Source organism: Sturnira hondurensis, unplaced genomic scaffold (assembly GCF_014824575.4).
Source record: "Sturnira hondurensis isolate 20B ecotype Veracruz unplaced genomic scaffold, ASM1482457v3 Scaffold0013537, whole genome shotgun sequence".
NCBI classification, from domain to species: Eukaryota; Metazoa; Chordata; class Mammalia; order Chiroptera; family Phyllostomidae; genus Sturnira; species Sturnira hondurensis.
Genome location: NW_028086168.1, coordinates 472,316 through 760,673, shown reverse-complemented (window position 1 = coordinate 760,673; position 288,358 = coordinate 472,316). Strand labels below are relative to the sequence as shown.

The 288,358-nt window shown below is 37.0% G+C and overlaps 1 protein-coding gene, 1 non-coding gene and 3 pseudogenes across 9 annotated transcripts; all 5 read right to left on the bottom strand.

The window, feature by feature from the left end:
* Positions 1-28,191: 28,191 nt before the first annotated feature.
* LOC118997960 (U2 spliceosomal RNA) lies at positions 28,192-28,382 on the bottom strand. The gene has a single exon (XR_005068777.1). It is a non-coding gene; the product is annotated as a U2 spliceosomal RNA (small nuclear RNA).
* A 56,001-nt stretch (positions 28,383-84,383) lies between these two features.
* Positions 84,384-85,130, bottom strand: LOC118997944 (SREBP regulating gene protein-like; annotated as a pseudogene).
* A 10,035-nt stretch (positions 85,131-95,165) lies between these two features.
* LOC118997961 (uncharacterized) lies at positions 95,166-95,338 on the bottom strand (annotated as a pseudogene).
* Positions 95,339-127,702: 32,364 nt separating this feature from the next.
* LOC118997943 (NADH dehydrogenase [ubiquinone] 1 alpha subcomplex subunit 5-like) lies at positions 127,703-149,588 on the bottom strand (annotated as a pseudogene).
* Positions 149,589-154,769: 5,181 nt separating this feature from the next.
* On the bottom strand, positions 154,770-279,704 carry USP25 (ubiquitin specific peptidase 25). Of its 8 annotated transcripts, XM_037061791.1 has the most exons (27): positions 279,621-279,704; positions 261,343-261,420; positions 258,123-258,267; positions 254,261-254,344; positions 244,615-244,738; positions 233,668-233,830; positions 226,493-226,579; positions 217,573-217,710; positions 214,161-214,237; positions 212,696-212,769; positions 205,753-205,901; positions 200,649-200,776; positions 200,177-200,272; positions 198,744-198,905; positions 197,924-198,150; positions 195,089-195,159; positions 194,176-194,404; positions 192,591-192,791; positions 188,092-188,231; positions 183,079-183,192; positions 181,019-181,114; positions 170,661-170,839; positions 169,062-169,140; positions 163,571-163,650; positions 159,977-160,100; positions 156,694-156,889; positions 154,770-156,386 (listed from the first exon to the last, which is right to left on the bottom strand). In XM_037061791.1, the coding sequence occupies exons 1-27, from the start codon at positions 279,663-279,665 to the stop codon at positions 156,214-156,216; spliced, it is 3,459 nt and encodes a 1,152-aa protein (XP_036917686.1). In that variant the 5' UTR covers positions 279,666-279,704; the 3' UTR covers positions 154,770-156,213. The 8 variants fall into 8 exon arrangements, with proteins under 8 accessions (XP_036917686.1, XP_036917689.1, XP_036917688.1 ...); XM_037061794.1 differs by lacking the exon at positions 183,079-183,192 and having other exon boundaries at positions 155,963-156,386; XM_037061793.1 differs by lacking the exon at positions 226,493-226,579 and having other exon boundaries at positions 155,963-156,386.
* Positions 279,705-288,358: the final 8,654 nt, after the last annotated feature.

Genomic DNA, 288,358 nt, shown 5'->3' with positions numbered 1-288,358 from the left:
ATTCTTAGTTTCTCAGCTCCACTACACACACACACACAACTTTCTCCACAGATTTTAGCCATACCTGCCTCCTGTTTTCAGCTAAACCTCAATGGAAAAAAATCTAGCATATAGGCCATTGATTTCAATCTATTTTACATAATATCACAATTCCCCATTTTAATAGCAATATTATAAAGCTACTATATATTAACATCAATTTTCCTATGGCTTTACATATTTTGAAGCTTGAAATGAGAAGACTTTTAGTCTCTAGTTTTGGCAGACTTGGTTGTTTGGACCAACCTTATTATTGAAAAAATAAAAAGCACAAATAAATTATTGTGGGGGTGACTTTGCCTGCAAGTCCCCCCATCTGCCATGGATGAAAGTAAACACTACCAAGACATGATCTGCTTGGGGAGAAGAGGTGGCCAATTTCTCAGAGGAGAAAGACTAGGAGCCCCTTCCTCAATGGCTTTTAGTGGGTTGTAATACATAGGAATACAGGTGGTAAGGATCAAACAGTAGATAACATTTCAAAGAAATCTGAGGGCTTAGTCTGAGTCAGTGTCTGTCAGGAAAGGGGGTTGCAGAAACTTTGGGAGACATACTCATTTCCTGCTCGGACCCTTAACATATAAATGAAAGCACTCTTAGCAAAGCAGGCTTCACAGGACTTTTAGGAATTCTTTCTTATGCCCAGTCACCCCGGATCCCCCTCTAGCTGGCAAGGGGCTGCACCGCCTTCCCCATCATAGGTTTTTAGGCTTAAGTGGATTAGAGCCAGGAAGTGCTTCTCCCAGAGGACATGGGGACTCGGGCTATGTCAGAATAGCTGGGGGGTGAGGGTCCATCCCTCCCTCTTTGTTGCAGCCCTCCAAGTCCTTCCATGATGGCCTCCCAAGTGACTGTGTCTGGCTTAGGTCACCCCCCCCCCCCAGGGGTCTTACCCGTTATGGACTATCCAACCATGTGTTGAGGGCAGGGGGTGAAGCAGAAGCAATGTTTGCTACCAGAGACAAACTTTGTCTCCTTGGTGGCTCCCAGTCCAGAGGTTGCTCACTCAGTCTTAGCAATGGGGGGCAGTTACAACTCCTGAAACTGGGCAGAGTGGTTCCCAACAAATTATTAAAATAATCCTTTTAAAGAGCTATAAAGATCTGACAATACAGCAAAGTAATACTGGCCAAAAACTGAAAGGAAAGCAGGAACCTAGAGTAATAAGAAAATTCATGAGCTGCTTTTTGTCCTGAGGGATTTTGTGACCTAGATACATTTAAATTTTCAGTTTGAAGGCCTCTTTCATGAAAGGGATAGAAATGAAATGCTGACTGAAGTTGAGTATAGCAGATTCTTTACAAAACAATTTGGACCTCAGCCTCACTCCTAGAGTAAATCAGAAGTGTTGTAGAACAGCCCTCACATAACCTTGCAGCCTGAGATCATGACATAAGAGAAAGAATTTCAACCTTGGAACATAAATAAGAGGCCCAGGCAGTAGTACAGAAGCAAAGACAAATCTCTCCAGGAAGAAACCTTTCAGTCTCAAAATACTCCTTAAATAAGTTTGCAGTGTAAAAGATAATTAGGCTCCTTGGGAATAGGATGCCAAGAGTGAAAACAAGCAGAATCGATAGGAGCAGGCCTAAAGGGCTTCACATGTCAAAAGTACCAGTCACGGACCTTACAGTTCGATGTGGTGATGTAGGAAGATTCTAAATTTACCTTTTCCCTTGTACACACCAAATCAACAGCTACATACAGAACAATTTTCTGTGAAAGAAATCCCAAAACTAGCTAAGTCACTCCTACACATTGGCCATATAAGAAAAAAAAAACCCCACACCAATATGGGTAGGAGAATCTGAGACAATCTTGCCATAAATTCTATCCTGAACATGGTAATCCGTCATGAGGAGGAAGTGCACAACTTTTCCTGAGGAGCAAATAATTTGAACCCCACATCTGGCACCCCACTTTTAGGACCTGCACCTGAGAGGTAAGTCCCTAAAATATCTAGTTTTGAAAACCTGTGGATTTGTATCCACAAGATACCCATGGCAATAGCAAACCTAGAAACAGTTTTTGAAAAACTCCTGCAAAGTCCCCTGGTTACTCTCTCCAGTGCACTAGTCCCCAACATTTCTGGCACCGGGGATGTGGGTGGCAGGTGGGGGAACTCAGGCAGGGGTGGGAGTCAGGAGGTGCAGCTCAGGCAGACTTACCTGGAGGCCTGGTTCCTAACAGGCCATACAGTCCTTGGCCAGTGGCTGGGGACTCCTGCTCTAGAGTACAGAACAGGGGCAGCTGAAACTCATCCAGTTTTTCTGTGAAAAAGGCCTATTTGCTTATTGTAAAGCTTCAGCCAGAGGGACAGTCATATAATTTAACACACATCAAGGGGCTTACTGAAACCCTCTCTCAAGACTGCTAAGGCCGACAGGTGCCATCTTTGTACTCCCACCTTGTTCCAGGTAGCCAGTATCTTTTAGAAAGGAGCTTGTTTACATACCTGGCACCCTGTTTTTTTCTGGCTGCTGCCCAGGGACACCCCTTGATCTCACATCTCTGTTGGCTATTGAGTTTATGTTCAAAAGTCCCACAGGACTATAACAAATGAAGAAAGAGTCCTCCAGGATATTGTACAGAAAGAGCAGACTAAAATGCACCCCTAGTTTTCTGTGGAAGGGGCCTCTTTGCTTATATTAAGGTTTTGTCTCAGGGTAGGTGTCTAATTAAACACACATTCAGGGGCTAACTGCAATACCCTCCACAGGTTAGGGGTGCTAGCAGCCTTCTTTGAGCTCTCCTTCTGCCCACACTAGGTCACTGGTATTTCTGAGAAAGGAACTTGGGCACATTGGGTAGACCAGTTTTTGTGTGTGCCACCCAGAGGATACATCACTTGATAGTCTGGCTCTGGTGTTCACTGGTTCGCTGGCATGGTAGCAAGCAAAGAAACAATTCTTAATTGGCTACCACCCCAGGGTATGGGGGTGACTTTTCCCGCAAGTCCCCCTGTCTGCCACAGTAAACACTACCAAGACATCATCTGCTTGGGGAGGAAAGGTGGCCAGTTTCTCTGAGGAAAAGGAGGCCTGGAGTGGTGGCCAGTTTCTCAGAGGAAAAAGGCCTCAAGCCCCTTCCTCTAGAGGCTTTTATTGGGTTGTAATACACAGGAATACAGGGCAGCAAGGATCAAACAGCAGATAACATTTCAAAGAAATCTGAGGGCTCAGTCTGAGTCAGAGTCTGTCAGGAAGGGAGTTTTGCAGAAACTTTAGGGAGACATACTCATTTCCTGCTTGGACCCTTAACATATATGAATGAAAGTACTTTTAGCAAAGCAGCTTTCACTGGATTTTTAAGAATTCTTTGTGATGCCAGATTTTCCCCCAGATACTCTCTAGCAAGGCAAGGAGCTGTACCCCTCCCCATCAGGTTTTTACACTTCACTGAATTAGAGCCAGGAAGTGCTCTCCCAGAGGACATGGGGACTCAGGCTATATCACATAGCCAGGGGCCAAGGGTCCATTGCTCGCTTTTTGTTGCAGCCCCCTGAGTCCTTCCATGATGGCCTCCAAAGTGATGGAGTCTGGCTTAGGTTGCCCCTCGCTGTGAGGAGACTTACCCATCATTGACTTCCAACCATGCTCTGGGGACAGGGAGGAAACAGACAGCATTTGCTACTAGAGACAAGCATTGTCTCCTATGGCTTGTATTCCAGAGGTTGCTTGCTCATCCTTAGCCATGGGAGGTAGTTACAATTCCTGAAACCAGGCAGAGTGGTCCCCAACACCAGGGCTCATTGCAGAGGGTACAGACAGAAATGCTCATTTTCTGTCTTCTTCGAAAAAGGATTATTTGGGCACTTTAAAAGCCATTGTCTGACAGTTGGCTTCCAATCAGTCTAAGCTAGTTGCTCATTAAGATCCTCCCCTATAGGGCACTGACAGGTCTTGGCACACTTTCAGATACTGGGAGCCACCAAGAATAAAGTAAGCTGCCTGGATAATGATTGTGATTTAAGAGACAACAAAAAACTAGGGCTGGGTTGTACAATCATGTTTACCTTCTACAAGAGGCTATTCCTTCAAGATTGAGAGAAGTGACTTTTTTATATGATGCATAGAAACCAACACAGAGGGAAAAAAAGGGAGAAACAAAGGAATATGCCCTTAATAAAAGATGAAGATAAAAACCTCAGAAAAATACCTTAATAAAACTGAGCTAAGTGATTTATTTGATAAATAGCTCAAAACAATAGTCAGAGATGCTCAGGATAACAATGCATGAACAAAGTGAGAATTTCAAGAAAGGGATATAAATAATAAGGAAGCATGAACCAAAACTCACAGACCTCATGAAGAAAACAAATGAATTGCAAAATACAATAGAGGGGTTCAACAACAGACTGGATAAAGCAGAAGAAAGATTTAGAAAACTTGAAAGTAGGGAGAGCTACTCACTTAAAGAGAGAAGCAAAGAAACAAAACAAAAACAATAAATAAAGTGGAGCTAGCTTAAGGGACTTATGGAACAATCTGAAGCAGACTAGTATTTGCACTATAGAGATCCTAGAAAAAGAAGGATGAAAAAAATAAGTAGCAGAAAATCTTATGAAGAAGTGATGGTTGAAAAATTCCCTCACTAGGGAAAGGAGAGAGACATCCAGATCTAGAATACCCAGAGAGTTCCAAGTAAGATGGTCCAGACGAGACCCGAACCAAAACATCTTATAGTTAAAATGCTAAAACATAAATAAAAGGAGACAACATTAAAAGCAGCAAGAAAAAAAAACTTTAGCACAAACTTTGCAGGCAATGAGGAAGTATGGCACAATGTATTCAAAGTGCTAAAAGACAAACACTGACAATCAAAGCAAAACTACACAGCAAAGTTATTCAGAATTCAAAGAGAAATAAAGTATTTTCCAGACAAGTAAAAGTTAAAGGAATTCACCACAACTATGTTGGCCTTGAACAAGAAATGTTCAATGTAATTTGGGGTGGTGAACACACAATGCAATATTCAGATGATGTATTGTAGAATTGTACACCTGAAACCCATATAGTTTTATTAACCAATGTCACCCCAATAAGTTCAATAAAAAAGAACTGTTAAGGGAACTTAAGTAGTAATAGGAAAACATGTGAAAGTATAAATATCACCAGTAAGGTAAATATTCAGAAAGTTTTGACTAATCTAATGTAAAGGTTAATCATGGGCAGAGAAAATATGAAGATTAATAAACAAGTGTAGTAAAAGTAGTTATAACTACAATAATTTGTTAATGGGTACACAAGATAAAAAGATGTAAATAGAGACATCAAAAATCAAACGTGTGGGGGGAGTCTAAACACAGAACTTCAAGAATTCATTTGAGGTTAAGTTGTTACCAACTTAAAATAGATGCTTATAAATTATTTTATGTAAGGCTCATGGTAATCACAAAGCAAATACCTGTAGTAGGTCCACAGTAGAAAAGAGAAGTGAATATAAATAGGCCACTGCAGAAAATTAGCCAAATCATAAAGAGAGCAAGAGCAGAAAGAAAGGAACAAAAGAATTACAAACAGCCAGAAAGCTATTACAAAATGGCAGTAAGTCCATACTTACCCAAGGTTAATATGAAGGTAAATGGATTATTTTCTCTAATCAAAAGACAGAAGTGTCTGAATGGATTAAAAAAAATGAAAACAAAAAAAGACTTACCTGTATGCTACCTACAAGATATTCACTTAAGATGTAAGAAGATAAACAGACTGAAAGTAAAGGGTTAAAAAAAGATATTCTATGCAAACAGAAATCCATAGAAAGCTGGGGTAGCTATGCTTATACCAGATAAAACAGACTTTAAGATGAAGACTGTCATATAAGGAAAAGAAAGTTACTATATAATGATAACGGGGGTCAATTCAATGGGAGATATACATTTGTATATATCTGTGCATCCAAAATGGGAGCACCTAAGTGAATATTAACAGGCCTAAGTGGAGAAACAGACAGCAATACAATGTTAGTATGGAACTTTAATACCCCACTTTCATCAATGGTTAAGATCATTCAGATAGAAACAATAAAGAAACACTGTCCTTAAATAACATGTTTAGACCTAATAGACTCAGCAGTCACTTACAGAGTGTTCCATCCAAAAGCAGGAGAATACACATTGTTTTCAAAGATACAGAACGTCCTCCAGGATAGACCATATGCTAGGCCACAAAACTAGTTTCAATAAATTTAAGGAGAATGAAATCATACTAAGAATCTTTTCTGACTACAATACTATGAACCTAGAAATCAATTATAGGAAGAAAACTGAAAAATTCACAAATATGTGGATATTAAACAACATGCTACTAAACAACCAGTGTGTCAGAGAAGGCATCAAAAGAGAAACCAAAAAAAAAAATCTTGAGACAAGTGAAAATGGAAATACAACATACCAAACTTATGAGATGAGGCAAAAGCTGGTTTGAGAGGAAAGTGACAGATGCATACATTAAGAAATAGGAAATATACCTGAAATAACAACCTAACTTTATATTTCAAGGAACTGCAAAAGCAGGAACTGAGCCTAAATTTAGTAGAAAGGAAAGAAATAACAAAGATCAGAGTGAAAAGAAATGAAACGCAAATGAAAAAAATAAAAAAGATAAATTAGGAGCTGTTTTTTCTTTAAAAACAAACAAAATAGGCAAGCTTTTAGGTAGATGCACCAGAGAGAGAGACAGAGAGAGAGAAAGGACTGAAATATATAAAATCAGAAGAAAAAAAGAGATGATACAAATGATACCATAGAAATACAAAGGATCGTAAAACATGACTATGGACAATTATATACCTAAAAATTGTACAATCCAGAAGAAATTAATAGATTCCTAGAAATATACAACCTCTTATATCATTAATAAATAGAAAATATGAACAGACTGATTACCAGTAAGGAGACTGAGTCAGTAATCAAACCTTCCAACTAACAGAAGTCTAGGAACAGATGGCTTCAGTGGTGAATTCCACCAGACATTTAACTAAGAAGAATTAATATTAATCCTTCTCAAACTCTTCCAAAAAACAGAAAAGGAAGGAACGCGTCCAAACTCATTTTATGAGGCCAGCACTATCTTAATACCAAAACCAGACAAGGACATTACAAGAAATAAAAATTACAGGCCAATATCCCTGCTGAACATAGATGCCAAAATCCTCAACAAAATATCAGCAAATCAAACTCCACATTAATTAAAAGGATCATACACCATGATCAACATATTTAATTATCACAAGACGACCAGTTCCCCAGATGTTCTACTGAAGTGTGAATGATGAGGAGCCACCAACCCAGTCACCTAAAGGCCTCGCACCCAGTGGGCCTGCTAGCTGCTAACGCAGTCTTTCAATAAAGCCTTCCCCTCAAAAGCGATGTATTGACATTGTAAGCTGAGAAAGAGATTACTATCATGATTTTGTTGTAGCACATATTGAGGATGTTGTTTCATATTGAAACATCTGAATGTTTAAAAAACTGTTAAGAGTATTAAAGAGTATAAAGTGCTAAGACTTTCTTTTACCCTGAACCTAGCATACCAGATTTCCTTCCTACATTTTCCTTTTTGCTGCATTCTCCCAGTGATGGCCCACTTGTACGCTTCCATACAGCTCCTGGCTCGACACAGTGGTAGCTAAACCATTGCACCGCACCTTTTTCAGATGTTCAGGGTTTTCTCTTATTGATTTATTTTGTTGTTGTCAGCAAATTCTGCCTAAATATTTATGCCTTAGAACAGTGACATTATTAAATGTTTATAAAACATTGCAGAGGCCATAATCACTAACACAATTTGCTAAAGTGTATTCAATTGGCCCAGTTTGTAAAGCATGTCTTGGGAAGAAGAAAAGTACATACTGAAATTATCAAAGTCATCCTATTGCAGTTTAGGGGAATAAAAGAGACTTTGCTTCTCAAATATGCAAAGCAGCCAATAAAACATAAAGAATTTTCTTGCCCTACAGAAAACTGCATCAGTAAAAATATCCTGTTAAAGTAAACTTATACTGTTTACACATTCAAGAGATTCCACATGCGCTGCTTTGAGACATGTAGTAAACACAAATTGTTTTTCCAGGTTCAACATAGATTTTGAGTTTTTCTTCCTTCCCCTCCTATATATGTTTCCTTATTTCCTTTCTTTTTGGTATCACATAAAATGGTCTTTTGAATGGTAGTATTTTTGTTCTGAAATAAGCAATCTTTGTAGTGCATCTTTGAAATCCTTGCATTATATTTTAAGACAGAACGATTTCAGTTATAGGGGCACATCACATGTCATATTAGAAACAGCTTTTCCCCTGACATGTTCTCAAGTAGTTCAGAGAGGTACAACTGAGGCTGTGTTACAGAACAAGGCTCATATATACATATATAGAGAGAGTTTTATTTCCAATTTAGCTGCTGTTCTGAATTCAGAGGGCCACAAGGAAAGTTTTAAGGTTTGTTTTTTTTTTAAAAAAAAACAGTCATTGCATTACTTCCAGTCAAAATGGCAGCATAGATAAATACAACTCACCTCCTCACACAACTACATCAAAATTACAACTAGACTACCATACAACCATCATTCAGAACCACCAGAAATTGAGCTATATGGAAGGATACAGAGTTAAGAAACCACATCGAGATTGGCAGGGGGGATGTAGATGTGGAACAGGCTGGTCCCACACTCATGTGGAGCGATAAAAATTGGGAAGGGTATCTCAGCTGCAGAGGTCGCCCTTGAGGAGAAAAGGTGCCCAGTTCCTCGCCAGGCCCAGAGTCCAGGTATCCAGGGCCAGGAAAATAAGTTCTCATAAATTTTGACTGTAAAAACCAGTGGGGATTGAAGCTGTGGAAGAGAGAACTCTCTGGAGTCCCAGGCAGTTCCTCTTAAATGGCCTGCACATGAACTTACTTGGACTCACTTCCTCTGAGCTTCAGCACAAGGGCAGCAGATTGAAAAGCACCAGAGATATACAGGAAGGAACTGAATGGCCCAGCATCAGGGCAAGAGCTGGGGGGGCAGCTTTCTCCCAGACAGAAGGGCTCCATACCTGAGTGAAATTATATGGTATTTTGCCTTTCTCTGACTGGCTTATTTCACTTAGCATAATGTTATCCAGGTCCATTCATACTGTCTCAAAGGGTAAAATTTTCTTCTCTTATACAGCTGAGTAGTATTTCATTTTGTAGAGTTCCCATAGTTGTTTTATTCACTCATCTACGGATGGACACTAGGTTGCTTCCATACCTTGGAAGCAATTGTAAATGCTGTAGTGAACATAGGGTTGCTTATGTTCTTTTTGAATTAGTGTTTTGTGTTCTTTTGCATATATTCCCAGAAGTTGCATCACTGGGTTAAAAGGCAGAATCATTTTTAATTTTTTGAGGTGCCTCCGCACTGATTTCCACAGTGTGTATTGTGGTAATTGCACTGCATTACCACTAACAGTGCAAACGGGTCCCCTTCTTTCCACATCCACATCAGCATTTGTTGTTTGTGATTTATTGGCAAGTTATTCTGACAAGTGTAAGATGGTACTTCATTTTTTAAAAATTATTTTATTTTTTTAAAGATTTATTTATTTATTTATCTTTAGAGGGGAAGGGAAAGAGAGAAGGAGAGAAACGTTCATGTCCATGGGTCTTTAAACATATTCCTTGACTAGACCTTCCCCCCTCTTTCCCCCATTTCTCCTCTTCCCTCACCCCTCTGATCATTGCCAGTTTGTTCCTTATCTCCATGTCTCTGGTTCTTAATATTAGAAACAATTATAATAATCTACAAATATATTAGCCATAGCTACTCTTATTATAAACATCATGATCTAGAAAATAATATTTTTATTTTAACTAACTACTAATACAACTCTAAACTACTCATTCCCAGCCTCCATCCCCACCTCATATTTTTTGGTTGTACTTTCTTTGGCTGAAATTTTATATTTTTAATGGAAAGAACAGGAAAATAGTCTTCCTTTAGAATGATGGCTCAAAATTTATTTTCAATTATTGATGGTTTAGAAAGGTTTTTTCGGCTTCCCATCTCACTACTTGCAGTGCCACATATATAACTTCAACTCTGTTTCTTTGCTCAGATGGCACCACTCTTGGGGGCAGACCCTCAGAGGACTGTAGCCCCTTGATCTCAATCTGAGTGTTCCTTGGGAGTGGCTGTGTCCTGTCCCAGCCTCAGCACTAGCTTGGAGGTGGGAGTGGTGAAGTACCGTGAAATCCGGCGTTGACCCTCCAGAGGGGAGCCAGGCAGAATCTCATTTTGTATCCTTCTTTGAGTCCGAGGGAGACAATACAAGGTCCCTGGGATACAGTTACTGCTGGGCCTGGGGGACCTGGAGGGATGGGTCTGGCAGCCTGTCATCCTCCTCTGTGGATCATCACAAAGGAAGAGAGCATGACCCCAGTCTGAGGTTGCTGATTTCTCCATGTGTAGGGTTTATTTAGCAAATAAAAATATAGGACATGTGAGCTTTGGGACACACTTCAACTAAAAAATTATTATTTCTCTGAAATTGTAACTGAATGGGGCATCATGTATTTTATTTGGCGAGCCTGTCACTGTTGTCCCACATGGCAGCTTTGGAAGGGGTCCAGGCAAGCAAGTTACTGGGCAACTGAAGTTCATTAGCCTCACTTTAAATCTGCCCTTTGATTTGAGTGTAAAGCTTAATATTTGTTCCTGTTAAATGAAATTGTGAATCTGAAGTACCTGATTTAAAAATAGAAATTCAAAAAAATGTTTTTTCTTTACTTTCCTCTTTTAAACTTGTTTTGTTCAGTTTGACTCATTATTCCAACATATTACCTTTTAAAAAGTCTTTATTCTGTAATACATCACATTAACCATCCTTCTACCTTTCTGGATCCTTAAATTTGATAAGCATGTGAAAAGCCAGTCTCTTTAACACTGCTAGGGGTTGCAGAAACTGTCAGGTTTTACTACTCTTAAAACAATGAGCCTAATAAAGACTAGATTCTCAAACTATAGAAATTAAATTTATTCTTTGATAATGGGATCCTTTCACAATGTATACATATATTAAATTATCATATTATGTATTTTAAATATATTATGATTTTATTTGTCAATTTTACCTCAATACATCTTTAAAAAATAAATAATAAAAACCAGCATGTTAAAGGAAATATTCCATTTATGTGGAATATAGTAAAAGAAAAAATGTTCAGTACTAGTTGTGGTTCAATTTTCAGCACCTTAGGCATTTAGAGGCAAATGTGCTTGACCACCTACAGAGGAAAATATTCTTATGCTGTATTTAAGGAAGAAACTCATGTATATGTGTTTGTAAAATGTTACTGCTTACCAAAAAAGATTATTTATTGCTATAATCTTAGAAAAATACAAAAGTATTTTTTCTAAAGCAAAAAATTAAAAATAAATTTATCCTTTATTATAACATTTGTTCTTTCCAATGACAGTGTTTGGTTGGGTCTATTTGTGGGCATTTAATAGGAGGAACCCCTCAGGGAAGATTTTGGGGGGTAAGCCTTCTCAAAGGAGTCTTTCTACCTCTCCAGGGTTTATTACATGAGTATTTGCTTTGGCTCATGCACTTTCATCTTGGCCCACAGTATGGCTAAAGAAAGTTGGATTTACTCAATATAACATGATCACTATGAATTTAGGTAATAAGTCATTACTCTCTCTCTCAAAGGTAGATAAATAGATGCTTAAGGATTTGTAGCTTTCATCTGAAGTCTTATAAGAACAACAAGCTATTGATTTTTGTCAAAATCACAGAAAGCTATTGAGGATAAGGCCAAGAAGGAAGAACTACTGCCCATCACTAAGTAAATCTACACCATGTAGATGGCGGTATAATCACTCAGTTACTTACAGCCCATTGTTCTAGTGTCCAGCCTACACCCCCACATCATGTGCATGATGCTATCATGAAACTATTTACTAAAAACTTGTTGAAATCTGTTCTTTTCTTCATTTGCCAATTTAGTAATACTGTTAAAAGCCAAGAAATGATGTTAGTTTGCAGTTACTTGTTCTTGGTGAAACCATTCTAATTCTCATCTTTACTGCTTTCTTTTCTAAGTGTTCATGTCGTCTCCAAAAAAAAAAAAAAAAGATCTCTTTTAGGACTTGTGTCAAGCTCTCTGATCTGTAATTCAGTAAATCTACCTTTTTCCCTTTCTGAAAACTGGAGCAACATTTTCCATTCTCCAGTCTCCTGGCACCTTTCCTGTTTTCCATGGTTTCCTGTTGATTACCCACAGTGGTTCAGTAATTATAGCCATACGTCCTCTCTGTTCCCCGAGATGTAGTTCGGCCAGGCTAAGAGATTCGAAATCATGAGAGCAGCTAGGATTTCTCTCATGATCTCTCTTGCTTCCTGGGTTTCAAATCTCTGACTGGTCCAGTGACTTGGCGGAGAATGAAGCTCAAGGGATCCTTAATAATTGCCAAAGTTCACACAGAGTTCCAGGTCCTTGGAAGGACCTATGCCTAACTGTCAGATGCAGAGACCAAGTCTCATTTGGAGGCACTATTGATAAACACACTACTTTAAATTCTTAGAGTTTTCTTACAATTGTGATGCTTCACTTCTGGGACCACCAGAAGCACAAAATCATGAAAGTTCATTATTGCTTACTTATTATCAGTCTTCCGGCATATGTATTTCATAATTATTAACTAAAAGAAAAGCCTGTTGCTGGTGTACCTGTTCAGGATAGCAACAAAGGAGGATCTTGGAATCATCTTCTCCTGCAGACACACCAAATCTACAGATACATATAGAACAATTTCTGCTGGAAGGAGACAAATGTAGATGAATAAAAATCCCTATCAAGAGGTAGGAGAAGCAGAGATAAAAATCTCACTGTAAACCCCATACCCAGCCTGGTGATTCACAATCACGAGGGAGTCTACATTGAGCTTCTCCCAGAGGAACAAAGGGTTTGAACCCCATATCTGGCACTCCAGCTTTTAAGATCTGCCCCTGATGGTCAGGCGGACAAAACATTCAGCTTTGAAAGCCGATAGAACTTTTGTCCACAAGACCCACAAGGCTATAGCAAACAGAAACCGTTCTTAAAAAGCTTACAGGAACTGACCTGGCTACCTACTAGGGCAGAGAGCAAAGAGCTAAAACTTGCCCAGTGTTTCTGTGAAAGAGGTCTATCTATGCTTATCGTAAAGCTTTGGCCTGAGTGGCAGGTATCTAATTTCAGACACATCTAGGGGCCTACTGTGAGCTCTGCTAAGATGTAGGCCCACAGACATCATCTTGACACTTTTCCTCTGCCTCACTCCAGATCACTGATATCTCCCAGGAAGGAGCTTATTTACTTACTGGTGCTCCAGTTTTTGTGGCTGCTGCCCAGGGGACACCCCTTTTTCCCCGGGTTCTGATGGCCAACAGGGCTTATGTTTGCAGGTCCGACAAACTGTAACAAACAGAGAGTTCTTAACCAGATACATCCAGGAGCACAGCAGAGAGGCAACTGGCTGCGATGCCCAGCCTTTCTCTGAAAGAGGCCTATTAGCTTATATTCATAATTTTGGCATATGGAACAGGTTTCTAACTAAACTACATCTAAGGCCCAACTTCAATACTCTCCAGAAATCTTGCAGAATGGGTGATAGGCTTGATGTCCCTCTGCCCCATCCTGGATCACTGGTGTCTGAGGAAAAAGCTTGTATGCACAACTGGCACTCTGGCTCTTATGGTTGCTGCCCAGAAGACACATTCATCAAGAGCCTGGCTCTAGTGGCCAGTGGGGCTTGCGTTCATGGGTATAACAGAACTACAGCAAACAAAGAAACAGTTAACTGATTATCACCCCAGGGTTCAATGCAGGGGGTGCAGACAGAAATGCCCATCTCCCAGTCTTCCTGAAAGAGTTGTATTACAGTCATACACTTTAAAAGGTACTGCATAAGGGTCTGGCTTCCAATCAGCCTGAATCTACATGCTGACTGAGATCCTCCTCTTTGGAAAGCTGACAGGTCTTGACTCACCTTCAACTACTGGGAGTTGCTAAGAATATAGTAGACTACTAGAAAATTCAGAGGAATGAGATACAACCAAAAGCTAGGACAAAATTGAACAATAAGGTTCATCTCCTACATGAGGCCACTCCTTTAAGACTGGGCTATATGGCTGGTTTATGCACAAAAACCAACACAAAGAGTCAAGGAAAAAAGTAGGAATACACTCCGAACAAAAGAACAAGAACGAATGTCAGAAAGAGAACCTAGTGAGTCAGATGTAAGTGATTTGCCTGTTAAAGAGTTTAAAATAACCATCATGAAGATGCTAACTGAGCTCAGGAGAAGACTTGAACAAGGAAAACTTTCAAGAAAGAGACAGAAAATAAGAAAGTGTCAAATAGAAGTCACAGAGATGAGGAATACAATAAATAAAAAAATACAGTAGAAGGGTTCCACAACAAACTAAAGAAAATTTTAAAAAATCAGTGAACTCAAAGACAGAAAGTAAAACTCATCCATGGGGCAGGAAAAAGAAAAGGAACAAAAAAGATTGAAGAGAGCTTGGAGGACTCATTGGACAGCATCAAGTACATCGACACTTGCCTTATAAGGATCCCAGAAGGAGAAGAAACAATAGAAAGGAAAATTTATTTAAAGAAATAATGTCTGAAAATTTCCCTAAACTGGAACAGAAAACAGAAATCAGATCCTGGAATCCCAGAGAGTTCCAAATAAGATGAACCTAAACCCACACCAAGACATATTACAATTAAATGTCAAAATGTAAAAACAAGGAGAGAATCTAGAAACAGCAGGAGAAAAACAACTTGTTGAGTAGAAGGGAGCACCCTATCAGTAGATCTTTCAGCAGAAACTTTGCATGCCAGAAGGGAGTGGCACAATATATTCACAGTGCTGAAAGAAAAAGTGCTGATCAAGAATACTGTATTCAGCAGAGTTGTCCAGAATTGAGAGATAAAGTGTTTTCCAGACTGGCAAAAGCTAAAAATAGCCATCACCACTAGACTAGCCTTACAAGAAATGTTAAAGGGACTTGTTGAAGCCAAATCACAAGAGACCTAATTACTAACAGAAAAACTAATGAAACTAATGGAAGCATAAATCTCACTAGGAAAGGTAAATGTATACCAAAATTCAGAATAATCTAATTTTGTGAAGGTGGTGGGCTAATTACTTGAAAAGTTAGTATGAAGGTTAAAAGACAAAATAAGATGTAAATTGTAATATCAAACACAGAAAATATTGGGGAGGGAGTAAAAACATAGAACTTCAGAATGCATTCAAAGTTAAGTTTTAATCAACTTAAAATAGATTATTATGATCATATTTTCTTGTGCTCCTCATGCTGACCACAAAGCAAAAACCTATAGTAGATACACAAAAGAAAAGAATCAAAGCATACCATAACAGAAATCATCAAATCACAAATAGAATGAAAAAAGAAAAAAAAGGAATTTCAAAACAGCCAGAAAACAATAAACAAAATTGCAATAAGAACATGTTTATCAATCATTTTCTCAAATATAAATGGACCAAATTTTTCATCAATACACAATGACTGCCTCAGCCAGTGTGGCTCAGATGGTTGAAGCATTGTCCTATATGTTAAAGGTCACAGGTTTAATCGCCAGTCAGGGCACATGCCTGGCTTGTGGGTTCTTTCCTGATCAGAGTGCATATGGGAGAAAACCAACTGATGTCTGTCTCTCACATCAGTGTTTCTCTCTTCTCTCTCCCTCCTTCTATCTCTCCCTCCCTCCCTCTCTAAAGATCAATAAATGCATTCTTGGGTGAAGATTAAAAAAAGAGAGAATGTTTGGATGGATTATAAAAACAAGACTTATCCACATACTGCCTACAAGAGACCCTCTTCAGATGTGAAGACACATACAGTGCAAAAGGGAGGGGATGGAAAAAATATCACATGCCTATGGAAACCAAAAGATAGTTGAGATAGCTAACTATACTCATATCAGGAAAACAGACTTTAAGACAAAGACTGTAAAAAGGGACAGGTAATTATATAATGATAATGGGTAACCCAACAAGAAGATATAACATTTGTAAATATTTGTACACCCAACATAACAGCACCTAAATATATAAAGCAAATATTAATAACCAAAAGAAAGAAATAAACAACAATACAATAAACAATAGGAACTTTAACATCCCACTTTCAGCAATGGGTAAGGCATCCAGACAAAAAAATCAGTGAGAAAACAACTGACATCATAGAAATACAAATTTCATTTAGAGTATATAATAATTATGCACCACAAATTAGACAGTCTAGAAGAAATGAATAAATTCCTAGAAACATACAGCCCACCAAGATTGAACCATGAAAAAAACAGAAAAAATATGAACAGACTGATTAGTAGTAAGGAGATTGAATCAGTAATAAAAAACCAGATATCTTCACTGGTAAATTCTACCAAACATTTAAAAAAAGAACACCAATTTTTCTCAACTCTTTCCAAAACACAGAAGATAAGGGAACACTTCCAAATACATTTTATGATGCTAACATTACCCAGGTACTAAAACAAGATAAGGAAACTACACAAAAAGAAAATTATAGACTAATAATCCTGATGAACATAGATTAAAAAATCTCCAACAAAATATTAGCAAACTGAATTCAATATTACATTAAAACAATCATACACCATAATGACATAAGATAATTCTAGGACTGCAAAGAATTCTTTAATATCTGCAAAATCATTGCGATACACCACTTTAACAAAATGAAGGAAAAATGTATGATCATCTTGGTATATGCAGACAGAGCATTTGAAAAAATTTAACATTCATTATGACAAAAACTCTCAACAAAGTGGGTATAGAGGGAAATGCTTAATAAAGGCCATAAGCTGGAAAGCTTTTCCTCTAAGATCAGAAAAAAGACAAGGATGCCCACTCTTGCCACTTCTATTCACAATAGTATTAGAAGTCCTGAGAGCAATGGGGGAAAGGGGGGCTGGGCAGGGGATGGGAATTGGGACAACTGTATTTGAATAGCAATAAAAAAAAAGTCCTGGTCAGAGCAATTAGGCAAGAAAAGAAATCAAAGGCATCTAGAAGGAAAGGAAGAAGTAAAACTGTGATGATATATTTATGATGATATATTGTATATAGAAAACCTGAAGATTCCACCAAAAACACTGTTAGAACCAAAAAATTTAGTAGTTACAGTATACAAAATCAAAATACAAAAAAATCTGTTGCATTTCTATACACTAATAGCAAACTTTCAGAATGAGAAATTAAGAAAACAATTCCATTTACAATGGCATCAAAAAGAATAAAACACCTAGGAATAAATGACTAAGGATATAATACATTAAAGAAAGAAATGGAAGAAGACACAGATAAATGAAAAGACACCATATGCTAAAGAATTATTGTCCAAAATATCCTTACTAGCCAGAGAAATTTATAAATTCAATACAATTTATATTAAATATAAATGGTATTTTTCACACAAATAAGTCAAATATTCATAATATCTGTATGGAACCACAGAAGACACTGGAATAGCTAAAGTAATCTTGAGAAAGAAAAACAAAGCTATAGGCATCAACTTTCAGATTTCAAACTATATTACAAAGCTATAGTAATTAAAATAGACACATAGATGAATGGAATGGAATGGAGAGCCCCCAAATAAACCCGCACATATATGGTCAGTTAATTTATAAAAAGGCAGACAAGAATATATTATGCTGAAAGTGATTTCTTCAATAAATAATTTGGGACAATTGGATAGCTATATGCAAAAAATAAAACTTGACAACTATCTCATATCATACAAAAAAAGGTATTCAAAATCGACTCAAGTCTTGAATATAAGAACCAAAGCCTAAAACTCCTAGAAGAAAACATAGGCAGTAGGTTTTGGTGATGACTTTTTGAATCTGATACCAAAAGCAAGAAAAGCAAAAATAAACATGTGGGCTATGTAAAATTAAAACAATCTCTGCACATCAAAGGAACCATCAATAAAGTGACAAGAAATCCTATTGAAAGAATAAGAAATTTTCAAATAATATTGCAGATAAGAAATATTTGCAAACCATATATATGATAAGGGGTTAATATCCAAAGTATTTAAGAACTCATACAACTCAATAGCCAAAAAAAATCTGTTTAAACAATAAGCAGAGGATCTGAGTAGAAATTTTTCTAAAGAAGACACACAGAATGATAACAGGTACATAAAAAGATGCTCAGCATTACTTAATATCAAGAGAATGCAAATCAAAACTACACTGAGATACGACCTCACACCTGTTTAAATGGCTATCATCAAATAGCAAGTGCTAGTGAGGATGAGGAGAAAAATGAACCCTTACACATTGTTGGTGGGAATGTAAAGTGGTATAGTCACCATGGAAAACAGTATAAATTTTCCTTAAAAAATTAAAAATAGAGTACCATAACCGCCGAACTCCATTTCTGGTGATTTATCTGAAGGAAATAAAAACACTAACTTGAAAAAATAAATATGTACAATATCATGTTCATTACAATAGTATTTAAAATAGCTAAGACAATGGAAACAACCTAAGTGTTCATTAGTGGATAAACAAAATGAGGTACATATATACAATGAAATTATACTCAGCCATAGATAAAAGGAAATCATGCCATTTGTTACAACATGGATGGACTTTGAGGGCATTATGCTAAGTGAAATAAGTCAGACAGAAAAGACAAATACCATGTAAGCTCACTCGTGTTTGGAATCTGAAAACAACAACAAAAATTAAACTCACAGAGACAGAAAACAGATTGGTGGTAGTCAGGGGTGGGGGTGGGGGTGAGGAGAGGTTGGGGGAAGGTTGGGTAAAATGGGTTAAGGTGGTAAAAAGGTGCAAACGTCCAGTTAGAAAATAAATAAATCCTAGAGATGCAATGTATAGCATGCTGACTACAGTTAATGATATTGTACTGTATATCTGAAAATTGCTATGAGAGATGTTAAAAGTTATCACAAGAAAATTAAGTTGCAGCTATATGTAGTGATTGATGTTAACTAGACATTGGGTGATCACTTTCCAATATACTTGTATAAGTAAATTGTTATGTTGTACACCTGAACCCTATAATGTTACATGTCAGTTATATCTTAATTAAAATTAAAAAAAGAAAGGCCTGGTGCCATTTTCTTAATGCAAAAGACCTGGATTGTTTTTATTTGCTTGGTTATTTGTTTTTGTTTTTAATTCTCCTTCACTTAAATTATGGTGTTAAAATGGTTTATAATGATCAGATATCTTACTCCACAATCAGCTAATATTAAGAGAAACATAAAATTACAACTAATTAAAATGAGAAATCTAAATCTTTGCATGATATATTGGAATATAAATGTGAGAAAAGGTATCTGGTTTTCATGTTTAAACAAGCACAATCAGCAAGTCTCTGAGGCTGTTTTTCCATTAACATAGCTGACGTCAGAACCTGAAATAAGTTTCCATAAAGATATTTGATAAAAAGTGTTTAGGATATAAGCATTGTGTTAAGACACAACTCTATCTTCCAGTAGGAGCACAGTGTCTTTCCTGCAGAGTGGCCACATGAGATTGCTGGAGTTGAATTTACATGCTAGATAAAGAATGGGAATTAAATCTTGGACCCTGAAGACCATTATAATTGTTTCATGGGCAGCAAGTATTCAGGGACAAAGAAAAGCATTTAGAATTAAACACCTATTTTGGGGACCCTAACACCAGCAGACGAAAATACATTGCAATTGCAACAGTATTTTAACTTTCATTGGTGTTTGAAGGGCACAATAAAGATCAAGGTTTGTTTTTTTTCTGCCAGTGTTCTTAAGAAATGGGAGAGAAACCAAAACTTTAGGCTTACAGGAGATCAAAATATTAGCTTCATAACTATTGGATGTGGGTAAGAGTGGATCTGCTGATACACTCTTACCAGAGCCCCAGAATTAGGGACTTAATTCTTACCTTTGCTGCCTGAGTTCAGGTGAGACTACAGAAGTGTCAAAGTCACCAGCAACCCCCAAATTCCCAGCCTCCCCACACGGATGCCTGTTCCTATAACCTCAAAGCAGACTCAGAAGGTGAATCTCCGTGCTCACTCTCAAAAGGAAGGGAAAGAGAGGAGCTAGCTAGCTAAACCTGCCTGGTGTTTTATCTCAAATTCATCAGCTGGGTAAATTCACTCTACCTGGGGGTTTCTGTGTAAGGGCCAAGCAAGAGACTCATCTTGGAGAACTCCCTCCTTATGAAAGCCAGAGAACTAGAGAATTTCCACATGAGTCTTTTGACACATTTTGGATTAACTGTTCAGATATTGAAACTTCCGGGCAAGATGGAGGCATAGGTAGATACACTGTGCCTCCTCTCACAACCAAAATTAAGGACAACAAAAATTTAGAAACAAAGAAAACAACAAGAACTGACAAATAATTGAAATGTATGGAAGTCTGACAACCATTAATCCAGACCAGTAAGAGGGGCGGAGCTGGCGGCTGGCGGAGAGGGGTCCTGGCAGGAAAAAGTGGTGGCTGGTGGACCCGGGTGTGCAGGCAGAGGCCTGCAGACCCCAGGCATGGGGAGGCAATGAGCAGACCCAGTGAGGTGTGCAAGGCCGCTGGCTGACAGTGGACACACATTCATATACTGATAAACCAGGTGAAAACAGGCAAGGAGACAGACCGAACAACACAGACCTCCAGCGCTGGGAAATAAAGCCTAAAAGCACTGACTGAAAACACTTGTGGGGGTTGAGGTGCTGGGAGAGACTCCTAGCCTCACAGGAGAGTCCATTGGAGAGACCCACAGAGTCCTAGAACATACACAAGCCCACCCACCCAGGAACCAGCACCAGAAGGGCCCAATTTGCTTGTGGGAAGTGACAGAAGGGACTGAAATCCGAGAGAGAGCAGAACAAGCACCATTGTTCTCTCTCTGCCCCTACCCCCACATACAGCATCAGAACCCAGTGGTTGGGGTTACCCTTCCCTGATGAACACCTAAGGCTCTACCCCTCATACATAACACAGGTGCAACCAGAGGAAAAAAATGGCTCAGACAGAAGATTAAAGGCTCAGATCAAAGCCCCAGAGCCAATACATCTAACTGACCAAGAGATAGCCAACCTATCAGATGCACAGTTCAAAGCACTGGTAATCAGGATGCTCACAGAACTGGTAGATTTTGGTCACAAATTAGACGAAAAAATGAAGGCTACACTAAGTGAAATGAAGAAAAATGCACAGGGAACCAATAGTAATGGGAAGAAAACTGGGATTCAAATCAATGGAGTGGATCAGAAGGGACCAAACAGAAAAGAATGAAGAAACAAGAATTCAAAAAATGAGGAGAGGCTTAGGAACCTCCAGGACACCTTTAAACCATGTAAGAAAAAAAGATAAAAAATATAAACAGTAAAAAGACAGCAAATGCACAGTTATTAACAACCACACCTAAAACAAAAGCAAACAACTAGAACAGGAACAGAACCACAGAAATTCTTTCACATAGAGAGTTAGCAACAGGGGAGTGGGAGGAGGAGAGAGGGGGAAGAGTTCAGAGAATAAGTAGCATAGATGGTAGGTAGAAAATAGACAGGAGGAGGGCAAGAATAGTATGGGAAATGTAGAAGCTAAAGAACTTATGACACATGGACATGAACTAAAGGGGGGAATGTGGGTGGGAGGGGGTGCACAGGGTGGAGGGAAATGAAGGGGGAAATGGGACAACTGTAATGGCATAATCCATAAAATATATTTTAAAAAAGATGTTGGGAAGTGGTAATAGTGTCTCATAATCTCTTGAACCTCATTACATCAATAGGAATGTGTAATCCAACACTGCCCTCCACCCTATCCCCCTGTACCAGACAGGCTGTTTCAGATAATGAGAAGTAATCCTCGATGGTTCTCAGGCTGCAATCCTTTCACTTAGGTTATTTCAACAGTCCCACTCTCTTTCTCTCTCTCTCTCTGTCTCTCCTCCTCTCTCATATCATCTATCCGTCCATCTATGGGAGAAGGGGTGCAGAGAAGGAATTTGGAGTGAGGAGCCTCAAACAGAACCTGTCTTAGCCCCAGCAACACGGACATAAATGGTAAACCTCTTTTTCCTTTCATTGGTTGTCAATGATGTCATTTTGTTGTGGGAAGTGAGGAAGAGTTTCTAAAAATAAATGCACAAGTCATAAGTATGGCACTCCATTTTTATAAAGAAATCTCACCTGTAACAATAAAGTAGCATAATTAATTTTAATAAACATATAAAATAAAAATAAAAATGTTTATATCTTACAAGTTTCAGCTAAATGAATATTCTCAAATTGAACATGTGTGTACCCAACATCAGACCAAAACAAATTAAACATTACCAATTCTTGATTTCTTGTTTTGTTTTGCTCACCCTCACCCAAGAGTAAATTTGTCTGAACTTCTAAGGAAATATACTAATTTTGCCTGTTTTGTACTTTTATGAGTGGAATTACACACACAACATGTATTCTTGTGTGTGGCTTCTTTTGCTCAACAATGTTTTTTTTTTTTAGATATAGCCATACTATCATGTGCATTTGGAAATCATTCTGTTCATTGCATTATACTATGTGACTATACCACAGTTTAGTGACTCATTTTACTTTTGAATAGCACCTGATACACTACAGTTTGGGCCTATTATGAGTGGTACTGATGTGGACATTTTGTTCAGTATCTTTCAGTGCACATATGTATCTACTTATGCTGGGTCTATGTCTAGAGTGGTGTTCCTGGGTCACAGTTAATAGTTGTTTGGCTTTTGAAGTTGTCCAAAGTGTTTATTAATACATACCCCCACCACAATATATGACTTCCTTTCCAGTTGTTTTACATCCTGACCAACTGTGTCAGAGACCCCAAGGATGTCCTCATCACAGTCCCTGGAACCTTCAAATATGTTATCTTTCACAGCTAAAGGGACTTTGCACGTTCATACTGGAGACCCACTATTCACTCATTTCCTCTCTGGGGATCCTCTCTGGTGAATGCTGAATAAGCCTCCATATTTTATTTTGTGTGAAGATGATCAGGAAAAATCATTTGAATCACCGTGGAGGGAAGACGTCAGAGGGACTTCTGTTCCAGATGATGGAAATCATGCTGAAGTGTCAATGGTGTGCTCAGAACAAATGATGTGGTTTAAGACTGAAAAACAAAACAAAGCCTCAAAATAGCAGAGGTTTATTTTTAAAACCATTGTATCTGACATAATTAGCAGTGAGAAAAATTCATGAACTATCAGTGTCCCTTACACTAGCCACATTTCTGACTTTCCACAATTATCTAAGATATGTTTCATGAACTTCATGTGAAAAAGTCAAACATTCCTGTTGAAGTAGAACAATTTTAAGACATTATATTTTTACCTTGAGTGGGAGGCTATACAGTGCAGTGTGTCATGACACAGAACTCAGATGTGTCAAATGTAATCCTATGTAAAACTTTACTTCAGTGAGAGTCGTTAGCTCACCAAAGTTCTTTGTTTAGTTAACCAGGTCATAAATTCAGGGTTTTTTTAAAACAACAATATAGAAGAATTTCAACATGTTATGTGAGTTTATAATTTTCTCATAATTGTGCTTTCATTTAAGTTGACACTCTTCTTTAAGGAGGTTGATATTTCTGATTTTATATTTTCCCTTTTTACCAATTGGCTCTTCTCTCTGGGCCTATGTTCTGTCTTTTATTTTCATAGTCTTTCCTCTCAGACTTCACCTCGCTAATTCCTACTCATATCATCTTCTGAAATTCATGGCTCTTTCTTCTCTCTCTTTCTCTCTCAAGAACACACAGAAAGTAGGTGGATAAATGATGGTAGAGAGACAGCTGTCCTGTGCCCATGGTGAACCAGCCAGCTGTGGAGGGGAGCGGACTTGGAGCCAGTGGAGTTAAGCTCTGCCAGTCGTGACTGTCCCTTAAGCAGCACAGCTTTCCTGAGAAGGGGCTGTGTCTGCAGAAGGCACTGTTTTAACACACTCTTTACCTTTATCTCAGTCTCTTTTCATGTGTTGTTCCTTAATTTACTGGTGCTTTCCCCACGACTCCCTCTTTAGTCTTTAAAATTTCCCTGGGTAACCTCACAGCTTCAACAGCACTTGCTCTATCTCCAACCCAAGTGTCTTAAATGAACCCAGACTCCAGAGTGCACATGGGTGCTAAACTCAACATATTCCAAAAGAAACCCTTATTTTACATCTCCATGATGCAAATTGTCCCTCTTCCTGTGTATCTTCTGTCAGGGCTATGGGATGTGTACAAATATCTGTGTTATTTGTATATAATATTGCGAATGGTAAAAATTTACTTATTAGATTCTCCCCACCATGACCAAACTTACCTAACTTTAACATAAACCCAATTAGTTCATAAGACCGGTTCTCAAATAAGAAATATATAAAGAGCTATGTAGAGAAAAGCAAGTCTTTCTGTCCTTCGTGATCTGCATACTCCAGCTCTTTCTCATGTTAAACACTCTTCCCGATACCAGCTGCATCCTAACAGAGATATCCATCATATATGTGCATGCATGGCTTTTTAAAAATTTATATCCTCCAGTGCATACTGTTCTCTTTTTAATTTTTGAAAAAAGAAGTTTCCCATTCCCTACTATCCTTTTTAACTTAATCGTCTTGCGAGAACAACTTACATTTTCCTAAATGTGTTCCTCAGCATGGAAATACTATTCATGGCTGAATGATGTTCTAGCTTGTGACTATGTTCCTGCACAATTTTATATACTTCCCAAAGTTAGTAATTATTCTGCCTTTTACCTCTTTCCTTAGTTTTTCATTTAATCATAGGGGAAAACGGGATGGACTCACATGAATAAGTATAAAGGATACATGGACAATAACTAAGGGGGGGTGGAAATGGGAGGGAGGTGGGGAGCACTGGGGGGGCAGGGCTGGGAATATAAGACAGAACTGTACTTGAACAAGAATTAAATAAAATGAAATACTTAACAAAAAATAAAATGTATTTTTAAAATAAAATATATAATTTGTAAAAAATAAATAAAATAAAATAAATAAATAAATAAATAAGATTTTATTGATTATTTATTTTCAGAGAGTGGGGGAAGAAAGGAGAAAGAGAGGGACAGAAACATCAATGTGAGAGAGAAACATCAATTGGTTGCCCCTCACACGTACCCTGAATGGGACCAAACCAGTAGCCCAGGCATGTGGCCTGACCAGGAATTGAACTGGAGACATTTCACTGTGCATGATGACACCAGATCAACTGAGCCACACTGGTCGGGGCACATATTGTCATTTTAATCCCAAACTGTTGTCTATTGTGGAGATTTCTCAGTGCAGGCATCATGTATTCTATCGATCCCATCCTGTGAAACAAAGAACATAGCTGCCATCCTGAGCTTTCTCTTTACCTTCTTCTGGGATTTCCTTTGCCCCTGCGCTGTGCTGGGCCCCCTGCTTTTGGTTTCTGGAGCACACATCTTTCTTGGTTTCTTTTTGAAACATGTCCTTCAGTGACTTTTTTGAGAAAGAGTGCATGGAAAATCTCAAATGCTTGAGATGGTGTTTGTCTGAAAATGCCATTGTTCTACTTGCACATTATTAATACCTTGCTTGCAAATAGAATTTCAGGTTGAAACTTATTTCCCTTTACCTTTGATTGCATCATTCCATTGTCATCCAGCTTCCAGTCTTGCTGTTTGAGCCATTATTCAGATGTCTTATTTTTGTAGTATGGCAGATTATATTTTCAAAAGTGGCCGCCAAATATCTTTCATCTAACATGCTCTTTGATGGTGTGACCTTTTCACCCTCTCATTGCAATGCATGTGCCTTTCCCTTGAACTAGGATGGCTAGAGAGTTGCTTATAATCAATAAAATGTGGTAGAAGTGATGTTGTGGGAACTATGAAGTGAGTTTAGAAAAAGCAATGCTGCTTCCACCTTGTTTATGGGGACAATTGTTTGTGGAACCCTGGTTGCAGTGTAAGAGTCTGGCCACCCCAGCCCTTTCTGGGTAGCTCAGTTGGCCAGGGCATCATCCTGATATGCCAAGGTTGGGGGTTCTATCCCTGGTCAGGGCACACACGAGAATCAACGAACAAATCCATAAATAAGTGGAACAACAAATCAATCTCTCTCTCTCAAAATCAATCAATAAATTTTTAAAGAGCCCAACTACCTTAGAGACCATTATCTAAGGAAACCCAGTGCAAATGTAAAAGCCACAGGGAATGCTTCTGTCAACAGCCCCAGCTGAGATTCCTGCTGACAGTCAGCATCAAATGCTAAATATGTGAGTGGACAAGACTTCAGATGATTCCAATCCCTCTTCTGAGTTATCTCTAGCTGTTGAGTCTTCCCAGCTGAAGTTGCAGATGTTATGACAAAAACAAGACATTTCTACTGTGCCCTGGCCAATTTTCTGACCTACAAAATCAAAGAGCATAATAAAATTGTTTTTTTTAAGCCAGTAAATTTTGGGAGATTTGTTGCATGACACTAATAATTGGAAGAGTATGTGACTTTTACATTTGTTTTTCTGGGAGCTTTTAGGGTTTGTATTTGTTTTCAGCATCCTGAAAGTTTATGACGGTCATTTTACCCACTATACTGTGTATATTGTTAATCTGAAAAAATTCATATCTTTCAGTTCTTGGAAATTTTCTCCAATTGCATCAGCTGTGATACTTTTCCCTCTATTCTCTTTCCCAGGAGCTTTTACTATTTAGATATGAGATCTCCTGGGCTAATCCTAACTTTCTCATTTCTTACTTTTTTCTTTTATTTTCCAGCTTTTAATCTTTCTATTCTAATTTCTGAAATATTTCCTAGACTTTGTTTTCTCAATACTCACCATAGTTCTAATTCCCAAGAAATTTCTTTTCCGGGCCTCCTATTCTTTTTAAAAATGTAGGTAGCCATTTTTTTGTTTGCTTGATTCCTTTTTCTTCTACTTGAATGATCTGTTGCCTTCATCTGTTTGGTCTTATTCTGTGATGTTGGCTTTCATCCGTGGTTGTTTCTCATGGTGCAGAATGTGGCACTAAAATGGGGAGGAGTGGTTGACTGTGGGCTTACTGTTCAATATCCTGGATGGGACATTTCATTGGGGAGATTCAGGCTCATTATTTTTATCTGTAGGGGTGGGGGTAGAAGAAGAGGCTGATCAGATTCTAAGAGAGTGACTCTCCAACTTTCTGTTTTAGTGAAAAAGTCTACCTGTCAGCATTTTAGGAGTCAAGTAGAGAGGAAGGTAGGGTGGTGTTTCTACCAGCCCCTTTCACCCTTCATCTCTGCAGGCTGTCTCTTCTGAGCATTAACCTCTAGCCTCTAGGGGGAGAGAACAATTGTTTAACTACATCTAATGGACCTGCGGTCCAACTTAATCATCCAGTTTTGCCCTATCTTTCCCCAGTAGAGGTACCTGATGTCCTCAATCCCTATGCTTTTAAGGGTTTTTAATATGAATTTTATTTCCTTGCTTTCCCTACCTGCCTTAAAATTTAGCTTTTAGAATTAAGTTTTGCTTCTGCTAAATCAGTCTTCACTTACTCATCTTTCTTACGAGGAGAGGACCCCAAAACACCAGAATTATCTGCTGTCAGCTTTCCCAGCTACATGAGTGTACTAGGAGCCCATCTGTATCAGTGCACCAGCTGGCATTGTTGTGAGAGGCTGCATTTGGCCTCAGTAAATTTTTTTAAGACTCTCAATGTGTTTGTCCATTTCATGATGGGTGATTTATGAGCACACCTGCCTACACTGTTCTGACTGCCCAGCAGTTTTTGACCATAAATTGACCATGGAGTATGACTCCATGCCCCACCCTCCCTATTCACCTGATCTAACCTTGAGTGACTTTTTCTGTTTCCCCAAAGGGAAATGTTTTGCTGATATGGAAGAGGTGAAAAAAAATTAGCAGAAACGCTAAAGGGCATCAAAATTGAAGTGTTCAAAACCAGTTTTGAGCAGTGAAAAAACATCTCGATAGGTGTATTATATCACATGGAGAGTAGTATGAAGTTGACTGAAGTTTAAACATGTGAGAACAAATGCACAATTTTTATAAATAAATTCTGTTTTTTTGTGTCTTCCTTCATACAGCCTCTGAATGAATGAATGAATGAATGATTTATTTATCTGGTGCACTGTTCCTGGAAGTACTGCAATACCACGCTGATGTGCAGAGTGGATAGAGTAAGCTCCTATTCCATCTCCCAGCTCCAAAAATCCATTTAATATAATGTATTCAGATAGAGGACATACTAGGTATTAAACCGATAAGAACAAATACTATACTTGATCTTAGCCAAAAGGCCAAGAAGTGATGAGTTATTTTTTTAATAAGAGAGGAAAGGAGAGGAGAAGAAAGGGACAGAAACATTGATGTAAGAGAGAAACATTGATCAGTTGCCTCTCACACATGCCCTGGGGGGGGGGGGGGTGTCAGAACCTGAAACCTAGGCATTTGCCCTGACCTGGAATTGAACTGGTGACCTTTTACTTTGTGAGATGATACCCAACCAACTTAGCCACACCATTCAACACCAGCTTTTGAAATTCTGAGACTGTGATTTTCTTTCCTTTTCCATTTGTCCTTGGATAATGTGCTTTTTTAAAAACAGCTCTTTGATATGATTTTAATGGAATCCAGGGAAGCAAAGTAAATGTATGTTCTCAATCTACTACCTTTACTGTCAGATTAAAACATGTATATCAGCAGGATTTCTGCAGTAAAATTTGGAGTTTGTTAGCCAGTCTAGGTATGTCTTATTTAAATCATTTTCTTGTGAGATTGTTGTGGGTTTTTATGCTGTACTTCAATTCAGTTCTAAGCAAAATATTCAAATTAGTAACAACTTCTGAGGAAAAAAATTTCAATAAATATACATGTTGACTGTAAGAGAGATTTTGATTTAAGAAAAACTAAAGTATAAAATACTACAAATCTTTGAATTGGAAGCTATAGTGAACAAATAAAAAACCAGGATTTTTAGCAATAAAAGAGAGAAAATGATGGGTTATGTACTCCATTAACAGGTTGTCTTTTATTTTGACACTGCTAACAGTAAGAGAAAAATGAGCAATTGTGGAGTTACATAGAACTCTAAAGTTTTACCTCAGGTCAAACAAAATTTTGTTCCATTTGATTTCTTTAGTAATAACTCAGAGTGTGAGTTTGACATGTTTATCCTGAATTCCATCTGGTCAAACATTTGCATTTTATTGCTATTAATTATCGAGATGTTGAAATGATGACATGTCATGAAAACTTCCAGAGTGTCTTTTATGATCTTTAACTGAGAATTTATTTTTGAGTTACTGGACATGTGGCAATAAAAAGATAAAATTCCAAGAGCTTTGTTGTACAAGGGAAAGGGCATGTGAGGGCACATCCTCTGTGCAGAGTGAGGGAAACCATCCAACTTGGCAACGTTAATTCTTACAGGATTTAATTTCACAATGACTATTTAAAATGTTCTTTTCTTGGGAGCGGGTGGGGAAGAAGTGGTCCATATGGCTGCCAACTAAATCTTTTTCTAGATTTCTAAAAGACCTGATTTTGTTTAAGTAGGACTGTTTTGTTTTGTTTTTACATTTCTACTGTGACTGTGCTCTGAGCCATAAATTCAGCCAATCGGACATCTACGGCTTAGCATGGCTAGCACCAAATATGACTGTGACCAGGGACCCTAGAGTTGACACTCTCCTTTCTTCCTTTTTGGGGAACTCTGTTTCCTGGTCCATTCCTGTTCTTGGTTTCTAACTTCCTGCCTGGTTTGCTGCCCGTGATTCGACACTCACTCCTCAAATCCCTTTGTGTTAACCTTTGGCTGTGCTGCTTGGAATGGACGAACAGATCTGACTGATTCAGTCTGGTCACCGAAACTCTGACTCAGGATTCCCCATGCTGCCTTTGTGTTGCCAGTTTTGACCTGACCCTGCCATCCGACTCAAAACACCCTGGCACCAGAGATAAAGAACAGTTTGTTTTGCAGGGTAATTTGTTGTATACGGGGTGAAATCAATGTATAAGCATTGATTAAGCATAAATGTTAGTTACATTTTATGTATAATTATGAGCCTGTGATGAGATCAATGGTACTTAAGATACTGTGTTCTCTTTGTGAATGAATTATTTTAATTTGAGAAAACACTAATTAGATGTTTACCTTAAAGTCTTTAAGATATGAAAATATCTTAGAAAGGGCCACCTATACACACATAACACACACACACAATTTAAAGAAAGCTGAAAAATATTAGTACAGGGTTTTCCTGCTCTTTTGCCACTTTGCTGGTTTAACTAAAATTTGCCTCTTTAGGTAAAATATAAGGCATATTTGTTGCTGAGATGTCCTTTTTTATGAAAAAAGGTGTTTTTATAATTTAAGAAATTTTATTCTTGCTATTTACATATTTATTGACCTGCCTTCTGGTAATGTAAAGAGTTTTAAGTTATATCTAGATATAACTTAAATTATATGTTTGATATATATATCTATATATCAAACATATAATTATGAGGATAAAAACTGGGGATTTTATTCTTGGCTATGATTCAAACAAGTTGTGATATTTTGGACAAATTGATCATTTCAGCTGGCATAATGGCTAAGAGAGTATGGTTATGTTCTTTCTAAGGACTTCCTTAACGTTATTGTTAATCCAGATCTATGAATCAGACTAATGATTTCTTAATCTTTATCTCTAACTCCTGCCCCAGGTGTAACTTTCAAGAATTGTATAAATCTTCATAGCAACAAACTTGAAAAATGTGTCTTGGGCTTCTGGCAGGGGAAGGGGAAAAGGAATAATTTATAAACACACAAGAGCGATTCTGTTCATTTTAGCAAGCTCTGCCCTCAGGAAAAACTAGTTGCCCGGAGCTTAATCTTTGGGGGTTTTATCAGAGCCTAACTGACCTGGGGGAAGGGAAATACTCAAGTGGAGCCCATTCCAGCCATCCTGTCCCACCTCAGGGGTCAGGAGAAACTGAGAAACAAATGTGAAGTTCATAGTCCAGAGTCACAGGCTCATTAAAAGACTGAGACATAACCATAGGATAATAGACTGTGTCTCCTCCCACATTCATAAAGGCTCACTTATAGCATTTTATTTTGCCCAGCACATTATGTCTGGCTATCAAGAAAAGACATACCGAAAGGCAAAAGGCACAACTTAGAGACATGGAGCAAGCATCGGAGCCAGACTCAAACTGGTAGAAATGCTGCAATTATCAGATCAGGAATTTTTTAAAAAACTATGATTAATATGCTAAAGGTTTTAATGGATAAAAAAGACAGTATGAAAGAACAGAGGAGGGCAATGTAAACAGAGATGAAAATTCTGAGAAAGACAAGAAAGAAATGCTAAAGAAATGAAGATGGGCTTCCATGGGCTTATTAGTAGACTAAACATGGCTGAAGAAAGAATCTCTGAGTTTGAGGCTATCTCAACGGAAACCTTCCAAACTGAAAAGCAATGAGAATGGAGAATGAAAAAATAAAACAGAGCATCCAAGAACAATGGGATAACTTTAAAAAGTGGGAAAGTAAGTATAGTGGGAATACCAGCAGGAGAAAAAAGAGAGAAAGGAACAGAAGAAAGATATAAAACAATGACTGAGAATTTCCCTAAATTAATGTCAGTCACCAAACCGTCAATTCAGGAAGTTCAGAGAATATCAAGTAGGCTACATGCCCTCTAAAACCTACACCTGGGTGTATCATTTTCAAAGTACAAAAAAAAAAAAAGATAAAGAAAAAAAAATCCCAAAAGAAACCAGAGGGGAAAACACCTCATCTATGGAGGAACAAAATTAGAATTACTTTAGACTTCAGAAGTAGATATTCAAAGTGTGGAGAGAAGAAATCTACCAACCTAGAAATTGTGAACCACGACCTATCCTCTGGAAAATCATCCTTCAAAGGTGAAAAAGAAATAAAGATTTTTCTTCAGACAAACAAAAAATGGAAACTTGTTGCCAGTAGACCAACCTTAGAAGAAATGTTAAAGAAGTTCTTTAGGCAGAAGGTAACTGACATGAGATTTTGTAACTGCATTAGTCAGCTATTGAGTACCAGCTATTTGTAGAAGAGTAAGTGGTCTTGGGCAATCCCTTATCCAAGGGCTAGTCTCCTCAGGAGACTCAACTTGATAGGGGACTCAAGTGTTGGAAAATTTTAGTAAATAGTTAATAAACCTAGTAGGTAATATATATGTTAAAGTTATTATTTGGGGAACTGCAGGTATGGTGGGTGGCCTACCACTCCCACCCACCACTCCTGGAAGAGGACCTCCTGGCATATAACTGGAGGTATCCAAGTGGTATGGAGAGACTGTGGAGATGGAACAGGCATGAGTCGCCTCACATTCATGTGTGTTGGATAAAAACCAGGAGGGATACATTTGTAGTGAGCAATCCCAGCCCCAAGCCAGACCACAGAGCCCAGGGTTCCAGCTCCAGGAAGATAAATCGCCACAATCTCTCAAGGTAAAAACCAGTGGGGGTTGGGGCGGTGGAGGAAACTGCTGGATATTCAGGAAGCTCTGCTAAAAGGGTCCACATGATCTTAAAACATGTGCAAACACACCCACTCTGGGATTCAACACCCAGGCAACAGCTGGAAGGGCACCAGTCTGTATGGAAAGTGGGTGCAGTGACTGAAAATGGGGCAAGTGCTGGGAAAACCTCCCGAAGCCAGGCAGCGTGGCCCAGTTCCCTCTCTGAGCCCTCCCCACACACAGCACCACAGAGCAGTGAAGTGGGCTACCCAACCCCGGCGATTACTTAAGGCCTTGCCTGCACAATTTTCAGGTGCCTTTTTGACAACAGGCCATGCTACTAAGACAGGGAGTCAGTGCAGCTCTATTTAATACACAGAAACAAACACAGGGAGGCCACCAAATTAGGAAGACAAAGATATATGGCCCAAATGAAGTAACAGAACAAAATCCCAGGAAAATAACTAAATAAAACAGAGATAGCCAACCTGTCAGACACAGAGTTCAAAATACTGGTGATCAGGATGCCCCAAGAACTCATTGAGAACGGCAACAACATAAAGGAGGAAATGAAGGTTGCACTAAGTGAAATAAGAAAAATCTATAGGTAACCAACAGTGAAAGGATGGAAGTTGAGATTCAAATCAATGATTCGGAACATAAGAAAGAAACAAACATTCAACCAGAACAGAAAGATGAAACAAGAATTTAAAAAAAAATGAGGATGGTATAAGAAGACTCTGGGACATCTCCAAACTGCCAACATCCAAATCATAGAGATGAAAGACAGAGAAGAAGAAGAGCAAGAAATGGAAAACACTTGAAAAACAATGAAAGAAAATTTTCCTAATTTGGCAAAGGAAATAGAAATGCAAGTCCAGGAAGCACAGAGAGTCCCAAACAAGTCAGACCCAAAGAGAACCAAGATACATCATAATTAAAATCCCAAAGTTTCAAGATGAGAGAATTTTAAAAGCAAACTTTTAAATTTAAAGTTTAAAGTTTTAAATTTAAAATTTAAAGTTTAAAGTTTTAAAAACAAAAAAGTTCCCATAAGACTATCAGCTGATTTCTCAAAAGAAACTTTGCAGGCAAGAAGGGACTGGCAAGAAGCATTGAAAGTGATGAAAAGCAAGGACATACAACCTAGATTACTCTATCCAGCAAAGCTATCATTTAGAATCAAGGGGCAGGTAAAGTGCTTCCCAGAAAAGGTATAGCTAAAGGAGTTCATCATCACCAAGCTATTATTACATGAAATAATGGGACTTGTTTAAGAAAAAAAAAGAAAAGAAAAACAATGAGCATTAAAAAAGCAACAAATTCACAACTATCAACAACTGAATCTAAACAAACAAAAAACAAACTAAGCAAATAACCACAACAGGAGCAGAATCATAGACATGGAGATCTTTTTGAGCATTATCAGCTGTGGGGCGGGGGAGGGGGGAGGAGAAGAATAGGAGAAAAGGTGCAGGGATTAAAAAGCAAATTGCATACAAAATAGGTGGCGGGACATTAAGAATAGTGTAGGAAATGCAGAAGCCAAAAATGTATATATATGACCTGTGGACATGAACTAAGGAGGTTATTGCTGAAGGGAAGGTGGGTACTGGGCAGAGGAGAGCAAAGGGGAATAATTAAGACAACTGTAACAACATAATAAAATATAATTAAAAATAAAACATAAATAAAAAAGCTATGGTACATTTATACAATGGAATACTACTTTGCCATAAAAATAAGGAAATATTATTTGCCACAGCATAAATAGACCTGGAGAGTATTATGCTAAGTAAAATACCCCAATCAGAGAAAGGTAAATACCATACGATTTTACTCATATGTGGAATCTAATAAAATAAACATAAAAATAAAACAGACATAAATAGAGAATAAACTGATAGCTGTCAGAGGGAAGGAGAGTTGGGAGGCTGAGTAAAAATGGCGAAAGGATTAAGCAAAAGTAATAAACACCTCATTAACACAGACAACAGTATGTGATTACTAGAGGGAAAGGAAGTTGGGGAAGTAGAAGAGGGTATAGGGGGTTTAAATGTTGATGGGAGGAGACTTGATGGGATAGTGAACACAAAGTACAGTATATAGATTATGTATTATAGAATTATACACCTAAAACCTATATAGTTTTGTTAACTAAAACTATATTGGGGTACTTTTCCCCAATAAGTTCAAGTAAACATTAAAAAATAATACAGTCATAGGACATAAAGTATAGTATAGGAGATACTGTCAATAATATTATAATAACTGTGTAGGGTGTCACATGAATTTTAGACTTATCAAGGGGATCACTTCATAAATTATATAAATTTCTAACTGCTAAGTTTTACACTTGAAACTAATATAAACATATTAGTTTATATGGACATATAAACTAATGGACATATTAAATGTCCATTGTAATTGAAAAATAAAAAATAAAACTGTCAACCAAAAGAGTGTAAACATTTTTCCCAAGATTAATATTATTTCTTAATATTGTCTGGATTTTAGATATCTATTTACCAGTTAGAGTGTAGCTATTCTTTCTTTTTCTCTTCCTCTTTCTCTTTTCTCTCTTTTTTCTCTTTCTTTCTTTCAATACGTATATCTCCATGAGCTATATTTCATACTTTGCTTTTACTTAATTTTAACGGATTTAAAGCAGATACCAAAGACAGATACCCTGAGAGAGACAGACAGACAGACAGTGAGAAATACTTTTAAAATCTTGCTTCAGAATGACTTCACTAGGAATTACCCAGGCTTAACAAGAACAAATACATTGAAGGGCCACAAATTTAGGTCTTGTCCAGCCAAGACTCTGCAAAGCACATACTTTTTCTGTANGGAAACTGCTGGATATTCAGGAAGCTCTGCTAAAAGGGTCCACATGATCTTAAAACATGTGCAAACACACCCACTCTGGGATTCAACACCCAGGCAACAGCTGGAAGGGCACCAGTCTGTATGGAAAGTGGGTGAAGTGGCTGAAAATGGGGCAAGTGCTGGGAAAACCTCCTGAAGCCAGGCAGCGTGGCCCAGTTCCCTCTCTGAGCCCTCCCCACACACAGCGCCACAGAGCACTGAAGTGGGCTACCCAACCCCGGCGATTACTTAAGGCCTTGCCTGCACAATATTCAGGTGCCTTTTTGACAACAGGCCATGCTACTAAGACAGGGAGTCAGTGCAGCTCTACTTAATACACAGAAACAAACACAGGGAGGCCACCAAATTAGGGAGACAAAGATATATGGCCCAAATGAAGTAACAGAACAAAACCCCAGGAAAATAACTAAACAAAACAGAGATAGCCAGCCTGTCAGACACAGAGTTCAAAATACTGGTGATCAGGATGCTCCAAGAACTCATTGAGTATAGCAACAACATAAAGGAGGAAATGAAGGTTACACTAAGTGAAATAAGAAAAATCTATAGGGAACCAACAGTGAAAGGATGGAAGTTGAGATTCAAATCAATGATTTGGAGCATAAGAAAGAAACAAACATTCAACCAGAACAGAAAGATGAAACAAGAATTAAAGAAAAAAAATGAGGATGGTATAAGAAGACTCTGGGACATCTCCAAACTGCCAACATCCAAATCATAGAGATGAAAGACAGAGAAGAAGAAGAACAAGAAATGGAAAACACTTGAAAACACAATGAAAGAAAATTTTCCTAATTTGGCAAAGGAAATAGAAATGCAGTCCAGGAAGCACAGAGAGTCCCAAACAAGTCGGACCCAAAGAGAACCAAGATACATCATAATTAAAATCCCAAAGTTTCAAATTAAAGAGAGAATTTTAAAAGCAGAATTTTAAATTTAAAGTTTAAAGTTTTAAATTTAAAATTTAAAGTTTAACATTTTAAAAACAAAAAAGTTCCCATAGGACTATCAGCTGATTTCTCAAAAGAAACTTTGCAGGCAAGAAGGGACTGGCAAGAAGCATTCAAAGTGATAAAAAGCAAGGACAAACAACCTAGATTACTCTATCCAGCAAAGCTATCATTTAGAATCAAGGGGCAGATAAAGTGCTTCCCAGAAAAGATATAGCTAAAGGAGTTCATCATCACCAAGCTATTAGTACATGAAATAATGGGACTTGTTTAAGAAAAAAAAAAGAAAAGAAAAACAATGAGCATTAAAAAAGCAACAAATTCACAACTATCAACAACTGAATCTAAAAAAACAAAAACAAACTAAGCAAATAACCTCAACAGGAGCAGAACCATAGACATGGAGATCTTTTGGAGCATTATCATCTGTGGGGGTGGGGAGGGCGAGAGAAGAAGAATAGGAGAAAAGGTGCAGGGATTAAAAAGCGTAATTGCATACAAAATAGGTAGGGGGATATTAAGAATAGTGTAGGAAATGCAGAAGCCAAAAATGTATACATATGACCTGTGTACATGAACTAAGGAGGTTATTGCTGAAGGGGAGGTGGGTACTAGGCAGAGGGGAGCAAAGGGGAATAATTGGGACAACTGTAACAACATAATAAAATATAATTAAAAATAAAACATAAATTAAAAAGCTATGGTACATTTATACAATGGAATACTACTTTGCCATAAAAATAAGGAAATATTATTTGCCATAGCATAAATAGACCTGGAGAGTATTATGCTAAGTAAAATACCACAATCAGAGAAAGGTAGGTACCATATGATTTTACTCATATGTGGAATCTAATAAACAAAATAAACTAATAAAAATAAAACAGACATAAACAGAGAATAAACTGATAGCTGTCAGAGGGAAGGAGAGTTGGGAGGCTGAGTAAAAATGGCGAAAGGATTAAGCAAAAGTAATAAACACCTCATAAACACAGACAACAGTATGTGATTACTAGAGGGAAAGGAAGTTGGGGAAGTAGAAGAGGGTATAGGGGGTTTAAATGTTGATGGAAGGAGACTTGACGGGATAGTGAACACAAAGTACAGTATATAGATTATGTATTATAGAATTATACACCTAAAACCTATATAGTTTTGTTAACTAAAACTATATTGGGATACTTTACCCCAATAAGTTCAATTAAACATTAAAAAATAATACAGTCATAGGACGTAAAGTATAGTATAGGAGATACTGTCAATAATATTATAATAACTATGTAGGGTGTCACATGAATTCTAGACTTATCAGGGGATCACTTCATAAATTATATAAATTTCTAACTGCTAAGTTTTACACTTGAAACTAATATAAACATATTAAACGTCCATTGTAATTGAAAAATAAAAAATAAAACTGTCAACCAAAAGACTGTAAACATTTTTCCCAAGATTAATATTATTTCTTAATATTGTCTGGATTTTAGATATGTATTTACCAGTTAGAGTGTAGCTATTCTTTCTTTTTCTCTTCCTCTTTCTCTTTTCTCTCTTTTTTCCCTTTCTTTCTTTCAATACGTATATCTCCATGAGCTATATTTCATACTTTGCTCTTACTTAATTTTAACGGATTTAAAGCAGATACCAAAGACAGATACCCTGAGAGAGACAGACAGACAGTAAGAAATACTTTTAAAATCTTGCTTCAGAATGACTTCACTAGGAATTACCCAGGCTTGACAAGAACAAATACATTGAAGGGCCACAAATTTAGGTCTTGTCCAGCCAAGACTCTGCAAAGCACATACTTTTTCTGTACTACTGGGTTTAATCATTGTTGTCACATGAACTTGAAAATGTGCCATATGAATAAATATTCTCCTCCCACTTGATGCAGAAGTTGGCCTCGGCAGGTCCTGTGATCCTCGAGGTTGCCAGTGAAAATGTCTGGCATACTGTGGCAGAATTCAGGACATTTATTATCTCTGGTGGAGTGTCCTCATGACCCACGATACAGAATGAATCTGTTAGGAGGAGGTTTGGAGAATTCCAGTGGACAGATTCTATTTGTCATGTATAGTATTTATATACAGCCACATGTTTCCTGACTCCCAGATTGTAGGAATGTAATCCTGAAGTCATTGTTGGCTGAGATTTATTTAAAAGATGTAAGATATGAAAGTCCTTAAAGCTTTAGTTATAGTAACCCAACAACAAAAAATAGTTTCCATTCCACTGAGGAGAATAAATAATTTAAACAAGATGGAAGATAGAAGAAGCCCTGTAACCAGACTAGAAAAATAATTTAAAAAAGAAAAAATGACAGAATAAAACTACTGCTCAAAGTATTTTGCCAACATATGTGAGAACATAGGCACGTATCTGAAGGCCAAACGTTTCCCAGTAAGTGGTGACTTACAATTTCACAGCAGTATTCCTCTGTGCTGTGGCGTTTCATGCAGTGAAAATTCACCAATGAAAGATTTAATCACTGAGATATTTTAGAATAAAAATACTGTAAGAATCTGGAGTACATGACTATTGTAAACACCATAATAAAGACTATAAAAGAATTAGTGAGAGAATCACTGACATACAAATGTTTAAAAACCTGGAAGTTCTAGAATACAGTTATTTTGGTTGTGTAAATAATTGTGTACATTTAGGAAAACTCCTTAGTTCATTGCAGGTATGTATTAAAATACTTCATAGGATCAGGGTAAATGTTAGCGTGAAGTAGAGGCACATTCTGATATGTAACATGGTGTTGAGAGGATTTGGAAGGGCAGATTGAAAAAGTGGGCACATGTGTGGTAGGGCGTGGTCCCAGCCTATTCTGGACTAGGATTCAGACTGCTTTTGAATAGTTTGGATGAACAGTTGTGGGCAAGAGGGCATCTGGCTGGAGAAAAAGATTTGCATGTGTACTTCAGAGATGGAACAGTTCCAGTGTGGGGCAGACAGCCTGGTACCTGTCAGATCAGTGTATATAAGGAGATGGTGTGGTGCTCAGGCGACTAGGTCCAAACCAGAGTCAGTGAGAGGTTTTGGAGGAAGTGCTGTGTGAATGAGGCACTCTTACGATATCTGAGGGTGCCACGAGGACTTGGAGTCCTGAAGTCCTTGGAGTCCTTGGCTTCTTTTCTGGGATAGAATGTGCACAGCCAGGATTGGTACAGTTGAATCCTCTGCTCCAGCCTGTCCAGTTCTTCTCAGGCAGAATAAACAATAATAATAGGCTAGAGAGGGACATATCTGAATACATGGGCAGTGTCCCTTGGTAACTCAAGGAAATCTTCCTGAGTTGTGGATGGGTTGTCCTCTCTGGGTGGTTGCCCAATTGGGAGTGGCATGTCATTGAAGACACATGGAATATGTGTCCTATGCAAACTTGTCTAGAGCCAATGAAATCTAAATAATTATGTAAATTTGATGTAATTTATAAACACAAGCTGGCAGGTTCTGAGAATATTCAAGTTACAGATCTATAGCAAGTTTTGTGTTGCCGTGTGCCCCTGTCTCCTCCCACAATCTCTTAAGCAAGGGAATATGCTGTGCTGTGTATTTCTTCTTATCAACACCATCTTTGGGAATTTTAGCCTCTGTGGTCTGTTGTTTGTTTAAGCTGCAAGATGTGTACCAAAACTAATCAGAGAAAAAAATTGACCACACAGGGTGCTTTTCTTTAGTCATGTTGGCTTCTTGGCCCAACAATTTAAAATTAGATAGCCTATGAATTTTAGTTTATTTGTTGGAAGGTATTGCTTTGGATTAACAAAACTATCTGTTGTATTTTTTTCCAAAGGAGAAAATGATGAAATCCTTGTTTTCTTTACAAATTGAGCCAACATATTTTAGGCTGAGATACCATGTGAATATACATCCTTTTATAAAGTCTGGTTAACATTTTGGGGAGAACCTGTTTGTTGTTTGTTTTCTGTCAAACAGTACAATTTGCTGAAAACAGCCTGTCAGTGGCAGACTGGAATCAGAAGAATAAGCAGTTTCCCAAAGAGAGTCTTGGAACTGTGTATCATCATTAAAGATCTTTGACAAATTTTGTCTTGTAAAAATGATGATGTTTTGCTAAAGAAAGAAAAATCTCATTGTCTGAGGCAATAGATTAAATAGTTCTTTTTTAAAAAATATTTTATTTATTTATCTTTAGAGGGGAAGGGGAGGAGAGAGGAAGAGAAACATCAATTTATGGTTGCTTCTCGTGCATCCCCTACTGGGAACTGGACCCTGCCGGGAACTGGCCTGCAACCCAGGCATGTGCCCTGACTGGGAATCGAATCACGATCATCTGGTTTGCAGGCCCGCACTCAATCCACTGAGATACACCAGCCAGGAGATTAAATAGTTCTTATTGTAAATGAGAACTTAGTCTAACTTCCTAGGCAAAAGCATACTGTTTCTCCTCTTCACTTGTTTTACAAAGAGTCTATGAATCCGTAGAAAACCAAGTATTCTCCCCTCCACAAGGCTCACATGTACAAAGCATTGGTCCTAGTTGGAAAAGGTTAGTAACCTCTTCATAAATGCAAATTTCTAGTAATAGGGGGACACCTTTATTAATTATTTATATCTATGTAGTAGAACACTGTGTGGCCATTAAAAAGAATGAGGAAGATGCATAAGAAGTGTACTCCATGATATCCTGTTTAAACAAGGAGGAAATGAACACCTGTATTGTATCTTGCTACCATTTCTGATTGGAAAGTGGGAGGTTTAATAGTGTATGCATATCTCTGGGAGTCTCCAGGCCAAGGAATCCACGGTGTGGAAAGCAGAGAAGGAGAGATAATTTTTTAAATTATATAATCCTTTGTACTGTTTAAATATTTAAGCATGAGACATTAGTTCTTATTTAAATTAAACAAATGATCATTGAAAAATGTAACCCGCATGTGTAGCTTTGACCTTTCTCTGCTCCAAACGCATGACTTTAAGCCCTGTCCTCTCCTAATGTGCTATTCAAGAGAACTTGATCATCTGTTCAAACTGCCCATTTCATGTTGAGGTACAGGACTCAAAGTGGAAGATACTTGACTCAAGATAGTTTGTAATACTGAAGTCTGGACTAGAGCCCCAGGCTTCTTAGTTCTAGGAAAGTGCTGCTCTCACGCCACGGCCCCCGAGGAGAGAGGATAAACAGCCTTGGCTGTAAGACTGAGCTTCCCCTCTATCCTTCCTGGCGCTGCTTGCTGAGGCCCATGAGTCTCATGTCCCATGGCATCCTGCCTAGCCTTTAGGCACCAACTAACTAGAAATTAAACCAAAAAGTGTCCTAATTCAGGCCTTCTTAATTTGAGGTCTGTGGCTAAGCTTCAGAAAATCCTGTAAGAACTGTGGGAAGAGAGCTCAGTTTTCTCTGAAGTTCATTGTCAAGTGAGATAAAGAAAACTTTTATACCTGAAAGAGACTTTGACAGCCATCAGGTCTAACCCTAGTGAAGTACACAAATGTCCCCAACCACAGCCTGCTTTTCTGCTATAATACTTCAAAGCACTGGGGAGTCATCACCAACAACATTAAATTCACTAGGTCATTTAGTTCTGTTACTGTAGAGCATTGGAGTGAATTTGACTCTTGCTACAACTCATGTTGTTCATGTGGTGTCCTTACTTTGGGACCCCAGCTAATAGAATACACACTGTTGGGGTGCTGGCAGGGAAAAGAGGGCTCACTGGATACCGCCCTGAGTAATATTCGGCCAGTTGTGGTGTGTACTGTTCCTGCTGTCAGCTCATTGGCCAGAATAGGTAGATGGCTTCAGCAACCACTGGCAGCGGCGAGAAAGTGCTATAATGCCATGGAACTGGAAGGCAGAGAGTGGGAATACTCAGTGAGCTATATTCATTACTACCGTCTTTCTCCCTGAATAGATAGCCAAAAGTCCTGTCAGAGTTTTAACAATTTCATGAAGGCTAAGAAAAATTGAACCACTTAGATAACAGAGGCAACTGAATGCAGTACCTCTTTTGTATTGTATCTTGTACTGTACAGAAAAGAATACAATAGTAGTTGATAGTTTCAGGGTGCTTGTCACCACTCTCCATTTCTACAGGTGCCATGCTCCACACTCACCCCTTGCTGAAGGGGTGAGTCGTGTTTGTATAAGGTCATTGCCTTTCCCCACAGTGAGCTGGACTAGGGATTGGCACCTGTCCAACTGGGTGTTCATCAGTTGGCTAGCCTGTAACCAACCTTATTTTCTGAGGCAGTCTGTAGTCAAATCAATGTAGGGCCTATGAATTAAATGGTTCTACAGAGCTGGGCCTAGAGTAGTCCTTTTCAGCCAGGTTGAGAGAGAAAGAGAGAGAGAGCGAGAGAGAGAGAGAGAGAGATTGATTTCTTCAGTGGTTCCTACATCCCAGCTCCTATTCCCCAGAGGCCCACTGTACTTCATTTTTTTGAGATAGTTTATAGTGTTTCAATAAATCTTTATTTTATTTGAACTACTTTATTATCCATACAAATACATTGAGAATCCTAGTCACTCTGCCTCTAGCTAGATTATCATCTCTGATCTATGTAGAAGTGTTGCTACTCGAGCTGGGTGTATGGTTGGGAACTAATAGAAAACAAACTGATCATAAGCCTTATTTTCTGTGTTCTTGACATTCACTAACCTGGGAGAGACACCCCTGAACCCCCACCCAGGCTTTTTATTCCTAGAGAGAGAAAACCCTCCATCTGGGAGTCCATCTTTCTTACGTAAACTAACCAATTGAGAGTCTCTCCTGCCTCCCCTATAACAGCCCCTTACACTCCAGGCCATCATTCCCCTACCCTAACCAACCCAGGGCCAGGCGCCAGATGACTCAGAACAGCCCCTTCAGCCACAGCCTGCTGAAATTATTCAAACCAGACAATTTTAAACCTGCTTCACCAACCTTACCCTGCCTTGTCCATTCCACAAAAAACACAACAAAGCTCTTGCCTTGTTTTTTCCCTCCTCCTTCTGCCCCCCTGATTGACAGTGGTGCTTCCCCATGTGGCCCCTATGTGCTGTGCCAGGTTCCCATTTCTAGGGGTCTGGAGGGTGAGAATTCTCCCCTCATCACCCTCATTTCTATGTCTGTGTACCTTACCATACATGATGAAAACAATCTCAGGTGGGTTTTATTTTATTTCATTGTATTTTATTATATTTTATTTTATTTTTAAAAGATTTTATTTATTTTTAGAGAGAAGGGAGGGGAGGCAGAAACAGAGGGTGAGAAACATCAATGTGGGAGAGAAACATGCCTCTTGCATGAAAGAGACTAACTGCCTCTTGCATATGCCCCAGCTGGGAACTGGCCTATAACCTAGGTTTGCATCCTGGTGAGGAATACCCCATGACCTTTCATCCTATGGGACATTGCTCTGAGCAACCCAGACATCTGGCCAGTGCAGGTAGTATGGACATTTTAATGATGTTAATTATTCTTAGCCATGAAGATGGTATATGCTTCTACTTATTTGTATTTTCTTCATTCTTTCTTCAATGTCTTATAATTCCCCAAGTACAGGTCTTTTACCTCTTTGGTCAAATTTATTCCTAAGTATTTCACTTTTTTAATGCAATTTTAAATGAGATTGTTATCTTAGTTTCCCTTTCTGATAGTTTATTACTGATGTATAAAAATGCAACTGATTTCTGCCCCTGGCTGATGTGGCTCAGTGTATTGAGTGCCAGCCTGTGAACCAAAGGGTTGCCAGTTTGATTCCAAGTCAGACTGGAATGCCTGCACATGCCTGGCTTGCAGGCCAGGTGCCCAGTAGGGGGCGTGTGAGAGGCCCACATATTGATATTTTTCTCCCTCTTTTTCTCACTTCCTTCACCTCTCTCTAAAAGGAAGGAAGGAAGGAAGGAAGGAAGGAAGGAAAGAAAGAAGGAAGGAAGGAAAGAAAGAAAGAAAGAAAGAAAGAAAGAAAGAAAGAAAGGAAGGAAGGAAGGAAGGAAGGAAGGAAGGAAGGAAGAAAGAAAGAAAGAAAGAAAGAAAGAAAGAAAGAAAGAAAGAAAGAAAGAAAGAAAGAAAGAAGGAAAGAAGGAAGGAAGGAAGGAAGGAAGGAAGGAAGGAAGGAAGAAAGAAAGAAGGAAAGAAAGAAAGAAAGAAAGAAAGAAAGAAAGAAAGAAAGAAAGAAAGAAAATCTTTAAAAAAATGCCACTGACTTCTGGATATTTATTTTGTACCTTGCTACTTCACTGAATTCATTTATCAGTTTTTGGAATTTTTTGATGGAATCTCCAGGGTTTTCCCTATATAGTATCATGTCATCTGCAAATAAGGACAGTTTTACTTCCTCCTTTCCAATTTGGATGCCTTTTATTGTTTCTTCTTTTCTTCTTTTCTTACTGTGGCTAGGATGTCCAGTACTATGTTTAATAAGAGTGGTGAAAGCAGATGTCTTTGTCTTTTTCCTGATCTTGAGGGAAATACTATTACGTACTTTTTGCCTGTTGACATGATGTTGGCTGCGAGTTTGTCATATATGGCTTATTATACTGAGTTCTGTTTTTTCTAGTACCACTTTGCTGAGAGTTTTTATCATCAATGGGTGCTGGATTTATCAAATGCCTTTTCTGCATCTATTGATATAATCATTTGATTTTTATCCACCTTTTTAATGTGGTGTGTCACATTAATTGATTTGAAAATATTGTACACATCTTGCATCACTGGAATAAATCTCACTTCACCATAGTGTGTACTCTTTTGAATGTATTGCTGGATCTAGTTTGCTAACATTTTGTTGAGAATTTTAGCATGTATATTCATCAGAGATATTGGCCTACAAATTTCTTTTTTTCTAGTGTCTTTGTCTGGTTTTTGAACTGCAATAATGCTGGCTTCCCAAGATAAATTTGGTAGTTTTTGCCTTTTGAATTTTGGAATAGTTTGAGAAGGATAGGTGTTAGTTCTTAGAATGTTTGGTAAAAATTCCCAGTCAAGCCATTCGGTCCAGTAATTTTGTTTGTTAGGAATTTTTTTGATTACTGCTTTAATTTCACTTGTAAAAAAGGAAGTTAAATATAAATTTTATTTTTCTTATTTTAATTATTCACAATGATAATTAATCAACTAAAGGAAAATTAGTAGCCATGGATTACATGTATATAATGTATAAAGATTTATGGAAACTATTTTGATACACGATTTCTGAGAAAACCTATAAAGTTTTATTGTGACTCAAGATCATTATTTACTATATCACTTACTGAACCCGCCACCAATCATCCAACAAAAAAAACCTCTAGAGGTTTTTTTGAAAAATGTTTTATTTATTTATTTTTAGAGAGAGGAGAAGGGAAGGAGAAAGAGGAGAGAAACATCAATGTGTGATTGCCTCTTGCATACCCTCTGCTGGGCACCTGGCCCACAACCCAGGCAGGTGCCCTGACTGGCAATTGAACCAGTGACCCTTTGGTTCACAGGCCAGTGCTCAATCCACTGAACCACAACAGCCAGGGCTAGAGGTTTTTAACAATAAAAAAAAATTCTGGAATATGGAAGCATAGGCATATATGACTCACCTCTTTACTCAACTACATTAAAATTACAACTAAAATATTACAACAATATTACATATTACAACAATCACATATTACAACAATATTACATATTACATATTACAACAGTCACACAGAACAATCAGAAATCAAATTGAATGAAAGTCTAACAACTACTAAATTAAAGAAAACCCATCCATCCAGACTGGTAGGAGGGGCACAGATGTAGAACAGGCTGGTCCCACATCCATGAGCAGTGGATACAAATTTGGGAGGGATATCTCAGGAGGGAGGAGTCCCAGCCATACACCAGGGTCCCCCAGCCCAGGGTTCCAGTGCCAGGAAGATAAGTCCCCACAAATTCTGGCTGTAAAAACCAGCAGGGATTGAATCAGTGGAAGAAACCTCTGGAGCCCCAAGCATTTCCTTTTGAGAACCCACACATGAACTCACCTACTCAGACTCATTCTACCTGGGCTGTGGTGCTGGGGTGGCAGCTTAGAGGGTACCAGTGGTGTTCCGGGGACACTGAGATGCCTGGCATCAAGGCAAGCTGAGGCCATTGTCCCTTTTCTGGGCCCTCCCCCAACAGAGTCACAGAGCCAGCACACTGGTAACTGAGACTCCATCAACCTAGCTGATGTTTTTCGCCCATCTTGGAGATCCCCAGAGGCTCTGCCCCACTCAACTTACAAGCCCAATCAAACTGCTTTTCCTTATGAATGGCTGGTCTGGGCGCATGCTTCACAGCTTCCTAAATCCTCTCAAATAAGCAACAGCTGGCCTCAGTGAACTCCAGGCTCAGCACTAGTAGCAGCCAGATTAGTTTCACAGCTTGGCTTTGGCTGGGAATCTCCAAGCCCAGCACAAGCAATAGCCATCTCAGGTTGCTTCATAACTCAGGCAGAGTGGCCCCAGGCAAAACACAGGTGGGGGCTGAATTTGGCCTGCAACACCTGGGAAACCTCAGGGACAGCACACCCAGTGGACAGCTACAGACCACATTGGAGCACTACCACCCTGCCCCTATAGAGCTGATCATCCACAGAGGGTGCAGGGAGGTGATAAGTGGTCACAGCCAATCCTTGCAGCTAATTGGTCTGGGTAAATCCATTCTCTTGATCTGCCAACAGTAACCAAAACTCAACTACAAAGAGGAGGGGGGTACTCAGCCCACACCAAGGCATACCTCGAGCACTCAGCTTAGGTGATATAGGAGGCTGTTCCACTGGATCCTATAGGACACTTAGTGTATTAGGCCACATTACCATGACACAAAGTAGCTCTGCCTAATACATAGAAACATACACAGAAAGGCTTCCAAAATGAGGGGAGAGAAACATGGCCCAAATGAAAGAATAGATCAAAACTCTAGGAAAAGAGCTAAACAAAATTGAGATAACCAATCTATCAGATGCAGAGTTTAAAACTCTGGCTATAAGGATGCTCCAGGAACTTAGTGAGGACCTCAGCAGCATAAGATCCAGTCAGAAAGGAAGGATACACTAATTAAAGTAAAGAAAGAACAATTTATAAGGAAACAATTGTAGAAATTATTGTAAGAAATTACTACAAACAACTCTATGCCAAGAAATTTGAAAATCTGAATAAAATAGACAAATTTCTACAAACATATAATCCTCCAAAACTGAGTCGGAGGAAGCAGAAAGCCTGAGTAGAACAATAACAGCTAGTGAAATTGAAGCAGAAACAAAAAAAACCTCCTGGTACACTAAACCACATGACTTGGTAAAGGAGAACTTTACCAAACATTTAGGGGAGAGCTAGCCCTGATCCTTCTCAGACTATTTTGAAAAAAATAAGAAGAGGGAAGATTCCCAAACTTTTAAAATGAGACCAGCATTATCCTAATTTCAAAACCAGGTAAAGACACAACAAAGAAATAAAACTACAGGCCAATATCTCTGATGAACATAGGTGCTAAAATCCTCAACAAAATATTAGCAAACTGGATGCAGCAATACATTATAAAGATCACACACCATGATCAAGTGGGATTCAGCACAGAGATGCAAGTATGGCACAATATATGCAAATCAATAAATGTAATATATCACGCCCTGGCTGGTGTAGCTCAGTGGATTGAGCGCGGGCCTGTGAACCGCACGATCGTGGTTTGATTCCCAGTCAGAGCACGTGCCTGGGTTGCAGGCCAGTTCCCCAGAGAGGGGACCATACATGGATATTTCTCTCCTTCTCTCCTTCCCTTCCCCTCTAAGGATAAATAAATAAAATCTTTAAAAATATATAATAAATGTAATATATCACATAAAATGAAGGACAAAAACCACATGGTAATATCAATAGATTCGGAAAATACATTTGATAAGACATGGCAATTATGATAAAAATACTCAGTGAAGTGGAAGTAGAGGGAACATGCCTCAACATAATAAAAGCCATAAAGAACAAACCTACGGCCAACGTCATACTCAGTGGGAAAAAACTTTCTCCCTAATGTCAGGAACGACACAAGGGTGTCCTCTTTTACCACTTCTATTCAAGATAGTATTGGAATTTCTAGCCACAGAAATCAGATAAGAAAAATAAATAAAAGTCATCTAAATTGGATATGATGAAGTCAAACTGTCATTTTGTAGGTGACATGGTAGTGTACATAGAAAACCCTATAGATTCCACCAAAAAACTACTCAACCTAGTAAGTGAATTTGGCCAAACAGTGGGATACAAAGTCAGTAGTCACAAATCTAAGGCATTTTTTGTACACTAACAACGAGATATCAGAAACAGAAATTAGGAAAAATATCCCATTTACTATAGCAACAAGAAAAATGAAGTACCTAGGAATAAACTTAACCAAGGAGGTAAAAGACATGTATTCAGAAAACTACAGAACACTGAAGAAAGAAATTAAGAAAGACACAAATAAATGCAAGCATATACTGTGTTCATGGACTAGAAGAATTAACATCATTAAATTGTCCATAATACCCAAAGCAATCTATAGATTCAATGTAATCTCTATCAAAATGCCAATGGCACATTTCACAGCTATTGAACTAATATGCCAAAAATTTATATGGAACCATAAATGACCCCAAATAGCCTCAGCAATTCTGAGAAAGAAGTACATATTAGGAGGGATCACAATAACTAATGTCAAACTATATTACATGACCACTATAATCAAAACAGTATAGTACTGGCATAACAACAGACACATAGATCAGTGGAACAGAATATAAAGCCCAGTAATAAACCCATGTCTCTATGGACAATTAGTATTTGATAAAGGAGGCAGGACAATAAAATGGAGTAAAAATAGCCTCTTCAGTAAATGGTATTGGGAGATCTGGACAGGTACATACAAAAAAAATTAAACAAGACCACCAACTTACACCACACACCAAAATAAACTCAAGATGTACAAAAGACTTAAATATAAGTCATGACTCCATAAAAGTCCCAGAGAAGAACATAAGCAGGAAAATTTCAGATATTCCATGCAGCAATATTTCCACTGATATGTCCCCTTGGACAAGGGATATAAGGCAAAGAATAAACAAATGGGACTATATCAAATTAAAAAGTTTCTACATGGCTCAAGAAAGCATCAACAAAATAAAAAGGGAACCAACCATATGGGAAAGCATATTTGCCAGTGACACCTAGACAAAGATTTGATCTCCAAAATATGTAAAGAGCTCTCATGACTCCACACCAGGAAGACAAATAATGCAATTAAAAAATTGGCTAAGGGCCTGAACACTCCTCTTGGAGGACATACAGTGGGCCCATAGACATAAGAAAGGATGCTCAGCATCACTAGTCATCAGAAAGATGCAACTTAAAACCACAATGAGATATTACCTCACACTAGTCAGAATGGCCATCATTAATACATCAACAAACAAGGTTATGGAGAGAAGGGAACCCTAGTACATTGTTGGTGGGAATGCAGACTGGTATAGCCACTGTGGAAAACAGCATTGAATTTCCTAGAAAGCCTAAAAATGGAACTGCCTTTTGATCCAGTGATTCCACTGCTGGGATTATAACTTATGAATCCTGAAGCTCCAATTCAAAAAAATCTACGCACCCCAATGTTCATAGCAGTGTTATTTACAATAGCCAAGTGCTGGAAACAGCCTAAGTGCCCGTCAGTGAATGGATGGATCATAAATCTGTGGTACATTTACACAATAGTGTACTGTGAAGCAGAAAGGAAGAAGAAACTCCTACCCTTAGCGACAGCATGGATGGAACTGGACAGCATTATGTTAAGTGAAATAAGCCAGGCAGTGAAAGACAAAGCTATCTCGCCTATAAGTGGAACCTAATCAACAAAAGAAATGAATATAGAACCAGAGACAGAAATAAAGAACAAACTGACAATGACCAGAAGGGTGGGGGAATGAAGAGGAAGGGGCAAGTCAAGAAATGTGTATAAAGGACTCATGGGCATGGACAACCAGGTGTAGATAAACTGTGGGAGCATGGGGTGGGGGTGGGAGAGGCAGGGGAGAGCAATGGGGAGGGGGGAAAGTGGGACAACTATAATTGAACAACATTTTTTTTCAAAAAGTTTCAATTAGAAAAAAATACTTTGCAGGCTTGAAAGCAGTGCCAAAAAATATTCAGTCATGAAAAGCAGGGACCTACGGCCAAGATTGCTCTACCCAGTGAAGCTATCATTTAGAACTGAAGTGCAGTAAAGAGCCTCCCAGACAAGAAAAATTAAGGAGTTCGTCTCATCAAACCATTATTATATGAAATGTTAAAGATATTTATTTAAGAAAAAGGAAGTCAAAACCATGAACAATAAAATGGCAAAAATATGTATGTATCAACAGTTGAATTTGAAATACAGTGAAAAGAAGAACAGAGACAGAACCATGGATACAGAGAGTGTTTTAATGGTTGCCAGATGGGAGTGGGGCATGGGAGAATGGTTGAAGAGGTGAGGGGGTCAAGACATACAAACAGGTAGTTACAGAATAGCCATGGGGCTGTAAAGTACAGTAAAGAAAATGGAATAGCCAAAGAATTTATGTGCATGACCCATGGGAATGAACAATAGTGAGGGGTTTACCTGAGGGAGTGGAGGGTGCTGGGTGGAAGGGGGCAAAGGGGGAAATCAGAACTGTAATAGCATAATCAGTAAAATATAATTTAAAAATTCTCTCTAAATATTTTTTCTAAAATTTTTTCTCTAAAATTTTTGTGTAAATTTCTTTAAAATTTTTGTCTAAAAGGGAACTTATATTGTGAATATGTATGTTGATTTTCATTGTAGTTTAGTTTCTAGAGATGACTTACCGATTTTCTCACTCTGGCATCTTTTATGTTTTAGAAAGAAAAAAGCTAAATTGCCCAATTTGTTCCATGCAGCACTCTCTATTTATTTATACAAGATACTTTTTCCAATATCACCCTTTAAATTTATGGTGTTATTTGTCTATTTTCTTCTTATAGTATCTAAATTCCAGTTCTGTTTTTTGTAAAATTAGATTTTTTGTGTGTGAGAGAGGGAGAGAGAGAGATTGAGAGAGAAGAAAACAGAGGGGAGAGGGAAATTTATTATTATACCAGGAAAATTATTGTGTATTTTTTCTTGTTTGGAGTAGAAACAGACTTGTAAAAAGCAAATAAAACATACAAACTAAAATTCATATATTTGCAAGAATATTCATGCATCTTTCTGTGAATTTAAATGGACTATAAAGGCTTTTAGGTTAAACCAAACGTTTAACTCACCTTTCACACTTTTCTGTGTTGGAATGTGGGCAAAAGAAGTCTGCCACAAAAATTTTGTAATGCTTAGTAAATATGAATCTGATACAACCAGAAGTGATGCAGTGTGGTAGATCAGAAACCCCATTCAGCTTAGAACCCCAACCACTTCAACGGAAGTCAGCTCTTCTCATGCTTTCTATTATCTCGCTTTCTATTCCTCTCACAAGCCTCTATGTACTTCTTTAAAACAATTTGTTGTGGGGGCACAACTGTAATTGAACAACAATAAAAAATTTTTAAACTTTTTAAAATTGAATTTAGAGAGAGAAAGAGAAACATTGATTTGCTATTTGACTTATTTATGTATTCATTACTTGATTCTTCTATGTTCCCTGACTGGGGATCAAATCTACAACCTTGGCATGTTGGGACAACACTCTTACTAACTGAGCTACCTGCCGGGCTTATACACTCCTCATAACCTACAATGATCTTCATCACAATAGAAATGCAGAGAGGAAAAAGATTTTTTTTAACTTTGTGGTATTTCTTTTTGTGCTTGTTGTCATTGCTAAACATTGCCTTGAGGATGGTTATTTCACTGTTTTTCTGGTATCTAGCATAAAAGAAGTTCACTGAATGAGTACTGGAGTTTTCAGAAAGAGAATGACTTAGATCCCTTTATTCACATCCCAAAGACTTTTGTTGCCTTCACCAGGTAGTGGAGCTAAGATGATGTTTTTTCTTCTCACAACTAGGAAAAAAAAATCCTCTCCAGCACATCTCAAAGACCAGATTCCTAATCTGAGAAATAATAATGAAGACTTAAAAGGTTGTCTAAAGTAATATATGACCAAATTTATAGCTTTTCTCAATTCTTTTCAGTTATTAGGAAATGGTGACTATATTTGCACAATATAGCCATTATTTATTTTGATAAAAAATGTTCCAAAAGTGTATTTCTAAATTTTAAATGGAACAAACAATAATTTAATAGATTGGCTCATAAAACTAATTTGTTTTTCATTAAAACATGTTTTCATTGGCTTCTAGAAAGATCCCAGTATATACCTAATAGGTATTACACATTTTTGTTCCTAAACAAATATTTTATTAAAAATACCAGAGAAGAGCACAAATAATTATGTGCTATTTATCTCTTCTTGAAACTGTCATGCTTGCAGATAGCATTTGTAGGTACCCTTGCTATGTTGCTCAGTTGGCACTGATGATTTCCCCCTAGATGGATGGAAGATATTGGGTCCTTGATAACATTGTTGAAGTGTTTAATCAACCGAGCATGAAGGCTGTCCTACTTCTTAGGCAAATAAAAGATGAAATAAAAGGCATCTTTGTTCTTTAAAGCTAACTTGAGGGGCTTATGTTACTAGCCCAAATATCCAATTAAACAACATTATAAGGAAAAGGAAAAAGCAAAGAAACAAAAAGAAGCAAATCCAGTGAAACTGTTGGTGAAGGGAATGAGATAATGCTTGAATAAATCAGGCCCTGTTCTTATCTGAGTATGGGTTCAGTGTGCACTGAGTAAATTTAAATGTAGAGATGTTTAACTGAATTAAATGATATCAATGCTTTGGGAAGGAAAAAGCTGTCAACATACATTCAAGGCCCACTCTGCATCCTGTTTTATAGCATTTGTTTTAGTAACAAAAATAGTTGATGGCATTAGCTTAACACTGTGTTGGATTTTAAAAAGCTCATGAGTTATAGGCATTTATTTATTAATTCAACACCCAGGGACCCCTCTGTGTCCTGGACACTGAGGCTGTGAAAAAGATTGTTGAAATACAACGCCTGCACTCAAGGCCCTCCAGACCCACAATCACACTCACATTCTGAGATTCAGGTCAGTTTTGGCCTCAGCTATAAGTAGGGAATTCACCTAAGAAAGCCATAATGTTTTTTGTGGTTTCATTGGATTAACATCTTGTTTTATGAACTGATATGTAAGCTTGAGTTCTTGTTGAAAATGTGTAAATTTTGGTTTGGAGAGAGGTAAGGTGATCCTTTAATTTGCTTAATAAGAAAGTGCTTGAATGGATAACTTGTTTTCTTAGTGTCAAATCAGCTTTTTTTGGGGGGGTTATTACTCGAATATGATTACAAATTTGTTTTTAAGCTGACATTTGATGAATTATTTTTCTAATTACCATATTCCTAGACTCCTATGGTAACATAATGGCAAAACAATTTCAACCTCTATAGACATAAGGTCAGAAGTCCCAGAAAACACCAAGTGAATTCTAGTGTGTTGTGAAACAGAGAAATAGTTCACGTCAACTAATTTTTAAGATTCTAAAAATTGAGGATTTGGGGCTTCATAAAGTTTCAGCTATTTTCAGTGTTTGATAGATGCATGTATCAGAGACCGGTAAACGGAGGGCACTTACCTGAGCACAGGAAGTTGTGCTCTAGTGTCTCTAACACGTGATGCTGTTTCCTCCCTGGTCCTGAGTCTCCAGCAAAAAGTCACTGGGGAATATTGAGAAGAGTGAACAACCATGTTCTCTCCTGTGTCTTGCAGAGCCCCTCTGGCTGGTTCTCCCTCATGTCTCAATTCCAGAGGTTTCTTGGCATACCTGACATTTGCTCTCCGCCCCCACCCCCATAGCTCTAATCCTCTGTCCTCTTGGGTGTTACATGCCACTCAGAAACTCTTATGAAAATCATGAAATGCATATACATAAATGTTTCCATAAAATTTTAAGGGCACTCAGTTATTAATCTTTATTAGATGATTATAACCCAATTTCTCATGTGATGTGCACCTTTATGTCAATTAGGACTTGCTGTGAATTAAGCAAATCATCCATGCATTTAGTAAATACTTACTGGAGACCTACATGCATTGCTGTCAGTGTTAGGAACATCATGGAGAGAAAATGAAACACCCTGCCATCATGGAGCTTATACCCTAGTAAGAGAGAGGCAGACCAACTATAAGCAGATGAAATAAGGGGATATATAATATATCATGCACATGCAATGAAGAAATGAGTAAGAAGGAAAATAGAGAGTGACAGGGCATGCTGTGAATAAAACATGTCAAAATAAAACAAATCCAAAACTGTGAGTTTCCTTAATGATTTATAAATTATTTATAAATGTTATTACAATTGCTTCATACCAGTAATATTGAAAACATAAGGTGCGGGAATCATAACAAAATTTTTCATTAAGGCTCTTTTCTAGATTAGTTAACAGTTGGCATACAATATTATATTACTTTCAGCTATACGACATAGTGATCTTTTGCTAGATTTTATTCAACAAAATTTTATGGAAAATGCAGTATGCTTACTAAAAATCTTGTTAGCTTATTGTACTTTTGGCTTCTGTAGAGTTAGAGATCATTTAAAGGCTGGAAGGGCCCCAGTTTCCACAAAATGGAACAAAATGGAAATTGCAGGAAAAGCATATTATCTTCCCACAGTCCTTCTGAGAAAGACAATGAAGTTAGTTTTTATTTAATGCAGATGTGCCATCATTAATTTTCTGTCTGAAGATGTATTTGACATGTATAAATACACAGAAGTATAATGTATAATATATTTAACCAAGCTGACCACAGAGCCCTTGTGTTGCCTTTGGAAGTGGCAGAACACTGAGGAAATGAACAGTAATTCCTTCCATAGAATAAATCTCCACTGCTCTTTTGGCCGCAGAAGAAGGAGCTGCAACTACATTTGTCCGCAACCTCAGGCAGCAAAGTATGCTCCCCTGTTGTTGCACAATTTCTGAAATATTACAAAACGTTTCACTTTTTCATGTTATGCCAGATAGAAAAATGGTTCTTTTGATGGGAAAAACCATGGCCTAACCCATTGCCAAAAGTGATGCAAATGAACTCTAATGGACTCTGCAGGGAGATCTGAACTTCCAGTTACTAAAGTATGTGGCTCAGACCTGCCTCCAGTCATTGTTTTATCGATTAATCTAAAGGAAAGGTTTTCTTTTTTAAGTCATGGCAAGGAGTGTATACCTTTAGAACTTAAAATGCATGTTTTGAAACATGTCCTCAATAATGGCTAATTTTTTCCCTTTGAAAATGTTTTCTTTAAAAAACACCCCAAATTATCAGATGCTGATTGGGGAAAGAGAATGGATAATCAGATTGGTAATTTATTTTTCCCTTTTATGAAAAGCAGAAGAGGTTGTAAAATAAAGTGGTTGACTTTCCAGAGTAGCTGGGGCTGTGTTTACCAGAGATGAACCCCTGAAATATTTCAAGCAATGTGAACATTATTGGAATAGTCCCTGAAGTCATCTTTGAAGACGTTATTCAGGGGAGAGTAAGCATTTTAATATACATCACAGTTGTACCTCAAGTAAAGAAAGATGGCATGAAAGATAAATTTATCATATCATCACCAAGGTGGGGTGGGGGATTAAGATGGATGCAATATTCCTGATCAGAGAGTTAAAAAAAGCAACATGGAAGACATGTCTTAGATTTTGTTCTTGAAAAATGGGTAAGATTTAAATGTATAAAAAAGGAAGTGTGTTCCACGTACCATGAGAATATGCAAGGTATGTGTGTGAGGTAGGGAGAAGATCAATTTGATTGAAGACATGTTTTCATGTAGAAAATGTGGGCAGTGGGTGTCATCAGGTATATTGGGGTTACATTTGAATTTGAGTGCCAGGCTCCCAGGGAGGGTCAATGGGGAGTCACTGAAAGCTTTTGAGCAGAATCACGATGTGGAGAAAGTAGGACATTAGGAAGATTCATCTGGTAGCAGAATGGGCTGGGGAGAGGAGGAAACTGGAGAGAAGGAGGCCGGATGGAGGCTCCGTGGCAGAAGAGAGGTGATGTGATGAGAGTTCATCCTGTGATGATAACCACCCTGGCTGCCAAGTGGGGAACATGATCAAGATATACATTTCTCACCCCCATATGTCAGAGCATCCAACTAATGCCCAAAAATATTGGAATGATGTACAATATACAATAGTTCAGTAAATTTTCTTATAATTTATTTATTCTGCTGTTACACCATCATAACTGAGATTTTAAAATCTGAATGCCTGAGTATGACCCAAATATTCTTAGCAAAAAACCTTAAAACTTTTATCTTGCATTTTAGTATTGAAAATATTTTTTATCAGATACTAAAGGTACTTCCTTAACTCTACTGATTATTAACACCAATTGCAAGGTATCACGCTCTAAGTTGTGAAGGGGAAAAGGTAATCATAAGCAGAGACTGCCTGTCTCAAAGTGATCTACACCTGGATAAGGAGAAAGCGAGGACTACTCTGCTAAATTCCAGCTAGAGACAAAATGCTGAGTGGTTGGGAGAAATATTTAGCTATTCAGGGAAGTCTTGCTGGGGAAATAGCACTTGGGCTTTGCCCAGAAGAGTGAATAACATAGGCTACAAAGGTCTAGAGAGAGGAAGGATTTTGCTATGCAGTCTTCTTTTGTAACTATTTGATAAAAAATGGAAAATTCTGGAAATAATTTTGTAGAAAAAAATTGTACATAGATGTCCTTCTGTTTCATTATATTGGCAATATTGCTTAAGGTAAACATTAGTGAATTTTAATATAGTTTGTATGGTTAAGAGACTAAGGAATTAAGGTCTTTGAAAATATAAAAGAAAAATGAAATAACATGTCTTTTGAAGTGGTAAAAAATCATAGTGGTTAAAAGCATGAATCCTGGACAAATTACCTTGGTTCAAATTCTAGCACCATCCCTTAGCAGTTGTGTGACTTTGGGTAAATGATAGAACTTCTTTTGTGTGTCTTAATTTCCTTACCTATAAAAAGGGCCCAGAGTAGTGTTTATTCCATAAATTGTTTTGAGGTTAAATTACGCGCACACACACAGAATAGGCTGGGATTTGATTTTACCCTACTTGAAAGCTAGTAAGTTACATAATAATTATTTCATGGCTGTTGGCAGAACACATGAGACTCCTGGGTCTGAGACAAAAGACTTCTCTATTGGTGATTCAGCAGGCAGCATATAGGCATCAGGTGTACATCAGTTTCCTGGAGGGTAGTGCAGAGGGTCCAGATAGTTGCTATGCACGCAGTGGGTTTGTGTTGCAGCCAAGGAACCTTAAGTTTGGGAAATACACCTCTTTTATAGCAGGCAGTATGTGGGCCTACTTTTGGTCCCAACGGGAGGCATTACCTTATTCCTCAGGGTTTCTTTCTGCAGTATACAACCCGGAGAAACAGCTTGAGTAAAAGGCTGATAAAGCCTTTCATTACTGACATACTTAGTAAGACCCGTATAACATGAGAGACCCATGAACTGTTTCTCACAACAAAGTAAACCACTTAAAAACAGTGCTGTGCACATATCAAAGACTTTCAGTGAAGACACACTATTATCTTTACTGTGGAATAATGTGTGCATTTGGAAATACAGTGCTTTAAAAACATAACTATTCTGAAATAATCATTGCAATATTTAGTATATATTTCAGTAAAAAGAATTACAGAGAAATGTGTTTATATTAACAGATATTGCTCAAAGATATACTTGGAGAAATTAAAAATTTTGCTTTTGGTCAGTAGCACTTCACTACTTTGGGTCCATTGGTCAATTTGAAAGAAGTTTAAATACCCCATCAACATTTCATTGATTGACCCAGAGTAAACCACTTAGAATTTACAAAGGACCCAAATTAATGGTTGGATGGCTTTCTGTGTGGGGACTAGAGGCTGCTTCCACCATTTATGCACAGCGGGTTAAGTATGGGTTTTTTGTTTTGATCATTATGTTCTTAAAACTTTAGTTTTTTGGCCTATATCACAACTGCTTTCACATATGTAGAAATGAAACATCATAAGAAAAAAGAAAATAATTTTGACAAGAGTAGGACAAAGACACATTCCCAACAAATATATATTTTTTTAAAAGACAGGAACAGCTTTAGAAGAAACACATAGCATTGGTAAAGAAATGATTTCAAAATGTTCAGTGTTTCAGCCATTAAATCCCAGAAAGGAATTAGATTAGGGGAATTATTAACAGAAAAGACAACTTAAATTAAGAGCTGCAACTTAAAAAGACTATTAAAGTGTTTTTTTGGGGTGGGGGGAGACAATTTTTCAAGGAGATTTTAAAAGAGAAGAAAATCTATATGACAAACTTTTATTAAAAATGATATCAGCAACAGAAATGACTTCTGGTTAGATTTTGTTTCAGAAAAAAGACTGAGGAATAGGTTGAAGGAGTTAATAACGGCAGGCAGGTCAGGAGAGACTATTTCACTTCAGGCCTGTCTTCAACTGTGTCCGCTACACTTTGCCTCTGGTCTGCTTTCTTGCTTCAGTTCTTTCCTGTGGTTAAATTTCTTTGTGGTCTGTACCACAGTACATTTTGAGCTGACTCACCATTAATAACACTATTTGGAAGCCCTGTACTGGAACTCAAAATCCCAAGAAATGTGCCCAGATTGAGTTTGAGTTTTGCTGGCTGAGCTACAGGAAACAGTCTATGAAAGTCATGTCACAGAAATTGTTTTCTTTAATGGGAACTGTGAATTGGGTTTCTAAGATTTCATTATATAACTGAGTAAAAAACCTCCCTTTTACTGTTTTTATTTTCATTAAGGAGGTATGATAAGCCCAAGCTAGAGAACTGAATATACAAGCCAAACTTACAGTTAAATCTATGGTTCAGTGGGTTTTAGTCAGTATGTGTTCTTTCTTCCAGGTTTCTATTTAGAGCCAGTCTGTGTTATTTAGCTGAGCCATCAATTTAAAGTGCCATGAATCAATGGCAAAACAATGCTTTCATGGAAGTGGGCATGTTATCAAATACCCATTTACTAGGTGCCTGGTGGTCCCAATGTGAGATGCTTCTTATAAATTTTGTTTATCTATTATTGGATACATTGGACATGATGGAGTTATGTATTTTTAAAATTTTTATTTGCACTTTAGATAGATTAAAGAATAGACAATGTAAATGGCATACTAAAATATGGAGTCTGTGTGTGTGTGTCTCTGTGCACATGCCCTTAGGCACTTTGGCCTTACGAAAGTTGCCTGTGCATTTCTCATGTATCTACATTCTCTCCCACATGAGCACCTTTAAAGTGTTCTTTCTATTCACAACCCCTGTGGTACTTTGTGATACACTCCTCCCTCAGACCATAGCTGTCTGGACCAGAATTGAACAGTAGGCCCAATTTATGCTGATGAGATTTTCTTTCCCTTTCAAAAATTGAAATTCAGTCACTGAGACGCTCACAGTGAGGAAATGCTAAGCACATAAGCTAAGTGGATATGCTTGCATTTGGACTGGTGAGACACATGGACAGTCAAGGCCATGACATGTAAGCCAGGGTGTGGAGGTTTGAGAGCATGAGTCATGTTGGAAACCTTGCAGAAAGGTGGGTGGTGTGATAAGATCTCATTGGCTTAATGGTGAAAATAGAAATTCCAAACTCTGTCCACAGTTCTTGTGGGATTCCAGGCAAGTTATGTAACATCTCTGAGTTTCTAGGTCTTTGTCTTTTTAGTAAAATAAATGAGTTAAATCTGGAATCCCTATTTTTTAAAAAAATATTCTTAACTCTGTTCTCTAAGGATATGAATGCCTGATATAAATGATTTCAGCAATAGTGGTCTTCTTTAGGAACCAGTAGCAATGGACCACTGACCTCGCTCATCTTGCATTCATTCATTCGATGAGTATTTGGTAAATGTATGCACATCTTTAGGCGCTGTGTAGGTGTTCTGACACAGTGAGGACAATGGGCATAAGTTCTGTCTTTATGGACCTTATAAATGAGGCACATTGATTGAATAATTACTCAAACATGTAATATGAACTTCAGTAAGTGCTGAGAAGAACATGTAGAGAGAGCTAGGACAGCTCCTAACAAGAGGCTTGGTTGCTCTGGGTGAGGTCAGAGGAAACTTCCCACAGGAAGTAATATGTGAACTCAGAGAGCTGAAGGATAAGTAAGTGAATATTGGGGAAAAGAACATCAAAAGTAAAAGCCATGGAATTCCTTATAGCAGTCAATATCAGAAACTATACTCACTTGAAACATTTACTGTGGGCTATTTTATTGTAAGCTGGCTCTCAGAAGCCTACGATGGAAGGGAAATGCTTTGACATGCCACAGTCTAAAAATTACACATAATAGAGACTAGATCTATATGGAGGCACAAACTATAATATTTGGTAAAAGGTTCTTCCTGGAGCCCATGAAGAAAGCAATAGCAATAACAAAAATTTTTACTTGTGTCAATGAATACCAACTTTTTTGTTGACAGTGGATGAATTATTTGAATAGATTTATTCTTTTTGTAAAGTATTTTATTTATTTATTTATTTTTAGAGAGAGGGGAAGGGAAGGAGAAAGAGAGGGAGAGAAGCATCAATGTGAGGTTGCCTCTCATCTTGGGAACCTGGCCTGCAACCCTGGTATGTGCCCTAATTGGGAATAGAACCAATTGACCCTTTGGTTTGCAGGCCAGTGATTAACCCACTGAGCTACACCACCCAGGGTTGAAAAATTTTATTTGTGATCTCTTCTCCACACCTCATCCTCCATGCCCGTGCTGAGTTTGGAGTAGATTATATAGTAGTACTGGAATATGTAAGCTTAAGTTCTTCCTGTAGGCATAATGTATGTATATATATAAAATTTCTCATCATGGAGAGCTGGCCTTTGAGACCATGTTTGTGAACAAGTTTCAGCCTTTAACTACAATGGTGCTTGCAAAAGTCTAGGCATCTCTCAGTTAATGGGAGAACTTTTGATTGAACAACTGAAGATGCTGGCACTGAAGGGTATGCCTAATTATTTGAATCCAAAAGACAAGTTTAAGAAATTATTGACACCACAGCTGTTAAATGAGTGGATGGTGCACTCTTTTACATTCAAAATTGATAAAGCTTATTTTAACAAAATTACTGAGTTCCTATGATGCTTTAGCATATTCCAAAGACCAGGGACAGATAAATTAGATATAAGGAAGTAAGCAACATTTAATATTAATAAATATTATAAAATGTCATTCATTCCAGAATGCAAGTGTGAGCAAAGTAGAGAAGTGGTGAAGTGATTATTCTGTTCCAGATGGTGTTGGAGGAGGAGTTGCCAGGCTTCTCTGAAGCTTGAATGCAGAGCAGAGTTCCCTGGGTGGCTGGGAACTCTCATCGGGCAGAAAAGGAAGGAAAAGACACAGCCCTCGGGCCAAATCTGGCTCACCTCCTTTTTCTGTTGGCCCAAGAGATAAGAAAGGCTTTTGCAGATAACAATTTTCAATCAATTTGATGATAGAAAATACTAACTTTGAACCCTAATTAAGCAAAATGTTATCTTTTCAAGAAGAATTCTATTGTTCTCACTAGAAGATCCATATTATATTTTTCTAAATTCTTATTATATTTTAAATTTTATTACAAAAATTTTTCAGAAGCTTGTTTTCTCTTTTGTTATATAAGCACATGGATATTAATCCTTGATTTTTCATCTTGGCCCACAAAGCCAAAAATATTTACTATGTGGCTCCTTATAGAAGGAGCTGGTGAACTCCTATGTCTAAGGGAGAGATTTCCACAAATGGGCCAGGTAGTTAGGATCACCCAGGTATGATGGCTATAAGAGGATATTCATTTCTGAATATATATAGGTCAATTTGGAGAGCACAGGAGTATAATACACATGTTTTGCCATGTAGACAAAGGGTTGTCCAGATTAACCATTTTCAATCAAGTATTATATCATGAAGTTGCAATTTAAGATCAATAATATTTTTCATTTTAAAAAAGAGCTTTATTCTATTTTCACCAAGTTTAAAGCAGGTCCACAGAACCCCACACATATTAACATTTATTATGTACCTTTGTGTAGCTGAGAACATACTTTCTTACTTTTTTGTTTTCTCAAAAAAATTTGTATTATTATTATTTCTTTTTCATTAAACTTTGTTTTAATAGGCCTCAAAATTCTGTAGCATACTTTTGGTCAAATTGTTTCCATTTTAAAAAGTAATGTCTTAAAAACTGGTGCATACACACACACACACACACACACAAACAAGTGGTCCACAAACACAGTCTTCTTTCCTTCTGAAGTTTTCATGATGCATTGTAATCATTAACCAGTCCTGTACAATTAACCTGAAAAGGCCAGTTAAGACAGACAATTCTGAGGCCAGTTTTCCACCACTGGGTAAGACTGTAGTGGCAGGTAGTGGGGATGGTATTCTGGGCAGATTCGGTGACTTTGCCAGCTCCAGCTGCCTTCTTGTCCACTGCTCTGATGACACCCGCACCACCTGTCTGTCTCATGTCACAAACAGCGCAGTGGCCTAGAGAAGGATAGTCAGAGAAGCTCTCAGCACACGAGAGCTTGCCAGGAACCATATCAATGGTGGCAGCATCATCAGGTCTCAGAAACTCTGGGCCATCTTCTAGCTTTTCCCCAGAATGATGATCAGTTAGTCTACTCCAGTTCAGCAAATTGGCAAGCAATGTGAGCTGTGTGACAGTCCAGCACAGGTGCATGTCCAGCCCTGATTTGGCCAGGTGGTTCAGGATAGTCACTTGAGCTGTGAAGCTAGCTGCTTCCATTGGTGGGTCATTTTTGCTGTCACCGGCCACATTGCCACAGAACATCTTTGGAAGATGTGTTTTTGACATTGAAGCCCACATTGTCCACAGGAAGAGCTTTACTCACAGCTCCATGGTACATTTCAACAGAATTTTCTCTAGTTGTAACCTGACTAGAGCAAAAGGAACCATGGTGCTGGGTTTGAGAACACCAGTCTCCACTCAACCCACAGCGACAGCACCAATACCACCAATTCCGTAGATACCCTGGAGGGGCAGAAGCAGGGGCTTCTAAGTTGGATGGGTTGGTGGTAGGATGCCATCCAGAGCTTCAAGCAATGTGGTTCCACTGGCATTGCCATCTTTGTGGGTGACTTTCCATCCCTTGAACCAAGACATGTTAGCACTTGGTTCCAGCATGTTGTCACTCTTTCAACCAGAAACTGGCACAGATGTCACTGTGTCAGGGTAGTAGCCAATTTTCTTAATGTAGGTGCTGAGTTCCTTAACAATTTCCTTGTATTGCCTCTGGCTGCAGGGCAGCCCAGTGGAACCCACTCTGTTAACTGCAACAATCCGTTGTTTCACACCAGTATGTAAGCCAGAAGGGCATGCTCACTCTTGAAGGCACCTGCTGGAGATACCTGTTGGTGATACCAACACCAGAAGCAATAATCAAGACAGCAAGTTAGCCTGTGACCTGGGACATCAATTTTGGTCACGTACTTGCTGATCTTGAGTTTCCACAGAGAAACGTTAGGGGTGATACCACACTCATGGTCAGCCTTCAGTTTATCCAAGATCCTACCCTACTTGAGAAAGCCATTTCTCCTCTCAGCAGCTTCCTTCTCAAGTTTTTCAGTTCTTTTGTCAGTCCCACTACCTCTGTAGATCAGATGGCCAGGAGTGGCAGACTTGTCAGAATCTACAGGTCCAGTGAAGACGGTGTTGATAGGAGTGTTTTCCTTTCCCATTTTGGTTTTGATTTTATGGTGGTTTTCGCAAAACCTGTGTTCTGGTAGCAAATCCAATGCAAAAACACAATTTTGTTGTTGTTTTAAAATACTACTTGGAAAAAATGCAAGTAATAGTCCATGGTTTTAAAAAATCCCAGTAGTACAAAAAGATACACCATGAAAAGTGAATTTTCATTTCACTTCAGCCTCCTAGTCCCTCAGTTTGCCAGTCTTCCCCAGTGACAATTTATTTTGCCAGCTTCCTACACTTTATACCTATGCAGATCTAATGTGTATGTGTTTACAGCTCCAGTTTCTTTTACACACACTCTCCGTGCTGTACCATATCTTCCTTTTACAAGTTAATGTAATTTTGACTTGGTTTCATATCAGTTTCTATTTCTCTCCCTTATTAATAGCTGCATATTACTCCAGTTGTTGGGTGCTACACTAAATTACTGTATACATACATCTTTATGCATGTATTATTGGATTTCTACACTAAAAATTTTAGTGTAGGACATATTTGTATTTTAAGTTGACAAATATTGTCAAGTTGACTTTCAAAGTTGAATTAATTTATAGCGTCATCAACTATACTCATATATTGTATTATATATTTCCTTATCTCTTTGTCATAATAGTGTAATAGTTAACTATTAAATCTTTGCCAGATGGATGAGAAAAAGCATTCCCTTGTATTTTATAGTACATTTCTCATATCACCATGAAATTGAGCGTCTTTTTTTATGTTTAAAGTTTATTTCCTCCTCTTTGAATTGTCTGTCCATATTCTTGCCTCTTTCTATTGGGATTATGTTTTGTTTTAAAAATAAAATTTTTAAAAGTACTATATCAAAGAAAGACATCTAAGCCAAATTTCATAGATGGAAACAAAAAACTCATTGTTAAAAAGTTTCAGTTACTTTACCAGAAAACAAGAATTTTTCATACTTAGCTTCCTTTTACCAAATTTTGTGATAGTCACACAAGTCAATGAGACTTATACTCAATATTTTTTGAACTAGCCTCCCTATTGATTGATAAGTTATTGACCTAAAGTCTAAATGGACAACTTCAGAGATGTAGGTCAAGGATAGAAGAAAAAGTAAAGTGAATTCTTGTTTATGTAATAAAGCTAGTCCCAAGAAGGCTGGAATAGTGATGAAAAGAGAAGGAAAAACTAGCTAATTTTAATTCAGACAGAACAGCCAAAGATTACACAAAAGTACATTTGAAAGAAGAAAGAAATTAAAAATTAAAAGACACACACACACTTTGAGTAAATTTTTAAGTCATTTCTGAACACATGTTGCTTTGGCTCAAATAATGTGGGTTTTTTTTTTCTTAATTTTATTTTAGAGAGAGAGGAAGAGACTGAGAAGTAGAGGAAAAAAACAATGTGAGAGAGAATAAATCGGTTGCCTTCCCTGCTCTGATTTGGTTGCCTTCTGTACCCCGACCAGGGACTGACCCTGCCCCTAGGCGAGTGCCTTGACCAGGAATCAAACTGGAAAACTTTCATTGGTTATATTTTGCTTGCTTGCTTGTTTGTTTTGTTGTTTAGCTTCCTGTTAGAGGTGAGATCATATGGTATTTGTCCAGCAAAATATAACCAAAGACACTGAAATAGAGAACAGGCTGACAGTGACCAGAGGGGAGAGGGGAGGGAATTTCAGGGGAAATAAGGGAGGGATTTAGAGGAACCTATATAAAGGATACATGGACAACAACTGAGAAGGGTGGAAATGGGAGGGAGGGGGGAGGATGGGGGGTGGGATGGGATGGGAGTAATAGAAAACTGTACTTGAAAAATAATTAAATAAAAAAATTGGGGAAAAAAAAAACTTTCAGTGTGTGGGTTGATGCCTGACCGAGGCACACAGGTCAGGACTTAAAGAGCATGTTTTAAGTGAGACAGACTTGACAGTCACACTGCTTTACTTGGGACCCGTGTTCTTTGTTTATGTGTAAAATTTCATGAGGTTTAACACATAGGCCGAAGTCCAAAGTGAAGTCCTGAAGGTGGGAGTCTGAGCTCAGCACCTGTGTGCTTCTTTCTGTCAATAAATTGTTGAAAAACTACAGAGATTTATGCATGAACGTCAGTAGACACAAAACCAGTAACAGAAACCCAGAAACTTGAGGGCATTGAACTAAATGAACTTTAGATTTTGTGCCTATATGAGAACCTTTAAGGGGAGCTCAACTGAAGCTGACGTATGTCCCCTCAGGGCAATTAGCCACACAATCTTCAGAAAAGTTCTTCCAAGGCCACTAAATGTCTCCTCAGTTATCTTTCTTGAGGAATCCTGGATGTCAGCACATCATCGCTCAAGGAGCATTTCTATAAATCAAATTAAAGCCTTGGCGAGAATTTCCTACTTTTATCAGTTCAATTTTAACTAGCAGTCCTTAAAAACAGAAACAAAACTGGCAGCAGTTTAGACGCATATTTGGTGTGACTTTGGTGTGACTCTGCTAAAAAAGGCTTTGTTATGGATTCTTTGAAATGCTTTTAGTTAAGTAAAGGATTGATTATTGTCATGTTTTTCCCTTAATAGAACATTTGACATCATTAACTACATATGGAGAATTTATTGGATTGGACACCTCCTTTATGCTTTTAAAAATAAAAAGTATAGACCTTTTCGTACTCATTTAAATAGTCTATACTTAATGCTCGGGTAGAGTTTGGCATTAACCCATTATTTGATTTCCTGTGCTTAATCATTGTATGCTGAGTCTAAGAAACTAAATTTTCCCTTGGCAAATTGCTATCCCCAATACTACATGTGTGGCCTTTAGAACACTCCCTGGACCAGTACAGAGTAGTGATATTCCAATACTTAAATTTCCAAATAAAAGATTGATTTTAGTGGACTTATCACATTCACACTATTGGCTTGTCATATCTACACCATAGTTTTATTTTATGGTCTCTTTTTTTTTCTTTTTCTGTTTTGTACCACCTACTTCATCTTTTGTCATCCTCTGATGACCTTCTAAGTCAAAGTCATCCCCTGCAGCTATGCTGAATGTCTCCTCGCAGCTCACTCTTCACCCCCTATTGTTTCCCTATCTTTGCTCTGTAAGTGGCCAGGAACCTTTCTGAACATTCTTGGGATTACCTCCTGAGATAACTAAAGGGAGTGGCATCGTTGTTATCCTTTTAAGAAGAGATTATGTTAAAACTGTTTATATTGTTTGGAGTGTTTGCTTTTAATATTTTCTAGAGTAATTTAAAGTATTCTTAGATGTTCAAGCTGTGGACAAAAAACTGGGGATCTGTGGAAAGCAACCTTGCAGGGTGATCTGATCACAAATTCCTAACCGGGCAGGTCAGGGTAGGTATTCATGCCTCAGGCACCCAACCTGTTTAGCAAAAGGCTTGTACATTGGGCCTGAGTAAACTGTCCATTGTTTCTGTGCATCTAGCTTCACATGCCTTTGAAAAGCCCTAACCACCCTCAAGAGAGCATACAATCTTAACTATCCTGTAATTCAACCCCCATCTTGTTGTCTCCCACTCTATGCCATCTTCCTTAATTTCACATGCATAAAAGAAGCTGTAAAACTGTTACTCACTGAAGCATTTGAGATCTCGCTCCCTAGCCTGTTGTTAGTTTGGCTCATAAAAAATGCTTCTACAAATTTTCTACAGGTTTGGATGTTATGTCAACAAAGTAAAGTGGTTAAAAGAGAAAATCTTGTATCAAAGCAAAAATCACCCATCTTGGTGCGCTCTCCCTTCCGGGGGCACTACCTGTACCTTTCCTGTCCCCCTTCACTCCCCCAGGCACGTTACCTTTTCCCTTTCCTCTCCTAAGCTCCCAGGGCCCTTCTTTTGCTTCTGTAACTTGCTTCCGGAGCCCATGCAGTCCACCGAGTCTCTTCTACTACACCTGTAACTTTCTAAATAAACTTTCTCTTACAATTTGAAAAAAAATCACTGGTCTTTTTTCCTATATTCAATTTTCCTCCTTGCAATTTATTTTGTTACTATTTAAGACAAAAATCTGATCCTGTCACTCCTCTGCTTTAAACTTTTTTTTTTGGCTGATGGAAAAAGCCCAAATCTTTTACCAGGGCAGATCTGGTGTTTCTCTACCTCTTCCTTATTGTCTTCCCCAGCCCTATGGTGAAGTGAAGGAGTCATGGTAAAAGCACGCACTCTGGAGAATGCACTTGGTCATGGAAACTGGTTCCATGGGATCATAAAATTAATGATTACATCTTCAAGTCTCGGGGTAAAGTCATACTTCTGGGGAAGTTTACCTTGACCCTGCTTCTGTCTGCTTTCTGGCCTGTGAGTCCTCTGAGCACAGAGATGTGTTTATCTTGCTTTCCACTGTATCTCTGGTACCCAGCACAGTGCCTGGCACATGATAGGCTTTCAATAATGCTTGTTATATAAGTAGTTAATTCGTAGGTAATTGTAGCTTTTTTCCATTTCTGATAATATAAATATTCAAAAATGTACAAAAACACTAGGCAAAATACTTTGAGGTATAGTAAGTAGACTGTCTAAAAGATCCTCCAGAACTTATAAAATGTCATCCAGAATTTATAAAACTCAACATTAAAAATACCAACAATCCAATTAAAAAATGGGCAAAGGATCTGAATAGACACTTCTCCAAAGAAGACACACAGATGGCCAATAAATACATGAAAAGAGGCTCGACAGAGAAATGCAAATTAAAACTCAAGAAGATATCACCTCACACTGGTCAAAACAGCTGTAAATCAACAAACAACACATGAAGGTGAAGATGTGGAGAAAGGGGAACTCTCGTTCACGTTGGTGGGAATGCAGGCTGATGCAGCCTCTGTGGAAAGCAGTATGGAGCTACCTCAAAAAATTAAACATAGAACTGCTTTATGGACCCAGTGATTCCACTTCTGGAAATTTATGAAACCCAAAACACTAATTCAAAAGACTATATGCACCCTTATCTTCATTGCACCATAATTTATTTACAGTTGCCAAGATTTGGAAGCAGCCCAGGGGTCCATCCGTGGGTGAGTGGATAAAAGCAACTATAGTATACAGTGGAATGCTACTGAGCTGTAAAAAATAAAAAAGTTTACCCTTTGTGACAGCATGGGAGCTAGAGGACATTATGCTAAATAAAATAAGTCAGCCAGAAAAAGATAAATATCGTATGATTTTACTCATATGTGGAATCTAATGAACATACTGAACTAATGAGCAAAATATAAACAAACTCGGAGAGAGCAGGCTGACTGACTGCTCTGGAGTATGGGGTGGGGCTGGAGGGACCAAGCAAAGGCAAAAAAGGACTCATGGACATGGATGACAGGGTGGTGATTGCTGCGGGGAGAGGATGAGTAGAGGTGGAAGACAATATAAGGGGGATAAATGGTAATGAAAAAAATACAATGAAAATTCTTTTAAAAGAAGCCAAGATCATGCCACTTATTGGAATTATTTAATCTTAATCACAGACTCTGCCTTGCTGGTGAGCATATAACAGGATGTGCTGGTGTTTGCTGGTAAAAAAGCATTATGCACTTTAAATTCAATCATGCATTTATGCTTTTAAAGTTACATTTATGGGGGGACATTGGTTACTAGGATCACATAGGTTTCCAGTGTACATTTCTATGATCCATGATCTGTATATTGCATGTGTGCCCACCATCCAATGATCTGTCTGCTATTTGTATCCTTTGACAAAATGGACATGAGCAAGTTAGTTTTCAGTTTACCTTGGCAAATACTCTAGTTTCATTTAATCTATTTATATATAAAAATTAGCTAGGAAGTAAAACAGTTAGGAAATAAACATCATAAGTCTTAGACTTGCTATGTCCTCCCTTTCACCTTTAGCGAGGTTCCTTTCACCCTTACCTGTGTGGTTCAGTTGCCTGGGCATCATCTGCAAAGTGGGAGGTTGCTGGTTCCATTCCCAGTCAGACATACACCTGGGTTAGGGGTTTAGTACCCAGTCGGGGGATGTGCAAGAGGCAAACGATCAACGTTTCTCTCTCACTCAGTGTTCTCACCCTCTCTTTCTCCCTCCCTTCTTTTCTCTCTAAAAATAAATAAAATCATTTAAAAAAGAGTCCTTCCTTTAACAGTTTTTGAAAGATTACATATGTAATATATAATACATAAGTTTTGAAAGATTATATATAAATATTTCATATATAGCTATGTATGTGTATATACACACACACACACTGTCCTCAAAACCTTGTTTGCTACTAAAGGTTTATTTCATCGGCTTTGTTTTTAGTTTTCTTTTGGCTTTAGACTTATAAGTACAGTCAGTTCTCATTATTTGTGTGCAGTAGTTATATTCTATAAAGTTGACAATGATTGAATTAGAAAATATGGAACCATAGCTTCTGGGAGAAAAGTAGGGTTAGGTTCCTGCAACTCTGGTCACAATATTTTTGTCAACCAATCAATACGTAGCCTCGTTTTATGTGTGTGTCATGTATGTGTGTGTGTGTAGTATGTATATATCTGATTAACACTGAAATCACGGTTAACAGACTGTAACTCATAGTTGACAGCAGTTTAGCTAACACATATATTTTCTTTATAAGACACATCACAACCTTCTTGCACTTAGGAACACTAGCTGGCTGCCATTGTAACAGCAAAACTGTAATGGGGTGTTGAGCTGAAGTTCCCCCCAAATGGAGAAAAAAACCTCATAGATGTCATTTGAGGAATGAGGGAAGCAGAGCAGGGCCCTTGAGAGCTACGTTGCATATCTGAAGAACTTGGCCAGTGTTTTAATAATATTAAAACCTTTGCCTATACAAAGACAGGAAGATGAGAGTGACTGTAACCCTCGATGTGGTATAGTCAGAGGGGCATCCTAGGTAGTTTCTGAGTCATGGGGCCATGCTTGCCTGGACTAGCAATGGCATCTTAGAAAGGAAGAAGAAACCAGACTATTAGCAGGTGTAACCCAGTGTGGGAGGAATTGGAAATGGGGTTATGGAGGAAGATCTGTGCCAGGATGTAAACCCAGGTGCAGCAGCCATGCTGGAGATTTTTATTACAGGGTTTGGGAGCACAGAGGGGGCTCTCTTGACCACAAAACTTAGAAAGCAGGAAAGCAGGATGTAACAGCTTTGGAGAGCTCTCTCGCTTAGCCACGTGGTTTGAAAGGAAGCAGAAGGATTCCCTGGCCCACCATGAGGAAGTGCCACATGGTTTTGGATTGAGAAGGGGAGCCTAGCCGAGCTATAGACTTCTATTTTCTTTTCTTGAGATACAGTGTCCTTGACTGGCCTGGTTTGGCAAGGGGAGGCAGGACTGTGTGTGTGTGTGTGTGTGTGTGTGTGTGTGTGTGTTTGTGGGTGTTTTAAAGGGACTTTGGGATTTAACAGTGACATTCCACCATTATTCTGAGTATGTGTAACTTTTGAATAAATAATTTCTTTTTATCAAAAAGAACTCTCTGTCTTGTATTGAGAGCCACAACCCTCACCTGCAGTGGGCAAAAAGAACCATAGAGTACAAGACCCCCGGGGGCAGGGGGGTTTTCTGTAACAGTATCACCAACAAAGAGTTGTAACAAAAAGGCAGTGTTGTTTTTCTTTACCTCAGTTGGGAATGAATGTGTGTGTCAGACAACTCAAGTTTTTCATTGCTCTGCACATATTTTTGACGATTGAGATAATGCTGCAAGTATTGATTTGGAAGTTAAAAATAAACTTTAGCAAGTAGACAAATTTGTAAATATAAAATCTGCAACCATCAATTGTATTGATAATATCTGTAGATGTTTCTTAAGAATTTTTAGAAAGGATTTTTGTAAACATTGCAAAAATGTAATGCTTGTAAATGCATTACAAGCATTTACCTTGTAGTCAGCTGTATGTGACATCTGTAAGAAACACCCAAATATGTAGAGAATTTTTGAGTTGATTTCAGTCAAACTGATGACTTATGCTAGGGAGCAAGGTGTCAAATGTTCCAGGGAATAACAGTTTTGCAGCTTCTTTTATGCATTTGAAATTAAGGAGGGACAGTAGAAAGATTAGAGAATGCAAGGTGAGGATTGGATTACAGGATGGGTAACAGGATTTTGCGCTCTCTGGAGCATTAATACTCCTGTGGCTCCTGTGGAGGGGCATTTCAAAGGTGTGTTAGTCCAAATGCACAAGAACGATGGACCGGACAGACTTAAAACCTTTCATTAGAGAAGTTATATGCCTGGAGCAGGACTACTGACCATGACCTGCCCAGTTAGAAATTTATGATCAGATGACCCAGTGAAGTTCTTTTGCACAGACCCCTTTCCTTTTGGTCCACACTTCTATAACAAAAAGTCTTAATGCTCTTTATATATGATATATATAAGAATGTGAGGTTTGTGCCCTGGCTGGTGTAGCTCAGTGGATTGAGCGCAGGCCTGTGAACCAGACGATCGCAGTTCGATTCCCAGTCAGGGCACATGCCTGGGTTGCAGGCCAGTTCCCGGCAGGGGCCAGTTCCCAGCAGGGGATACGTGAGAAGCAACCATACATTGATGTTTCTCTTCCTCTCTCCTTTCCTTCCCCTCTAAAGATAGATAAATAAAATAAAATATTTTTTTAAAAAAAGAATGTGAGGTTTGTATAAGTTTTACTTTATCATGAAACTGAGTTACTCATTCTGCATTTCTGGATTCTCTGCTTAAATTTTGAAGATGGGTGTAGTCTATGGCTGTAAAAATTATGGCATAATTATATAAAATGTTTTGATTAAAAAATATAAACTGTTCTGCCCTGGCTGGCATAGCTCAGTGGATTGAGCACGGGCCTGCGAACCACACGATAGCGGTTCGATTCCCAGTCAGGGCATATGCCTAGGTTGCAGGTCAGTTCCCAGCAGGGGACTCATGAGAGGCAACCATACATTGATACTTCTCTCCTTCCCTTCCCCTCTAAAGATGAATAAATAAAATCTTTTTAAAAAATTAAAATATATATATAAGCTGCTCCAAATTTGATTTTTTAAAATCTTATTTTCCATTTTAAAGATGGAAAACCTAAGGGTTAGGTAGAGGTGACTTGCTCATGGCTGTTCTTCAAGTAGAGACAACAGGACACAGCTAGGTTTTCTGTGGTGTATTTCATGCTTGGTGTTTCACCTTGCCTCTGTGTGCAGAGATGAGTAGCTTATACCAGGTAAGGTTAGTGGCCTTGACTTCAGTAGGTCTATTCTAGAGGTTCATAAAGTTTAGAAGGTATCATAATGGTCAGACTCAACTAGGGGGCTACTCAAACACAGATTTCTGGGTCCTATGCCAGAGGTTCTGATTCTGTAGGTTAGGCTGCAGCCTGCAAGTTTGTATTTTTAAGTTCCCAGGTGATGCTGCCCCTGTTGGTCAGGGACCTCTTTCACTATACTACATGACCCAGTTTCACTGGTTAGTTTCTTAGCGAGGTTGGTGAAAGAAGACAGGTTGAGCTTGCTACTCTACTGTATTTTTATTAAGTTCTGCCATCTGTCTCAACATTTTTTTCCTGGATTGTATCCTTGATACAGGTCAGCTTAGAGCTATTTATTTAATTCTTTAAACTCTTCTGAGGGTAATTAAAAAATTGATTTTTTTCTGGAATAGAGCTTTCAATATGGGACTAGCCAGGAGTTCTAATTAATGAAAGCTAGTATTCTCAAGATAGAGTGTGAGTCAATAGGTTGGTTTTAAATAGCTAGGTTGATTTTAAAGGAGGAAGAAAATGTTAACTGATTATTATGTTGTCATAGATCACATTTGGGAAAAATAAGTAATATATGCTTTCTAACATACCTTGTTATAAGCAAAAACTTTTATGTTCAAAGAAATCATGTAAATAAGAGTATTCCTCTAAAATATTATGAAGTCTTCAGATTTTTTGTGAATAAAGTAACACCTGGAAAATATACTTTAAGGTTTTCAATGAAAGCTCACCAAATGTTTACCTTAATTTTCCAACACTTAAAGTACTTAAGTACTTAAAGGTACTTAAAGTACCTTAATTTTCCAACACTTAAAGTCTTCAAGCATTTATTATTCATACTTCTTAAACGTGAAGGTCAGTTACTTTTGCCTGAGACCACATTAGCAAAACATACATTTGTGAGCCTGTACAAGTTCATTGACCTATGAAGTAAGAAATTCTTGATTTTATTTCTGTAAGGAGAAAAGAGAAAACATGAGAGCCAGAACAAAAATAGTATTTTTTAATGTTTCTTTTTCCTCGTGGATTTCTCAATTCTCGGTAATGGATATCTTTCATAAGTCCTTAAAAAGGGATTTTTGTTAGCCAAAGAAACTTTCCATCAGCTTTCTTTCTTGCCAAAATTAAGACCTCCTGACATGATATGTGCTAACCCAATAATAACAAACTCTACCTCTCAAATTTCAGCTGTATATAGAAAAGCAGCTTAACTCATGTTTATTTTGCCACTTGTATTTAAACTTGAATTATGCTTTCCTTCCTTTTTCAAAAATTATTAAGATTTATTACTTAAATAACTATACTATGTACTAGGCTGGAGAAGGAATATTACCTGTTGACAAAAAATTATGCAGGAATTTCCTTCTGGGCTGCGCCACTGACTAACCCTCAGTTTTAAGATATTCTGCTTGTGAATAGGAAAATTGGTCAGCATAGAAATGTTATAGAAGCTCAGATGGTCTGAATAAATGTTGATACAGTAGGGAAGTGTACACCATTGGTCGTAGGAGTGTTTCTGTTCCCATCTTCCCCTCCTTTGGACTTTTCCTTCCCGTACCCCCAAATGAGTGTCTTGTAGTTCTATGGTTCCAGGCTCCGCTTGCCATTATTGTTATTATTATTTTTGTTTGGGGCATTTTGTTCCTGTAACTTGTATGTAGTTCCCATAAGCCTTTCCCTCTTTCACAAACTTGCTGAAATCTCAGCATGCCACAGTCCTGGAAATCACTTGTCAAACGTCTGCTTTCTCATTCAAGTCTCTTGGGTGTGGCCCCCACACAATGTGAATGAGACATTTTCGCAGTGCAGTACTAGGCTGTTCTAAGCATAGAGGATGTCTGATTGTGTGACACACACATACCACAGAGACACCGATTTCAGCATCACAGGACATGGCTTTTCAGGTGGCAATTAACCTTTGAGCGTGTTTTCCCCCAAAATAAGTCAGAGGGAAAGAGCAACAAAAGAGTATAAAAAATAGAAAATAAGGATCCTTCACCTCAGAAATGAGCTACCCCTGAATAAGAGCTTTCTGCATCCTACACTCTGCTGAGAACACAATTGAAGGAGGGCAGTTTTATTATACAGATATGGACAAAAGAACAAGTTAGAGGGATGGGCATGTAGACTATGAGACTGATAAGAAAGACTGAACATTTTCTGCAATGAGTGTTAAAGATCTGAGGAAGAGAAACAGGAATTCCGGGATAGGTGCTTATGGATCAGGACCAGTGAGAAGAGCTGACCATGAGAGAAGAGCTGGAAGCCACACCAACCGACCAACAAAAGGGGAGGAGAATGTGATTGGACCAGGGAAGATTCCTGTCCCTGCTGTGCCAGTTTCCCATTGCTGCTGTAACGAATAATCACAGATCCAATGGTTTGATACCATACAAACGTATTATCTTATGATTCTGGAAGTCAGAACCTGAAATAAGTATTATGTGGCTAAAATCGAGGTGTTGGAAGAAATACAAGGCTGCATTCCTTCTGGAGATTCTATGAGAGAATCTTACTTAACTTTTCCAGCTTTTAGAGCCTTTTCTGACCCCTATTTTTCAGTTTACCTCCTAGTCTTGGCCTACTGACTGCAGTGTTTGGTAAAGGAGGCCATGCCAGGGCATGTGGAGGAATTATTGGGGCATAACAAGAGTAACTGGAGGCAGTTGTAGAGATCATCCAAAGAGTTTGTAAGTATCTGCCAATCGTACTCTGGGTTCTCTCAAAACACTTGTGAGTTACTCACAGGAGATGGAAATTATGGTGGAGAATGCAGGCAAGAGTAAATGTAATATGAGTTGTTAGTATTGTCATAGTTGAATCTTGAGAAGCTTGGGTTACATAGTCTATTCCTAAATTTGAGTTCAGACTTTCTTAGCTTACCTTTTATTTTTCAATCTCCATAAATCCTAAATTTAATAATCCACTTAGGTATCCCTAAAGATCATTACTTGTACCAGATACGTCCCAACAGGACTTGCTAAAACATTTTGGCATTGAAGATGAGCAGGCTCGGTAGACATCACCCCTTACAGAAAGGGTTTGGCAGGGACCCTGTTTGGGTGACTCACATATCACATGAGTGGCTCAAAGGTATCATGACATAGGTGCCATAATTGTTCCAGCTTGCCTGACTAAAAAAAATCCATACTTTTAAAACAGCTTTATTTTAAAACAGATTTATTAAGGTATATTGATATACAAAGAACTATATACATTTGAGTTTGTATATATGCAAAATGAGTTTAGACATATGCAAAAACCTATGAGACCATCAGAACAATAAAGGTAAGAGGCGTATCCAACAACCCCCCAAGGTCTCCTTGTGTTCCCCCACATTTTTGTGGAAAGATGTTCAACATTATTAAAAACCAGGGAAGTGCAAATCAAAAATACAGTGACATATCATCTCACACTGGTTAGGATGACTATTATCAAAAGCCACCCAAAGGTAGAAAGTGTTGGCGAGAACGTGGAGAAATTATTATTCAGTCTAAAAAGTAGAAGAAAATCTTGCTATTTGTCACAATGTGGATGATCCTGGAAGATATTAGCTAAATAAATGTCACAGAAGAGCAAATAGTGCATGATTCCCCTTATATGAAGTACCTAAATTAGTAAAACTCATAGAAACAGAGAATATTTCATTGCATTTATGTATTCCACATGCCCCTGGACACCAGGTTAAATTTTATATGCATGATTTTTAATAAGATGGGGCAATAAGTTTGTCATTTATCATTTATCATCTATAATACTGTTAGATAATCCATTGTTAGAAATAGATTCCTTTATTTTCGTATTCTCTCCAAACAAAATTTTATAACAAAATTCTCCTAAGAAAAGTGGCTCATTGTGTTTTTGTTAATGCTAGGTCATATTTTGTGAATTAGTTTGTTGTAACTACTTTGCAATGAAGTTACAATGGAAATGTGAATTTTATAGAGGGATGGAGGCACTAATTTAGGGAATTAAAGGAGAAATTTTGTTGGAATATAGAAGGGCATAATACTCTTCAAAAAGTGGCTAATATTTGAGTTGGAGAAAGAGGATTATCTAAATGGAAACAAAAGTATCAAAAATGCCAAGGTGAATAGATTCCAAAGATTATCTTTCTTTAGTTGATAATTTTTCTTTGAGCATCCCTGAGGGAAGATGCTTACTGTAGTATTTTTTAGTATATTATTAATATGCCCCTTAAAACATGCTTTACAGGCCAGTGATACAGTGTTCCAAATTTCGGCATATGAAAAAGCTGTGATGGTATGGAAGGGGCATGCATTTGGTTTTGTGTTCATTGGCTTAATAATTAAGGTAATAGCTACAGAAACCCTTACAAAATCGTTTAGGTAACTCTCTTCAGTTTGGCTTCCATTTGCATTTTTTAGTATTATAATTCTTCTTTAATGCCAAGGAAAATCTTTAGACTTCAGACTTGGCTTTCAGAAAACTAAACATTTTTGTTGATGTCATTAAGATAATAGGTGACTCAGGAAGCCACTATTAAATCTATTTACAAGTACAGGGAGTTAAGATTATGGAGCACATATAAACAAAATTCATTTGGTGTTTGTGTGGGTGTGTGTTTATAACAGCAGTTCTCACCTTAGGAACTGACTCTTTTTAAAAATTCATTTTGAAGTCCATTGTTGGGGACCTAGGGCACATTTTTCCTTGCAACCAAATGTTCTAAGTGGGTAAATTTCCACATTAGCTCTCAAAATTCTCTTTAACCCATGGCATTCTTGAATGTCTATAAATACTAGTATCACTCTTAAAAATATTATTATGTTCAATGCTGCTTTCTAGAAGACTCAGTTTGACTGCTAGTTGGGATTCTGGTTCGAGGGCTGGCGCTTAATCCACTGAGCCACGCCAGCAAAGGTTTGCCAGTTGGGATTCTGGAACATTCTCTCCCCACTGACCCCACCTTCTGTAAGTCATGCAATGAGAGAAACTCTAGAAAGGAAACAAATTAATTACTGAATTACTGGAAGTAATTGCTGAGGGTGTTAAACTCACCCACAGCAAAGCATAGAGAAAGCAGTTAAATAAAAGAAGTAATAGAGTATTTGTGATAGACGGAAAATGAATTGAGAGGCTTCTAGAAGAGATAGAGGACAAGAAAAAATATTAGAAAATCAGAGAAGAAATATTTGAAGAAAAGCCTAAAAAAATTTTTTTAAAGATTTTACTTATTTATCCTTAGAGGGAAAGGAGAGAGGGAGAGAAATATCAATGTATGGTTGCCTCTCATGCATCCCCTGCTGGGAACTGGCCTGCAACCCAGGTATGTGCCCTGACTGGGAATTAAAAAATTTTTATATGAAAGAACAAAATGCTAAGAGTTGCTAAAACAACTTGGAAGCATAAGGTAAAACTATAAAACAGTAGTAAGTTATAAGTGATAGAAATTATAAAGTAACAGTAATCAATATAATACAGTACTGCAGCAGGGTAGATAAAAAGGCCAAAGGAATAGAACAAAAACTAAGAAACAGATCCAGCTAAATATGGAAATTTGGTATAATTGGCATTATATAAAGTAGGGAAATGATGCAATAAATTATATCAAGTAGTTATTTATATTGGAAAACATAGTTATCTTCTTTCCTGAAATCATGCACAAACAATAAATCTAAGGTATTATACATATGGCTAGTAAAGTCTGTGGATGAAAAAAAGGGTTCTATGCAAAGTAAACTCACAGGGTGACCTAGTCATAAGTTCCTAACTGGCAGATCACACCCCAGGCACATACCCTCTGTATTAACAGGCTTGTCTTTGCCTTCAGCAAGCCCTGTTCTTTGTTTCTGCCCATCTAGGTTAACACACCTTTGAAACAACCCCTTTCAGACTCCTAAAGTGTGCGAGACAGCACATAAATGTAACTATCCTTTAATCCAAGCTGATTCCTCCCACCTACATGTAATCTTACTTATCTTCCCTCCTTAGCATCAAATGCAAAGAAATTGTAAAATGTTACTCTCCAAAGTTTTTATCTCAGTCTTTTTTCCAGATGTATTCTCTGGCTCAAATGAACTTTTATAAAAATTCTGCACAGGTGTGATGTTCTTATATCAACAGTTTATAAATCGATATGAGCTCACATTTGTTTGCAATATGAATGTGTATTAAATTTCAATTGCTCCTGTAACAAATTCCCACAAATTTAGCAGATTAAAACAACATAAATTTATTATCTCACAGTTTTAGAGGTCAGAAGTCTGAAATGAGTCTCTGGTTAAAATCAAGGTGTCAGCAGGACCGGGTTCCTTTCTGGGCACTCTAAGAAAGGGGGTGTTTTCTTACTTTTCCTAGTTTCTAGAGGCAGTCTGCATTCCCTGGCCGCATTCCTCCGTCTTCAGACCAGAAACATTGAGCTGAGTCCTTTCCACGCTGCCATCTCTCTGGTTGTTTCTCTCACTAGTTTGCTTCCCTCTTGCACTTAAAAAGATTCTTGTGATGACCATGGGCCCCCCTTGGATAATCCAGGATAATCTCTTTTTCTCAAGGTCCCTTGATTAGCAAGCTTAATTCCATTTTGCATGAAAACTAATGTGTTCACACATTCTGGGGATTAGGACATGACTTTCTTTAAGGGACTAGTATCCTACCTACCACAGGAGCCATCTGGTGAAGTTAACTTTGCTTATGTCTAATGACTTTGCAATTTTATTTCTAGGTATAGTTCCTTCAGAAAATACACCATGTGTTTAGGAGAATTTATACAAGATTCAGCACTGTTTAATAGTTAAAAAATTAGTAAATAGTAAATAATCAAAATGTCTATCAGCAGGAACAAGGATAAATTGTGTTCTACTGATACAATAGAATGTTATAAAATAGTTTATAATGATGAACTAGGAGCTACAGGTGTCAATATGGGCATTTCTCAATAACAAAATGTAGAAAGCCGGTTAGTCTATGGTACCATTTTTATAAGGTTTAGAACCCAGAAGACAACCGTTATTTTATTTCTGGACACACTGTCTGAGGAACAAATAATCCTCACCTAAACTATAATGCTTTTAGACTCATCTTTAGCTTTTTACTTTGTGTTTACTCCCACTCCTGAACATATAGCCTTCTTCTATAGCGGAGGTTAGGAAATTATGGCACTGTGGCAACCCACTTGTTCAGACCCAACCATTGAGCTGGTCTCTCAGAGCTGGGATGTTCTGGTGATACAATGAGCATACAATGGTGTTTAGAGGGTCCTGTCCTCAAGGGACTTAGACTAATAGAGAAACAGATGTAACATAAGTGTAACGAAATGTAAGTTTATACTCTTAAGGAAGTTATTTAAAACACACTGATGTGGGAAATGATAACTTTTCCTCAGAGGTTGAAAGGACAAATATATGACGATTAATATATAAACTGCCTGGCTCAGAACAGGGTTTCCATGCTGTGAGTTTCCTATTTTATCTATATTCATATGTTTCTGACTGTCATCATCCTTTGATACTGCATGAATCAGAGTAAAGAAATAAAGGAAAGTAAAAGGGCAGAAAAAGAATATTTAGAAGAGGAGAAATTTGAAAGTGTATTGAATAATGAAAAACAAGTAATGACAATTTTTTTTACAACTTAATATTTCAAAAATAATAGTTTGTTGATTCTGTACCATGTTTTTTATTTTGTTGAAAATATGAAGTATAGTTCTGGCCAAGATAGTAGCATAGGTAGAAACACTTTGCTTCCTTGAACAACAAAAAGGAGAATAATAACCAATTTAAAAACAATAAACAATAAGAACTGCCAGAAAAATCAAACTGCATGGAACTCCGACAACCAAGGAGTTAAAAGAAACATTCATCTAGACCAGCAGAAGAGATGGAGACAGGCAGCCAGGGGCAGAGAAGACTGGTGGTAAGGCAGAGGCAGCTGGCCGACTGGGGCAGGCAAGGCAGAGGCTGGTGGAGTGGGAAGCTAAAGACTCAGAACCTCTAGCTGTAAAATACTATGGGGGCTGCGAAGGTGGGAGAAACTCCCAGTCTCATAGGAGAGTTTGTTGGAAACGTCCACAGGATCCTCGAAGGTACACAAACCCACCCACCTGGGGATCAGCACCTGACAGGGCACAATCCACTTTGGGAAACATTCCACTTGATAGAAAATGGGGCTGGAGCAGAGCATTTGAGTGGCATTGTTCCCTCTCTGACCCCTCCCCCACAGACAGAAAAGGGGGTTGCCCCACCCTGGGAAATACCTAAGGCTCCACCCCTTACAACATAGTAGGTGCTTTGAGACAAACAAATGTGGCCCAAATGAAAGAACAGATCAAAACTCCAGAAAAAGAACTAAGCAATGAAGAGATATACAACCTGTCAGATGCACAGTTCAAAACACTGGTAATCAGGATGCTCACAGAAATGATTGAATTTGGTCACAAAATGAAGAAAGAAATGAAGGCTATACAAAGTGAAATAAAGGAAAATATCCAGGGAACCAACAGTGAAGGGAAGGAAACAGGGACTTAAATCAATGGTTTGGAACAAAAGGAAGAAATAAACATCCAGAACAGAACAGAATGAAAAAACAAGAATTCAAAAAATGAGTAGCAGCCTAGCAATCTCTGGGACAACTTTAAATGTTCAACATCCAAATCACAGGGATGCCAGGAGCAGAGAAAGAGCAAGAAAGGGCCTAGAAAGAAGTATCTGAAGCCATAAAAGGCAAGGACCTATATCCAAGATTACGGTATCCAGCAAAGCTTTCATTTAGAATGGAAGGGCAGATAAAGGGCTTCTTAGATAAGGTCAGATTAAAGGAGTTCATCATCACCAAGCACTTATTATATGAAATGTTAAAGGGACTTATCTAAGAACTAGAAGAAGATAAAAAACTATGAACAGTAAATGACAAACTCACAACTATCAACAACTGAACCTGAAAAACAAAACAAAACAAAAAACTAGGCAAACAGCTAGAATAGGAACAGAATCACAGAAATGGAGCTCACATGAAAGGTTATCATTGGGGAGGTAGAGGGGGAGAGTGGGGGGAAAGGTAGAGGGAATAAGAAGTATAATCGCTAGGCATAAAGTAGATGGGGAGGTTAAAAATACTATAGGAGATAGAGAAGCCACGGCCCTGGCTGGTGTGGCTCAGTGAATTGAGCACGGACCTGTGAAGCAAAGGGCCACTGGTTCGATACCCAGTCAAGGCACATGCCTGGGTTGCAGGCCAGGTCCACAGTGGGGGACACATGAGAGGCAACCACACATTGATGTTTCTCTCGCACTCTTCTTTCCTTCCCCTCTCTCTAAAAATAAATAAAATATTTTAAAAAAAGAAATAGAGAAGCCAAAGAACTTATATGTATAATCTATGAACATGAACTAAGCAGGGGTGGGATGATGCTGGAGGGTGGGGCATGCAGGGAGGAAGGGGGATAAAAAGGAGAAAATTTGGGACAACTGTAATAGCATAATCAATAAAGTATACTAAAAATGTAAAGCAGTGATTTTCTTTTTTCATTCTGACAGGCACATTTCTTTTACATATTAAGTTTGATTTTGCACCAGTGAGAACCCAAAAATTTCATTGCAAAGTGAATACATTTCTTGGGCTCTAACATTTAAGAGCAATTGCCAAACACACAATTTATCCTCTAGGAAAACCTATTTATGAGAACAAACTACATTGAGAAGGTAAGATGTAATGGGAGGAAGTTAAGAAACATACTGAAAGGTAAGTATGCCCCAAAGAAAAAAACTCCATTGGAAAAATATATTGAAAACAGATTGTAAAAGTAGTGCTTTGCTCCAAGGTCAACCAACTGAACAACAAAAAAAAGATGAAAAAGACCTTGCCCAGTCCTGGGGTTAGTAAGGGATTCCAGGAAAGAGTTGTGCATTAATGGAACTCCTGAGAGCAAAGAGCGGTACTATGCAAGGGGCATGCCTAGATCTGAAGACCAAATACTCTCGGCCTTGACTCAGAGAGATTTACAGTTATGCTAGAAGCCCAGGGCATGCCTGGAGCATGTGGACCAGTAACCTGCATGTCCAGCATTCATTCACTCATCCCACTGAGGGTCGATGTGAGGTCTCTTACAACTCTTTGCTTCAAACTTGGATTTTCTTCTTCTCAAATCACAGGGAAACTGAACATCTATATCTGTTACAGCTCCTGAAGCTGAAAGCAATAAAGGGTGATCACTTTATAGCCTTTGAGGAATCACCTTAACACAGGGTTTCCATGACGAGGAAGGAGAGGAGTCTGCCACTGGACCCCCACTGAGTAGACCAGTCATCTCACAGGAAACAAGAACAAAATCCTCCAGAAAAGTAAGTCAGAATCTCTAGTAAAATTCCTATTTGCACATAGGTATGTAAGTATCCCAAACAGCCCTAGGAAAGAAATCTGAGGGCTCTCCGTGCCAGCTGCTAGAAGTTTGATACTAGATTGGAATGGAACAGTATCTTTGAGATTTTAGACAGTTTTAGATGTCAGCATAAGGGGTTCAGGGCCCACTCCTGAGAATGCAGTTAAAACAAAATCAAAATAATTACCTGGAGAGAACATGCATGTTCTAAGAGACCAAGCATTTTATCTGGGTGAAGGGATGATATAATTCATGCATCTCAAGAACACAATGAAACCACAACAACACAGTGTTGAGTATATTCAACTATCAGGACAAGGCATTTTCCCTTATAAAACATTATAATTTTCCCACTACTCCAAAGAAACCCAATAAATGACTTTACAGTGAAGGGCCCTGATGAGCACCATGAGGGTGCTCACAAGTCCCCAAGCAGCTGCAGCGGTGGAGGCACCCAAAGCACCAACCGCGCCACAAGGTTGCCTGCAGTCCGCTTTTTCAAGTGTGACCCACTGGTGTTTCCAAGCTGCTTTACAGATTAGTCCCATCTGGTAAAGCCCAGCAGGGAATGAGCCAAAGAGTAGAAGCCAAAAAGTGGTCAAAGCCAAGAAGTGGTCAAAGCCAAGAAGTGGTCCAAGCCAAGGTTTCCACATGAGAACTCCCTCTTCTTCCGAGGGACCAGTGACAGCTGAAGCCTGGCTTGGAGTGCTTCAGTCACGTGCACTTGGCAAATCTTCTGTGTCCATCATGCCAGAAGAACTCGGGAGGGCTCTCTCTGAAGAGAGATCCCACTTTGCTGTGGGATCCCCATAGGTGTTCTTGGGCTGTACAGTCTGGGATGAGGTCCTGCACTTAGCCAAACATAATTCAAAGCAATCTTCGACTGCCACGAAGAGGGTCAGGAATGCCACAGCTGCCAGGTGGAGGAACCGCTCCAGAAGTTGCTTGTTCGGCTGCGGGCAGCAGCAGACGCAGTGCTCCTAAGCGCTGCAGCAGCCGTTGGACAAACAGCCATCACAGCACTACTGCTCGGTGCCCTGGACATTGACCTTATAGCAGCCAATTACCAACAAGTCCTTCCTTTCACAAAATGTATCCTAGTTCGTCCAGCGATGAGGGGTTTTCCTCGAATGAAAGCACTGGTTGCTGCTGGGTTGACTGCTATTGCCCAAATTAAACTGCACTTTCCACGGAAAGGGCTGATCATGGTCTTGAACCTGGGGGCGGGGGGTGGGGGGGGTGGATTCTATCTCTCACTGCCCTCTCCTCTTGCTTGAAGGTGCTGGTGACGAGCTGGAAGTAGATGAGCGAGAGCTGGAAGACTATGGTGACACCCACCTCTTCCCCAGGAGCCTGCTCCACACAATGGCTGCGAGGTTCACTGTGCAGGCACGGGCGCGGAGTGCTGGGCACCACGGCTGGGATGCTGGACCCGGAAACCCAGTGCCAGGCAGCATGGCCGCTACACAGCCAGCAGCCAAAACCCTCACTCCAGGCACCTGCCCCCTGAAACATTCATTTTCATCAGAAACATAATCATTTGATTTCTCAAAAAATTTGCTAAAACTTTCATGCTAGTATTTGCCAGAACACATAGGCCTATAACTTAGCACTATATTTATATAGGATGCTAAATAGTTTTTTGAAATGAACCCTCTTTTCTGTTAGAGAACACATTGTTTTTTTTAATGAATTCCTTTTTAAATTTACTCTTTATTGTATTTTTTCCATTACCATTGAGTCTTCCTATACTCCCCTCCCCCCAGCAATTACCACACTGTTGTCCGTATCTAAGAGACCTTTTTCCTTTTTGCTCAATCCTTTCACCTCCTAACATCCCCCCACCCCACGAGCTGTCATCTTGCTCTCCATCTGAGAATTCTGGCGAATACATTCTTCCATTCTGTGGGTTGTTTTTATTTTGTTGATGATTTCCATTTCTGTGCAAAAACTTTTTAGTTTGAGGTAGTCCCAGTTGTGTATTTTTCCTTTTGTTTCCCTTGCCTGGGGAGATATATCTGAGCAATGTCCGAGATTGTTGCTTCCTTGTATGTAACTACCTGCCTTTCTCTTGTGGCTTTTAGGATTCTCACTTGGTCTTTTTTTTTTTAAATATAATTTTTATTTAATTCTTGTTCAAGTACAGGTTTCTGTCTTATATTCCCAACCCTGCCCGCCCCCCACCCCATGCTCCCCGCCTCCCTCCCCTTTCCACCCCCCACCCTTAGTTATTGTCCATGTGTCTTTTATACTTGTTCATGTGAGTCCATTCCCTTTTCCCCTATGATTCTCTCCCCTCTCCCCTCTGGGCCCTGACAGCCTGTTCCATATTTGAGTGTCATTGGTCGTATTTTGCTTGCTTGTTTGGTTTGTTTAGATTCCTGTTAATGGTGAGATCATATGATATTTGTCTTTCACCGCCTGGCTTATTTCGCTCAGCATAATGCTTTCCAGTTCCATCCATGATGTTGCAAAGGGTAGTAGTTCCTTCTTCCTTTCTGCAGCATAGAATTCCATTGTGTAAATGTACCATAGTTTTTTGATCCAGTCATTTACCGATGGGCATCTAGGTTGCTTCCAACTCTTGGCTATCGTAAATTGTGCTGCTATGAACATCGGGGTGCATAGGTTCTTTTGGATTGGTGTTCCAGGGTTCTTAGGATATACTCCCAAGAGTGGAATTGCTGGGTCAAAAGGCACGTTCATTTTTAGTTTTCTTAGAAAATTCCATACTGTTTTCCATAGTGGTTGTACCAGTCTGCAATCCCACCAACAGTGAACTAGAGTCCCCTTTTCCCCACAACCTCTCCAGCACTTGTTGTTTGTTTCTTTGTTTATGATAGCCAATCTGACTGGTCTAACATCACTTGGTCTTTAAGCCTTGTCATTTTAATCATGATGTGTCTTGGTGTAGGCCTCTTTGAGTTCAACTTGCTTGGGACTCTAAGAGCTTCCTGGACTTGCGTCTCTTTTTCCTTTACCAGATTAGGGAAGTTTTCTGTCATTATTTCTTCAAATAGGTTCTCAATGCCTTGCTCTCTCTCTTCTGTTTCTGGTATTCACATGATGCAGGTGTTGTTATGCTTGTCCCAGATGTTTCTTAAGCTCTCGTCAATTCTTTAAAATTCTTTTTCTATTTTGCTGCTCTGCCTGGGTGTTTTCTACCTTTTCTTCCAAATCACAGATTTGATCCTCTGCTTCAGCTAACCTACTCTTTATTCCTTGCAGTGTCTTATTTATTTCAGATATTGTATTCTTTATTTCTGACTGGTCCTTTTTTTTTTATAGGTTCCGTGTTTTTTTCCTGCTCTTGAATATCCTCATAACCATTACTCTAAACTATCTGATAAACTGCTTGCCTCCATTTCATCTGGTTCTTGTTCGGGAGAAGTCTCTTGTTCTTTCATTGTCTTCCAATTTCAGTTGCTTCCTTGTATTTTCTGCCTGAAACTCATCAGTGCTATAGCCTTAAGCTGTAATCAGCAGCTGGGCTTAAACACCATCGAGTGGGACAGAGTAATTCTTGTGGATGGGGCTGTTGCTTCCTCTCAGGCTGGTGCCACTTGGAGAGGAGTGCTGTGCCTGGGAAAGATGGCTTCAGCAGTATGTGGAATGACACAGCACAGGGATCCTGGCAGCTGTTCCTCTAGTTCTCTCCCCAGAGCCACCACTCCCAGACGCCCCTGACGTGTCTCCTCTATTCCACTCTGCACCCCCTCTGCCAGAGCCCAGGATGAGAAGCTGCAAATGAAATTTTGTGCATTGGCCCTTTAAGAGGCTCTCTGTGTCTCCAGTCATATTTCCATGGCAGACAGAAACCCTGCTGCTTTTCACAGCTGGGTGTCACCTGGGTTCCTTTCCAGCTCTGGTGCTGTAAACTGGGGAGCTCCTTTTGTTGTTTAGACCCCACACTTCTCAGGGGGAACCCCCTGGTTGCTGAAATACCCCTCCAGAACATCAGTTTCTGACTGTGGGGGCCCAGCCCACCCTCTTGCATGTTCTGTGCACTTCCTACCAGTCTCAAGTCACATGGTGTTTTCTTCTGTCTGCCTTTGCTATAAGCTTCTCTCCAGCTGGTGTTCAGGGTGATTTTTGCACCATCTACTTGTGATTCCAGACTGGTCCTGGGAGGAGTTAGTGTCATTTCTACTCACTCCTCTGCCATCTTGGACCTCCTCTTTCATGAATTCTTAAGGTTAAAGAAAGGAGGTTAGATAAGTTGTCATCGTAATCATTGCTCATTTTTATTTACTGGGTTTTTGAGGCCTTTTGAATTATCTGCAGAACACGTTTAACTCTGTTACACAGTCAATCATGATTCCCCAAATGACAATTAAAGTTATTTTGGCTCATAGTATTTTTGTCGAAGAAAACCACTTTTATTTGCTTCCAGGATAAAAATATCTTATATTAATGTTTTTCTCTTGTTCTCTTTGAACTTCAGTGGCTCCAAGTGTTTGTTCTCTTGGAAAGACAAATCTGTCCTCCAAGGAGGAAACGGGCGCTTGCTTTGACCTAATGATTGTCACTGAATTGCAAAACCATTACTACCTGGTTTTCCCTGCCAGATATTTTTTCACATTTTCCATTGTTATATAAAATCTTATAATGATGAGATTTTTTAGGATTAATTTCTGACGACAAAGCTTCTTAAAAGGGTATTCCGCTCTTTCTCTAGTGAAATCTCACCAAACCAGTAGTTTGCTTCTAGGCTAGAATTTCCTGTGTACTGCTATTGTGTATAGCATCAAAAAGATATTTCATTAACAAACAGGAAGAGGACTTTAATCTTTTTCAATAAAATTTTCCTTTCAATTTAATTTAATAGTACTCCTGTGTTTTCAATAAGGCTTCACTTTTCCTTCAGCCGGCAATGCCCTACTTAATGAGGGGCAGATACAGATCCAACCAGTAGCACAGCAGGAAGATGTTGCTACTTTTGGGAGAGTAGGGGGATAGGAAAGCCCCACTGGAGCTCTACGTGGTTCAAAGGAAGAGGAGTACACCGCTGACAGTTCAGAAGGCACGCCGTGCCAACTGCCCACTCATCTATGAAATAAAATCCCACCGCCTCCAAGCCAACTTATAACATCCAGTAGAAATTATCCTCTTGAGAATTTTGTTTTGTATTAAAATAATAAAACATATTTAGAATTCTATAATCTACAATAATGAAATATGTTTAGATTTCAAAGTAGTGGCTTAAATGTTGGTCCATTTGCAACTCTTTAGCCTTTAATGCAGAAACTTCAACACATAACTTCAAATAAGTGAAGATTACAGCCCTGATTGGTATGGCTCAGTAGATTGGGCTCTGGCCTGCTATCTGAAAGGTCACGGGTTTGATTCCCAGGCAGGACACATGCCTGGGTTGCAGGCCAGGTCTGCATTTGGGTGCATGCAAGAGGCAACCGATTGATGTTTCTCTTGTACATTGTTTGTCTCCCACATTGATGTTTCTGTCCCTCTCTTTCTCTCTCATTTCTGTTCTCTCTAAAATAAATAAATACATAAATAAATAAATAAAAACTGCCTTTCAAAAAGCATTGAACTACACATAAAGATGACATTATGCATTTTTGAAAATGTTGTATAAATTGAAACAGTGAGATCAACTTAATGATAGTCTGAATTAATTAAGAAGTCTAGTAGAGTAATATTTACAAAGTCATTAATTTACAAAACTGTTTTGTTGTCTTTAATAAAAGGTCATAACTAGTTTTGTGGTGTGTGTGTATGTGTTTAGAAAATAATATAGCATAATGGTTAAGGTAGAAATTCTAGGGTCAGCCCTGATTTTATTTCTACGTTTTAGTTCAATGACCTTGTGATGTCTCTTAAGGTCTGTAGGTCATAATATTCTCATTTTTAAATGACGATAATAACATTGTATATATAAAGAGCTTGGCACAATTCTTGCCAAATTACAATTATTCTTGACACAATAAATGTTACATTATGTGACAGTCACATGTATTTGAAAATGGGTAGCAAACCATAAACTACTAAATAATTTTCATGAGAAATGTATAGATTTCCTGCACAGGGCTGAGATGGGGTAATTGTCAACCAAATATTGTTTGATTTGCCAGTGGCTCAATAGGGAGAAGAAAGGCTTAGTTCTGGTAATGAAATTAAAGCTATAGAATATTAAAGCTGAATTCAATACAACTTTTTTGTTTGTTTTTTTTTACCTAAAAGCACAAGAGTGAGCAATCAAGAATCACTGCTATGAAAATGTATTAAGTGGTAAATGAATCCTGGAGGGTGTGATCTTATTGAAGTAATTGTAGCACAAGTGAAATCTTGGCTGTTCTTAGACCATGTAGGTGGGACAGGTGGGTGTGAATGCAGACTCCTTAGCATGTTGCTCAAGGCTTTCACATCTGGTCCCTGATGCCTTTTAAGTTTTTCTTTCCATTATAGTCTTCCACATTGTGTAACCTTCACCAGCTCTTACCAAACCATGCATTTTTAAACATCATTGTCTATGTTCAGCTTAAAATATTGTCTATCTTTTCTCACAATTCAGGGCTACTACTGTAGGGGACCGGTTTGTTTAAGTCCGGCAAATGTGACTCAGCTCTGTATGGATAACCTACAGAAGCGAAGTGGTGGGCAGGAGCCAAACCCTCAAACCGAGTTTTCCTGTGGGAATGAGGCCTAGAAAATGCATACAGACTGTTAATGGCTTTCCTTTTATTGTTTTTAGCTCTTGCTAAAACTCCATTACCCTGGTCTAAAACAACAAATGTGTATTGTCTATCTTCAAGGTAATATCCAAAACCTGTATGAGTTTTCCCAAGGACAGAGCTAATCAGCTCATTGCCATTCCCCTCTGCATGTTATTTTCATTTTCTTTCTTTTTTTAAATTTAATTCTTGTTCAAGTACAGTTTTCTGTCTCATATATATTTTCATTTTCTTGATTGTACCTAAAATGTAGACAATAATATTCTATGTAATAGATAATAAATCTTTCTCTGATGTAAGACCCCAGGAACACAATAAAAGCCTATCTAGGCAAGGGTTGAGGCATTCCCCTCTTGAGGGAGTGGCCAAGACATCCATAGGCACTCTCCCCTTGAGAGAGTAGTCCTGCTGTTCCCTTTTTCTCTACAGGATTTTTGTCGCCTGTGCATCCATTCTTGCCATCAGCCACAACAGGCAGACTCTGCTGGCTGGAGTCCACCACAGGCTACTTGACATACTACTTAATCATCACCAGAAAATACTGAAGGCTTCTTAGTCTTACTTTTAGAAATCATACCTTCTCTCTGTGTCCCCCTATCACATTTCTTTCATCTTCATTTGTATGCATGTCATTTTACCTTCATCACAGTTATTTGTGTTTCATGTTCTTTTATTTGAAGACTGGCTCCTTGTGAACAAGTTCCTTGAGTCATCCTTTGTCTCCTCTGGTCTCTATGGCCGCTCAGTGCCTGACCTAACTCATTGCACACAGTGAAGACTTAGAAATGATTGCTGGATTGAATTGAAATCATACTTCCTTAGACAAAGTCCATTACCTGTGGGAGTAATCATTCTGAGGTGTTGGGACACATCAGATTTCTAAATGATCCCAACCATTGGAGTAGACTAAATCCTTATGATCTTTGGTGGTCCGCAGAGGGAGGGTACCTTGGAAAGTCTGTACTCTGTCACTGAAAATGGTCAGGCTGGCATTGAATATTAGAAGACATATAACCTAATAATTTTGGTTGTGTCATTGGGAAAGGAACCTCTTACTAAAAACAGTGACAGCTGTTCTCTTAATGATGCATTACTCTAGAAACCACAGCCTCCTGAAATCTTTAAAAATATTTACATTTGTTGAGGATAGAAAATTTTAACACCATAACTTTTGGTAAGTTTGTTTAGATATATATTTGAAGATACCTGAATTAAGCCTCTACTATACGCCAGATAGTGTTCTAGTCTCTCATATAATATTGATCAAAACACATAACTGAAAACTACTTTGTTTAAATGATTCTATGTCAAATTATGTCTAATGATTTATACCAATAAAATTAATTTACTTAAATGGAAGCTTTCCTTTGTCTTTAATGTCTTTATCACTTTCTCCGTATTTAGTCTATTTCCTTTAAATTTTATATTATATTTAATCTATCTATATAGATATACATTTCATTTAAAATTTTTATATCACTACATGCTACTTTCTAAAAATAATACATTTTTCTTTATTGTTCTATGCTGTGTTTTAATTATTCTACTTTTTTCACTTAAATAAATAATGTACCCTGAAGAAGTGAAGAAATTTGCACTAAGGGGTAAGTAAGAGGTCAAAGGTATGCTAGGCATATGAAATAGGCACAGTAAAAAACTAGCAATGTGGAGTTAATAAAAAATTTTCTTTATAATATCTTCATTGATCAAATAAACTACAAAGTAAAGCAAATATGTAACACTGAAAGAAAATGATGAAAATGGCAAATAAAAAGAATAATGATTAAAATAGCACATAAAGGTGGAGGTGAGTCTTTTTTTTTAAAGATTTTATTTATTTACTTATCTTTAGAGGGGAAGGAGAGAGGGAGAGAAACATCATTGTATGGTTGCCTTTTGTGCGTTCCCTGTTGGGAGTTGGCCTGCAAGGAACTGGCCTACAACCCAGGCATGTGCCCTGACTGGGAATCGAACCGCGATCCTCTGGTTCGCAGGCCTGTGCTCAAGAGTCTTTTAAAGATAAAGAACTACTGGCAGTCATTTTTAAAATGGCAATATATTCATTAAATATTTAACAGCCAACTGTGGATTCCTAGAATTATGTCAATTTATACCCATTCATTTATACATTTATTCATTTACCAAATACTATTTCCTTGTTGCTATTTTTTATATTTTTGTTTTATTCATTCAACATATATGACAGGTTTCAGAGTTGATGAAGTCTAGCTCACTTGAGTGAGAAGAAGTCAGCTGTGGGGTTTGGGAAAGCATTTCTTGGTGCTTTCCCTGTGAGGTTTGCTCTGCCTTCTTGCAGAGTTATCTGTGATGCTGGTGTGATTCAGTCACATATGAAACTCTGTAGCTGAATTGTTTCAACAAGTCACAATAGCACGAAGATGAAAGCCTGTAAACAGAAGATGGCTGAACCGGAGGATATACATAGGTTGAGTTCTTGATGGCTTTGTTTTGCTGTGGAGCCAATTCTGGGCTGCTCGTAGCTCCAGACCTCTCCATATGGAAGATTATTAAATTGCTGAAGCAACTGTTTGCCCCATCCTAAATACTGTGCAGGAAGAAACATTTCATACTGAAACATCAGTATATGACTCTAAGATTTTCAGTGAATATTTGTATAGTGAATGTTAATAACTCAGAGGGGCTATGGGTCAGTAGGGCTACACTAAATTGTGTTAGTATGCTAGGGCTGCTGTGGCAGAATAGCACAGAGTTGGTGGCTTTAACAACAGCAATTTATTTTCTAACAATGCTAGAGGCTTGGGGTCTAAGACCGAAATGTTGACAGGTTTTGTTTCTCCTGAGCCCCTCTTTTTGACTTTCAGGTGGTCATCATCTGGCTCTATCCTCACATGGACTTTCATCTGTGTATCAGCCTCCTGTGTCTGTGTGTCCTAATCTCCTTTTATAAAAACACAAATAAGATTGGGGTTAGGGCCCATGCTAATGGCTTCACCTTGAATTAATGACCTCTTTAAAGGCCCATCTCCATGTACAGTCACCAGTAATGGGGTTGGGGTTGGGATTGGGCCCCCAACCCCATGCATGTGAGTTTTGGGGGGACATCATTCAGTCCACAACATGAATATTACAACTTAGTGATTACTGCTGCGTTTTTGTTTCCTGATAGGAACTTTTGAATCTGCTTAATTTCAAAAAGAAGCTTGTATTTTTTTTTTATGCTTTTGATTTGTATTTTGTGGCGGATCCTGGCCAACGGGATGTGTGTATGTTGTGGCTACTAGAGAAAAAATACACACAGACTACAGGAGTCCTGCGGAGAAAAAGGAATGGGATGGCCATTCTCTGAGGGAGAGAGAGGGCGAGAGGGCCAGAGCACTCAATCCCTGCCTAGACAGGCTTTTATTGTTTTCCTGAGTACATTACAAAGAGGGTAGTCCTCATTTACTATGCACAGGTTTGCATTAGGTTGGTTACCTTTTACAGACAACAAAGGAGAAGATGTTGCTAATCACATAAAAGAAGAAGGATATTTGCAAATGTAAAGGGAAAAGTGGTTGGATTGTGAACACTCCATACTTGGGAGGTTTAGCTCAGATTTTAGAAAGTTGCAGTAAACCCTTGTGCCTTAATTCAGGGTGAGAGACTTTTAGGAAAAGCAAGCCTCATAGTGGCCTAGGTACAATGCAGGTCTGATTCTCCATAGAAAAACCTTTCCGTGGTGTGGTCCTGTGTGTGGACACGCACCCCACTGGTTTTCCATGTGAGGGCTGAGCTACATTTCCATGGCATATGAAACAGTTTCCCACAGTAGATTAATTTGGGTAATTAATAATCTTATGATATAAATTTTATATTAGAAACAGGTTTTTCTTTTAATCAGTTGTTTTCTTTGTCTCTTAGAAGCATATCAAGGTTTTCTTTTAAGAAGTTTTTCATTTTTCTCACTAATCATTACGTAGTTGCATTATTCTTGAGTATTTTATGCATATTCTTTTACATTATACTTTTTAAGTAGCTATTGTTTTTTACTGAGGGCTGGTTGTGTTTGTACCAGACTTCTTATAGTTTGGAATGGTTTTGACTTTAAGTCACTCGGATTTTTGATTTCTACAATGCTATCTTCTGCAAGTAGTGCTACATTTGCCTCTTTTCCTTCAAGTTGTATAATGTACATTTTTTTCCTTTTCTTTTTTCTTCCTTCTTTGTCTAAGTGTGTTAGCTAGACATTCACTAGAAGTCAGTTATCATCTAATGTTTTTCTACTAAGCTTGATGCTGGATTTTGTATTTATAAATAATTTGAAGACATTCATCTGTTGTTATCTTTCTTATTAATGGTTTTTATCCAGAATAGATAATAAATTTTTATCAACTGTTGTTTCAGCAACTATGGCAGTTATGTGTCGATATGAGTCCAGATCTCCTGCAGTCTTTCTATGCTCAAACAAATGGAATACATCTGTTTGTAACTGTGTGTGAGTGGGTAAAGCTATTTCAGCTCTTATGAATGGGCAGGCAGTGTGGTCCTGCCCCCTGGCCTCACATTGTCCCTGATGTTTGTGGCAGATTCGACTTCCATAGCTACACTGACCCCTGAAGTTCCATGTCTAGTCCATATACATGATTACAGCTACAACTGGATTTCATTACTTTAGTCTCTATCACTCTGTGTTCCCTCAGCTTCTGCAACATGAATATTTTCACTTCCTATCTTTGAATGTGGTTTCGTACCTTTTAATTTTAAAAAAACAATTTATTATTAAAAATAAAAATAAAAATAAAAACCAATTTATTCATTATTTCTATTTTGGTGTGGAAGAAGAGATATCTGATTGAGGAACTCCTTCATCTTGACCCATTCTGTTCTCTTTCTGTACATTGTCAAGTCATGGAGTTCTTGTGTGGTTTTTCATGTTATGTGGCTGAAGAATTATGTTAAACTGATAAGAACAGATACTATACTTGATCTTAGCCAAAAGGCCGAGAAGCGATACAGCTGAAGAATTCTGAAAGAAAAATTTTCTATTTAGTCATCCATGTGAAATAGTGCAAAGTTTCTAAGTTTTGAGGCCACAAAACTTGAGATTAAATCCCAGTTTTGCAACTTACTTGCTTAGTAAGTAATACATGTTGAGACAAATTATTTAACTCTCTTGATACTGAACTTATAAAAAATTATAAAAATTTAATATCTGATAAAATTTATGTAATACAATTTATCAAAAAAATTAATATAAAATTTTGATACTGAATATATAAAAATTCAATATCAAAAGAGTTAACTAATTGGGAAATGATGAGTTACCATTGGTTTAAGAACTAAATAAGATAATTATTGTAAAATGCTTCCCAAATAGTAGAGGCTCAATATGTTTTTTCATCACCTTTTGCTTTCCAAGCAGAATTAATTGAGTACAATGATATGTAATTACATTTTAATATACACCTACTCCACATTCTTAGACAAGTGAAAAACACTTCAAATTGGGGTAATGATTGAGAATAACATTCTTAATCACAGGTCAGGAATTTACTCCTGACATATGTTATTTATTTGGATAATATCTTTTATCATGTATTTTTTTAAAGCCTAATTTCATTTTTTATGGGGGAGGAATTGAAGAGTTACTCTAAGAAATCTGACTGGAGAGACTGGTAACAGAATGATCATATCTAATAGACACAGGCATTTCAGAAGTTGTTTCTTTTATAATGCAGACATGTTAGACTAAACGATCTCCAAAGCTCCTTTAATTTTAACACTTTCTGATGTTTCCATTATAATCTAATTCATCCTCTTCCTTTCACACAGAAGGAAACTACGTCTCAGCAAAAATGTACATGAGCCAAAACCACATGCACTAGTTTGTTAGTGACAGAACCAGACTGGACAGCAAGGCCTGTGATTCCCCAGCACATGCTGAGGTTTCTCAGAGCTGGTCATTCCACTGAATTCGGGAAACCCCCAAAATTTGTCTGCCAAAGCGTGGCCTGAAATTTCCACCACAGCATGGCAATGTGAACATATTTATTAGAATTGTCAGTTTTTTTATCTCTTGACATAAGTATACTATAAGTTATAATTCTGAACTTATTTATATTCAGGGATGGATAGATGAATAGATGGGTAGATAGGCAGATTAGATACCATATAATTTGATTATGGACAAGTTAAAATGGTGCTCTAAATCTTAAATTAATAGCCAAGGTCATTTACCATTTATTTGGATGGTGCTTAAGACATGCTAAATTCTTCCTATATTTGTAGATCAGATCATTTGTTTTCACAAAATCCAACCACAGGAAGGTCAAAACTGCCTTTTCCATTTTCTTTTCAAGACAAAGTCAATGAAAGCATATCTATCTGAATGTTTTTAAACACTCTGTATTCAGTATGGCTTAATATTTTCCTAAATTGTGTTCCATATAAAGTATTGAAAAATATATAACTTTATTATCAATAAGTTTAAAACTTAATAATAATATCTAATATTTATATCTCTCAAATCGATTTTCTTTGACTTTCACANTAAGACATGCTAAATTCTTCCTATATTTGTAGATCAGATCATTTGTTTTCACAAAATCCAACCACAGGAAGGTCAAAACTGCCTTTTCCATTTTCTTTTCAAGACAAAGTCAATGAAAGCATATCTAAATGTTTTTAGATATGAATGTTTGAATGTTCGAATGTTTGTTTGTTTTTAAACACTGAATGTTTAAAAACACTCTGAATGTTTTTAAACACTCTGTATTCAGTATGGTTTAATATTTTCCTAAATTGTGTTCCATATAAAGTATTGAAAAAATATAACTTTATTATCAATAAGTTTAAAACTTAATAATAATATCTAATATTTATATCTCTCAAATCGATTTTCTTTGACTTTCACAGTGTCTCCTTTACCTACAGAGAAAGGGCTTAACAACCTGAGAGACGCGGGCACATAACTGTAGAAGGACTTTCTCTGCAGCCTGCAGTTATTTTTCCGACATCTCCGCAGAAATGCAACTCTTCCTGGTTCTCAGCTACGTGCTTCTCCTCTTAATCTTCAGCCCAGAAAGCACCATGTACTTGTGCATTTGATGCTCAAGTCATCCCCTCCAGCAACTTCTTGAGAGATAATAATAATTAAAAAGAAAGAATAAGTTTCAAAAGCCTTGTTTTCACTCCTGAAACATTCTGTTTAGTTTACTGCTCCTTAACCGTGTGGCCTGAAGACATATACACATTTTTTAAAAGAATATGTGATTGCACTGAGGACAAATTCCAGCCCACAAGAATGATAGTAAAAGCTCTTATTGCCTGACATCTCTAAGTTTATGGCTTTACTTGTAATAAGATTCCTGGCCTCAATTATTTATTCATCACTCATTCACTTAGTAACTACTTATTGAGTACCTATGTCTGCTAAAACTACTGTTCTAGGCACTGGGAATATAACAGAAGAAATTGTACCCTATGGAGCTGGCAATTAAAGGGGCCAGAGAAGATAGAAATAAAGCAAAATATGTATTTTCAACTGGTATAAGTGCTTTGGAGAAAAGCAAACAGGAAGGCTGAGAGACGGTAGTTGGAAGAAGGGCTTTTTAAATAGGGTGGCGGGGGAAGTCCTCACAGGGGATCTGAAGGAGCCAGCCTTTTAGATTTCCAGGGGAAGAGGGTTCTGCCCATTGAACAAAGCAGCAACAATACATCTATTTCTTTAAAACCTGAGAGTGATTGACAAATACTCCTTTCAGGAAATTNGGGAATATAACAGAAGAAATTGTACCCTATGGAGCTGGCAATTAAAGGGGCCAGAGAAGATAGAAATAAAGCAAAATATGTATTTTCAACCGGTATAAGTGCTTTGGAGAAAAGCAAACAGGAAGGCTGAGAGACGGTAGTTGGAAGAAGGGCTTTTTAAATAGGGTGGTGGGGGAAGTCCTCACAGGGGATCTGAAGGAGCCAGCCTTTTAGATTTCCAGGGGAAGAGGGTTCTGCCCATTGAACAAAGCAGCAGCAATACATATATTTCTTTAAAACCTGAGAGTGATTGACAAATACTCCTTTCAGGAAATTACTAAACCATTGGAAGTTAGTTTCCTTCTCTCCAAGAGAATTGTCCAAGTGAATGAGAGCTTACATGTTCCTGGCACCAAGGCAGACAAAAATAGCCATTGATGAGATTTGCACCTGTGTTATTTCCAGAAAGAAGATTGGGCACATCCTGACATTTGTGAAATAGTAGTGTTAAATGTTTCTCCAGATTTCTAGACTTCATCACATCTTCATTTAATAAAGATTAGAAATTCACCTTGATGGCCTGCTCTGCTGAGACAGTGAATCACAGCCCAAATGTCAGCCCATCAAAAGAGATTACCCAGAGCTTTTGATGCCTAAGGATTATAAAACGTTGGAGAGAAAATTTTATGTGTGTGTATATATATATATATATATATATATATATATCTCCTCAAATGCATTTGACTAGTGAAGGATTGAGCTGTCTGTGCTGTGCCCTTACTTATTTCTCTAAGAAAGAATAAAAATATCTCATACTTTTAAAAAACATATTTGAGCTCTGGCTAATGTGGTTCAGTGATTGAGTGCCAATCTGAGAATCAAAGGGTCTCTGGTTCAATTCCAGTCTAGGGCACATGCCTGGGTCCCCTAGGCTGGGGCACTCAAGTGACAACCACACATTGATGTTTGCTCACTTCTCTTTCTCTCTCCCTTTCCCTCTCTAAAAAATAAATAAAATATATTTTTAAACTTTGTGATCAAGGAGGCTACATGTTAGCTTGAGTCTATTTCCTCCCCTTGCAAAGTGGTGTTCAAATGATCAATTATGGTCAACTCTGAGGCTTTGCGTACTCCTGCTCTGAGTTCCCAGGAAAAACAGTAGACACCAATGAACATTAATAGAAGAAAAACATATAAAAATTAATTCTAAAGAGAAATCAACCCTAATTAGTATTTCAGTTCAAGCTACAGAAGACAGAACTGATCAGATGAAGGTTGAGAGGCTCCCAAGGTAAATATATAAGCTTTAAAACCAGAAGTTACTTTAATCTTGTTTATCAAATACTAGGATTAGAAAATATCACCATCTAAAAGTTTCTGCTAGTGCCTAGTCATACTGCCTCTTGCCTTCTTATGTAGAAGGTCAATAACCTCAAAGACTTTGATAACAGTGGGCATCAAAGGAAATGTAAATCATGACTTTTTTTTAACTTCACTGGGAAATGAAAAGGCAGCCACTTGTTTGCTTCCTATGGAAGTCTGAACATCCAACTAATTCAGATGCATCCTATATTTACTAATTTTCAACAGGAGTGAAGAGCAGAGTCACAGGTCTGGTTTTGGTTCCTTTGGGATGGCTTTTTAAAAAGATTTTATTTATTTATTTCTAGAGAGAGGGGAAGGGAAGGAGAAAGAGAGGAAGAGAAACATCAGTGTGTGGTTGTCTCCCAAGTGCTCCCTACCAGGGACATGGCCCGTAACTCAGGTATGTGCCCTGGACTAGGAATGGAACTGGAGACTTTTTGGCACACAGGCCCATGCTCGACCCACTGAGCTACACCTGCCAGAGCTGGTGTGGCTTTTTGATAGGCGGTGCTAATCACTTAAAATATGTCTGAGCTCTTACAGTGTTAGACATGGTAGGAAAAATAGAGTAAACCAACCAGGGGTTTTAAGGACTTTACAGTGAAATGGGGGGTGGAGAAGGGAGCATGTTGGCAGTCTTCATTCCAGATAGGAGAGACAGACAGAGGGCTAAGTGTTTTAACGGAGAGCAGGACTACAAAGGTCACATTGGTTTGGAAATGGTGTTTGGGATGTACTTAAAATGATGTACTTGGGTTTGTCTCTTGGCTCTGGTGTCACTAACTGTAATTTACGGCAAGTCTTAATCTCTCTGAGCCTTGGTATTTCCTCATTTGTAAAGTAAGCATGCTCTCTTTCCTAGCTTGCAGTGAGCTTCTGGGCATTCAAGAGAGTGTCTGCGAAGCAACTGGCATTTTGTCCCAGATAAAGCGGGTGATATTGCCATATTAAAAAAAATGAGGAAGGACACCACACTAGCTTGAGGTTAGAGTGCCCAGTGAAAATCTGAGTTAAGACTCAGCTCTGCCACCAGGTAGCTGGGTGCCAGGGTGAACTCAGCTGGGGTCAAACTTAGTTTGCTGGCAGAATGCCCCATGGGTAGCGCTAATCACTGCTCAGGTTCCTGTGGTGTCATAAGACATAAATAGGAAAGCCTTTGAAGAGGTAAATATTAGGCACACGAATCAAGAACACTACCATATACAGAGAGCAGCTTAAAATTTGTGTAAAATTGGCAGGCGTGTAAAGGAAATCTCTTGGAAAAATATGGGCTTAAAAAAACCCTTAGGTGACCTATGGGAAGTTTTCCTTGCTGCTCCCCCTAAGGCTTCCCATACCTCCTCTTCTCCCTTCCAGCCCTTAGACCCAGCACCGATTCCTTCACCGGGGCCTCCTTGTTTCTAAGGGTAGTGCTCTAGTGTCATTTATTATCCACAAACCAGTGGGAAATGTATTAGCAACAACTTTACACTAGGATAATAAGCCGATCTACCTGTGCATATCATTATAGTTTATATAACACAGTGAAGGGAGGAGGAAAGTGATTGTGTAATAAAATATATTAACAAAATCATTTGTGATGAGTGATTTTATTTTCAGGAACTGCTTGCTTTTCAGTACTTAGGTGTTTACACTAGAGGTCTATGTGAGTTTTTTTTAAAAAATATTTTATTTATTTATCTTTAGAGGGGAAGGGAAGGAGAGAGGGAGAGAAATATCAATGTATGGTTGCCTCTGCTGAGGACATACAATGTATCGTGTGTCTCCTGCGGGGAACTGGCCTGCAACCCAGGCATGTGCCCTGACTGGGAATCGAACTGCGATCCTCTGGTTCGCCGGCTCGTGCTCAACCCACTGAGCTACACCAGCCAGGGCAGTTTTTTTTTTAATTAGGAGAAAAGAACTAGTAATTTAGAGAACAAAAAACAAAGGTCATCAGATTAACACGTAGCAGAGCTGGGATTTGAACTAGGTCTCTCTGTTGGCAGAACCCATGTATATGCGGCCTTTCCTTCTTTTAAAAATTATTTTATTATATTTTTTATTTAACCTTTATTGTATTTTTCCCACTACTGTTTAGTCCCCTTATATTTTCCTACCACCAGCAATCACCACACCATTGTCCATGCCTATGAGTCTTTTTTCCTTTTTGCTCAGGCCCTCCACCTCCTAACCTCTGCCCACCCCCCACTAGCTGTTATCTGTTCTCCGTTTTCCTTCTGTTCCCATTTTCCTTCTTAGTTCAGTTTGTTCATTATATTCCACATATAAGTGAAATCATATGATATTTTTTTCTAACTGGCTTATTTCACTTTGCATGATCTGCTTCAGGTCCATCCATACTATTGCAAAGGGTAAAACTTTCCTCTTTTCTACAGCTGAGTAGTAGTATTCCGTTGTGTAAATGTCCCATAGTTGTTTTATCCACTCATCTACTGATGGGCTGTTTCCATATCTTGTCGATTGTAAATAATGCTGCAGTGAACATAGGGGTGTTTATGTTCTTTCGAATTAGTGTTTTATGTTCCTTTGGATATATTTTGGAAGTGTCGTTCCATATGTTCCAGAAGTGGGATTGCTGGGACAAAAGGCAGATCGATTTTAAATTTTTTGATGTATCTCCATACTGCTTTCCACAGTGCCTGCAAAATCTGCATTCCCACCAAAGTGCATGAGGCAACATGCACCCACATCCTCACCAGCACTTGTTTGTTGATTTATTTATGATAATCATTCTGACAAGTGTGAGATGATATCTCTTTGTGGTTTAAAGTTTTATTTCCCTGATAATTAGTGACACCAAACATCTTTTTATATGCTTACTGTCCATCAGTTTGTCCTCTGTCCATCAGTTTGTCCTCTGTGCTTATCTAGGTCCTGGCCCATTTTTTAATTGAGTTGTGTGTGTGTTGAGTTTTGTAAGTTCTTTATAAGTTCTGGATATTAACCCTTTAACACGTGTATCAGTAAATATGTTCTCCCATTCTGTGGGTTGTCTTTTTATTTTGTTGATGTTTCCCTTTGCTGTGAAAAAAAAACTTGTTTGGTTTGATGTAGTCCCATTTGTTTATTTTTTCTTTTGTTTCCCTTGCCTGGGGAGATATATCTGATAAAATATAGCTAGAAACAATGTCTGAGATTTTGCTGCCTATATTTTCTTCTATGATTTTTATGGTTTCAGGTCTAACAATTATCAAGTCTTTGATCCATTTTGGATTTATTACTGTGTGTGGCATAAGAAGGTGGTCTAGTTTCATTTTTCTGCATGTATCTGTTCAATTTTCCCAACACCATTTATTGAATAAGCTTTTTTTAGCCCCTTGTATGTGTTTGTTTCCTCTGTTGAATACTAATTGACTATAAAGGTGTGGATTTATTTCTGAGCTTCCTGTTCAGTTCCATCGATCTATGTGTCTGTTTTTATGGCAGTACCATGCTGTTTGATTACTACAGCCTTATAATATGGCTTCCTATTAGGTAGCATGATTCCTCCAACTTTGTTCTTCTTTCTCAGGATCACTGTTCTTATGTGGGGACATTTGTGGCTCCATATACACTTTTGAAATATTTGTTCTAGTTCTGTGAAATATGTCATTGGAATCTTGATAGAAATTGCATTGAATCTATAGATTGCTATGGGTAGTATGGACATTTCATTAATGATAATTCTTCCCATCCACGAACATAGTATGTGTTTCCACTTATTTTCATCTTCTCCAGTTTCTTAATTCAGTATCCTAGAATTTTCTGAGTACGGGTCTTTTAAATCTTTGGTTGGGTTTGTCCCTAGGTATTTTATTCTTTTTATAGCAATTGTGAATGGGATTGTTTTCTTCATTTCCCTTTTTGTTACTTCATTATTGGCATATAAAAATGCAACTGATTTTTTTATATTAATTTCGTATTTCATTACTTTGCTGGTTTCATTGATCAATTATTGATTAGTAGTTTCTTGGTGGACTCTTTGGGGTTTTCTACGTACAATATCTTGTCATCTGCACATAATGGTAGTTTTACTTCTTCCTTTCCAATTTGGGTGTGTTTTATTTCTTTTTCCCATCTGATTGCTAATTAGCTCAGTTTGAATAAGAGACTTCCACTATTATGTCGAATAAGAGAAGTGAAAGCAGTCATCACTGTCTTCTTCATGATCTGAAGGGAAATGCGTGATAAGTATTGCCCTTTGAGTATGATGCTGGCAGTGTGTTTGTCATATTTGACTTTCATTATTTGGAGGTATGTTTCCTCTTTCCCCTATGCTGACAGTTTTTACCATAAATGGGTGCTGGATTTTATCAAATGTTCTTCTGTATCTATTGATATGATCATGTGGTTTTTATCCTTCATTTTGTTTATGTGGTGAATAACATTCATTGTTTTGCAAATGTTGTACCAATCTTGCATTCCCAAAATAAATCCCACTTGATTATGGTGTGTGATCTTTTTGTTGCATTGCTGTTTTCGGTATGCTAATATTTTCTAGTGTCTGTGTTCATCCGTGGTATTGGCCAATAATTATCTTTCTTTGTAGTGTCTTTGTCTGGTTTGGTAATTAAGATAAGGCTGGCCTCATGAAATGAGTTTGGGAGCTTTCCCTCCTCTTGAATTTCATAAAATAGTGTGAGAAAATGAGCTGTTAGTTCTTCTCAGAATATTTTGTAAAATTCACCTGTGAAACCATCTGGTCCAGGACTTTTGTTTGTTAGCAGTTTTTTGATTACTGCTTCAGTTTCACTGGGTGTAATCTGTCTATTCAGTTTTTCTGATTCTTCCTGATTTAGTTTTGGAAGATTGTATGTTTGTAGGAATTTATTAATTTCATCCAGGTTGTTTAGTTCATTGGCTAAATGAACAGTGTTTATAATATTTTCTTACAATCCTTTGTATTTCTTTGGTGTCAGTTGTTATTTCTCCTCTTTCATTTCTGATCTTATCTATTTAGGTCTTTTTCTTTTTTTCTTGATGAGTCTGGATAAAGGCTCATTAGTCTTGCTTATCTTTTCAAAGAACCAACTCTTGGATTTAATGATTTTTTGTTAGTATTTTTAGGAGTCTATTTTGCTTATTTTTGTTTTGATCTTTAATATTTCCTTCTCATTTGGGGCTTTTTTTTGTCGCTCTTCTTCAAGTTCCTTTAAGTGTGAAGTTTAATTGTTTATTTGAGCTCTCTCTCTCTCTCTCTTTTTAGATAGGCCTGTAACGCTATCACTTTCCCTCTTAGGATTGCTTTCCCTGTGTCCCACGGATTTTTGGATTGTTGTGTCTTGACTTTCATTTGTTTGAAGGTATCTTTTAACTTCTTCTTTGATCTCATTATTGATCTATTCATTGTTTAATAACATCTTGTTTAGCTTCTACATCTTTGCTTGTTTTCAGTGTTCTTCTTGTGATTGATTTATAGTTTTATAATACTGTGATCAGAGAAGATGTTTGATATGATTTCAGTCTTCTTAAATTCAGTGAGACTTGATTCATGACCAACCATGGAGTCTATCCTAGAAAACTTACCATGTGCACTTGAAAAGTATGTATATTCTGCTCCTTTGGGGTGAAATGTTCTGTAGATATCAATTAAATCCATTTGATCTAGTGCTTAATTTAAGACCACTGTTTCCTTGTTGATTTTCTGTCTGGAAGATCTATCCATTGAAGTCAACGGAGTGTTAAAATCCCCAACTATGATTGTATTTCTGTCGATCTCTGCCTTTACATCCGTCCATCATGAGAGGTATCATCCAACTCTTTGGTTGATCTGAGATGTTGGATTGCATCTTGCTTCATGATCCCTGGACATAAAATTAAGTTTCCACAGAAGACTAACTTGCTGCTTTCTCATAACATGCCTTTATTGTAAGTTCTCTGCATACCTGGGCAGCTCCTCTAGTTTTGATTTAGCATACTCTAGACTTTTCCTCTCCATGTGTTCATGGGGTGTGTGATTTGGGAGTTCATGAAGTGTGATGATGCACCTGGGGATCTAAATGCAGAGGCCAGTGTGTGCAAGAGGAGGAGGATGAGCAACACCAGGACATTCTCTCCTGTGCCAGCACCATGTACATGAAGCTCATCTGTGCTCTTACAACTTTAGTTGTTTTAAAAATGTATTTTAAGAAATATTTATAACATTTAAAATGAACTATGCGACAAACTGCATGCACGCACACACACACACACAATTTTCTGGGAACACAGGAAAAGAGTAATAAATGATTATGTTACAAAGAAAAAGAAAATATTTGCTTCACACAATTAGGTGCTCCTATATTTGGTGCATACATGTTTACTAGGGTTAAATCCTCTTGTTGGATTGTTCCCTTTACCATTATATGGTGTCCTTCTTTGTCTCTTACTATAGCCTTAGTTTTCAAGTCTATTTTGTTGGATGTAAGGACTGATACCCCAATTTTTTTCCTCTTCATTTGCATGAAATATCTTTTCCCATCCCTTTACTTTTAGTCTGTATCTTTCTACCTGAAATGTGTCTCTTGGAGGCAGCACATATATGGGTCTTGTTTTCTTACCCATTGAGCTACCCTATGTCTTTTCGTTGGAGCATTTAAGCCATTTACATTTCTTTAAATAGGTTCTCAAGGCCTTGCTTACTCTGTTCTCAATTCTGGTATTCCCCTAATGCAGATGTTGTTATGCCTCGTGTTGTCCAAAATATTTCTTAAGCTCTCTTCATTTTTTTAAAAATTCTTTTTTCTTTTTGCTGCTCTGCCTGGCTGATTTTTTTCTACCTTGTTTTCCAAGTCACTGATTTGATCCTCTGCTTCATCTACCCTACTGTTTAGTCCTTCCAGTGTATTAGTTATTTCAGCTATTACATTCTTTATCTTGACTGGTTCATTTTTTTATGGTTTCTATGTCTTTTTTCATGCTGCTAAGTATCCTTAAATTTATTACTCTAAACTCTCCCTCTGATAAATCCCTTACTTCCATTCATCTAGTTCTTCTGGAGAACTCTCTTGTTTTTTCATTTGGGGTCTGTTCCTTTTTCTTCACATTTTGGCTATTTCTTTGTATTTTGTGCCTTTGTTGGTAAACTAATCAGTATATAGCCTCAAGCTATAGTCAGCAGCCCAGCTGAGGCACCACAAGGTTGAGCAGAGTAATTCCTGTGGATGGGGCTATTGCTTCCCCTAAGGCTGGTGCCACTTGAGAAGAGTGCTCTGCCTGAGCAAGATGATTTCTGTGTGTGGGGAGTGACTCAGCACAGGGATCCTGGTGACTGTTCCTTTGTTCTCTCCCCAGATCCACCAACCTTAGACTCTCCTCAAGCACCTGTAGTCCATTGCCCTCCCTTTGCCAAAGCCCAGGGTAAGTGGCTGCAAATGAATTTTTGTGCATTGTCACTTTAAGAGGCCCTCTGCCTCTCAAGCTAGGAGGGACAGTCTTTTCAAAGACTCTCTAATAGTCACTCCCTGGCAGACAGAAACCCTTGTGGTTTTCACAGTTGGATATTATCTGGGTTCCTTTCTGGCTCTGGTACTCTAGGTTGGTGAGCCCAGCTTGGGGTTTAGACCCCACACTTCTCAGGGGGAACCCCCTGGCTGCTGAAATATCCCTCTGGAACTTCAACTGCTGCCCATGGACATCAGGCCAGCCCTCTCAAGTTGCCTCTGCACTCCCTACCAGTCTTGTGCTGAAGTGGTTTCTTCTGTCTGTTTGTGGTTATAAGGCTTCTCTCCAGCTAGTGTTTAGTTGGTTATTCAGGATGATTTCTCTACAATTTAGTTGTAACTCCAGATCGGTCCTGGGAGGAAGTTAGCATGATTTCCACTTACTCTTCTCCATTTTGGATCTCCATATGGCCTTTCTAAGACACCCAGTTGCCTTAGCACTTGTCTTTGACATTGGGACAGTCTATTCAAAGCTGCTGTTGCTGTGTAAGTATATCAGGTTTACTTGTCCAATGTATAGCCTTTAACCTACCCCTCATTGGCATTTAAATCAAACACTGTCTTTCAGAGATTAGATATCTGTTATAAACAGATGTCAGGACATAGAAAAATTAATTAATCTTAATTTAGTATTTTAAGTAAGCTCTCTCCCCGATGTCTAATATTTTATTAAAACTTTTATGTAGCAAAAATTTTAGGTCATAAATATATTTTATAATTATCCAAAGCAGTGATGTTCGAAATCAGTGGTGATTTCAACAAACCACCATCACCCTTCTTCAGAGGACTTCCCTTTTTCCTTTGGACCAAAATAGCACCTTCCTCCTTGGGGGTTCCTGTGGCACTTTGTTCCTCCCAAAGGCCGTGTGGCCTTGTCTTCCTCTCTCACTAGGCTGCTGTCTCCTAGACTGTGAATTCCCCGCTCTGCCATAAGTTCCTGCAGCTTTCCTTCACATTCCACGCACTTATTTGCCGAATTAAATTCTATGTACAGCATTTTTAAACTATTTCAGAGAACTGTAATTTTAACCACAGCCCACTTTTTTCTTGTCAAATACTGCATAGATAGTAGAGAACGTTAAAGCACTAACCCTAATGATGGAGAGGCAGAAGGAAGGAATTTTGTGCTGTGCCGGAGGGTTAGAAGAGAGATGAGGAACAACGGAAAGGATTAAGAGGGGCAGCAGAATAAAATTTCAAGGTCCTAATTGACGAATGTATTTTAGATAATAGGACTAGGGAAGTGTGAATAATCCAGTGACTTACACTGGAGTCTTAAATATAACTAGTGATGATGTGGTACAAATGAACCTCTGCATCATACATCCTGTCTCAGCTTGTGGGATTTAGTGATTGGCAGAATTTATTTCTGTGGGAAAACTTGTACCTGTGTACAGTTTGTGACATGAAAAGCTCAATTATCATACTGGTAGTGCATCACTATCTTTTTCCTCCATTTTAATTATTTTTGCAAATAGTATTGGAATTCACTCAGAGTGCCCAGCATGACTTCATGTCTCTGATCCCAACATGGACTCATGGGCTGCAATTAATAAAAATATTTTTAAAGAGCATTAAGATCTTAGAGAATACCAAAAACACTTTGATATTTGGAGGGTATTGCTAGCTAAGGGGGTTGAAGAACATATGGTGAAAAGCTGTGCTTTTTGCATAATCTTTGAGTGGGACTGGACAGTGGGGAATGTTAGGTAATGAAATAGGCCTGAAGATTTTTAGTTCCCTAACTCCAGGCAGCCTAGATAGCCCTTGATACTCCAGTTCGGTCCTGCTCTTCATCTTCTACTCGCTCCCTTACCACCGTCGCCAATGTCTTTAATCTCAGAAACAGAACTGACAAATGTCATCACCAAGAGGTATCCCTGTTAGGTCATAATATATACTAACAGAGATTTTGTTTTGTTTTGTTTTTATATGTAGCATTTTTATTTTTTAACAAAATAATTTTTAAACCAATGTAGAGATTTCATTTGGAAGATTTTAAAACAAGTTATAATATTCTTTCCCAAGCATTCACATACTTGGAACATTCTGTATATTTTTTAAAATATATATACAATTCTTGTATTTTTTCTGATTACCATTTAGTCCCCTTATAACCCTCTCTTCTCAGCAATCACCACACTGTTGTCTATGTCCATGAATCTTTTTTCCTTTTTGCTCAATCCCTCCAACCCTTAACCTCCCCCTCACCAGCTGTTATCCTGTTTTCCATCTATGAGTAAAACATTTTTTAATCTTCACTTGAGGATATATTTATTGAATTTAGAGGGAGAGAGGACAGAGAGAGGGGAAGAGAGAAAGAGAGACAGAAACATCCATGTGAGGGAGAAACATGGATCAATTGCCTCCTGTACACGTCCTGACTGAGGACTGAACCTGCAGCCTTGGTATTTGCCCTGTCGGGAGCAAACCCACACAACCTTTTACTGTACATGGCGTGGGGGGCGGCGGGGGGGATGCTCCAACCAACTGAGCCACCCAGCCAAGGCTAGAGATGTTTAAATAAGTAAACAAATCCACAAGTGTTAGACCAACAAATAAGGCTCTAACTACGAAAGAAGGAAGTGGTGGAGGGACAATTTCTTTGGACAGTGTCAGAATTTCCTTTCAAAGCCAGTGTTCATCCACCCTGAAAGATGATGATTTGAGCTTCTCTGAAGAAAGTATTTTAGTGAATAATTCAGTAAATTCAGAGAGCATTAACTCCACAGGGAAAAAAATCAACTGTTTTAAGTTTTTAGTGTTCCTTCGATTTAGTTTTTTTCTTTGATAGTCTTACAGAATGTTTTATTTAAAAGGGCATCTTTAGTTTTAACATACCTGAAACCACAGTCTGTTCAGGGAAAGATGTCTGCTGTGGTGGCACTTGGGGAGAGAACGGACTCAAGGGGAGGAATGAGCAGACTGGGAAGGGGCAACAGGTAGCTACCCCGGGGGTCCTCAGCACAGGAAAGGGAGGTCGGCCTGAGGAAAAGTCCTAAGAGGATCAGACAGTTCTCTTCACCCAGAGTGTCTACTCCAGCTGACCCCCTCAGTTGTCTGATTTCCGCAGACAGCTGCCCCTCTGTGGTCTAACCTAAAATGCTCTCAACAAAGAAATCCTACTCCTGCTCACATTACTTTGAAGGAATAAGCTGGAATGTTTTGCAAATAGCTCAACTGAACAGGTTGAAAGGGCAGATGGTAAGGTAAAAATGCCACACGTGGCTAGCTGTAGTTCTTGGAAGACCAAAAACTAAATGACATCAAGTGTGTATTTTTAACCTTGTTTATAATATAACAACATTGCACCATCTCCGCATTGTCAACGTTACTTCTAAAGGGTTATGACAGAAGATCTGACCTGCATTAAATCTCCTTCGACTTTGAACACAGCACGTGCTTGCCATAAGGAAATCGATAAAATTTAGGGGGAGATTCAAATGACATTTTTTATTCTGGAGCAGCATTTAAATGATTTAAAGTGCTTCATTTAAAACTTCGCAAAATCACTCCAATCTGTGGCTCTTGGTTTTCTTGTTCGTTCATGGATTTAACAATATTGAACACTTCCTATGGTACAAATATAGTAATAAATTGTTGGAAATATAAGAGTGTATCTGAAGAACTTTATAGTTTGGGAGAGATGATAGTGTCATGAATTAGCAATCAAAAACACAATGTGATCACTACTATAGCAAACGGAGTAAGCAAAGTGTGACCCCAAAGAAGATCAAGCCTTGGATGGGGAAGGCCGGAGGAGCCAGGACAGGCTTTCCCGAGGTGCCTGCTTAAGGAGGACACAGAAACTAGACAACAAGAGAATCAAAGACTTTCTAGATTGTAACATGTGCACAGACTTCATGTGTGACATTGTAGCATGGGCACACAACTGTGTTTAGCACATTTGCGGTTGTCAGCTAACTTTATGTTATCAGCTGGAGTAACATTGGATAGCTGTGGTGGCTTTTATATTTGACTCTCTATATCATCAAGTTTGGCAACATTAGTGGATTTTTTGCTATTTTTTCCCCTAATGATTATATTGGTGGTCTCAGGTTTTAGCATTTAAAAGAATTAACCAAAGTGTGAGGTCAAAAGTGTGTGATCTTGGCCTTGCCTGGGTGGCTCAGTTGGTGGGTGTGTCGTCCCATATACCAAAACGTTGTAGGTTTGATCCCTGATCAGGGCACATACGTTTCACCCTCTTGCTCTCTACCCGCCCCTCTCTAAAATCAATAAACATGTCCTCAAGGGAGGATTTAAAAAAATTGTGTAACCTGAGTCATATCCCAAAGGGGCTGATTCAGTAGATCCTGGGTGGGGCCTAGAAACCAGCATTTTGGAAAAGATTTTATTTATTTATTTTTAGAGAGAGGGGAGGGGAGGGAGAAAACCATCAATGTGAGATACATGCCCCAGCCGGGGACCAAACCTGCCACCCAGACGTGAGACTGACCTGAAATCAAACCAGTGATCTTACGTTTTGCAGGACAATGCCCCACTGAGCCACTCCAGCATTAGGACCAGCTTTTTAAAAAGCCTCCGAATGATTTTGATTAAGGTGGCCTGAAGATGATACTTTGCTTAGGGGGTTGAGAAACACAAGCTTAGGGGATTTAGAAAGTAATGAAATTTCTGTTTCTGATTTAATTTTTTGTTTGCAGAATGAGAACATGGGGAAGAGAAAGGGCGGCTAAACAGTGTAGGATAAAGAAAAAAGGCCATGCAGGGACAAATTGATCCCTGCTGTCCATCTGGGATCTAAGGATCAGGAGGTAAACTGCTGGTCATTTGAGGCTGGGAAGGAATGTTCCAGGGGAAGGTGTGCAGTGTAATGAAATAGCAGCCATACTATTTAATATCGTGGAAATCTCAACAGAGAAGCAGACAGCAGCAATACTAAAATAAAACATGTTTTGACAAATATATTAAAGAAGAGTGGAAGATGACAAAGAGGAGAGTGGCTAGGTTGTGCTATTTTGCTTGAATATGGACTAAAATATTGCCCCAGAAGGCTTTCTATTGTGTTTAGGCAACATCTTTGCTTATTCAGTTCTGGGAACCATCCCTTCACGTTTATTCACTCACCATGAGAAAAAGGTAACAGCACTATTGTTACAATGCCATGGCACTTTGGGACTTGTTTGCATGGAAACAATGGAGATCATCTTGCTTTTTCAGTTTCCAAAGATCCTGCATTGCATTGCTGCTCACATCCTTAGTCTTGATGCTGCATCCTTTACTGTGACTTCATAAATATTGGGTGAGTGACTCTCAAGTATTATTACTCTGTTCTGTTTATGTATTTATGATGACTGCACATATATATCTTGCCCAGAGTGAGCAGAAAATGTGAGAAGAATAATTCATTTTCTGCTAATGTTAAATGACATTAATGTTGAATGACGTTTTATGGGGTAAACTGAACCAACACATTATCCAACCACATTTTCTCCTTAACTTGTCAAGTTGCCATGACTGTGCTCTGAGAATATGATCTGTTTCTGTGTGGGCCCCGCCTGTGCCTTCCCCACAATGTCTCCACTGGTAGAGGGGAGAGAGTACCCAGGGAAGGGCAAAAAGAATGATCTCATTTGCACAGGTGTCACCATTCCTTATCATTGGTTAAAACTGACCAGGAGAGATCACTATCACCACACCCGTCAGAGTCAGTGAGAACAATGAGGAGAAGGCCCACTGGCATCGGGAGCTACAGTCTCTAGAGCCCCTGGAGAATGCTGGATGCAAATTGTGAACCCTGAGGAAAGGGGTGGTGGAACAGCTCTGAATACCAGTGGTGAGGGCACACGGGGTACAAGGCCCTGCCCCCACCATTCTCAGATGGTTGAAACACAGGCAAGAGACCATGGAAGGGCTCACACATGTAGCTCAAAGCCAAGTGTTGGCAGTGAACCCCCAGTAGCCATTAGCTTGGGACTTGTCCTGTGAGTGGAGTAAGTCACCCAAGTGAGCCATTCTGGGGTCCCAGTCTCCCACGATCCCATGAAAGCAATACTGTATTAGTCAGCAGGCGTGAGCTACTTGCTTAGCCATTGTCCCAAAACCCACATTTGGGCCATTTTTCTAGAAACTATGCATGTGAGTTCTGAAGTTCCTTGGGATCTAGTTGACTCCAATGCAGGGTAGAGAGTTGGGGAGCATTTGGAAGAGACAGAATGGGATTTAGACCTTTCATATTCTCAGTCTGGGCTCAGGCATCTTGTCCAGGTAGCACTGTAGGATCCTACTGGTCCCAGGCACTTCAGGGAAACTTAGAAAATGCTGAGGAAAGAATGCCAAAGCCGGTGCCTCGAGCAGGTGCCCTCCTTATCTCCTTCTCTAGCTCTGCCTGCTTTCATATGCCTAACTTCACTGCTGAGAAGCTCTGTGATCTTGGACAAGTTACTTAACTGAGCCTCCATTTTCTCAGAGGAAAAATAAGGATAATGCCTTACAAAAATGTTGTGAAAATAAAGTGCCCCACATATAGTAAATGCTTGATAAGTTTGACTATTATTAGCTATTCTTCCTTTAGCCAGGGACATGGCAGGGGTCTGAGTTTCTTGTGTGCATAAACAACTTGCTGCATTCAAGAAACTCTTGCATATGAAAGTAATATTTTTATGATTATAAGAGTGATTATTTTAGAAAAATTGAAAAGAAGAAAAAGGCATTAATTTATTTAACAAATATTTTTTGAGTACCTGCTGTGAGCTGTACTACTGGTTTGGACAGTGGTTATTCAGCAGTGAACAAATAAAGTCCCTTTACTTTTGGATGAGAGACATACTTATATGTGTCTATTATGTAATGTGTACATGTAACATGTAACACACATGTAATGTGTATAAAATACACACAGGTATTACATATAGTATGTCACAGCATGTCAGACAGTGATAAGTACAAAGCAGAAAAATAAAGCTAGAAAGGGGATATCGGGTGCCAGGAGATTTGGGGTTAAAATTTTTGAAAATGGTGGTCAGAAAAGGCCTCACTGAGAAGATGACATTTGAGCAAGGTCCTGAGAATACCTGAGGGAGAAGAATTTTAAGCAGAAGAAGAGAAAGTCCAGGAGTCCGAAGCAGGATAATGCCTGAGAAAGTCCTAAGTAGGCCTGTGTGGGAAACAGTGTAGAAACCAGTGTGGCTAGCATGGGGTGAGTGATCAGCAGAATAATAGGAGGTAAGGACAGAAAGACATGGGCGTGGAGAAATACAGATCATGCAGGGCCTTGCAGATCATTGTAAAGGCCTTGGCTTTTATTTTGATCAATGTGGGAAGTTAGTTTTGAAATTGTCTTCCATGCATTTCTTGCCCTCCTACACATCTTGCTAAGTTTGCCAAGAATGCAAGGCTCTGCCCCCTCTTTACCCAGACTAGTTCTCAGAGTGCTATTTATAATGAGCAGCTTTGATGGATGAAGTGATATCTTTCTCCTAGATAAATAAAAGGTTTGCTTAGTGCTTGCTATAAAGCAGTGGGTTTTTTGAACACAGTGTTCCTCTCTGTAATGCAACCCATTATACAGAGGGGGTGAAAACTCATCCCATCATGGAACTTGAAGATATGAGAAACTGATGCAAATATGCTGATGTTTATGTTGCTTGCCAGATTATGAGTAATGAAATCTTTGTTTTGAACCCAGGAGTCCTGTGTCTTCTGCCTACATCTATGAAACAGTAACAAGATAATTTATTGAGTTATAATCAGGTAAAATCAGAACTCCAACTCTACATTTCTTGAAAACCACTGTAAAGTTTTGATCAGTAGAACAACATGATCTGACTCACTTTAAAAGGGTCACTCTGGCTACTCTGTGGACTATAGATTAAGGTAGGAGACAAAGATGGAAATAGGGGGACCCCCAAGGAGCCAACCACAATAATCCAGGTGAGAGAAGGCGGTAGGTTGGATTGGGGTAATTTGGTCGTGTTAATGAGAATTATTGCCTTTCTGGATATATTTGGCTAAACAAGATTTCTGTCAGATTGTGATGAGTTTGTGAGCAAAAAGAAATGAAAATGAAGACAAAATTTGGCTCAAGCATTTGCCACTTGTAAGATGGATTTTTGTTTTCTTTTGTTTTGTGTTTAACTGAGATGGAAAAGAAAGGGGAAGGATTTTGTTGAGATGGGCTAGAAGTTAAATGGCTGTTTTTTCACATGATACATTTGAATTCATTATCAGTCATTTAAATAAGTGTTGAGTGGGGAGTTAGGTATATGAGTCTACAGTTCAGAAAAGAGGTTAAAACATAAGATATAAAAGTGTAAAAATAAAAAATACTCCATAATCCCACTTGCCAGAAACAGACACTGTTAACATGCTGCTTTACTTCCTCTCAGCCTCTTTATGCAGATATGTTATTTGAACAAAAAAATAAAATAAAAATACTGGACTTTAGCTAGATGCAGTGACACTTTATTTCTTAATTTGGTGTGAAAGACACTGTTGAAACTATGAAAATGATGGAAGATCACTTTTTGCAGTGGTAGAGATGCAAAATCTGAAGTCATGTGGGTTGCACTGCAAATGTCCTGCCACATGGATTTGGGTGTATGAAATTGCTGTGCTGAAGAAGTTGGGTGACTTTTTACCTGGGCCAGACTCTGTGATCCAAAACACACTGCTTGTTGGACATATCGTTCTCACTGAAACAGAAAATGGGCAGATGTAGAAACCGTGCAAGATAAGAGGAAGTGTCATTTTCTGCTTTAGCCTGCACACTGACATCTCATGACACAAACATTCCTCTGTTGTGGGTTTTTAAGTGAATTCCTTTTGGTAGAGTTTAGATCCTAAGGGTATAAATATAATCTAGAAATTCTGCAACAATAGTTATCCTCACCCTCGGTATGATTGGAGAAAGTATGAGAATCACCTTTGCTAGCTACGTATCAATATATGTTATCACGTGGTTGCTTCAGAGCAGGTGGTGTGAGGCTGCGGTTCTCAAAGTGAGCCTGGATTAGGGTCCCCTGGAGAGCTCAATGAAACAATAATCCTTAGACCCATCTTCCAATGTTTCTGATTCAGTAGGTCTAATGTGCTGATCAGGAATTTGAATTTCTAACAAACTCCCAGGTGTGACTGCTGCTGCTGCTGCTCTGCTGGTTTGGGGACCACCTTCGAAGGCCACCGATTAGTGGGACCCTGGAGCCCAGCTGCTCAGGTTCAAATCAAGGTTTCATCTCAAAGAAACTATTTAATTTCATCATGCCTGGTTTCTAGATTGATATAATGAGGATAATGAGAATATCCACTTCATAAATTTACTGTGAGGATTAGATAAATCGATGGCTAGAAGACACTAGGAACAGAGGTTGGCACAAAGAATATGTTTGCTATTCTTATTAAGACAACCTTCTTGAAAATAGTTATAGTGACTCTCAGTTTCTGGAAAAAGTTTCCTTTTAATGTCTTCAGTTTTGGTTAATATTTACACTGAAGGCATAAATGGAAGATACGAGCAAGGCAAGTGGTAGAAAACTTGAGAAGAATCCCTTACGTGGACATTCAGCCATGGCCAGGCTGAAAGTTGAATGAGTCAAGTGGAAATAATATCAATTTGCTTCTCATCCCACCCCCAACTTGTGTTGACAAGTGTAGAACAAAACCATCATACACTCACATGTGTGCACACACAAGCACACACAAATGATGATATTTCTGCCTTTTGCTTCCTAGCTGTTCATATGGTGAGCACTTGGTCATCCCCCCCCTCCCCCCGTAATGTTCCTTTTATCTTGGGGCTGAAGGGAATGGCTTTACTTCAAGATCAGGTTTGTTGACATTTGAGCAGTTAAGTGATTCTTTGGCTGTCCTGTCCCCGAGACACTTGCTCAATCACACCAAAGCCAGAAAATCTTGCACATTGAGCTGCAATAATTATTTCAGTATTTATGGTATTTAATGCAGTTTTCTGAGTACTGCATATTGTACTATATAGGCCACAATAGCCCTAGATTTAGGTTCCAAGTATCTGTCCTTTTCCTCTCCAACACAAAGCTAAGTGTTCTCTTAGAAGAGTTGTGAACCATGATTAAAATATATGACTGTCCTGGTGGTTCTCCAAATTCCGTGGAGTTCTTCATGGCTCACTGTGCCTTTTGACATAATTCTGGGCAAAATTCAGTGACCCTATTACCCCTGAGGAATTCCTTCAGTTATCTACCTCAATGACAGTGTTCTTCACTCAATTTTAGCAACTCATTTCCCTGCCAATATTTGGGACCTTTAATTAATTGTAGGGTTTGGTTTTTTTTAGCTGGGAAACCTTGAACTTTGACATCCCATCCTTCGATCACTTTTGACCCACTTTACTTGCTCTTCCATCTCCTTGTGGCCTTGACTGTCACCTACACTCCCACTTCCTCAGCTCCCTCATGGCCTTCCCTCTCCAGCCTGGACCCTGTGGACCCTTTTTTTTTAACCTCCTTCCCAGTAATTTATCAAGCCCTTCCTCACCACCACTGTTGATCCTCAACCCAGGGCCCAAGGAACAACCCTTTCTTCTTGGATTGCCAAGTGTTGACATGGGCTTAATTGGTGTTATCACAAATTTGTGGCTTTTAATTTTGGATGAACTGTTGATAGTGCATGAATGCCAGCACAGGCTGTCAGTCATGTGAGCTGCCCATGTCATGGCTACAGGGGAGAAACTACAGGGGAGAGGCCAGAGAGAAGGGGCAGCGGGGCTTTATTTAATAGTGACTAATACTTCTCCAGGGAGAGTTCTCGAGAGGCAGCTAATCTAACAATAAAATTAATCACACTAGGCACAATATTTTTGGACATATTAATAAAACTCACTGCTTTCATGGCCAAAATTTCCTCTGCCATCACATAGGAATGTGCCAGCTGGGTTTTGGAATCCGATCTGAGAACTGCAGGCTTCTTTGGTTCCTTATATCTTTGTTACTCATTTAAGCCATAGGATCATATCTAAAAACTGCTTTAAAATCCCCTAACCATTTACTACTATCATGAGTCTTCTCAAGGCCCAAGCAACCTACCAGTGGGTAAATTAAAAGGCTCAGTGGGGTGACAGATTTCTGCAACCTTGATGTTTTTGGTCATTTACTTGAGTCCCTTTTCTTCATAACCCATATTCTCCCAATTAATTCCTCTTCCCTACTGCACTTTACCAACTAAAATAGGGACACTACCTTTAGGGTCCCCTTCACTGAGGGGTGGTAGAGCAGTGGTGCTTGCTTCGTGAGCTAACCAACCATCCTCATTTGCTCGGGACTGGGGGGTTTCTCGGGTTCAGGACTCTGAGTGCTGAACCTGGGACAGACCCTTTTTATGTCTTGTTCTTCCCTATTACCTGAAACAGTCTTGTGTCTGAAAAATATCCTCACAGCCTTGGAATGCAGCACTCTCTGGGGGCATGCCCAGGTCAGTCTGCTGCCTGGTGGAATAGTTCATTCTAAAACTAAATCTTTTAATGAATTTATTTATAAAATTATAAAACATCTTTTTCAGTTATAGGTGTAGTTGCAAATACCCCCTCACCATCTATTTTACTCCCTTTATGCTGAGGGTCCAGCTCCCAGTTTAGGAGGTTGGTGTCCTCACAACAAAAGTCATGTAAGTTGCATGGACTCCATATGTTCTCTTACTCCTGCTCCACTCTACCCTCCTCCTTCTTTTCTGCAGTCTTCCTCAGCTGAGAAACCCACTGGGAAAGTACCAAAATGGAGTGTGAGTATGGTTTGTTTGTCATTTTTGCTTCATGTTCTGTAGTGAAAACTTGTGACTCTTTTTGTCCCGATGGCCCGACCATGCTTTATCAGTCATTTTTCTATCACAGAATTTTGGGATATGCTTTATCAGGCTATGGCACTCATTTGGGGAGTGAACTATATCCTGTTCCAAGTCTGATGTAACACACTTTTATTTTTTCATTATCCTTCACTATTTGGTAGGTGTATGTTCCAAGCCATACACCGAAAACATGGCCATTCCCTTGGTTTATGGAAGATGATATTTCCTCCCTTATTTCTCATTGTTTTAGTGGGCCTTAAAGAGAGGAGTGGAGAGGAAAAGAAACCATCTTTTTGCTGACTTTACTAGAATCATTACATTGGGGAAAAATTGTCAATTCCATGTGTTTCTATTTCTTCATAAATAGTTATTCTTTTCTTTTTCTTCTTTTGCACACAGGTGGTGTATTAAGGATTGACATAGATGCTGGGTTTTGGGGGACTCTGTGCCCAAAAGTGATAGTTTAAGGGAGAGTCAGGACAACATAAAATGTATCAATATTCACTTTGTAGGAACCCCAGAAGGAGGAGAAAAGGAACAAGGGGTCAAAAATCTGTTTGAAAAAAAATACTAACACGAAACTTCCCTAACACTGTGAGGGAAAAAGTCACACAAGTTCAGGAAGCACAGAGGGTCCCAATCGAGGCTGACTCCAAGACACATCATAATTAAAATGGCAAATTTTAAAGACAGAATGTTAAAGGCAGCAAGGGAGAAAAATCTAGTGACATACAAGGGAGATCCAATAAAACTGTCAGCTAATTACTTATTGGCTCATTACTATGAGCCAGAAGGGATGGGCATGAAGTATTCTAGGTACTGAAAAGCAAGGACCTACAACCAAGACTATTCTATGCAGCAAGGCTCTCATTTAAAATGGAAGGTGAAACAAAGAGCTTCCCAGACAAAAGAAGGCTAAAAGAATGCCTCTCTACCAAGCCAATACAGCAAGAGATGTTAAAGGGACTGCTATAAAATGGTGAAGAGACAGAGAAAGACAGACAGAGAGATACAGGAATAGAAAAAATGGCAATGAATGAGTACTTATCAATAATAACCTTAAATGTAAATGAATTAAATATTCCAATAAAAAGATATAGGGTAGTTAAATGGATAAGAAAACACAACTCGCATATATGCTGTCTGAAAAAGACCACCTCAGAACAAAAGATCTTCAAGGGTTGAAAGTGAAGGGATGGAAAAAAATATTCCAAGCAAATGGTCACAAAAAAAAGCGGGGGTTTCAATATTTATATAAGACAAAATAAACATCAAAATACAAGCCATAAAAAGGGACAAAGATAGCCACTACATAATACTAAAGGAAATAGTCCAACAGTAGGATATAATCCTTGTAAACACATACGCACCCAACATAGGAAGACCTATACATATAAAGAAAATATTGGAGGTCTTCAAGAAAGATACTGACAACAGCACAGTCATCCTAGGGAATTTTACCACCCCACTGTCAACAATAGGTAGGTCTTCCAAACAAAGGATCAACAAGGATTATTGTTGACTGAATGACGTTCCAAATCACATGGACTTAGTTGATATATACAGAACATTTCACCACAAAGAAGCAAAATATACATTCTTTTCAAATGCACATGGAACATTTCAAAAGATAGACCCCATAATAGGACACAAAACAAGCCTCAACAAACAAGAAATTGAAATCATATCAAACGTGCTGAGATCACAAGGGTTTGAGACTAGAAATAAACCTCAAGAAAGAAACTCAAAAACATTCAAATACATGGAAACTGAATAACATATTATTAAATAATAAATAGGTTCACAATGAGATCAAGGAATAAATCAAAAAGTACCTGGACACAGCCCTGGCTGGTGTAGCTCAGTGGATTGGGCACAGGCCTGGGAAACAAAGGATCGTGGTTCGATTCCCAGTCAGGGCACATGCCTGGGTTGCAGGCCAGTTCCCAGGGGACACACAAGAGGCAACCATACATTGATGTTTCTTTCCTTCTCTCCTTGCCTTCCCCTCTAAAGATAAATAAATAAAATATTTTTTAAAAAGTACCTGGAAAGAAATAAAAATGAACACAAAACAAGCCAAAACCCATGGGACACAGCAAAGGCAGTACTAAAAGTACTGAAGTTCAGAGCAATACAAGCCTACCTAAAGAAAATAGAAAAATTTCAAATAAACAACCTTACCCTACACCTACAAGAACTAGAGGAACAACAAACAAAGCCCAGATTGAGTCGAAGAGAGGAAAGAATCAAGATCAGAGCAGAATTAAAGGACGTAGAGACTAAAAGAACAATTCAAAGGATTCATAAACCCAAGATCTGGTTATTTCTTTGAAAAAATAAATTAAATTGATCTACCGTTAAAAAGATTCATCAAGAAAAAAAGAGAGAGGATCCAAATAAGTAAAGTCAGAAACAAAACAGAAGTTACAACCCATACCACAGAAATACACAAGACTGTAAGAAATTACTATGAACAACTATGTGCCAAGAAATTGGATAACCTGGGGAAAATGGACACATTTTTAGAAACATACAATCTTCCAAAACCGAATCAAGAAGAAGCAGAAAGCCAGAATAGGCCAATTACAACTAGTGAAATTGAAATAGTAATAAAAAAACTCACAGCCCAGCACACAAAAACTCTGGACTGGATGGCTTCACAGGAGAATTTTACCAAACATTTAGGGAAGAGCTAGTCCTGATACTTCTTGAACTATTCCAAAAATCTGAGAAGAGACTTCTGGCCCAGATGGAGGCATAGGTAGGTGCACTTTGCCTCCTCATACAGCCAAAAGAAGGACAATAATAAATTTAAAGATAAAAAATAACGAGAACTGCCAGAAAATCAAACTATATGGAAGTCTAACAACCAAGGAGTTAGAGAAACATTCATCCATTCTGGTAGGAGGGGAGGAGATGGCAGCCAGGGCAGAGAGGACTTGGGGCAAGGCAGTGGTGAAGGACCAGGGTAAGCAAGGCAGTGGCTGGCAGAGCAGGTAGTCTCTCATGTGTATGGATACACTGGGAGGAAAAACTGGGGAGTGAGACATACCTTGCAACCCAGGGTTCCAGAGCTGGGAAATAAAGCTTCAAAACCTCTGACTGAAAAAACCTGTGGGGGTTGAGGTGGCAGGAGAAACTCCCAGTCTCACAAGAGAGTTCATTGGAGGGATCCACAGGGTCCTAGAATGTACACAAAACTACCCACCTGGAAACCAGCACCAGAAGGGCCAAATTTGCATGTGGGTAGTAGAGGAAGTGCCTGATAGCCAGCTGAGTGCTGAGCAAGTGACATTGTTCTCTCTTGGACACCTCCCCCACATACAGTGCCACAACACAGGGAAATGGGTTGCCCCACCCTGGCAAATAACTAAAGCTCTGCCTTTTACTATGTAACAGGCACACTGAGACAAAAAATATGGCTCAAATGAAAGAACAGATCAGAGCTCCAGAAAAAATACAACTAAGCGATGAAGAGATAGCCAACATATCCGATGCAGAGTTCAAAACACTGATAATCAGAATTCTGACAGAAATGGTTGAGTATGGTTGCAAACTAGAGGAAAAAGTGAAGGCTATGAAAAATGAAATAAAGAAAATAAAGGAACATATAAAGGGAGAAGGGAACCAACAGTGACAAGAAGGAAACTGGGACTCAAATCAATTGTTTGGAGCAGAAGGAAAAAAATAAACATTCAATCAGAAGAGAATGAAGAAACAAGAATTCAAAAAAAAATGAGGAGAGGCTTAGGAACCTCCTGGACAACTTTTAACATTCCAACATCCAAATCATAGGAGTTAGAGAAATTGGGTGCCAGCAGGAAAAGAGAGGAGCAAGAAATCGAAAACTTACTTAAAAACACAATAAAGGAGAACTTCCCCAATCTGGCAGAGGAAACAGACTTCCAGGAAGTCCAGGAAGCTCCGAGAGTCCCAAGGAAGTTGGACCCAAGGAGGAACACACCAAGGCACATCAAAATTACATTAACTAAGATTAAAGATAAGGAGAGAATCTTAAAAACAGCAGAGAAAAGGAGACAGTTACCTACAAAGGAGTTCCCATGACTGTCAGCTGATTTCTTAAAAGAAACCTTGCAGGCAAGAAGGGACTGGAAAGAAGTATTTGAAGTCATGAAAGGCAAAGACCTACATCCAAGATGACTCTATCCAGCAAAGCTTTCATTTAGAATGGAAGGGCAGATAAAGTGCTTCCCAGATAAGGTCAAGTTAAAAGAGTTTATCATCACCAAGCCCTTATTATATGAAATGTTAAAGGGACTCATCTAAGAAAAAGAAGACCAAAAATATGAACAGTAAAAAGACAACAAACTCACAACTATCAACAATTGAATCTAAAAACAAAAACAAAAACAAACTAAGCAAACAACTAGAGCAGGAACAGATTCACAGAAACAGATATCACATGCAGGGGGAAATGGGGGAAAAGTTACAGGGAATAAAAAGTATAAATTGTAGGTACAAAATAGATTGGGGTGGGTTTAGAATAGTATAGTAAATAGAGAGGCCAAAGAACTTATATGTATGACCCATGGACATGAACTGAGGTGGAGGGATGATGTTGGGAGGGAGGACAGGGTGAAGGGGAATAAAAAGGAGGAAAAAAATGGGACAACTGCAATAGCATAATCAATAAAATATATTTAAAAAATCTCTTTGAGACCCTGCTTTCAATTCTTCTGAGTATATATTCTGGGGTGGAATTGCTGTATGATATGATGACTCTATTTTTAATTTTCTGAGGGAGCCTATACTGTTTTCTGCAGCAATTGTACCACTTATAGGCATTTTACAGTTGCATTAACAATATACCCATTTCCATTTTCTATGCCTCCTCATCTACATCGCCGCTTTCTCTTTTGGTTTTAAATAGCAGCCACCCTAATGTACACAAGAGGATATCTTGTTACCATTTTGATTTGCATTTTTCCTAATGATCAGTGATCTTGAACCTCTTTTCCTGTGCTTATTGATCATTTGTATGTTTTCTATCAAGAAATGTCAATTCAAGTCCTTTGGCCATTTTTGAATCATGTCTTTAAACATTTCTCTTGAGTTTTAGAAATGCTCTCTATATTCTGGATATTAATCTCTTACCAGATAAATTATTTGCAAATATTTTCTCCCATTTTTTATGAGATTTTATTTATCTTTAGAGGGGAAGGAAGAGAGAGAGGGAAAGAGATATCAATGTATGGTTGCCTTTTGCATGTCCCCTGCTGGGAACTGGCCTGCAACCCAGGCATGTGCCCTGACTGGGAATCGAACCGCGATCCTTTGGTTCCCAGGCCCTCACTCAATCCACTGAACTACACCAGCCAGGGCTCTCCCATTCTTTAGGTTGCCTTTTTACTCTGTTAATATTGCTATTTGATGCACAAAACTTTTAAATTTAAAAAAGTCTAATTTGTCTATTTTTTCTTTTGTTGCTTATGTTTTTGGTGTCATATCCAAGAAATTGTAAAGCCATGGGATTTTATTTTTATAAAGCTCTTATCCCAAAGTCATCTCATAACTGAATAGATAATAAAAATATATAGCATTGCTTTTCAAATTCAGGATATATTTTATTTTTTCAGATGTAAAATATGACTTTGATATTTCTTCTGAAAACTTTAAAAATATCTTTTAATACAACCTTTCCAGAGGAGACATTATACTGTGTCTGGATCTTCTGAGGAATCTTACATGATCAGAAAGTAAGTATTTTACTCAAATTCCCAATTAATATTTTTATGCAATAGCATTTTAAATTATTTGCAGTAGCTTGGGTAAAGTTTCCCCTTACAGAAGCAAATTACCCTCAAATATTTAGTGTTAGTGGTTTTTAACATGTGTTGAGTATTATGTTTTATTTCTTTTCCATGTTTTTTTTAACCTTTCCACAAGTAGTCTAGTAAAAATGGTATTGTTTCAACAACTTTAAAAAGAGAAGGTAAATAAAAAGTTGAAGCCAAATTAGGGACTTCCTATATTTTTGCATGTAATTTTTTAATGTGGTGGCCATCGAGGTGAGTCAGAAAAGCAGGGTCTGAAATTGGCTAGTCCCTAAATGAGAGGGGTCCGAAATATCCTGCAGACCTAAGTGCAAAGGTCAACTTGATGAGGTGGCCAGAGGTGAAAATAGTCAAAGGTCTAGAATTTTGGAGGCCCCCCAAACAAACAGTATTCACAAAAAGGAAATGCCAATAGTAAACTGTATTATATATGATGGGCTAATTATTCCTGGTTTCTTTAATAGTCTTTGTTATGTGTGGAAAAGCACTTGAGGGTGGAAGTCTAAACTCCCCACTTGCCTGTTCTAGCGTGGGAGGAGGTGAGTCAGTTTACTTCCATGTCGAATGGCATAGAGTGGTTATTGTCCACTTTACATGATTATCCACTCTACATTGTTGTCCACTGTACGTTTCTGTCTTGGTAAACTGCTCCTTTCCTGGTCCTTTTGCTAAAGACAGCAGGGTGTTTTTGTATGTTTTGTCTGTGTCCCTTGGCTTTCCTTTGCTGCTGATGTTTTCAGCTCCAAGTCTGGGATATATGAGCCAAAAAGAAAAGCCAAGGAAGTACCCCCATTTTTTTCCCCAGTTCTGAGTGCCCTCCCAGCCTGCCTGCTTCTTCCTAGCCTTCAGATGCTTCTTACATTTTGTTCATGCATAATGTGCAGGATTTTTAGTTGTACTCAGGGGTGGGTGAAAAGCAGAAAGTGTATTTACATTTATTAATATAAGCAATATCTTTGGTCTCAATTATCATGTTTTGTACTTATGCATATTTTGTTGCATTTGCTATGTGTCTTTATGAAATGTATATTCTGTGTTCTGTTTATTAATTTATTTATAATTTGTCTTTTGGAAGGTTTGTATTTTTTGTTTTGGTGGTTACCTTTGTTTGTATTTATTCCTTAAAAATACCTTTAGTTCCCTGTTTTCTTCTCTAAGCTTTTACTGTCTGGTTGATACTATTTTAAGCATATTTTTATGCCAACCTATTGCTTATATGAGCTTTTTTGTTTTTTTCTTTCTCACTTTGTTGTGCTCCATTTTTTTAGTTCCTTAATTTTTACTTTGTCACAATATGTAATGTTTGTGCCTGGGTCTTGCACCTTTAGTACATATTCTTTTAGATTTAAATGTACACTTATATATTTTAATGCACTCCTCATTGATCTTTTTTGCTGAAGATTTCCCAGTCATTACTTGGTTGAAGTTCATTCTCTAATGAATTCCTCAAGAAGGGCTGCTGAGTAAAGAATCTCCTAAGTTTTTCCTCCTGTACTGTTGGTGGGAATGCAGACTGGTGCAGCCACTGTAGAAAACAGTATGGGGGGTCCTCAAAAAATTAAAAATAGAACTGTCCTATGACCCAGCAAATCCATCTCTGGATATATATTCAAAGCAACTTAAAACACTAATTCTAAAAGATATATGCACTCCTATGTTCATTAAAAATGAAAAAAATTCTCCTAAGGTATTTTATATTAGAAATGATTTATTATGCTGTTTAAAGGATAGCTTGGTTGGTATCCTTCATATAATCCTTTATTTTTACATTTTCTTTTATTGAATATTTTTATAAATAGAGTCATAGTTATTTTGTTTTGCATTTGGTTTTGAAAAGTCTGATGTCAATTTAATTATTTTGACTATAAATTCTGAAATTTTTTTGCTTGGAAGTCTTGAGGGTTTTATCTTTACCTTTACAACCTAATTATTTTACTAAAGAAATTCCTTCATTATTTTGGGTTAACTTTTGCCAGTTACCCAGTGAACCCTTTCCATGTGCAGAATCAGATGATTCCTTTTTATTTCTGGAAATTTTTCTTGGACTCTGTTTTTCACATTATCTCTGTTCCATTGTTCTCCTTTCACAGTGACTCTGACAATATGAATATTAACACTTGTCTTCTGTTTCCATTACTTCCTCTCTGACCCTTTTTTGCTTCTTTATGTCATTTTCATTCTCTTGGTCATTTTTCTGCCTTTCTTCAATGCCCCTTACTACATTTTCATTTTGCACTGTTCTGCCTTAGTCACCTTGTAATATGTTTTTCTTGTTTTCATTTCATTCCGTATTTATTTAGCACTCAATTTACAGCTCCATAAGGGGAGAAATTCATGGGGAAAAAGAAAAACTCAGTTTTCATTCTCATTCTGAAAGATCCTGCTTTGCTGCAGTGGTAGCACAACCCAACACAAAGCCCTGGCAGTGCTCTCTTTGAAGGTAAGAAATAACAAATTTAACTACGTTTCTAGAATGGTGTCGGCTGGAAAGAAAAGATGAGGACACCTGAAAAGGGATTTTACTTTTGTTTAGCCTTAAATTCATCTTCTTTGAGCAGGTTTATCTTCTGTTTAATTCCCAGTTACACTCATATTAGAATCTTAGTGAAAACCATTCAGTGGTTTTACTTGGAAGTCCCAACCACACAACTAAGATGTTGTGAATATAAGTCTATCCATGTGCCAGGTTAACTGTAGGAACTCTTAATTTCTCTTCTTTTATAGAAATTCTCCCTCTATCCTGATGTACTTTGATTAAGAGCCAGAAAACTAACTTTCTTAAATGAGACAAAAGTTTTTAAAACTTTTTTAAACTACTACTGTAAATAGGAAATCTTTCTTTCAAATATAAAATCAATTTTCTCAACTGCACAATAAATTGTAATTTAGTGGTTTTTACTCTGAGTACTTCACTTCAAACAGTGACCTATCATTTGTTTAAGCAATAGTAAGTTCTTTTCTGGTATCTTCAGAATAAAAAGAATACATTAAATATGTTAAAGATACTACTAATAATATTTCACCCATCAAATATATGGCTTGTGCATTAAAATAGAGGAATTTTTCCAGTTAACTTTCAAATCTTCCTAGAACCTCAATTTTTAAAAATATCCTCTTTGTAATAATTTGAATGAATGTTCTGACAAAAACTGATTCATGTCACTATTACCATAATCATCAGTCTTAAGTGTCCTAAAAATTCTGAATCCATTTTCTTGATTTTAAGATTTCAATAATATAGAAACATTTTTTTATATAAGAGAACATTTAATTATACTGGTTTCCCTTAAACACACAAGTCATTTGATGTTGATAACATTACCCATTGGTTGGCAGTTGGCTCTTTCACTAAAGGTTCCTACGGTTTCCATTGTACCATTTTTCACCAGGCTTAATTCATTTTCAGTCTGAAGAATCACCTCTTCTATTTGGCCACTCTGAAGTCAGTCTTCTAAGTTTTAAATATCTGGTTCCACTTTAACCATATCCAGCTTCTTGTTTATAATCTGTTCAGTATACTTCCTATACACTGCATTTTTAGGGCTTCGATCAAGAGCATCAAGAATCTTTGTGTACAGGATTCCCAGCCTCTTACTAGGATTCTCACAGAGAGCCAGCCCCACAGGCCAGGAGAGCTCTTCCGGAAGCCCACCACGACAGCGCCAATGCACTGAGTACCTCTCTCTGTTTCATTTCTGAGATAATTTGGGTTTTTCCTTTCCATGTCTTTCCTAAATTTAATCAACTGGATTTTTTAAATTTCTCCCTTTCTCCCCCACCATTTTTGTTTTTACTTCTGGTTCATGGCAGTGTTTTCTATCTTCAATCATTTGTTTGAATATATTTATTCCCACTCTCTTTGTCTCTGTCTCCCCGTGTCATGTCTATGAATTTTTTCCCCTACATTATGTCAGGCCTCTGATTAATGTAATTATGGTTTTGAAACTAGATTTTCAATAAATATAAAACTCTTCTATGTTTTAACAATAAATATGTTCCCTAAACCCTCATCCAAAAATACGTTTGCTGATTTCAGAGAGGAGAAAGGCGAGAGAAGCATCAGTATGAGAGGAACGTTGATCCGCTGGCTCCCACATGCGGTCCAACTGGGGAGCAAACCACAACCTTTCCGTGCGTCGGACAACGCTCCAACCAGCTGAGCCACCTGGCCAAGGCAAAACTTTTCTATGATTTTATTTTTCTATATTTGTCTGTATTTTGTCTCTATAGATTAGAAACTTAAGTATTTCTTATGAAAATCTTCAGTTAAGCTATCATAAACTGTTGCTTAAGGAAAGAAGCAAACGCTGATCACCTGGCTCTGAACTTTTGAGACTGAAATATTTCTTAACTTTTATCTAATAGTTCCATCCATCTACCCATTAAACCAGGTGAAAGGGTACCTGGATAGTGCAGCATTTCTCAAACTTTAACATGCTTATGAACTGCCTGATATATTTGTTCAAATGAATAATCTGTTTCAGTAGTTATGGGGTATCCTATAATCTAGATTTCTACAAACTCCCAGGTAATACCCATCCTGCTGGTCAGAAAACCACAGTTTGAGTAACAAAGTATCAGTGCTGCATGCTTTAGGCTTTTTTTCATGCGATTGAAATGGTCACATTTATTTCATTTCAAATTATGCATCTGATATCTTGCACCTCTATAATATTTGCTACAACACAAAACTCCTTGAAGGGTAATGTCAGGTCCCATCTCTTTCTTTGGCCATACCGCCAATGAGATTGTGTTCTTGCATCAGAAGACATATGCTGTCTTTTCCCCCCCTCTTTTTGTTGCTAGCCAACATTAATGCTTAATACCTAGACCTGTTAACCCCGCTAGTTTTTTTTAAAAAGATGATGTTTTAATTGTACCACTCCTTTTTCATTTATTAGCTGTAATGATTTTATAAAGAGCCTTTTTCTCTTATATTCTTAAGCTGTCCAGTAGCCCGGCTCAAATGGGAAAGTCAGGATAAATTCCCTTTATATAATTTTTAAGACAATGAATTGCTTCACTATCATTTTCAGAAAGTGACTAGTTTATGGGTTTACTTTTTAAGTATTATAAACCATGGCTTTCAACATAATTGATGGGTTGTAGTCCATTGCAATTCTCCATAAGTTTAAACAGTTCCATATTTGGTCAGTGGGGGCTGCTACAAGTTGGCTTTTGCACTTTCTGTAAGGACCCTGGCAGTATGTGACAGCTACTTTACTACCTTTTTTAAGACAGGGTGTTCTCGGCTCAGTGAGTACAATTGTTGCACTGGAATCAGTCATTTTCAAAGGAGTTATGGTTTCTTTTTATTTATTTTTACTTTTTATTTGTTGATTTTAGAGAAAGAGAGAGGAAAGGGAGGGAGAGAGGGGGAGGGTGAGACAGAGAGAGTGAGAGATTTGTGTTTCCACTTATTTCTGCATTCATTGGTTGAGTCTTGTACGTGCCCCAACTGGGAATCAGACCTTCAACCTCAGTATACTTGGAGGAGTCTCCAACTGGCCAGGGCTGTTATGTTTTTTTTCACTCGAAAATATTATTTCAAGTTCATGGTCTGGACACTTAACATGCTTGTTGCTCCCAAGTTGCTTATTATATAAACCATTTTTAGGTTTTTTTAGTTGACAAAGCTAGAAAATATTGTGTGTGTATGCACACAGATAATTATTTATATTTAAAGATCAAATACATTGTGGTTTTTTTTTTACAATGACACATCGACTTGCTATAAATCATGAATGTTGTTTTTTTCCCCAAGGGTAGGACAGTTAAACACATTTAAACACATTTTATGTCCCCTGATAATTCTCTGTGCTCAGCAGAGCCTTCCCTGACCCACTGTTTTTATTCATGCTCCTCAAAGTGTCAACGTTTTTCTCAGGTTCCCAACTCAATCTTAAAAAATGAAAACATGACCACAGATGTTTCCAGGGAGTTTCCTATCTGTATGACAGCAAAACTGTTTTTAGATTAGAATTTAAAACACTACAAGTTAACACTCTAAGTGCTACACCCAGTCAGTTTAAGATAAACTTATTTTACTGTGGAATATTTAACTGTTTTTCTCAAAGGATTGTAAATTTGTTTTTATCCTATATAGTGCCTCTAATTTAGGAATGTTTCAGACATATAGCCTTTGAAAACCAATTTGATAAATGTACAACATTGTAATATATAAAGAAATAAAGTTTTTGAGCAGCATAGATAATTCTTGTCTACCTCATATGTTAGGTTTCACCTTTAGATGTAAAGTTATTCTGATATATTATTTTCCTGATTCTGTTTAGTTGTTTGTCTCTGTCTTTTATATCTCACTGAGCTTTTTTAAGGCAATTATTTTGAGTTCTTTGTCAGATAGTAGATTTCCATTTCTTTAGGGTCAGTTAGTGGAGTTTTATTTGGTTCCTTTGGTGGTGTCATTGTCCCCTGATTCTTGTGATCCTTCTAGCTTCGCATTGGTGTCTGTGCGTGCGAAGAAAAGACATCCCCTCCAGTCTTCTCAGACTGGCTTTGGTAAGGAAGGCCCTTCAGCAATTGGCCCAGCCAGGGATTCTGGGTGGTCTGGCTGATGGGGTCCCCCAGCAGGCCAGAGTCTGCGGGGAGGTCTTTGTTCACCTCATTCACCCTCCCCTCTTGGGGGCACTCATGGGCTAAGAGGATCTTTCTTGGTTCTGGACTCAGAGGGGTGATATAAGCAAAGTGAAACAGTGCTCCTTACTCTTTTCAATGCATTTTTTTTTTTGGCTTGGTTATTTGTTTCTGTGCTTCACCCAGTTGATGTTAACTCTTACCTGGATTGCAGAACCCTTGTGAAGATTATTTTCTTTTGTGTTTGGTGGTTAGCTTGGTATTTCTGTGGGGTCATTAGAACTGGAACATACTGTTCGAGCCATCTTGCTGATGTTACTTCTCAGCATCTTTCCTTCCTTCCTTCCTTCCTTCCTTCCTTCCTTCCTTCCTTCCTCCCTCCCTCCCTCCCTCCCTCCCTCCTTCCCTCTCTCCCTCTCTCCCTCCCTCCCTCTCTCTCTCTCTCTCTCTTTCTCTCTTTCTTTCCTTCTTTCCTTCTTTCTTCTTTTTTAATGGCTTAGGCCTGACTCAAATACATGAGATATTTCATTTGAGTGTTTCTTTTTTGGAGTTGTATGTTTATTCAAAAGATGGTTTATGAAATAAAGCAATTTGTTTCCATTTGTGCAAGTCCTATTCTAGTAATTAGTAACAGATGAGATAGAAAGCATTCACTTTGCATTAAAATTTTTCAAATAGCCCTTTTCATATTGTTGCCTCATTTATTAAAACAAGTCACACTAAATCAGCTCTTCTGCAGAACAATCAGTCTTACAAAGAATCTTCAGTTAGGTTTCAACTCCCTCATATTTCCCCCAAGGGATGTTAAGATCCTAAAAATTACCATAAATGGGTGATTTGTTTACTGTAATTTTGACAGAAGTTGGGAAACTCTGAGTGATTTATTGAAACTACTGGGCATATTTTTATAGTAAAATATGCATCTGTGGTATTGTGGGATGGACAGGAGTCAAAGTGTATAGGGCATGCCCAACTGCAAGCGACTAATTACATCCCCCATCTCCTCCTCTTGCCCTTTTGTAACCCTAGCAGTAGCATTATGGGATATTTTAACAATAAATAAGGCTAGTTAATATAGTCTACAAATAGCAAGTTTGAAATTTTCAAAGTTTTTAACCCTTCTTAAACCTATCTGTCTATCTGAGCCCAGCCAGGGCTCAAGATGTCTTTTATACACAGAAAACTAGTAGACACAAATACTTTTATTTAATATTTTATAAATGGAGAGATGCTAAAAATAATTGTGTATGCTTTTGGATTGGCCAAATAGTCCATTTAGTTTTCTTCCATAAAATAAAAGACACATCTTTGTTTTTACCAATAACTTTATTGATTTGGATATTTTGAGTATGTCAGTTATCTCTCACTGTTGACTTCTAGTGGGTAGAGACCAGGAGTGCTGCTGAACATCTTCCAATGCATAAGCAAAGAATTATTTAGTCAAAATGTCAATAGTGCCAAGAATCTTCACAAATGGCTCTTCACACCTTTGATTAGTCACAGCACCTTCCCCATACAATTCACAATTTTTGGGGAAGTATTTCAGTATTTGACATTTTGGTATTTGGCATTTTTGGTATTTTGGTATTTGGTATTTTGGTATTTTGGTATTTGGCATTTTTACCTTTCTTGAAATAATAAATCATAATATGCTGAAAATGTTGCTTACTTTCTTCTATATTTAGTAGCAAAATAGCTACCCAAAAATTCACCAATTTTGATCTGTTTAAAAAATGCACATTGATAGTAGAACTGTCACAATATTGTTGTGACAATATTGTCACAAAATTGTTGCTAATGAAGTTAAAGACAACTAGGCACTATTAAAACCATCATATGAAAAAAACTAAATGAACTTTTTGGCCAACTCAACATTAATGATCATGCCATTATTTCAAAACTGTCCTGTTTGTCAAGACCAAGATATAAGATGAGTTGATAAATCAAAAAATGGCACTCTTTTCCCCTGTAGTAATGATATACAAAATATATGTTTCTGTACATTTGTATTTTTTAGGACAAATAGAAACAGTGATGGAAAATGTAAAGATTTCCACAGTAATCATCAATGAGTCGATTATAAAGAGTTTCTAGGACTTTCAGCCAAGATGGAGGCACATGTAGATATACTTCACCTCCTCACACAACCAAGAGAAGGACAACAACAAATTTAAAAACAAAAAAAACAACCAGAACTGCCAGAAAATCCAACCATATGGAAGTCCGACAACCAAAGAGTTAAAGAAGAAATATTCATCCAGACCTGTAGGAGGGGTGGAGATGGACAGCCGGGGTGGGGAGGACTCAAAGCAAGGGAGCAGCTGGAGGACCAGGGTGGGCAAGGTGGCAGCTGGCGGGGGAGGCATTCCCACATTCGTGTGCGGATAACTGGGAGAAACAACTGGGGAGCAAGACAGACCTCAAAACCCAGGGTTCCAGAGCTGGGAAATAAAGCCTCAAAACCTCTGACTGAAAAAACCTGTGGGGGTTGAGGCGGCAGGAGAACTTTCAGCTTCACAGGAGAATTCATTTGTTGGAGAGACCTACAGGGTTCTAGAACATACACAAACCTAGCCACCTGGGAATTGCACTAGAAGGGCCCAATTTGCTTGTGGGTAGTGGAGGAAGTGACGGAAAGCCTGAGCGAGTGGCATTGTTCCCTCTTGGACCCCTCCCCCATAGACAATGCCAAAACACAGCTGCCTGGGTTGCCCTGCCCAGGCAAATACCTAAGGCTCGACCCCTTACTATGTAACAAGCTTATTGAGATCCTCCCCCCAATATATATATATTTATTGTGTAAAATGTGTGTTGTGATTGTCACCAATTGGCCTACTTTGAGTCTAGAAACTCTTTATTTTTTAAATATATTTTATCGATTATGCTGTTACAGTTGTCCCATTCCCCCCCCCCCTTATTTCCCTCCACCCTGTACCCACCTCCCACTATCATTCCCCGACCTTAGTTCATGTCCATGGGTCATACATATAGGTTCTTTGGCTTCTCCACTTCCCATACCATTTTTAACCTCCCCCTGTCTATTTATATATATTTATATTTATATATAAATATATTTATATGTATAAATAAATATATAAATATATATATATACATGTATATATATATCCCAAAACAAAAAAAAACAGATCTAAGCTCCAGAAAAATTACAACTAAGTGATGAAGAGATATCCAGCCTATTAGATGCAGAGTTCAAAGCACTGGTAATGAGGATGCTCACAGAAATGGTTGAGTATAGTTGCAAAATAGAGGAAAAAGTGCAGGCAATGAAAAGTGAAATAAAGGAAGATGTATAGGGAACCAGCAGTGACAAGAAGGAAACTGGGACTTAAATGAACAGTTTTGAGCAGAAGGAAGAAATAAACATTCAACCAGAATGGAATGAAGAAACAAAAATTCAAAAAAATGTGGAGAGGCTTAGGAACTTCTGGGACAAGTTTAAATGTTCCAATGTCCAAATCATAAGTGTGCCAGAAGGAGAAGAGGAAGAGCAAGAAATTGAAAACTTACTTGAAAACATAATGAAGGAAAACTTCTTTAATCTGGCAAAGGAATTAGACTTCTAGGAAGTCCAGGGAGCTCAGAGAGTCCCAAAGAAGTTGGACCTAAGGAAACACACACCAAGGCACATCATAATTACATTAGCTGAGATTAAAGATAAGGAGAGAATCTTAAAAGCAGCAAGGAAAAAGGAGACAGTTACCTACAAAGGAGTTCCCATAAGACCACTAGCTGATTTCTCAAAAGAAACTTTGTAGGCAAGGAGGGGCTGGAAAGAAGTATCTGTAGTCTTAAAAGGGAAGATTACTCTACCCAGCAAAACTATCATTTAGAATGGAAGGGCAGATAAAGTGCTTCCCAGATAAGTTCAAGTTAAAGGAGTTTATAATCAACAAGCCCTTATTATGTAAAATGTGAAAGGGACTTAGATATCTAAGAAATAGAATATCAAAGTATGAACAGTAAAACGACAACAAACTCACAACTATCAACAACCAAACCTAAAAAAACAAAACAAAAAATGAACTAAGCAAACAAATAAAACAGAAACAGATTCACAGAAATAGAGATCACATGGAAGGTTATCAGTGGGGAGGGGAAGGGGGGAGAATTGGGGAAAAGTTACAGTGAATAAAAAGCATAAATTGTAGGTACAAAATAGACAGGGGGAGGTTAAGAATAGTATGGGAAGTGGAGAAGCCAAAGAACGTATATGTGTGACCCATGGACATGAACTAAGGTCGGGGAATGATAGTGGGAGGTGGGTACAGGGTGGAGGGAAATAAGGGGGGGGATGGGACAACTGTAATAGCATAATCGATAAAATATATTTAAAAATAAAGAGATTCTAGACTCAAAGTAGGCCAATTGGTGACAATCATAACACACATTTTACAGAATAAATTAAAAGACCCAAAAGACTTGTCAGTGGCCTCGTTGTCACTAATGTGTTCTTATTCTCAGGGTAATCATTTACCAAAGCATTAAAAATTAATTTGTAAGAAACTCCATTGGGATACTTCACTTTTCTCCATTCTTATTTTGTTCATTGTTAAAATAAAATTACCAGAGTCTTTCAATCCTGTACTCAAAAAGTAGATTCTGCATTTCCAAACCACTGAGCTCCAGTGGCCAGGGCTATATCACACCTTTTTTATCCAATTTTCCATGAAAGCACATTTCAGTTGTTTTTTATAACTCATCTTTTAGTTATTTTCTCTTTTATTGTATTTTTTCCATTACCACTTATCCCTCCATGTTCTCTTCCATGTCCACCTACCCCTCTCTCACATGTAATCACCACACCATTGTCCATGTCCATGAGCTTTTTATCTTTTTTTTTTTTGCTTGATCCTTCCACCCCTCTGAACAACTCCCAACCTTGAGCAATCAGCCTGCTCTGTGAGTCTGTATTTATTTTGCCTCTTAGTTCAGTTTGTATGTCTTCTTGAAAAAAAAATGTCTGTTCAGGTCTTCAGTCCATTTTTTAACTGGATTGTTTAGGTTTTTTGGTGTTGAGTTGTGTGAGTTCTTCATATATTTTGGATAGTAACCTCTTTTCAAAGTTGTTTTCAAACATCTTCTCCTATTTGTTTGGTTGACTCTTCTGTTGGGAGTTTCTTTGCTGTGCAGAAGCCTTTTAGTTTGATATAGTACCATGCATTTATTTTTGCCTTTACTTATCTTGCCTTTTGGTGTCAAACTCATAAAATCCTCTGTAAGACTTCAGTCCATAAATTTAGTACCTATGTTTTCTTCCATGTAATTTATTGTTTCTTATAACAGGTCTTACATTTAGCACAGGTCTAAGCACAGGTCTGTATTTAGGTCTTTGATCCATTTTGAGTTAATTTTTGTATATGGGGACAAACAGAAGTCGAAGTTCATTCTGTCGCATCTGGCTTTCCACTTTTCCCAGCACCACTTATTGAGCAGGCTTTATTTTTTCCATGGTATGTTTTTGGTTCCTTTGTTAAAAATACTTGCTTATATACATGGGTTTATTTCTGGTCCCTCAATTCTTTTCCATTGGTCTCTCTGTTGGTTTCCTGCCAAAACCATGCTGTTTTGGTTATTGTCATTTTGACTATAATTTGAAGTCAGGGAGTGTGATACCTGTGTTTATTCTTTTTTTTACTAGAATGCTCAGGCTATCTGCATTCTTCCGGTTTCATACAAATCTTATGATTCTTTTGTTCTATTTATTTAAAAAATGTCAATGGGATTTTGGTGGTGATTGCCTTAAATCTGTATATTGCTTTGGGTAATATGGCCATTTTAACTATGCTGATTTTTCCAATCCTTGAGCATGGACTCTTTTTACATTTCTTTTTTTAAAAATCATGTCTTGTAATTTTCAGTGTATAGGTCCTTCAAATTCTTTGTTAAGTTTATTCCTAGGCATTTTATTCTTTTTGTTGTAATTGCAAAATAAATTGTTTTTTTCCCACTTGATTTGCTGAAATTTCATTTTAGTACATTGTAATGCAATGGAATTTGTACATTAACTTTTTTATCCTGCAAATTCACTGTATATGTTTATTGTTCCTAGTAGGGTTTTTTTTTGGAGTCTTTAGGGTTTTATATATAAAGAATCATGTCATCTGTAAAAAGTGACAGATTTACATCTTTATTCTGAATTTAGATGCTTTTTATTTCTTTCTGTTACTTGATTGCCCTGGCTAGGACTTCCAGCATTATGTTGAGTAATAGTTGTTTACCACCCATTCTTTTTCTTTTTTAATCCTCACCTGAGGACATTTTCTTTCATTGCTTTTGAGAGAGAGAGGATGGGAGAGAGAACTTTGATGCAAAAGAGAAGCATCAGTTGGTTGCACGTGACTTAGAACCAAATCTGCAACCTTTCAATTAGGAGACAACCCTCCAACCAACTGAGCTGCACCGGCCAAGGCTTCCACTTATTCCAAACAACTGATTTTAAATGGAACAGCCTTGGGCACATAGGAGTCCTCCTCCCGGAGGACCTCCTCCCTTTCTTCTCAGACAGGATTACCAGCACTCCTATTGTACATGCTTGCGGATGACTTTACAGTTATCTATAACTGAGATCAAAGAATAAAAAGTAATTACCTAAGACTGAATAACTCTAAAAAGAAATTTAATTGTGCTTAACTAACAATATAAGAACATTTACCATTTTCTTGATTTATCAGTTTTAAGGTTATCCTATTACAAACTGGAACATTTAAAAAATAATGTGTCATGTAATGGTCTCCTTACGATTCCGTAAAAACCCTAAATAAACACCTTAATGTACAAAATAAACTAGAACATAATTTCAAAATTTTAAGAAATAGATGTTATAAAAATCAAAGGCTTTTCACCAAACTTCTTGAATGATTAAATATTAGGCAAATTGCCTTTAATGTGTCTTGTTGCTTTTTATTACCATACAGTTGTTTTCATAGTTTCAATAAAAATGTGACTTCGTGAGGCATGGTAAGTTCACTGTTGATATACAAGGAGTGTTCTTCTCATAGGGAGATGATGACGCAATGTTCTCTCCAGCACTCCCTCCAAGATTTGGGTTTTCTTAGACTCACAGGTAAGAACATCACTTTCTGGCAGGATCAGAATCTTGAAGATCTTAGAGAATGGTGTTTACATTTGTAGGCATTGCAGGCAAAACTGTGGTTACTCTGGATGGTATTTGAACCCTAGCCTTAAAGTAAATAGTTATAGGGGCAATAAAAGTACTCCTGGCAAATAAAAGTGGTTAACTTATGGCCCTCGAAGCCTCTAGAGAAAAGTGAATATCAAGGTCTAGTTTTAAATGTCTCTGGTTATGCAACCATATTAAGAAGGACATTTTTATTTCTTAATTAAAATAAGTTTAAAAAACACTCAAATAAGCGAAACTTCACATTATTGGTACTGAATTAGAAAATAGCTAACCAATGTATGTGGTCAAATGTATGTGGTCAAATCTTCACTTATGTGATAATACAATTTGACTAGAAGCAGCAACTGAGAATGCAAAATGGATACCTCACTTTGTTGCCATTTGACTAAGCATCTCACATAAGAGTGATTGGCAAGAACACCAATTTGTATTTTCAGGTATACTTTGAAAAGCAAAAACATTGTGTAGAGTGATAATCTCGAAATAAGTGAAGCCCTGAGCCCTTTCTCTAAGCATCTAACTCTGACTTTTGCAATACTTTCAAAATGTAAGTATGCTGATCTCTGATCATTGTATGTGTGCAAATCAAGTTAGCAAACTATTTTTTCTCAGCTTGAGCACACTAACTATGAATTTGGTAACATTTTTGTTTGTGTTTTGGTCTTTAGTACCTCTTGTGATTGTTTGTTGTTTTCTGTACAGCCAGTTTTTCTGGAATCGATTTTGTAAATCATTGAGATAAAAATTTATTTTTTTCCATGCTGTCCCCCTCTGGGTTTTCCTCTCACAGAGTCCATCTGAGGGCGGCAGAGTATCACCTGCAGATTGGGCAGGAACCAAAAAAGTGGTTCAACTAGGATATTTTACTTAGTTCATTTTGTTTGGTTGTGCAAATCTGCCTTATACCTTCACAACTGAGTCATTTAATCCTTGTTTTCAAGCTTTTCCACTGAATTTGTATCAGTAAAATTACTTGCTAAAACCACATGCTTGGCTCAAGTAAGATCATTAACAAATGTTAAATTCACCTTTTTCTGTCCTCAGTGATAATAAATATTTACTCTATGTTTTTGCTGTGAATCTTTTTTTTCTTAACACCACCATTTTCAATTCCATAGATTTTTTTTTTCAAAATAGCTTTTATTTTGGGGGGGTTGTGTAGAAAGAGAAACCCTAAGAATGAGATACCATAGATTATTTTCTCTTCCCTAATGTAATATTAATATGCTCTGGATTCAAAAGGAAAATGAACACCTATCTTTTCACAGAAAGAAAGTGATTTGGGGGACTCTACTGCCTCTCAGTGGTTTATTTAATGTTTATCTTAATTACGATTTTTTAAAAAAATTAAAAACCTAACATTTGCAACAATAGATTTTTTAGTATTTTGTCTTTGGTGAGTTCTTATAACTAATAGCAATGTAAATTATCTTGTGTTATGTGTGTGTGTGTATTCTCACTGATTAAACACTCAGAAGCCATGTTACAAAAAAAAAGTTCATGTTCTGCTTCCCCTGCAACAGGATTGTTGAACGAGTCTATATGCAAGAGTGATTGACATGCCAAGCCAGGATGAGTAGAGGAAATGGTTAGCTCGGAAAATTTTACCTCTCTGAACATTCATTGTTCCAGGTCTAGGCACTAATAAGTTTTTTAATTTATATTTTGGTGACCTAACAGCAGAGAGCTATATTTCATTTTGAGACTCCTGCCTGTTAAGTTGACTTAGTTCAGCTTTGTTTGAGTGTGGGAGTGTGTATGTGTGTCCGTGGAGAGGGGACTACATTACTTAGGTAGTTTTTCAATGTGTTTTCACATTGATTTATGTACTTCATTCTGTGCAGCTATTTTTTAAACAGGAAAGATTGCTCTAAAGTAACTTTTTTTTACCATTCGCAGAAATAAAAACTCCATTCAAAATTTTACCTCTTCATCTTGGGTTTCTGAACTATTTTGTGGAGGATCCCTCCACCCCCACCCCCACCCCGTTTGGGGGGCTCTACCCACAGAGCCCTCCCTCCCCTATCTACCATAGATAAAAATAAGTCTACCAAAACATGATCTGTTTGGGGAGGAAATGTGGCCAATCTCTCAAAGGAGAAGGGCTAGGAGCCTTTTCCTCAATGGGCTTTTATTGGCTTAAATTTTCACAGGAATACAGGTAAAGCTCATCAGTCATTGTCAGACAGTAAGGGTCAAATAATAAGTAACATATAAAGAACTATGAAGGCTTATTCTGAGTCAGGGTCAGTTAGCTAAAGGGCTATAAAACTTTGGGGAACAAATTCATTTCATGCTTGGACCCTTATCAGAAAGCTGAGAACTTTCTTAGCAAAGCAGGCTTCACAGGATTTTATGTATTCTTTCTTAGGCCTGATGGCGCCCGGGGAACCTGCACTTTCCAGCCCAGGGCTGCACTGCCCTCTGTCATTGTTTTAGGCTTAAGTCAGGCAGGGGAAGTAAGGCAGCCAAGAGATTGGGAGACTTCTTAAAGACAGAATGAGGACTCAGGCTTTGTCAAAGCCGAGGGGCGAGGGTCCATCACCATCTTTTTCTCTCGCCCACCAAGTCCTTCCATGAGGGCCCCTTTGTGACTGACCATGCCTGTTTTACGTTGTCCCTCCCCCGAGGAATTGAGGAATCCTACCTCAATTCCTCGCCTAACCAGTCAGGCTCTGGGCCAAGCAGGGGAAAGTAAAGGGGGCAGAGGTGGCACCCCTGACAGGGAGAGAAGCTTTGTCTCCGTAGTGGCTTATGGTCCCACGGCCTCTCACTCAGCCTTAGCCAGGGGGGCGTTACAGCTTCTAAAACCAGGCAGGACAGTTCCCAACATCGCCCACCCCCAACATCCAAGGTAGAGTCACTTTTCACCGGCTTATAAGATGTGAGGAAGAGAACACTGACCCCCATGCAGTGCTAGACACCACCTTGATTAGCATCAGATCTGCAGACTCAACCTCTGCATGATTTGGGAACATTTGCACAAAAGGAAGAGACCAAAAGGATAAGCCCAGCATTAGCTTATATATTAGTTTGCTAGGGCTGCCATAACAAAGTACCACAGGCTGATTTGCTTAGAAAATGGATATTTATTTTCTCACAATTCTGTAAGAGTCCAAGGTCAAAGTGTTGACAGGCTAGGTTTCCTCTGAGGCCTCTCTCCTTGGCTTGTAGATGGCCATCTTCTCCCTGTGTGTTCATGAAGTCTCTCATCTCTGAATGTCTGGGTACAAATTCCTTTTATAACCAGTCATGTTGAATTAGGGCCTACCTTAAGCATCCGAATTTTAAGTGATTTCTTTAATGACACTGTCTAGAAATACAGTCTCATCCTGAGATTCTGGCGTGTTAAGGCTTTAACAGAAGAATTTTAAGAGGCACAATTCAGTCCACAGGAGCTGAGGTAGTGGATCTTGGCTCTCAGAGAGCAATGTCCTTCCCATATATTGGAAGCTATTACAATTTAGCTCGTTCAGACCCTTCAGGAAATGGCTATTAAACTACTGAACTCAGTGATAAAGTGAAGAGACATCATCCCAGGGAATGTCAGTGGGTCCTTGTTGCCAGAGCTCCTGAGACGGCCATGCTTCCCGCCCTGTCAAAGGCCTGGTGTTCAACACTCCCTCAAATAAAATGAGCTATCTCAGTAGTTTTCAAAAACTGTCCTTTCTAACTTAAAATTATCTCTTAATTTTAATTAATTAATTTTCTTAATTTCTTAATTTTTAGAACACATTAGAAAGTTTAAAATGGTTTAATATTTAAAAATAAGTAAAATGTTTATAACTTTTCAAAAGAATTGACATCATCGCATTAAAGACCAACCTTGTGAAGAGCATACATACATCTTTAGATTATTTCTTACTAAAGTATCAAGTTATCAAAGCATCAAGTTATCAAGCATTAAGTTATCAAAATAATAGATATCACATTGTAGATACATAATCTCTGGAGTAAAGAAAGATTTCAAAGAGAAGTTAATAATTTAATGTACATAATACTATATTTACTGAACACATATTTATCAAACATTTACTATATAATTTTATATAGTTTAAAGCAAGCACTGTGGTGGTTACAAAGAACAAAACAAAAAACCCCAAATTCACTAATTCATGCACCCTATCCTCAAAGGATATATAATGTAGACGGAGAGACACTGAAAACCTAAAATGTTGTGTGGAATGTTGAGAATCCTCTTTACACAAAGAGCATACTATTCTCTAAGTCAGTGATTTTCAACCAGTGTGCTACAGAATTTTTAAAACGTGCAATACTTGACTATTTTTTTTTAGTCAGGGGTACTGACCTCTTCTCCCTGAGAATGTCAAAGAAAAAAACGACAACAGACAACACAACAATAGCCACACAGTGTGAATGAATCAAAGATATACCTATTTTTCGTCAGACCAGCAAAAAATATATTTTTTGCTGTCACAGAATTTTAGTCATTACTTTATGTGTGCCATGAGGTGAAAAAAGGTTGAAAATTGCTGCTTTCAGTTATATTAGCACAGGTATTATACTGCCAAAGCAAATATAGAAATTACCAAAATGTAAGGTAGGAAAACTAAGAATACGTTTGATTCCACAAAAACAGCTGGATTTTCCACAAGGTCAATCATTTATAATACAGGGATTTCAAAAGAGCAGTCAAAAGTAAACTTTGACTGCAAAATAAAGGCTATAATGATTCTAATGAAAGGTCCTGCATTCCTGTGTGACTTCCAGGACAAGAACAGTTCCTTCTTTTGTATGTCTAAGGCATGAGAGTAAAAAAGAGGTTATGGGAAATTGTTTTCGGGACGCACTTGGCCACCTTGTCCTTTAGACTGATTGTGTGGTGCTGTACAACTCTGGAGGAAACAGAATAAAATGCTTCACTTACTACACACTTGCTTGTAAAAAGGTAATTGAAGAAACATAAATCACGTGTTTATAATAGTGCTATCTCAGAACATATATGAGCAAGTACATCAGCTTTTTCTTATTTTTCCACTTTATATATTAAAAAAAACTAAAACCTAGTCTCTAAATGCAATATTATGGCACCACCTACTGGAGATTTAGAAGACATACAACACTCAAATTTCGACTACAAGCATTTAAAAAATTATCAATAAAATGGTCAAAATGTCCAATATATACACACTGGTGAAGGCATAGAGAAATTTCACAAAATCACTAGTAAATGTTTATGTTAGGGGAGTCTCTAGTTCAACCATTTTCATTTTGGGTACTATTAACCAGATGATCTAATTTGGATTAATGAAAGTGAGATACATTTATCTGCTACCCAGAACACCAACTTATTAACCTACAATGAAAGATAATTGCTTAGAAGCAAAATGTGGTTCTATTTTTGCATCAATCTCTTTGAGAAACCCGATTAAGTCTAATTGGATAAACATGTCACAGATTGGGTTTTCTGGAAGACCACACTGACGCAGAGGAGGACTCTGAGCATCAAGGCCGTGGCCAGTCCAGGGTAGAACTCTGGATCACATAGGCTCTGCACTGGGCCAAAATGGCCTGACCTTCGCTCCACGCAACAACGGGACCCCAAGTGGGAACTCCAAGGAGGGCTGGTCCCTGAGTGAAGCAGCCTTCCATCCTGAGGCAATCCCTGAAGGGCCTGCCTGTAAACCACCCGCCTGCAAGGGGATCTGGGTGGCTCCTCTTTGTAGACACTTAATTAGTTTGGGATTAGGGTCATCTTCACTGTATTCTATTTCCAGCTACTTTTTACCCAGGATGATCTTTGGCCTTCTTGAAAAGTTTTGTAATCCCTCCACGAGGGATTTCGGAGAGACTGTAAAGAGATTTTAAGGCTGCATTTATAGAAACATTTAATTCTTCTACCTTTCTAAAATTCTTCCTCTTCACTGGATAACTGCTATCAAAACCAAGTCAAATTCTTTCCCAGCATCAACACGTGAGAGAATTTTTTATGCTGATTTCTGCAAATGTTTATATTTACCTCTTAGTCATGGCTTATGTGAAATCATTTTTAAAACCAGATTTCTGATGACCAACACTTGTCGTTTTCTATTTCCTATCTTTCCGGGTGCAAGTTGTTCGATCCACATCCGATCTGAATTCGCTACTGCCAGATCCGAACCGCTGTCACCGTCAATATGTAGTCAGTGCAAAGGAAAAGTTCCGGAGATTTTTCAGAACATTTGTAGCCACAAACCCACATCTCCAGATTAGCAGTTTGTGATTGTAAATTGCGCCCTCTAGAGGAAAAGGAGAAAAGACATGTTTCTTTACTGTTACTCTGGGTAGGTTTTCTCCTTTTCCTGACGCTTTTTTTTTGCCTGGGACCTAGATGTAACGTTCTTTCTTCTGCTTCCTGGCCTGAATTAAGTTTTATCAAAGATCCAGTTACAGCGAGAGTAGAAGCTTTTACATAAAACACGTGAAAATTAGGTAGAAAAGTTAATTTTAGAATAGGAAAACAGCAAATTCATAAAAATACGATAAATGCCAATAAAATTAAATCTAGTCATCTGAATATTTTTCTTACATACTTCAGCAATTCTATAATTTTTTATGGGGAGGCTAAAAGGAATTCAGTCTTCCTTTTGGTGTAGTTGATACGCATGGAATCAGGCTTTCTTGATTCTTTGCCATTGAGGCTACTTCTCACTTTCTTTCCAGGCTAATGGGTACATTGAAGCTGTTTCAATATTTAATCCAATATGGTAAGTACTTTGTTCGTGGGGGGGGGTAGTATTTTCTAGCTGCATTGGCAGACTTGGAAATCTAAGTCTCTGTGGAATTTTTGAAGCCATTTCAACATGCCTTCTCTCTTTCTCTCCATTGAAACCCCCTTGTCAAGATATCCGGCTCTTTGTCTTCATTTTACTCAGAAGCATTTATCACAGACGACCACTTCCTACATTTAGAAAAATTCTTCTGTCTTGGACTAAAAGACACCAGACTTTCTGACTTCTTTTGACATTTCTATTTCCTTTGCTGGATTTCCCTCCAACACAGCACCTTTGAATCCTCCTGAAAATTCAGGCCCGAGGCCCCCTCTCTTCTCCCGACATAACCCTATCACATTTCACGCATTCCCTTGCCTTCACCGGCATCTCAGAGCTGACGATTCTTAATTTATGTCTCTAGGGGGACAATTCTGCTTCACGCTCCACACTTATAACTCCAACTGCAAACATATACATACAGAAAATTAAACCATACCAAGCCACATAAAATTGAAAGCAAGTTCAGGGGCCATGCAGATGTCCCTTCCAATCATGTATCTTTCCTTCCTCCTAGAAGTTACCATTATCTGGATTTACACAAGTAGCTGTCCTTTTAAAATTTTACCTGGATTTTTTCTTGAACATTAAATAAATGGAATTATACTGGGCATACATTTATCTCACTACTTTCACTATTATTTTTATGTTGACACGTGTTGTCATTTGCTTTTTGTTATATTGTATTTCATTATATGAATATCCTTAAATTTAGGTTTACTGTTGATGGATATGTGGGTTGTTTCTAGTTTTTTGCTAGTGTAAATAGTGCTTCTAAGGACATTTTTGTATGTGCAAACATCACACTACACATGTACATAGATATTAGGAAAAGTACTAAGGAATTACTAAATAGTGTGCTCATAACTTTAGATGTCTTAAATTAACACCAAATGCTTTTCCCAAGTGGTTGCAATATTTACATACCCACAGCACAATTTGTGTTCCTATTGCTGCATACACAACCCATGACAATGGGACGGTGCCAAATGTTCTTTGCCAATCCTGTGGGCCTTTGGTGGTATCTCACAGTGGTTTTAATAGCATTTACCTGGTTATTAATGAGGTTGAGCACTTTTTCTTGTTTAGCAATCGTTTGTATATATTTTCTGTGAAGCCCCTGTTCAAGTCCATGTTTACATCAGAAGGAAAGATTGCAGTCATAGGCCCTCAACCAATTCCAAGACTCAAGTCAGTTTGCAGCTCCAGAGTCACCTGAATGAAGGTGACACCCCTTGAGAAAGTTCCTAATTCTGCAGCAGAAACATCCGTACTCTCAGTCATAACCTCCCCCTAAAGGGACTTGTGCCCCTTTGCCAAGGTCATTGCACTTTGGGGAACACAACACAATCTGGCATTCCCGATATGCTGCACACTGTATCCAAATTGATACTAATCCCTGGGGATGGAGGAATGCCACTGTAGCACGAACACCCACAGAGCAGAAATTTATGTAGGTTAGGTAATTAGTTTGGGGTTAGATTCATCTTCATTGTATTCTATTTCCAGCAACTTTTTACCCAGGATGATCTTTGGCCTTCTGCAATAGTTTGGTATTAGAGCATTTAATTTCCTGGGGGGTTAGACTGCCTGAGCCCCCCTGGGCTTTTTTGCAGCACCATAGTGTCCACGTCCTTTTGCACTCATCCACACAGGGGAGCCTCTCCCAGCTTCGCCAGTTGTTCTCAGACCTACTTGCAGAAGATTCCCATCAGATTGGGGTCATCTCACCTCTGCCTTGTCTTCATTAGTTTTTATTGCCTTGTCCCCTTGCACACCGTGAAGACCTCCTACAACACTGGTTTGTCTTTCCACCCTCTCCATGGACTCTTCTGATGAACAGAAAGCTTAATTTAATGTGTTCACACTTATCAAAAATTTCCTTCATGTTGAATTTTCTGTTGAGAAATCCATTATTAATTTAAGATCTTAAAGATTATGCCCTTATGCTATCATCTAAAAGATTTATAGACCTCTGTGAGTTAGTCATCATGGAATAGCTGGTATCAGAATAACTTTCCTGCCACCAATGCCCACAATGCATGAAACAACTATTTTCAGTGTTTGAACGATGGATAGTGCAAAGGTGCATCACCAGGTCACCTCCCTGGAGACACTGTCAAACTTGGGATACGCAAGCACAACCAAAAAAGGAAGCTTTCTTACTGGATACAATTCCCAGGACTACTGAAGGCATGCCGAGGCTCCAAACTGTCACACTTAATTTTTATTTTTCTAAGAAATTAAGTTGCCTCTTTGAAAAAATGATTCTTATATATTTCTTAAATAATCAATTTTTTAATGATTGCTACTTCAAAGTTTAATTAATGTGGTGTGTGGAAGTGTGAGCACAGCCTAATTTTCATCATTATTGGAAGGGGTGGGGACAATTATAAGCAGTACCCCATTTCCTTTCAATGCTTAGGCTTGTGATTTAAGAATGCCAGCTTTTAAAATAAGGACCAGGCAGAAAAATAATGCTATTTTCCACTTAAAATGTATCAGTTTTGTTAACATAAATATTATATTGATATTTTATCATTTTAAAATTAATGTATTTTCACAGTTTCAAATAGCAATTGCTATTACTGGCCCAAACGAAAGCCCCTTTAGGCCCTCAATAATTTCCGAGTGTGGAGAGGTGCATAAATGCATAAATGTAGAATTATGCATCTGTATAATTTGTAAAAATCAAATTACACTCAGCTCCTGTTCTGGATCAATAGAAACATTTTTTTTCAAGGTGGGAAAAAAGCTCATTCATAAATATCAGAAAAACATTAAAACACAAGGAGATACCTAGAATTAAAAACAGATGAAAAAAATTTTAAAACTCTAGGGAACATATTAATATAATAAAAAGACAAGCAATATGCTTTTTAGATAAGATTGAATTATATAAAAACTCCATAATTATTCTGCATAACAATCTGTGTAAACCAATGTATTTGAAATAAAAATGTAAAATTTTTATTTGAAAGAAAGTTGAATACTTCTAAAATTTACCTGTTAAACTATAAAAAATTCTGGAAAAAATAGGTATTGGGGTGTGTTGAGGGGTACACTTAACTTAGACAGGAAAACGTGTATGTTACATATAAAGCATTTTAAATTAATGTTTAAAACAATAATAATTAAATTAGTAATGGTTGTGAATAGACAAAACAAATGGAACTGAATAGTGTTTAAAATATCAAATATAAAAATGTATTATCTGGTAGAGATCACAGTTTAGATCAGCAAGGGAAAAGAATTATTGTTTCTATGAGTGGTATTAGACAACGAGATAATCTTGGCAGAAGTTTGTGAATCTTTACCTCACCCCTTAAATTATTTAATGTAATTTTTAATTGCATTATAGACTGATATAAAAACAATCATGAATGTATCAGAACAAAACATGGGTATTTTTATAACTTTGGACAGAGAAAATTCTTTCTAAACATGTTATCAAAGGCAGATATTATAGAGCAGGTCAACAGATCTGATTAAAATTTAAAAGTCATAATATTATAAAAAGTCACAATATTATAAACAATAAAATGACAGAAGAAAAAAATACTTGGAATTTGTGTAATAAAAGATCAGTGATTCCTAACATGGACAATAGCAAATTTATAGACATGTGCTCCCACAAGAAAAAGTGGAGAGGGCACAAGAAGGCAGTTATCAATAAACAGAAACAGCCATTACCATTTTGAAGTATATTCTCTTTCACTAAACATAATAATACAATAAACTCTGGCTGTTACTGAAAAACCTTAAAAGACTGACAATATTCTGTGTTGTTGAACTTGTGAAGAAACGCATGTTGTGCACTAGTGGTGGCAATGTAAACTGGCATCATTTTGGTAAGTTTGACAATTTAACTCAAAATTTTAAATTTGTATACTCAGTAACTCTGAAACTATACATTTAGAAATTAAGCAGAAAGATGAAAGTATATAGTCTACACATAGACATAAGCAGCAGCCTACACTGTATGTTCATGAGTAAATTAAAGTATGCTTTCCTTATCATCAAATACTGTACTGATAGTATAGACTAGTAAGACAGGTAGATTGATACATAATTCTTAAAATATGTACTGATTGTATTTTTGTTTTATGAAAATCACTTGCAGTTGTGTTGCGTGTCTGTCTACCCACACATGCATGGGAAGATGTCCAGAGGCATCAGCAAAAAGTGTTGTATCTATTTCTGGGTAGACAGATGAATTTGGGTAGATTATTACTGTTGTATCATTACATACATTTCATTTTATATGCACACTACTGGGCAGATTATTATGTGGCATGTGTGCAAAAAATGTGTGGATAGGCATGGATTCATAGTATATACATGTTTGCCACTGCTTTTAATAATAAAGCATTAAGTAGCATCATAAAAATGTCTCATTTGACAGAAAAGAGCAACGAGATTTCAATCAGAACTAGTGCATTTACTCGAGGTACCAGAGATAGTTTTTAAATATATTCCTGAATATTTAGTGCTTTAGGGATTAACATCTTGGATAAAAAGGAGCCTTTGAGAGGAACTAGTGTGTTGGTTCTTTACCTGTCTCGCAGCTCCAACTCAGCTCCACCTTTCCACCCTCTGTCCAATGGAGCTCCGTGATGCTGGTGTTGGGACCCTGCAGACTGCATTGCATTTAGGTTTTGCCAATAAGTTCTAGACAGTTGGTAGGGAAACGAGATTTACTTCTCAGTCTTTGTCTGCCCATCCTACCCATGTTGATCTAATAGTGTCAGTTGATTCCAGTCTTCAACTACTTTAAGAACTCCTAGAACTATCTTCACTGCATCCCTCTGAAGTAGCAAGAGCAGTTAAGTGAGGTGGTGGACTTCCTCAGACTCAGCAACAACTCCATGGGTACTTGGAGCTCCAAGTTTCTGGTACCTTTTGTTTCTCTACCCCTAGGAGTGGCTGCATCCTGCAGTCAGGATCTCTGGGTTACCTTCTAAAGTCTCTACCACAACTCCTTGGTTGAAATGCCTAGTGCAGGCTTCTCGGATTGGACACATGCTGCTGGAGGCGCTATCTGATGTGGAGAAGTGGTTCGTGACAGGGTCAAGACAGAGACACAAATGCTGCAGGCCAGCTTGCTCAGGTCAGCACTCTGGAGAGTGTGTGTGAATGTTGCCGAGTATAAGTAGAGGAAGATGTTCCTGTCAGTAAGGGGCTGGGGCATCTCCATCCAACAGAACTTTCTACAATAATGAAAATATTCTAAAACACATTGTCCAATATGATAAGCCAGCAGTCACATCGCTGTTGGGCATTTGAAGTGTGGCTAATATGAAAAACTAATTTTATTTGGTTTAAACTCAAATAGCTACAGGTGGGCAGTGGCCATCGCATTGGACAGTGGAGGTGTAAGGTGACTGACTGGAGGGCTGGAGGACATGCAAGATTTCACCTCTATGAAGTTATCAGATATTTTAAATGGGATTGGGGTTTACAAAAACAAGAGATGCTGTCCTCTAAAGAAGCTCAGTCCAGCAATGGAAGACAGACATGTATGAACTCTTTGAAAGATAATTCTGCCAACCATGTGGAAGACGGATTGAAGGAACAAGGTCAAATAGAAGTCACTAGAGGCCAAATCCAACGGTCCAAGTTTAAAGATGAGACCTCATCAACAGTAGAAATTAAAGGGATGCATGAGCAAGTACTGAAAAATTTGACCTGTTGCCTTGGCTGCATGGCTCAGTTGGCTGGAGTCATGTCCCATACATTGAAAGGTATGGGACAAGGCTGGTTCGATTCCCAGTCAAGGCATATGCCTAGGTTGCAGTTCTAATCCCTGGATGGGATGTATAAAGGGATCAATATTTCTCTTTCTAAAAATCAATAGAACCATGTCCTCAGGCAAAGATTAAAAGAAAAAAATATTGACCTGTTGACACTTTGTAATCAATAGGAAATAAAAGTAGAACTGAGAAGTTCCCACTTTTAGATTATTATATAACCAAGAGAATAGAGAGAATCAGGCTTGGGGAAAAAATGATGAATTCAGGCTTGGACTGAAAGTTTGAAGTGCCTGTGAAACATGCCAGTCTGTATGTTGAACAAACAACCGGAAATATATATGGACCTAGATTTCACAGGGAAGGTTTGCTTAGAAACACAGATTCGCAAATCAGCAGGTAGGCAGGGCAGGAAGACAAGGTAGTAGACATGCCCGCCCAGGAAAGGCGAAGAGTGACAAGGGCCCTTGACAGCCATGACATTTCGGGAACAGAAGGAAAACGACAAGCAATGCAGGTAGGAGTTAGAGTAGCTCAGAAAAGCCTATCTCAGGAAGGCAGGGGTTTTAAAAATCAGGAGCAAGAGTAACCTAGTGACAAGTACAAAAAGGACTGACAATTACTGAACATTATGTGGCAGGGATTACCTAAGTGTTTTATATATAGAAACCCATTTAATCTTTTAAGAATCCTGCAAGGCGGGTTATTCTGTAATTCTATTTTATAGATGGAGAAATAGGCATAGAAAGGCCGAGCTCACTCGAGGTCCACACACAGCTCGCTGAACCAAGATCCTGGACCTAGGCACTCTGGTTCTGGAGCCTGCACGCATATACCACCCAGGAGAGACAAGTCCCATCAATTAAAGACAGAAAAGCACAAACCAAAATAAGGACGCTCTATGGCTGAGGGCCAATCACTAATCCCCCCACCTTTTCATGTGATATAGACTAATGTGAAAAGCACATTTCTCCACCTGAGTGCTGTAGCTAGGTTCAGTTAGTCTCTCAGGGTAGGGCCACAGATCATGTTGGAGAAACACCAAATGTCCTTACTTTAAAGTCTCTTAAGAACCCACATGATAGGACTGCTCACATGCTTTTGAGCACAACTAGGGTTAAGAATTCTAGCCTTGAACAATGACAACAAAAAGAATACTAGCCTAGCTCTAGATTACTGGAAAGGGGAGAGGATCACTCACTAAAAGGCAAATATTGATGCTGTACAGGCCTTAGGCTAGTACAAGGCAAAAAAAAAAAAGAGTGAACTTTTTGAATTTTGTAGAAAAGCAACTCTCCCAAAATAAAGGCTGTATTTAAAGTTCTAAGTTCACTTTATATTACACTTTATATTCTCCTCATAACATTGGACTTTCAGTAATGTCCGTCTCCTTACCACATCCTGGTTAACTAGTAATTGTCTATACATTTACAGGTACAAAGAAGAAAAGCTGACAGGGTGGGTCCTAGCCAATGTCCTCACTGTTCTTAGTAAAGCTAAGACATCACCGTTTTTACTGGAGCTGGCGCTGAACAGGAGGTTGAGAAAGGCAGTGAAGGCTCAAAATAGTCAGAGAAAACCGGTGTACGGATGAATGAGGATTTCTGAAATTCTGGCATGTGTGCATGTGTATCTTCAAATTGTGTGCATAGTTCTGTCAATCATGCCTTATTTAATTTTAAGTACTATTGTATTATTCATTAGTATTTGATTATAAGTCATCTTTACCAAAGCTAATTAGAAAAAGTACTAGAGGCTAAGAAACTACAGGAGGGGTAAAGAGAAAGGATATGTAAAAGAGATGGTACCTCATTTTTGTAAAAGCAGTAGCTTTCTCCTCCTAATCCACCCCCCCCCCCCAAACCCACTACTGCTTATGTCTGTTCACTGTATATACAGGGGAGCATTACCCAAACGTGGAGCGGTACGTGGCCACAATGCTTGACGGTAGTGCCTCCAGGCTGGGGGTCAGGTGGGGAGTGGAAAAGAGATGTGGAGTAGGTAAGAGTAAAAACACTGGTGAAGTAGAAACAGATCCATGATATAATGTCAAGTAAAACTAATGAAATAAACATTTGAACAAGGTCAAGTCAACATGGACTACTGCACTCATTTGGCAAGGGTTGGATCAATAAAAACACGCTGAACTGATTAGATGAACGGTTTGTGAGCAGCGTCTAACTGACATGCTATAAATCTAATGTGGTTTTTAGCATAAAGTAAACGTTAAAGAAAACAATAAAGCAGACATAAGAACAGAACTATAGTCCTGAGGCTAAAGGAGAGAGGCTACCGATCCTATTTTTGTTTTTGAAAGGGAGATACATGAACTGGGCCTTCACATATCACTGTGGACAAACTTTTGTCTCCTATATGCCTACCAAATTTGCACGTTGAAGCTGTCACCGGCGGTGTGACTGTCTTGGGAGAGACAGCCTTTTAAGAGGTAAACAGGGTCAAATGGAAGTCATCAGGGTGGACTCTAATCCAGGGCTACTGGTACCGTTGTGAGAGGAAGAACAGACACCAGGGCTGCTCCAGCGTGTGGGGAAGAGGCTGGGGGGGGGGGGGGGGGGGGGGGGGGGGGGGGGGGGGGAGCAAAGCAGCAGGGCGGCTGGTCTGCAGGCCACAGAGAGGCCTCTGGGGAGACCTACACCTGTCAGCACCTGCAGCTTGGACTCCGGCCTCCAGAACTGTGAGAACATAAACTTCTGTTTTCTTAAGCCACTCCATAATATTTTGTTAAGGCTGCCCTAGCAAACTAATACATGTACTTTGGATAAAGTTATTGTGGGCACAAACAATATTTAATCAGCTTAATTATATGTGTGTGTGTGTGTGTGTGTTTAATGGTTACACAAGGGTATCCCTTCTCCCTTCTCCCAAGCATCAGCGTGATCCTACTTTTGAAAGGGACCGGAGGACCGAGGGGCAGAAATCAACAACTCTGAATCATAAAACAAAGACACTGACCCGGAGAATCAGGTAAGGGAGAGAAACCACCTTAGTCTCAAATCTAAATTAAGGAAAATACTTTTTAATTGCTTCTTTGAAATTACAAGTGAGGGAAATAAGAAAATCTTCCAATAAACAACAGCTCATAAGTAAATGGAAATTAAATAGCATGAGTGTAAGATGCGGAAAGTGTTCCCGTAGTTTTATTTAGTGTTGTGGTTCTCAAACTAGCACACATCCGAGTCACCTGAAGGACTTGGTAAAACACAGATCACTGGAAGAGTTTCTGAATCAGCAGTCTGGTGTGGGACTTGAGAATTTCCAGTTCTGACATGTTCCCAGATGTCGCTGAAGCTGCTGGTCGAGACTGCGTTCTGAGAACCATTGATTCAGAGTACGGTCACTACAGCATTTTAATGCATCTGAAAGTATCAATGGGGTCTCAGAGGTTCACTCGTGGCTACAGTCTCCCTAAGCCCTGTGTTTAAAAGTTCCTACAAGTCTTCAGTTCTATTTGAATTGCACCTTCTATTATTTCAAAATGCAATTTTTAGGGGGCGGGAAAGGAAGACTATAGTAATCAAAATAAGTCACTTGAAGTAAAATGTGCCACAGACAGGAGTTTTATAAGGTTCCAAGTTTTTAATTACTGCCTGTAAATTATATTTAGCCCAGTGAATAATATAAGGACACTTTATTGACCTAAACCCTAAAACTAGATGAAAGCTGATATAAAAACAAGTGGTTTCTCCAGGTCTTGAAAAAGGTTACTTCTGTAACTTCCAGTTCATGACTAGAAACGAATAAACGGGCTTTTAAAAGCAAGGTAAACATAATAATAAAACTTACCTTCAGCACAAGAGCCACATACGAGTCTCAGGATGTGGCCTGTGAAAGGTGTGATTTCCACATGGAGTGTGGGTGCTTTGTGTCCCAGCGGTCTGCCACACACACAACACAAACCACCTCACGTCAGAGCTGCACGTCACCAAATACCGATGATGATTTACAAAAGCCTTGACACCACACAGAAAGTTCCTCAAGTTCTGATGGAACTCAAAAACCAATGCAGAAGAGGAATTCTGCTCAAGGAGAGAACATAGAATCTAAACCAGAACACACTTTGATAGCTAGGATATGCAAAATTTATATTTACAACAGAAATAGCATCAAATCCTTGTCATTGATACCTTAGCAGTACATTGATACCTTTACAAGGAACATCAGGTAACAATTTAATAGTTTCTTTTTCCTCCTTTATCCAGGATCTTTTGTGAGAGGCACTTATAAAGAGCACTTTTGGCGACGCTATAACAAACATACATGTAAAATAATGGTATATTTTACTATGCTAACAAAGTATTGTTTATAAAGAAATTCTTATAAATTCAAAAATAGGTTGTTGGTAAAACGATTACCTTTAAAGCACTGATTTTCATTCACAATATCATTTCATCAATCTTAAACAGAAGTTCCATCTATAAAATATTCTACAGCTTTTTCCTCTTTGAAAAGGAGGTAAATAATAGCAGGTAAGATACTCATAAATTCTAGGTAAACAGTAGCAACCTCATTTCACAGCACTGATTAGCAGAGAACATTTTCAATTCAAGTGGCATACAGTTTACAAAAATAGAATGGTTATATAATGCAGTACACTGCCCTCCATGGTGAAGGACGTGTGTGTGCACGTGTGTGTGTCACGTGTCTATATACATATACATATTTCTTACAAGTTTCACTATTAAATAGCCCTTGTTCAAGTGCTTTTTTTTCCTGGTACCTCTTGAAATAATCACCTTGCTATGCTATTTGTAAATACATAAGAAAATAAAAGTTTAATCTAAGAAAAGGTTAAAAGTTTCAGTGTGGTTGGCTTAGCCACTCACTTTAGTGAAACCCTGATTTGAATTCAAAACAGGTTTAGGTGCCATATTAAGTTTAACAACTCAGTCAAAAATATATATATTTAAGTGTCAAATATTTAGTAAATATCTAATGTGCTAACATTAGAGCAAAATCAAAAGTTTGTATTAATCTATTCAACACCCGATCTTAGTCCCCAAAATTCATTTATATATTATAGCTAAAATAATACACTGATATACAATATACCTGCTAACAAACAAATAGGTAGCCATAAATAAAACTTTATTCTTTAATTCCATTTACAAGCTACCAAATATGACGTATCGTACACAGTGCTGAACACTTAAATGGCTGTAGTCATGGAAGGATCCAGACTAAATGAAAGCTGTAGACAAAGATAAAAGCAAAATAATACTGTAACATAAAAGTGGCAGACCATGGTTTCACCACCACGAAATCACTCAGGTTGGTAATTATACACGAGTGCCAGTTAAAACACAGTCCGAGCGCCATGCGATTCTCAGGTTTATTGTCTGCAGTCCAGCTAAAAATCTTATAGCTATTTTGTATTTTGCAGTCATTAAAAATAAAAAAAATGTTAAAAATGATAGCAGCAACAAGCAATTCCTGTGACAGGAAGGCAAGGGTTAAAACTAAAAAAAAGTTTATACAGTGTGTTTAGGGAAGAGTGTGCTGTTCATCTTCCATCAGCAGGAGTTCGACTGAGAGACAGCATGATTTGGGCAAATCGCTCACACAGTTCGTGCGTGGAATAGGGAGGTATCTTCGGTGGTTCCTGGAAACCTTTAATCTCTGTAGAACAATCGAGCAGTTTGGGCAGGAAATCTGTCAGCTTCTCTTGGAGGTTTGCTGCAAAATGCAAACAGAGGTAACTAAGGATGGAGAGCAGGTTAGAGAAGATTATCACTCAACAAGATTGATAAAACCTGAAGTGGCCAGTTGATAATTCATTTTAAAACAGATAAAACAATTACCATTTTGAGGGAAGAGGTAACAGATAAATGGCAATGGTAGAATTCATAACTTAATTTGTAAATAAGAGAAAAAGGAGTAATATGAATACTACTGAATATAAAAAATGGTACAAATAAATATAACACTTAGTTCTAACTCCTTTCAATTCCAACCAACTCAGATGCCCACTGTTTAAACTTACATTCCATTTCTTGTCCAAGATAAGAACACCATCGATTTCTCATATCTTCCACAGCAAGTATATCTTTCTCTTCCATTTCATCCATCAATAACAAGGGCAAAAATGGGACAATAAACTCATTCATAATAATCAGACCATTGTTTACTTCGCAATCCTCTCCAGATTCAAACAGTTCTGCTGCTTGTTCATTTAATTTCTTAATACAATGAGAAAAAAAACAGGTTTGTTTCCTTCTTTAATGAAATAAAAATACCTATAATTGTAAATACTGAAGACAGCATAATAAATATGTCCACAAACAGTATTAGAACAAATGGCAATCAAGAAAAATCATCTCAGCCTGTTTTAGGTAGCAGGGCAATTTATTGGAATAAGCTATGTGTATAACAACAGAAATAAGAGAAAAAAGTGGGGAAAATATTGTTGCCATGTTTTTAAACTTCATGTTCAGCTTATATTGATTGTCACTACATGGACCAATTTTTATTTATTTACCAGGGATGAACTGCCCCCAATACTAAAATTTAATAAGCAATGAAAGTAATTTTATTTTTTTTAAGATTTAAAAAAATTATTTATCTTTAGAGGGGAAGGGAAGGAGAGAGGGAGAGAAACATCAATGTGTGGTTGCCCCTAGTGCGTCCCCTGCTGGGAACTGGCCTGCAACCCAGGCATGTGCCCTGACTGGGAATCGAACTGTGATCCTCTGGTTCACAGGCCCGTGCTAAATCCACTGAGCTACACCAGCCAGGACTGAAGTAATTTTAAAAATAAAGAAATTCAAACTCCATGTTAATTAAAAAAACCCTCTTCATCGTTTCCGTAACTGTCAACTGAATAAGAAGGGCTATATTCCTTGGTACAAAGATATAAAGGTAAACAATTCATTCATTTATTCCTTCAAAAAATTCTTACTGAGTTCATGCCATGTGCCAGAAACTGTTCTAGATGCAGGTTTACTCAAGTGATCAATACAGAAAACTTTCATTAGCTAACAAGTTGGTATAGGGGCCAATGGGCTTTTTCTGTAAAGGACAGGATAGGAAATACTTTAGGCTTTGAGGGCCATATTGTTTCTGTTGCAATTACTCAACCCTGCCATTGCTCCACAAAGGCAGCCATATATAATATGTAAATGAGCATTTTTTTATTGTTCGTGCTATTATAATCACCCTGGTTTTGTTTTCTCTCCCTCTGCCCATCTCCATCAGCCCCAGGCCCTCCCCTCCTTCACTCATTCCTCGTATTGCTGTCTGTGTCTAGGCGTGATATGGGTCACGCACAAATGTTCTTTGACTAGTCCCTTCACCACCTCTCATCCAGTCCCTCCCACTCCTTCTAGCAGCTGTCAGTCTGTTCCATGTGTCCATGCTTCTGTTCCTATTTTGTTCTCATCAGTTTATCTCATTCATTAGGTTCCATATAGACGTGAGATCATGTGGTACCTGTCTTTCACTGACTGGCTTATTTCACTTATCGTGACATTCTCCAGATCCTTCAGAGCATGGTTGTGTTTTAATACAAGTTTATTTACAAAAACAAGTGACAGGCTGGAGTACAGGACGAGTATGCTGACCCCTACTCTAGAACAGAGAAATTCTTAAGGTAAGAAATACATACAGATGTACACTGGGGTGGGGGAGGGGGGCAGGGCAGGGAATATAAAACAGAAAATTGTACTTGAATTAGAATTAAATTTTAAAAAATTAAAAAAAAGAAGTAAAAAAAGAAGTAAAAAAAAAGAAATACATACAGATGTAAGAGACAGATAAGGAATACAGAAAGAGCTATAATATTTAAGGATTTAGGTTTGAAATCTTATGTTTATAGCATAATAAATACAATTTCTAAATCATCATAGTTTTAAGCTGAATTTTACATATAAAATTATATTATTTTTATGATTATACCATTCTTGTGCAATTTATCTTTGGTGAGGAGAAAGGCTTAAGTTAAAAATGTAACTAAGCCATCAACTAATTATCTAATCCTGAGCAAATAAATAATCTCTTAGCTTCAATTTCCCTATTTGAAAAATAATACCATTATCTTCCTTATATAGTGGTTAAGAGGATTAAGCAATGTAAGTCTTGAAGCATCTACAATACCATAATTTTTATATGTATTCTTTTTTTATTGTTGTTCAGTTACAGTTGTCCTGCCTTTCCCCTCATTGTTCTATGCATTCTAAGACATGTCATTATTATTTTAAAATTTAACATTAAGTTTGGCATGATCGGGTTTGTTTTCAGAAAATCCTGGCAGTATTAGATACTAGAGGATAGACTGGAAAGTAGTAATTGAAGTCAAGAGGGTAAGAACCTCAACTGTGGCAGAAGAGCAACGGGCACGAGGAGGAGGTATAGGAAACACCGGAACAAATCAAAGTGAGGCAGCTTTGATAACTCTGCGTTTTCCTTTCCACTCATTCAATATAGTGCATTTCTTGTGCCAAAAAAAAAGGCTACACAGATTTTTAACAGTTTATAATAACAGCATTTCAGCACAAAGATAGTAAAAAATATTTGAGGAAAAAAGTAATGACTAAGTTAAAAATGCAATGTGTCCCTATGCAGTTCGGTGACCACAACGGCCTTCCGACTTAGGCACACCCAATCCACTGCTGGACGTACAGCTCAGAAGGACTCCTGTTACTTTTCTGGGATCACAGTAATTCCTTAGGCTCTATGCAGCCTCTCCCCTCCCGTGAAAGGGGAGTGGCAGAGCAATGAAGAAATCTAGATACAAAGATGTAGTCATTCTGATCTCATTTTAAGAACATTTATGGTTTATCGTATGTAATACTTAGTTTCCATAAAGAAGATGAGGTAAATAACTTAGTGTATTCTCTCATTTTAAGGGAGTAAACCTAGATTATAGACATCATTGTGATTCTTACCCTATCAGAGTTTATAGAGTCAATCACTCATCTACCAGTCTGGGTACTTTGCTCAATGTAAGACAAAAAGATGAAGTAAACAAATAAGCCAGTCAGAGAAAGACAGATACCACAATTTCATTCATATGTGGAATCTAATGACCAAACTGAACCAAAAAGCAAAACAGAGACAGACTCACACATGGAGAACAGGTGACACCTAGTGGTGTTTGGGTTAAGGGTGGAAGGATTGAACAAAAAGGAAAAAGGGCTCATGGACGTGGACAACAGTGTGGTGACTGCTGGGGGGGGGAGGGGGGAAGGGGTATAAGAGGACTAAATGGTAATGGGAAAAATACAATAAATATTAAATTAAAAAACAAATACTACATGCATTCAACTTACTAGTAAACATTCTCTTCTATAATGTGATATCAACTCTTCATCATGTCCTCTGTATGGGCCTTTGGACAAGAGTTCTTTGTTATTCTGATAAGCACAAATAAGGAACAGCAAGGAATCTATATAACTTGAAAATTATAAGAAACATACAGCATTAGTATTTCATATAAAAAGCCAACTGTAATTATAAAACATTTCAAATATTTACATTTTGATTATCTAGAACATTATAATAAAAGCTACCATTTTAATGCATTGTAAGCCTGAGAACCGTGTTTTAAAAATAGACACATTTGAACCCAGGAGGTAGTTATGTCTTAAAAGTGAAACACAAAAATCAAAACAAAGAAAAAAAACTGAGAAAAAGGTCATAATTGATGAAGTCAGGTAGTTCCTTTTGTCTGCTTTGGCATTTATTTTCCTGATGTCTTTCACTTAGATTCAAAATTAAGACTGACATGAAAGTCAATAAACTACTTGTTTAGCATAATGTCATTTTTTGTGTGTGAAAGGCAGAGTGTTTGTTTTCTGATCACATCGTTTGGTTCACTCGGTGACTACTTGGTCACATATTTTCCTATGCCACAGACACAGTTCCAGTCACTGAGAAGAATTTAAAGACAGAAGAATCTCTGAGGGAGACGGGTGAGGTGAAAATGAGAAAGAATGCCTGTAAGTCTGGGAAACCTAGTAGGATGCAAAGAAACAAAACAAAAGGCGGAAAGGGTAGACTTTTGTATAATAATTAGTACAAATAGTATTAATTTGCTATAATGACCAAGTCTAGGTATTATGGAGTTCAAACTGGTTTTGATAAAGAGAGAGTAAAAATGTTTGAGTGTTGTATTTGCCTTTAAACTAATTACCTTTCCCCTGACATGCCACAGGAAAAAATACATACAGATATAGATTTCTATAACTGAAATATGAAAAATATTTTAAGGTATCTCCATTGTGTTGGTTTCTCCAATCATAACTTTCAGAAAAACAGAACATCCTAAGTGAAAAATGACAAAACTCTAGAGTAAACTCTGTGTTATTGTTTATTGTTTAATTTCATGTGTTCAGATACAATTCAATTCTATACTCCAATAGTTAAATGTAGAATTATACATCTATGTAATTTGTAAAAATCAAATTACACATAAGAAACTGTCTTGGAAATATGTTATTTTATACATTTCTTAAAAATGGCTTCTTCTAGAATTTGTTTTTGAGAAAATCCAAAACTATGAAACTTTATCTTGAAATAATATAGGCACAATTTAAGCTAAAGATTTTTTGTTTTATTTATGAAAAAAAGAAGTGATGGTAATATTAAATGTTATTTTATGGCACTAAGTCGAAGTTTGTTGGCACATCTTTTTTCTTTTATAGCCATTAAGTTTTCTGTTACAAAGGTCTCCCCTGAATGACACCCATCTCTGGCCTCCGGGACCTGAGTCACTTCTCTCTGAGAAGAGAATGGAAACCATGACTTCCTTCCAGTTTTCTACTGAGGCACCAAAATGTTCCGTATTTTATCAACTTTTAAAGTTTTAAAATATATTTTCAAATGAGTCAGAGTAAGAGTTAGCAGTCCCTTTACTACATTCTTATTTAAGAGAAAATAAGACCGTGCAGCCCAGCAGACCCTTTTCACCTCTACTTACACTACTGTAAAATTGTGGTTACTAAAAACATAATTTTACTCCACCACTCACAGAACTGACAATGGCCTATCAATAAATATTCCATTCTTGGCTTTTGAATATTGTATTTTCATTAAAGGCAAATTTGACAGAACCTCCTGGCAATATTTTACATGTCACTAGCTATGGTAACTGCTATAGTTAAAGTGACAAAATTAACATTTCTTTTCTCATCACTCTATAAATATTACTTGTCACCATTACTAACTTTCCAGTCAATCCTGCCAATTTAATTAACATTTTCTATACTGGAACACTGACTATAGAACAAATATTCGAGATAAGAAAATTATAAAATGTCAACATATTTCCAAGTTGTATCTTTTTAAAGACCTTTCCTGAATGTTAACTAAAAAAAGGTAATATAAGACACTATGCAGACAGCTATAAAGTGAGAGCTTCCCCTTTTTAATTGTGAATGAGATAAATGAATAATATTTTTTGTGCTTAATACAGGGGTCTCTATTTTAATTTTTGTCCTGTAGTTAGTTGTGTGACTGTGACAGAGTTACTGCACGAGGGAGCTTCTTTTCTTTCTTTCTTTTTTTTTGGTAATAACTTAAAGTGTAGGGACAATAGCGTGGTGCACTGGCCGACGCACAGGGCAACATGGCCCGACAGAACTTCCGTGAAGAACGAGGTGCTCTGTCTCTTGGCCAATATGGTTGTTACTGCATGGAGCTGCTGAACACTCACCATGTGGCCAGTCTGACTGAGAAACTACATTTTTAGCTTTAAAAAATTTAATTAAAGTTTCACACATGGCTGGTGGCTACCATGTTGGAGATCACAGCTTTAGAAGTAAAGGTCTAAGTTATCATTTAAGAAAAAATAATTTCATTGCCTAGTGGGGAAAAGGGAAAGAGAGAGGAGGGGGAAGAGAACGGGGAAGAAAAGGAAGAAAGAATTCAATATATCTTACTTTGTTGCAATATGGCATTATTTAAAATACAGCATTTTTTGAAACAAATCACTAGTCAAGTTCATGTTAAAGGATATAAATAATATACAGAGAAATAAGTAAATGCAAACTAGTGAGTAATCTGTAATGGTAAATAAATCAATATCCATCTTTTCTTCTTGGTAACAATTAAAATTAACAATATTATAGTTTAAGTAGATATACCTTTAAACCATTTGCAATTTAAATGAAAAAAATATATAAAATATTTCCAGTCACAATGCTAAGAGAGCAGTTTTCTACAGCTATATATATATATTTTTAAATATTTTATTTATTTATCTTTTAGAGGGGAAGGGAAGGAGAGAAGGAGAGAAGTATCCATGTATGGTTGCCTCTCGTGGGTCCCCTGCTGGGAACTGGCCTGCAACCCAGGCATGTGCCCTGACTGGGAATCGAACCGCGATCGTGTGGTTCACAGGCCCGCGCTCAATCCACTGAGCTATGCCAGCCAGGGCTACAGCTATGTATTTTTTTATAGTCATGGAAAGTTCAGGCAAGGAGACAGACTGGAAAAACTATCTCTGAACTGAGGTACCGATTAGACCCAGAAGGAATGTGAAAAGGCATGTGCCTTAGGGAGATGTCAGGGAATACAGAAAACTCCATGTGACGGGCTACCAGCCCCTCGGATGTCCAGCAAACTTCTAGGCTTCCATCCAACCCTACCTCATCCTAAACTGCAGCTGTAGTATTTCAGAGTTGATACAAAGATACTGATACCAATCTCACAGATTTAATTTAAAATAAAAATACACTGTATGTGGGATATATGAAACTCTCTGTATTAAAACTGTGCAATTTTTCTGAAAATCTAAAACTTTTAAAACAAAACATGAAAGATATAAATGTGAATAATATCTTTTCTATAGATAAGGTCATATCTGAATAGAATTAAGTACAAAAATTAAGCTCTTCTCTTCAGCTGTGTCCACTTTTCCTTACCTTTCTTTCTGAAAATTTTCCAGCCCATTTATGAGATACATGGTTGTTTCCCTGAATTTCCTATAATCCTGATGCCAATCCTGAAGGTGAAAGAAAATATTTAAAGGGTTACACAGGAAGACATTAAAACATATGAGACAATGAAATCTCATCATAAAGCAATGTGCTGTTCTGACATATTAATAGAAGCGAAGAGTCCAAAATTAAGATAAACTATAGCTAAATCAGGGAGAGGAGTGTGGGGGAATGGGTGAAGAGGAGAGGGGGTAAGTACAAATAGGCAGTTACAGAACAGCCATGGAGATGTAAAGTACAGTGTAGGAAATGGAGCAGCCGAACATGGGTTACACACATGACCATGGACATGAACAATGTTAGGGGGCTTGCCTGGGGGAGTGGAGTGGGGGGTGCTGGGTGTAGGCAGGTAAAGGGGGGAAAATCAGGACAACGGTGATAGCATAGTCAAGAAAATATAATTTTAAAATATCATGAGAAAAAATACAATAAAGGTTAAGTCAAAAAAGACTTTGGCCCTAGCTGGTGTGCCTCAGTGGATTGAGTGGCAGCCTGCGAACCAAAGGGTTGCCGGTTGGATCCCCAGTGAGGGCATATGTCTCGATTGCAGGCCAGGTCCTCAGTGGGGGGGGCACACTAGAGGCAACTACACACTGATGTTTCTCTCCCTCTCTTTCTCCCTCCCTTCCCCTCTCTCTAAAAACAAATAAATATAAATCTTTTAAAAAAAGACTTTAATTTCTGACAAACAAGTTTACTTATTAGTAAAATAATAAACAAAAAGCGTTAGACTTTGATGAAAAATTAAACAGCAAAGATCACATTAGAAGACATCAGGCAGGATAATCAATCTCGTTATCTCTTGCTCTAAAATTCCTCAGTTTAAAAAGCATATTATGAAAATACAGGGCAGGGTAAAAGTAGGCTTATAGTTGTGAGCATACAAACCACGGAGTTTATTCTTGTATTATTATGTATTCATTATTGTGTTATTTTCCATATGAATAACTCTAAATCCACTTTTGCCTCACTTTGTATTATAGTTATATCTCTACGTCACACTGAATATAGGAAGTAAATAAAGCTATTCTAATGTGCTTGCAGACTATTATTTGATGAAGAAGGTAACTAAAAATATTTTATCATAATGATTTATTTAACCATTAATTTTGCCAAATTTGTTTTGAATTTTCTTTTATTGTTTTAATAGAATTTATTGGGTTGATATTGTTTTATAAAACCACACGTTTCAAGTGTACAACTCGACACATGTCAGTCACCTGCACAGTGCATCATGCACCCATCACTCAAAGCGAAGTCTCTTTCCATCCCCATTTATTCCCCCTTTGTCCACCTCCACCTCTTCTCACCCACTTTCCCTCTGGCTGTCATCACACTGTTGTCTGTGTCTACGTGTTATATTTCTTCTTTTTTTGCTTAATCCCTTCATCTTCTTTTCTCAGCCCCTCCAACCCCTTCTCTCCTCTCATAGAGTCAGTCTGTCCTATGTATTCATGCTTCCATTTCTATTTTGTTCATTAGATTCCACATATAAGTGAGAGCACATAGTATTTGTTTTTCTCTTAGTGGATTATTTCACTTAGCATAATAATCTCCAGGTCCATCCATGCTGTCACAAACAGTAAGATTTCCTTTTTAATGAACACATAGTATTCCATCATGTAAATGTACCACAGCTTCTTTATCCACTCATCTACTGATGGACACGGGCTGTTTCCAGATCTTGGCATTGTTATTAACAGTGCAATAAGTACAAGAGTACATACATTCTTTGAAATTAGTGTTTTGGATGCCTTTGGATATATTCCCAGAAGTGGGACTGGTTGGGTCAAAAGGCAGTTCAATTTCTAATTTTTTTTGATGAAACTCTAACACTGATTTCCAAAGCGGCTGTACCAGTCTGCATTCCCACCAACAGTGCAAAAGGGTTCTCTTTTGTCCATATTCTTGTCAGCACTTATTGATTTATTGATGATGGCTATTCTGACAGGTATGAGGTAACATCTCATTGTGGTTTTAATTTGCATTTCTCTGATGATTAGTGATGTTGAATATTTTTTCATATGCCAGCCCCTCTATATGTCTTCCTTGGAGAAATGTCTATTCAGGTCCATTGTCTTTTTAAAATTGGGTTGTCTTTTTAGTGTTGAGTTGTGTAAACTCTTTCAACATTTTGGAAATTAACTCCTTATCAGATTTGTTATTGGAAAATATGTTTTCCCATTCAGTGAGTTCCCTTTTCATTTTGTTGATGGTTTCCTTTTCTGTGCAAAAGCTTTTTAGTTTGATGTAGTTCCATTTGTTTATTTTTTCCTTTGTTTCCTTTGCTCACAGAGTTACACCAGCAAAAATACTGCTATGAGAAATGTCTGAAATTTTATTGCCTATGTTTTCTTCTAGGATTTTGATGGTTTCACAGTGCAATTCCTATTAAAATGCCAATAGCCTATCTCACAGATCTAGAACAAATATTCCAAAAATTTATATGGAATCACAGAAGACCCCCAAAAGCCTCAGAAATCTTGAGAAAGAAAAACAAAGTTTGAGGAAAAACACTACCTGATAGCAAACTATACTACCTGGCCATAATAATGTACACAGCGTATACTGGCACATGAACAGGCATATAGATCAAGGAATAGAATAAGGAGCCCAGAAATAAACCCACATCATTATGGTCAATTAATATTTGATCAAGGAGGCAAGAATATACAATGGGGTAAAGACAGTCTCTTCAACAAATGGTGTTGGTAAAATTGGACAGATACGGGAACAAAAATGAAACTAGACCAACTTACACCATACACAAGAATTCAAAATGGATTAAAGACAAATTTGATTTTACATGTGGCAGGTGAACAGTTCATTCATCTAAGGCACAGTGAAGAGGACAGATGCATTCCACATTTCACTGCCCTACCCCCGAAAAGCCAATTACAGGGCAAAAAACAGGACTGGATAATTCAGAACTGACATCCTGTAACTCTAGAAAACAAAAAAAATCATAACTTTTCTTAACTTATTTAATAAAAATTGATTCAAGAAAAACCATAACTGAAATACAATGTAGGATAAACCTACAAGAGATACTGATAATAAAAGTACTAAAGCTCTTATATATATATATTATTATAAGCAAATTCAAGTAAGAAACATATAGACCAATTATATTCCCCTGAATGTAAATCACTTCAATTTTTAAGTTTTTGAGGCATTATTTTTATACTATTAGTAGACCTTAATAACAAATAAAGGCAAAATTTGTTCTGCAAATACAAAAATAAAGCTGGCATTCCTGGGAAAGTGTTCAAATTGCCACTTTATTTAAAATTGCCTCAGAAGTTATGAGTTAGTAAACTTTTTCTGTAAAAGGCTAGACAGTAAAAGTTTTAGGATTTACAGATTACTCAAGTCTGTGAGTGCAGTGTGAAAACACAGATAAACAAATGGCTGTGTGCCAATAAAACTTTACTTATAAAAATAGATGGTAATTTGGATTTGGTTTTCAGGTCAAGGTTTGCTGATCCCTAACTTAGAGTCAGACAAAGATAGGTGAGATGTAACAAAATCCAAAAGTATGTTATGTGAATACCTATAAGACTTAATCGTTCTGCAGTTAGGGAAAAAATGTAACAAGTTTTTAGAATAAAAATATGATGAAGCCACCCTGGGGAGGAACTGCAGAATCAAATCACAATTAAAAATTAAGTCCCAGGTAACCTGAATTCTGGGGGGGAAGAGTTAGCAACCAATTTGCTTGCCACCTGTGTCATGTATCACATTTCCATTGATTTGGGGCTATGTTCTATTATGCTGTATTGCTCTAATTTTCCTACTCTTAAGCTAATATTCTTATAAACAGAATAGTTATTATATCTTTATTTCTAGTAGAATAAGCCTTCTGATTTTGTTCTTCTTCAAGAATGTCAGGACTAGACTGAGATCATTGCATTTCCGTAAAATCTGTGATTCAGTCTATTGAGCTCCCTGCAATGACTTGCTAAAAGTTTGATAGAAACTGCAGTGAATCAATAAGCCACTTAAGGGAATTCTGTCATTTTTGTAATACCAAGTTTTCCAAAGTTGATACATATTACTCACTAATATAGGTCTTCTTTAATGTCTCCTAAAGTCATGCACACCTTCTGTTAAATTTATTTCCAGGTATTCCATAATTTTGGCTGATACTGTAAATGATGTTACTTTTTAAAATTTATTTTCTGATTATTTGTTATTGGTATAAAAGAATAAAATCGGTATTTGACATAGATTTGAATATTGTAAAGCTCTCTTAGTAGTTTCAATAAATTTATCTATAGATTGTTTGTATTATATTGATATAAAACTGAAAATAATAACTTTGCTTCTTCTTTTCCAATCTACTTTTTGCTTAATTTTGTTGCCTTACTGCCCTGTTTGAACCTTCAGTATCAACCTGAGTAGAAGTGGTGATAGCAGGTACCCTTGTTTTCTTCTGATCACAACAGGAAAGCTCTCAGCGTCCACGATTCTACATACTTGTAACTTTTTGGTTTTTGAGGCACTCTTTAGCATATTAAAGTTTTACCTTGTATTCCAGGTTAGCTAAGGGTTTTCATTAAAAATGACTGTTTTCTGCATTTTTTTGTCATATTATCTGTTATAATATGGTGAATTACCATAATTGTTTAATGAAATCTAATATAATTAAGTGGAATCAACATTAATCAAAGCATGCATGAAAGCAACTGAAAAAATACTGGGTTTATAAACTGAAAAACACACTATATAGTTAATTATATGTGTCAATAATGTATTATAAACATTACATTTAATAATATACATATATGAGAAACATTATATATAGTATAAATTTAATGTTTAAAAATATTAAGTATTTGAATTGGTAAACTTAAAAAGATATTAATTTTAAAGTCAAAGTTAAGAGAGAATTTTGTGCACAAAATTACTGCAAGCCTAATACTGGTACTCATGTGCACTCTCTTAACAGCAGCATCTAATAAGGATAAATATAGGTGTGGTTCAAGGATTAAAATAAATTTCTAACATCTCATAAATATGTGATGAAACAAATAAAGAAAAAAATACAGCATGGCTTCAGTAAAGGATAGCACTTAAGAATGCAAGTTCTAAACTGAACTAACAAGCAAAACAGAGACAAGACTCATAGACAGAGAGCAGGCCAACAAAAAGCACCAAGGTGGGAGGGAAGGGTAGGAAGGTGAAAGGAATGAGCAAAACAAGAAAAAAGGAAAGAGAACAAACTCATGGGGGGCGGGGAAGAACCCAGGTTCTGTTAACCAAGTTTAACCTGCTAGCTGAGAAAAACTCTGGTAGGTTATTTCACCACCGTGTGCCTCATTTCCTCAGGGGCTCAGCTGGGCTAAAATGAAACGAAGATCAGGGAGCCACAGAATTTCTCCATCTACAGTTCAACCTCTCAAAAACACATTACCTCATATTCCTCCAAATTTACTTCTTCAGGTTTTATCATTTCAAGTTTGGCTTGAGCCACTTTCATTATGTTGTGACACCTTTAAATAAGAGAAATACATTCTTAAATCAAAAGCAAAATCCATAAACTGAAAAACGTATGTTATGTAAGACAAACTATCCAACACAGGAAAATGAAATCCACTGCCACTGAGGAAACAACTCCCAAATAACTTAAGTGAAAACACGTGTAGGGACTAACGCTGGATACTTACAAAGTATATAAAAGACAATCCTAGTAATTCTAAGTTAAATTTATTTACTGTTACATTTATACATACTGTTTAAATTCTATTCTGTAAATAAAGATCACATAGTTAAAAATATGTTAAAAAATAATTTATACTTATTCAGCAAGCTCAAGGAGACATTAAATTTTATTTTCCCTCAAATGGCATTATTTGCAAATAGTAAAAAAGAATCCAAAATATGCCTATCATTTTAGGTAAGAATGGAAACATTCCAATAAATTTTAGCATCAAAATCACAATTAAAGAAATCCCCACAAAATATATTTAGTTATCACATGCATCTTAGTCTAGTCATTCAAGAACAATAGAAATTAGGTTAACAAAACAAACTGATTATTTGCAGTCCCCTGGATAAACAATTGCAAAAGAATAAAAAAAATGCGACTATTCCACAAATCTCCTCAAATTCAATAGCATATATTCACTGGAACACAGCGCATGAACCAATAGATAATAAGGGGCATAATCAGTTATACTTCTGAGCTATTTGTGGTCATATGTAACAAAATAAACGATGCCCCCTATTAAAACTGAAACAGCCAACACTCACTCAGGGCACTCACTGTCTACCAGTACTGTCAAAACCACTTACTTGCACTCTCTCACTTAATCTGTGGTGAGGAGGGGTTAATCCCAGATGTTCCTTTCTCCTCACATTCTCCTCTGCTAAACATATTTTTCATTCAGTATTTTTGAAATGGTTATAAAAGGATAATCACTTATTTCAGAATTAAAATACGATTACAGTGAACTCCAAAGCAGCATATATGTTTTCTGATTCTAAAATAACTTACAACACTTTGATCTTTAACAGAGACCTACCTTTGTAAAACAGTACTCATTCTAAATTAAACTGTAAAATTTTAACATTAGTGAATAGTTTTATAGAAGCTTCTAAGAGAAAACATTTTTTTTTGGTAAACCAAAATTAATTTAACCAGTTATCTGACTCAAACTATTCATGGTGTAAAGGTTGAGAAATTCTTTTCTCTAAAACATTAAGTCTTACAAGGCAGTAATTATAGTACACTCTTGTGTGTATCATTATATTGCCTAGTGCAGTATCCTGGTTTGTAACTAAAATATACTAAAATGATCTCAATAATTTTAAGCTCAAGCTTTTAAAAGTCATGGCTATAAACTATAGATAAATTATAAAACTGTTCAAATTGAGTAAAGTCTAATTTTGTGCTTTATTTATTGAAATGTCTGTGTATATGTAAAATAAACATTTAAATACTGCACTGTGAGCTATAAAAGGCAAGAACAATTTGAGTATATGAATTAGACATTTCCTATTTTTAAATTACCTTTCATCAAAACTCAAATTTCTATCTGCAAATTGTTCTAGCAGTGTCTTCTCAATGATTTTCTTTGGTGCCTGGTTCTGGATGAAGTAGACCACGACGTGATGCAGGCGGTAATCTGTTTCTGGTGGGGTGTCTTCTTGGGCCAGTCTAACCAATCTCGAATACTCCAGCTTAATTGCCTAGGAAAAGCAACGAAAGGTCAGTTTTTTGTTAATTACAACAATTAAATCCTTCAATATTACAACCTTAATGATTATTGCAAAAATGCTTTTTGTTTCCTTCCAAAGTATTACAACCAAAGCAGTACATCTAAGAATATAGTTCTATGTTCCACAGATTTAAAGAATTTCTTAAGGAAGTGACCACGGAAGCCCTTTGTTACCCAGTCATTATATGCTCTTTTTGTTTCCACAAAGAGAACTGGTGAAATAAACAGAACATCTAAGTTTACTGAGTGAATAATTCTGTAAAACTTCAAAAAATTAAAAGCCTAGTCAAAGGCCTTTCAGAAGTATCCTAAGATTGAGATACTAAGTACCTATCTTATACTTTCTAGTATCAGTTTGATGTAGCTGCTAATATCCCAAATTCTAGGGCTCCAATACAGCTCCATTAGAACACCCAAAGTAAACGGAAGGTTCTTGAATGCCTGGCAAGTATTATCATAAGTCACTTTTTGCTGAACAGTCCACAAATAAGGGATGAAAGAGCAAGCCATGACATCGCAGTTACCACAGAATGAATCCCTGTTGCTTCAAAAAATGTGCATTTTATCAGTGTAATTATTTATTGATGAATATTATCACTATTACTACCTTGATGCTGGCACATATTTTTCCTTTAAGAATGGAAACACCTCATAATTTATTTTTATTTTTAAAAATATTTTATTTATTTATTTTTAGAGAGAGGGGAAGGAAATGAGAAAGGGAGACAAACATCAAGGCCCAAAAGACACACAGAACACCTGTCCTCTTGCACCTGACTGGCAACCCAGGCATGTGCCTTGACCAGGAATCGAACCAGTAATGTTTTGGTTCACAGGCTGGTGCTCAATCCACTGAGCCACAACAGTCAGGGCTAATTAATAACTAATTATAATGGAAAATAAATACTAATATGTTTTTACACATGAGCAAATGATTTGAAAATATCTGCTCCTATAGAAATATATAGTTATATACATCAAATACTGCTATATATAAGAAACCTATATGATTAAAGATAATAATTTTTAAATTACTCATTTATATTAGATAGATCTAAATTTCGGCTCTACTAACCATAAATATTTGGAGGCTGCAAGCAAAACATATTATAGATTATCTACTGCAAGCGTTTTACTTTGTCAAATGTACGCTTGCCTTTCTTAAGCAATTCTTGGGCATGCAGATATTACCACCTATATGACTATTTTATATAAGTGAGATTATAACTAACATTAAATGAAATGTTCTAGTTATATATTGTTATACTTCATTAAGAAGAATGTTGGTAAGTCCTTTCTATGTAGCTTAGGATTATAAATTAAGATAATTATATATATATTTTTAAAGGATCTACATGTCATTCTAAAGACTTAGAGCTAGGGCACAAAATAGCTGTGACAATGAACTCTGCCTTGACAGACGAGATTATCAAGGTTCACTTCTTTGCAAACCTATGGCACATATCAGCTTTGCCTAGAACTTTTTAAAAAAATGTCCCTATTTTCTCAATTTGAAAAAATAAGGCACATGCTCATTTAATAACCAAATATACTAAAATTGAGAAAAAATAAAACAAAAACAATCAACTCTTCTTCCTTATTACAGTGCTTAGACAATATGACTCCTATGGGCTATTACAGGGTTTTTTGAATACTCAAATATTTTAGATATTGTGCTTTTGGCCAAAATTAGTATGCCAAAATAAATTAAATTTTTACTGAGTCTGTGAAAATAATACTATGGTTTAGAGACATAAATAATAAACCTAAATGGTTATCCATTTTCCTATCTACTTTCAAAATAAAGACTGTGATTATTTCATAAATAGTATATAGATTTCTATTAGAGGGCTGGGGCATACATTTACATTCTTTTACTTAAGATTATGTTTATTTCTTGATTTTGCTCTACCTAAGATCCTAATTTTCACAAGTAAATGCCAAATTTACAATCTATAGGTGTTTAAAGCAGTAATGTTTTAATTTCTAAGAATAATTCCCACCTACACCCACATAAACCACTTTTTACCAGCATACATTCCTTAAGTTTTAAACTTAGTTTTCTAACTTGTAAAATGTACTTCGATCATATCTATGTCTTCAAACTGTCAACAGATTTACCACACTGATATATTTAGCAGAGCTCTACACAACCTAACATGAATACAGTTAATACTGTTGAGTTGTTAAATTTGCCCAATTTTAATTCCTCAGAATCCTTTGTACTTAGAATTATGTTTGTTTTTTCCATACTTCATTATCACAGACAAGGCAATGAGACCACCCCACATTTATAAAATGAAATGTGACACTGATTATTAAGTGACAGAACTGATTTACATATAATTTTTAAATTTCTTTTTGCCAGTTCTTTAACAGGGTCCTACTCATCAGGCCCAATATTACCTATTCAGTCATATTTCCTGTAACTCTTCAACAAAATCTCCCCCGTCCACCTGGGTCAGGCTCGTCTCCCCAGGTGCACATGTGCCTCTGTTCCCTACGTTCTCCACATGTATGACGTTCTTCTTGTTCATTCCCCATCTATCTGCAGGGGACTCCTTCGGTAAGACTACTTTAAGTCTTTCTTTTCAAATTTTCAATTCTAAAGATTCAAATGATTTCTACCTAAGAATTTTTTTTACTTTTCTAAATCAATTATAAAATCATTCTAAATTTATAACTTCTTAGAGAATTTATTTTGACATAACTATATATCAAGATGTATTAGAAAATGCCAAATATACAAACACACTATATACTCTAAGGGAGATCTAAGGGAAAAGTGGCTAGACTAAGATTCCAAAAGCTAGGATATCATTTACTAATTGTGACAAAAATCAGTCACATAATTTTCCAAGTCTTAAGAGTTTATCTCTAAAGTAATATTAGTTAAATACAAAGAAAAGGTGTATCTCTATATAAATAACTATGTACATTTAAAATGCCTATGGACTATTTTTTCAAAGACTGACAGTGAAAAAAAGCTACTTCACATTCTAGGGATCAGCATCCTGTATGCTGATCTAGGGATCAGCTATGTTTTCTGACACAATCCAACACAAATAGGACTAAAACTAAAGATAACTCCCAATAAAACACTTACAAATTTAAAAACAGTATTTTAAATAATCCTTGATCCTACAGTATCAAAATTATACTAATATCGGGAGTATGAGATATCAAAATATATAGGACACGGACAGACTGGTAATAAAAAAAAAATTTTAGTTGAGCGCGGGCCTGCAAACCAGAGGATCGTGGTTCGATTCCCAGTCAGGGCACATGCCTGGGTTGCAGGCCGGTTCCCTGCAGGCCAACTCCCAACAGGGGATGCATGAAAGGCAACCATACATTGATGTTTCTCTCCCTCTCTCCTTCCCCTCTAAAGATAAATAAATAAATAAAATCTTAAAAAAAAATTTTAGGACTTCCAGCCAAGATGGAGGTGTAGGTAGATACACTTTGCCTCCTTGCACAACCAAAAGAATAACAAATTTAAAAACAAAAAATAACCAGAACTGCCAGAAAATTGAACAGTATGGAAATTTGACAACCAAGAAGTTAAAGAAAAAATATTCATGCAGGCCAGTAGGAGGGGTGGAGACAGGCAGCCAGGGTGGAGAGGACTAACTAGTGGCAAAGTGGGGGCTGATGGACCTGGAGGCCTCACATTTGCGTGCGGATAAACTGGGAGGAACAACTGGGGAGCAAGACAGACAGCACAACCCAGGGCTCCAGCACAGGGAAATAAAGCCTCAAAACCTCTGAAAAAAACTGTGTGGGTTGTGGTGGCGGGAGAAACTCCCAGCCTCACAGGAGAATCCACTGAAGAAACTCACAGGGTCCTAGAACGTACACAAACCCACCCACCAGGAATCAGCACCAGAAGGGCCCAATTTGCTTGTGGGGGAAGTTACTGAAAGCTGGCAGAGAGTGGATCAAGTACCATTTTTCCCTCTCAGACCCTTCCCCACATACAGTATTATAACCCAGCTATGTGGGTTGCCCTGCTCTGGTGAACACCTAAGACTCTGTCCCCTTACTACTTAACAGGTGCACCAAGACAAAAAAAATATGGCCTAAATGAAAGAACAGATCAAAGCTCCAGAAAAAAATACAACTAAGCAATGAGGAAATAGCCAACCTATTGTATGCAGAGTTCAAAACTCTGGTAATCAGGATACTCACAGAATTGGTTGAGTAGTGTTGCAAAATAGAGGAAAAGGGAAGGCTATGAAAAGTGAAATAAAGAAAAGTATACAGGGAAACAACAGTGACAAGAAGGTAACTGGGACTCAAATCAACCCTTTGGACCAGACGGGAGAGATAAACATTCAACCAGAACAGAATGAAGAAACAAGAATTCCAAAAAATGAGGAGAGGCTTAGGAACCTCTGGGGTAACTTTAAATGTTCCAACATCTAAATCACAGGGATGCCAGAAAGAGAAGAGAAAGAGCAAGAAATTGAAAAGTTATTTTAAAAAATAACGAAGGAGAACTTCCCTAATCTGGCAAAGAAAACAGACTTTCAGGAAATCCAGGAAGCTCAGAGAGTCCCAAAGAAGTTAGATCCAAGGAAGCACATGCCAAGACACATCATAATTACATTAGCCAAGATTAAAGATAAGGAGAGAATCTTGTTTTAAAAAAATATTTTATTTATTTATTTTTAGAGAGAGGGAAAGGAAAGGAAAAAGAGTGAGAGAAAAATATCAATGTATGGTTGCTTTTCATGTGTCCCCTATTGGACACCTGGCCTGCAACCCAGGCATGTGCCCTGACTGGGAATCGAACCGGCGACCCTTTGCCTCACAGGCCTGTGCTCAATCCACCGAGCTACACCAGCCAGGATAGATAAGTAGAGAATCTTAAAAGCAGCAAGAGGAAAGGAGAGTTACCTACAAAGGAGTTCCCATAAGACTATCCACTGATTTCTCAAAAGAAACTTTGTAGGCAAGAAGGGGCTGGAAAGAAGTATTCCAAGCCATGAAAATCAAGGACCTACATCAGGATTACTTTATCTAGCAAAGCTATCAATTAGAATGGAAGGGCAGATAGAGTGCTTCCCAGACAAGGTAAAGCTAAGGGAGTTCATCATTGCCAAGCCCTTATTATATGAAATGTTAAAGGGACTTATTTAAGAAAAGGAAGAAGATAAAAACTATGAAGAGTAAAATGAAAACAAACTCACAATTATCAACAATCAAACCTAAACCCCCCCCAAAACAACACCCAAAATGAACTAAGCAAACAACTAGAACAGGAACAGATTCACAGAAACAGAGATCATATGGAGGGTTATCAGCAAGCAGGGAAGGAGAGAGGGAAGAATGGAAGAAAAGGTACAGGGAATAAGAAGCATAGATGCTAAGTACAAAATAGACAGGGGGAGGTTAAGAATAGTATGGGAAATGGAGAAGCCAAAGAACTTACATGTATGACCCATGGACATGAACTAAGGGGGGGAAATGATGGTAGGAGGGGGGTATAAGGAGGAGGGAAATAAAGGGGAGAAAAAATGGGACAATTATAAGAGCATAATAAAATATATTAAAAAAGGAATTTGATTCATCTACAAGTTGCAAATTGTATTTTGTCATTTATCTTTAAATCGGTCTTCAGTGTCTTACTGTATAGAATTTAAAAAATGTTATAAAATACACCAATGCTTTCTTCATGGATTTGGGCCCATATGAACACTTCCAAAATTATGCATATCTTTAACTCTAGCATTATTACGATTTTACTTTTTTGTTTAGATTCCTAAATATGGAATTTCATTTTCTCCAAATAAAGAAATAGCCAAACAGTCCACACACAAAATTTTGACTAATGCATCCTTTACACACTGTCTTGAAATAACATATTAAGTACCATTTATAAATGGGTCTGTTTGGGTCTATTTTAGCTATATTTTATTTCTATCGAATAAACAAGGGAGTAAGAATAATAGGCATTTCAAAATTAAAAGAGTGAGAAAGTTATGTCAACTGGAAACAATTGTTATGAAGCAATGAAATAAATGTTAAAAATTTTCATAATATAAAAGTGCTATTACTTCATTAAAATCCTAAGGGCACTTTAACAGGCATAGAAACAAATATACAAAAAAGAAATTTTAATTTCTCTTAAGTAAATGAAAAAAGTTACACTGATGCCACAATTATCATCTCCACCTTGCATCCCTGAATGTACACATACAAGCAACCAGTACTTTGCAAATATTATTCTTTTATTTTGTCTAACTTTTATTTTTGTTCATCACAGTAGATCTACAATGCCTTTCTCTGGATTTCATTTTTTATGATAGAAACTTGTCTTTAAGCCACTATTTTTCCTGGGGGGTGAGTTCCGTCAACAATGAAAGCTAATTCTAATAAACAGTCAAACTGGGAGAAAGATCTAGGTAAGTACATTTCCTCATTTATTTTTCCAATCTGCCTGCTTATTAACTCTTTCAACATTGTATGTTTACAGGGCACACTCCCTGTGGGAGGCTGACACAGAAACTGACTGACTGGGTTGGTAATTTCTAAACCCCAGGCGAAACCTCAGTAAGTCTACTGATGCATGTACTGGCCTGCAGTGCCCACGGGGTTATGGATGGAGAATCAAGACAAATTCACACGGATTACCGAGTCCTGTGGAGGAAAAGGGACGGCACAGCTGCTCCCCCAAGGGGGAGCACCTCAGAGCGGCCTGGCAACTCTCTCAAGGGGAGAGCATGCTGACCCTTGCCTAGACAGGCTGTTATTGGTTTTTTTTTTTTTGCACAGAAGTTCAGGTACAACTTATTAATCATTGTCAGGCAGTAAACAGTAGATAGCATACAGAGAACTATTAGGGCTTCTTCTGAGTCAGGGAATATTAGCTAAAGGGCTACAAGACTTTGGGAAAGCAAATTCATTTTCTGCCCAGGCCTTTATTATTTAACTAAGAGTACTCTTAGCAAAGCAGGTTTCACAGGATTTTCATATCCTTTCTCATCCGAGACCCCACCACCCCCAGCACAGGGCTGCATCACCCTCAGTCATCGTTTTCAGGCTTAAGTCAGGCAGAGGAGGCAGATCGCCAAGGAATTCTCAGAGACATCTCGCAGACAGACTGAGGACTCAGGCTATGTCAGAATAGCCAGGGAGCCAAGGGTCCATCACCCCCTCTTTGTTGCAGGCCCCCCGAGTCCTTCCTTGAGGGCCTCCTAAGTGATCATGTCTGGCTTAGGTTGCCCTACCCTCTGAGGGGTCATACCCATCACTTACTAACTGACCAAGCGTTGGGGGCCAGAGATGGATGAAGCAGAAGCAGCGCTCCTGCCAGGGAGACAAGCTTTGTCTCCTTAGTGGCTCCCAGTCTGAAGGTCGCTCACTTAGCCTTATCTATGGGGGGGTTTACAGCTCCTGAAACCAGGCAGGGCAGTTCCCGACAGTCCACCAAACGGCTGATGGCAGTTTCACTTTGCAACTCACATTTTCATCAGTAACAAAGTGAATGCTTTCATCACAGTTTCACCACCAGGAAAAAGAAATAACACATAATAATTAGTATGATCATAGGAAATCCATATCTATAAGTATTTAGGCACAGAGTTGAAAAGCTTCTTCTAGCTGAAAAACCAATATAAGATAAACCTGACAAAGATACGCTATGTACATATTTTGGACACCTCTATATTACTGAATGACTGCACAATGTACATATTACTTTTGTAATTCACTTGACAGATTTCCTAAAATCACATATTATCAGCTAGAATTTTCCAAATGCTAGTCACTTACTATACCAAAAATCTATTAATTACAAACAAACGATAACATTTACATAAAATTACATGCATATGTACTTCTCAGTTACACGTGTAAAAATAAAATGTGGACAAGTACAAAGTAGAAATTTGTTGCCGCATAAAAATTAAGAGTGTAAACCAAAAAGAGAAATACGTGAGATACAGAAAATACACACAGGGCGAGATGTAAAAAGCACCCCCAGTTGATGGCGGAAGGAGATCTTGGGGTACAGGAAAACCAGTGCAGGCCACGAAGGGCCGGGCAGATTTCCCCAAAAGTAAAATTCACAAAAAACAGAATACGAGGAGATTTAAGCAAATGGAGAGTTAGAAGTGAAACAATGATACACAAAGAAAATTAAGCAAACCCAAATAAACCAAAACTCCAAGGAAAATAAAAGCTGAGGTTAAACAAAGTAAAATAATAATGTTTAGAACTTAGCTCAATCCTGAGTAGCATATATAAAAATAATACAAAGAATTCTGATTTAATCAACATGACAAGATTTTATGTGCAGGAGGGCAGACAGTGTAGGGAGGGATGCGAACTCTATGTGGGCTGGGATGAGAAAGAGGGCTCATTGTTCACATCTCATAGCAAGGAATCCAGAGAAAATGTGTGAACTCAGAATCACAAAAACAAGCATTCTAGTTACAGTTATGGAAATAAAGCCCAAAGGACTAGATGAAACAATTAAAAGTTGTTTCCATAAGGGGAGGACGTGGGGTGAGTGCTGTTTGCAGCATGTACAATTGGAGGGCTCTTTAAAATGTATGCAGAGGTTAATTTAATAAAGATGAGACTTTCCAATTCAACATAAAGATGCCCAGCTTGATAAAAACGATAATAGCACTGTACATGATAGATCAGTTTTCCACAAGAAATAGCTGAAAACTTTAGAAGACACATATTCAGTGTTTTTTAAGAAAAAAAATCTAGACAATCTAGGAATAAGAATGAATTTTTAAACATAAAGTTTTTTTTTAAAGAGTAGCTTTTTAATCTTTTTAAAAAGGGACTTTAGCCCTGGCTGGTATAGCTCAGTGGATTGAGCTCGGGCCTGCGAACCACACGATCGCGGTTCGATTCCCAGTCAAGGGCACATGCCTGGGTTGCAGGCCAGTTCCTGGTTCCTGGCAGGGGACGCATGAGAGGCAACCATACATTGATATTTCTCTCCCTCTCTCCTTCCCTTCCCCTCTAAAGATAAATAAATAAAATCTTAAAAAAGGGGGGACTTTATTGGGACGGTCAGCTCATTCTGAGACCATTTTGCCAGAACTTCTACAGTTTATCACTTAAGGGGTCTGTCTCCCAGAATTTCCCACAGTACTGGGCAGACCAGGATGGTTGATCATGCTAATCCAAACGAGTACAAAAGTGTTTACTGATTATAGGTTACTCTGCACAGAGCCTTTGTTTTGTACTACACATGGAAAGAAATACCAAAAATAAGCAGTTTTTTTGAAAACTGAGTTTGATGATGGCAGAGTACAAAAAATTAAGAGGAAAATTTAGATTTTTTATGTAAAAGGGAGCATGTGCTTATTATAATGAATTATAACATCTCAATAACATATATATATATAACCTACTATAATATCTCAATAACCCTGCATTATTTTTAAAATAGAAAAAACAAAGGCTAACAAGGTGATAGGAATGGAAAAATCCTGGTAGATTTTTGGTTACTCCAACTAAAATGACAAAATACACAGTGTTTTCATTTTTTCAAATATGTAAAAACAGACACTGTTGTAATTAAAACACTGTAAGGATCTGGATTTAGAGGAGGAAAAGACCAAGACACGGTACAATGCATCAGCTTAATGGTCTCACATGTCTTGAAATGGCTAAGATATCAAAAATTAACGGTGGGGAAAACACAAGTGGCTAGAAAAGGAAAAAGATAACACATGAATGAATCATTTTACAAACAAACCAATAAAAAAGCAATTTATGTGATAATAAAATTAAAGAAAAATATTATAAGATTGACTAATAGTGTTACCAATGAGGGGAAAACTATTATCAGAAAGTTACTCAGATCCTAGTTTTACTTATCAATACCTTTTATTCCTTTCAAATACTATCATAAAACACAACTAAAATTTCTAACAAATCAGAGGTGCACCATGAGGGTAACCCAGGTAAAATGCTTTGTTTTTGTTGAATTATCTGTAGTAAAAGAAATAAATAATCAGTCTTAGATTCATGCACAAAAGAAACCCCCAGAACATCAGGTGACCATGGCTATGGTAGGAAAGGAGAAATTATACAGGAAGTCAAATTTAATTCGAGTACAGAAAACATTGTAAGAAGTCTAATCGAAAAAGTAAGAAAATGAAAATGTTCATTGTACCTTAAAGAACCCTGCTTCAGGGCCACACCTGTCATATACACTTCTGGATTTACCTATCGCCATGATAATACCTTGCATGTTCGGTGTCATCATGATCTGCCACAGGGATTTAAAGTAAGAGTTTTGAATGAGTAATGTAAAAAAAATTTCAAAAACCAAAATAACTTCTTCACATGCAAGTTAGAATTCTTTTACTTCTATTTAGAATCAATATTGCATTTTTATAGCAAATGTGATCCAATATGCATGTAAGTATATTTCAAAATCATCTATACAGGGCCACTTCTAGTTTATATGGTGCCTTTGTGCAAAATGCAAAAAGGCATTTTCTCTGAACCAAAGAATTTTGAAAAGACATCTCCTTCCTTCTTGACAAATTAGAAAAATGTGCTGCTCTCTGAGTAAGAGAACCACACAGAGCTAGCAACAATCTTTTTATTTTAAAAAGGTGCCTCTTCATTAAGGCTTGGGGCGCTCAGTCAGTGTAAGTTTGACTTCAGCCCATTAGCCGGGCACCCCTGCAAAACCGTACAACCGAACATCCATAAGCAGTAGCCCTGTATCCATGCGACTTAGTTCCAAGGCACATGCACTGTTAATCCGCCACTCCAATGAATTAAAACACAAAGCAAAATTCTGCCAGTAGCATAAGCACTGCACAAAAGGGACTGTAAAATGATTAATCACACAATTCTATTTTTTTAATGACAGAAGGTTCACCCTAAAACAAGCACTATGGTGTTTGATAAATGAACTAGCATTTTTATTAAAAACAATAATTTCCATAATTTTCCATATTAATATGGAATTAAAATAGTTAACTAGAACAACATATTAGTATTAAGTACTAAATACTTAAGCATATTTTTGTTTTCATACAGCTTATTATTCTTAGCTGTTTACATTTTAAAATATCTGCAAAATGAAATAATCAAGGCACTATGAAGCTATAATAATACAGCTATCAAGGGACTGCATCAACTACCTCTGAGTCACTGGACCTATTACTCATAGTATTTATCTTGGATTATATAATGAGAATTGCAATAACACTAAATTCTTGAGAAAAATTCTTCTGACTGGTTCCAATCTCATAAACCTGCTTCTTATTCTCATTATAGCTGTAGTTTGTTTACACTGACAGAGTAAAACTTGTATCTTTATGACTCCTCTGATTTTAGTATCATAAAGACATTTTAACTTTTATATGTTTAATTAAAACCTTGGAGTAAATCTAGAAGACTTAATTCTTATCTAAGTCGGTAAAACTAACAAATGATAGAATCCAAGGTCTTCTCCATTGTTATGCAGAAGCAGCTTTCCCGACCCTCCCTGAAATATGGAAAACATCAAAATGCAAGAGTCTAAAGAGAAAAGTGGAGGAATGGGGAGAATATGATGGGACCAGGATGCAGTGCATTTTCATCTGGATTCCCAGAAAAACATATCATGAGAAGCAAAAATGCCTGCATTGTGTTACAGCACTAAGTAGATGAGAATGAATAGTGAAGAGGTAAGAAGAGAGAGGATGGAGTTCCCACTGTGTGGAAAGCACTCGTAGTCATTCAGCAACTGCTGATGAATCAGTTGATTCACAGTCACATGGAGGTTACAGAAGCAAAAATATCAACCATCACTTTGCAATTGGGATGTATGTTGTGGCACGAGAAGGTGAGCAAAGGATCATGATAAAACAGTTCAAATATAACTGGAAAGAAAAACAAAAGTTATTTTTAAAATGTTCAAAATGTTTTGCTTTTTAAACAGACCTTATTTTAATCTATCAACCCAAGAGTAAACCAATCCTATGTCGGCATAAGAGAATTAACACTAGAAACATAAAGTTATTATTTTGAAAAGTTCCACAAGCTTTCTGCTTAAATTTTCATTTGAAATACAAAGTTCTGTGAGCAATTAATTGGTAAGGTAATTTCAGACTGGGGTAGCAAAGCTGTATGTTATGCAGCAAGACATAAGTGAGACCGTGCAGGCATGCCCAAAGTACTTGTAGTAAGTGGCACAAAGTAAGTAGTAACGGTGCAGAGTGATGACAAAAGTACCTCATCATCATAACCCCCCTCCTTTGACTCAACCATAAATTTCCCTACGTGGGGAATCGCCACCTCTACAACTTGCTGGTTAGAAGGTGGTTGGCTTGTAGTACCTTCAGGTTTCTGCAAGAAAATCATTAGTACGAACATTAGAAAAGAGAACAACGAAGCACCCGGTTTAAGTGCAGAGATTCTCAAGTCTTTTAAAAATACCTGCATTTGCTTAGTATGAAATAAACCCACTTAAAACTGAGTATTAGAAGCAAATGCATTAATCAAGTGACAATACAAGATTTCCACCTTTCCCTTTACATCTCAAACACTAAATTCAGTTTTCACTTTTCTCCCCCCACAAAGCATCTTGGACTCTAAATGCTTAAAAATGATAAACTGTGGAGTTGTATTTTCAACTGCTATCTTCATAGCTAAGGATTTTATTTGTTAAAAACATTCTAACAACTTCATAAAGTCTTTCTTAGTATCTCCATAAAAATAATATATGACCTTCCTCTGAACTCAGGAGAGTATGCAGGTTTTCTTTCTTATGATTTTACCTTTCTGTCTTGTCCAGTAATCAAATGCATATCCATTTAATATCCACACTCTATAGTGCTTAAACTCACACTGTACAGCCTGTGACCTCATATCATATATTTACATCATGTGTCCAGTGAACTGTTTTTGAAAAAGCTGCTGAAAAGTGATACCATTTTAAAGAACTTAATCAGTTTTCTCTTTCTTTTCTTTAACAAATTCCATAAATTTCACTAATCCACACTAATAGAGTGGAAGCTAGCATGAAATCCAGAAAAGTCCACTCAAAATGACTCACAGCTCATTCAAACTGTTTGGATGTTATTTTACTGTAGAGATTTTTAACTAGCATATACACTATTTACCTATAAGCAAATTTCAAAAGTAAACGCTTCAATGTAGCTTTGCTTGAGTAATTTCAATTTGCACCGTAAAAGTTTTTTAAGCAAAGATAAACTCTAGTTTTGATATAAAATAAGCAGCAAACTCTAATAAGATTAAACAAAGGGTTTTGTTTCTATTTAAGATATAGGTACACTTTAGGGATACGAACACAGTCTGATTCTCCAGAAGTGCATAAGCAGAAAAATTTAACTAAAAGATAACATAAAACTAATGACTAACACTGGCATTTCTCCTTTTAAAATAAATGATACTTTTAACTGACATACTTTTAACTGATACTTTTTAGAAACCGTTTCCTTACTTTATCTGAGTCCTCAGTGTTTCAAGAGAAAACAACCCGCCTGCACGCTTGCCGTGGTCATGAGAGAGAGTATTCAGGTAACCCGATACCTGTGCATGACGGCTGTGCTACAAATGACAGGCATTACCAATGTTATTATACTATTATGCTATTTAAAATTGCTTATGTTTGAATAATTCTAACCCTATACTACCATCACAAATATCCCATGGAGATATGCTTGGCCCTTGGCATTTAATGAAGAATTTTTAATTCTAGTATTTTCAGAGAATAATAACTGTCCTAGGTCTACATGTTTAAGAGTGAAACACAAGCAAGTAAATTAAGAAACTGGTCTGGCCTTTGTGGTGAAAAATTTCTCACAGGAAAGGCAATCCAAAACATACCATCTTAAGAAGAGACAAGATCACTGTAAGGCAAGTAGCAACTGGGAAATGTATTCCTTAGAATACTGATCCTTATAAAACACATTCCCTTTGAGGAAAAAATTACACTTAGAAAAAATAATAAATGTTTTATAAACCTTTCCAGTTACCACAAAAGAGTTTCAACAGCATAACAGTGATTAATTATGTGGGAGAAAGTTGAGAATTGGAAGAAGCTTTGGGTGCATGTAAAAATTCTGTAGTTTGTTCTCAAGTTTAGATATCCAAAGGTACCCTAAAAATGTTCACATAGAGAATTTAAGGGTTCACTGAAGTAAAGTAGATGTACATTTATCTTTTTGGATTACTATCAGGGCCTGTAAGAACACCTTAACAAAGGCTACATTTGAACGTTATTAAAAATAAGTTCCTCAGTTAAAAGTTGCAAAAATAATTAAAATACAAAGATTTTTAATGGCCTGCAATTCATTAATCGCATGATTTTTAAAAAAGTAGCCACATAACAGTGGTTAGAAAGCTATAAACCTGCATCCCTTGTGCCCCCCCCCTTAGTATGCTCACACCTTTTATCCCGTAATTCAACTATGGGGAAGCTAAAGAAATAACCTAAAATATGAAAAAAGTTTCATTTATAGCAGTCTACTTGAAATAATGTAAAAGAAGAACTGAATATACAATGAGGGAATCGGTAAGTAAACAAGAATTTAATCACTCAGTGGAATAACACTCAACCTTTAAAGATGTTTAAAGAGTTTATAACATGGGGAAATGGTTAGGTTAAATGGTAAGTGATTAGAAAAATTAAGATATACAAGTTTATATGCAGTACTAACTTAACTATAAAGATAAATCCAAACCTATATATAAAAATAAGAATGACAGAAAACATACTAACATATTCACAGTGTTTACCTTTGGATAGTGGGACTATGCATAATTCTTTACTGAAGTCCACTTTTTGTACATTTCAAATTTCCTAAAATATTTTGTTTAAATTTAAGAACATTCTTCTAAAAAGAAAGCTATTTTAACATTTGAAGAGTATCTCTCTATACTTCCTGAAATTCTAAGCTTTCCAGGGATTTCTTTTTATACTAAGATTGGAGCTCAATATACTGTATATTTGTGAAACGGCTAGTATTTAAACATTAAAAGGACACTAACAGCAACTGAGTGTCTACAGGATATGCAAAGCATTTTTTAAAAATGACCTGAATTAATCCCATAATCACTTCCATTTTATAGCAAAGAAAATTGAGGTTTAGAGAAATTAAGCAACCTTTTCAAGTTTGCATAGCTAATAAGAAGTAAAACAGATATTCAAAGATCAGGACTACCTAATTTCAAAGCCTGAAGACTCTTTTCATCTATGCAATTTAGTTTTTAAAGTATACCTTTAAATGAGAAAACTCCGTAGTGGTTACCATGACTCTAAGCAACTGGCCACGAGACAAAGAACACAGGCCGCTTCAGACAGCCATGATTAATGCACTCAGACATGCTGCGGGATTTAGCCCAATAGGGCTAAATGTTGGTGCTGTTACAGAAGATGAGCCAAATGCGAAAAAAATTCCTGCTAGCTGTCTGTTGTATTCTCTCCACGCTATCCTCCTTTCTCAAGTAAAGGTGAAGCAGTAGGTTGCTAGCTTATAAGGTGATATCCTTATTAATAAACTATGCAATCAAAACTTAAGTGCTGATTTTTGTAAATTTAAATTACACATGATTACCCAAACAAACAAACAACAAACAAAAGAGTCATGATTCTATGTTAACTTAGGTAACGCTTTTTTGGCTTTCTGATACCAGTGTAAAGGATTATATTTATTACCCATAACATAAGCCCTAGCAAATAAATATCCTAATTAGCAAAGGCTCTGGAAAATTAATTTTTTTATTTCTTGCAAAAATATGCAAGAAGTATTTCGCATACTTCACCTTTTACCTACTCTGCCCTTTTTCCCTTCCTTAGTTTTCCTATCCTATCATCCCCCAAGAATCAGACATTTAGATATATTGAAAGAAGCATTTTCCAACAAGCACTTGATCGTTAGCAAGTGTTCATCTCAAGCTCATTTAGAGTCTACACAGCACAGCATAGGTCAAAAAAACCTATTAATACACTTTTTTATAGTAAGATGATATATAATCAAAGTTATTCAAACAGAAAAATGAAGAAAAGTAATTCTGATTATTTCACTCATCAAAACATAACACAATACCTACTAACTGGACATTTTGGTTACTCGAGGTCTTATATTAAAGACCTCAGTGCATCTAGCAGGTTATTGTTTGAATTAAGTGCACATACTAAGTAGAAAACTATAAAAATTATAGATATTATATTATATCTCTTGTTCTCTTTAGTCTTCTGGAAGGGGACTCTCCAAATACTAACGTATTTGAAGCTATCATGTAACCTGCATTAGAGCTACTTGTGCTAATAAAATAAGATTACAGCAACCAAATGTTTTTAATACCATATCTTGAAATAACATCCCTCAGAATGTCATATTCATTGAAAACAGTGCAGTACAGATGTGCTCATAAAAACACACAACTGAGAACTACCAACAGATTTACGATGACAATTATGACAATGTTTGAATTCGATACTACTGAAATACGCATAAATCACATTGTAAGATATTTATCCTAATACTACCCTAACCTAGGACATCTAGTATTTTATCACTAAACACACTGCATACAACAATGAAGATCACTCCTTATTCCCAGCTACTCCAATGCAGTAAGACTAGAGATGGAGGGAGGCCCGAGGGACAGGAGAAATACAGTTGGCCCTTGAATGACACGGCTTTGAACTGTCCAAGTCCACTTATACATGGATTGTTTTTCAACAAATACTGCAAGTGTACTTTCTCTTCCTTATTATTTTGTCAATAGTGTTTTCTTTTCTCTAGTGTATTTATTGTAAGAATATAGCATATAATCATATAACATATGAAACGTTTGTTAATTGACTGTGTATATTACCAGAAAGGCTTGCGAGGAGTCAAAAGTTATATGTGGATTTTGAACTGCTCGGAGCACTGGTGGCCCTAACCCCAAAGCTGTACAAGGGTCGACTTGCAACGCTAATGTTCTGGTTCTCCTTTTAAGTTCCCAAATGACCAATTTAGTCTATGATTGTAATTTTCCATAATCCTCTAACAGGAAGAGACAAACCCATTTAAAAAAATCATTAAAAAAATTACAGCTGAGAAAACAACCGCCTGGGAATCGGGTGACACCCAGTCACGGTTCATGCGGATGGAAGAGCCAGCCCTTGGCATGGCCACTCGACTCCCGGTCCATCTCCTCCACAGTCTCCTCCACAGGCGGGGACGCACCACGCGCATGGCTCTGATCAGAGGCGAAAAGAAAAGTTCTTACCGACTGCAAAACTGTTTCGGGACTTTTATCTTCATGATCGTGTGATGCCTTGGTAATTACTTGAATAGTTTCTTCTTTCAAGTGCTTTGAGAAGTCACTTCTTGATGGCTGCTCTAGATATTCTGGTTCTCCCGCTTGGCCTTCATGAGAAAAGAATTAATTGTATAGCTAATAAAATCAGAGCATCTATACTACGATGACTCTAGTATTTACTTCTCATTCAAAGTTAGGCAATACATCAATTGTACTATTCTACAGAAAATGACATATCCTTCAGCACAGAGCACTTCCCCCAGACTTTACAAAAAAAAAAATCCAAAAGTAATCAACTAATTACTGAAGAAAGTACCCATTACAGTTTATAATACAGAATTCATAGTAAATTTTTGGGCCATAGTACAAAAATGTCATTTTGGAAAATCGCTGGCATTCTACCAAAAGAAAAAAAAACATGAATTTGGTTTGTATGATGATCCTGGACTAGGTTTCCAAAGCAAGCCCACTAGTTGTTCTGGCCACAGCATCCTTTTCCACACCTACCTGACAAAACCAACCTTCTCTCTTCCCTAACCCTGAATGAAACCAACCTTCTCTCTTTTCTGAATCTGCCCCTGGTAGCTGAGTGTTGCCAGATGAAAAACAATTACAACTTGACATCCCCAAGGCAGGCTGGGGTAGAGGTTTAAAAACTAGTTAAACCTAAAATTTACCCAGGACAGAGCTATATCTGCACCATACATTTTTAGCCTGGTTCCCCAATGTATAATAATTTTGGCTATACTTAAAAAATGTTGGCACTCCCATATACTGAGGATCACCCCAAGGAAACTCATTGTTGAAATCTCCATAGGCAATGAATTCAATTCAGAAAACATGCAAAAGGCCTCTACCATATGTCATTTATTGAGCTATATTCTAAAGATTTAAATAGGAACATCACACAGTCCCTGTTTAAAGGAATGTGAGAATAGTAAGAACACTGCTCCTTCTACCAGGTCTTGCTCTTAGAAATAAGCTGGATTTTCCTGGGACATTTGCTTACTTTTAACTTTTAGATAGTTATTTGTAGGAAAGTCCCATGGCCAATTTTGCATGATACCTCTAGACAAATTTATGAAATCTTATGGTACGCATTTCATACCAATGTTATCCATTTTTACATTCCTTTTTTAAAAATTAAATTTGAGTATGCTATATATGTTGTAGCATATATAGCTACAAATGTGTTCTTAGTAAAATATGAGTAACCCAAGTAAAATAATAATTCAGGCATAGCTCTTCTATCCTTCAGATTAATTTCTTTGTTTTATAAATATAGCTGATAGACTTAATCAGTGGTACACCTCGACTCATCTGACAATCTTATAAAAATATATATATATATTCTGGGTCCTTCCTTCAGAGATTCTGATCCCAGTAAGTCTTAGGTGGTATTAGGTGGGCTATGCTATTTATACTCAGAACAAAATCCCAGGCAATTGTGATGCATACACCTTTAACAAGGAACTGTTGGCCGTATCTCCAAACACGAAGGTCCAGGTAAGCTCTCCTTTGCAGTGAGCTAGTTAGGGAGGTAGTATGAGATAAATCCAATAATACTTTCCCATCATTTATTACTGTGTTGCAATAAGAATATGAATGATACTAGAGAGGTGATGCCTATGGATTTCACATGTTAGCAGAAGAGGAACAAAATACTGAGTTACTCAATACTATGTAAGTTATATTCTTATTGGAATATCACTCAGAAGAAACTGGATTTTAATGGCTCTTAGGTTACACTTTGAGACCATTTGTAGGGAGGGAAGAAAATCACCCTGATGGACTTTACCAGCAAAATTTCCTTGAATAATTTTACTAGTCACTCATAATCATAGGGCACACCTGAGAGACCTTAAATACAGGCTTTCTTTGATATTCTGAAAGTATTATATAAAATTAAACAAATTACTTGACAAACTGTGAAGAGAAATACGGAAAAGATGACATGGTCATTAAAGTAAAATTTGTCTACTAAAAATAGTAGAGAAGTGATTCCAATAAACATTGTAATAAGTTCCTTATTCAACTGTGATATCTTAAATTCCCCTGCAACACAGGATGAATTTCTTAATATGATACGTAAGATTAGAGAGTAACAGAAACCAATTTTTTAAACAATAATCTCACGTCCCAAGTTTATAGTTAGCACATTCCATTTCCACTAATTCAAACAAACTGCGTATTCCTAGCGTTTCCACGGAGGACACAATGTTTCCTATTAAGGCAATGCTGCCTCTGCTTTCTAGAAACCCAGTCTGAAAGGTACTGGAACAGTTCTATGTGAATTGACCGTTTTAATCTCTCTTTTTTTAGTTATCTAGCTCCTCTCTGAAATATTTGCATTTTTTCAAGTTTGTTAATACTAAAAGGAAATGAAAATATATAAATGTAAATACCTACCACTCATTTTTTAAATTACAAAACAGCATATGAAATGTGTGGTAGAATACACTAATCAGGAAAAAAAGGATGGGGGGCATACAGACATGGCCCTTTGTTCAGAGAAAACAGAAGATGAGAAATGTAAATGGTGGAGCAAAGTTGGTGAGACCCGTCTGATAGGAATTAATATTGCTCACTTATGTGGGAATATGTATTAGCTTGACTTGGTAGAAATGAAACGTATTAAATCTGTAAATTTAGAGTCTTATGAGAAATACGCCAGATGAAGAAGAGACTACAGAATTCAATATTTTTTGTTCCATAAAGTATAGGTGAACCAAGAATAAAGTTGCAGCTTAACCAATGAATGGAGGATTCACCTTCATCTGAGTCCTTAAGTACCACTACCACTTATGCCAATTATGCAGCTCCATTATCCCACTAATGAGAAGAACCTCAGGCAAAGGGAGTATGGAAAAGTTAAGGGAAGAATGGTACAGTAGGTATGTCTTGTGAATTTCAGGGGAGTGGCTTGGGAAGGGTAAGTAGGGAAGACAAGGAAGTAAGCCAGGAAGGGAAGGAATTGCCTGAAATTGAAATAAAAGGCAATGTAGTTCTACACTGTGATTTGAGCTCAGGAGCCTCTTGATAGCTGATATGTCATTTCCTACCAAAGTGGACAAAGTCATTGTAATTAAACTGTGTTGTTGTGAAACCTGGTCCACACAGTGGCCCTTGATGCTTGGAAAGAAAGTGCAGTCTTGCTCGTGATGGGAGAGCTCACCAGATGAAAGAATTTACCTATCAAACGTTCGTGTCTCTGCTGCTATAATACTGTTACGTTGGTCTTTAAAAAATTCTAAATCAGTGCCTCTTAATATCAAAGACTCAATTATTCAATTTATATAATAAGTTACAAGTCAGAATAGTTACAAGTTACATATGCATACTATAGCATACTATGTCACAATAGTAATAGTCAGTCACAATAGCATACTATGGTATTGTGAACCTCCCATTGAAAGAATAATACCTTCTAAAGTTCAAATGACAATGCTAAACTCCACCTAGACAATGCTGAATGGGAATCTGTCTGTAAAAGAAAGTAAACAAATACCTAAAACAATTCACAAACAATTAAAAACTAAACATGCAGACCTTGCAAAAAAATGAAGGTCATTCAAAAAGACCCATTCAGAGTTATAAAAAAAGAGACAAATGAGTGTGGAAAAAAGTGTGTTTATCTTTTCTCATTTCCCAACTACTAGAGAAATGGTGCTTTTTCTATAGTAGGAAATACGTTGTCCTAAAACATACAATTGAGTGATGATGAAATTAATCTTAAAAAAAGTCAGAATACATTCTATTTTCAATTTTGCTAAAACTTCAATATTTTCTTTATTTTTGTATAGTGTGTACACTAAATAGTTTATTGATTTCATCAGCTAATACTTTTTAAATGATACTTTAAAGTATTATATTTTATGCATTTATTTTTTGTTTTATAGGTGTATACACATTTATACTTGGAAAATACTGAGTTTTGGCTAATTTTGTTTTAAGAATTATGAAACAATTAAGTATATTCAAAATATATATGGAGTAGTGTAACTTCGCTCAAATATAAAATCACTAGAATTCATTTTATTGACAGCTTTAGTAAACTGGTTTGTGTTCATTTTGGTTCTAACAGCTTCTTCATGCTTCCTGCCAAGAAGGATCAAGCCCATTACAGAGACAGGATACACAGAGGGGAAAGTCTGCAGAATCACCTCTTTCAACATGAAAAAAGTATGAGTGTATGTGGATTTCCCACTCACTGCAGAGGTGGTTGGCACATCACCCTACGTTGTTGAAGGATCAACTGTCTATGTGCGTGGTGGTGTCTTGTAAACGAGTGAACTAAATTATGACCTGTGGGTATCTCTGAATGATGGAGTTTCAGATCATTTTTACTAGCTCCTTATACTTTTAAGATAAAGTTTGTTTTTTACTCAACAAGCATCTTATTTTTAATAAAATATCAATAATAAATGTTATTGGCAATAAAACACACTTTAATAAAATGAACTAACCTGTTGTTACAGAAGGCTCTGACCCCCTCAGTTTCTGAGATGCTAAGAGTTTTTCCTGCAAAGCCTTCTGGGCAAGTTGTGTATCCCATTCCTCCAGTTCTTTTTCAAATCGCTGGTTGTCTTCTTCAACAAAATCTCTCAAATCTGGCGGTAATGTTTCTATTCCAACAAGGGCCTGCCCAGTTTCCTTATTAAACTCCTCTGCAAATTATATTTCAAAAACTAATAAAAATTAAGAATTAAATGGAAAATGTAAAACTCAAAATAGAATGCATTTCAAATGGGATTTCAAGTACGAATTATTACCATTTAGCAAATCAATATACCTAAAAATTAAAACTCAAACAAACAGAAAAACTATGATGAAAATATATAATTATAGATAATGGTCTCAGATTTCATTTTTAATCTGAATAGTAAAAAAATACAACAAGATATAAAGCCAAAATTGCCAAACACTGACATAGTACTACTTTTTCCCTTAAAATAGATTTCTGATTATTCATGAAGTAAAACCTATCACAAAATGAGAATAAATAACTCAAGACCTTACTAGGCTCAAATCAGAACTAAAATTCTTTTTCATCTGAGGCAGTTAAGTATAGCAATATGCAATTTTGCTATTGCTAAATCTTGCTATCAACATAGCAAGATTAATTTTAAAACACTACATAAATATCATTTCAGAGAGTTACTCAACTTCTACTCCAAACACACAAAATAAGTTTTGGCTTTCAGTCACAAGTGGTTTGCCTAGCTAGTTTTGCTGAATGATTAAATACAAAAGGAAAGTTGATTTTATCAGTTTTGACAAAACTTTATTAAGTGTTTTCTATACGGAACACCTATATTAGAATATGAAAATTAAAAAAGATTAAGACATATTATGAGATGGTTCCTGGCTTTGAGAAGATAAAAGCGAAGTGGGGAAGAACAGCCAGCACGCATATCCAACACAGAGCAGGTGTTGGACACAAGGACACAAGGATGGTTGCTTTGGGGCTGATAAGAAAAACTTGGCAGAGCAAATTTTGACACTTAAATTGAATCTTGACAGATGAGCAGGAGTCAGGCAAAAGAAGCAAGAAATAAGAACGTTACTGGCAAAAAATAAAAATAAAAACATAAGAACATGCACAAATGTGTGAGTGAAGTGATTTGCTGTGAGCAGAATGCAACAAGAAGTTTAAATGTCAGTTAGAAATGGACAATGATCACAAATGAGGCTGGAGAGACAATCAGAGGCCAGAAAAGGGAGGTCTTGTACATCAGGTAAGGAACCTGAACACGAGTAAATGTGTGATATAGTCATTAAAGGATTTTAAGAAAGGAGAAATCTGTGAGGTTTACATTTTACAATAGTTAATAAATAGCTCACTCTGAATGCAAAATATATTCCAATTTTCAGCCCTGGTCATATTACTTTTTGATTCCAGTTTACTCACAATAACCCAACAGCACTTTCTAATCATATCCATCACCCCCTGGATAAATTATACCTAAATAATTATGCCAGAGACAGAGGTCACACAAAAGGGCTACTTATTTAAAAATATATACCACCCTATATATTTCATATTCTTACCTTGTATTAAGAATTGTGCCTTATCATTTATGTACATTAAACAGTACGCGCTGGCATTTCTATAACCACCAAAAGAGTCCCTCACTAGCTCTTCCCATGATGATTTTGTCACAGCAATATCATTGTACTTCATCCACCTATTTTCACGATGATCAAAGATGTATGCCCAGTAGTGCCCGGCATTAGCTTGGCCTTCATGGACCAAAACAGCATGTAAGCGATAAGGAACCTGAATATAAAAACAGAAGAGGTAAACAGCAGTCAAGTAGTCTATTGTACCACATTCCATGAAACCCACAAGCCTTGTTACTAGAGGACACCATAGGAGTATCTATTTCTCATCAAGAGAAAATGGGCTGAGATTAAAAGTTTGAAAAAAAAATGAAATAATAAAAGAAGGAGAAGACAAGCTAAAGACACGGAAAGCAGACAGGTGTGTAAATAATAGGATGATTTTCAAAATATTGAACATATATTTGTTGGTCTATTTCAGTTTTTACTTCTGAATAAAGAACTTACGAATATTTTTACATATAGCACATAATTTGTCTAAATCTTCACAGGTATAAACTGATGCCTGAGTTTTAAAGTGGCTTATTATAGTATACCAGAACTTAAAATGTATTTGAGCCCTATACTATTTCCCATAATCTTAATGTCTTTAAATAATTTTATAATTCTCATGATTTTATTTTAAATATTAAAGAAAATTCTGATAAATTTTATTATAAAATAATAAAAAGAGTAAGCAATAAATACAGTATAAGAATATAATGCAATTGAGGAAATACTAGTATGGCTTAAGTTCAGCAATTTTATCACAAAACATCTAAGAAAAATTTGGTTAAAATAAAGATAAATAAAAATACATAAATAGTTTTTATAATGCTTACTAGCTCAAAGTTTAACTTACTTGGATCATAGATTTGTCAGAGTACATTAGTTCAATTGTTCGGTGGATTCTGGATATGCTTTCCTGCAAATCTAAGGACAGAAGAGGTCATTTACTGATTAGCGTCAAGTATGTTTCTAGTGAGAGTCATAAGGTAGAGATGAAAGGTTTTTCCTACCATTATGTTACAAGAATAAAAAAAATTTCCTAAAATAGTAAATCACTATTATTTGCAGTCTGTATAAAAATAAATATGTATAGTTCTCCTTAATAAAAGAAACAGCACAAGTTCATAATTAAAAAAATATGGTTGTTTTAGAAAATGTGCAGAACCAGTAGAACTAAACCTCATTCATACACATAAAAAAGGTTTCAATGAAAATTAAAACCAAAACCCCTTACCTATGAATATAAAACAGAAAAACTTCAAACTTAAATAACTTTACCATATATTCTATACAGACACATAAATGAATAAAAATCCACTATAATCACCAATGAAATAACTTCTGAGAATCCCATTGCTCATTATTTATATGTCCCGTAGTAATCTATCCTACAAATTTATTTGGAGACAGGGATGTTCACAGCTACACTGTCCATATAATTAAAAAAACTGGAGACAACCTTAATATCTACCAATAGGAAAACAGTTAATTATAGTATAATGGCATAACTACACTTACACTATGAATCTGTCGAAAAGAATCAGGAACAAACCATAAAAGACTACCAAAAACACGTCAGTAACTTTAGAGTGGGAAAAGGTAATTTTAATCCTGACAGAAAATCAAGGAACCACAAAGGAAAAGACTCCCTCCCCAAACTTAAGAAAATCTACATTATAAAAACAAAGCAAACCCAACATAAAGGAAGTCAAATGACACAGACAGACAGGGAAAATAGTATCTGCAGCACACATTTCAGGCAACAAGTTGATACCCGTAACGTCAGCTTGTATAAAACAGCAAGAGAAAGAGGAAGACAAATGATTCCATATAAAAATGGGCATATATCACAAAAATTTACAGAAAAATAGAGCTGCACTAACAATTAAGGAAATGTAAGATACCAAAATACCATTTCTTCCTCCAACTTACAGGCTACCAGACTAAAAAGTGCCCAGGGCTAAGGAAGAGGTTGAGAGAGAAGCTCTCTCACACTGTAAAAAATGTAAACCAGTTCAATATTTTGGGGGGACAATTTTAAAATAGTCAAATTTAAAATTATATGCACTTTGGAATAGAAATGGCACCTTTAAGAATATACTGCACTAATAAAAGTATGTAAATATGAATGCAGAAGGCCAACACGGTTTGCAGTATCAATAGAAATACTAAATGGCATCACGCTCATATGTCAGACACAACCATTTAAAAATGATGCTAATAACTAATATTAACAGGAATAAATAAAAGAGCAAAGAGTCCTAGGAAAATCTTCTTACCTGACCCATATTATTATAAGTCCAAATCTTATCACATGAATGTCTCCCAAGCCCCTCAAACATCTAAAATGGCCAAGAGTGGACTTATCACATTCCTGCTTCCTCCCTGGAGGTGGATGGAGGCTTGCTCACCCACCAGCCTGCCTTGTTCTAAAGGGCATTCTATCTATTTAGTTATTCAAACCATCACGAATGACTATGAAAATCATCCTTGATTTCTGCCACTCACCTCTCAACAATGGTCTCCAAAGACTAGTTCAAATCTGTTCATTGCTTTCCTCCCTCAGTGCTACCACGTTGGGGTCAAAGGCTTCCTAGCTTCCTCCCTTCTGAATGTGATCTTATAAAACAAACACAATCTGCCAAGTCCAGCAGAAAATTATGCCAAACCTAGTAGCACAGTGTTCAGGGAAACCTATGTGCTTAATTAATATGCCACTAAATTTAAATATAAGAATTCCTTATACATGAAAAATACTAACAGAAATCTTTACAGTCACTACTGCTGTTAGTCATCATTGCATCCTATTTACTCACCATTAAATCAGGACTGCTCTGAATTTAAATATTGTCTATAAAGCACCAAGTGGGGCACATAAATCTAATAATTGATATTGTTTAATATAATTCCAACAGTAGCTATTTTTAAATTTAAATCTTTAATTTTAAAAATCCTAGCATTAGGATAAAACTGGGGGGGGGCGGTAATAGGGTATTATATTTTTGATATGTAAGAAAAAATTACAATAAAACCTACCATGAAATACTAATATCACCACATTAAAAAGAAGGACATCTGAGCAATAGCGAAGTAGGAAGGAGATCATTTCAGAATAAAGCAGAGTTCCTTCCAAGAAAGGACGGACGGCAACTTAACACCAGCACACGCATGCACAGTCCCCTCCCCCACAGGGCACTGTCCTTTTCCTTACTTTGCTACATGCCAGTTAAACTCATCACAGGCTGGCACTGCGCTTGTAGTTGGAAATCTCATTACAGCAGACTGAAAATTAAAATTCACTTTTTACCACTCGAATGTCACTGTGTAAACATCAGGGTAGACATATAACTTGTATGTACAAAATATGATGTTGTACGCTGCTTAACCAATGGTGTAGCTGTGAATACCAGTTTGATATAAATTTGGAGCACTAAACTAGAAAATCAGACCATCTGTTAAGGCATTAATCAGCTAAGTAATCCAGGGAGAACCTTTTGGTCTCTCTGAACCTGACTGGAAGATTGTAAAATTGGGAAGCCAGACTAGTCTATCATTTAGGAAAAAACCCTTTCTAGAAGAAAATACTTTATAATATTTACATATGTAATCCACAGCAGTCTCCATTTTCAACTGTCTCTTTATACATACCCATGAGGCAACCGTGACTATGCTTTGAGAACCTTCTTACCTCTGGTGTCATTTTCTATTTCTGTCCTCCAGCGATGTAAACAGCTTTCTAGCACAGAAAGTTCTTCTTCTGTAATGTGCCTCGGTGCTGGGTGCATGGGCAAGTCTGGAGGGACCCGAGACTGGGTGAACGGTTTGTGAATTACCAATCTCGATGACATGGCACCTACTGACGCAGGTGATGTGCTCGGCAGTTCTGAAGAAGGGGCTCCCTGTTGTTCTGTTGTGCTGCATTTTTAAAGCAGAAACTGTTAAATTTTCCAATCTGAGGCTTTGGACAAGGACTGCGCCTACTACACAGCATTAAATAAGTTTATAATTTCAAAAAGAAAGGGTCTTCAAAATAGAGAGGTGGAGTAACCTAATATACTAATGATATCCTTAATATACAAAGATACTTTATTATATGTAAGAAACTGTGGTAAAAATCACTTGATCATATTTACTTAAAAATGACGACAAATCTTATGTGCACCCAAATCATCAAGACCTTCCCTTGTTAACACCTCCCAGCCTACATTACAGAAGAAAATTCTAACTTAACAGCATTATTATGGACAAAAGGTTGAAACAGATAACAAACTAAACAAACTAAAGTATAACTCTGAATAGAAAAAATTCAATGCATAACCAGAAAATCTATTGGAACAAAATAAAGAAGCCCCCAGAAGACACACAATGTTCTAAGTGTATCTAATCTTTTAAGGGTTCATTAAAATCAACTACAACATGCTTATAAAACCTTCTTCAAAAGGCATCAGTGACATCATTATGCAATACAGATCGCACAGCTGTTATTTTGTTCCAAAAAGACTTTTTACCTTGGTAACGTCTGTGATGGAATGGAACCACTAGGTGGGGAACTAGCATCAATATCTTCAACAGGAGAAGTGCAAACAGGTTTACTTGAGGCAAATTCCAACGCATACTGTAGGACATCTACCAATGGAAATCGTTTGGGACCTGAACCATAGCTTAAATATCTGTTAACCATAAAATGTATGAATGCTTTAATTTATATATAAAGCACATTTGTTTTTTTAATAATTTTTATGAAACATGACACACATACTTCAATGACTCTTTCTCAACAATGAAATTAATTATCAAATGAAGACAGTAAGACTTGTCTCAGGGGGAGTGGCGCAATGGATAACGCATCTGACTACGGATCAGAAGACAGTAAGACTAAATATAAATTTAAGAAATAAATTAAATGGTCTCCAAAGAGAAGGAATCAAAGCTGATTAAGACTTAATGTGTGTATACACTGTACCAAATTTCAAATGGCTCTAACTTGTAACCCAATAGGAAAATGTAACTTGTAACCCAATAGGAAAATGAAAACTGACAGTTTCATCCCCTGAGACTATTTTTATTTTTAGATTTGTTATTTGGTTTCACGGTGACTTATATTATCTTCCTCCCTTTTTTACCTCTGATTATTTTTCAATATAATTACACATGCCTTTCAAAAACATTAATGGTTAAAATATACATTATTTTTCTACAAAAATGTTTTAGGGTATTAATTTTCAAACTAACAGTAAAACAAGGGAACAAAGATTAGATCGGAGGTTGCAAACTGGCATCTCTCAGGTCCCATTTCAGCCGGTGGATTTGTAATCTACAACCCAGAGCATCAGTCTAGATTTTGGCTTCTTCTGGAAACAATCTGATGCACTGGATGATCTTGAGATGACATTCGTTAAGACACCACCCACTAGAGTGTGGATGGCAGCCACTCCCTCTCCATCAGCTGCTCTCTAGGTGCTCCTTGCCCTCCACTTACATCTGACTTGGTTCCCTTCTTTATAAAAACTCAATGAGGCCCTCTAGGCCTTTGACTTTGTATCTTCTGTGTCAAGAAGGAAAACTCAGTCACCCCTTGTCTTAATGGAAATTTCAAGGGTCAAATGCAGTCTCATGAAAGAATAAACCTCAATTGTAAATTAGTTTGTCTTTATAGCTGTTTTCAGCAACATAAGCTTTATCTGTTGTCAGTGACAATATTTAATTTTAAATACTAAAATAATCCTCTAAGGCCAACTATAAATTATTTTAAGTTTGTAATAATTAAACTATATTGGTTATTAAGTTTGTAATAACTAAACTATATTAGTAAATATACCTGTTCAGAATGATTATCTACTTCCAGAATCATGTATTATTCAAGAAAAACTTAAAGGTTCTAGATAATCTCTAAAAAATAAATTTCTATAGCTAGCTTATAATTGTGTAAAATGTACAATACCTTTCTAGTCTTTGTTGTAACACTGTAAGGTAATCTTTCAATCTCTTGATTTCTTCTCTCTTAATTCTTGTTATTTCTCTGTTTCTGTGCATATATCTATCAGGAAAAGTAGCAATCATTAGTATTTCTAAATGTCGTAGAAGTAGATACACTATTAAATCTAGACAATTCCACAGAAGATAAACTCATTCAAAATTGTGTAATAAAATATCAGACAGTACAAAATAGTATTTCTGAAAATTCTGACAGAATTATGATATAAAAAATCTTTTTAAAAACTTCCTTATAACATTGTTTCTATACCTTACTAAGTAGAAAAGAACTAAGTTTTTCTTGACAAATGCTATTTGATATATTATACATAAAGAAAAGATTAATTCTAAGGAAATTAAGCAAAATTCTTCTCTAAACACAGTAATTCTTCACTTGGTTACTGTTTCAAAACTAAGCCATGATGAATCCCAAACCATACCTGTCCAGATATAAAACTTGAGGAAATTCTAATTTGTTGTGAATTTTTTCTGGTCTTCCCAATGCCTGATTAAATTCAAATCTTGACAATTCAAATGTTAACACAGGCGGTAGTTCAGTAAACCAGTGCTGAAAGAAAACAATGATTAAAAGCCTTAGTATCACCTTTGTTTTTTCCACTCCAACTTCAGGCACAGGGTGTCAGCAAAGGCACTTTTAAATGTGTCATCATAATGCTGACATCACAAAGAAATGAATAGGTATCTAGATAAAACACAACTTCTTCCTAAAAATTTTCACACCTTTTCAAAATTTTAAGGATGAGGACAACATACAACCAGGAAAAAGAAAAGTCTTCTAAATGTCCTTCCATGATAATTCTTTACATTAGAATCTAACCTACAGAAAAAGGTATTGGTGAAAATCATAACTTAGTAGCTCAAGTCTTCTGACTTCTTCAATATTATATCACTGAACACAAATGATACACTGTTCTTATTACAGTCAACCATACTGTCAAAGGCCTATGACAAATTGTAAGATGCAGTACATAAAAAAAAGAAGAGCATATATGATCACAATTCTCACACAAAAAAGCAGAAACTGTTTTACATTCACTTTTGCTACTGGAATTTTGCCTAAGAAAAAGATCTATCACTAATTAACATGAAATTCATACTTATGGTAACTATATTTGAAATCTTTGTAAGTGACTAGTATTTAATGAAATAAATGCTTTATTGCTATGGACCAACTCCTCCACCCACTCCAGCAACTGCTCAGTGAAGCCTGAAATACAACAAAACTTCAAAAAATTATGTTCATAAAACAGATTCCTGTTTTATATAAACATTATTTACTTAAAGAGAAAAATGAAAATTGTGAATCAACAAACACAGAAGTACAAAATAATGCACAAGTATGTTTAAAGTGCTTATTATAAACCATGCGATGTACAGCTTTGTACCACTATAAAAATAAACTGATACATACTAAATTCTGTGTAATGTTTTCAAGTGCCAGAAAATGATATCATACAAATGTCAGGAAGCTGAGTAAACTAATTTCAATTCAAACATCCAAAAAAGCAGGAATGATGTACATCTGGCAAACTGGATTTAACTAAAATCTTGGAAGTTGCCACTTTTCTCTAAATAGAGCTTACAAAAATAAATGATTATTCAAAACTATTTCTGCCCCCTCAAATGCTAATGATTACTTAAATTGAGATTTCCTAAATTGGATTTGGTTTATCTTCTACTATAGGTTGAAGTTTAATGAATTTGTTTTATCTTATATATAGGTATTATTTGAAGTTGACTAGAGAAAATTATAAAAGATCAGAAACATCTCAAGTTTAAAATTTCTTGAACAGATTTGCTTATTTATTTTGTTTTCACATGGCACTGGCAAAAATTTTAGTTAGCTTTAATCCACACCTACAATTACTATTAGGAATTAAGACAGCCCTGGGCAGGTGACTCAGTTGGTTGGAGCATCCTCCTGTATACCAGAAAGGCTGTGGGTTCGATCCCCAGTCAGGGTGCATATGGGAGGTAATGGCTAGATGTTTCCCTTTCGTGAAAGTGTTTCTCTCTGTCTCTCTCTCAAAATAACCATTTCTTTGAGTGAAGATTTAAAAAAAGAGAAATTAAAACATACTTCATGCACATCACAAAGAAATGTGATATTTTGAAACTTAGGATAGCATTCTCTATTTGATGATACTGAAACAAGTATATAAGTAGATTTCACAAACTATTACTTTCATATTCTACTGCAACACTTTAAAAGTCACCATTAAAATGAAACAGTCATATACTTTAGTTCATGGAAACCTAACAGAGCCAAGGGAAATAAAAATGACCCGAATTGGGAGTATGCTTCCCTGCAGACCATAAAAAGTCCAGGAAATAGCTTCCATGCCTTACCAAAGGGTGTTCATAAAATGTGTTACGTAATATGCATTTGTTGTGACTGCATTTCCTCTAACATCAGCGACAGTTTTTCCTACCACAGAAATAGAAGCATTTCACTTTCTCATCCTCAAGCTGACAGAAAAAAGAAGAAATAGCTAGATATTCCCTAAATTCATTTTAGAAAATGCTCTGGGTATCTATAGCTCCATGACTTTAGGATTGTAAGTACAGTAGTATATAACTAGAATATCAAATAAAATAATGAGAGCTTTTTCTTTCAAAATACTATTTTTCCATGCAATAAAAAATTGCATTTACTTCTTTAATTTAATAACTGGTGTGTGATGCTTATAAGGCAGAGGTCATTAAAGGTAAAAATGATGTTTATGTTCTCCACATCCCTAAACATATTATATTTACATTTATATAATAAACCTATAGGAGTAATATACTAATGTAATTTATGAATGAAGACTTACATAATTAGCATTGGCAACAAAGGTGCTTCTAAATTTATCATACCTATAAATCTGTATTCTAGAAAGAATAGTCATTTTTATGAGTTGTAAGAGCTAATTTTTCTTTCTTTTTTTAAAGAAGATGTTATTTATTTATTTGTTTAGAGAGAAGGGAAGGGAAGGAGAAAGAGAGGGAGACAAATATCAATGTGTGGTTGCCTCTCACATGGATCCCACTGGGGACCTGGCCCACAACCCAGGCAGGTGTCCTGACTGGGAATCGAACTGGTGACCCTTTGGTTCACAGCCCACAGTTAATCCACTGAGGTATACCAGCCAGGGCTAATTTTTCTATTAATATGTCTTAAACCTTGCTTTTGTGAGATTACATTATGCAGGGGGAAAACAACACAAAACAAAAAAAACAGACTGCCATTTTTTTTTTCAGACTGCCATTTTGAATTTCCCCTAGAACACCAAACAAAGCCAAGATGTAAACTAAGAATGAAAATAAAAAAAAAACTTCTATTCCCATTCAAAAAACAGTTTCTTTCATTTAATTGTCTTTACTTGTTTGTCCTTTTACCTTAAAAACATATTTCAGAAAAATATTTTATGAGTATTTATTTTACATATAACTATTTTTAATTAATTCAGTTGTCTCCTGTTATGTCATTCCAGAAATTTAAAGTCTTACAGCCCACTGAATGTTTTAACACGGTAATTCTGGAGACTAAAGGTATTCCCAATAAGTACCACAACTGTTTCAGCAAAAAAGATGTTTTCTATATCAAAATAAAATCAACAATTTTCACTAAATAATAGTGTTAAAGGTGTTTATCAGGGATTATGCCACTTTAGAAACAAGCCTAAAATGTTTTTCATCAGTTTTTGTAGAGACTCAAGGAGAAATAATAGAGTTATTCTGAAGGATATAATGAAATAAGACTATGATTTAAAAATGTTATTAAAAACTTTTAAGATGGTAAATTTTCATTGCTGATCCTCTTAAACCAGGTTGAATTCTCAGTGAAACTACTGTGTTCAGCAAATCTAGGCAACTGGTAATAGAAATCACAGGTGACTAAATATGCTATTATTGAGACTGCTTAAAAACTGCTGAATTTAGAGATGATGACAACCACTGTATTCCACAGGTCAGCTGGAAAAGCTTATGCAGAAAGCATATAGCACAGTATAAGGCATTAGATTATGAGGCAAAGAGGAAGGACAAACTAGATTTTTAAAAATAATGACATTTGAATTCAATGTAAGAAAAGCATTTTTAAAAGCTTGGAACATGTCACCAAGATTCTTTACCAATGAAACATAGAGTATTTAGCTTACAGGTGAGGAATATGCCATCCCACCTTTCCTGGCCTGAACCTGTCCAACCATCATCGTTTTACTTAATAATAGAAAGCAGATCGCACTTTAAGGGTGCCTGCTTTCTGGTCCCCTTATGGGATCCTAGGAAAGTCACAGTCCTAGGAGATGTTTCCCAATCAAAATAAATAAGCTTTCTTTAAATATTCTCAGTCACAGGTCTGTATCAGAATCACTTGCAGAGCTCTTGTGCAACGTACCGCATCCCTACCCTAGGCTCTGATCTGACAGCTTTGCAGTGGGGCCTAGGCACCTGTTGTAAATTACTGAATGAGCAATCTGTGATGTAGAGAAAAAGTTATTTTATATATTCTTTTCCTCTTAAAAAAACAAAATAATAAATATTATTTATTTGTTTTAGTATGGGTGTTTGAGGGAAGAAAGGGTTTTAGAACAAAAAATGGTTAATTATATCTTTTAAAAAAATCACATAGTCCCAAGATCCAAGAACCCAGTCCCTTTTTACATAAGCAACACAGAGATAGCGCCACTTAGTATTTATTAAGCACCTATTCAGGGGTAAAGACCTCAGAATTTTTGATAACATTTAAGATTTTCATTCAGTCAGTCAATAAATGTGTTACTCAATTCTATTTGCAGTTACTGTACTATCCACTAGGGACACAGCAGTGAATGGCGCAGATGAAGATCCTGCTCTCAAGCTTGGAGCTTACAAAGAGACAACCACTGCAATTGCTTAGCGATGGTTTTAGAGACACACTGTCCTCCTTTGCTTTCTACTGTGCTAACACTCCCGGACAGACAAACACATGAATGGGTAGGTGGACGTACAGATGGAGCTGAAGAGACAGAGCTGGGTGCGAGAACAGACCAGTGGACACAGATAAACAGGTAAAAGATATTAATATTTTGCAAATTTTTTCTTTTTGTAGAAAGCAAGTTCTTCCATCTGCCTTTCATACAATTACCCAGCAATTTTACAAGAAGGGGGCTCTGGTGTTGCCTATTTAGGCCTGGACAAATTCCAACAATATTTAATATAAGTAACATATATCTACATAGAATTCCACCCTAACAGTGTTTTTCTTCTTTACTTCTCGAACTAGCATGTTGTAATGACTGGTGCCTCAACTAAAATGTCTAAAAAGACTGAAAAATATCCTAAAGGAAAATTTTAACAGAAAATTTTGAGAACACTTGTTTACGTGACAATTTTGAAGGTTTCCCAAATGTGTCTAAACTACCATCATTAAGTGCAAACATATATTCAGAGTATTCTCTCTCAATTATTAGGTAGCTACAGAAGCAGGGCCTTAAATTGTGCTCTACGGCACTGTCGGGAGGACCTGAGGGAGAGGAATAATGTAAATGCTAAACTCACCTCTTGGCCTGATTTTCCTGAATTCTCTGAATGTAAAGATTCAATTTCTCCTTCAATCATAGCAGCTTCTAGGCACTCATGTAGATCTTTGAATCCATTGACCTGAAGTGGGTACTGACCAAACATTTCAGTATTTTCAAATTTTTTACCTATAGGAGGGGGGAAAATTAATTAAATTACTGTTCCTCAATGTGGCCTTTTAGCTACTAACTATATATATGAATTATCTCTTGAACCTCAAAACTATTTAACTATGACTGATTATGTTCCAGGGAGTAGTGAGTTTGGGTAATTTTCCTGTTGGTTTATACATGTATACATGCTATGTACATTCACATATAGCCAGAGATATTCAATTCACACACACACAGTATTTATAATTATACATACACATGTATGTGCATATGTGTGTGTATATGAATTGAATATCTCTGGCTAGATGTGAATGTACATAACATATATTTACATTTATAATGTACACACACACATATTTTCATTTGTTAATTTACTCTTTTAAAGAGTACCTTCTAAAGGTAAGATACTGTGCTAAACACTGAGAATATGTAGAACGGTGAACAAAAGGAATATGGTCCCTGAGCTGAGGGAACTCTCAGCCTCTTTGGAAGAAAGACATTATACACATTAATTGCACATATAATTCTGAACAAATAATGTTTGTTGTTGTAAGTGTTATAAAAGGTGTGGTAAGACAGACTGCTGTGGTTGAGTTAAAAAAGAGGAGCTACCCCTTGTCTTTAGGGTTGGAGAGTAGAACAGACAAGAATTCCATAGCAAAAGGACATTTATGCTGAGACTTGAACAGTGAGTGGGACTTGGGCAGGCCAGAGTGTCATGGACCTCTGGAGTATTCCTGGCCAAGGAAGAGCACACATAAGAGTTTAAAGCTGCAGAGAACTTGGCATGTTTGAAGAATTAAGAAGAGGACAGTATAGCTTGGGGAAGCAGTGGGGAGATGACAATGAAAAGTTAGGTGGTTGTGTCAAAATCTACAAAGTCTAACAGCCCTTGTTAAGACTTTCCCCCCCAATACATTCTGAGTATAATAGAAAGTCACTGAATTGTTACATCTAGGAATAACAAGATCAGATTTGCATTTTTAAAACATCCTTCTGGCTTCTATGTTAAATGAGCAGTAAACTAATTAGGAGATTATTACCGAATCCATCTAGAAATAAAAGTAGCGTGGGGTGTTACTAGTAAAGTATAAAAAGCAGATGAATTTGCCCACAGACACACTGATGCATACATACAAGAGGGGACCCCAGCAAGACTTGACCGTCCGGCTCCTGGGCAGGATGGAGGACAGAAGAGTAAGGAAGGCATCGAGAATGAGACTCAGATTTCAAGCATCAACAATTGTATTGGTGTTTGTGTACTGAAAGGGGCACCACTGAAGAAAGCACAGCGGATTTTTTTCTTTTGTTTTAAGGTAGTAGTGGCCATCACTGTTTTAGAATGTCCCAAGAGATTTCAAGTTGGATAGAGAAGACAGTTGGATATGTGAGCCTGTAAGATTAATCCCCTGGTCCAAAGTTATAATTGAGAGAGTTGCTGGCTTGCTGAGAGCATGAAATCGAGGGAGTAAATGAGACTGCCTAGGGAATTATCAGGGTGAGGAAGAGGGCCTAAGCTGAGTCCCAAAGATGTCCTGCTTTAGATATGAGACTATAAATATAACTTCTAAGAAGTGCTCATACAGAAATTTTTAGAAAGCCAACAAAATATGGTGCCACAGAAGTCAAAGAAGTATTTTAATGAAAACAATAGAAAAAAAGGAAGAAGAGGAAGGAGTCAATGGAATTAATAGCTGATAAGAGTTCAATATAAGAAATAAGAGGGATCCAACGAACCTGAACACGTGAAAAATCAATACAATAACCTCAAAAAGATTCCTTTTAGAAGAGGTCTGGGCCAGAAGCAAAAGCAATAAATGGAGAGTTAGCCTATGAAATCAAACCTCTCTTTAGAGGGGCTTAACTTTATAAATAGGATTAACTGGAAAGACTGTGTGAAGGGAAAAGTTTTTTTAAGATACACAATACCAGACCATGTCTAAATATCAGTGAGGAAGACATGTTAAAGAAGGAAAAGCTGAAGACACAAAATAACAAGAACAGCAACAAAAAACTATCCACAAGATAGTAAGTACAGTAAGGTCTGAGTGAAAGCATGAAGGAGTGAGATTCTGAGAACATATAAATAGCCTGGTGATATGAGATTGAATATTCCTCTATTACCTGAAGAGACAAATATAAACGCAGTTGCGTTTGGAATGGATCCAGGCTGTGGAGTCTGAAGCACATATATCTGATTATAATGTTTTTAACAACTATGATACAATATTTTTTTTTAATTTTATTTATTTATTTTTAGAGGGGAAGGAGAGAGGGAGAGAAACATCAATGTATGGTTGCCTTTTGTGCGTCCCCTGCTGGTAGTTAGCCTGCAAGGAACCGGCCTGCAACCCAGGCATGTGCCCTGACTGGGAATTGAACCGCGATCGTCTGGTTCGCAGGCCCGCGCTCAATCCTCTGAGCTATGCCAGCCAGGGCTGATATAATATTAATTTTAAAAATTAGATTCATCTTAGGATGACTGGTTAGGTTTCATTAGTTTCTCAGTAAACTCATGAAATTAGAGGTAAGGTGTTTTTCAGACAATGAAAAACGAAGAGATCAGATTGAAAATAGAAAAAAGATGGATATGATAAATGCAAAAAACAGGACTGCAGACAGTGATTGAACAAAATAAATATTTTTTTGGTAGGGTGAGAGAATTGAGACCAGTGAGGCTTAGCATCTACTACAGATTCTTGATCCACTATAGTTTTCCTCAGTAATATTCAGGTACTCTTTATGACAGTCAGAAGTACCTTAATGCACCTCATAGGACATGTATCCCATGGAGACTGGCTTCAGAGCAGATCTATCTAATACACAGAAACAAACACAAAGAGGCAGCCAAAAAGGACAGACAAAAAATAAAGCCCCAAATGAAAGGACAGGAAAAATATCCAGAAAAGGAGGTAAATGAAATGAAGAAAAGCAATTTATCAGATATAAAATATAGAGTTCAAAGTAATGGTGATAAGGATGTTTGACAGCATGAAAAAGGACATAGAAACCATAAAATACAAGCAGTCAGAACTGAAGAATACAGTATTTGAAATGATGACTACCCTGGAAAGAATAAATAGTACATTGGATGAAGCAGATAATTAAATCAATAATTTGGAAGACAAGGTAGAAAAAAAACACCCAATTTAGAGCAGCAAAAATAAAAAAATATTCAATTTACTTATTTATTTTTTAGAGAGAAGGGGCGGGAAGAGAAAGAGAAAGGGAGAAAGATCAATGAGAGAGAAACACTGATTGGTTGCCTTTCATACCCATTCCAATAAGGGACCTGACCTGTATGCATGTGCCCTGGCCAGCAACTAAGCTGGTGACCTTCTGCTTTCTGGGATGACACCAGACCAAGTGAGCCACATGATTCAGGACACAAAAAATAATTGCAAAAAATAAGAATAGTTTAAGAAACCTTTGGGACATGAAGTGTAACAATATCTGCAACATAGAGGGATACCAGAAATAAAAGAAATCGGGACAATCTGGATGAAATGGATAAATTTCTAGAAACATGCAGTCTTCTGAATAGGCAGATCACAACCAGTGAAACTGAAGTAGTAATGAAAATACACCCAACAAACAGAAATCCTGGACCAGATGGTTTCATAGGTGACTTTTACCAAACACCAGGAAAAGAACTAACAACTATCCCTCTCAAACTATTCCAAAAAATTCAAGAGGAAAAAAGACTCCCAAGCTCATTTATGAGACCAGTATTATCCCAGTTCCAAAACCAGATAAAGACACTAAAAAATAAAGGAAATTATATGCCTATATTCTTGATGGGCATAGTTGCTAAAATCCTCAACAAAATATTAGCAAACTGAATATAGCAATACATCAAAAAGATTATACACCATGATGAAGTGGGATTATTTCAGAGATGAAAGGTTGGTACAATATCCACAAACCAATAAACACAATATGCTACATAAACAAAATGAAAGATAAAAACCACATGATCATATCAATAGATGCAGAAAAAGCATAGGATAAAATCCAGCATCCATTTATGATAAAAAACTCTCAGTAAAGTGGGAATTGAGGGGACATGCCTCAACATAATACAGGCCATATGTGAGAAACCCACAGCCAACATCATACTCAATAGGCAAAAACTAAAAGTGTTTCTATTAAGATCAGGAACAAGACAGGGATATCTGCTTTCCCCAGTCTTATTCAAAAAGTACTGGGCATCCTAGCCACAGCAATCAGACAAGAAGAAATAAAAGGCATCCAAATTGGAAGGGAAGAAGTTAAACTGTTTTTATGTGCAGATGATATGATACTATATAGAGAGAACCCTAAAGATTCCACCAAAAAACTACTAGAATAGATAAATGAGTTCAGCAAAATGGCAGCATACAAAGTTAATATCCAAAGATCAGTTGTATTTTCATGTGCCAATACTGAACTATCAGAAAGGAAAACTAAGAAAATAATCCCATTTACAACTGAATAAAAAAACACCTAGAAATACAAGTAACTTTAACCCAGGAGGTAAAAGACCTATATTTGGAGAATTATAAGACACTGAAGAAGGAAATTCAGGAAGATATAAATAAGTGGAAGCATATACTGTGTTCATGAATAAGAGGAATTACATCATTAAAATGCCCATACTACCCAAAGCAATCTATAGATTCAACACAATTACTATCAAGACACCTATGGCATATTTCACGGAACCAGAACAAATATTTTGAAAATTTTTATGAAATGATAAAAGACTCCTAACAGCTGTAGCAATCATGAGAAAGAACAACAAAGTTATAACAATCACACTAGCTGCTATCCAACTATACTGCAAGGCCATAGTAATCAAAAGAGTATACTGGCATAAAATCATACACATAGATCAAGAGACAGAATAAAGAGCCCAGAAACAAATCCAAACCTTTATGGTTAATTAACATTTGAGAAAAGAGGCAAAAAAATTACAATGAGATAAAGACAGTCTATTCAACAAATAGTGTTGAAAAACAGGACAGGTATGTGCAAAAAAATAACAACTAAATAAGGGACAGGTATGTACAACTAAATAACCAACTTACACCACACATAAGAATAAATTAAAAATGGATTAAATACTTAAATGTTCGGCTTGAAACCATAAAAATCTTAAGTTGAAAATGTAGGCAGTAAAATCTAGGACATTTGTCATAGCAATATTTTTTCAGATATCTCCCCTAGGGCAATGAAAACAAAAGAAAGAATAAACAAACTGGTCTATACCAAACCAAAAAGTTTTCACAGAACAAAGAAAACCATTAACAAAATGAAAAGATAACCCACTGAAAGGGAGAACATATTCTCCAATACATGTGATAAGAGTTCAATATCTAAAATCTATGAAGAACATATAAAACTCAATTCCCCCAAAAGACAATACAATTAAAAAATGATCAAAGATCCTGAATAGACACTTCTCCTTAGAAGACAGATGGGCAACAGACATATGAAAAGATACTCAATGTCACTAATCACCAGAGAGATGCAAATTAAAACCACCAGGAGATGTCACCTCATATTGTCAGAAGAGCTATCAACAATAAATCAACAGACATTACAAGGGGATCCTTGTGTTAACAAGGATGTGGAGAAAGGGGAACTTGTTTACACTGCTGGTAAGAATGCAGACTGGTGCAGACACTGTGGAAAGCAGTATGGAGTTGTTTAAAAAAATTTAAAATGTAACTGTCTTATGACCCAGCTACTCCACTTCTGAGAATTTATCTGAAGAAACCTGAAACACCAATTTGAAAGAATATATGCACCTTATGTTCACTGCAGCATTACTCACAATTGCCAAGATTTGGAAGCAGCCCCAGTGTCCCATGCCGTAGATGAATGGATAAAAAGCTGTGGTATATTTACACAATAGAATACTACTCAGCCATTAAAAACAAGGACTCCTTACCCTTTGTGATAGCATGGATGGACCCAGAGAAAATTATGCTAAGTGCAATAAGCTAGTCAGAGGAAGCAAGTTCCCTATGATACCACTCAAATGTGGAATCTAATGAACAAAATGAACTAACAAGCAAAATAGAGACACAGTCACGGAGAGTAGGCTGACAGCTGTAAGGAGTGGAGCTGGGTTGGGGAGTGGAGGGACTGAATGAAAAAGAGAGAAAACTCTTGGACAGGACAATCACCATACGGTGATGTCTGGGGGAAGTAGAGGGAAGTAGAGGGAAGTAGAGGAGGGTATGGGGGCATAAATGGTGATGGACAAAGACTTGACTTAGGGTGGTAAGCACACAATACCTTGCACAGATGATTCGTTGTAAAATTGTGCACCTGTATAATTTGCTTAATGAATGTCATCCCAATAAATTCAATAAAAAGGAAAAAACCCCTGCAATAGCTTGATTATGCTGAATTGTTAAAGGCAGCTTTCAACCTTCATAGATCTGAAACCCTCAAAAACAGTGATAACACTCCGAAACACAATATTTAACTACATTATTATTTTCAAAAGACCCACCAACAACTGCCCCCTCAATCCCTGTACCCTAATATTCACCAATCATATAAGCCTTCCCAGGGAAAGAACAACAGGATAATATTAAGTATCAATTAGCATGTGATAAGTCACTCTGTACCTTTGTTTTCATCACACATTCTGCACTTTGTTTGTAAATGATTAGTAGTAGCATTGTAAAAGGAATTCTAGACAGAGTAGGTCAATTAAAATGAATAATCATTCAACAAATAAGAGTTAGTATTAAGACAAAGGAGCTAACAGATAGTATCTCTTCTATTGTAACAAAAGGTAAATATAACCATACCTTCGAGTACTCCCACGGCTAGGAATCTTCCATAGAACAACTCCACCATGGGGTTCTTTGGCTTCTCTTCGTCCCTAAAGCATGTTCAAAAAAACATAAATATGGTTATAATTTTTGTACTTGTAAATAATAAAGAAAACATTAAAAGAACAATAATGTATATGGTTATCATGCACTCAGCTCTGCTATTTAGTGTCACCTTGGGTAAAGTACTTAAATTTACTCTTCCATTTCATCACCTGTCAACTGAAGATAATAACTGCAATTAAACTCACAAGGGTATTTTAAAGGTTAAAATGACTTACTATGCAGGATGCCCTTACAAGAGGACCTGCCCTAGTCTGTGCTCATGAGTGCCTGATCTTTCCGTTATTATGCATTTCAGTATCAGGCTTTTAGTTTGTATGATATATGCTTATTTGGGCTTGTTGGGAAGGGCTAAGCCACTCTTAATCAAACATGCCTTGTCCATCTTCTGAGGGGAAAGATTCCACCAGCATCACTGTCCTGCCAGACTAATGGAGAGCCTCTGTGTACTCCTCTAGGGTTATCCACTCTGGTTCCTTTCTTAAAAGCTCATGTTCCTTGTAACTTCAAGGTTCTAATACTAAAATTTATAGCTTTTAGAGGGAGAGGAAGTGAGGGGCAGACAGAGACACTGATGGGAGAGAGAAACATCAACTGGTTGCCTTCTTGTATGTGCCTGGAGCAGGGATTGAACCCCTAACCCAGGCATGTGCCCTAATGGGGAATTGAACCACCAACCTTTAGGTTTATGGGACAGTGGCTCTCTATGAGAAAGCCACACTGGCCAGGGCTCTCAGGAGTTCTTTAAATGCTTTACCCCGAAGCCCCTAGTTCCTCCTGTCAAATCTACCCAGATTTTCTGTAAACATTTCACATACAGTGTCCTATCTTCAATACATTACTCCTAAACTGCTTTTTATTTGGAGTCTTAAAAGAGTGCCACTTGACTGTTTTCTGAATCCTTGTTTCTTCTAATGGAGTTATTTTATTCCACTTTTGAAGTCTTGCATATTAATTTACTTTCTGTTAATTTTCTTTGGGCTCTAGTCAAATTTCCGCCTCCCCTTTTCTGAAACTGTTTTAGAAAGAAGCTAGAACTTTTCCGTTTCTTCTGAAATCTGAAGTCTTACTTGAAACATGTCCCTCTCCTCATTGAATCTAAGGAAAAGAAGCAGGTATATGGAACTAGCCCTTTCAGGGATCAGTTTTTATATCTTTCTGGCTACATGCTGCTCTTAGAGTGAAAATCTAAAGCTACCAGCCTTTGTGGCCACAAATTCCAAACAGCTAGTCAATAATACAGAGGTAACATTTGGGTTCCCATGTGTCTATCTCAGATTCCTATTTCGCTGTTGACATTGAATACATAAAAAGAAAAAAAAAGAATGCTATTTATAAAGCTCTTAAAACCCTAACAATAAATTTCATGGTAACTTACGTCTCTTCTTCAGCTTTCATTTGGAAGGCATCTTCTAACCAATCTAATAATTTGTGTGTAAACTCACTCACATCTTGCTGTGAAAAGAAAAAAAGTCTGTTGATTTTTGAGCCTACTTACAAAAATATTAAATATTGTAACATAAAACTTACAGCCAGACATTCGAATGTATAATTACTGATTCCTCACAAAGGCATCACATGAAATATTTCACATCAAATCCAAGAAATATTTATAATTTAACCAGAACATAAAACCAGTATTTGAGAAAAACAAGCACTATACTAATAATCATTGTGAGTGGGTCCTACTTCAGGAAAAAAATTTAAACTAACAAATGAGGTTTTTAAAAACAATTATTAGTCTCTCAAAAAAGCTCTGTAGGGAATATTATAAAAACACCCATATCACCAAAAAGTTCTTTATTTTATAGAAAATTATTACTGGTTTTTCTCTTAGAAGGAAGATAATGCTTTTTTTCGTTCATTTTTCAAAAAGCTGTAACAACCTAACTAAAATATCTGTTAACCTAGGTTGAGTTCAACTGATCACTGACTGCTCAAATACTGAGTCACTGCCTCGTGAACTTGACTGACCCTCCACCCCGGACTGGCACATCCATCACCTCCTGTCCCCCCTTCCTTCGGTTCTGGCTCCCCTAAGAGAAAACCAGGAGTAGCCAACAGCAGGTGTTCGTATCGACTAGCATAATTCTTTCAGATATATGAGATGAAACATAGAAAATGGGTTCACACCAAACGTGGGCAGGGGGGAAACAGATAAACTGATGTAAGCAATTGTCTTTAATTATCAAAATAGCCCTAAATATAAAACAGGTTACTATCATATCATAAAACAGGTTTTCCATCTAAAAGTTGTTTAAAGAGCATCTGGGCCTCCCTACACACCTTTAAAATATTGAAACTAAGGTCTAGGAAGATTACACAAATGACTCCAAACTTGCATAGTTAAAAACAACTCAACTCAGCAAAAAAATCCAGTTACAAAATCTGTACTATCTGTAGTAAGTTAAACAGTCACCTGCCAAAATATATGTCCACCTGGAACCTCAGAATGTAAACTTATTTGGAATAAATCTATGCAGACATAATTAAGGTAAAGACTTCAAGATGAGACCATCCTGGGGTAGGAGAGGCCCTAAATCCAATTATGAGCGTTCTTACAAAACACAGAACGTGAGCAAACACTCAGACGCACAGGGGGAAAGGCCACGTGAAGAGGAAGATGAGACTGGAGCTAGGCTGCCACGAGTCAGGAGCACCAGGTGCCAACAGAAGACGATGGAGGCAAGAAAGACTTCTCCTTCTCCCTTGGAGCCATGGAGGAAGAAGCCCAGCCCAGCCAACACCTCTATTTAGGGTTTCTGGCCTCTTGAATTGTGGAGAGAAAAACTTTCTACTGTTTTTAAGTCATTTGGATTGTTGTAACGTGTTACAGTCATCCAAGCAAGCTATAGCACCTTAAAAACTTCCATATTTTTCTAAACTTCACTTATCTTGCAAGGATATTTGACAAGAAACAAAAAGATTTCCTAGTTATCAAAATACCCTTCAGAAGAAATTAATACATGTCTTTTTAGCAATCAATCTGAAATTTACAATTACAAAATTCTACCTGCTTTCATCAAGAGAAAAAAAGATGAGGCCTTTATTGTAACATTTTAGTTTTAAATTAAAAGTTTAGCTAAAATTGGCAGCACTAGATCCCAAAGAGTATTCCCCAAGACTCCTGCATATGATATAATTAGAAAGAACATGAATGTAAGTATAAATTCACTTTTAAAAAACATAATGATGCTTACTTCTCTTATAGGTTTATTCCACTATGTCATTAATGTGTACTTCAGATTCAGGTGCCTTAAGAGCAGAGAGAATCAAATCTGTACCTGCCTCAACTGATGTGCAAATACTTTAAAAGACCTTGGAGAGAAAAAAGTCTGCAGTGAGAGAACTAATTATTCTACACTGCTAGCAGAAAGCAGAGGCACCCCACTGTGGCATTCTGGAGCACACCACGGCATTAACGGCTGGCTGTCTCCTCTCCCCTCAAGCAAACCCAGAGTCTCCCTGTGCACAGACACGGCTCCCAGTGAAGCTTGTGTTGCCTTGTAAGAAAAAGACAAAGAAAAAGCAATTCCAGAAGAAAAGATAAGTGAAGGTATAGAAGTGACTTTTCAAATTTAATTGTGCCACAAGAAAATAGGATGTACATACTAAAGAAGAAAACACCACTATAAAAACCTCCACAAATAAACAAACTTAGAACCAGAAGGGTTTCAGAAGACAAGGCTGAACTTCCTCCACAGCACGACGGACACAAATGAAACACCGGGAACCTGGGAGCAGACTTTCATTTCTATCCCAGCAAATCTTACCACACCTCATTGTCATACGTGGGTCCCTGACATTTCTTACTACTCTGTGAAAGGAATCCATTTCCACCAACAACATCACGGGCACTGTTTTTGTTCATTTATCTTTGTCATAAAATGTAAAAAAAAATGCACAGGGAAGGTGGTGGCAGAGTGGCAGAATCATGTGTCTTCCACAACCCTTCTCCCAACACACTCTCCAGACTCCTGCGTACCAGGGACACATCCAAGTACTATAAAGACTACACAGCAAATGTAGTGACTTTTACAAAATGTTTTACTTCTGCCCATTGCTTCATTGCAAGGGCTTTCAACACTGCTGCTGTTATTCTCTGCTACTTTCTTGCTTTCTCTCTTGTTTTCCTCTTTTAATTTCTCTGATTGTATCCTAAGAACCCTAAAACACCAATCCCAAAGAACATATCGTAACACCCCAATGTTCATAGCAGCACAATTTATAATAGCCAAGAGTTGACTTCTCAAATTATATGTGAAAATGTTGGTTTGTTTACAGAGCTTTTCTATTTTATACAAAAATTCCAATATTCTTTTAAAGAAGTGAATAAAAAGCCACTAAATAGTTCTACATAAAGAGGAGAAAATAAAAGCAACAACAAAGTTAATGTAGCTGAGAAACTTTCTCTGAGTTTTTAAGGGAAGCCATTCCCTGCCAGCAAAAACAGGCATAACAAATCAGGCAAACTGTATTAGCATTGGATTATCATACACGTGTGGAGATTTTTAATTACACTGTCGATTTGTAAAAGCTATAAATTTTAGAGCATTCTTACTTTTACCTATTGTTTTAACTTACCAATTTCAATAGTAAATTATACCTTATTACTTTTTCTTAATTAAAAAGATCTTCCAAATTAATAATGTTTTAAATGGCTCCAGCTTATTTTAATAAAGATGAATAACATCTTCAATTGCATAAATCTTTAAAAAAAAGTGCTGACTGCATAATCAGATTAAGTAAAACACAAATGGTTAATAAACAAGTAAGCACAATGCAGCTACCTGCTGGGAGTCGTTTGATTTGAAAGCATCCTTAAGAATTTCAACTGCTCTTGATGGATCAACATATTTCCTTTTCGTACCCACAAGAAGTGCAAACAGGTATCTCAGTTCATGCATAAAAGGCAAATTCCGATGCTCCTATTGAGGGGAAAAAACCCTTTAAATGAAGATTAACAAAATCTTTACCAGTAAACCGATACTCATTTTAAAATTAACGAAAATTTAAGTAATAGAGATGAGGAATGAGCCCAGCACGCCTACATCATAACTAAAGAAGTGTTGTTATGGAGACTCAAAGCAGGCAAGCACCAAAACTGCAAAGGACCAGGCTGAGCTCACAATTTCAGCATAAACGGCACATATTCATACCACATCATGCCACTACCCAGCCAAGAATATCCTCCTCATTCAAGTGTGTATTATAATCCTTTCCATTCAGACGCTGCTGAGGACAGCAGCAACAACTCTCACCGTTAAATGACTATGTGCCAGGCACTGTTTTTAAGTACTTTACCTCAATAAACCCACTTAAGCAAAAATCCCTCCTTTTCCATGAAGCCTTCCCAAATCCTGCCAAGTCAATAATTCCTTCAAATTCTACAGGTACTAAAATAAACCTGTTTCATTCAACAATGAATCACTACCTGCCACTGTCATGTGATGATCCTAATTATCAGAATAATATTTAATAATTCATTAGATCCTAATATTAGACGGAAGTAATATACAGTGTTCCTTTGAAGTCTTGTGTTTCTCAGTTAAGATGATAAAATCCTCACAGACAAGAACTTCCGTCTCTCTTCCACAACATTTTGCTACACAAAGCACTCATTCACTTCCTACTGGTTGATTAAACCAAAGAATAAAACAACTCAATATTATCAATCATGAGCAATTCATTTTAAACAGGAAGCTTAAAAGGAATGTAATTCACATTAGTACAAAATACTTTATGGCAACAAAAGTAATTCTTACTACAGTTAACTCTTGCAGTAACAATTTTAACAGATAAACTTATGCAATCTAAATATTAGAAAAGTTTTCCAAGTTTCCAGCATTGGAGTTCTCAGCGTTATATAATGTGTATACATGCATACAGTTATTTTTGGACTAATACAAACAATATAGAAATAGCTGCTTCCAGAATACATTAAAAAAGGAATCCTAAGAAACAGGATAAAGGAAGAAAATTGATTCCAAATATATTTGCCATTTGATAGAAAACTATATACCATTATAGCCACCACAAAGTACACTCACTACCTGACATAACAATGCTAAGTTATGGAAAGCATGGATTTTATTTAAGTATAATAAATTCCATAAGAGTTAAATGGAGAAGTTTTAAATGAGACAGAAAATTAATCCATAATTGATGCGGACCCTGGTTTGTGGGGTCCGCAACACTGTGGAAGAGATAAGACAAATTCACAGGGACTACTGAGTCCTGTGGAGGAAAAGGGACTGTAGGGCCACACTCTCTCAAGGGGAGAGCGCCCAACCCTTGCCCTGACAAGCTTTTGTTGGCCTTCTAATAGCGTACATCAAAGAAGGTTTGCATTCATTATACTTAGGTTTGCTTTAGGTAATTACTTTTTACAGACAGCAACTGGAAGGGATGTTGCTGATTACTTCTTACAGATTAACAAGGAAAAATAGTTGCAAATGCAAGGGAATGATAAGAGTCACAGGTGTGGTTACTCTTCAGTCCCTGGGAGACTCAGCAAAGACTTCAGGAAGTTACTTTAAAGATATGCAGCAAGTGTTTGTGCCTGAACTCAGGGTGAGTTTTAGGAAGAGCAAGTCACAAAACAGCCTAGGTATAATGCAGGCCTGGTTTCCCACGGGAGAATCTCTCCATGGGTGTGGTCCTATGTGCCAACTCACTCCCCACTGGGGAAAACTTGTAATTCAAAGATTACAAGTTTTTCCACATGGGTGCTGAGCTACATTTCCATGCCTTGTGAAGCGGTTCCCTACACATAATTTTTCTGTTGTACTTTCCAGTCCCCTACAATTGTCCTATACAAATGAGTTTTAGAAGTGTAAATACTACAAATTTTAATTCATAATTTCCATCACTATCCTTAATTTTCTGAGATCAATTTCATGGTCTAAAGTCAGTGCAGTATTTTGAGACACTCCCTGCCAAGTAACAAGGATAAAATAAATGACTTTTAAAAATTAAGTGGAATTCTGCTGAAAAGCATATTTGAAAAGTAATATATTTAAAATAATAAAATATTTTTCTCTCAGACAACTCCTAGGCCTAGAAAATCTTTTTGAATTTCAAATGGCAAATTCCAAAATCATGTTAAGAGCAGCTACTGTATTCGTCTAAATCATGAAAATACCATCACATATAAAAATAGTCTAACATTGTCCTTTGTCTGTTTTCAAACATATTTATCAAGATATAACTGATTTACACTATGGCATACATTATAAAGTATATAATTTTATGAGCTTTGGACATGTCTGTTCATGAAAGCATCACCCTAATCAAGAAGACATACCTATCCATCATCGCCCAAAGGTTCTGCATGCCTCCTTCCCCTTCCTAATCCTCCCAGGCAACCATGGTCATTCTTTATTTTCTAGAAATTTATATAAATCAGATCATACACTATGTACTAGTTTCAGTCTGGTTTTGTGCAATCGGCATAATTATTTTGAGCTTCACTCATGTGACTGTGCGCATTAATAACAATTCATTCCATTTTATCGCTCAGTGGTATTTCATTGTATGGATATAACACACTTATTTAACAGTTTCCAGCTGCTGTGGATATTACTGTACATGTGTTTGTGTGGACCTATGCTTTCACTTTCTTTAGTAAAAACTTAGGAAGGAGGGGCTAGGGTGTATGAACACTTTAAGAAACAACTAACCTGTTCCAGAGGTACTGCCCTAGATTCCCACTGGCAGTGTAATACAAGCCCTAGGCCCACATTCTACAACACTTACATGTAAGCTGTGTTTTTAACTTTTGTTCTTGTTGGTACGCTGAAACTTTAGTTTCAAACTGCATTTTCCAAATGAGTTACCAAGTGAGTGTCTTTTCATGTGGTCACTTATAATCTGCATATCTTATTTGGTGATGTATGTGTTAAAATATTTTTCCCACTAAGGTAATCAGTTACTTGTCTTATTATTGACTTGTACAAGCTCTGACTATATTCTAGCTACAGTAGCTGATACATGTTTTGCTAGTATTTTTTCCTTGTCTGTAGCTTGCCTCTTTTGTATACTTGTAATCTTTTTCAAAGATTACAAGTTTTTAATTTTAATGAAGTCTAATTTTATAATTTTTTCTCTTATGGCTTGTGCCTTTTTATTGTCCTACTTAAGAAACCTTTTAAATCCAAGACACTAAAAATTTCTGTTTTTCAATAATTTTATGCTTTTAGTTCCTCTGTTTAGATCTATAATTGATTACAATTATTTTCATATACAGGTTTCCCACACCACCCTAACACAGTGTTCCCATAAAACCTTTCTAAGTCAAAACGGCACAATGAGAAGAGTATCCTCTGCTTTTTGAAAGTTCAAGTTAAGCCACTCCACTTTTACGAAAGACCTACATTAGTACTGGAAAAGTGTTTTTCATAAAATCAAAAAACCCTCTATGGATTCCTTTCTTTTTTTAAAAAAATATTTTATTTATTTACATTTTTAGAGGGGATATGAGGGAGAAGGCGAGGGAGGGAAACATCAATGTGTGGTTGCCTCTTGCGTGCCCCCTACTGAGGACCTGGCCCTGCAACCCAGGCACGTGCCCTAGGCCTTATTGGATTTCTAAAGCAGGGCTGCATAATATCCTGTAAGAACTGAGAATTATTTTTCTGGCTATGACACCATAATTTAAAAGACTTTTCTCTGCCCAGTGGATTGTTTTGGCAACACTGATTAGAATCAATTCACCCTATATGTGCAGTTCTGTTTCTTGGAAAAGAAACAAGGTCTCCATGGTCTCCATGACTATCTTTTCACCAATAAGAGAGTTCCTTGATTATTATAGCTTGGTAAGTACTCCCCCAAAATTGTCTTTTGTTTAAAAATTGCTATGGCTATCCTACCTGTTTTGACTCTCCATATAAATTTTAGAATCAGGATGCCAATTCGTACCAAAAAGCCTCCTGGGATTATGACAGGGAATGTACTGAATCAAGAGGTTAAGTTGGGGACAAGTGATACCCTACCAATACTGAATTTCCTGACCCAAGAACATGATGCTACATACCACTTTACTACTTTAATTTCTCTCAGCAATGTTCTCTTTAAAATAAATTTTAAAGAATTTTTAAAAAGATTTTATTTTTTTAGTGAGAGGGGAAGGGAGGGAGAGAGGGAAATGTTGATTCGCTGCCTCTCACACACCGCCAGCTGGGGACCTGCAACCCGGGCAAGTGCCCGGACCAGGAATCAACCCAGTGACCTTTGGTTCACAGGCCAGCACTCACCACACTGAGCCACACCAGCCAGGGCTGTCAGTCACATTCTGTAGTTTTCCATATATATATATCTTTTGTCTACTTTACCCCTAAAAGTCTGTATTTTATGCAATTTAATATAAGTAATTTAAAATTTAAATTCTCAGTTGTATAGTGCAAGTATTTAGAAATATAATTGATTTTTGTGTTTGCTTTGTATCATGTAATCTTGATAGTTCATTTCTTGCTTCAAGCATTTTTTTTTGGTAGAGTACTTGGGATTTTCTATATATATAACCAAGTTATAAATACAAACATAAACACACAAACAGATTTAATTCTTTCCAATCTGCATGTTTGTTTCTTTTTCTTGTTTTACAATACTGGTTAAAAACTCTAGTCTAATGTTTAATAGAAGTGGTGAAAGCTGACATCCTTGACTTTTCCTGATTCTTGGGGAAAAGCATTCAGTCTTTCGCCATCAAGTATATTAGTTTATATTTTCATAAATGAGCTTTATCAGGATAAGACAGTTCCTTTTTATTCCTAGGTTTAGAAATATTTTGCCATAATTAGATGTTACCTTTTTCTCAAACCCCTTTTCTTCACCTACTAAGATAATCATATAGTTTTTCTTTAGTCTGTTAATGTGGTGAATTACACTAATTTTTGAACACATAACTAATCTTGTAGTCATGGATAAAACCCCACCTGCCATAAGGTATTAGCCTGTATATATATTGCAGGATTTAGTTTGCCAAAATTTGCTACAACTTTTGTTTCTATATTCATGAGAAATATTGGTCTGTAGTTTTCTTTAAATATCTTTTCTGTAACACTTTTGGTTTTGGGGTAACACTGGGCTCATGAGTCGGGAAGTGCCACCTCTTCTTCAATTTTCTGGAAAAACATTTAGAGAATTGGTAGTATTTCTTTCTTAAAATGTTTAGCATAATTCACCAGTGAACTCGTTTACTATTAAATTTTTGGTGGCAGGGTTCTTAACTAAAAGTCCCATGTTCATATACAAGTTTCCCACACTACTATAATATACTGATAATATAATATAATATAATATAATATAATATAATATAGGGATACTCATCTATTTTTTCATCAGTGATCTTGGATAGCTTGTAGTTTTAAAGATTTTTATCTGTTGTTTATAATTCCACTAACCTCTTTCATTTTTTATGGAATATGCAGTGATATGCCCCTCTTTCATTCTTTATATTGATAATTTGTTTCTTCCTTTTTATCTCTTGCTCAGTCTAGAAGTTCATTGCTTTTACCGATTTTAAGAAGTAGTTTTTGATTTCATTAATTTTCTCTTTTTCTGGTTTGTTTCATTGATTTCTGTTCTTATCTCTATTATTCCTTTCTTCTGTTTTCAAATTAATTGCTTTTTCTCATCAAGTTCTTGATGTGAAAGTTGCCACCAATTTGAAACTAGTCTCATTTTCTAATAAAGTGTTTAGTTCATACATTTCCCACTAACCAATGCTTTAGCTGTATCCCTCTAATTCTGATATGTCATGTTTTAATTTTCATTCAGTTCCAAATATTTTGAACTTTCCCTTTTGACTTTTTCTTTGTCCTCTGGATTATTAAAAGATATAATATTTAATTTCAAACTATCAGTGAGATTTTCTAGGTATCTTTTTGCTGTTTTCTAACTTAATTTCATTATCGTCAGAAAACATTTTTTATGCTTTAAATCCTTTAAAATTTACAGACACTTGTAAATCCAGTCTCTGTTACTTCATCATGGCTGAACACAGAAGTTCCAGAATGCCTCTTTTATGTGTAAAATTCATAAATCTTTTGGTAAAGTACCTTAACAATAAATTCATAAATCTTTTGTAAAGTATCAGTAATAAAGTATGGCTCAATGCTTCATACTTGTGAGTGGTAAAAAGTGGGGAGAGCCCTGGCTGGTGTAGCTCAGTGGATTGAGCTTGGGCCTGCAAACCAAGAGGTTGCCAGTTCAATTCCCAGTCAGGACACATGCCTGGGTTGTGGGCCTGGTCCCCAGTGCAGGGCTCAGGAGAGGCAATGGCACATTGATGCTTCTCTCCCTCTCTTTCTCCCTCCCTCCTCTCTAAAAATAAATAAAATTAAAAAAATGGGGAAATATTATTTATTTGGAAGATGCTATAAATCAAGACTCTAAGTAATATAAACTTATGATAAAACTTTAGCTATCTATGTAGAAATTACTTCTAAATATTATGAGCTTATTCAACTTTGTGTTGTCAACATTTTAATACATGTTTTGCCATCAGTTTGTAACTTCTCAAGCCAAAGAGAATATGTGTGAAGGTGGGGAAGGTGAGATGTTTACTGTTAGAATCTATGTTTCAATTTCTATACATCACAGTTCTTCTAGACATTAACATTGTGAACAGTACAAACAAATAGGAAAGTATAAAATTAGTTTCAACTTCTAGGAACAATAACCAAGTCCACCTAAAATATGAACTGATTTCAAAGACTCCACCTCTTTCTCTCACTATGTATGTAATACAGTATTTATGGTAACCTTTACTTGCTGATAAAAAATACTCTGCTTAGCAGTACATGTAAATAACATCTTTGCGATGTGATTAAAGTGATCCTCAAGGGCATGCTGTATCTTAGCACATTAGTTTTCAAGCTCAGTGTAGCAGTAAACATGAGTTAAATATAAATTCATTATTAAATAATAAGTGACAACATCTACACTGACATCTTTTTAAAAACATGTATCCTTTATCACCTCAACTGAATACAGTACCAATCAGTGGCTAATTAATTACCTATAAATCCCCCATGTTTGCTTTAAAGGTGTCAAATTGGGTCAAATTTAAAGGTGTAGGTATTGCTGTCACCATACCAAATTAAAGAATAACCTCATTTGTGCAACGATCTTTCACAAAATTGTATAGTATGCTTCTAAATAAGTATCTTTTGTGCATAGAAGTAGTGATTCTCTTTACTCCTTAAGCTAAAGGGACACCTGGACATGCTGACCCCTCCACTGCAAGAAACAAATTTCTCTAGAAAGGTGCTAATGATTGGACCTGTCTATTTCTCTAGCACTCAGCTGACATTCTCATGACCCCAAACTGGCTCTGGTACATACGCATGAATATCACAATTGTTTACTAAGATTAGAAAAGTAACTTGGTTTTAGCCAACATTTCAAAAAATAAAAAAATTAAAACTCTGTATAGTACTAAAATCCAGGAACATAAAAGAAAAGGTCAAGATACATAAGATTATGTAACTGGAAGCAATATTTTTTTAAAAATGTTATATAATTATAAACATACTCCAACTGACACATCAGAGGAGAAGGCTATTGATATTAACAAACTGTGCTAAAGGGAAGCAGTAATCCAAAAAGTTTCACGTAAAAATTGTAATTGCTAAATTCCTCCGGAGGTATGAGGAGTTGTCAGATGATCTTTGTTTCCTTTTGAAAGTGCCTTGTTTATCAGCCTGACACTTTATAATCTAAAGACTATAGCCTGAAAACCTGGCTATAAATCAAGCTACAATCCCATTAGCTTGCATTAAAAATGTTTCATGTGTTTGCCAAAAAAGTAATTTTCAAAATTATGTACTAAAAGAAAAACATAATTTAATAATTTATCATTACTACTAATAATAGGTCACACAAAGTTTTAAACTTTAATGAAACCTAGTCCCTTTCGGGCTACAGTATCTTTATGAGAAGGTCACCGAGGACCTACACTCAAGCATAATCTCTCCATAATTAATTTTCCCACTAAGCATGAATTTCTGCATGCAAATCAGTCCTATAGTTTGAAAAGCTAATGTGAACAATATAGTAACTAACAGAGGTTGATACCTGATACTTGCTACGTACCAGGCAGTTCTAAGTCCTTTACATGTTTTATCTCATTTAATTCTCACAGCAACTCGATGAAAACAATCGTTACAATTATTTACACTTTTCAGACAAGGACACTGAGCAGAGACAGATCAAGTAAGGTGCTCTGTCTGGCTTTAGGTCCACATGCAGAACTGGGCCTTGTCGTCTGTGCAGCCACATTGCATTACCCAGCAACATTAAGTCACAAGACCTGCACTGCAAAGACAGCCAGAGCAACAGTGAGCTTTTAAAGGGACGGTCTGCAGGCAAATAAGTGAAAAAAACTTTTGATTTTCACAGAATTTTTCAGAAAACAAAGAAAAATCTTGAATTGTAAATTGTAGCCTATAAAGTTTACCAAAATTGGAAGGTCCAAAAAGAAAAAAAGCAAGTACCAAAATCATACAAAAAACTGGCATAATACTGGCACACAGGTGAGGAAAAAATCATATTTGTAATACACTGACAAGAACAGAAAGTTACTGAAGTAGTAATTGAGAATAATGAGTTGATATTCAAATGTGACACTGTTTCAGATTTGATGAGCGGCAAGTGCCCCCCGAGAAAAACACAGATTAAAAATTAAGACCCTCTGTTTAATTTTACCTTTTGATTTCGAGGTAAATCTTGAGCATTTGATGGAGGCTTATAATTCAGAACTAATCTTCTAAATTCCAAAAGATTGAATAATGACTGAAAAAGAACAACAATTTAAGAAACTTATGGAAAAATTCTGCTAGAACTGTAAAAATGTGATGCAATTCACAGATTTATTTTTGACAAACTATACATCTTATCACAGAATTGATGCAATTGGTGAAAGGTGGACTACAGGGTCTAGCACAAATAACGTCCCCTTTTTATTACAAAATCATAAGCATGTAATTCTGTAACATAACAATATCACACTAAAGCACACCGTATGACATTTTAGGTGAAATGTTCAAATTAAAATTATAAATTATTACACCCATATTATTATCCTACCAACCACACTCAGGCAGGAGTTACTTCTGCCACACCTTGTATTGTTCCCTCTGAGAGAAGTCAAATTACTTATATTTGGACATACTATTCTTGATCATTAACAAATTTATTGTACTGCAAAGCAGAAATTATACATGGACAACTCAAAAAAACATACTATATATTAAAAGTTTTCTTTTAATATGATATATTAAAAGAAATATAAACTCAAATTCCTCAAAATAAAAGGTATACAAATGCAAAGTCTAGAGCTTTTTAAATGTATTATATATACTATAAGTCATCTAGAGGTATCAATTCTACAAAAATATAGTACAAATAAATTTATGGGCCATATGCCTGGTGATGGAGACACAAAGAAATGACATATTATCATTATGTTCAAGGAGACACACAACCTAGAAGGAAGACAGATTATATTAAAATAATATAACTGTGACTCTGAGATATAGTATTGTTCACACAGTGTACAATGAGAGCACATAAAAGGTACCCATGGAAAAGCTTCCTGAGCGGATTTTAAGTTATAGCTTATAATTCATGAATGTCATCCTGATAAACCTTTGTTTAAAAAATTAAATAAAATACAGTGGAAAGTATCAGCATACATCATACACAGGAAATTCACCAGAATATTTTTATAAATTCCACTGTAGGTATTTTACATACATATGTATAAGTAAAGTGTTTTACAGTACAAAGTGTACCCCTTTTGTGAGTCACAGTTTATAAAGTTTGAAAGTCACTGTGCAGGAAGTGATAATGTATTAAATCTAAGTAAAGATAAGTTAATCAACTTGATGGAAGATAGAGAGGGCACCCAAATCAATAAAAAAAACAAAAGTTGTTGGGGTTTTTTGGTAGTGAGCTGTTGAGAAAAGTGGCCCACTATAATAGCTGTAAATATATATAAATATACATGTGGATTAAAGACCTAAACATGAAAGGTAAAACTCTAAGTCTGCTAATAGAAAATGTTGAAAACTATTTTAGTTATCTTGTGATCTAAAAATAGTTCTTAACTAAATGATATGAGCGCATGAAACCATTCACTCATTCATTCATTCGACAAATGTTTATGGAGTACCCACTACATGCAAAGGAAGACAGGCAGCAAAGAATAAAATTATCAACTCTCTACCCTTGCGGAGATGACAGTCTTATGATGGCAGGTTAAATCAATGAGTATATGTCATAAATAGGAAATAATATGACTACAACACTGGCAGAGCAAGATCAGATCCTTAGGGAAAGAGAAGCATTTAAATGCTATAGGAAAAAAGAGTTATAAGACAAAATAAGAACAGTAAGGGAAGTAGAGCATAAGATTAGAGAAGAAAACAGTAGAAAAGCAAGGGCTTTCAAATATAGCTATGTGTCAAAATAACTGCAGAACTTAAAAAAAAAAAAAACCTACACCAGAGGCCTCCCAACAAAGACATGAAGTACCACAGAACATTCTCATCAAAGAATCATTGGCAAATTTCGAGAACAAGGTTAGTAATACTTACAAAGGCTGCCACCTACCAATAAGGTCAGGCAGGAAAATAACCTTTGGATTTGGCATATGGGATGACAGTTTTCAGTAGAATGGTAGGCAGCAAGAAGAGCAGCAACGAGTACTGAAGTAAGGGAGAGAAAATATAGACTGTTCCTGGGAGGAATTTAAGTAGGAAAGAGAATACGGATAAATCAGAAGACTTCTAATCTTACTTCTATGCTCTGAGCTCCCACTGGACAACACTTTCCTTGTTCCTCGACACCCATTCAAATCTCGTCTGGGGTGGTTCTGCTGGTGATGAGTTACTTCAGCTTCTTCGCCACCGAAAATGGATTTCTCTTCATTTTGGTAAGATTTTTGCTAGTTATAGAATTCTAGATGGCCAGTTATTTCTTCTAGCATTTTAAAGACAGCACTTCTGTTGAGAAGTCAGCTGTAAGCCTTACTTTTGTTCCTTATACAGGTGATACATCTTTTTCATCTGGAAAATTTCAGGATTTTTCTCTTTGTCTCTATCGTTTTTCCTGTATTACGGTGCGGCTTGGTGCAGAGGTCTTCATGTTTATATTACCTGATTTCTATCATTTCCTAAATCTGTGGCTTGATCTCTTTCACCAAGTTTGCAAGATTGTTATCTCTTCAAATACTGCTTTTTCCCTTTTCCTTCTTCACTCTTCCCACAGAACCACAAATACATTGAATTCATTGCACCATTCTCACGTCCAAATTCTCTCACCTGTACTTCATGGCTTTAGTCTCAAAATACTCTTCAGACCAGTTGTCCAGCTGACTCGTTCTTTTCAGTTGTGTGTAATGTGCTCTTTTCTTAACTTATTAACTATGATTTTCAATCCTAAAATTCCTATTTTCTTTTTATAGTTTTCTACCAAAATTCTCAATATTGCTTTCAAATCCTTGACCATACTAATAATTATTATAACAATTCAACTTTCATTTGTCTCAGTACTAATTTACTGACCATTATTTTCCCTTAATTTTTGGACATACCGTACTTTCTGGCATGACTCAGTATGATCTGAGTGCCAGACAGTGTGGATGAGAGGCTGGAGAAAATGCAAAGTTTTAGTATCTTCTAACAAGACTGGGACTATTTGATATCCCAGGTCAACTTAATCTAATCAGCTCCAGGATGAAGCTAGAATTAAAAAACTATGAATTTTTTCATTATTTTAAATTATTTTTAGTTCTCAATTAACCCCAGGTTCCTCTATCTCTTCAGTATTCTGAAAAGCCGAGGTGCTTACCAGGGCTCTGAGTCTGCGCAAAACTGTGCTTAGCTTCCCTACCACCCAGCAGCCACTTCGGGAATTGCCTCAAGGATAAAATCCAGTGCATTCCCTGAACACTTTGTTCACTCAGAACTTGGCCTCAAAATCCCTCCACTTTAGAATTATGTGATGCCTTCAAAAAGCTGATTTTTCACTTTATTTTGTTTTGGGTCCTGGGTAGGTGATCTAAAACAACCTACTAAGCTATTACCCAAAGTAGAATTTGTGACCATTGTAACACAAATAGACATTAATTTTTTTAAAGTCCTAAATTCTTTATACCCTAAATCACAGTCATAGTGGTACTGGTCACCATACTCCTTCAGAAGGGGTGGGAGAGTGTAATTGTCACTACTGCCTAAATCGTGTTTGTTACTGATACACGCTGAAAGTAAGTATCCCTGTATTAAGTCTAAAACTGATCCATGAGTGTTGAAGAGCACTTGATAAAATGGAGTTTGGCTAGATTCGGTGCAAATAACAGAGTTATGAGAGATGAAAGTTCAAATAATTTGTAGAAAGCAAAAGAACTCATGACAAGAGAGCAAAGGGATATACAAACTGCCTCTAGTGGAAAATACCAAGGAGAAGCAAGATAAATTCTCCCAGGTGGATTATTTAAAATGTAGAATGGTATCATATAAATTTCAAGGTGAAGCAGGGAAAGCAGTTGGATTAAAAGATAAAAGTTTGCATTCAGAGCAATTAAATGCCTATATCTATCCCAGACAACTACTACCTCCTTCTTTGGGATATAGATTTAGTCTTTGAGTATTACTGAACCTTACTGTTTCAGGTTTAAAAAATCAGTCACAGTGTGCACGAGGAAAGACAGGATGAGATTCAGAGCTACAAAAAAGGAATACTAAGTAAAAACACGCAAACAGACCCCTCCCTTATCCTTCTCCAATTTCCTTTCTCTAGACCTGCTTTTGGAAAACCAGCAACCATGCTTAAGCACAGTGAATCAGGATCCAGTCTCATTTTGAGGCAGAGAAATCTTCTGTGGTCAAAGACTAAAGCAACTGAGCTAATACTCTTGAACATAAAGACCATACTATTGATACCAGATGTTGGAGCATTTGGAAAATTTTAAGAATAAGTATATAAAAATAGAAAAAAATGGTGGCAAACTCCAAGAAAACAAAAAATTACAGAAGGATAGTCCTAGTAAATCACTGTAATATTTACAAAGCCACAGAAAATGTAAACACTGACTACTATTTTCAACTTGTGCTACACCTATTTGGTCGATAAAAGAGAAGGCAATTCTAGGCGAAATGGGGGAGCTAAATCCTTATACCCCAGCAGGAAGGCATGTCATTTATAAAAATGAAGATAACAGGAGAAACAGCTAGAACTGACTGTAGTTGCCCCAGGACTATTAGGTAGGTATGTCTAGGACAGATTATTGCTATTTTTCACTATAAGCCTTTAACTGCTATAAAATTTTTGGTTTTCTCACTGAACTACATACTTGGGTTTTCTTTTCTTTTTTTTTAGGAAAATTAAAAAGATAAAAGCAAGTGATGTGAATAAACATGTTAAATGACCTAATTTTTTTAAAATTTGCAGCATCTTTTTAATCCCATACACTATCAGGGTGATAGAAGCTTCTTAAGTCTTCAGTTCTAACATAAATTACACATGCTCCTTTTTTGGTTCATTCATTCACTCATTCAATAATTACATAATGGGCTCTTCCAAAGAGTCAGACACTGTACTATATTCTGGTACAGAATAACCTAAAGATGTGTTAAATGCCCCCAGAATATCTGTATTTTAGTCAACCAGAAATTACTTGATTTAAGAGTATGGTGAATATGAAAAGCTACTTAAAATAGAATAGACTTTAAAATTACAGTAAAAAACAAAATGATCTTTAGACAAAGTTTTTTTTCTGTCCATAATTTTCCAAAATTTAAAGCTTAATGTTTTTCCATACGTCCAAAAATCAGTATCTTACTACTTCATCATAACTCAGCTTTTTCAGGGTTAGAAGTTACTTCTAGGTGTGCAGGTTTCCCCAAAAGAAGAAGTACCCACCCCAAGCGACCCACACTTGCCTGGGTGTGCTGTGGAGCCCTGCTACCAGTTAGGCAGCAGATAAAATGTTAAATTAGTTAAAATCACCTCAACTGTTCAAAAGGACAAGCAATTTTCCCAGTCCATTTCCCTTCCAAAAAAAAAAAACACCCCAAAAATTGAAATGGAAAGGAAAAGCTAAGGTCAGCTAACACCAAAGTAAAAATCAAATGAACAATTCTTTCAAATTTGACAATTAAGATATTAAGAGAAGTTTATACTATGAAAACAAACAGTGATTTTCCTCGAATGTATTAATATTAATTTAAGTATCATTTCAAGAGGGTCTTTCTTACAATACAGTATGGAGAAATAAAGATAACTTATTCTAAATAACAAATATTGATTATTTGCAAGTGCTTTCTTTCTTCTTACAGTTTTCTAAGAGAAGCTTCTATGCAATGAGCCTCATTTATTGGCCATAATAGTGCAGCAGGAGCAGCGTTTGCTTGCCCAGAGACAAGCAGCAAAGCATGTCCATGATCGAGACTCAGACCACAGCCGTGGAACTGTGCTTCCTACTTTAAAACGATGTCTGAATTATTTACACTGGACAATGAAGTGCAAAAGCCCCACTAATAGTGAAAGTAAAGTAAAGCAATATAGTCTAAGAGACTAAAATAGCAAATAAAAGTTTAGATACTGTTGGCATTTAGCTGAGTAATTAATGCACAATCAAGGCTGTAAACAAAGGTATTACTACAGATTTACATTAATCCAGGTATTCTTTAACATTTTAATGGCCTGGAAAATAAATGATGGCATACTAGTTATTAACTAATGTCTACCAGAGTATATTAAACAGGTGTAAACCCAGAAGACCAAAGGAAATCAAACTGTATGGCATTATGTCTCAGAAGTAAAAGGGGCGGGGGTTCAAAATTACACCACAGAAGTAGAAAAAAAGTTAAAGTGCGTAGTAATTGCCTAGAAAATACAATTAACAATTTTGTAGAAAATGTAAAAACCAGTTAGTTGCTTTAACATAGTATGCAAGTTTATGCTGTCATTTTATGGGTTTGGAAAGCTACAAAGTGAAGGGATACTTTTACTATACAAGCAATGGAATACACATCCAATGATTTAAAAAGTAATCGTTAGGAACATTAAATAATAAGATGAATTCAACCTCATTTGGAAAGTAAACACAAAATATTAATTTTCTTAAAGGGTAAAAATGAAGAGAATGTTATTATTCATAATTAGTTCATTTATGGAGATTCTTGAATTTAAGGTTTTACAACCTGGTGGATAACATTAGCAATGTCTGAGAATGGTAAAGAATTTGGTAACAGTAATATCACATAAAAGCTAAAAAATAAAAAGAAAAACTAGTCAAAATTAAGAAGAATATGCATATCTATGCATACAAAGATTTTTTTATTTTAGAATAAGGGGCTCAGGAAATATTTCATTAAGGGCTTTACAAGTTAGGAAAAATGTCTTATTAATCTCTACCCTCCTCAAATAAAATGCCCCTCTTCTACTAAAAATAATATGTAAAGGATGAAATTCAATGAACAACATTTTCTATTATATACAAATAAGTCTGAGCTGTCTGGTTTCAAATCTTGATTACATCCTTCCCTAAATTTGCAAGAAAATTCATACAGAAATGTTTTCTTTACACTCTGATACCAATTCCTAACAACAGGGAAGGAGAAGAAATTAATTCCAAATAATACTAAATAAGGCATAGGTCATACTCTATGACCTATGTTCAAACTCCATCCTGGGAGTGAGGAACAAAGAAGGATGAGAAATGCTACAATCTCTAAACTAATTTTTAGATGGAGAGTATTCTGAAACCTCATGCAGTTATATGTCCAGTATACAACTGAAGAGAAACGCAATTCCAACTCACGTTTCCGCCAATTGCTATTATGCCCGCCAAATAAGACCTGCATGAAGATCCTTACCTGAATGACTGCACTAAACCAGCAAGTATTGCCAACATTCTTCAGTCCAACAGGAGCTTTGTCTTGCCTTTTCCTGTCGTAAGGGTTTCGAGAATCCCTCCAAACTTCTGTAGGTGTCTTCTTTAAACATGCTTTGTTTTCTGCTATGCTGGCTTCAAGAACTCTTACGGGGAGAAAATAAGAGAAACAAACCAGTATTAATTTAGTGCTGTACTGTAGAAAATAGCATAAACTAAGCATTTTTAATAACTTAAGCTTTAGATAATGTATTTGGGGAAGTAATATTTAGGGCTATCTTTACTCAGTAGAGATTAGCTTTCTTTAAAAATATAGCAGTGGTAATGCCCAAGGATCCAGAGACATGCAGCTTTTTTTTCGCCTTAAGTAAGAGGCAATTCAAATGTGAAGACAATGTTTGTAATAGAAAATGTTAAATTACATTTCAACAAATTAACAGCTTAGTACCAGGAATATAGCACCTAGATTAGTATTCTGAGAAATCACTATATTAAAGTGCATATTTACAATACAACAAAATGACTAGTTTTTAAACAATTAACTTACTTTAATCATCAAGAAAATACTAAAAACAGAACAAAACACATTTCTACGACTCTGACCATTAATGTGCTTTTCTATAAGTTAATTCCAGGGTTCCTGTCAGTTCTAGAGACCTATGACTCTATGAGAGCTAAACAGAGGAAGAGAATTCTTATGTGTCTGCTTCTTTACCTGAAAGTTCGCCAATGGAAAAACTTAGGGAAATAATATCTATGTATCAGAATAATAAAAGAGTAACCTCTTCAAAATAAACTCACTTAGAGACTATCTTAAATACATCAAAACATGGCAAAAGCAATGCTCCTCTGCTTCGCGATGTTCTCTTGCAACAACATGCTGGAAAGCCCTAATTCCCACCTCTGAACTGACAAAGAATATTTCCTGCTTAAGGCCTGTGATACTTACTATTCTAAATAAGCAAAAAAAAATATTTATGTGTCTTAATCACATTTCGTTAATTACAAAAACCTTGGCAAGAATGAAGTTTTCAAACTTTTGAGGTTCATCATTTTTATCCTAAAGATTTTACCCTATCAGATTAATGTCAAAATAATATGACTATATTCTTAATTATGGGGTAAAGTAAATGATTCTTTTACCTCCCGCAGCATTATTTACAACATGACATTGGATAAAATGCAGTAAGATTCCAAGTTATTACTTAAAATAACGTGAATATAGGAGAAAGTTTTTCTTCGGAAATTTTAAAAAGCAGGGAACAACATGTTAAATGTGAAAAAGTAAACTCACATATTTAAAAATAAACAGTTTACATCTCTGTCAGTATTAAGTGTGATCGAACATCACCAATAAGCTTTGCATAATATCAACCCTCAAATGCAACCTCAGCCTCTAGAGGCTTTCCCCCCCAACTATTTACCACTAAAAGATACCATAACTCCTTGGAAGGTATTTAATTAGGTTAATTGGGGCAGAAGAAAACCAGTATTTATACAGAACATCCCACTGTTACCAGAAACAAGCTTTCAAGTACATGAGAGGGGCATAAGAAGTCAAAGAACCAATGGAGACTTCCTATCGTCCAAGGTTGGGTTGTCCAGTTTGGCATAATATAACACAGTAATAATAATGATGAACTGGAACAAACTGAATTTGTACAAGGCAACTAATTTGTACTCAAAAGAGAGAGTTAATGCACAGAATAAGAAATAAATATAGCACAAAAGACTGCTGCATATAAAATGGTACATTTAATTTTTATTGACTTTTATTAATGGGAGTGTTTTCTTTTGAAATTTTTATTCCCTTTGTAATGCATATCTATATTTAGAAGTATAAAGAAACCTTATTGCCATCTTGGTAACTAGAGATGAATGAACTAAAACAAGCAGTGAATTCTGGAAAAACCAGCGGTGACACCATAAACAAGAGAGAAGAATTAGCAGCAGTGGTCACTTATGGGAGAGAGAAGAGGCACCTAACACTTTGTACACATACTAGTTGGCATGTATGACAACCACTTGATAGAGGATTCTAGAATTTATTCTTAAACTACAAACTTATCAAAAGCCTAGGAGAATTACAATCTATCCTGAATCTCCTGGTGGCTGAATCTCTATCATTATACATTTTGAACTACCAATTACAATAAAATACTAATAAGAAACAAACCCTTCTTAATAATGTCAACAGGCCAGATAACATTTACCAAAGTGATTAGGCCTTGGGTCACACAGACATTACAGAAAACTTGAAAATACTTAATTTCTACAAAATACACACAATCTGTAAAAATTAAAATCCATACATGCCACATGAATTAATAACAGAGATGCAGCCTCAAGACCAGACTGAGTAAAATGAGGTCTCGTGTTCCGCAGAAGTGTCACCAACCCATCCCAAATCTCCATCTACACTGCACTGAGGTAATAATATATATTTTTTTAATTTTTTAAAAGGTTTTATTTATTTATCTTTAGAGGGGAAAGGAAGGAGAGAGGGAGAGAAATATCGATGTATGGTTGCCTCTCATGGGTCCCCTGCTGGGAACTGGCCTGCAACCCAGGCATGTGCCCTGACTGGGAATCGAATCGCAATCATGTGGTTCGTAGGCTCATGCTCAATCCACTGAGCTACATACACCAGCCAGGGCTGAAAGTAATAATATTCTTATCCAGATCTGGTTGAGGTTACGAAAACCCACGAAGTCTGTTTTTTTCTAATGTTTCCAGACAGTAATTCCTTCAACCTCCTCTTCTGGCCCTCTCCCACCAAAACACTACATCTCTTCATTTGTACATGTACGTACAAATGATAGAATGTAAATGTTGCCTTAATGTTATGAGACAATGAAAGTGTTTTGGTGCCCTTGCCTACTCTCCCCCACAGGACTTAGGAGAATGCCTGGCCTCAAATGCACTTTCTAGTACCAAGCAGCTTGCCCACACTGTTTGTTACTACTCCACAGAGCAAGTTGGAAGGGGAAGACACCATCTCCCCAGCATTCCTATATACCTTTCTTTACAGAGGTCAAACTGGGTACACACTCTAACAACTGATCAGGGCTCAAGACATACATGCTTACTGCTCCTCAAAGTCACCCAAGATATAAAGAATATCTGTTTCCTAAGTTGTATTTATACCTGGGATGTCATATTTAAAAAAGTAAATATTCATGTAACTCAATTCACTCATAGGATAGATATCACCAGTTACTGGTTCTTAAAAACAACAGGTTTATTATAATATTCTCTAACCGTACCATATAGTAAAATTATGACACTAAAAGACGGTGAATGAAAGAACACTATGACTTCGTATAGTCTCTTTGATTTGGAGATTATTTATACACATACAGCTCTTTACCACCAGGGCCTTAAAACATGCTGCAGTAGGTTACTTCCTCCTACCTCCTCCTGGCTCCTAAAGGACTTAATGCTATTCCACTGAACCAAGAACAACTGTTAATCAACTCACCCCTTTTCACAGATATTTTCATCCCAGGAACACACATGGTAAGTAGTAGTAGGTGCTAAATAAGCATTTAAAGTAAATGGGTGATTAAGAAACCTCTTCGTTATTTTTCTTAAGCAAAAACACAAAGTATTTATTGCTCAAATACTACTCTTATTCCCAAAGCCTTTGTTCCTTTCTATAGTTCAGTATTGGCATAATGAATATAAACTTTCTATAAAGACAAGTTCTACTTGAGGGTACTTTTCCTGGCCTCACAAAAGCAAAGTCAGTTGTACAACCCAGGCTTTAAAGTTTAAAATACACAACAGCTACATTCTAGGTATTAAGGTTGCCAGAAGACAGAGAAGGGGGTGGGGAAACACTGCAAAACCTCAAAACAGCTCAGAAGTAGCTTATACCAAAAAGCAGCATGCTAAAAGGCACTCCCAAAAGCCGCAAATCAAAACCCACCCCCCGCCATACTTCACATGCTTTCTTATCTTCCCAGCACTGGTCATGACCATGGCATTCAGTAATAGGAAAAGATGACAAAATGCTGTCTCTTTTCCTTCCACACACTACACTGAATGCTTAAAGAACCTATTTATGGTAAATGTTCACCTTCCAGTTAACCTTTCACTGTTCCAATTGTGGGTCTTGTTTTATTTATTCTGTATTGTTATTTAAATTGTACTAAAGCAGTAATGTTGAAAACATCCCATTTAGATCACCTAAATCCATTATGAGGAAGCATCACACTGCAAAGCATGTTTCACTGAAGCTGTACAGAATGACCCACAAAAGAAGGAAGGCAGGGAGGGAGGGAGGGAGGAAGCAAGGAAAAAAGAGGGAGAAACCAGCATGTTGATTTCCTTAAAAAACATCTACTGCTATTTTTATTGTTGTTTACAGGGATCACACTAAACCCCCAAGGGAATTTAAGGAGAATTGACCAGTTTTACAGTGCTCAGCCTTCCTATCTGTGAAATAGAATATATTTCCAATTATTGAGTGTTCATTAATCTGTCTCAATGATACTAATTTTCTTCTTAGAAATTCTTGCACATTTCTTAATAAATTTATTGTTAGTCTTTAGTAGTTTTGCAGTATAAACAATAGCTTTTTAAATTTTCACCTTCTCAGTTGTTCTTATATAAGACATAAAATTTTGGGTATAGTGATTTTCAATTAACATAGCTAAATACACTTTTGTTAAGACTTACATAAATCTTAAATATGATCAGTGACATTTTTTACATATGTACACACTCATGTGACCACCACCCAGATCAAGATATAGAAAATTTCCATTATTCCAGAAAATTCTCTCAAGCCCTTTTTAGCTAGCAGTGTCTGCTCCATCTCCCAGATACACCATTCTGGCTTCTAAACATTTACATAAATGGAATCCACAGCAGTTATTCTTCTAGTTTAACTTCCTTTCATTCAATGTGTTGCTCTGAGGATTCCTGCACATTCTTGCAAGTACCAGGAAAATGTTTTCCATTTTCTGCTCAGCATTCCATTGAATATATCACCATTGTATACTATTCTGCTCTTACGAATATTTGGGTTTTATTTTTTACAGTTTTTACTATCAATAAAGCTACTACACACTGCTTTCTCAAGGGTCTCTATACCTAGGAGTGGAAATGCACAGTATATGTTGAAATTCATTAGAAATTTTCAGTTTCCCAAGGTGATTACACCATTACACATTTCTACCAACAGCATATGATACTTCTGGTTGCTGTACATGCTCACCAACACTTGGGATTACCAATCTTTAATTTAAGCCATTGTGATGCACGGTAGTGCCTGTTCTTTAATGCAAAGATTCATCAAGCTTGCATCACGCAGACTGCCACCACTGCTGCACTCTATCATCACACCCAGCACGGCACCATGCCCACAATCATATACTGAGTACAAATTAGGGGACTCCTGCCAAAAGCTGACCTATTTTTCACAGCGAGGAAGGCCACACTGTATAAACTGTGGCTCTTGCCCACTTTTGGCAGACTTACCACACTGGACCTTTGACCACTTCCACCCCTGCCCGCTGCCGCCCTTCTTAGGACTATTAGTGGTACCTCGCAGTTGTTGACACTTTTTCTATCAAGAGTACTGTTGAGAGTATTGCTGTTCAAGTCTGATCAGCCAACTCTGGCCACATCCTGGTGGCTCTTAAAACTAATCAGTTTCTTATTTTCAACTTCTATAAACCACTTTTAATCTGACAATGATGTATGTTTTTACATAAACAACCACTACAAAATAGAACAATAGTCAAAATATTAAATGGATCTTCTGTGCTCTCTACCATCCTCAACAAATCAACTTTAAAAAATGGCAATTGCTTCCCTCACCTACTTCTGTTCCACAAACCTCCTTAAGGCAGTTCTACCTCACACCTGCTTCCTGCGTAATGATCAGGATTAAAAAAGTGGGAGTTATAGATACCTCTTTTAAAAACACAGAATTCTCCCCTTTTCACTCCCCTAGGCTGATCTGGTTGGTAAATGCTCCAGGTGGCTCCCAAACTTAATTCCAGTTCAGACACCTGGATTTCCTTGTTGCGCTGAATAGTGTTGGAGTATAAAAATAAAGATTACTTGGTTTAGTACGCCACTCCTCCAGTTCCTCATCAATGGCCCACGTTTGCCAAAGTGGGAGGCACAAATGGTCCCTATAATTTCACAAAAATGCCTTTGTTCCTATTGTATCTGACCTTTTGAATGGAAGGTGTGGTGCAAGTAGAAAACTGCTGCGGAAAAAGGTGAAATTATTACTGGAAGGGGACACAGCGATTTTGTAGCAGTGGAGGCAGTGCAAGCACCCCACATCTGGGGGTGAGGGAGACATGAGACAGAGAGCAGTGGCTCTTGCCTTTCAGAACTGCCCCTGGCGCCTTCACCACAGGGAAGAATGCCATCATGAGACTGCGCCACACTGCTCTACCCAGTACAGAATTCTGGTGGCTCTGTTTCCATAGGCCTTACATGCTGTGCTAATTTGTATAATTTGTCACTTTCACTGGTACTATTTTCAAGGTAATTCCACCTTTTTCCTGAGTAATTTTAAGATTTTCCCAGTCTTTTTTTTTTTAATATAATTTTTATTTAATTCTTGTTCAAGTACAGGTTTCTGTCTTATAATCCCAACCCTGCCCGCCNTGCTCTACCCAGTACAGAATTCTGGTGGCTCTGTTTCCATAGGCCTTACATGCTGTGCTAATTTGTATAATTTGTCACTTTCACTGGTACTATTTTCAAGGTAATTCCACCTTTTTCCTGAGTAATTTTAAGATTTTCCCAGTCTTAAGTGTTCTGGAGTATCACTGTAAAGCAATGGATGTATCAGTTTCTATTACTTTTCATGACTGGGATTTGTTGGGCTTCATACAATTACAGGTTTTCTTTTCACTTGCAAAAAATTCTTAGTGATTACCTCTTTACATTTTTGTAAAGAGGTAATCTGACCCACTGTTTCCTTTCTGTAATACCAATTAATGTACATTAGACCTACTCAGTTTATTTTCCAAATCTTGCAACCTTTTTCCATCTTTACAGATAGCTGTCCATTACAGGCTGGATAATTTCTTATGTATTTTCAGTCTAGTGATATGATCTTTAGCTATTTTTAATCCATTAAACCCTTGTTGTATTTTTTATGTGATTAATTCCAATTTTCATTTTGAAAGGATATTTTCAGTTCTTTTTCAAATATGTTAGGTCATTACTTTCGAGCACCCCTTATTTCCTTTAAAGCTAAAGCATAATTCTATCACCCACAATATCTAAACAAATGAGTGCATTTTTGCTGAGTAACCTTTTTCCAAGTATGCTCGGTAATTCTGATTGGTGGGGCTTATAGAGCTTCAAACGTTACCAAAAGGAGTTCTTTGAGGCTGAGGATGAAGACACCTTCCTAAATTAAGAATGTATGTTTGATTCTGCCAGGGACTAGGGACAACACAAATCTAATACCCTTTAAAACTAAATCTCCAACTTAAGATTTATTGGACCATTAAAGTAGCACAGATTTCAGTTTCAAAACTAAGATACAACTCCTCAGGGCAAGTTCTATCACTTATAACAGCACTCCTCAGAGCCAAGGCAGCTACTTTTATAGTGCTCCAGGGGTTTTAGGGGGGAACGATTCTCATTTAACCCTTATTACGAATGTTATCCCTTGGTATGAGCATTTTAATAAGGGGAACGAGCTCCTTCTAAAGTTTCCCACCTTACTTACATAGACTTATTCTAAAGGACATCATAAAGTTCAAGTTTACACACAAGCATATTCATTATCTCAAAAAGTGAGTTTCAGTGCTCCAAACTTACTCTTTGGGCTCATTCCTCCACTTTGATTTTTAGTCTTACCATGTTACCAATTCCGTAAAACTTTTAAGAAGATCTTATTAAATTTTATATCCAACAGAAAAAACGTGGAAAGTTCTGTCAGAGACGGAGCCGCTGCCCTTCAAGGGGCTGTGAACAATGCATTGAAGGAGCATTGTTCTGGTTGTTCCCACTAGAAAATGTGTCAGTCTACCATATTTCTCGAAACAGTTGGAGGTATGCCCTTTTTAACAATTCTAACTAGAACCTAGCCTTATAAAGCTAGTTCAAAGTAATTTCACGAAGTAAGTCATTTTTACAAGAAGTATGTCATAGACCTAAACCAGTCACAATGCACTAAACTATTAGCAAATTTCAGCTATCAATGCTCTACTTATTCTCCACCTAAACAATGAAAACCAAGAGATAATTACAAATACATCCAATCCTGAAAGTAAGAAGTGATTATATTAGGAAGTACACTTTAATAATGTGTGTAAGCATAGATTTGTAAGTGACATATATAACACAACAGTTGATATGTATAACTATAGATAAACTTATACATAAATGTTTATCTGTAAATAGAGCATACATTTCTTATAAAAATTTAAATAAATCAACTTAAAAATTACACCAGGAAATTTATAGGTGCCTAAATAGAGGATTGTAATATGCAGAAAGACAGTCTTTATCTCACTTAATTATACACAATTATGTAGTGTTCCAAATATATGAACTCATATTAAAGTTTGTCTAGTGAAATATAAACTGTAAGTCAAATGATTCTAGCATTTAATTTGGCAAAATCTTGTCAACTGAACTTGGGTAATAAACAAATACTTAAATTACTTTTAAGCATAGCATATAACATTTTTTCCATTAAAATGCATCATTTCGCCTTTAGAACTTAAGTCCTACCCTTAATAAAAACCTATAGAAACAAATTTATCACTGCCAAAAGTTTAGCTAGAATTTTCACATTCCTTTTTTTCTGATACAATGTGATTTATATACATGCTTATTAAGTGCATTTTGCATTTAACATTTTAAAATTATAAAATGTATATATGTTTATTAACTGCACACTTTGCATCTAACATTTTAAACTGTAAATTATAAAATCTACACATACCAATAAAAATAATTGCATTTGCAACTTAATTAATCACTTTTTATTTCTAGAGTATGCATTTATGTAAAATTACACTATTCCAAAACCTCTACAATGTTATCTAAAATAAAGTCTTCATAAAATATTTACTATTTTAAAAGTACACTAAAAATAAAAAGGCCAAGAATAAGAAAAAGAACTACCTTAAGAATTCTTTTCTTACTTGGACAAAAATAAGTATCTAAAACCATATATAATACATAGGTTGAACTTAATAATAGATTAGAAATAGTCTTAATCCCCTATCTTTTAAATCCTTTTTACTTTTTACTACCTAATTAGTACATACTATTTTAAAATTAGAAAACACCTGACATAAAACTGCTGATACTGTTTTACATCTTTTTCACATAACAGACCCCCACTCCCCTTAAATATGAAACCCATCTCATATATTTCATTTTTAAAACATTTCTTATCAAAGCTTAAATATCGTCAAGTTGTATAATTATTCAAGACAACTATTTCATTTCAGTCTATTTTTTCAAAAGATTTTATTTATTTTTTGAGAGGGTAAGGGAGGGGAAATGAGAGGGAGAGAACATCAATGTGTGGTCACTTCCTGAGGCCCCTGACTGGGGACCTGGCCCACAACCCAGGCGTGTGCCCTGCCTGGGAATCAAGCCGCGACCCTTTGCTTTCCAGGTCCACACTCAGTCTCTGCGTCACCAGCCAGGGCCCAATCTATTTTTTAAGACAAAACTACTTTTAAAATTTCCCCAATCCTTCACAAAATAAGCCTACCTACAATGTTTAAAGAGAGCCTACGCATTTTTGGTTTTCATTTAAAATTACTGGCATTAAATAATATTAGGCACACTAAAGAGGTTAATAAATTTTAATTAAGTTTTTCTATTTTGATATAAATCTTATAGGTAGTTTCTGAAATAACATTTAAAGACATTTAAAAGCATTACTAAGAAAAACTATGTGCATAGCATAAACACAGCATTTTGAGATATCTCCTCCTATACAGTAATTTCAGATTACTTAGAAGTTTACTATCGATATTGTGTCAAGAAAATTATAAGAAAGCTGGTATTTTCTGTTACCAACCTGTGTTACAGGAAAAATAACTCTGGACCCATCTAAGCTGTAAACCTTTGGAAAATCATACAACCTTTTAAAAGTTAAATATTTCCTTCAGTAAGAGTTATCAATGCCTCCAAAGAGTTGTTTAGAAGATTATATAGTTAGTTACAATTTACCTAAGTTTTTTTAATTAGAATTGTTTTGTGATAAAATCAAATTTACTTATTTAATCCTCTGGTAGATCAAATTGTCTCAAACTAGAAAAATTTGGCTATTATTAAATAAAAAAAATAAATTCTATCATTCCATCACATATCTTGGAATCTTGCCAATTTCGTTAAAAAAGAAAAAAAAGAAAAATCGTATGCTATCATACTATATATCAGTGGTTGGCAGAATACGGACCATGATCTACACCTAAGCAGCAGCCTGTTTCGGTAAATCAAGATTTACTGGAACATACCCACTTATTAAATTATGTGTGATCATAATTTAATGGCTGCTCTTGTACTGCAACATCAGAGTGGGGTCATTGTAGCAGAAATGATATGGCCGGCAAAGCCTAGAACACGTACAGTAGGCCCTTTACAGAAGCTTGGCTGATTCCAGCTGTAAACGACAATTTTATAAGTAAAATTGGACAATACAAAAAGGGGTTAGGAAAAAAATCAAAGAAATATTAAAATATACACCTAAACATATGCCCATATTACCACTTCAAATCCTAAAATCTAAGCTTCAAATGCAATTGGAACTAGAATATGAAAATTTTGGTTAGGTAAAATATAAAAACAATACTGAAGTATAGGAATAATTTATTTAGAATAACAAAGTATATCTCTGTGCCTTTTGAAATTAAAGCCAATTACTATTTCTATTATAGATAGTACTTATATCTATTTATACAAATTATGTTTTTACCTGCTAATGGCTTGCTCCTCATCAGTTATTCCAGTCTCCCTGAATGCCCTGTTTGATTCCGCCAAACTCAAGGCAATTGCTCTCTGAAGATCATCTTTATCATCTCCAGTGAGATCAATCACATCTGAAAAGCAAAACTATCTTACTCAAAATTAAAAGTCAAACAAAATGAAAGGTAATTCTTATCACGGATATTTTTATACCCGATATACCCTTTCAAACCAAAGTTAGCACCGATTTAGTTATTTGTAAGAGCCTCTCTGAAGAAATGAAAACCAATGATAAATTGGTATACTTCAAAACTTAACGATCTTCTCTAAAATATGCCTAAAACAATAGCAGCATAAATATATTTCATTGCGGAGGAATCTCAATATTTATTACATAGTCTCTGATTAAAAGCTAGTAAGTTTCTTTACTAACAAAAATCAAAATCAACATTCACATTTATGCTTTCCAAAGTTAACACAAACACACTACAGTTCATACATGTGGCCACCTAGATATTATCCATCAGAGTATAATTAATAGCTTAGCTCTCAAAAATTACATTTCAGAAACTAACCAACTATGTGTGTGTGTACACACACATACACACACACACGTATACACATACAAACAAATACATTTTTTTTTAAGTCTAGAAGTATGTACCAAACTGTTAACAGTGGTTCATTTTAAGGAGGGAGGGTTAAGGGAGAAGAAAGTGTAAGAATCTTTCATTTCCTATAAAAAGCACTTTTGTACCCTCTGAAGTATTTAATAAACTGCAGCCCTTTAAATATTTTATAAATATGTTTATTGATTTTAGAAAGAGAGGAAGGGGGAGAGAGAGAGAAACAGCAGTTGGTTGTCTCCCACACGCAGCCCAACTGGGGACCAAACCCACAAGCCAGCCATGTGCCCTGATCAGGAAGTGACCCCCCAACCCTTCAGTGTACAGGGCAGTGCACAGGTGTAGTTCCAACCAACCGAGCCACACTGTCCAGAGCAGCTGTTTAAACTTAACAAAAAGATTTCGTTTCACCAAAAGAAATATACAAATAAATAATACCATTTTCTTTTCTATTCTAACAATATAGTCTTGGTGCTATAAGTATTCTTTTATCCAAAAAATAAAGGCTTTAATTATCACTATATTTTAGAAAAACTTTTAAAATCCAATTTGCTAATGTAAACTGGTCAATTTCCTTAACCCAAAAGATGCCAATAATATTCCCATTATCATTAAACAAGAATAGGAATCATAATTGTTGCTAAGTAGGAGTTTAACAGAAGAATATGATGAGAAAGATAAAGTATTATAGCTATTATTACCTTATCTTTGCATGGCTAGGATTATGCTTATTGATATTTTGAACAAGTTCTTCATTCGTTGTTTGTTTATTTGTATTTGAGACATGCTAAATATTAATTTTTCTGTGTAACCCTGGAATTTTACAGCAGACAAATAAAATGGGATAGGGCAGTGGAAATAGGTACCATTTGGCTAGAGGGGTTTATACAGGTACTAGAAAAGAATAGCCCACACTTAATGAGTAGGAAATAATGCATACTGACGGTTTCAAAAGCCTACTTCTATTGTTATCCACACTTTTTTTCTCCAAACAGTAGCTTATAAGAACATTAAAAATATTAGAAATAATAGTTATCTATAGAAGGTGTTTTTTAAAATGTCCTTAGTATAGTAAATCTCACAAAAATGTAGTAAGTAGGATTCAAAAAAATTTCATCAAATAAAATGTGGAACAAAGTTAATATAGCAAAGGTAACTGAAATGGAGAAGCATGTCTATGTTCACCACCCATCCAAAGGTTTCCTAAGCCTGGCTCACAAAATCCAAGTCCAGCTAGAGGGCAGCCGCAGATGGATTCATCCAGTCCAATAGGAATCTGTATGAATACTGATGAAGAGAAAGGTAGGACAAGAGAGGCATGAAATGGCCTATAAAATGAGTCATTAAGTAATGACTATAACTTGGATGAATACAGAAAGAATAATGGAAGTGAAGAAAATGATTTGCAAAGCACAAAGAGGCAGAAAAACCTGTTTGGCAGACATGATGAATTAGCCCTCAGACTCCATTCGCTCATCCTACTACTGTGCTCTCTTTTCAACTAGAGAAGCTGTAAAGATTTAAAAAAATAAACAAATCTATTTTCCCAATTCACTTATGGTTGAAGTTCTGGGTAAAATTTAAGTCTACCAACTGGATGCACTAACGTGAGATTTGGAAGGCAGAAGTGAGGGGAAACCACTATCCTGCTTTTCGCTGTTTTCTCTAATACAACTGAAGAGATGTGGGTCGTTCCACTGTCCAGTTTCTAGTCTAAGGGATGTCAAGGGATAGAGAAGTGGCAGCTGGGCTCTGCATGCCAACATCCAGGCACAGCTCAGTGGCTGTGCCCTAATCCTGGCAGCCTGCCCCCTGCGCTACAGCTACAGAGGCATGTTCCTGAACTCAGTGGCCCCAGACAGCCTGATTCACACCCAGCCTGACTGTGGCAGAGGGAGTCGCTCCTCCGCTGGCCAATCCAGCAAGAATCTGGGAGTCCTTTCAGGAGGCTGAACTACAGTCCCTCCACTGATTTCTGAAGAACGCAAACCCCCTTTAAGCTTCTTTGAAACAATCAAGAGTGTTTACCGTTTCATGACTGGCAAGTAAACCAAACTGGCTAGAGCAGAAAATTAAATGAGAATAGCAACAATCATACTCAGAGCTTTTCATAATTTATCAATTGTAACTCAAGCAACAAAAAAGAAAATAGCAAGGGAAGATGTTTTTAACCATGTTTCATAAATAAGATAACTGAAGTTGTAAAAATTAAGTATAACATTATAAAAATAAAACATGTAGACAGGCTTCAATTTAAGTCTTCTAACTATTAAATCAAGTGGTCTCTTCTGCATACTGGCAGTTCTCCAAGTGTGGTCCAGGGGTCCTTGGGGATCCCCATAACCCTATCAGAAAAGGGAAAACTCTAAGGAAAAAAATTCTCACAGTATTACTAACTTGCTCCTTACCTATTCTGCTGTGCTCACATCTGCACTGATGACGCAGAGCAACACTGCCTTAAACCTGCTGCTTCCTAGCCCAAATCAGAGCAGCAGAACCAAGCTGTGTGCACAATTCATTGTACTCCTCACATCTACACACACACACTATTTTTTAAAAATAAAAGGTCTAGTTTCTCCTAATTCCTTGATAAAAGAGGGGAAATTTTATTAAATCTGTAACACTGACTTACATGTTAACACTCTCACAAAATTGGAAGTACTCTGGCTGTGTACCCAAACGGGCCACTTGCTGCTCCAGAGCAGACACTAGTGCAGTATTTCAGGTGCAGGCTCAACCAGCTAATTTTTTCATGGAACACTATTTTTACTCAGAAAAACATCAACACACTACAAACTGTGAGTATTCAGACTTCAGTATTTAGAAGGCATTTTCTCAAAGGTAAACAAAGTGACTTGTCACTTAGAAGAAAACAAATAAGAGTATTTGTTGCCAATGATTAATATGAAAATTTTAAGCAAAAAAATGGGCCTTTGTTAAACTTGTTTTGACCATTGTGAACTTAATATCTTCCCAGTACTTCACAGCTTATCTGATGAAATCAAATGATGCTAAAAATTTTGATTTGTTTTATAATGTACAAATTCCTCCAATATTTGAAAGGAAATTATTTTCTAAATTACCAATGCACGGTGCTATAAAATGATGCAAGAGCAAAGTAAGTGATACAGATGCAATTTTTGTTCTAACACTGGGTTTTTGACCTTGGTTCCTGATGCAGAGCTCCTAAAACACTTGAAACTTCCTGAGTGATAGAAGCATCTTTGGTTCTGGCGAGCTGACTCTTGGCGAGGTCCTGAGGAGCTTCAGAATGGACACTGGTTTCCAGAAAGATGGAGCCACAGTGCACAGCTTAGAACTTTGAGCCCCACCTCCTACCCTCCAGAAAAGAGGGAAGGCCTAAGATTAAGTTGATAATCAATCCTGGCTCCCTGATGAAGCCTCCAGAAAAATAACTAAACAACTACAGGGTTTGGAGATCTTCTTGGTTGTGAGCATCTCCACATGCTGCACTGGCAGGACGGTCCTCCCCATCTCTCCAAGCGAGAAGCTCCTGTGCTCCTTGGGACCCTTCCAGACCTTGCTTTACGGACCTTTTCACCTGGCTGTTCACCTGTATCCGTTACCACATCCTTTGTTATATAAGAAACCAGTAAATATACGTGTTTCCCTGAGTTCTGTGAGCCACGATAGCAAATTACCAAACTTGAGGAAGGGGTTGGGAGAATCCCCAACTTGTAGCCAGGTCAGACAAAGTGTGGGTAAGCTGGGTCTCCATACTTGTGAATGGCTTCCAAAGTGGTGGCAGTCTTGTGGGACTGGGCCCTTAACCTGGAGATAGTTTCAGAACTGAATTAAACTGTAGGACACCCAGCTACTGCTGGTGAATTGGTTGTTGGTGGGGAAAAAAATTCACACATCCAGGTTCAGAGGTACTGAGTCGGAGCAGATAAGGAAACAAGCGATAGTAACGGTGAATGCAAAAAGGTTAGTGGACCAGAAACTACTGGTCTTCAACTGAAGAGCTGGGACTGCCTTCCTTTAAGCAATGAAGAAGGTTTATTTATTATCTGCCTGTAGCTTTAATATAACTACAATTGTCTTCATTATATTCCCATTATGTAATAAATCTTCTTGCGATAGGATATTTTAGAACAATATGGCAATCCTGAAAGGAGACTATTATAACCTACTCATACACCAAATACACGTAAGATTAACATTAAGAAAAATATCCGCCCTGGCTGGTGTAGCTCAGTGGATTGAGCACAGGCCTTCGAACCAGAGAATCGCGGTTCTATCCCCAGTCAGGGCACATGCCTGGGTTGCAGGCCGGTTCCCTGCAGGCCAACTCCCAGCAGGGGACTCACGAAAGGCAACCATACATTGATGTTTCCCTCCCTCTCTCCTTCCCCTCTAAAGATAAATAGATAAATAACATCTTAAAAAAAAGAAAAAAGAAAAATATCTTTAATCAACAAAAGAAAAAAAGCAAGCAAAATATAACCAGAGACACTGAAAATAAGAATAATCTGACAGTAGCCAGAGGGGAGGGGGGAGGGGACAGTGGGGGGAAGCATTTTCAGGACACATGGACAAAACCAAGGGAGAGGGTGGAAGCAAGGGAGGGAGGTAGGGTTGGCTGATGTGGGGGGAGTGGTGGGGGGAAAAATGCAGACAACTATAATTGAAAATAATTTTAGAAAAGAAAAAAATGTTCTTTCAATAAAATAGTTAAATCTAAATTTCTTCTTTTCTGGCTTTGGAGCATGATTTCCATAAAATACCTAGTGAACTATCAATTTCACAATGAAAACCAGCCCTCTACGATTTCCTTATATGCTTACAAACAAAATAGGACAGAGAACAAGCATGGCTATAAACTATTTCTAATGCGCAGCAGTCAATCATAAAAATTTAGCCTCTGTAACAGTTCTATCCAAATACCAAAGTATTAGGAATATTTTTATATCTGTGCCAGGGGAAGACAATGAACTTTGTTTTAACTAACCCTCCACTGAGCACTGGGTTGGCCAAACAGTGCATATGGTTTTTCCATAAAGTAAGAAACATTTTTCATTTTCACCAACAACTTTATTGATTTGGGTATTTGGGGTATCTCGGCTATCTCCTATGTGATATGCCGGCCTCATTCAATGTCTTGATTTGATCACTATCGACTTCAACTGGTCTACCCGAGTGTGGAGCATTGTCCAGACAGAAATCTCCAGTGTGAAACTTCGCAAACCACTTTTGACATGTTCAATCAGTTCCAATACCTTCTCTATATGTTGCCAAATCTTTTTTTGTGTTTCAGTTGTGTTTTTACCTTTCTTGAAGTAATAAAGCATTATATGCTGGAAATGTTGCGCATCTTTCCATCTTCAATATTATAATGGCTACATAAAAATTCACCAATTTTGATAATTTTTTTATTTTTTAAATGTTTTATTTATTTATTTTTAGAAAGAGGGGAAGGGAAGGAGAAAGAGAGGGAGAGAAATATCAATGTGTGGTTGCCTTTTATATGCCCCCTACTGGGGACCTGGCCCACAACCCAAGCTTGTGCCCTGACTGGGAATCAGACCAGTGACCCTTTGGTTTGCAGGCCTGTGCTCAGTCCACTGAGCTACATCAGCCAGGGCAATTTTGATAGATTTTTAAATGCATGACAACTGTCACAATACAACATAATAAAATTGTTTCAAATGAAGTTAAGGAAACAAAGCACTACTAGAGCCATCTTAACAGAAAAAAAAAACCTTTTGGCTGACCCAATATTGGTGTGAACCCAAGCAAGTGCGTAAGCATGTTAGTGTTAGCTGAGTAACACTAGAAAATCGTATGTTACAAGAGCCTATCTCCAACATTTTCAAGTCTGCCCAAATTAAAAAGATTTTTACATAAAGTCAGAAATATATATACTAAAACATAACATTCACCCTAATAAATCTTTCACTTTCCAAAGAATTACCATTTCAGTAAATTTTAACTACCAAACACTTCTCTGCTAACTCCCAAAGATGGGCAGCCATCAGTTTACCAATAAATTAAACTTAAAATGTATACAATTGTTAAATTTATAATTCATTTTCCATGAAAATAACATGTTCAATGACAATGAGGCATCTGCAGCAGTTGACAAAAGCTAATTTAGCCCATAACATAGTTGAACTACAATGTATAAAGATTTTGATTTCAGAAGAAAAATAAGTTTTTCCATTGTTTTCTTTATTTATGTGATGCTAAACCTGGGAGAAATACTTTTTCTTAAAAGATTTTATTTATTTATCTTTTTAGAGAGGAAGGGAAGGAGAGAAATATCAATGTATGGTGGTTGCCTCTTGTGAGTCCCCTGCTGGGAACTGGCCTGCAACCCAGGCATGTGCCCTGACTGGGAATCGAACCGCAATCGTGTGGTTCACGGGCCCGAGCTCAAACCACTGAGCTACACCAGCCAGGGCTACTTTTTGTTTTTTAATAAGCCAAGTATATATTTACCACCAGCAAAAATTTCTAGGCAGGGGAATGATATTAGTAGAGAGAACTCTGTACTTGGAGTTAGGAGTTAAGGTATTGAACTAGAATTTGAAAAGAGTTATAAAGGAATATGTACCAGGGAAGGAGCAACTGAACGAAAAAAAAAATATATATATATGTACGCACACACAAAAGCTTATAAAACTGCAAATTAATTGGTTGTTTTGGGAAACTAGGAAGAGCTCTAAAAAAGGAAAACAAAAACAAAAACACTGAGCCACCAGAAAGATGGGAGTACCCTTAGAAAGGCAAATGTGTGCACAGCGATGGTGAGCAGGAGGTTGGAACTGAGTATATGACCCTTTTCACCCTCACTCCCTCTGCTTCAACCTCGGTTGTGCCCTCACAATTCTTCTGGGCCAAACCCACTCTTGCCTTGAGGCCCTAGCCTGAGATACACTTCCCTCAGACATCCGTGAGGTTCACTCTCTCGCTTCATTTAGGTATCTATAAAATGTGACTTCATCCAAGAGACATTTCTGACTAGCCCTGTATCTAAAATACCGTATCCTGTGCCTGACCTGCAACTGTATCTCAGTCACACTCTGTCCCTTTACTGTTTTAAGGTTCTCCATCAAATACTACTACCTGTTGTTATTTATTATTTACTGTCTGTCTGCCCTTGTATAAATGGAGACTGTGTTTTTTCAATGGCCTAAAAACGTATAGTGCCTGATACATTTAGGCAATCAACAAATATCAGTTAACCAAATACAAATATCTAGAGACTGTAGAATAGAGATAAAAATTAGTAAGGCATCTTCATAGAATTAATTAGAAGACTTCAGAACATATACTCTATCCATCTAAAATTTTTTCTAATAAGTGAAAAGACAAATAGCATAATAAAGTATAATGTTAAGAGAATACTTAAAAGAGGATAATATAAGCAATATAAACTGTTTTACACTCCTCTCCCATTTTCCTCTGCCCTCAGTCAGCTCTCTTAAGATATTTCTCCTTTTCCAACCTTCCTACTGCTGAACTCAGCCCATCTCTAAAACAGTGACATCCAGTATAACTCTCTATGGTAATGGAAAAGAACTATTATCTGCACTATTATCTGTCCAACATAGTAGCCACTAGTCACATGTGACTACTACTGCACATTTGAAATGTGTCTAGTAAAATAAAGAGACTGAATTTGAATGTTATTTATTTTAATTTATATTTAAATTTAAGTTGCCACATGTGAGTATTTTTTAAAACATTTTATTTATTTATTTCTAGAGAGAGGGGAGGGGAAGGGAAGGAGAAAGAGTGGGAGAGAAACATCAATGTGTGGCTGCCTCCCACGTGTCGCCCACTGGGGACCCGGCTTGCAATTTTGATAGACATGGCATGTGCCCTGACTGGGCATGTGCAACCCAGGCATGTGCCCCGACTGGGAATTGAACTGGTGACCCTTTGCCTCATCGGCCCATGCTCAATCCACAGAGCCACACCAGCCAGGGCCACATGTGAGTATTTTTTAAAAAGATTTTATCTATTTATAGGGGGTGGGGAAGAGAAGGAGAAAGAGAGGGAGAGAAACATCAGCATGAGAGAGGGAAACATCCATCAGTTGACTCCCCTACACTCCTTGCCACACAGACTGTGCCAGCAACCCAGGCATGTGCCCTGACTGGGAAGTGAACCTGTGACCTTTCAGTTTGCAGGACAACACCCAACCAACTGAGCCACACAAGTCAGGGTGCCACAGGTAATTACTGATAACTATGCCGAACAGCTCGGCTCTAAATAGTTTTATTCTGTTTTTAATATTAGCTGCTAAAATTATAATGGCAGCATCAATTAGGAAAATAAATAGGAAATGAGCCATTCCTGAGTTTTGTCATCAATTTTACTATTTTCCAACTTGGACTGTGAAGGCAATTTAGTTAACATTCTATATTAGTCAACAAAAACTGCTATCATTCTGCCATGACTATCATTCTGCCCTATAATTAGAGCAAATTCATGAAGTTATGCAAGTCCCTTGACAGTGCCTGTCTAATGGAATGCAAAGCTAATTACATCCAATCAGTTACCAGGAACTGCATACCATTGTAGCATCTTATTTCTAAGATTAACCCAGATTTTTGGTCAACCTCCAAAATAGTTTTATGTATCAGAAATCCTGATGGAAAAAGAGATTTAACTTCCACTGCATTTTTTCTATCTTCAGTTATTTAAAAAATCTGGGGAATGGGAAAAATATCAGTGTTCAATTAATAAAAGCCTACACTAATTAACATAAGGGATTTAGCCTCAGCAGGAATGACAGTAATAGCCGTGAATCTACTTATCACTTGTGCTTTAAATCACTTTAGGCCAAAACCAGAGGTCTAGGATATAACCTCAACATTCTTCTCACCTTCCAGGCAATCCTTACAAAGTATTCAGGTTCCTTGGAGTGGGGGTGGGGGAATACAATGATGCTAAATTGGTGAAGGATCAACCACTTAACACTTACTCCAATGTGTTACACCAAGTTCTCTACAACTAAAGCCAGTAGGTGGCATTACTTTCTGCATTAAAATTACCTACCTAAATCTCTCTTATCTTTTGTTCCATACTTTGATTGCTCAATTGTGGCACATCTTGTTCTGGTAGGCAAATACTGTTTTTTTCCTGTTTTAAAAAAGTTCAAAAGAATTTAATGGTCACGAAAGAAAGAATGTAACTATTTGATTTCAAATTGGTAATAGCCTTGTATGGTCCTGTCTATGACAGAGTTTGCCATGACACGAAACCTTCACCAAATCTCTCCTCTGACTATTGAGTACACCTATGACATCTCAGTATCTTGCACTGTTCCCCTGACCCCACTGCATTAGTATTTTTTACAGCAAAATTTCAGCATGATTTTATTTAAAATTTAAGCTGGAGGTGAGAGGCACTAATCTGAAAACCACAATATTCAATCTGGACAGGAGACCCAGGCAACAACAACAAAAAAAGATGCCTAAAGTTTTTGCTAATAACACTACAAATGATTTAGGCATTAAAATTTGACAGTATATTAAATTACACTATTAACAGGTACACTACTTCTTAATTGTTTGAAATGCAGATAATAAGCTTTCCTTGAAATGTTTACTTTTTCTCTCAAAACTGAAAGGTAAAAATGTACTGAAAGGCCAATCATTGTCCTACCAACTACTGAAAATATAATTACTTCTTCAGCATTAAGTGCAGGTTCACAAATATGCATTCTTCAAATCAAATGGAACAATTTACTTTATCTTCTGGTGTACCCGGGTATGCATAAATGAAAATTTCCCAACAAGCCCCAAACGTGACTTCTGTGGGATATTGGTTAAAAAGCTAAATTTTTGTAGTCACTAATAAAATTGCGTTTTAGTTTTTGTAATGGAGAGCCATAGTTATAAAGTTATATTCTGGCTTATATCAACAAAGAATCATCTGTATTTTGCATTAGAGACTTTATTTCAGACGAGATCAGGAGCATTCAGGGTGGTATGGCCGTAGTCTAGAGACTTTATTTCAAAGTATAGATATTTTGTCCACATTGTTATAGATGACACACTTAAAGCTGCAAAGCTTTTTAAAAATAATTTAGCCCTGTTTGCAACACACATATACTTAAAAAGTGATGAAAAAATACCCTTGCCATATTTGAAAAAAATAAGTGAAGTAAGTTAAATTATGGCTGACTTTCAAATAACAATGTATAATTTCACATAAAATTAAGAAAATGCTCAAAAGGGGTTTTATATCTAGAACAATCCCGTGAAAACTTCCTAACACTTTCATCACTCCAATACTACACATTCCTTCAGCGCTTAATGCAGTGTTTTCAGTAAGGGCTTGCATTGGAACACATTTTCATTTGTAATTATTTCTCCTGCCCACCCACATGTATCACCACAATTTTCCAGAATTAAAAATGCCACAAAGATGTTGATTCTTTGCAGTAACAGCGTAGTGATTTAAAGAATCTGCTGAATGCATGACATCGCCTTCATTTTCTAGTTTTAAACCATGTAACATTATGACACTACAAAATTTAAATGTTGAATCGAGGCTACTTCTTAAAGGCAGCTATAGTTCTTAAAACTTTATAAAATATGGTACAACTCTGTTAAATTGAAAAGAATTATTGTTACCTCACCAGCTATTTTTCCCAGTTTGATACTATTAGTAATACAAGCACTACATTATATCTGAACAAGTTTTTTTTCTCAATAATTTTAAACCAATTTTATGGACACGCTATCCAAATTACTGAATTACGAAATATGAATTAGCATATGGTTAGAGAACAGCACATTTTATCAATAAAGAAACCACAAGAGCAAGCAATTTGCTCAATACAACAGTCAATCAGTTGAGGTGAAGCTGGAAACTATTTTTCTACCATTTCTTTTGACTGGAATATAAAATTACTTAGTGTATATTTTTCGAGAGCTACACACATGCAGAAAAAAAGTAATCATGACCAAAAGGGACTCATGCCCTCTGAAATCAGATGGCCTCTTCTTTCAGCATTCCCATTCAAATCTTTCTATCCAGAGCATTTTCAATATTCCTTTGGCAAAAGTCTTGAACAGGTGTTAATATCTGGCTTAAACAGTATTTGCTGACTTTCTCACAGCAAGTAAGACATTTCCTTTTGTTTGTAAGTCTTATAATCCCAATTCCTCTGAATACCTATACATGCTATCTCATGTCACAAAGTCTACCCAACTATGTTAGAACTCACAACTCTCATTCTAAAACCTGTTCATCCTTTCTGCGGGAACACTGAAGCAGTTGCCTTCAATCAACATCATTCTATTTTTCCTTTTCTACCTAATTATGTGTTTCCCCAAGTCTCAGGACCTTGAAAAAAGATGTTATTCTCACATACTAATTCCTCCTCTCTTTATACACTTCTCTTTAAAAAATCATTTCTTTTTTCTCTTTTATCTTGCAACAAGCTCATTCCCTTTCATCAACTTTGAAACAGCTTTTTTACACATATAAAAATAATTTCACATTTTTTGAGAAACTGTGACATTCTAGTATGATGGTAGGCCCATCAATGGTCTCTTGCCTTGTTAAGCTTCCACTTTGGTGAGCAAGTCTGTGAGGCACAAGCAAATAATCTGAAAACAACACGGTACTCTTTAAGAATACAGTATGCTCTAGGTACTAGAGAAGCAGTTGGTCCACCCTAGAGGCCCAGGGCAACTTTCCTACTTTCCAGAAGAAAGTAGGCTGGAGGTAAACACTAGAGGGGATTCCAGACAGAGGAACAGCACATGTAAAGACAAAAGACATTAAATAGCACTGGGTTTATGAAAACATCAAGCCATTCTTGTTACCACAGTATAAGTGAGAGAAAAACAGTAGAAAATAAAGTTAGAGATATAGACAGAGGCCAGACTATAGTTTGTCTTGAACTTGGACACAAGCAGGGTCTGTGATTGCCTTTGGTTAAGTGTATAAGAGTTCTCTCGTCACCAATTTTCTGTGTAAGATAGAAGTATTCTAGCTTTGGCTAACCTAAGATCATTGGTGCAGTAATAATATAAAGATTACCCTGAAAATTTGAAATGAAAGTATCTTATTACCAAGCGCTACGCAGTGTTCAGTGCTGATCAACAGCTATAAACATCCATGTGAAGGGGTTCTTCCTGGTTGCTTTTTAAACTTTATGAAAGTCTATAAACAAAATCAGAACTTCTCTTCGGACACCAAATACAAGTTAGTAATCAAACTTCTCAAATCCAGAATGAACAAAAATAAATACCCACATTTTATAGAGTGCAGTTATTATACCATAATAATATATGGAGATAACTGAACACATTTTTAAAAACTGACTGCTATGTAAGCATAAAGTAGTCATACTATGAAGAAAAGTTGGAATCCCATGTAAAATTCTCCATGTGTATGTATGTGAGCGTGTGTCTGTGTGCATTCATTTATTTTGTTACATGGTAATAAATCTTTTTCCAAAATGTTTACTTTGGAGAGGGGCAGGGGTTGAGGGAAAGGAAATTCCTTTAAATGGTAAACTTATCAGTAATTAGAAATAATATTTTATCCTCAAAAATAATCTTAAGGCCTCTAAGAACACTTATAATCCATTAAAAAAATGACTGCCCCCATTTAAAATTCTAGAAAAGTTTGTTTGTTAACACCTGTAGCTGTTCCCTATTTCAAAACAACAAATACTATGTGAAAATAACTTAGATACAATCTTTTACTCTTCAACTGGAAAAAATACATATAATGCTGCTAATAAAAACATTTACTCCTTTCAAGTACACTAAAAAGGACCAAGTTTAAAGTAGCTCTTTTATCGTCCTTCACCTCTGCTTACGCAAATACATATATTTCCAAGGAAATTTTTCATTACACTCCTAACAAAATATTAAGAAAGAGAAAGCGAACTCACTTGTGTCTGCTTGGCTTCCCACACTGATGTACCTGTCGTTGCCGGGAAGCGCAGTTTGGTAGTAAGTTGTCTCTTCCCCCGGAGGGGTCTTGGCGTTCTTCGCGGTGAGGAACGCCACTGCCAGTTCCAAGTTTCCATTACTGTCCTTCAAATATCAAGAACAGAACATCAAATATTTTGAAATATTTCTATACATTTCACATGATTTATGTAATTTTCTCCACGACTAATACATAATAGCAAAAATAAATTTCAGGTTTGAAATTAGTGTTATGATTCTAATTTTGTACTATAAATTCATTGTCAGCAAAGTATACTACATCAATGTAATTCCTGTTTGTATTAATTAAAACTACTAACATAATGTAAAAATCACTTCTATAACTAACTACTTAGTGATTTTCCATTACTCATATCTGCTTAACAAAAGGCACTCACAAACATACTTTTAAACCACTGAAAAAAACCTAATGTTTTCTGGAGCTTGCCATGTTAAGGGGTAAAAAATGAATATTTATAACAGTACTTCTGCAAACAAGGACATTAAAAGATATTTCCTTTAATATGGATACTGAATGCATACCTACAGGCAAACTGAGGTAAATGTCAAAGTCTTGTCAAAAGAAAACAGCAAAACATTCTGAAGCCTGATAGTTGTGTAAGAGACACGCAGAACTCCTAGACAAAATACTCAGTACTGACAAAAGGACAACCCTACCCAATTAACAGACACTATATAAATTTTACCTGGACATAAAATCACATCTGGACACGACTTTATTCTAGCATTAGTTCAGAAGAAAGCTGTTGCTAAGAAACTAAGAATTTCTAAAACAAAAAAATAACGATTTGCCCAGTTATAGCTCTGTATTCTCTGTACACTTACCAATAAATATACTACTAACTCTATGATAGCGAATTCAAACATTAAGAAATACAGATATTAATAATGAAGTTATCTTTGTAACACAATGCCAGAACACATAACGCTGCGTAGGCTTTAGGAACTTGGCCATCCATGCGAAGTGTAACAGAAAGCCAGTGGACAGTATTGGACAGAAATGACATGATATGGCTTTCATTTTAAAAAGACTGCGCTGGCTGTGTATTGAGAACAGATTATAGGACGAAAAGGGTAGCAGCAGAGCCCCGCACCATCTGCTATTATTAAATATGGGGGATGACAGAAGTAGAAAGATTGGGATGATCCTAAGATATGAGGCCTGAGTGATGGAAAAATGAAGTCCCCAACCTACCCCATCTTTAATTCTAGTAGCTAGTGAGGAGAGAAAAAAGTCACAGTGCAGTCTGAAAAAAAAGCACCCATGTTTTAAAGTTTGTTATTTATCACAATTACTGTAAGATTCTTAAATGAATGATTCATCCAAAATATGGGTATAATAACATATTCTATATTTAGATAAGTAAACTAGCTGTAAAATAATTTGCAATAATAATGGCTGACATTTATTGAGCACTTACTACGTGGCAATAAATGTGCTAAGTGCTTTTCACACCCTACCCAGTACAATAACAAACTGCGTGCACTCAGGATTTATACAACCTGAAGGTCACTAACTTTGGAGGGCTAAAACAGATACTCAAAATTAAATGAAAGTGCTGAAATGAATACACTGTGGCTTCCAAAAGGCAACTACTTGTCAGTATAACTGAGTCAAGTCCTTACTGCACATCATACAAATGTATACTGGGAAACAGTTAAGGTTTAAGCACACTGTTTCCCCCCATCCCCTCCCAGCCACTGGTACCTGAAACAAAAGTTTAAAAAATAGTAATCAAGCCTGTAATCCCATACCTTACCTCAAAGCAAATGTGAACAAGAATTAATTTAATTCTTTATTCTTATTTAATTAAGCATATTTTATGTTTCCCAAATTAAAAAAAAAGTAAATTTCCTAAATTTGCCCCAACAAGGTAACAGGTGTAAGACTCACACTCAGTCATACAGAATGGGAAAGATGCTTTCTGAAAATACACGTGGGGTGATTAAGCCATATTATCAGAATAAAGAAGACACGGGGAATCCTCTCAATGTCAGAATCATAAAAATTGAGTTACAACACTTTTTGCTTCCTCTCCAAATATTTACATTGGCTTCATAAAACCTGCATATTAGTAATGCTCTGCACTGTACCATTTCCTCATTTCTCCCAGGGAAAAAAGCTAAAGCAAAGCTACTGGTAAAAGCAGAAATTAAGTGCGGCACCCTGGAGTCAGTCTGCTCGGTTTCTATTCTAAGCTCCTACGTATCCTAGCTGTGTGATTGTGAACAAGTCACTGTAACCTCTGTTCCCTTATCTTTTAAAAGGGGATGAAAATAATACCTACCTCATAGAGTTATTAGGAAAATGTTAGCCACATAAAGTACTCAGAATAGTACCTAGTACCGTAAGTGCTTAAAGTGTGCTAGTTATTATCACTATCATTATGATTAGGATTACGCTCATCTAAAAGAGAAATTATTTCTAGAAACAAGTGAAGAACTTTGGACTCAGAAATCAAAAGCTACATAATTAACTTTGCCTCGTGGAGCAATTTCCAAAGGATTGAAGCTGTGTTCAGGCCTAGTTGACACAAATGCTTTAAGTTTAAAATGCAATTCTAGTCCTTAAACACCTTTCATGTGCTTGATTTTTTTCAATGCACATGTCCCTGTGATCTGACTCATTGGGTGCCTCTCTGTGGAAATGGAGACACTGCATAAGATGCAACCAAAAGGACACAGTTCATTTGTGACATACACTGAAGTGTGATGTTGAATATTCTCAAGGTACAATAAGCTGACTATTAGCCAATTTATATTTCTCTTTCTTAGAAGAAAAAATATGTAAGCTTCTGACTCTGTACTAATTTTCTGCTTCACCGCCCTCCTCTGCCTCTTCCTGTTTCTCTACCTCCCACCCCACCCACCATCCCCATTTAAACTCTAACCCATGGCTCTTCAGTAAAACCAGCCATTAGCACTGAGAGTCACAGCCCTGCATACTGCATGGAAAGTGTTTCTTACGAAGAGAGTTATCTGTCACGCCGTGATACCTTGCAATATTATGTTGCTGCAAGCTAACACGCTCAAAATTGTAGTATGTTAAGTAAGGCTCTTATTTTATAAAAAGTTCTTTCTTGTAGCTCTACTAGAACATGGTACAACTGAAAAAATCAGCTTCCAAATATGGTAGGCAGTAGAAAAGAGGGATCTTACCTTCAAGGCTTGCTGTAGTATCTGGGTGTCATTAATCCCAGTAATTTCTCTCAGCTGATTCAAGAACGTCTGCTGGTGCTAGAGAAGGGAAAACACAAAATCACTACATGCTGAAATCTGAAAATATAAATGACTTTTGGGGGAGGCAAAATTGCAAAGTAAACTAGAGTAAAAAAGAACTTGACACAGACAGAACAAACTTCATTCTTTCAGGAAGAACGAACCCTTGCTGTAGGAGCCCTATTCCATGGTCCTGTTTCTACCAAAAGGGACCCTTCACTTTACCCCCCAAGAATAACTCAGCCTTACTGAACTAGGTTTCTGGCCTATTTCTCACAGCCTCATCTATGTTTCCCATGGCAAAATGGAGTGATTTGCATGATGGCTAAGCCCAAGAACTATCCATTGGGCCACTTCTATAGAGGATGGCACTACTGATTGACATCAGGCAGTTCTGGTCATTTCTCCCTGTCTCTTAGGTCAGCTGGCATCCAAGCACCTGGAATGTTTGAAAAAGACATGCTTTTTGCAGGCCACACACTAGGTGGGTTTATTACCATCATGGGGATCCTAAGATGTACTTGAGTAAAAGGCAAACCATCTCATCCTCTAATCTATCATAACGGATCCTAAATAGAAGTGATCATTTGCCCAAATTTGCTCTGAACTTGTTTATACTGTGTTGGTCTATGACTACGTAGTAATTATACTCTATTGGAGGGAAAAAGTGGTGGGTGGATAGGATGCCATAATCACATCCTTCCATAAACTAGCCCCATGAAGAGCCATGTTCCTCCCTACATTTCTGTATTTCTTAAAAGAAGTTCCCAAGACAGCATCATGAAATAGAGTCAGCCCAACGGATATGATATGAAAAATGAGGCATCACTAGATTAAAGGACCTGATGAAATCTTTCTTGAAAATGTTTTACACAATCTCAGAAATAATTCAGTCAAGAACCATCAGTGGATGCTAAAACCACTGGGTGAAAGTTTAATGAGAAACAGGATAATCACACAGTTTCAAACTCTCTTCCTAGGAATTATAAAGGGAGAAAGAGTAACTACTAAGGAGAAATCTGACGGAAACCTCTCTGCCAAGTGATCACAGTTAGTATCACCACCAATGGGTCAAGATTAAATAGTGTGTGCCTCCTGATACATGATACTCCAAGAAGACAATCATTGGTGGTATTCCTGCCAAAAAGTGCACAAATTGGATCTGACCTTGAGGAAGCATCAGACAAATCCAAACTGAGGGACCTATATCTTCAAAATGTCTGTAACATGAAAGACGAAGGATGCGGCTCCAGATTAAAGGGACCAAAAAGGGATGGCGACCAAAAGTTCTGTGAGAGACAACAGACCGCTTCTCATATTAAACCATTCAGGGTATTATTGGGACAATTGGAGAAATATGACTATGGGTCCCTTAATAACAATATTGTATTAATATTAAATTCCTGAGCTTGATAACTGTACTATCCTAAATATACCCCAAAGTATTTAAGCAGTAAAGGGGCATGTGACTTACTCTCAAATGGTATAGAAAGGAATGTTATGAAAGTTCTTTATAATAATTTTGCAACTTTAAATTTAAAATTACTTCAAAAGTTTTAAAAAGTTCCTGCATGCCGATTTATTGATGTCAGAATTGCAAAATGTGCATTTCAAAACATGCTTGATAATTTAAATATGCATAGTGTGTATATATTCAGATGAAGAGTCCTAAACAAATTTCAAAATTAAAATATCAAAGCAATTTTAAAGTCTAATTTGAGATACCCTAGGCTAAAAGTCTGTTACAGAAACCACCTGTACATGTTAGAAATTATATTTAGCTACATGCAACATAGTTCTGACAAACAGCAGCTTCACCAGACGGCAGTGCCTTCTCTCCCTAACAGAAATAGACTGGAGGTGCGCAGTGCACATCTGATAAGGACATCCCATTAGACATCAAAGATCTGGCCTCCTCCCGTCTCCCCACGAAACGTTCTTACACATGACAGACACCAAACGCCTGTCACTCCACGTTGCCTCCTCCAGCATCCTGTCCAAGTTTTAGATAATATGAAGAACAAAGGACAACAGGTGTCTGAGCAATGATTCTGCCTTCTTTAACAACCCCATTTACTCAAATAACTTCCACGTACTCTCATTGAGCAAAACAAAGTCACGTGGCCAATCACAGTTGTAAATGAGGTTAGCAGATGTACTTTTTCGGCTAGGCAAAAATCTGCTCTAAAAATGAACTCAGACTCTGTTTATAAGCAAAATAAAAATAATGTATATTGTATCTGCCATGTATATAGATCTGCCATGCCATCGATTAATTTTCTTGTCCATAAAATTCTGAAAGCCAAGGGATCCAAGACTTTCGAACAATACATATACAATAAGGTACACAAACAAAGTTAGGGTTAGAATGTCATGAAGAATCAAAATTGTTGAAGAATCAAAATGCCAGATTTACAAAGCTGAAATATAAGAAAAATAAAATTCTCTTTAAACCTGTTAACTTTTCCACTTTCATTCAAAAAATTACCAATAACTAGTAATGGAACCATGACTCTCTTTTGGAATGTTTGGAATATCCAACATTACAAATTAAAGATGTATAAAAATATGACAGAAATTCTCCATATCTAATTCAAAGTTTTATTTTAGTAATAATAAACTACTTAAAAGATATTAAACCCAGTTTTTAATCTCACCACCAGCAGCACTCCAAATTCCATTATTTGCACCAAATATTATTTTTCTCAACTGCAAATTACTCAATCATCGGTCAGGGAAAAACTGTTGAATAACTCCCCAAAATTAGTCATTTGCAAAAATGTTGCTGGCTTTCATATATAATTCTGGAAAAATAGAAACTGCAAATGTCTTTCCACTAAAGAGGTTCTAAACTTCAATGTGCATAAGAATGACTTGATGAGTTTTTAATAATGAAGGTTACCAGACCCCATTCCCCAGAGATTCTGTCAATAAGCATCTCAAATGATTTTGACACAGATGGCCCTACAGTACAGACGTACTCAGAAGTACAGTCTGAGTAAGAAAATACAGTGTATTATAAAATCATATTAAGTTGAAGTGATGGAATTCAAAATAGTACATGAAGTCTGTCTAGAAAAAGTCCAGCCACTGTTAATATAATAAGAATTGTTTGTGCTACATTGATGGAACCTGGCGGCCCTGGAAAGTGGAGTGGAATGCGTGTGTGAACAATGATGACTTCACTGTACTAGTCAGTGGCAGTGGTAGACTTTGGTGAGTTGAGCATGTGTACTGTGTGGCCACCATATTCTAAATGACTGAACCAGTAGAGCAACAAATCTGCAGCAAATTTTGCATTAAGCTTGAACACATTCCTCTGTGGAAAGTATTCAGATGATTCAGAAGGACATAGCTATGGCACTTGGTGATTAGCAGCTTCATCAGAACAAAGCACCTACTCATGCATCACACCTCACGCAGAGTTTTTGGAAAAAAAATCACACAGGTGACTCAGCCCCGCTCCAGCCCAGATTTGGTGCCCAGAAACTTCTGGCTTTTCCCAAAACTAAAATCACCTTGCAAGGGAAGAGATTTCAGACCATCAGTGAGATTCAGAAAAATAAAATGGGACAGCTGATAGCAACTGTGTGAGGTTCCAAGGTGCCTACTTTGAAGGGGACTGAGGCATAACTGTCCCATGTACAATGTTTCCTGTACCGTGCATCTTATTCAATGAATGTCTCTATTTTTCACACTGCCTGTCTGGACAGTTTCTGGAAAGACCTTATATATACGTATTAATGACAACAAGGTATAATATAATGTAAACAAAATATAAAGCCCTGAAAAGATTACAGAGCCTATGTTAGACTTCTAATTCTCCTCCCATCTCTGTAACCACCACACCTTTTGCCATCTTCACTTCCTCCCATGAGAGACGGGCTGTATTACCTTGCTGCACTGAGGGTGGGCTTGCCATGTGACACAGTCTGACCAATGACGTATTAGCAGACAGCATGGAGCAGACATGAAATGAGCTTGCATGGCTGGGCTGGCCCTCATGAACTTCTGCGACTTCCTAAAAAGAACATGACCTGGGTAGCCAGGCTGCCCCAGAAGAATGAGGTAGATGTGGAGAAGAGCCATGCAACCAGCCCGCAAATCTGTGAATGCAGTGATCACATGTTGGTATGCCACTAACTTTTGGAGTGGCTATTATGGTGATCGTTGACTGAGACAGAGTGCAGTAAGAATACTGAGTATTTTATAAGAAAAGCAACCTCTCTGAGGTGTGTTCATTGTTTGGTGTTTTGTTTGTCTTTCACAACAAAACCAGCTAAATATCCTAGGAAAAAAAACCCAGGCATAGCTCTCGCATGGTTCACCATCTCATGAATTTTGCCTGAAAATAAAACAATGAAGAGAAAAGCACTGGGGTGGAGAAGAAGGCTAAGTGAAAAAGAGAAAAACTGAAAGAAGTTTCTTAACTAAATTAGCAAGAAATGGGAAAGAGATAAAAAAAATTTAGTCTATGGTATGGAAGCCGCCTCCTTTGTCAAGTTTCCCCCTCTATTACTGGCATCTCCCAGCTGAGCCTCCTCTGTCTTTGAAAACCTGCACCTTAATTCCCTACAATTACGTTTTTGTTGATGCTGTCTCTGTTGTGATTAAGACCCTAGTCTTCCTTTCAAGATTTGGACCTCTTTAATTACCAAACACCCTGATCCTCAACCAAAAATGTCCTGCCTATGGTTCTCTCCTCCTTGACTAGGAATTTTGGATCCAAGGTGGACCCAACCACTTCCATTTCTAGAGCTTCCTTTCTGACCTCCAAGAGGTCAGCAGGTATAAACTTCTTATGTACTAACACATGAGGTGGGTGCAACCTGTCACACTGCTGGACCAAGGATGTTAAGACTCAGCATTCGGCCCTGGTTGGTGTAGCTCAGTGAATTGAGCGCGGGCCTGCGAATCAGATGATCGCGGTTCGATTCCCAGTCAGGGCACATGCCTGGGTTGCAGGCCAGTTCCCAGCAGGGACCATTTCCCAGCAGGGGATGCACGAGAAGCAACCATACATTGATGTTTCTCTTCCTCTCCTTCCCTTCCCCTCTAAAAATAAATAAATATTTAAAAAAAAAAAGACTTAGCATTCAAAGAGTCAGTGGCTTGCAAAAACCACAAAAATCAATAAGCAAAGAAGCCAAGTCTATACACAGGCCTTCAAATTCCTTCCTTAATGTTATTTTTACTGCCTGATGACATTCTTAAGTGCCTACTATGTGCAAAATATAGTACTATGCACCACAGGGAAAAGGAGGCATTAATAAATTTAACATAAATTAAGGATTAGAGTGTTTCACAGAAATTCTCGTCCTTTCCAGTTAACCCTACCTAATGCTGGATCTGTTTTAAATATATGTCAGTAAAGATTACAACATATTTAACATCGATATAAAATTTTTTTTGAGATGGGAAAAAATGATCACTGGCTCAGGCCAAGGAAAGATAGCCTTTATTATGCTCTTACTGTATGCCAAACACTGTATTAGTGCTTTCAGTATATAATCTCATGTAATACATGCTCACATTCACTCATACATACGTTCTAGGAAGTTACTCTCATTTTGTAGCTAAGAGACATAAGAGATCAAGTACAGAGTCAGGAATAAAAATAGGTTTTTCAAATTCCACAGCCTACATCCTCTTCGTATTTGTTTTTTTCCATATCTGATTTTGGAGATTAAAGATTCAGTAAAAAAAAGAAAACTCAGCCTCAAATTCCACTACTCTATTGATGTAAAATGCTTACTTAATGGTACAAAAAAAGTGATGCACCACGGACTACAAGGCAGAAAAGCTTTCTGAGTTAAAGGGTGAATGACTCATGAGTTAGTCATTGGTTCTTCTAACTGAATTTCCAAATCTAAATAAAACTGGGTTTAGTGAGGAGACAAAGAAAGTCAAGGATTTCCATCTTCAGGGAAAAAAAGGCAACTTTTACAGTGACCTTTAAGAAAGAGTTCAAATTTTCAAGGCAGGAGAAAAGAGCCCAGTTTCATAGAAAATTTGAAGACATTCTGAAACTTCAGAATTGTATGTACTAAAGCACTGCTAGGCAATAAGTGACAAACATTTCAACGTTACCTATGCAACGCACTACTGCCATTAAGTTGTGCAACCACAGACATCTGAATACCTTCTGTATCTACCTGATAACACTAAACTGCCCTGGTTCACGTTATCTCTGACTGTAACAAGAAATCCCCAAACTTCACTGACAGACAATTTCAAGTGCATAATATGTCCCTCACGTAGCTCTTTGTAAATCCCAAGCCTGCCTCTAACCAGCTATACAAGCAAAACAACAACAAAAACAACCAAAGAAACAAAGACACAAACCCCAAACCACACAAAAAACAAGAACTTGTGTTTCCTGAAGCTGTTTTTTTAAATGTATAATTTATGAGGGACAACACAACTTTTAATTTCCCTTCATTTGTAACACTCTATGACCTCTCTGAGTAATTTTGCTAAAGCATAATCCTCATGGCTTAAAGGATCCTTCAAGGCCACAGCTATCTCTAGCCTCACCTTGTCTTCTTCTTCCCTCTAGCTTTCATTCTCAGTCTAAAAAATACCATTCTGCTTTCTAATTCAAAGCATTTTTTGGTCTTAGGGGATTTTTTTTGGTGTATTCAGCTACCTTCTCTTGAAGTTAGAGATTCTGCTGGCACCACAGACTTTAATAATATACCATGGTTAATGACCAGGCAATAATTCCAGAGAGCACAGACTCTGTCTCCCTCATTGATGCATTCCTGGTAAGTAGTACAGTATCTGGCACGTGACAGGCTCTCAGCAGGAGGACTGAGAATTGAATAGAGCGGAGTTTGCAGAGGTGAACTGGAGTCAAGTCAGATCACAAAGCTCTGACTCATCCATAGGGAAAAGGTACTAACTAATGACTGGAGATGTGAACAATAGCATACATAAATCAAGCCCACTTAACTAAGAAGCAAACTTTCTATAGTAGAGAAAATACTCTATAGCATTACTGTATTTTCTCTACTATAGAGAAAACTCCAAATGATTAAGAAAAGCCTTGAGTCTGCGGCAGTGGAAAATACAAGATACCCTAACCATACATGGATTACTGTGGTGTCAAACTCATTTTCACTGAGGGCCACGTCAGCTTCACGGTTGTGTTCAAAGGGCCAAATGTCATTTTAGGACTGTATAGATGTAACTACTCTTTAACAGCTAAGGGAGAGCTCGGCACTGCCAACGGGTAGAAACAGGTGGAGGGCCGGATTGGGCCCAAGGGCCTGTGGGTGCGCCTGTGCTCTACACTCCCCTACATCCTACCCAGAACTTCACAGGCTGCATTTCCTAGTTCTGTTCCTATCAATACTGCTTCAAGTTGAATATACAGCATGTAGAGTTTTGCTGAAATTCCCAAATACAAATAATCTACACCGTAATCCCATGAATGGTTGGGATATCTTGAATTTTCCACTGACACAGACTCAAGGCTTATTTTAATCATTTAAAATACTTAAAGCATTTTAATGAGTTAACAGCATTTTAAGTACTATATTAACCATATGCTTCTGTGGGTATATAAATCTGAAGGTATGCTTTTTTATTCTTCACTATTCACATTTAGGCTTAGAAGTGTCAGAAATTCTAAATTTAAAAAGTTTTTTTCTATCTTTGCATAGAATCCTAGAGCAACATTCTTAAGCTTTCACATAATTAAAAAAATCAATGAGATACTTTATGGGAAACAAGTAGCAAAAAAACACTGAATGTAGTTGGTCAATAAATGTTTGTTTCTATCCTTCCTCACCTCACAGTTCATACCCCTACTCACCACCCACCCCTCAACCAACCTAACAGCTGGACGATACCCACACCCCCAAAGGATCCCCCATCCCTATCAACTAACAGATAAAAAATAAATGTATCACAAGAAACTCTAAATGTCGTTTTCCCCAAAAAAATATTGTTCCACAACACTATAAACTAAGTTCTCGCAGAATTAAATATATTTCCAGGCCAAATAAGAACCCAACACCATGAAACATGGTTTCTATGGGAACATGCATTTTGAGTTCTGAAAATCCAACTTGCAAGAAAAAATCTTTTGGAAAGTGTGTTTTTTTTTAAATTGGAATGCTATATTCTGCAAAACACGTGGTTAAAACAAAACTTTTGTGAATCACCCTGGCTGGTGTGTCTCAGTCAGTTGGAGTGTCGTTCTGTATACTGAAAAGTTGTGGGTTCAATTCCCAGTCAGGGCACATACCTAGGTTGTGAGTTCGATCCCTGGTTGGGGCGTGTAAGGGAAGCAACCAATTGATGTCTCTCTCTCACATCGATGTCTCTCTCTCTCTCCCCCTTTCTCTCTCTCTAAAAATCAATAAATATGTATTTTAAAAAACTTGTGAATCAAATCATATCTTTATGTATTTAACTTGTTTTGATGCTAATGATCTAATTCCTAATATAGTTCTCTATTGTCCAATTAAATTTTTATGTCTCTCTAGTTTCCTTATATAAAATTTCAGAATTCACTTGCAGGCCAAAAACAAAATCCCTTATATTAATAAAACAATATAAACATGCTCTAAATAGATCTTTCAAACTAGAATACTGTATAATTCCTAGCAGCTGTGTGTATCACAAACAATTACTAAAAACCAATAAATGCAGTTGTTGGTCATACTAATTGTACATACATAATATACCATACTATTTGAAACTACATTCATCTAGATGTCATGCTAGGTTGAATTAATTAATTTATACTCACACAAGGACATGTTTATTGATTTTAGAGGGGAAAAGAAGGAGGGAGAGAGGGAGAGAAAAATACATGTGAGAGAGAAAACACTGATCAGTTTGCCTGTCATATGCGCCCCGACCGGAGACCAAACAATTTATGTGAAGGCCTAAACCAGCCAAAATTGATCTATAATGATAAAAATCAGATCAGTGGTTACCTGGAATAGGGAGTGTGCAGATGCCAAATGAAAAGGTGGCATATTATCTTCTGGAGTGACAGAAATATTCTATAATGACAAAAGTCATCTGACTATAAACTTTTACATGGGTGTTTTCTCTTTTTTTGGTAAATTATATCAGAGTAACATTAACTTCAAGAAGTCAAAATAGCAGCTAGTGGGACATGCAAGGGAGGGGCAGTGTGGGTGAGGCACTATGGAAACTTCTAGAATAATAAGATATTCTATTTCATGTCCAGGTGATACAAAGGATAGTAACTTTACTATATTTCTTTAAAGTCTACTTCAGTTTTCATATGCTGCACATACATAAAAAAACTCTCAGAAATGATTCATACACAGAAACACTGGAAGACAAGACAGAATGATGGAGAAGTGGCTGATGAACAAGCTGTCCCCACCTCCCACCCCTGCCCAATACCTGAGTGCAAACTTCCACAAGAGTCAGTTGGACCCAAAGAGAAAAGTACATGCAAGTATTAAAATTTAAATACCGCAATAACCTTTAGTTCTTTACAAACAGAACCCTCTTTATAACATGTGTTTCTACAGCTAACTCATGTAAATACTTCAGAAGTACATTAGGTACTGAAGTATGGAACTGTCCTTTAAAATCAGCAGTGGAACACAATACCCACTATCATCACTTCTAATCAACATTTATTAGTGGTCTTACCTACTACAACAAGAAAAAAATATAATTACAGGCATAAAAATTGTAAGTAAATGAATAAAACCATCATAACTTATACATATAACCCTTTGCATACAAAGTCCAAAATTATCACTGGAAAAGTATTAAAACAGAAGAGCTTAGCAAGGTGGCTGGACATTAGGTTAATGTACAAAAGTCATCTGCATTTGTATACAACAGTAACAAATAACAAATATTCTAAATTACCACATATAATTGTTATCAGAAATTATCAACTACCTAGAAAAAATAATGTATAAGAACTATACAGTTAGCCCTGGCTGGTGTGGTTCAGTGGATGGAGCATCCGCCTGTGAACCAAAGAGCTGCCAGTTCTATTCCCAGTCAAGGTATATGCCTGGTTTGCAGGCCAGGTTGCCAGTAAGGGGCACAAAAGAGGCAACCACACATTGATGTTTCTCTCCCTCTCTTTCTCCTTCCCTTCCTTTCCCTCTAAAAATAAATAAATAAAGTCTTAGGAAAAAAAATTATACAGTTAAAATTATAAACTGAGTAAGAGATATGAAAGAAGACAATAAAAAAGTATAACCCTAAATATAAAAGTGTACCCTTTTTGTGGAGAGATTCAGTATCAGAATGGTGTTACTAATGCCAAATTAGCCTATGGATTCAAGGGAATTAATAAATAACTCAAGCAAGGGTTTCTTAGAGAAAGCAGTATGATTACTGTAAAATTTCTAAGGAAGAATGAAATGCCACAACCCATTGGAAGGAAAGAAGCAAACTTATTTCACTAGTACTCAAGATTATTACGAAGCTAGAGCAATGAAGACAGGATGGTGTTCACGAAGTGAATGACGGAACAAAATAGCCCAGGGGGAAAAAGCGTTTTACATAATGTTTTCATGTATGACAGAGATGGCATGTCAGTTCAGTTGGAGAGAGCATTTAACTTTTCAACAGGGTAAGATTAATAACAAAAAATCATATATACATATATTAAACAATAAATCAGATCCCTATCTAATATCACATACAAAAATTAAAAGCAGATGAAATAAGGCTGAAATGTTGCAAATACAACTTTAAAAACTCTTAATAGAAAAGACAGATGAATATCTTTTCGATATCAAGGTAGAAAAAAGTTCCTAATTTTAAAGAACTAAAATTAAAAGCATACTTTCAGAAATTCATTGAGATGCAATAAAAAGGAAATTGAAGGGAGAATGAACACAGGACTAAAAATGAATACAATCTCTTACGAAAACAGAGAGATGGGATGAGGGGCTATATGGTCACACATAAGTTACTTTCTAAGTTCTAGCTTTTAAGTAGTGGGTTTATGTATGCTTATTATTGAAAATTAATAAGTAATTTCATAAATAAAAACATTTGCATATACAGCTGATCATGAACCAATATTGGTGATTAATTTCATTCTGTGCACTTCAGAACCAAGTAACATGTACATTATTTACACAAACCATCCAAAACTATGTGACCGCCTAGGAGGTAGTAAACATAACACTGGCATTACAGAAACAATGATCTAGACAATCAAACTAAAAAGTTATCTTAATGCATAGGACAAAAAGAGAGAGAAAGAATGATAAAGTTTGTAGTGAGAGATAAATGATATCTAATATTCAAATAATGTAGTTAGAGGAGTAAAAAGGAGAGTAGAAGCAATAATTTTAAAATATCTTTTTACTGAAAAGAACACTAAAATCTTCAGATCAAAAAACCTAGTCAGGACCGTTAAAAAGACACCCACACAAAATTTAAAAAGTAACATCAGCCCTGGTTGGTGCAGCTCAATGGACTTAGTGCTGGCCAGTGGACCATAGGGTTGCCAGTTCGATTCCCAGTCAGGTCACACGCTTGGGTTACGGGCCAGGTTCCCCAGTAGGGGGCATGAGAGAGGCAACCACACACTGATGTTTCCCTCCCTCCCTCCCTTCCTCTCTAAATATAAATATATAAAATCTTTTTTTAAAAAAGTAACATCAAACTATTATACTATACAAAAGACGAAGTTAAAAGTAAATATCTAATTTTTAAAAAACTAACTTCTAACATGTCTGTAACATGATTAATATTTTTGATATAGGGTATACCTTGAGAAATTTAAAAGGGTATCACTTAGAATTACAATTCCACAGTACCCCAATAAAACCAGTAATGCTGTAAATAAAAAGTATGCTAAAAAGTCGTATCTTATCGGTGACCAAAGGAAGAACTCATTTTACTTTTCAACACTCAGAAAAATATGTGCTTGGATATATTTGTTTAAAATTAAAAGAGCAGAAACGAGAAAGATTTCTAAATCAGTACAGGATATGGAGGCAAAGGCTGGGAAGGTGAAACAACAAAAGCTTGATCACTCCCCCGAAACTGAATGGGAGAAGCATGACTAGTGTATGGAAACTCAGATGACAATAAAACATCAAATGTACCAGTTATCACCATATATGTGAATGATGAAATCCTACTGAAGACCAGCAAATATACATAAGTTTGGATTAGATCCACTAGAAATACAAAGAGAATTTGATGAAATTACATTAAAAGATATCAACATCTCTGAATTTAAGAAATAAAGAATGAGACATTAAATATTCAAATTATACTGTAAGGGTTCATTTAATATACACAGAATTCTGTAACTTTCAAAGAATACACACCCTTTTCATGTGCTCGTTAAAACCTCAGGTACTTAGTCATAAGAACATCCTAATAGATTTCTAAAACTATTGCAAATCATATTCTCTAAACAATGCATCAAAACTAAAAATCAACAATTTTTAAAATGCAACAACCTAGAAAGTAAAAAAAAAAAAATTTAAATAAGGTGAAAATCAAAATAAAATCAGATGAAAATCCACAGCCCCAAATGCTTTTCATTAAACATGATTGAAGACTCACTAAAGGTGAATTGAAGTATAAAAAGAGCAACTACTAGATGGACTAGAAAGGTGGAATCATTAAAGACAAAAGAAAAAAATTTTAAGTTAGAAGACAAACAAAAGTTATATACAAAACGGCTGGATTTTGAAAGCCCAAGAAAGCAGATCAACATCTAGCAAACAAACATTACCGAGAAAACAAAACAACATAAACAAGAATAAGAAAGGGATCTATCTACCTATATGGAGATTTAAAAGGAAATATCAGACTAATATATATGAGAATCTAAATGAAATAAAATTTGAATCTATAAAACATTCTTAAACTCAACCTAGAAGAAGTAGAAACCTGTAAGATAATAAAAATTTGTACAGCTTACCTAAAACTTATAAACAAAATGGTCATCTTGATATAGTAATATTCATCAAACCTTCAAAGTAACAAGTACTTATGCTGAATGACAAAAATTTATTTAATACCACCAATTTTGAATGGCTTAACCTAATCCTATAGTAAACAATTCCAAAAGCACAGAAAAACAAAAAGAGCATCCTAGTGATTTTATGACCTAACCTTACCTTGGAAGCCCATATGTACAAAAGCAAACCATGCAACCAATCTCATTGAAGAATACTGATACCAAACTCTAGATCAAAATTTTGTACAGTGAATTCAAAGGTATCACGACTAAAGGAGTTTTTATTATCAGAAAGCCATTCAGCACCATGGTAAAGAATAGGTGTTCCTGAGCCTCACAACCTTGAGTTTAAACCCCACTCTGGACACACGAACAATGAAATGTTGCTCTAGTTCTTCTCTTATATCATTTCCTCAGCCACAACATGTAAGGGAAAATAAATACAGTGCTCATCTAATAAGTTGGTTGGGAAGATTAAATAAAAAAACAAAGTTTAAAAATCTCTTAGCATAATTCCTTATATAGTATATAGTAAATGTTTCATGTTATGTATTACAACATTCTTATTGAATATCATCACATCAGTTGTTGCAAAAAAAAAAAGACATTTGATAGAGTCAACATCCTAAATCTGATTCCAAAACATTTAAAAAACTTGGAACTACAAGGAAATTTCCATGTCATAATGAAACAATACATTACAGAAACTAACACCAATTCTAGTAGTATTCTGTAATCTTAGATAAAGCAATAAAATAGTGAGTGAAAAAGGTGTGAATACTGAAAAGATGTCAGAATAATTATTTGCAAATAATAAGTAATGTAAATATAGAATATTAAGAAAGTCAATCAAATATTTATTAGAACTGATGAAAATTCATAAAGCAAGCTAGATACAAGTTTAGTATATGAATCGAAGTTAGGTAAGAAAGGAAGGAAATAAGAAAATAAACAGCTGGATCCTCAGCTCTCTGCCCAAACCAAGTCTTATACTAATAACAAGATAAGAAAGTATTTAGTGCTAAAGAATATTCATTGTATGTAATGTTTACATTGATTTATTTGATTTGTATTGATTCATATGATTTATATTGATTTTCTGTCCAGAAAAAAATCCAATCACTGTTAATATAACAAGGGCAGTTTGCACAACTTCAATGTAACCTGGCAGCCAAGGCCAGTGGACTGGAATGTGTGTATGTGAACAATGATGACTTCAATATACTAGTCAGTGGGGGCAGTAGACTATGGTGAGTGAGCATGTGTATTGTGTGGCCATTCCATTCAAAATGCAATGAATCTGTATTAAATTTTGTGTTAAGCTTGAACATTCCTGTGTGGAAACTATTCGGATGATTCAGAAGGCCGCAAAGAAGACAACTGATGATGGGCAGCTTCATCCCAACGCATGTGCTCACACATCACCTCTCTCGCAGTTTTTTGGTGAAAGGATCAAATCACCCAGGTGATTCAGCCCCGATTCAGCCCGGATTTGGCACCCTGCAACTTCTGGCTTTTCCCAAAACTAAAGTCACCTTCAAAAGGGAAGAGATTTCATACTGTTGGCGAGATTCAGGAAAATACAACATACAGCTGATGGCAACTGGGAGAATTGTGTGAGGTCCCAGTGTGCCTACTTTGAGGGAGACTGTGGCATCATTGTCCTGTACAATGTTTCTTGTATTTTCTTTAATAAATGCCTCTTTTTCATATTGCATGACTGGACAGACCTTGTATAATGTTAACTGTCCCTTGAAATGCTGTATTGTATTTCTATAACTTTAGATGATACCTAAAATTAGAAAATACTACATTAATTTATCTATGAAACTTCCCCTGAATCCAGTTTGTACTGTTTCTTAAAATGTGTTTTAACACTTAACTTGATTAATCTGTGACATTCTTCTCACCTAACTCCCATAGTAATTAATTGAATGTTGATCCATAAAATTCCTTCTTCCTCTATCCTCTAGTTTTTAATCCCGCCTATCTTAAATAAATGCATGCTTATATCCACTGAACATTCAGATCTTAAAAAGTTGCTCATGTCTAATCATACTAACTTTGAGGCTTTAAATGATGATTCAGAGGCATTCCATGATTTATTTGCCCTCGGTCATCGTAAGGTGATTTGGATCCTCCCCGCCTCCTACTGTGTTTTCATTGCACTGCCTCAATTCCAACAGTTGTCCTGTTGGAACTTCCAACAGTAAGTTTCTCAGTAATGTTAAATCTTGAGATTCAGAGGGAACTAAAATAAGTACTGCAGTTGCATCCCTGTTAGAAAACATTCACTCATTATTTCATCATCAAATATTTACTGAAACCTACCACATGCAAGGAACTGTTCTAAGCCCTATGGTGAAACAAAACAGCGAAAATACCTGCCCTTGCAAACTTTACATTTTACTCAACTCATAAGTATGAATTTAAAGTAAATAGTACCCAGCTCACTTCACTCTATAAATTAATTAGTTTCCTGGGAGGAGGCCTTCTATTGCTGCCCTAAAGAATCCTCACCTGGGACCTGAATCTATGTATCAAATTTCTGAGATCTAAGGATCCTACACTTAGAAAAATAACAAGCATAAAGGCTGAAGATACATGTTCAAGAGCAAATGGCAGGATTTAACTATATCTGAACAGCCTTCAACTCCACCTCACCTGTATCTGCTAAACCTCAGACAAGCAGCTCTCTGCAACTGTATTACCTCTTTTAACTCAGTCATAGCCAAACTTCAGCACTGAAGCAAAGAACACATCTGAGGAACAGACAGCCCCTTGAGTTATATTATATTGTGACAAGCTACCCTGTAGGTAAATGAAAGACCTCTGAAAGTTTGGGGTTGTGCTGCTTTAAAAAAATGATTATCACTACTCATAATATCCTCTGGAAGGAAAAAAAAAAGAATCTTGAAAATATAGGGAACTGTTCCAACCACCAAAATATAGCTATTTACATAAAACTACTGTTATACAAGCACATACACACACAATTTTCTGAGAGCAGAAAAGAGGCTGAAATTTTGGTTATGCACTATGCATGTGACAACTCTCATTTTACTAGTAATTCATAAAATTTTGAAGTGAACACAAAGAGTTTCGCTTGTTTCTTCTAAAGTATGAAGTTCACTTCCTAGTTACTAGCTTAACTAAGGAAGTGAACTTCATGCTTTAGAAGAAACAGAAGCGAAACTCTTTGTGTTCACTTCAAAATTTTATGAATTACTAGTAAAATGAGAGTTGTCTAGTTACCAGCTTGGTGAGTTTAAATCTATCAATTTACCCATAAAAATATTTTTAAAAATAGCACTATAAATAACACAATAGCACTAAAAATAGCACAATATAAATAACAAAATAATAGTATATTAATAAAGTAAATAAATACATTAAGTGTTTCTTTTAAAAAGTACAAATACCATGATGAAAGTACAAAAATAATATTGCTCAAAAAATTCCCCAATATGAATGAAATAATCTGACATACACTAAAAATAGCATCATAATGGTAATACTTTAAATTAACTATTACTCTTTTTATGTAAGGAGGGGGTTAATTAAACTAGAAAATTGGACTTAATGGCCAAGATCACTTTCGGGAATTTAATTCTTAATCCTATAAATTTATGTATAAAGGTCTGAACCAGGCAGATCTGTATTATCTGCGTCTATGCTAAAGGAGTACTTTAATCAAAATCAATTCAACTCAAACTTTTTGCCATTGTTCAAATTTAAGAGGTGTAAAAAGTATTTGGTGCATTTTCCATTTTGAAATAGGCTATAATGTTCAATGCTGAAAAGAACTACAAACAAAAAAGATACCAAATTTATTAAATATAATTTAGTATACAGAACCACAAAATCCTGTTCTAAGTACTAACACTTTATCATGTATTAACTAAAACACCAAAGATAAAACTTAAACTTAAGATACTCTAAAACAGAATAGATGGAGTTAGGAGATAAACTGTTCTAAATTCCCATTATTAAATCTAGAATTATTTCACTGTAAATGAACACCAGTCTGCAATAACCTTCTAAATTTATCAGTAACAGTTATCTCTAACACACAAGAGTTACAAGAGAACTATCCCAAAGGGCCTAAAATAATGCACACTGCCTTTGCTGTTCAAAATTTCTGAGCATCTTCAATTACCTCAAGTACTATCATAAAACTCTAAAAATAATCTCAAATCAAAAACTTAACGGGCTGTGAACATACACATTGACTATTTTAGGACAGCCGGCCTTATTCTATAACCAAGCACAGGTATGCCAAAACTACAACAGGGTGGGGCATGCATGTTCACCCAGATAAGCCGCACGCGACTCTGCTCACAGTAACGCGTCGATCTCCCCAATTCCAACACTACAGCAATGTTTTCATCGTACCCAAAATGCTTCTCACACTAATGACCGCCCCCCAAAAAAGTCATAGCCAACTACTCTTCAGGATAGATACCTAGTTTAAGCCACGATAGTGCACTTGAGATTCTGAAAACAAAATCTAGAATGAAAAGAGCGTCTCTCACTACTGACTATATAACATCTGAAGCTTCACAGATTCTTGTAAGTGACCATTAGAATGTGTAACTGAGGCCAGAGTAAAGGGTGAAAGATGGAACAAGGTCAAACTTAGGGGACAAAAGATTCCTGGAGTAAATATGGACAGGAAGGTTTCCTTTCTTAAGGGGCATTTCCTGTATTAAGAAACGGAAAGAGGAAAGGGAAATAACCAAATCCCTGTACATATAGAGTCCACCTGGTAAACGTACCTGCCCCGCCCGCCAGGCAAGCGATTCAGTTCCGGAGACCCTTTTGCAAATAGCAGGCCTGGAATGGTCCTACCTTCGAAATATAAACTGTGCTCAGAAGGGATGACAACTGGTTATTCTTTTTCTTCTTCTTCTTCTTTTTTTTTTTTTTTGAGGACAAGTTTAAGAAGCCAGATAGAGGAGTGTAGAAATGTGAGGGTCGCTCTCAATAAATACCAGCCACTGTTTGTTACCCCAAAAAACTGGCAAGAAGGAAGTGGATTGAAACCCGCTAACTACACCCTGCTTCCAAAAACAGCTCAGCACTGGGAGCGACACCCCCGAAGGCGACGGGCAGGGTCAGTAGGTGACGGAGGAAGGAGCCCGGGGCAACCGAGGCCCGAGCGGCGGCGGGGGGAGGCCGGGCAGCTCCCGGCCCAGGAGGGTGCGAACCGCACGTCGGAAGGAGGAGCGGCGCTGGACCACGCCGGCTCGCAGACTCGCCTCACCTTCTGTGCCGCGCTCTGCTGCAGCACATTCTGCTCCACGGTCATGGCCCCCGCGGCGCCGGCAGCGACACAAGCAGCTGCGTCCGGCTCCTCGCGCCTCCGCGGGCCCTGGCTGCCGCGCTCCGCCGAGCTCCAAGGAGCAGCGGGGACGGCGGGGGAGGACAGCGCCCCCGCCAGCCAGGCGCGAAGGTGATGGCGGCTGGCGTGCGCGGGCACCTCGGGCTGGCGGGGAGGCGCGGACAGCGAAGACCAAGGCTGCGACTTCACGATTCTTTACGGCGCACCCGAAGCGGTGCTGGTCCGCTGCTGCCAGGTCCCCGAGCAGGCAGCGGACTTGGAAACGCAGGAGGGCGCGAGCTAGCTGGGCCGCGTCACGGGCGCGCGCGCGCGCTCCTTTGCTGGCGCTTAAGGGCCACTGCGGGGAAGGGAGAGGGAACGAAGGGAACTGCCGGACGGAATGGCGCTGTTCTCCTCCAGCTCGAGTCCTTCTCCCCTCCCTTCCCCCCGCTACCGTCACCGCCCCAGCCAGGCGACTCCACCCCCGTTGAGCCCCTCCCGGCGACCGCCCTAACCCTACATTGTGACCTGCGGGGTGGCGGGGCAAGGCGGGGCTGCCTTGGAGTCCCGCCCCCGGGCCGGGCTCCTCCCCGCCTGGCGCGGGCACGGCGCTACCAAGTGTAGCGAGGGCGCGCCCCGCAGGCCGGACCTCTGAGCCGCTCCTACGGCTGCTTGCGAGACGGCCTTGGCTAGCTCCGCGACATTCCAAACAGAGGCCGGAGGGCTGCCCAGTGTTTGTCGGATCGTCAGCTTTCCGAACTCCTCCAAGTCAAAACATTTCCCTCTAGACCCCATAAGGTCCCAAAACTGTTTTGGATCCCGAACCCCGGCTCCTTTCTATGTTTCCCGTCCTCTGCCCGCGACTTCTAGGAACTTCCCAAGCAATAAACTTGCTGGAAAGGAAAAGTCAAGAGTGACTTAAGGAAATGGCTGTCAGAAGTCCTTTTGCTACAATGTACTTTTTTTCTTTACTAATCTCTACATAAATCAATATTGACATTCTTCCTCTACGTCATTTATTCAAACATGTGCCAGTCACTGCTAGGTTCTGGAGAAATAAGCGTTATTTCCTGAAGATTTGCTATAAATAAATGGTCTGTACAACAAGCAACATTACAAAAGTTATCACTGCCTAAATGCTACAATACATTGTAATATTCCAGTAGTGAAGCTATCAATTAACCACCCTGTGTGGAATATATTCATATATACAATATATGAAATCGTAAGGAAAACTTAACATGGACAAAACAATCTCTATCCACAAAAAAAATACTTGAGCTTTACAAACTAACCTGGGGGTAGGAGGTGAGGGTGCTGCAGTGGCAGGTGTGGAATATTCAGTGTATATTGTCACAAATTCAATACACACATATGCAAATCCTGGCATAAAAATTTTAATCAGTTGACAAGAAAAGCAAACTTGGTAAATAACCATTGAAATATTATTTGGCTTTATTGAATAATCACTGGTCAAGTAACCCTTATGGCTTTGTAACAAATCTGTGCACATTACAATTTCTTTTGCACCCTACATCATCTTCAAGCGCTTTTTGAAATCTTTTTGTCTTCGTATTTTTGGTCATATGGTTTTGACAAATTATGAATTTCATTTTATCGGTATCTTATGTGTTGCCAGATGAATTTCAGAAAATGAGACGGTTGGCAACTCAGTATTTTAGAAACAATGCAACAATTCTGATAGAAAGCACACATTTTTTTTATGATGACGCTGAGACCCAAAGAGAGTGATTTGTCAAAGAAGGCATACTAGAGCCCTCTTTTCCTCAATTACAGGTCAAAGTTCTTTTCAACCTATCAACTTGATGTTTCTCTGATTTCTAGATTTAAAAAGAAAAATCTATTAGGTTCATATTTTAATTTTAGAAAGTTAGATCTAACATAAACATCTAGGACTATGTTTTTTTAAAAAACGATATTGCCAGATACTAAAGACTAGTTTCAAGAATTTGACAACGTGTTCCTCTGAGTTAAAATTTTAGTTCCATCAAAAAATGATGTGACCTGCAGTATCTGGGTAGTTGTCAAATAAAGCTGTTGATAGTGTGGTCATGAACGTCCACTTTGGTCATTCATTCCCATCTTCTGATGGTATCCTACTTATTATTTTTTTAACCTTAATTGTTATTCTGTAGAACTTTAAAAAGAAAATTTCAAGTTTCATTATAGGTATTCTTTTTTAGAAGAAGTATAATTGGATTGAATAGAAAATGGAAACTTGAGAATTGAGATAGTTTTGCATATGTAATCTATTGCCCGATACTCTATTTTATTTTAAAAATTTGTCACATTGTCAGTTTTGCTATTCATGAGTCAGCCTTAATATGTTGGAATGATAACCTAGAGATATTATTTAATAATTTCTAATCTGTTGCTTTAATCTGGATTGTTGACATTTGGGTAAACACATAAATTGATAGGTTTAGTATAAAATTTAAAATTTAGTTTTTAATACTAAGTCTATTTTTCTATTTTGGATCAAAATTGTTTCTTATAATATTCAGTATTGTGTCTTGTATATGAATCAAGGAAATAGGTATTATTCTATTTTGACTATTTGTTTGTCTTTGTTTAGAAAAGTTTGAAAATGCATTTCTGGACACCCAAAATTTAATGCATTGTTAAAGCATTAAATTAAAGCACATTTGTAAGACATGAATAAGAGAGAAATATTCAATTCATAGTGTAGATTTGAACAATTTCCATGACAAAGAGTGGTTCTTTACTTTAAGAAGGATAAGAGTAATTTATCTTTTCTTTAGATGATTGACATTCTGGAATAAATTATTTCCACCAATAAGAAAATCATCAGCAATTATTCAAAGAGGATCTCACAGTGGTACCATTTAGTGGGAGGTGTTCATAGATTAGAAGCTGCAATAGTACTATCTGCCTGATACATGGACAATAAAATGGTTATTGAGTTAAATGGGAAGCCATGAAGGCAAGAAAAGAAGTTTTATTTGTGCTTTTGTGTCTATGTCTAATTTTTACTTTTCATTCCAGTTGTACAGCTTTGTGGTTCTGGCAGTCATACTGTTTCATGTAACAAAGCCTATCATTATTAGTATCTTCAGCAGTCAATGGTGCCTTACACATTGAGAGTCTCCAGATCTTGCTTCTTTGTATGCTAAGACAGTCATAACAAAATACCACAGACTGGGTGGCTTAAACAACAGAAATTTGTTTTCTCACAGTTCTGGAGGCTGGAAGTCAAAGACCAAGGGGCCAGCAGGATTGGTTTCTCCTGTAGCCTCTCTCCTCAGCTTGCAGGTGCCACACCCGCACCCATTTGCTGCCTCTGTATGTGTTTGACCCTCTGTGCATATATTCCCTGGCCCTTCTCTCTGTTTTTGTAAGGATGCCAGCTATTATTGGCTTAAAAACCTACTCTAACAGCTTCATTTTGACTTAATCATCTCATTAAAGGCCTTATCTCCAAATATAGCTATATTCCAGGGTACTAGAGGTTGGGAGTCCAACGTACAAATTTTAGGGGAACACAGTTCAGCTCACAACAGTCATTTAATCTACTTAATCCTACATTTTACACTTTTGTGCCACTGAATATCCTTTGACACACTTTAAAGAATAGTACTTCTGCATTTTCCGTCAATTTTGATACCTCCAATTAGACTAGTTTGGGGGAAAGAAGTTCTGTGAATTAAAATAGGAATCTAGTCCAATGCAAAGTCTACTTTACAAGCAAGCTCTACTGGAATAAAAGGCTACATTTTGTCATCCGAGAATCAGCACAACAGTGCAGGTTTCTTGCGTGAATCACTTGCTCCCCTTACCTTGAACATGCCCACAGGCATACTCTGACAATGAAAATGGCTTAGAGTCCCTCTGCCCTTTCCCATTTATTTCTCTTCTATAGTGTTAGGCATATATTTTCCTAAAGTTATCCTATAGCATATACAGAGAAAACTACGTAAACTAAGTTCACATCCCGAGACCTCTTTCTCTCACATTGGTGCGCGTGATCACTACACACATACACACCCCAGAGAGCAACCCAGGGGCTGCTAGTTCTGTGATATTAAGCAAACTCACCTAAGCCTTTTGCACAATTCTTACCTATTTCCTGTCAGGTACATTCCTTGCACTTCAACTTCTTTGCTTTGAATCTTAGAAAAGCCTATCCCTGCATAGTCCATGCCCTCAGGACAGTTGGCTTTAGAATGGATTTGGCCAATGAGAGGCAGAGGTGTGCCATTGGAGGGTGAGGGAAAAGGAGAAACCAGGTATTTCTTTCTGCTTCTCCGTCCCCACTTAGGTGGCATCTCCTGGGGCTACAGTCATTTCAGGGTTCTATCTCTCACAAGACTGGTACAGCCTGGTTTAGGTTTCTGCTGGAAATCTTGCTTCCTTCCATCATCCTTCCAAATTCAGAATTATAATCAGCTCTTGAATACTTTTGTGGTTGCTAAACTCTGGTTTAACTTACTGTCCTTGTTTGGCTTCTCAGCTCTCCCAATAACCAATTCTTTGGATTAAGTGTCCCTTGATTTAAATATTTAGGGAGCATTCTGTTTTTCTGAAATATGTTTTTGGGTCAGTTTTGTCATCTAAAAATGGGCATAGTAATATAGGGTTATTTGATGATTAGATTATTAGGTACATGTAAAGTATTTAGATTACTATAAAGCAAAAAGTAAGTACATTATATAAATATATAAATATAAATATATTTATACTCACATAAATATATTATATAAAATTATATAATGTATAAAGAATATATAAATATAAATAATATTATATAAATATATAAATATAATGTACTTACTTTTTGCCTTATATAATGAGGCAAAATTTTAGTTAAATTTTAGTTAACTAAATTTTAGTTAAATTTTATATAATGAGAGGTATATATAATATAACAATTGTATATGCTAATGTAATATTATTATATTATATAATTATTTATAACCAATGTATAATAATTGTATGTATTGTATTATAATGCAATTTTATAATATAATTATTTAAGTTAAAGTAATTTTCACAGAGAAGGAAGCTATGGCTTATGGTTTAAGTGAATTGCCGAGAGCACAACCAGAGCGCCAAACCAGTCTGAATCCAGATAGCAGGTCTACCTGACTCCAAAGCTTCTGCATTGAAATCCCCTACACTCTGGATCAGCTATTTCTAGGTGTGGTGGATGGATTTCCAGAGGTTCTCAAAAACTCTTTCAAGGGGTCAGCAAGATGCTCCCTTTACAACTACGTACATGTCTGTGCGAGACTGGATTGCCCTCATATACTTCAACCCAAACAAAAGATGGTTGGAGATAGAATGCAGAAGCCGATTAGAGAATTCTGTTGTTTTCTGCAGACATTAGAGATCTGCAAAATGTTGAACTATGTCAGTCTTCTTGCTAATCCAAAGCCAGTTTTGTTGTACATTTAGATATGTGTGCAGAAAAGAGGAGCCCTAGAAATGTGTGGCTGAAAAAATAAAACAGAGAATGGGATTCCACCTTTTCAGTTGCTAAAAAGATCAACAGTGAATTATTTCAATGTGCTCTGAAAATGGTAAAGTACAATTCAAATGCATGATATTGTTGTAAGTTATAATATTTTGGTAATATAGAATTATGGAGTGATAACCATAGTGTATTTAACAAATACACTGGCTTTGAGCGATAACCATAGTGTATTTAACAAATAAAATTTTCTTGCAATATTACTTATGTGTATGATAACTTGGACAAGTAAATGGGAAGTATACATCTTGTTTATGACAAATCCACTGAAGACTAACCAATGATTCCTTGCTAGGGGCTCTTTCAAATTTCAGTACCATGGACAAAGTCCAAAGAAAAACAAGTGATTACTACTACTGCTCACCACCCCCCTCAAAAAAAAGCTGGTGGGGAGTCAGCTACAGCAACAATTTCGTGGTGTGCAAAGTAATGAGGACACAAGGAATAGGGGATACCTAACTCTGCCTAAGAAACAGTTTTGCTCCAACGCAGTTTACAATCTGGTGGAGAACTAGAAATACAGACAACAGAATATAACATGTTAATAAGCAAATTTATTTACAAATAACTGGAAGTCAGAGGAAGGAAAAATTGACAAATGAACTTGGTCTGAGAAACTAAATTAAGATTTCACAGAGTAAGTGGCCCTTGATATAGGCCTTGGTGAAGAAAGATGAAGTAGAAGTAATGGACAGCCAGGGCCTCATGTGCCAGCCCTACTGAATGAAGGTACTAAGAGCTTGATCTTTCCTTTATCTTTGTTTCACAGAAACTTGAAGTAAGTGCTCATGTTTAGGAGACTGTTCTGTGTGGCGTGGGCCCAGCTCCCACGCCCACAGATAGGTTCTCCCCTGGGGAATCAGGCCCGCAGTATGCTTAGGCCGCTTTGAGTCTTGCTTATTGCTGGGAACTCCCTCACCCTGCTTTGTGGCAACATTTACTGCAAAATAACTTCCTAAAATCCGTGCTAAACCTTCCTAGGGCCAGTCTAACCAGTCTAACCACTTTTGCCCTTTTTATTTGCAAATATCCCTCTTCTGTGATGTGTTCAGCAGCATTGGTTCCTTTGTTGTCTGTAAAAGGGAACTACCTAAAGCAGCCTGTGCATAGTAAATGAGGACCATCATGTAATGTGTGGAGAAACCCAATAAAGCCCGGTCATGGTGGAGGTCTTGGGCTCTTGCTCCCCTTAGAGAAAAGCCATGCTGTTCCTTTTCCTCCACCAGACTCAGTAGTCCATGTGAATGTCTCATTTCATCCATAATGACACGGACATTGTGGGCTGGTGTCCTCATCAGTCATGAATCTATTGTACTTGTTTAACCCAATTACCTGCATATGATGAGCAGGAAATTCTGTAGCCAAAGTATCTATACAGTTAGGCTGGTGAGCAGAAACATGGCTGGGGTGGGAGAGGGGCAGGAGGCGCACTCTTGACAATGGCAATCACACTTCTTAAACAATGCAGGATTCTTGTTTATTCCAGTTAAACGGAATTACCCATAGCTGTGAATATGAATGGCAACTCCTGGGAAGATGAGAAGTCTCCAGAACCATTTCATGTTATCTCCTTCTTTATGTAACTACACTTGGCCATTAAATAATCTTACTCTGATGTTCTAAATTTCTCTGCCCGTATATCAAGTCTTTCTTGAAATTCATTTATCTGCTCCACATTTTCTTTCAACAATGTCTTCAAACTAAGCCTAGTTCTAGAAAACATCAACACTTTGTACTAGAGGCTGTGATTTGGGCAGAGGCAGCCCACCACCTGGACCTCATGTTTGGGGTATTGGCCATTGCATCTTGGTAAGAGGTGGAGCCCCAGCTCCTGCCACAGAAAACAAAATGCCAGATGCTTGCTCCCACCAATCCACAGAGTGAACTCTGCCAGTCAGCTGCTTGCTCAAACCCACTGGATCTTTAGCTAGTAAGGCAAATAAAGAAATAATCTAGAAATCTTTCTAGTGATAGGAGTGGGGGTGGTGGAACAGAGATGGTGGGGGGCTTCTTGAGTGGTGCCCAGTGTCAAGCCAAGGATGCAGGCACACTCTTCTCTGGCCCCTTGCCAGTTAGTTTGTTAGCTGCAGTTCAACTCTCCCCACACACTTCTGTGGTTCCTACCTATTTTCCACATTGTAATTTCTATCCTTTCTTTTATTCTGTCAGCTGCCAGATCGGTTTCCAACACATTTCTTTCTTAAAGATGAAATTCCTTTCGGTCACTTTTAACAAGAAATCCTGAGTGGCCCGGTTTTTCCTAAGTATCAGAATGTATAATATCATTGTATCCTGTAAAACTTGTAGTTGGACAAATTATATGGAAAATGCATTTTAAGAATGTCCTAACAGTTGCTGAGTGACAGGCAATGACATCTCATAGGAAGGATGTCCTTACGATTGAATATGAACAAAGATACATTAATGTGAACAGCTCATGTGGCCTCCCAAACCCAAGGGAATGAACTTACATTAGACTTTGCAATGCTGATGCTTGCTAATTATAACCAAAATATGGCTGGTTAATGGGCATAACTTATTCTCCAGTTGGGAACAGAGAAAGGAATAAAAGTGGGAGGTGGGGAGAGTAGTTTGTTAGTAGAAGGACTGAACATAAAGAGAACCAGAGTACTGCAAAAAGGAATTCATCCATTAATTTTTTCATTCAAAGAGCACCCAAGAAATATTTATGGGCCGAGTGAAGGGAGACGCAAAGAGAACCAAAGAGGAGTCCAGCTCTCAAAAAGTGTGTGAAATACAGACATGTAAAAATGGAATGTAATTATACAAAGCTACCAGAATTGCCTAAAATATTTCAGACACTTATGTATTAATTTTTTATGGTTCATAATAAGTTACCATAAACATAGTGGCTTAAAATAACTTCCTGATATTATCTCAGCTTTCCATGCATGAGGAGTCCAGGCCCACCTTCACAGGGCCCCTTGCTCAGGGCCTCACACAGCCACATGCAAATGGTCATCAGGACTTGGACCTCCTCCAGGCTCCGGTCCTCTTCCAAGCTTACGTGGCTCTTAGCGGAATAGATTTCATGCAGCTGTAGGAACCACAGCAGTTTTCTTCTCCAAGGAAACACAGTCTGTAAACCTCTTTAACAGAGCTCACATGATTATGTCAGACCCACATAGAATAATCTCCCTTTTGATTA

Coding starts and splice junctions, on each gene's coding strand:
- USP25 (XM_037061791.1), bottom strand. CDS start 279,665: ATGACCGTGGAGCAGAATGTGCTGCAGCAGAGCGCGGCACAGAAG. Junction 200,273..200,648: donor CAAGTTTTATATCTGGACAG/GTATGGTTTGGG, acceptor TTTTCCTGATAG/ATATATGCACAGAAACAGAG. Junction 192,792..194,175: donor GGCACAATTCTTAATACAAG/GTAAGAATATGA, acceptor TATAATTTGCAG/AGGAGTTTAATAAGGAAACT.